The 270,327-nt window shown below is 44.3% G+C and overlaps 2 protein-coding genes and 1 long non-coding RNA gene across 3 annotated transcripts; 2 read left to right on the top strand and 1 right to left on the bottom strand.

Moving 5' to 3' along the window:
- The first annotated feature begins 26,933 nt into the window (after positions 1-26,933).
- LOC148542183 (gamma-aminobutyric acid receptor subunit rho-1-like) lies at positions 26,934-157,127 on the top strand. The gene is made up of 10 exons (XM_088470782.1): positions 26,934-27,093; positions 62,681-62,740; positions 119,077-119,183; positions 135,875-135,942; positions 137,042-137,265; positions 137,709-137,791; positions 141,018-141,158; positions 143,278-143,430; positions 147,249-147,445; positions 156,114-157,127. The coding sequence occupies exons 1-10, from the start codon at positions 26,972-26,974 to the stop codon at positions 156,393-156,395; spliced, it is 1,437 nt and encodes a 478-aa protein (XP_088326908.1). The 5' UTR covers positions 26,934-26,971; the 3' UTR covers positions 156,396-157,127.
- Positions 157,128-173,146: 16,019 nt separating this feature from the next.
- On the bottom strand, positions 173,147-202,607 carry PM20D2 (peptidase M20 domain containing 2). Its single transcript, XM_088472017.1, has 7 exons — positions 202,004-202,607; positions 192,423-192,571; positions 186,430-186,572; positions 185,464-185,618; positions 184,447-184,582; positions 178,891-178,998; positions 173,147-174,805 (listed from the first exon to the last, which is right to left on the bottom strand). Exons 1-7 carry the CDS (start codon positions 202,424-202,426, stop codon positions 174,603-174,605), a joined length of 1,317 nt encoding a protein of 438 aa, XP_088328143.1. The 5' UTR covers positions 202,427-202,607; the 3' UTR covers positions 173,147-174,602.
- A 153-nt stretch (positions 202,608-202,760) lies between these two features.
- LOC148542181 (uncharacterized) lies at positions 202,761-211,082 on the top strand. The gene is made up of 3 exons (XR_015878262.1): positions 202,761-202,868; positions 210,264-210,601; positions 211,016-211,082. It is a non-coding gene; the product is annotated as an uncharacterized LOC148542181 (long non-coding RNA).
- Positions 211,083-270,327: the final 59,245 nt, after the last annotated feature.

The following is a 270,327-nucleotide window of genomic DNA, read 5'->3' as shown; positions in this document are numbered from 1 at the left end:
CCAATTGAAATAAAGTCAATATTTGCAGCAATGAAGCTGCTCCAGTGATCTGTCCCAGCTTCCTTTCCTTTTCAGAAGGATAATACAACTGAGTTCTTTGTTGGTCTTTGGATATTTTTAGGGGTAACACATGCACAGTTTTCAAGATGTACGATGTTTCCTTGTGATATAACTGAAAAATACTCTTACACCAGAAATACACCCAAAAGGGCCAAACGGCCAATCAAATGCTAGTCACAATTTGATGGAGACCCAACGCGTTTTGTCCCCACATGGGACTTCATCAGGGGTACAACTTTAAAAAGAATGGGTGTATATAAGTGAAGGATACAGAACAGAATTAAAGCCAAACCACCATCTTAGATGTATTAGGCTTATATATTAACAATAGCCTAAAAAAGGCATTAATCATACATACCATCATGTGACTCAATCAACAGTCCTACCAGGAAAATAAGCACAGTGATCAAATGATCCTAAATCAGTTTGCGAAGGATGAGGTGGAATAGGCGCACTTAACACAGTAAGTGGATATTTACTTCCCGGTGAGATTTTCTTAAACACAAAATTTGCCTAGAGAAACACATAGTATAAACAGTGAGTATTACCCCTAACATCCAATTAATTTGGATGTTAGGGGTAACCAGTAAAGTAACCACTTTCTTTGACCAGTGACACTTTAGGCCTGCTATTTCTTAAAATATGAACCAAAGATTAACAACAGCTGATAATTTATCCAGCTGATTGAGATGATCAGTGTAAATCACACATACAAGCTCCAAAAGGGGAGGCGACAAAGATATATACAAAATGCTTGTCTTTCCATTCAATATGTTAACATAATGTAATAATTGTCCTGAGGGCATAATAGTCAACCCAGGTGACACTGGTGAAATCGGACTAATGTAAAGATTTTAGGACATACACTCCAGTGTAAAAATAAACAAATAGTGCAAAGATATTAGGACATAAACCCCAGTGTATAAATAAACAAGTAGATGGTTTCACAACACATCCACCTAACATAGATTTAACATAATTAGGTAGACACACAATATAAGTATATTAGTATCAATCCATAATTAGTATTAGACACTGGGAAATTATAATAGTGAATTCTGATATATAAAAATGTAAAACATTCTACATCTAACTGACCTTAATATAAGGGTTTGGTCAGCATATAAAGCAGCCCATAGTATAATAATTACATTAAATGTTTAAACCACACTATATAAACATGGACGTTCAGAGTAAAATTTAGCTGGGTCCTAAGTAGGGAGTCTCAAAGTGAAACATCATAACAATAGAGGTCCAACTTGCGTCTCACTCCTTTAAGGCACTGCTGATATGAATTTCAGTCTGCTGACTGATGAGCTTTTTAAACCCCTTTCTAGTAGGGGTGTGCACCGGCCACTTTTCGTGTTTTGTGTTTTGGTTTTGGATCTGGATCTTTCTTCGTGTTTTGGATCTGGATTGGTTTTGCCAAAACCACCCTTCCGTGTTTTGGGTTCTGGGTTTTGTGTTTTGGATCTGGATTTTTTCTTAAAAAATAAAAAAAACCGCTAAAATCACATAAAATGGGCCTTTTATTGTTCCTACGCTATTAATAACCCCAATAACATTAATTTCCACTCATTTCCACTCTATTCTGAACACCTCACACCTCACAATATTGTTTTTAGGCCAAAAGGTTGCACCGAGGTAGCTGGATGACTATGCTAAGCGACACAAGTGGGCGGCACAAACACGTGGCCCATCTAGGAGTGGCACTGCAGTGGCAGACAGGAAGCCAATCAGCGTTATGGTGCCCATTTGCATGTAGCACGAACCCGGGATATCCGTGCTACATGCATCTGTGTGATTGGCACAGAGCAATGACAGGTCCGTGAGACCCGTCTGTGCTGCTGTGGTAAAAAAAAAAAAAAAAAACCTGTGTAAAAAAAGAAAAACATGGCGTGCACCCCCCAAAAAAGAACAACCAGCCCCGGGCATTAGTAACCCAGTGCTGGGTGTGCTTAAATACAGGGGACAAACGACGTAGGGGTCCCCTGTACTTAAGCACAACCAGCACCGGGCTAGTCAGAACCAGCGCTGGTTGCCAAAATACGGGGGACAAATGACGTAGGGGTCCCCCGTATTCTGCGCAACCAGCTCTGGGCTCTGATCCGGTCCTGGTTCTGGAAATACAGGGGAAAATAATGAGTAGGGTTCCCCTGTATGTTCCAGAACCAGCACTGGACTTTTTCTAGCGGGGGGCTGATGCCACAGCCAGGGGAGCCCTTTCACTGGGCCCCCCAGCCGCAGCATCAGCCCTGACCGCTAGTCAGCCCAGGCCGGGGATCCCTGGAGAGCTGGGGACCCCCCCAATAAAGGGGTCACACTCTCCAGGGCACCCCAGGCCCAGGCTGATAGCCCGGGGCTATCCCCGCCACCCCTGGTGGCGGTGGGTGGCGGGTTGATTGTGTGGTGTGGTGTAAATAAAGAATATCAAACATTGTCTTTACAAGTAGAACTGCAAGTCCCAGCTAGCCTGCCCCGCATGCTGGTACTTGGAGAACCACAAGTACCAGCATGCAGGGCATTAAGGGCCCACTAGTACCTGTAGTTCACCTGTAAAAAAAATGTTTAAAAAAACACAGGACACACACACCGTGACAGTATAAGTTTATTAAACATACATACAGACACACACACACACATGTACACATACTCACCTATGTAACCTGTAGCATCGGTTCACTTGTCCGGTAAAGTATCCATAGGGGACCTGTGAAAAAAAACATACTCACCATCTCCTATGCGAGGCTCTGTCCTCTTCGTTCCAAAGTAGGCATCCCCGGACTTGGTAAAAAAAAAAAACGAAAACGCGATCCACGAACTTAGTACCGTTCTATAGAACAGTACTTCCCGAATGAGAGCTTAGCGGCGGGGTATCACCATGGAAACGCGTTCATTGGCTGAGAGAGGTCATCTCCCGTCTCTCAGCCAATGAACGGCTCCCTCCATTGTAGTCAATGGTGGGAGCCGCAGCGTAAACTTTAATAACCTTGCGCCTGCTCTCCAGGGATCCCCGGCCTGGGCTGACTAGCGGTCAGGGCTGATGCTGCGGCTGGGGGGCCCGGTGAAAGGGCTCCCCTGGCTGTGGCATCAGCCCCCCGCTAGAAAAAGTCCAGTGCTGGTTCTGGAACATACAGGGGAACCCTACTCATTTTTTTCCCCTGTATTTCCAGAACCAGGACCGGATCAGAGCCCAGAGCTGGTTGCGCAGAATACGGGGGACCCCTACGTCGTTTGTCCCCCGTATTTTGGCAACCAGCGCTGGTTCTGACTAGCCCGGTGCTGGATGTGCTTAAGTACAGGGGACCCCTACGTCGTTTGTCCCCTGTATTTAAGCACACCCAGCACTGGGTCACTAATGCCCGGGGCTGGTTGCTCTTTTTTTTGGGGGGGGGCACGCCATTTTTTTCTTTTTTTACACAGGTTTTTTTTTTTTTTTTTTTACCACAGCAGCACAGACGGGTCTCACGGACCCGTCAGTGCTCTGTGTCAATGACACAGATGCAAGTAGCACGGATCTCCTGGTCAATGCGTGCATCTGTGTCATTGAAATACACAGCAGCACAGACGGGTCTCACTGACCCATCTGTGCTCTGTGTCACTGTCAGTCACACAGATGCATGTAGCACGGATCTCACGAGTCCGTGCTACATGCAAATGAGCACCATAATGCTGATTGGCTGAGAGCCGTGACAGACGGCTCTGTCAGCCAATCAGCACTTTGCCCATTAAAGGCAAAGGCATTTTTTTTAAAATGGCCGCTCGAGGCAAAACCTCGAGATCCGACAGCAGATCTCGAGGTTTTGCCTCGGGAGAGGGATCCGGGGCAGACAGGGAGATCCGAGCTTGGGCTCGGATCGCCCCGGATCCCTGAAGTTCGGGTGGGTTCGGTTCTCAGGGAACCGAACCCGCTCATCCCAACTTTCTAGGAAGTGATGCCATGATTGCCCCCAGTGAGAAAAAAAAGGTCAAAAACAGTTTATTAAATTCACTGACAGAGATCAGTTTCACAGTAAACTCTAGAATCATACAGTCTAAATCCCCTATATAAACGGGCTATAATGTGCTTTGTGAAAAGGCCCTATAATCGGGATAATTGTTAGCTTACTCAATATGTTCCAGGGTATATGCACACCTGAAGATAGTAATATGTAATTCTCCACCTCCGTGCGCAATGTCAACACATGGAACGCAGACCGGAAGTTTGGCAATCGCAACAGGTGGTTATCTGTGTGTAAACACTCCACATGGGAAATTTATGCCCAGGTGGTCAGACCCCAAAGGTAAATTACCAACATGTAGAAAGCGGGTGAACTCTGCTGCTGCCTAGAACTCAGGATTATATTATATTCCGGGGGTGAAATCTACCCTGCGATATGCAAAGCAGAAGTGAATGGGAGCTTCTGTTGCCGGGCAACCAGGGCCTGCGTTCCACCCAGTGGAGCGCAGATCACAGGGGCCGGCAGGCAGCGCTCATCTGGAGCTAGATAACAAAGGGAATATGCCATTTTACAATTTGTAAATAATAAATAATAATAGAGCTAAAATAGCTCAAAATGTGATAGGATTGGGTGTAACAAGTGAGAACTTCTGCCTCCAGGCAACCGAGGTCCGCGCTCCACCTAGTGGAACGCAGATCACAGGAGCCGGCAACAGGCATTCATCTAGAACAAGATAAAAAATAAGAGGGATGTGAACCCATAGTGAAATTGAAAAATAATATATAATGATAGGGCTAAAATAGCTCTAAATATAATAACACTAAACTAAAAGTGAATCACACTTGGATAGCTAGCTATAGTATCCAAGTTTACACTCTAACTAATTAATTAATAAATATGAATCAAACTGAGATGTCATAAGTGAATAATCTAACTATATAGTGAATATTGTATTAGATATAGCCCAATCCAAAAAAAAAGATTGGAAAAGCTACTAATAAATAAAAAGCGTGCAATAAGCAAATGTGACTACCATAGATAATGCTAATGGGTTTTAATGGACTAAAGCGCAACATAATTGCCAGATAGACTACTCAGCTTCAGAGAGATAATTACTTGAGACTCCCTATCTAGAAAACCAGCTTTACAAATAGACATATTTCAAGAAATCTATAGATACTTATTCAAGAACATGAAACAACATGAGAAATCACACCTAATGATATAAAACAACAAAATACATTGGCACGGGAAACTTTAGAATATCGACAGTGGTAGCCTCAATCAATTGTTCAAAAAAGACACAATATCTATATTCTCATTAAGACCCTTGGGGAAAAGGGTATCCAGTGAGTAGATCCAAAAGGATTCTCTCCTGGATAATTCTAATTCCCTATTACTACCCATGGGGTCTAACTTAATGTGTTCTAAGGCTGTAAACGAGAAGTTCCTAGTATCTGACCCATGCATTTCCTGATAGTGTCTTGGCAAACTGTGGGTACGAACTTTATTTTTAATATTCCTAAGGTGTTCTTGGATACGGATTTTAAGACATCTTTTTGTTTTTCCTATGTATATTTTTCAGCAACCACACGTGATCTTATACACAACAAAATTTGTACCCCTGATGAAGTCCCATGTGGGGATGAAACGCATTGGGTATCCATCAAATTGTGACTAGCATTTGATTGGCTGTTTGGCCCTTTTGGGTGTATTTCTGGTGTAAGGGTATTTTTCAGTTATATCACAAGGAACCATTGTACATCTTGAAAAGGGTATTTTTCAGTTATATTTCAAGGAACCATCGTACATCTTAAAAACGGTGCATGTGTTACCCCTAAAAATATCCAAAGACCAACAAAGAACTCAGTTGTATTATCCTTCTGAAAAGGAAAGGAAGCTCATTATTCACGTTTTCATCTGGGACAGATCACTGGAGCAGCTTCATTGCTGCAAATATTTACTTTATTTCAATTGGAGTATCTTGTTTGTTAAGATTGTCTATATTACATTTGGTCTTATAATATATTTACATTTTATGTTTATTTGAGCGCCCTTTCTCTTCCTTTTTTGACCTCTGTTGAGATGTTAACAATATTATTCATATATGTATCTGCATTCTGATTTGGAGAAAACAATAATTTGTTCTGACAAAAGAATTAGATTTAATATTTGCCTTCATGACCGAATCTGACACCACCATGTCAGAGGTGACTGAGGATTACAGTGCAGGTAGGGGTGTGAGAGCCACATAACATACATAATTCATATCAGTACTATGCTATATCATTATCATGATTGAAACCCTTTCTCTGCTCCAAATTCTCCTTCTGCCATGCCCCCTTTTTTGTAAAAAAACGGGGATAAGTTTACTCCACAGAATAGGTGGCAAAAAAAATGCAGAATTGGGTTTTAGGGGTGCAGGCTTAAAACAAATAGCTTGCACCCCTGGGAATGTCCCCTAAAGTAATATGTGTCAAAAAAAAGTAAAAAAAAAAAATTGAGACACCCCAAAAAATGTACTTTCATTTTGGGGGTGGAAAAAAAAATGGGGGACAAACTTCTAAAGTAGCATAATTGATTCCAGAGGAGTTCCCAAGTATGCGACAAGTGTTCTTCATTGCGGTAGATAGCGGCAGATGAATTTTTGAATAATTTTTAAAAATCACTTTAGGGACTTTAAAATATGCTTGCACCCATTTTCATGTACCCCAAATTTGATGGGCAAAGTTATTTTTTCCAAAACAATATGTTAAGTGCTGTTCTTCACCACCATCTTCAAAGCCGCGTTTATGCACCTGCCGCGGCTATTTAAAAACCTGACTTCCCTTCAGCAGGTACAATCGGGGGTACCCATAGTGATCCCCCATGTCTGGACACCTTTAGGGGGGTGCAACGATGATTTCCTGAAAATTTACAGGACTTTTTGCCTGTTCCAGTTTCGCTGGATCACGTTTTCGCGTCCTTAGAAATTGAATACGGGGATAAACGGGGATAAGTTTTCTCCACAGAATAGGTGGCAAAAAAATATGCAGAATTGGGGTTTAGAGGTGAAGGCTTAAAAAAATAGCCTACACTCTGGGAATGTCCCCTAAAAGTAATGTGTGTCAAAAAAAGTAAAAAAAAAAAATCGGGATACCCAAAAAAATGTACTTTAATTTTGGGGGTGGAGAAAAAAAATTGGGGACAAATTTCTAAAGTAGCATAATTGATTCCAGAGGATTTCCCAAGTATGCGGCAGGTGTTTTCTTCGTTGCAGGTGGTAGCGGCAGGTGAATTTTTGAAGAATTTTTAAAAATCACTTAAGGGACTTTAAAATATGCTTGCACCCATTTTCATGTATCCCAAATTTGATGGGCAAAGTTATTTTAGTCAAAAAAATAAGTTAAGTGCTATTCTTCACCACCTTCTTCAAAGCAGCATTTATGCACCTGCCGCGGCTATTAAAAAAGCTGACTTCCCTTCAGCAGGTAAAATCGGGGGTACCCATAGTGATCCCCCATGTCTCGACATCTTTGGGGGGGGGGTGCAATGATAATTTCCCGAAAATTGACAGGACTTTGTCTGTTCCAGTTTCGCCGGGTCCCGTTTTCGCGTCCTTAGAAATTGAATACAGGGATAAGCAGGGACGCACGCGAGACTTTTTTGCCTGCAAAACAGGCGAAGGAGGCGAAAAGTCTAGCAGGCGAAAAGTCTGGACTTTTTGCCTCAAACTGAATACGTGCCATAGGGGCATATGTATCAAAGCTTGATGTGAGATAAAATTGTGAGATATATATCACCAAATAATATGCCCCTAAAAAACTCTCATCCAGGTGTTTCCTGTATTGAAAATACAACTCGATCAATTTATTAGTGTGAGAGTTTTACTGCTAAACTCTCACATTTTCTAAGCTCACCCTATTACATTTGGCCCTATAGCTGCATGTTCAGAGATCAGCTGCAACAGGGGGGACTGGTGATCAGTTTTCCCTGCACCATGCTCCGCTGCACTCTGCAAGAAGGAGGTGAGGGGGAGGGGCATCAATTGGCACTAGGGGAGAGGGGGGGTTGTGATAATTAAGGTTGGAGGATAATATTGCTGGGTATTGTTTTTTACACTGGGAGCTATTTTTAATGGGGGTGGTAAATAACATTTCAGTGGGGGTGTGATGCACCCCCCCCATGGTATATATTTCTTATTTAAAATATTTAAATATATTTTTAAAAATACTCTTAAATAATAATTAAAAAAAACTATTTCTGTGTGGTTAATAAGGTTAGGTCTCTCTTTTTATATAGAGAGATCAGTAAGTGACCCATATGCTCTGTAGCAGAGAGGGTTCAATTTATGTGATCACTAATACCCCTCTTACACCAACCTAACATTCCTTGGTTGATGCGCATCCCCAGTTCACACCCAGAACTTTGGTATAAAAGTGGTATAAGTGACACTTTTCTTTTTTTGTCATGTTAACAAAAGGGGTTTCCCTTTGCTTATAGACTTCCCATTACACTGTTGATATAGGCAAAGTGGGGAGGACAATTGAGGTGACTGAAGGAAGGCGCTAGCTACAGCACATGATGTAGGCCACATCCCCTGTGTAGATCATACTCCCACAGCCCCCAGATCATGCCCCCTACATCACTAGTCACACCCCCTGTGGCAGTGCACAATAGGCCCGATATATTTCAGCTCCAGGCCCATGTGGACCTTAATCTAATCTTAATTCTTTTTATTTCTTCTTCTGTCTTTCTTCAGCGAACTTCTGTTTCTCCTCCTCGTAATCCATCTGTCTCCTGCCGCTTGTCTCTCCCCCATCTCCAGAGCTGGCCCTAGGCATAGGCATTACAGGTATATGCCTAGGGCATTTGCAATGCCTTAATGGGCATCCCGCCGCTCGGCAGCAGGGCCCGCAGCCAGCATAACTAATAATGAGTCACAATGACTCATTATTACAGTACTCTCTCTGTGCTGCCTGCAACTGGCCGGGAGCCGTACCGAGGAATCAGGAGGGGGGGGGGCCTTCTTACCCTCACTGTACATGACAAGGCTGTCACTAGACTGTCTGAGTCCCCGTCCCCTCCTCTCCGTCTATTCTACTTGCACCCTCCTTTCCCTGCCTGAGACTCCGCCTCCTAATCCCGGTCTCCGCAACTTCCTTTCCAGTCTAGCCCACTGTGTGACAGCCTCTCCTCTCTTCTCATCATGTGCCATGGAGACCAGCCCCAGCAGGGACCACACATCCTCTTCCAGGACGGACAGGTAAGTGCAAGTATCATCTAGGGGGTGGTATCTCTATGCAATGGGGAGGGGTGTATTGTTTTTATTTCTGTGGGAGGGGGGTGGAGTGTGTTTTACTGTCTGTGGTTGTGTGGTGTATTAATGTAGTAGTATGTGTGAGTGTGGGGTAGGAGATGTATTAATTATATGTGTATGTGAGGGGTTTGTTAATATTATCTGTGCTATAAGTTATATGTGGGTCAGTGATGTTCTCTGTTATATGGCTTTCACTGTGGGTATCTGTGCATTATATGGCGCTCATTGCAACTTTCTGTGTTATATGGCTCTCACTACGGATCTCTGTGTATTATATGGCGCTTATTGCAACTCTCTGTGTTATATGGCACTCACTGCGGGTCTCTGTGTATTATGTGGTGCTTATTGCAACTCTCTGTTATATGGCTCTCACTGCGGATCTCTGTGTATTATATGGAGCTTATTGCAACTCTCTGTGTTATATGGCGCTCACTGCGGGTCTCTGTGTATTATGTGGTGCTTATTGCAACTCTCTGTTATATGGCTCTCACTGCAGATCTGTGTATTATATGGCGCTTATTGCAACTCTCTGTGTTATATGGCGCTCACTGCGGATCTCTGTGCATTATATGGCTTTCACTGCGGATCTCCGTGTATTATATGGCGCTTATTGCAACTCTCTGTTATATGGCTCTCATTGCGGATCTCTGTGTATTATGTGGTGCTTATTGCAACTCTGGGTTATATGGCGCTCACTGCAGGTCTCTGTGTATTATATGCCGCTCATTGCAACTCTGTGTTATATGGCTCTCACTGTGGTGCTCTCTGCATTATATGGCGCTCATTGCAACTCTCTGTGTTATATGGCGCTCATTGCGATGCTCTCTTTATTATATGCCGCTCACTGTGACACTCTCTGCATTATATGGCCCCTCTGCGTTGCACTCTGCATTATATGGCGCTACTGATACCCTATGTGCTGTGAGGCCGATGTAGACAACATGTCATCCGAACCGCCATATCGGACGACATAACGTCTATTCTGTGTAGCTGGCATAAGGGCCCCATTTATTAACAAAGCTAAACACCAGAAGCATTTTATTATTTAGAGTGGCAGTGACACAAACGAAAATGCCCTCCGGCGAGTTGCAGCAGTCCTCCTTGTCAGCCACGTCCTCTACTCAGCTGCTGGCAGCCAAATGCTGCCAGCCATGGGCTTCTGTGAAATGCACATGCGCGACGGTCCATCTGCGCATGTGCATGCCACTTAACCCAGAGGGAACCCGGTAGTGCCTGGAAGGCTTTGCTGAAGCCAGAAAGTCAGCGCTGGATCCCCGTTGCAGGCAATTGGGACCGCAACGCTCTCGCCATCTAAAGATGGAGAGAACGATGCTGTGACAAACAGCAGTAATCTTAGATTACCGCTGTTTCTTAAATAGCGCTGTTTATTAAATACAGAAAGAATTATGTCACATAACCCTTTTAACGAGCGCTAAAGAGATTATGCATCATTGATAATGGGGCCCTAAGTAAGTCAGCTGTGCTCTCAGCTGGTAGAGGGGCTCTGCTGGATTACTGAGAGGCGCTGACTGTGCTGGGAAAGGGGTGCATAGAGGCCATCCTGGCCAGGGTTGACTGTGCTGGATGACTGACGGGTGCTGTGCTGGGAAAGGGGTGCATAACTAATGAGCACAGGGGTGTGTATAGATCCCCTTCAATATTTGTACCTGGAAGTGACATGCAGTGAGGGCGGAAGTTCCATGCCCTTACAGTCCACAAAAAGAAGAAATTTGTCCACTTGCGGGCTCATTCCGCTCGCCACGCTTCTGGCACCGTTGCTCGCCACAGGTTTATATTCGCCCTTTATGCCCACGTGGATAGTAGGGAATGACTTTGGATAGTAATGGTGCATACACACGGTCAGGAGTGTAAGATGTGTCAGATGAACGATTGAAGCGATGATTTTTTATATGCCCATGTGCCTGAGTCGCACTGCGCATTCATCTTGATTCTGTTTGTACAGAATCGCAGTACAGATTTGGATGCATGGTATCAGAAATGTAAGGGGCGTTCCTGGGCGGTGAGTGGGAGGTAACGGGGGGTGGCTAAAAAAAACCACACAGAGATGATGTATGTTATGGGAGTAGTGTGGGCATGTCATGGGCGTGTCTAGAGATACTAAACTGCTCACATATACTCAGATAGAGAACCTGCACCTGCCATATATTGCAACCGATCGTGCATCTAATGATGCAACTAGTAGTACTGTAGTTCTGCATCTAGAGACACTGACATTGGGCATCTCAGCCTCTGTGCATTCACACGCACAGATATACACCAGGAAAGGACTCTATAGCAGCATTAGTTTAAAGACACATGTGCAACTGTGGCAAAACACTCAGAATCAGACCCTTTGGGCTCTATTTACTACAATCCGCATATTGAATGCGGATTGTAGTGTGATATTACCGAGTGAATTCGCATTGCGAATTCAGGCAATATCACAGAGATTTACTATAAATCCCTTGCAGGGACAGAGCTTGCGATAAAGCTCTGTCCCTGCGGATCCCATCCGCACTCTAGTCGCGGTATTTTCGGAAAAAATACCGCAACTAAGAGCCCGTGCATGCGCCGACCGACCACCGCTACTACCCCCACCGATGCTAAGCCCCGCCCCCGGTGCTAAGCCCCGCCCCCACGATCGCGGACCCCCGCGACCCCCCCTCCCCCCCGTGACCCCCCCCCTTCATTACACTTACCTGCATCCTCCTGGCCTCCGGTGATCTTCTCCGGGCTTCCCGATCAGGTGATCTCCCATACTTCACTGGGGCCCGATCACCTGATGACCGGGCCCCAGTGTACTATGGGAGACCAGCTGACCGGAGAGGAGCCATCACCGGAGGCCCGATCACCGGTCCCTGGATTCAGGTAAGTAAAAAAAAAAATCTTTAATTTTATTTTTCTTTTTTTTACAGCAATCAGCTTGCGGTCTGCTTAGACCACACAGCTGATTACTGGTACCGGCTCCCGCCTCTGCTCTCCCCGTTAGAGCAGAATGGGAGCCCGGTAACCGGGGAAGACCCTGGATAACGCCACCTCCAGGTGGCGTTATTATCACAGGGCTTCCCCCGGTATTTTTTTACAATTTATTTTTAGTAACTATGGTCGGATCACATTTCCCATTACAATTATGGGAAATGCGATCTGCTTTACTAAAAATAAGTGATACTGGGGGTTGGAGTAGAATTTTACTAATTCTACTCCAATTGCCCTGTAATAACTACAGGTGAAACTAAAATAATGTGAAAAGGGTGTGAAAACACCCTTTTTCACTTTATTTTAGTAAAAATAATGTTAATAAATAGAGCCCATAGTGAGGTAGACAGCGGATGAAGTTGTATAGACAATAGATACTGTATGTGTGGTACCTTATCAGCAGTGCCTCAGTCACACACATACATGCCCTCATTTGGTTGATGAAACTTTATCTTTCTTTTGTTTTTTATTTGAAAGCTTTTTTTAAATTAAAATACTTTATAATGTAAATAGGTAAACTTCTTTTCAGAGGTGCATTAAAGAATTAATTGTGTCTAATATGCTCATTTTATTGTTTCATGTGTAAGTGCAACTTCTCATCATTATTAAACCATATATTTATTATTCAATTTATATACTTTGACACGTGGTGTAGAATTTTAAACAAGCAAATTTTGGAGAGGAAATTGCGACTTTCTTTGTCATATATATTTATGTCTGTCACATTCACGATGACAAATATGACTGTTTGTCTGGATATCTATCTTTCTGTACCATGTTTTGCATAATGCTATAAAACAGGGAAGAATAATTTTAGGTAACAAAATTGCTAGTGTTGGTTATTACCAGAAGATGGCAGCAAAGATAAACATAACTTTATTAGAGTACACAAATTTTTGTTTGTCTTTACTAGATTTGTACGAGTTCGGATTCCTGGAATATGAACACACACACACACCCTAACTTAGTGGTTACGAGTCGAAACGATCACCAGCTCGGGTCTTCTCGCCAACTCTGGATCCTAAATTGAGGCAAAACGTCATCTTCCCGGTGCTGTATCTCGTGTGTTTTGGATAGTGTCATATTCCCGGCATCGGATCTTGTGTTTTTTGGATTGCATATAAGAGTCCCTCCCTTGTGATCAGGTGCCATTTCACTCAGGAGACCAGAGTGAGAGGGTGTGGACTGTAGCACTGTGAGCCACTTTCAGGTAGTTTCAGGGCATTGTGTGATTTAAAAAATTGCATAGGAGAACTGTGAGGCACTGTTTTGTGTATATCTTTAAGGATCCAATGTTACCACTCTGAAGTTTTCATCCAAATCCATGCAGTGGAATGCCCAGAACAGGCTCCCCGGGTCAAAGTTCTGCCCAGCATCCCCGGGTCATAGTTTGGCCCAGCGTAAACCAACAGGAGATCCGACCAGGACCTCAACCCCGTAGTATGTATTCTGGGATCCAATGTAACCACTCTGAAGTTTTCATCCAAATCCATCCAGTGGAAGGCTCAGAACAGGTTCCCCTGGTCAAAGTTCTGCCCAGCGTAGACCAACAGGAGGTCTGACCGGGCCTCAACCCTCCTAAAACCTGTCCAGGATCCAACTAGACTACTTTGAGTTGGTTTCATGCCAATCGGTGCAGGGGTGTCCAAATGCATAACTCAGGGGTGGCCAACCAGTCAGAGGCAAAGAGACAAAAATTGTGTGGTCAAGTTGAAGAGCCGATCGCATGCACGCAAAAATGGGGCATGGCCTATCTGTCACAAGCCCACGCCCCATTTTTGTGCACACGCCTTTGGTATGACACTCGCAGGAGCATGACCTTGTGTCACACCCCCGTTTTTAGTCATGCTGGTGGCGAGCCCAGCACATTGAAATTACACAATTTACATAAACTTCCCAATATAATGTTTTCACTGTTGAAGTGAAAGAAAAAGCCAGAGCAATATAGAAAACATTGAAATAGCCACATTCACATAAAATACACAGAAACAAGCCAGATCCACATAAAATACATTTAAAATACACATCCACATAAAATACATATTGAAATCTAAAACCACATAAAATACATTGAGAAAGCCAGTGCCCATTATGCTGGTCCCCCTGTAGTTGTGCCCCATATTCAGTGCCCCGCTGTAGTTGTGCCCATTAAGCAATGCCCCCAGTAGTAGCATTGCCTCCTATAGTTGTGCCCATTAAGCAATGCCCCCAGTGGTTGGGGCCCTTATGCAATGCCCCCTATAGCTGTGCCCATTAAGCAATGCCCCCAGTAGTTGTGGCCCTTATGCAATGCCCCCAGTAGTTGTGCTCCTTCTGCAATGCCCCCTATAGTTATGCCCATTAAGCAATGCCCCCAGTAGTTGTGTCCCTTATGCAATGCCCCCTGTAGTTGTGCCTATTATGCAATGCCCCCAGTATTTGTGCCCCTTAGGCAGTGCCTCTGTATTTGTGCCCATTTTGTAGTGCCTCCTATATTTGTGCCCGTTATGCAGTGCCTCCTGTATTTGTGCCCCTTATGCAGTGCCCCCTGTATTTGTGCCCCTTATGCAGTGCCCCTTGTATTTGTGCCACCTAAAGTAGTGCCCCTTAAGCAGTGTCCCCTGCATTTGTGCCCCTTAAGCAGTGCCCCCAGCCCAGTACTTAACTGACCATGCTGGCTCTGGTTCCCACTCTGGCTGCCGCTGTCTCGCATTGACTGGATCAAACTAGATCCAGCAGGCGCGCAGGGCAGGCTCCTCACAACACAGGTGACGTCATGACATCACCCACGTAATTCATCACTGGTAACGCTGGCCTCTGAAGTGGTCAGAGGTTTCTTCAGTCTCTGATCCCTTCAGAGACCAGTGATCCCAGTTCCATTGGGGGGAGCCGCATTTTACAAACAAAGGAGCCGCATGCAGCTTGAGAGCCGCGGGTCGGACATCCTTGGCGTAACTGTTCATATACAGACAAACAAACAATTAATTCTATATACGAGAAATATATATTTATTATAAGGGCACAGTCGTGCCCTTATATTAAGGCTGCATCTAAAAGAACGGATTTCTCCATAGAGAATTCTGAAGGGGGGGCAGGGTGTTCAAGGGGCTACACCTCAAAAGTTATAGGAGGTACGGATTTGAAATTTGGCATGGCCAGGTAGAACGGTCACTGGGTGCTGCATGCAAAATTTCAGGGCAAAAACATAAAAAATGAGGATTTGGGAGTAGTGTAAATGCTCCAACTGTCAGTTTTTCTGACATTGTCAAATAGGAACCCTTTTGTGCAGTAGTCTATGGGTTTTTTTGGGGAAGGCAAAACTCAGGGTAGGGGTGGAATTTAGACTTGGGGTTTGTTTTAGTAGGTAGCTATTGTGCCAGGGTACGTGCTTTTGGGGTTCAGGTAAATTAGAAAGTGACAGTTTTTAAACTATTACCTCAAGAATGCGCCATTATAAAGATAGGACTTTTCAACTTGTTGCGCAGCCGCAGTAGGAGCTTCCAGCAGGTGTAGTCATAGTGGCTTCACTTGGGTGCAGCAAGATGGCTGACGTTTACAGGCAGTAGCGTGCAAAGCTGCGGTGGGGACACGGATGCGGCGGTGGAGACCTCAGTGGCGGCGGCGGGACGCAGTTGTTGGCGGGGGACGTGGGTGCCGGCGGGGGCGCTGGTGTTGGCGGCGGAGGGTGCAGTGGCAGAGGGTCCGGCAGCGGCGGAGGGTCCAGCGGCGGTGAGGGCGTTGATGGTGCGCCTGGACTGGAGAGTATTAAGACCCCAACAGCCATTATGCTGAATACGGCAGCGGCGCCCATTTAAAAAATGGCACCTCAGCGATATTTTTGAAATTCAAAGATGGCCGCCGCTAGCCAATCATGGCTTGCAGCAGCCATCTTTGAATTTTAAAATGGGTGCCGCTGACTTTCTCGGCAGAATGGCTGGGGGACAAGATCTTCTCAGATCCAGGCCCGTCGCCGACACCCGAACAGGCACCGGTCCCGCAGCTGCTGCCGCCGCCGATGACGTTGCGAGCCATGATTGGCTCGCTGCGGCCATCTTTGATTTTCAAAGATGGCCGCCGCGAGCCAATCACGACTCATGACGTCATTGGAGGCAGCGGCACCTGCAGAGGACCATAGAAGCCCTAGGGAGGTGGTAGCCACCCCCCAGGTGAAGACGCCAGAAGCCCTGGCGGGTGGGCGCCTGTCAAGCAAAGACGCTGAAGCCCGCCGGGCGAAGACACCAGAAGTCCTAGTGGGCAGCAGCAGGGGCGTATCTTCCACTTGGCCAGAATGGCACTCGCCAGGGGCGCCGGCCGGTGGGCGGGCAGCGACTCTGCCTGGCAGTGCCACCCACGACCAGTTCTGTCTGTCAAATGTCTGTGCTGCTGCTGTTCTGTCAGAAGCATCAGTGCTAGACAACGAAGGAGGGGGGAGTGTTCGCTACTCGTACAGCCACCACGGTATCGGTTTATTTAACTGCCAGAAAGGGGGGCGCCAGTGCCCTACTTTGCCTGGGGCGCTCGGACCCCTGGATACATCTCTGGGCAGCAGCCATGCAAAAGAGCTGACAAAGGCTGCCGCCCACTAGGTGAAGAGGCCGAAGCCCTGCGGGTTGGCACCCGAGGCGAAAGCGCCGAAGCCCTGGCAGGATGGCGCCCACCGGGTGAAGACACCGTAAGTCCTAGTGGGCGGCGGCCATGCAAAAGAGCTGACACAGGCTGTCGCCCACTAGGTGAAGACATGGAAGCCCTGGCAGATTGGTGCCCGCCAGGTGAAGACATCTGTTCAACACACGGCCTGAAGGTGAGAGGGTGCGATGCAAGGTAAGGAACTGGAGTACACCTGCACGGCAGCAGGCACTGCACCGCACCCCTCTTACATAAGTGCAGACACATATTGTATGGTAAGGCATTTGTTAAGGTTAGTGCTCTCTAAAAACCCATAATGGTAAATCTTAAACTACCAGGGATATAGCTGATTAGGCCTAAGGACCTCATTCAGAGCCTCTCGCTAGGGCACGCTCGCTCGCAGGGAGCAATATACGCACATCTGCGCGTGCGCAAGTCATTCGTTCGATCTGATTATGATAGCTCGCAAGCCACTTTCAGGTCACTGCTTTGAGTGACAGATAGTTCCATTTGTGGGTGGTAACAGGGGAAGGTGCTTGTGAACGGGGGAGTGGTTGTACGAATGCAGGCGTGTCTGAACGGCGTTTAATGGGTGTGTATAATTAGCCAAGTAGCGTCATTGCACACGTGACTTGGTTGTTTTTTGAGCCTGAACTACTCGCAGTGCTTGGGGTAGGTTAGGTCAACCCCAAGTGCTGCGAGCAGCTCCGATGGCCCTCGATGTCCACGATTAATCAGACTCTTCCCGGAGTTGATGTGTGCTGCGAGTGACATGTGGGAGGTTTTATAGTCCAGCGTACGCTAACTGCCGTCGCTCACTAAGACATAGAGGGCGTCCTTACAGCGCAAAGAGCGATTGCTTGATTTCCATATCCGGCCCCTTTTTGAAAGTGAGCGATCGCATCTTGCGAGTGGCTCTGAATGAGGTCCTAAAATTCTAGTGATAGTCCCTCTGCAAGTTCAGTAATAGTCTGGCATAGCTGAAGGCCAAAAGGAGGCAGATGAAAATCAGTATTTTCCCCATTATTGTAAAATAATCAACCAGCATTAGTCCTAGCAATGGATCAATCGTTGCAACTGACTGATTTATGGAAAGACTATTTTACTTCTTCATTAAATGCTTTATGGAAATGCTAACTGCTTAATAGGGGATGTAGTTAAGATACCACTACCCGGCCAGAAGACCGGCGCTGGAATACCGACAGTAGTGGACATCCCAACGCCGGAATCCCGACACCTGAGATGGCGATCACAAGTACAGCGGGTCTTGTTAGGTCATAGCCGCAGGAGGGGGTGGAGCGTGTTAGGTTTAGGCATCATGGGGGGGTAAGGGTTAGGTACCCCTGGGGGTGGGATAGGGTTAGGCACCACTTGGGGGGAGTTAGGGTTAGGCACTAAGGGGGGTGGGTTAGGATTAGGCACTAAGAGGGGGAGGGTTAGGGTGGGGGGTTAGTGTTAGGATACAGAAAGGGAGGGTTAGGGTTTGGAGGAGAAGAGGGGACGGTTTACATACTTACCGGACCCTTGTCGGGATCCTCAGTATCGGATGCCGCTGTCGGTATATTGACAACTAGTATCCCGAGTGCTGGGATTTTTTACAGATTCCCTTAATAGTACAAGAGTGCATGCCCTAATTACATTGAAAAAGTTTTAGATAGATGTTCTTGACAATCAATCACAAATAATTGATATTTGTAAACAAAAGTTTTGTAAAAAGAAAAAAAGAAAAAATGCAACAGCTTTTTCAGTGCTTCATTTGCAAAAATGAGCCAGAAGTCATTAGGGCATCACTGCCGGACACAGAAAACACTGCTGGGATACACCCTTAAAGACAGCCCAAATAATAGAGAATTGTTGCCTTCCTCTAACACATGTACAGAAGTAGCCTTCAGCAGGACAGCCTCTTTTTTCTGGGATTGCCCCAACCCCGGGCCACATTGTCCCATGGTGGGGGGGAAGTTGGGGGGTGCACACACCCCAACTTGCAGAGATAGAATAAATGCTGTGAGCATATGCACGGCATCTATTCACAGTGCACGGGACAGAGATCTCAGAGATGCTGGGCATGCCCCTTAGTGATGTAAACGGGGGCATGCCATCAGTCCATGCCACATTTACTGGCAGGCTGCACCCCCTTTTTGAGATGCGCGCGGAAGTGCCGAGTGAGCAGGGACAAATGTTGGAAGGTATGTATGTATAAGTCATGTATTTACAATTGATGAGGTAAAGTATATATTTAAAAGGTTATCTATATAATAAAATGTCATTAATTTTCATTTTAATTCACGAGGTAAAAATTATATATATTTCATATATTTATCTTATGTATGAGGCAATTTATGTTTATAATTATATATTGCATGTATCTATATATGTTTATTTTATATGGTACTGCCTCCTGTGGTGGAGATATGCCCCAGTGTGTGCAATACACATGCATTATAGAAGAAGGGGCGGAGTGATACACCTGGGATTTGATCTTGTCAGGAAAAGAAGGGCTGTGTTCAAACAAGTTTATAAAAGCTGTCAGCAGCAGCTGACAGACTGCAGATCCCTTCCTCCAATGTACGCCCCCCTATGTCCTGAGCAGTGGCTGAACTGTGGAAGGGCTGCCAGGCACAGGGGGTGGAGCTGGAGTGGAGCAGCAGCAGTGGTCCCAGCGGTAGAGCAGCACAGGGGACCAGCGGGGCATGACCGGTAGTGATGGCCTCAGGAGCTGGGTCGGGGTGGTCTCTGGGAGAGGTCTCAGCAGTGATTTGGTGCTCTGAAGTGGAGGCAGAGCCAGCCGTGATTGAGAGACTGCGACTGGGGCAGTGAAGTGGTGGCAAAGCCAGCCTTGACAGGCAGCTGCCGGGCGGAGCATCAGTGGCGGTACCTAGCAGCAGAAGTGTAGCGTGATGTCATGGCACCTTAAGTAAGTACATGCTATGGCGACCCCCCTTGTCCCCCCCTCCCCCCCACGAGTCCCCCCCATGTCCGGCAAGTCTGGGCAAGCGTTGGACTTGGGCATGAAAGGTCTAGTAGGAGAAGTACAATGGTAAGGGACCAGGAAGAGGCATGGGCAGCAGCAAGTGGGAATGTGCTTACTGATTTGTCTCTTAGAGAGCATCTGAGATTTTGGGTTTTCATTTCCACTAATTTTTATAAAATATTTAACATAAAATGCTTTATTCAAGGAATACAGCATATTTAATTATTTTTTATTAATTAACTAGAATATGTACCACCATAATACAGCAGTTTTGGAATCAATAGGAAGCTTTTGAAATTGATAGCCAGTGACTCTTACCACCATTAGGGTTATTACTGGCATTAGAAGGATTCTAGGGCAACAAGGTTCAAATCAGAAAACTGCGCTTACCTGCAATTTTCAGAGTTATGCATATTGGTTCTTATCGGTATCCAACAGACTCTCCCCCCATTCCCTCGCATAGAAACACAAGCCCTTATACAGTGCCCCTAGTAGTGGTCCCCTCTATGCAGTGCCCCCAGTAGTGGTCCCCCCTATGTAGTGCCCCTAGTAGTGGTCCCTCTATGCAGTTCCCCTTATACAGTGCCCCCAGTAGTGGTCCCTCTATGCAATTCCCCTTATACAGTGCCCCCAGTAGTGCCCCTTATACAGTGCCCCAGTAGTAGTCCCCCCTATGCAGTGCCACTAGTAATGGTCCCCCTTTACAGTGACCCTTATACATTGCCCCCAGTAGTGCCCCCAGTTGTTTTCCCCCTATGCAGTGCCCCCATAAAACAGACAACCGGCAACCGGAGCATGAACTCCAGCGGCTCCGCCCATGCTACGCCCCTGCCTAGCAGCATGTAGGAATCAGGATAACTGCCAGAGATTTTATTCTAAACAGCAGCTGGCTGTATAAAGTTCAGACATCAGAGGCACATCAGCATGGAAAAGGTGGTTTGCTATATAAAATGGGTCAGCAGAGGCAGAGACTTACAAAATGTTTATAGCCAGACTACACTCCTTACACTCCTGGAACGTCTCTAGTTTCCTGGCAGGAGGGAAGACCCTACTTATATTGGTGCTATATTTTTATATTACCATGCAGTATAATCAGCAGGGCCGGATTAAGGGGAGGGGGCACAGGGGCGGTCATCCCTCGGCCCCCACACACAGAGGGGCCCCCACTAGCAGCTGTGCAGCCGGTGGCTTCACCCGCCGCTAGTGTCCCCGCCGCTAGTGTAGTGTAGACCGCGCAGTGAGCGCGGCCACACTACACAGTGACAAACACACAGCCGCCGGCGGCAGCTGTGTGTATGTTACAGCAGCTGATGAGAGTCACACAGACTCATTGGCTGCTGCTTCAACGGAGGGAGCCGGTTGGAGCTCACTCATGAGCTCAGTCTTCCGGCTCCCCCCGGGTGATGATGGGAGTGACGTCATGACGCTGACGTCTCTCCCATAGTGCAGGAGAAGAGCCGGAGCGGACAGTGGTGGTCGCATCAGGAGCGGGGATTCAGGTAAGCTGTGTTTTTTCTTTTTTTTGTGTGTGTGTAACGGGCACTGCATGGGGGGCCGCTTCAATGGGGTCACTGGTGGCAATGCATAGGACAACTACTGGGGGCACTGCATAGGGGTGGGCTACTACTGGGGGCAGTGTATAGGGGGGACTACTGGGGTCACTATATAAGGGGCACTGCATAGGGGGGGACCACTACTGGGTCTGGGGGCAGTATATAAAGTGCACTGTATAGGGGGACCACTACTGGGGCATTAAATAAGGGGAACTGCATAGAGGAGACCACTACTGGGTCTGGGGGCACTATATAAGGGGCACTACTGCGGGAACTGTACAGGGGGACCACTACTGGGGCATTATATAAGGGGCACTGCATAGGGGGGGCACTACTGGGTCTGGGGGCACTACTGGGGGCACTGCATATGGGGACCACTACATAAGGGGCACTACTACAGGAGGCACTGCGTAGGGGGTAACTACTACAGGGGACCCCACAAGTTTGTTGCCCAGGGGCCACCACAGACCTTAATCCGGCCCTGATAATCAGACATTGCATCCTTATAGGAGTAGTACAGAGGAGAGAGTTGGGGGAGTATCACTCTGCATCTCTTCACACCTGAAGGTTTTTTTTCCATCAATACAGCTGCAGGAGGCTATACAGAGACTAGAGACTATGGCCCTCATTCAGAGCCGGACGCTCTGAGCAGAGCGCTCGCTCTGAATGAGGGCCGTCCTCCATAATTATGGAGCGTCCTCCTGGACGCTCGTATAGCTGTGGGTCACCACCCACAGCCTATACGAGTGTGCAGGTTGATGGCCGTGATGGTCTTGACCATCGCCACTGCGAGCCGGAGCCTGCGGTTGAGTTTCTCAACCGCAAGGCCCGGAGTGATTTTGGCTCTATCAGAGCCAAAATCACTCCCACTGACATCACTAGTGATGTCAGTGGGCCGGCTTCTGATGGTAGGCTTTCCCTTGGGAACGCCCCCGTCTGGGAGGCACGCCCCCGGCACGCCCACCAAAGGGGGCGTGCTGTCAATCAACATCGACAGCACGCCCCCTTTGATCAGACACAACGAGCGAAGGAAAGTCCTTCGCTCGTCGCGTCTGGCGCATGCGCACGACGGAGCTCCCTCCGTCGTGCGCATGCTCAGTGCACACCATCGACCCACTTGCGAGCGGACAGCCGCTCGCGAGTGGGTCTGAATCAGGCCCTATATTACTAAATGGTATAAGTATTTGGATATAAAGATAGGAGGCAACTCAAACTTACACTTATTTGGGAGTCATATATATATATCTCTGATTACTGTGAGATGAGTTATATTCTATCTACCATGCACCAGAGCAAAACAAGGATTTAAATGTACTTCTATTAAATTTGCCATCTGATCTATAGAAAACGGTGAAAGTAGTAGAATTTAGAACTGGTATTATTTATTTAATTGGTTCCTCTGCAATGTAATATAGTTGGAAAAACAGAGGGCCTGATTCAGACCCGGTCGCTATAAGCGTACGCTCGCTCAATGCGTATGCAAATATTTGAAAGTGACGCGGTGGGGAGCGATCGCTCGCCAAGGCATAAGCACGCCCATCTTACCTGTACGAGCGTTCACTTTGTGTATGCAGACTCTCCTTAGTGAATGCAAAGACGCCCACTGCCCCACGTCATCTGGAAGTTTATGAAAACATTGGTACATCGACCACTATCGGATGTGAACGCAGTGCTTGTGGTAGCTTTTTTCTACGCAAGCATTGAGAGGAAAACAGAGGAAAAAAATGGCTGGTGACATGTACTATGACGCTGCCTGTTAATTATGCACGCCTCTAAAACGGCGATGAAACACTCAGGCACGCCTGCGTTCGCACCTCCACCCCCCCATTATTACTTGACTGCCCCTGTCACCACCCACAAACGGCCTCTCCTGTCACTCACTCTGCTGGGCTGGTTTTGCTGTGTGAGCGAGGGATCTGCGAACGCACTGTGTAGTTTGCGCACGCACATTAGCAACCATCGGCAATAGCAAGTGCAATGCGGATAGCGTCCGGGTCTGAATCAGGCCCAGAGTTTAGTTTATTAAATGACATTTACAGACTTTATATCTTCACTTCACAACAGACTGTTAGTAAGGGGTAAATTTACTAAGAATCGAGTTTGGGTGAGATTGCAATCTCATGAGAGTTTAGGCATGTTTTTCAACTCGCAAATTTACTAAAGACAAACTGGAGTGAGTTTGGAAGACAGTTCTCTCTTTTCACTCTTAAAACTCGTGTGAGATAGCAAACTCAAAAAAAACTCACCATCAGCCAAACTAGGAAGTACTTTTCATGAAAAAGATGCAACTCGGGAATTTACTAAGATTCGAGTTTACAATCTTGGGTGAGATAACTCACTGATTAATTGAAGTTTCAAATAGACCACCTTCTCAGCTGCGAGTTTGCCAGAAACATACACAAAATCAGTGTGATTTGTGTATGTTTCTGCCTGTATACCTAATGTAAAGGGTTTTTTAATAAAAAAAAAATTACATAGGGTCCCCCCCCAAAAGCCATAACCAGCCCCGAAATTGTCAGCCAGTTCTGGTTCCAAAAATTACGGAGAACAAAATGAGTAGGGTTACACCGTAATTTAGGAACCAGCACGAGGCTGCAGGGCCAGTCCTGGTTTTAAATATAGGAGGAAAAATTGCGTAGGGGTCCCCCTATATTTAAAACCAGTACCAGACCCAAACCGACCAGGGAGTAATGTCACAGCCCGGAGACCCTGTTACCGGGTCTACAGGGCCAAAGCATTCTCACCCCAAGCCAGTCAGGCCAAGCCGGGGATCTCAGGGGAGGTGGGGACCCCCACAAGAAGGGGTCCCCCCCTTTCCCAAAACCCCAGGCATGGTCTGAAGCCCGGGGCTCTTCCCTGCACCCCTGGGCTGTGGGTTCAGGGGTAATAAAGTGTAAAATCAAAGTAAACTATTGTATTTTACAATGGAACTACAGGTGCCAGCATGCCTGCCTTTTGGCACTTGTGGAACTACAAGAGCCAGCAGGCGGCCGGCACACGTACCTCCACTGTAAAATAAATAAAGTAATAACACACACACACCGTATACAGTAAAAGTTTGTTACGCACATACCTCACTCACACATACTTATCTGCTGCCAGATGTTCCCTTGTCCCCGTAGATCCCATTTGGAGTACCTAAAAAAAAGATCCTATACTCACCTCCATCCTTGCGCTGGTCTCCGTAGAATCCAGGGGGGTCTTTGCCTAAAAAACAAACAGAGTATGCGATTAATATACTTACGTTAGCAGTGCTTGTGTGTGACCACATACACCTCTAACCGGCTGCCGACTGTTCAGTGAGAACTGTCAGGAGACATCAGCCAATCAACAGACGCTCTACAGTTGGCGGCTGCTGATTGGCTGCTGGCTCCTGTCACACTGACCAGCCCATGTGGGAACTGTCAGGAGCCGGAGACAGTTTTTATATTACATTTTAATTTTTAACCCGTTTTTACAGGTACAGCACAAGCAGCCTTCACATATCTCACTGATACTGTATGTGCAGTTTGTTTGTTTGGGTGAGTTTGGAAGAGAGAAAACACTGCAATCTCGGGTGAGTAATCTCATCTAAACTCGCAACTAGGGGAAGAAATCTCGACCTTCGTTCGGGATGCCGGGCATCGGGATTTCGCCGTCTGGCTAAAGATAGGTGTCGGTATTTAGATGCCTGGCTTTAGTACAGAGTCTGGTATCCAGCGTCGGTATTCCGAAGTTCGGCATTCCCGACGCCAGTAAATAAACTGCATCCCTTCATTTCTACCCCACTTGCAGTGCAACAGGCTTTTATTTCTTTGCTCCCAACAATCAGCCCCATTGTGCTTATGAAATAGTCATAATATATTTTATAACAGCATGTACAGCTAAACGGGCCCATTTATCGTATATTTGTGGCTTAATCTATGAACAACACCCGTTTTCGGGACTTAACCGCAAATATTACATTTCCCCCAAATGTATCACAGAGGAACCGCAGCAGATATCTCCAATACCTGCTGCGATTGCTCCATTCCCACCGGCAGCCGCATCCTCCATAAATTTCTATGGGATATGCGATGCTGCCATATTTACCAAATTCCAGAGATTGGCCTCCACAGCTACCGCCATCTGATGGGGGCGGTAGCCCATTGCACCCTATGGGCTTCACATGGCGGATTCAGCCAGCAGAGGGTCCCCAGGAATAGTCACCGGAAATGGGCGCTGTGCATGTGCACTCAGCAAGACCGCGCATTCTCAGTATCCCCAGCAGCGCTTGGAGCACATCGCTTTTCAGAGCCCCTGTCCCTGCGGGTGCTCCATAATACATGCAGACTATGTAATCGCATTCTGTAATGCGATTATGGGTAAAAGTGTCCATGACATGACACTGTGGGGGCGATTCAAATGTTTTTTTGGGCGTGATAATTAATGAGCACCCAGTTTGATATTCAATTGTTCTGGGCGCTCATTAATTATCGCCCTCTTCGCTGCCTAAAAGATGAGGTTTAGCCGTCTAAAACGGCTAAACCTGTCTTAATTTCTGGTTAGTGCGTGCTATCTGCACTTAGCGCGCCCTAACCAGGGTGTTTCAGACACATTTCTGCTCGCACCTTCCTGAGTGCATGCAGAATTGCTGGCGCCGGCGGCTATCGCGCCCTGACAGAGCAACAATTGAATTGCTCTGTCGGGCGTCGTACAAAAAAAAGCTGCCGGCAGAACAATTGAATTCCCCCCTGTGACTAAACGATCCCTTAGGCTTCCATATCTGGAGAACTAAAAGGATTGGGATAGTCCAGTAACTTGTCACAGTTTGTGATAGAAAGACACCTTAGTAATCTGTTTTGGGCTATGTTTGATAACTTCACTGTGATGGAATATAGGATACTTTCACCTGTGCCAACCAAATTAGAGGTAAAATGTAAGTTTAACTCCTATCTTTTGTATGTCTATATGCAGTCCTTTCTATACCTGGCACCCAAAAATAACTACTTGTGCTACCAAATTCATACCCAATGACATTGGGCTTCGGATGTGGCATAGACAGACAACTGCCTATCCGCAGCGCAATGAAGAGGAGGAAGCTGCAGGAATGAAGCACTGCTCACTGTGTTTACACATCATTTATTTTTTCTGTCTCTACAGTATTTTAATCAAATGAGTGCCATTCATATACTGTATGGTAAACATAATGATACAAGTGGCTACAGGAAAATGTTATTATAACTGGCTGATTTCTGCAGATCATTACATGTCCGCTGCTCAATTGAAGCTTTGTCCAAATGCTCCACATCTTCCATTTTAACGATTTTCTACATTGCCCTAAGCAGGAAACATAAAAGCGTTTCAGAAAGAGACACGAATTCTCTACAGCTTGAAAATCCCAGCCATCTGACGTAGACAGATTTATAGGTTTAGTGGAAATTGCTTTCCCCCGCATCCAGATTAAATATTGAGTGGCGTTTCTCTTCTGTATGGGTAAACATCCTTCTAATAATGAGATGACCCACCAATGTCTTCAAGAAAAAAATACATTGAATGTTAGTGTTTCTTCTTTGGACTATTTTTGGTCTATAGACTACAAGGTATCATGCTTGCCACCAGCTTTTTTGGGATATGCACCCTCTTTGTTCTTTGGTCGTGGAGTGTGAGTGCTGAGATCAGAGTTCACTGGCAGATGAGAGGAATACCTGAGGTGTATAAGCAAGGCAGGTAAGTACCAATGCACTCTGTCCTCCTATGTCATTGGTAATTGCTACATTAGCCTATATGAACATATGTCTTATAGATAACTAGTATAAGCAAATGTTATCTAGCATATAAATATATATGTACACAAGCACAGAAATATTAAACATAACACAATGTGAGCACTCTACAGTTACTGAATAAACTGTTAGGAACATCATGTCTATTTACATTGGAGAGAGACCATGGTCTAGTATTAGCAGCACACGCTGTTATCTGCTTATTTATAATATATTGTATTATTTTTCATTACACTTATTAATGTTCTACTGATTTAGCCCAAGGATCAGTGCAAAAAATGTATAGGAGTTATATTGTTTGTGGACTATTGATAAATCATTTTTACAAAGTAAGATGTGAAATGTTTATTTTATGTTTGTTTAGCAGTAATGGGTTAAACTAAGCATCACTGAAATACTCTGCAAGCACAATCATAGAGCATAGAGCTTACCCACAATGCCTGCAGCTCCGACACAGATGGGAGGGATAACTGGACTATTTTATTTTAGCACTAATAACAGTTTACACATGACATTTCACGGCCAGACAAGATATTTCTAATGAACACACTCAAATGTCGCTCTATGCTATGTAACGGTTTAGTTTGCCTGGTTTTTTTTTTGCTTTCTTATTGAAAAGTTTTGCAATAAATTCAGGAAATACAATTTAACTTAGTTACTTAACCAGTGGACTGATACTAAAATAATTTTGTGATAGAAAACCGAAACATTGAATATAAATGCTATTTGGTAAAGACTAGCTCATTCCCGCTGGCGTAACTATAGAGGGTGCAAGGGGTGCATTTGCTATGGGGCCCGGCGGCTTAGAGGGTCCGCCGGCCCAGCAAGCAACCGCCTGCACTACCAAGTACAGCCAGCGCCGATGTCTTTTTTTTTTTCAAGAGCCGGTCGCGAGCAAATAGGAACTTGCTGACCAGAAGCCAATCAGCAGCGGCTGCTGATCCATGAGTTCCGATTGGCTCACGACCGGCACCTGATTAAAAATGACATCAGCTCTCTTAAGGTGCCCACACACATAGCGACATTTTAAACGATTTGGCCGATTTCAACGAATCGTGACGACGAATCGGGTAAAAATAGTACAAATCGTGAGTTTATACTCATGAGCACGATGCCGATGCGCATCCCCGCTCGTCGTACATCGCATCTTCTGATCTGCCGTGCTGTAGGGCAGATTAGCCAATCTGGGATACAATGCATTGGCTGCAAGATAGATCTTTAGTCAGATTGGACATTTTTAACTCCAAATCGTGATCACGACGGCAAGGGAGCTCCCGTGAAAGTTCATGAGGAAATTGGCCATAAAATCGTATCGTGAGGACATCGGTATGTGTGTGGGCACCTTTAGAAGCTGGGAGGAGGCGTGGCTATGATGACATCTTTGGACCACAGACACGCCTCCTCCCAGCTTCAGTGAGCAGAGATGGAGTGGCACACTGGGCTCAGGAGGAGGTAATTATTACGGGGCTGGAGGGGGGTATTACAGGGCTGGGGGGGGGGCATGGGGAAAATTTATTATGGGGCCCCCATACCTGGTTACCGCCTGCTTATTCCATAAACACGGCAAGCTTTCAAGATTCATGTAACCTTTTGACAACTATGGTAAACTTTACACATAAAAACAGCGTTATACGGCCACAATGTGGACTTTCAGACTGTCGACACGATGTTGACGTTGTCTGAATGTTGACAATGATAAAATGTCAACAACATCCTGAATGTCGACAAATAAGCTGTCAACAGCTGATGTACAGTAGGACAATTTTAGGGATAGGCTGCAATGAGGGTTGGGATTAGGTTTAGGATCAGCAATACTCACCACCACTATGAATATAAGCACATTTGGCATGCCACATATCTGGCATAATGTAACAATGTGTCTCATTTAGAACACATTGACATTTAGGTGGCGATAATATGTACCACGCTCAAAACGATAGGCATACAAGATCTATGGTTCTCATGTAACGATCTCCAGAAAATATGCCAATCCTATCTACACCTTGATAAAGTGATTATGGCCTAGATTTACTAAGCAAAAAATTTAAATCGCACTAATATTAAGGGAAAAACACACTGTTTTGCAAATAGTGACGCTTACATTTGAGATTAAATTTGCAAAGAAGCAGCTTTATGTTCCTTTTGTGTGTCGTCTCATACACAAAACCAGATTGTTAAAACAGCTTACTACCCTGATGTACTAGGGCCATGGTCAATTGGAAGGCTTGGCCAGCCTCTTTGTGCATACTGGGCCCCATGAAGATGACATGGGACCACAAAATGGAGTCACGATGGTATAGAGGGAATGGACACAATTTTGGGAACATGGCTACACCTCCTTCTCTGCACCATAGCCAAGAACCGTTTCACATGGTAACACAAAAGTACAATGCATGGCCTGATGTGCAGGTCAGGCTGTTCGGTAGAAACAGAGGAGACCCAAATTGTCTTGTCACTGCCAGTATACTGAAGTTATTTTTGTTGGGAATAGAGGGTCTGATTCAGAGCCGCTCGTAAGCGGCCGCTCGTTCGTTCCGAGCGATGTTTGCCCAACTGCGCATGCGTACGGATCGTAATACGCATGCGCGAACCAGTCAGTGCGGCCAAAAATCGTTTGTTCGCTAAATAGCGAATGCCTGCTATTTTGAGTGACAGGAGGAGGCGTATGTGGGTGGTAGCAGGGGAAGGTGCTTGAAAATGGGGAGTGGAGATCAGAACGCAGGCGTGCTTAAAGGTCAAAACGGGCATTTTATGGGTGTGCATAATTAATACAGCAGCGTCATTGACCACGTCACTGGGTTATTTTGTAGTCAGAACTGCTCGCATGATTGCGGTAGGAAAACCAACCACAAGAATAGCGAGCAGTTCATACGCTGGTCGATGTACTCGATTAATCTAATAAATAGCGGACATGACGTAGGATTCGAGCGGCCAGGGGGTGTAGTTTCCAAAAAAACGACCGCAAGTTTTGTTCGCTCGTTCAGACATAGAGGCGTGAACAGACCGCAAAGAGCGAACGGTTCATTTGAATAGCCACCCCTTTTTTCAGAACGAACAACCGCCCAGAGTCTCGTGTCCATTTAGTTTTCTACTTATTCATTTTTTGTAAATAAATATACTTACATATTTCTTGTCTGAAAACTTGATAGAAGTAGATAATTAAGGGCAAATTAATGAAACCAGCCTGAATATGTGAATGTAAACATGGGCAGAATCTTGAAAAACTATACCCTTTATTTCTTCTACCCATTTTTTTCTATATTTAATACTTACAAATAAAAAATATTAGTATTGATAAACTTCTCATACTAAACCTTATTTGACCTACCCCTAAAAATGTACACACATACAGTATATAATCCACTTGGATGACAAAGGATTTGTTTTTTGTTTACCTCTTGAAACTACAGTAAAACATTACAAAATGCAAAACCCCTATGTGGCTTATAATGATCATATAGAGACCAGTTCTTGGCAGTCTTTATAGTTGATAGTTGAATAATTGGAAGGAACCTGACACCGTGAGAATATGCATATGGTTGCCATCAATATTCTGTCATTTTTTGGAGGTGACCTGACCTGTGGAGACTTGAGTTTCCCTTGTTAAATGATGATCTACCATAACAAATAGAATTGTGATCTTTAGGTTATCATAGCAATTTGGTACCCAAATATCATTCTAGTCTGACAACATGGAAATATTGATATTCAAAAAGTTTACTTTCTATGGCTAGTCATTACCTTGACAGTTACTATTTCATTCATCTAATTGGAATCATATGTTGCACCAGGCAAGGAACAACTGATGGATGCAACTATGTTTGTAGATAGATCAATTATTATTGTGTTTGTATGCACTAGATTGACAAGGGGCCTCACAAATAGGATACCATTCTCAGTAATTAGTTTCTTTGCTATAGACCTTAACTCTGACCATCTCAGTTAAAAGCAACTCACGTCATCTCTTCTTTGAAGTAAAAGGTTATTTATTTAAACAAGAGTCTTCTTTGGGTGCCTGGATCCCTTTACCTATCCAGTGGGTACATGTATTATAACGGCACGCATCATGCCTCTATAACTCTTCCTGCTTTGCCTCTTTATCGAGGCAAAGCAAGAAGCAGTCTCCCCTCCGGCAATCCCTGCCAGAGCCCACAGCGCATCAGTCTAGTGATACGCCGTGTCTCACCTCCCGGCTGGCTCCACACGGCATGCACGAGACCTCAGAAGCACCGTGAGATCTCACATTCAGGTCAGAACCCGCCAACCACTGCAGCCAGGGACAGCTCTGTCCCTGCTGTGGTGTTAGGGTAAAAACAGCTGTCAAAATCATTAGCTACAGCTGTTGGAACGGTCAGTGCCACTGACCGTTCATACATTGCCTAGCATATCAGTGCGCTCTCTTGTAAATAGCAGCGCCAATAATGCCAGTGCATACAGTAGCCCTGAAATTTACCACCCAACTCCACATTAATACATGGGGGAGAAGCGGTATTATCACACATAATGTGCGCTGATACACCTAAAACCCCATATTGCCCCAGGAATCTTGATTTTGAAGGCCAACGGTGGGGCCCAGTTCAGTTGCACCCTGGGCAAATCAAGTTTTGATAATTTGCTAAAAAGCTGTAGATGCTCAGTGCAAGGAAATATTCCAAGCAACTGACAATTGAAACTGGAGCAGGGGCATATAGTAGCTCTAAAACTGTGTTTTTCTCTTTGTCAATTACCTCCTATAAGTTCAATGATCAGTAGTTAGCATTTCAGATTCTATAGTAATCTTCCACACTAATCACAGCAACTAGCACTGTCAACTATTATTGTAGAACTATTAAACAGAATAAAAATCCACAGCAATAGACAATTCAGTGGACAGTTCTGCACATCATTGAAGGCTCAATTACCAAAAAAGATCACTTTAGAAATTCATCTTTTCTTGAATAGATGACGTGCCAAAATGCTATGACAAATATCCAAACATTACTATTTTTTTAAACAATATTGAATAGTTTGGTTTAAAATCTCTTGTATTCAGGTCCATGCCACAATAGATACAATGTAAGGGGTGCAAATGCATTTATTTATTTATTTATTCTGTATGCTGAGAAAGTACTGGGGGCTTTTTCATGTGACACACAAATATTGGACAATTGAGTTGAGCTATGACATGCCACCTTCCAACTCTAAGGGGCCCATTTATTATTTAGTTTTTGACCCAATAATTATAATTTCTTATTGCCACTTCAAGTACTGCCGGAATGTATCATTAAACAAATGAATGGACAAGGGTTCCTGCCGTGTGTAAAAGTAAACTGATTGCATTAGTGATCACTTTACTTTCAGTTTGTGGGGGCCCCTGCGCAATGCACTAGTGGAATGTGCCTGGGAGGGATCCGATGAATCCAGGGCCGGTAAAAGGTTTCAGGGCGCCCTAGGTAAAGGTTCACAATGCCGCCCCTGTTTTTCCCCCAAACCCTCCGCCCAGCTCACAGACACATACACAGCACCCTAATAATATTCACATGACCCAAATTAAAGGGATGATTCCCCCTGCAGTCCCCCCAGTAGTAATGCCCTTATAGTGCTCCCAGTAGTAATGCTCCCTGCAATGCCCCCAGTAGTAAGGGCCCCTGTAGTGCCCCCAGTAGTAAGGGCCCCTGTAGTGCCCCCAGTTGTAATACCCTTATAGTGCACCATGTAGTAATGCTCCCTGCAGTGCACCAGTAGTAATGCTCCCTGCAGTGCCCCCAGTAGTAATGCTCCTTGCAGTGCCCCCAGTAGTAATGCCCTTGTAGCGTCCCCAGTAGTAATGCTCCTTGCAATGCCCCAGTAGTAATGCCCTTTGAAGTGCCCCCAGTAGTAAGGGCCCCTGTAGCGCCCCCAGTTGTAGTACCCCCATATGATGCCCTCAGTAGTAAGGCCCCTGTAGTGCCCCCAATAGTAAGCCCGCTGTAGTGCCACCATATGATGCCCCCAGTAGTGCCCACTAAAGTAAACCGCACGCGCACACGAAGAAAAAAAAAAACTTACCTTAAACCCAGCTCCAGTACCTGCTGCTGTCCCCGGTGCCCGCTCCTCGGAATTATGGGAGTGACGTCACTCCTATGGTGCACTGTGGGACCCGGAGCTCAGGAGCGAGCTTCGTCCTCCGGCCGGCACCGGGGGGGGGAGGTAGAGAGGAGCCGGGCGTCTGCTGGTAACACAACGGATGCCTGGCAAATGGAGGCGCTGGGGGTGCGCTCTTGCCATAGTGCCATGGACCCCCTTCACCCTCTGTAGTTAGGGTGGACTCAGAAGCACCCTCCAGTGGCCGGCGCCCCTAGGTAGCTGTCCTTGTAGTGCCCCCAGTAGTAATGCCCTAGTAGTGTCCCCAGCAGTAAAGCTCCCTACAGTGCCCCAGTAGTAATGCCCTTTGAAGTGCCAGCAGTGTAAAGGCCCCCGTAGTGCCCCCAATTGTAGTGCTCCCAATAGTGCCCCCATATGATGCCCCAGTAGCAGGGCCGGGGCTAGGCTTTGCTGCGCCGAGCGCCATCCTGTGTTGCCGCCCCTTCCCTCCTCCACTCCCTCCCACTGAAGCTACATAATCACTATAGCGCCGGGAGGGAGTGTGGGCGTTTCCAGCGCCCACCGGATAGAATGGTGCTCCGGGCGACGGCCCCGCCCTAGAGCCACTACTGCCCAGTAGTAAGGCCCCTGTAGTGCCCCCAATAGTAAGGCCCCTGTAGTGCCCCATATGATGCCCCCAGTAGTAAGCCCGCAGTAGTGCCCCCAAATGATGCCCCCAGTAGGGCCCCCTGTAGTAAGCTCCCCCCGAAGCACACACACACACACAAAAAAAAAACTTACCTTAATCCCCGCTCCAGTGCCTGCTGCCATCCCTTGCGCCCACTCCTCAGAACTATGGGAGTGACGTCATGATGTCATTCCCATAGTGCACTGCGGGAGGGGGGGGAGCGAGGAGCCGGGCGCCCGCTGATAACACAATCTCAGTGGGTGCCCGGCAAATGGAGGGTGCAGGGGGTGTGATCGCGCCATAGCAATCGCACCCCCTGCACCCTCCGTAGTTAGGGTGGACTCAGAAGCACCCTCCAGTGGCCGGCGCCCCTAGGTAGCTGCCCAAGCTTGCCTAGTGGAAGCACCGGCACTGCATGAATCCCTCTCCTGGTACTTTTTGCAGTATGTAGCCTATAGGCTACAATGGCTAATGCCATCTTCATATGTTTACCACAGTATCTAGATAGAAGATCGACAACGAATAGGTCAACAGTCAATAGGTTGACACCAGATGGTCGACCTGGAGAAAAGGTCAATAGGTACAAAAGATCAACATTGCAAAAGGTTGACAGGATTAAAAGGTTGACAGGTTCCAATGGTCGGCACACAAATGGTCGACACAAAATTTTACCTTTTTATGGTTTTTCAACATTTTTATGGTTTAGAGTGAGGGCTAGTGGGAGGGCATTTGGGGGAGGGTTAGGCTGCCATAGGGGATGGTTAGGGTTAGGCATTAGGGAGAGGGTTAGGGAGCGCTAGAGTCAGGCACTAGAGGGAGGGTTAGGGAGAGGATTAGGATTAAATAAAAAGTGTCGACCATTTTCACCTGTCGACCTTTTAACCCATTGCATGTCAATCATTTGGATTCGACCTATCGACTATCGACCTTTATATTGTTGATCTTTTATACCAAATTGTAAGACAGTAATGATAAACACTATGGACCTCATTCGGACCCGGACATTATGCTGCGCTCGCTCGGATTGAGCGATTTTTCACAATCTGCGCATGCATATGAGTTGCAATGCACGTGCGCGAACCAGTCATTGCGATGGGAAAGTGCTCGCCCGTAGCCTGCAGTCAGGCCGCTATTTTAAGTGACAGATTGTGCCGTTTGTGGGTGATAACAGGGGAAGGTGCTTGAAAACGGGGGTGTGGATGTGCGAACGCAGGCGTCTGACCATCAGAACGGTGTTTAATGGGTGTGCATAATTAGCAAATTAGCATCATTGCACACGTGACTTGGTTGTTTTTTAGCCTTAACTGCTTGCAGTGCTTGGGGTAGGTTAGGTCAACCCCAAGCGCTGCGAGCAGCTTCGATGGCCCTCGATGTTCACGATTAATCAGACACTTCCCGGAGATATGCGTGCTGCGAGTGACAGGTGGGAGGTTTTATAGTCCAGCGTACGCTAACTGACGTCGCTCACTAAGACATAGAGGGCGTCCTTACAGCGTAAAGAGCAAACGCTTGATTTGCATACCCGGCCCCTTTTTGCAAGCCAGCGATCGCATCTTGCGAGCAGCTCTGAATGAGGTCCTATATGCCACAGTGCTGCTGGACTTTGTAATGTATCAGACAGAGAAACATGACGAGCCCAAATGAAAATGTAGTGCGACACAGACACCTTTAAGATCACACTCACAATGCAACCTTGGTTGTAACAGTCTGCTCTTTTTGTCAGGATGGCAGACAAATTTCATAAACAAAATAATTTCCTCTTAAAGATTCGTAGCAATAAACTATCACAGGCTGACTGACTACCAGTTCAACCATCTGCTCAGGCATCAATCGCACTACTAAAATCCACCCCAGATCTATCCTAATAGGCTAGCATTAAACCCCTGTTTTACTTTCCCTGAACCTAACAGTTCCCTACTTCTCTATATAAGTTGATTAGTTCAGGTGCTCTGTTTCGCTTGTCTGATTGCAGCTCCACTCTGCAGCCTGCCAGCAGCAATGAGGGGCTGAATTCATCCAAAGACAATGTTAAGTCATTCACTCTCCCATAGTGGGATGTAGTCACGATGCCGGCGTACGGAATGCCAGACGTCGATATACAGACGCCGGAATGCCGAAGAGGGTGAAGTTGCCGACACTACTATCCCGAATAGGATGAAAATACAGACGTCGGCATCAGAGGCGGGCTGGGCCGGGGGGCAGGGTGCCATGTGTCCCTCGGGTCAAAGCGCCATATACTGTCCCGGGCCGCGGGCAGACTGTGTCTCTGTGACACAGCTGCACCGCGCGTGTAGTGCTGACTGGACAGAGGACCTGATTCTGAGCCGCTCGGAAGCGGCCGCTCGTTCGCTCTGAGTGATGTTCGCACAACTGCGCATGCGTATGGGTCGTAATGCGCATGCGTAAACCAGTCATTGTGGTCGGAAATCGTGCACTCGCAAAACAGCGAGGGGCTGCTAATGTGATTGACAGAATGTACCGTTTGTGGGTGGTAAGAGGGGAAGGTGCTTGAAAACGGGGGAGTGGAGATCCAAACGCAGGCGTGCCAAACGGTCAAAAGGGCGTTTAATGGGAGTGCATAATTAATAAAGGAGCGTCATTGACCACGTCACTTGGTTGTCTTTTTAGCCTGAACTGCTTGCAGTGATAGCGGGAAGTAAATCCTACCACAAGCACTGCGAGCAGTTCAGATGCCTTTCGATGTTCCCGATTAATCTAATAAATACCGGAGATGATGTGTGTTGCGAATGGCAAAGGGGCGTCTTTACAAAATAGCGAGCGCATTTTTCGTTCGCTCGCTCAGACATAGAGGCGTCAACAAACCGCAAAGAGCGAGCGCTCAATTTAAATAGCCGGCCCCTTTTTTGGAACGACCGTCTGCAAATAGCGTCCGGCTCTGAATCAGGCCCAGAGTTCGGTCAGCTCTACACAGTGACAAACACAAAGCCGCTGGCGCCGGCAGCTGTGTGTTTGTTTTAACTAGCAGCCAATGAGAGTATGTCAGCTTCCGGCTCCTGCAGTGGGTAATGGGAGAGACATCATGACATCTCTCCCATAAAGCAGAGCTGCCCGGGGGCACAGGCGGAGGAGCAGATGGCGGCGGCGGGAGCGGGGATTCAGGTAAATGTTTTTTTTTTTTAATTACGTGTGTATCTACTGGGGGGGCAACTACTAGGGGCACTGCATGGTGGGGGACTACTACTAGAGGCACTACAAGGGTGGGACTACTACTAGGGGCACTACAAGGGGGGACAACTACTAGGGGCACTGTATGGGGGATTACTACTAGGGGCACTACAAGGGGGGGGACTACTACTAGGGGTACTACAAGGAGGGGACTACTACTAGGGGCACTACAAGGGGGGGACTGCTACTAGGGGCACTGCAAGGGGGGGACCTCCACTGGGGGCACTACAAGGGTGGGACTACTACTGGGATGGATTATCAGTAAATCAGGGCCACTGTCTTGTACTTGACCCCCAGGCTAAAAGTTGCCAGCCAGCCCCTGGTCGGCATCCCGACCACTTCCATCCCATAGGTAAGTATGCGGCTTAGGCTTAGAGGGGATGGGGGGTTAGGCATCCCCGGGAAGAGATTAGGGTTATGCACCACCGAGGGGAGGTTAGGTTTACAGTGCAGGAAGGGGGGTTAGGGTTAGTTCTGACCGCTGGCATCCCGTCCGCCGGCAATCCATACCCATTCCCCCATAGTAGCTATAGGTATTACCAATGTAGCTTACATATGCAATACCTTTATTTTAAACTTTTAAATTTGCCCTCATTGTTATCCCTAGTCCTTGCTAGCAGTGCATATTTTGTTTTCATAGAATTATTACTTCCCCATTTTCTCAGGGCAGTAGCTAAATCATATCTGCCTACCCTCTTGGAATGGACTCCTGATTGGACAAGCAAAACTCACTAATTTCTGCGCCTCCCATTGAAAATTCTGGATTCCAGGCTGGACAACAGGAAGAATCTACGATACAACTGCTGCCAGCCATACAATAGTAAGCAGTCTGGGTATGACCTGAAAGCAAAGTAGACTGTCACTATAATCCACAAAGGGATTGTGCTTGAAAGCTGTAGTTCTCCAGATAATAGTTAAACCAGGGTATAATGTACTTGGCCAAGATGCATTTGGTGTTAAGTTTGTAATGCAGTTTGTGCTGGTGGTGGATAGTCCACACGTGGTCTTAGGACCTCATTCATAGACGCTCGCAAAATGCGAGCGCTCGCTCTGAATGAGGGCGGCCGCATCTTTATTCCGGCCCGGCCTCCTGGCCGCTTGCTAGGCTGTGGGTGACCACCCACAGCTTTAGCGAGTGGCCAGGTTGATGGTCTTGATGGTCAAGACCATCGCGACCATCGGGGCTTGCGACGAGACCCTTGTGGTAGGGTCTCGTCTGCCGCAAGCCCCAGTGAGCTTTCGCTCTATTAGAGCCGGAAGCTCACCACTGACATCACGAGTGATATCAGTGGGGCCGCCCCCAAATGGCAGGCGTTCCCCCGCCTACAAAACGGTGCGAGCTGTCGATCACTATCGACAGCCGCCCCTTTTGTAGTAAGCCCCGGAGCGAGAGAATTTCTCTCTCGCTCCGGGGCTTGTGCACGCGCAGGGCCTCTACATTGACCCGCTTGCGAGCGCATCGGCGCTTGCGAGCGGGTCTGAATGAGACCCTTAGATTTATTGGATCATGTAGAACAACAAGTGGCAAATGGCACAGAGATATCACAAATATAAAAGAAGTGTGCACTGTGCTTATGTCAGCGTTATAGTGGTGGCGCATATGGCCGCTGATGATGTCACTCTGCCTTTGTCTTTGTGTCGTGATCTCCGGGTGTCATTAAGCTAAGTAAGCTCTGGGTCTCATAACAGGTGCAACAGCAGTATGCATATATATAGGCAGTCTGGAGCTCATGGTGTTACAGGGCCTTGTAGTGTGCCGGGCATGGTATGACTAATACACCAGCGGATGGGTGACGCCCTGTACTAGAACGGTGGTAGTATAGTATACTAGCTGTCCAGCTATGTGTCTCTGGACTGCGAGAATCTCCTTGGTCTGTCCATCCTCATGGAATGGCAGGGAGTACAGACGCACTGAAATGCTGCGCATACACAGTAGCATATGCTAGAGGTCGGGCCTGTCTGACACAGCTCTGGCAGGTTCTAGTGAACGTGGGCTCAGTCCTACCTGCCAGATGCTGAAAGGAAACAGCGCAGGAGCACACTCCTTCCAACATATACTAGGAGCTATGCACCAATTAGCATTATAAAATTAGCATTTATAGTTAATTTAATATCTGCACTATTTATGAAACATAACTAGTAAAGCCTGTAAATGTCTTGAATAATATATAGTATATAAAACTGCAGATAACAGTGTTATATTATTTTTGGTTTATTTGTATTATGTACCATATAAGGAAACATTTTAACCACTTAAGGGCCTATTTATCATGAAATATTTATGGGATATTTGGGGGGGCAATCGCAAATATTTAGGATTCCCCAGATGTACTGTACTAGAAAGGGATTGCAGCAGATACCTTCAATATCAGCCGCGGTCCCTCCATTTTCATACGCAATGCAGCCCCCATAGGTTTGTGCCAGATTTACCATGTTTTGCCACGATAGGAACAGCAAACTCCAGATGGCGTTATCCTATAGCACTACAGACTACTGCTTTGTAATGTATACGTCGGCCACTGGTGATGCCTGCACAGAGGACCTCAACCAGGAAGAGCGTGATCGCTTCCAGCTCGTCGCCAGGACAGGCTCTTAGCTTTCAAACTGCTTCCATTACATGCAATAAACTCATTTTCTATTCGGCTTTGTCTTTACTGCTAAAACCTCTCTAGTACAGCAGAAATAATCAATAAATCACAATTTCTGCAGCACCCATGGTTGAAGCTAGAAACTAGTGTGGAACAGGAAATGGAATCGGTATGAAATACCGGCTGATGCATGGCCGGCAGTTCGATTCCCAGCAGCGTCAGTCCGACAGATGCAGAGATCCCGGCAGCGGCAGCCCGACAGCGCTGGAAATCCCGATCGTCCCTAGGTAAGTACAACCTAACCTAACCCTCCTTAGGGGTGCCTAACCCCAACCTCCCCCCTGTGCCTAACCCTAATCCCCCCTCTAAGTGCCTAACCCTAACGCCCCCTTCCCCGCTGCCTAAACCTCCTGGGGGAGTGCTTAACCATAACCTCCCCCCGGGGGTGCCTAACCCTAACCCCCCTTCCCCTAGCCTAACCCTCCTGGGGGGTGCCTAACCCTAAGTCCCCCTGGGTGCCCTAAAACTAACCCTCCCCCCCCCGTGGCTGTCCGCTCACGGCGCCCGGCATCCCTTCGATCGGGATGCAAGGTGCCGGTCTCCCAGCGTCGGAAAAATGACAGGCGTCTAGATTTAGACGTCTGTCATTTAACCCTCGCCGGGATAAAGCAATCGGGAAGCCAGCTGTCGGGCTTACGTCGGCCGGTTTCCCAATTGAATACCCCCTCACAAAAGCACAGAGGGCAAGTATGAACTAATTCTGATATACAAAGTGGGCTACCAGAAAAGTGTGCTGTGCTCCCATGTGCGTTGTGTGGGTGGATCAGGATGTGATTTGCTGGGGCCCAATTTTAGACTCAGGAATGCTGGCAGGTTTGTAGAAGTATAAGCAGAGGGATCAGAGAACTACGGCAGAAAATGTGCTCTGAAAAGAATGGCTGCTCTAAGGGTTTGCTCATAATATGTGCTCTGTATATTTTCATAGTCAAAATAGCATGTTGCATATGAACTCATTGCAGTGAAGTCATATGTACCCAGATTTACATGGCTGATCTCATAATCCTAAAGCCTGGTGTCTCTTTATATATATTCAAGTAAGAGCTATTCAGTACTGTTAAGCAGAATGCCAGAGGATCAGTGGACCTTGTTTATGAATTTCCGGGCCAGTCTAAAGCTGGGCATACACTTCCAGATAAAATGCCTGTCAGACCGACAGACATTTTATCTGGCAGTCTGCCAGCCGCAGATGTCCGCGGCATATACTGATCTCTCACAGTGTATTAGCCCCGACATCTGCGCTCTGCCCCTGGGGGAGGAGACATTTCCCTGTAACTTCCATGGGAAGGAACACAGGAAATGCCTGTCTGTCGGCCGCGGCTGGGCATACACTGCCCGATGCGGCCAACAATCCGCCATACCCAACCGAGCAATATTTAACCCTCGGACACCCGCACACGCTACAATTATCGGGCGATCCGCGGATCTCGTCCCGATAATTGTAGCGTGTATGGCCAGCATAACATTTCATACTGTATTTAACATGCAGGACTGCTAAAATAAACAAATATTACTACAATGCAGCAGTAACAAGGTCTTTTGAACCGGCTGCAGGTGGTGCAGTCCTTATAAGGTCTTACTTATTAAAGGCCCAGAGCCCTAAATCCTTATTAAGACAAATGCATTTACTATTTTTTTCTCTCAACAGTTTTTACTTTTTCTTTATTTTTTTCTTTTGTAGCAAAATTTATATTTTAATTTTATTAAATGTGGAATGTAAAGCCTAAGTTCAGCTTAAAGTTCCAGTGTTCATGTAAGAGTCAATAAGCTAGTGATAAGCATTTATACAAAGATACGAAATCCTGTTTTCAGAGGTGTTTTAATAGACAGAAATCTCAAATGTGTGCCCAGTGTATCTGTCACTATAAATGTGTGCCCAGTGTATCTGTCACTATAAATGTGTGCCCAGTGTATCTGTCCCTATAAATGTGTGCCCACTGTATCTGTTACTATAAATATGTGCCCAGTGTATCTGTTACTATAAATGTGTGCCCAGTGTATTTGTCCCTATAACTGTGTGCCCAGTGTATCTGTCCCTATAACTGTGTGCCCAGTGTATCTGTCCCTATAAATGTGTGCCCAGTGTATTTGTTCCTATAAATGTGTGCCCAGCATATCTGTCCCTATAAATATGTGCCCAGTGTATCTGTCACTATAAATGTGTGCCCAGTGTATCTGTCACTATAAATGTGTGCCCAGTGTATCTGTCCCTATAAATGTGTGCCCAGTGTATCTGTTACTATAAATATGTGCCCAGTGTATCTGTTACTATAAATGTGTGCCCAGTGTATTTGTCCCTATAAATGTGTGCCCAGTGTATCTGTCACTATAAAAGTGTGCCCAGTGTATCTGTCCCTATAAATGTGTGCCCAGTGTATCTGTCCCTATAAATGTGTGCCCAGTGTATCTGTTACTATAAATGTGTGCCCAGTGTATCTGTCACTATAAATGTGTGCCCAGTGTATCTGTCACTATAAATGTGTGCCCAGTATATCTGTCACTATAAATGTGTGCCCAGTGTATCTGTTACTATAAATGTGTGCCCAGTGTATTTGTCCCTATAAATGTGTGCCCAGTGTATCTGTCCCTATAAATGTGTGCCCAGTGTATCTGTCCCTATAAATGTGTGCCCAGTGTATCTGTCCCTATAAATGTGTGCCCAGTATATCTGTCCCTATAAATGTGTGCCCAGTGTATCTGTCCCTATAAATGTGTGCCCAGTGTATCTTTCCCTATAAATGTGTGCCCAGTGTATCTGTCCCTATAAATGTGTGCCCAGTGTATCTGTCCCTATAAATGTGTGCCCAGTGTATCTGTCCCTATAAATGTGTGCCCAGTATATCTGTTACTATAAATGTGTGCCCAGTGTATCTGTCCCTATAAATGTGTGCCCAGTGTATCTGTCCCTATAAATGTGTGCCCAGTATATCTGTTACTATAAATGTGTGCCCAGTGTATCTGTCCCTATAAATGTGTGCCCAGTATATCTGTCCCTATAAATGTGTGCCCAGTATATCTGTTACTATAAATGTGTGCCCAGTATATCTGTCCCTATAAATGTGTGCCCAGTGTATCTGTCCCTATAAATGTGTGCCCAGTATATCTGTCCCTATAAATGTGTGCCCAGTATATCTGTCCCTATAAATATGTGCCCAGTATATCTGTCCCTATAAATATGTGCCCAGTATATCTGTCACTATAAATATGTGCCCAGTGTATCTGTCCCTATAAATGTGTGCCCAGTGTATCTGTCACTATAAATATGTGCCCAGCATATCTGTCCCTATAAATGTGTGCCCAGTGTATTTGTCCCTATAAATGTGTGCCCAGTGTATCTGTCACTATAAATGTGTGCCCAGTGTATTTGTTCCTATAAATGTGTGCCCAGCATATCTGTCCCTATAAATGTGTGCCCAGTATATCTGTCACTATAAATATGTGCCCAGTGTATCTGTCACTATAAATATGTGCCCAGTGAATCTGTCCCTATAAATGTGTGCCCAGTGTATCTGTCACTATAAATGTGTGCCCAGTGTATTTGTTCCTATAAATGTGTGCCCAGCATATCTGTCCCTATAAATGTGTGCCCAGCATATCTGTCCCTATAAATGTGTGCCCAGCATATCTGTCACTATAAATATGTGCCCAGTGTATCTGTCCCTATAAATGTGTGCCCAGTGTATCTGTCACTATAAATATGTGCCCAGTGTATTTGTCCCTATAAATGTGTGCCCAGCATCTCTGTCCCTATAAATGTGTGCCCAGTGTATCTGTCACTATAAATATGTGCCCAGTGTATTTGTTCCTATAAATGTGTGCCCAGCATATCTGTCCCTATAAATGTGTGCCCAGTGTATCTGTCCCTATAAATGTGTGCCCAGCATATCTGTCCCTATAAATGTGTGCCCAGTATATCTGTCACTATAAATATGTGCCCAGTGTATCTGTCCCTATAAATGTGTGCCCAGTGTATCTGTCACTATAAATATGTGCCCAGTGTATTTGTCCCTATAAATGTGTGCCCAGCATATCTGTCCCTATAAATGTGTGCCCAGTGTATCTGTCACTATAAATATGTGCCCAGTGTATTTGTTCCTATAAATGTGTGCCCAGCATATCTGTCCCTATAAATGTGTGCCCAGTATATCTGTCACTATAAATATGTGCCCAGTGTATCTGTCCCTATAAATGTGTGCCCAGTGTATCTGTCACTATAAATATGTGCCCAGTGTATTTGTCCCTATAAATGTGTGCCCAGCATATCTGTCCCTATAAATGTGTGCCATGTGTATCTGTCACTATAAATATGTGCCCAGTGTATTTGTTCCTATAAATGTGTGCCCAGCATATCTGTCCCTATAAATGTGTGCCCAGTATATCTGTCACTATAAATATGTGCCCAGTGTATCTGTCACTATAAATGTGTGCCCAGTGTATCTGTCACTATAAATGTGTGCCCAGTGTATTTTTTCCTATAAATGTGTGCCCAGCGTATCTGTCCCTATAAATGTGTGCCCAGAGTATCTGTCACTATAAATATGTGCCCAGTGTATTTGTTCCTATAAATGTGTGCCCAGCATATCTGTCCCTATAAATGTGTGCCCAGTGTATCTGTCACTATAAATATGTGCCCAGTGTATTTGTTCCTATAAATGTGTGCCCAGCATATCTGTCCCTATAAATGTGTGCCCAGTATATCTGTCACTATAAATATGTGCCCAGTGTATTTGTTCCTATAAATGTGTGCCCAGCATATCTGTCCCTATAAATGTGTGCCCAGTGTATCTGTCACTATAAATATGTGCCCAGTGTATTTGTTCCTATAAATGTGTGCCCAGTATATCTGTCACTATAAATATGTGCCCAGTGTATTTGTCCCTATAAATGTGTGCCCAGTGTATCTGTCCCTATAAATGTGTGCCCAGTGTATCTGTCACTATAAATATGTGCCCAGTGTATTTGTCCCTATAAATGTGTGCCCAGCATATCTGTCCCTATAAATGTGTGCCCAGTGTATCTGTCACTATAAATATGTGCCCAGTGTATTTGTTCCTATAAATGTGTGCCCAGCATATCTGTCCCTATAAATGTGTGCCCAGTATATCTGTCACTATAAATATGTGCCCAGTGTATTTGTTCCTATAAATGTGTGCCCAGCATATCTGTCCCTATAAATGTGTGCCCAGTGTATCTGTCACTATAAATATGTGCCCAGTGTATTTGTTCCTATAAATGTGTGCCCAGCATATCTGTCCCTATAAATGTGTGCCCAGTATATCTGTCACTATAAATATGTGCCCAGTGTATTTGTTCCTATAAATGTGTGCCCAGCATATCTGTCCCTATAAATGTGTGCCCAGTGTATCTGTCACTATAAATATGTGCCCAGTGTATTTGTTCCTATAAATGTGTGCCCAGCATATCTGTCCCTATAAATGTGTGCCCAGTATATCTGTCACTATAAATATGTGCCCAGTGTATTTGTTCCTATAAATGTGTGCCCAGCATATCTGTCCCTATAAATGTGTGCCCAGTGTTTCTGTCCCTATAAATGTGTGCCCAGTGTATTTGTTCCTATAAATGTGTGCCCAGTGTATCTGTTCCTATAAATGTGTGCCCAGTGTATTTGTTCCTATAAATGTGTGCCCAGTGTATCTGTCCCTATAAATGTGTGCCCAGTGTATCTGTTCCTATAAATGTGTGCCCAGTGTATTTGTTCCTATAAATGTGTGCCCAGTGTATCTGTCCCTATAACTGTGTGCCCAGTGTATCTGTCCCTATAACTGTGTGCCCAGTGTATCTGTCCCTATAAATGTGTGCCCAGTGTATTTGTTCCTATAAATGTGTGCCCAGCATATCTGTCCCTATAAATGTGTGCCCAGTATATCTGTCACTATAAATATGTGCCCAGTGTATTTGTTCCTATAAATGTGTGCCCAGCATATCTGTCCCTATAAATGTGTGCCCAGTGTTTCTGTCCCTATAAATGTGTGCCCAGTGTATTTGTTCCTATAAATGTGTGCCCAGTGTATCTGTTCCTATAAATGTGTGCCCAGTGTATTTGTTCCTATAAATGTGTGCCCAGTGTATCTGTCCCTATAAATGTGTGCCCAGTGTATCTGTCACTATAAATATGTGCCCAGTGTATCTGTCCCTATAAATGTGTGCCCAGTATATCTGTCCCTATAAATGTGTGCCCAGTGTATCTGTCCCTATAAATGTGTGCCCAGTATATCTGTCACTATAAATGTGGGCCCAGTATATCTGTCCCTATAAATGTGTGCCCAGTATATCTGTTACTATAAATGTGTGCCCAGTGTATCTGTCACTATAAATGTGTGCCCAGTATATCTGTCCCTATAAATGTGTGCCCAGTGTATCTGTCCCTATAAATGTGTGCCCAGTGTATCTGTCCCTATAAATGTATAGCCAGTGTATGCAGGGGCATATCTATAATGGGTGCATGGTCCAGGGGTGCCCACACCTCACACCCTGCACCCATATAGTCTTATACTTACTTGTCCATGGTCTCCAGAGTGCTGGGCCAGCTCTACAGAGCAGCAAAAATCACTGGGAAAATGGCGTTGCCCATTTTCCCAGTGTCTAACACATGCACAGTAGTGCTGTCCTCAGAAAAACAGCGCAGACACCATTTTCCCAGAGACCCGTCATGCGCAGTAGATTCTGGCACTAAGTCAGAGTCTACTGCATGGTCTGCATCCTGGCACCACCAGAGAGGAAGGGGCCCGTATTGAGTCTGCACACAGGCCCCCTCCTCTCTTAAAAAGCCCCTGATAGGTGCACTCCCGCCCTGCTATGACATTGCTTCTAAATATAAACCATTTGCTCTTCTATTGATTGCAGACTTTAGATCTATACCCATAATAGTTCTCAGGATAGATATAAACCATATGTGGCATACTATATGTAATATTTTAGGTATAATGTAATTTAATTGTAGTAATGCTAATCAGTGCCATGACTAGTTGTCCTGGTGCCTGCTGCAGGCCACGCCCCTCGGTGTGATGTCACACTGAGGGCGTGGGGCCACAAACGCCGGGACTTACAGCAATGCCCAGAGCATCCTCAGGATGCTCCTGGGGGCTGTAATGGCAGCGGTGTGCGCGTCCTAAGGACGCTTCAGGTGGCACTGCTGCAGAGAATCTGGCTGCAGGGTGCCTTTCCAGTTGGAGGGGCTGTGGCTGTGGGTGAGCGGCGTTACCACCCACAGAACTCACCGCTCTGTGTGGTGGCACCGCTCGCACACCCCTAGTTACAGTCCTGATGCTAATTTAATTGTATTAATGAGGTTTCTTTTATAAATACCAACTATATACATTTGTTTATACAGTATATGTTGGATTTTGAAAAAATAGCACACCTAAGTGACAATTCTGTTTTTATCTCTACACCATATTGCATAGAAAATAAAAATTATGGAATTCACTTCTCACCTATTACATTTATATATTCATTGAGGTTTATAGTGATACAGACACCTTTTCCCACACCCTCCTTTGTAAAAGTCCTGAGAAAACACTTATTGGGTTGTTTGTTCGTGCATCATATTGCACTGAGGAGGGGGCCATTGTTCTGCCATGAAACACTAGGGGGTATATTTACTAAAGTGTAGGTTTTTAGAAGTGGAGATGTTGCCCATAGCAACCAATCAGATTCTACTTAACACTTATCTAGCACCTTATAGAAGATAATAGCTAGAATCTGATTGGTTACTATGGGCAACATCTACAATTCTATAATCCCACACTTTAGTATATATACCCCCTAGGTCTTTTGTATGATGTTTACCTAATTGTCTGGTTAAACTAATAAAAAGCCCAAGTGAGCTGCTTTTTGAAAAACGCAATTTGTTGGCATAAAGCCTTGTCCATTATTATATTGGACAACATTAAGGTGTGAAGAGATCTTGCCTATACACAAAGGAGATCCAGTGAGGTTCACAACTGTGCTACACCCTTCTAGGCTTGATAAATTGCACCCTGAGTGATTATACAATGTGCAAAGTAGCACATTTTGCACAAATGTGCAAAGTAGCACATTTAGCACTTTGTGTACATATTCTATGTGCAACACCCACCCAATGGGGTGTGTAGATACTTAGGGCCTGATTCAGAGCCGGACGCTCTGACCAGAGCACTTGCTCTGAATCAGGGCCCTCCTACCTAAAAATGGAGCGGCCTCCTGGCCGCTCGCATAGCTGTGGGTGACCGCCCACAGCTTATGCGAGTGGCCAAAAATATGGTCGCGATGGTCATGACCATCGCGACCATCAGGCTTGCGACGAGACCCTGCGGTAGGGTCTCGCTGCCGCAAGCCCAGGAGTGCTTTTGGCTCTATCAGAGCCAAAAGCACTCCCACTGACATCACTAATGATGTCAGTGGGGCCGGACCCAGACGGTAGGCGTTCCCATGGGAACGCCTCCATCTGGCAGCCACGCCTCCGGCATGCCCACCAAAGGGGGCGTGCTGTCAATCAACATCGACAGCACGCCCCCTTTGGTGCGAGACCTGGAGCGACGGCTTCCCCATCGCTCCCCGGGTCTCGCGCATGCGCACGACGGAGCTCCCTCTGAATCAGGCCCTTAGATTGATAGGATACCCACCATTTGAAAGATGCTGCTATCTCCTTGCACTTGTACTAGAGGCTTCTGCTGGAGAGCTTTATAAGCACTGTAATTGAACTGCATGAAATAAATACTGGCTCCTTATTGGATTAGTGCCGCAGTCAGCCTATTGTGATTGGCTGCCATTACAGCCATTGTGTTGGATACTACTTCTCTAGTGACTCTCCTATATCTCTGCAGAAGAGATACTCCATTAAGTAGTTTTGAAAAGCTGCAGTTTGCTTATCATTAATGTATGGGTTACAGGCTGGACCACTAGGCATTGTTTGCAGCTGGGGATTTTTTGAGTATCCCAGCAAGTTCAACATTGTGCAGAATTTTTATGTACTGTGAAAAACATATTTCTACCATGTATCCACAGTCCACAGTCACACCTAAATGCCATTGCAGTCATCAAGGTGGGCATCTCCTTTCATACTTCTAGTTAATTATTACATTTTAATGCACCTGATTCAGAGGTGAATACAGACACATGCGTATAATTTGTCAGTCAACCGTCTATGACGTTATGTAGATGCAGCTACAAAGCCCTTCCCTGGTGTACATCCATACACAAAAAATTTTAATTTGTTAAGACGAGTAAGACACCGGAACCACCTGTGTGCTCGGAAAAATCACAAATCCCCGAGGAGAGTCCAAGTGTGTCCGCTGTTGCCATGTGTAAGCCTGACCTTTCTAGTAATACTGTACTTGAAGAGGATCCTTCTTCCACCATTTGTGTGCCTTCTGACGTAGAAATCGAGGATGCTTCTGTGGAACTGTACGAGGAGGAGAGGAGGATATTTATGTAGTTGGCGATAATAACAAATAGGATGATGAGGATGTTGATGCTGATGAGGATGTTGATGCCGAGGATATTTGTGCAAAAACTGTAAATCAGGCAACAGTTGTTGCCCATGGTGGGAAAAATCCCAGTGTTGGCATGCCTGGGAAAACGACCAAAAAATCCAGAAAGGGACCAAGAAAACTACTACTAGTAGTAATTTAAAAATACAATTGACTATTAAACAGTCCTTTGATAAAGTATAACAGCTGTCACCCAGTTTCACAGCGGATCACTGACGCCATGATGGCTGTGCTAGTATTACATGGTGAAATAATAGAAAATGAGGATGATAGTGTAGAGGAAGTACAAAAGGAGAATGAGGGGGAAATTTGTGAGGATGTTGATGATGAGGATGTTGTTTGCGTAAATCAGCCACCAGTGGCAGCGGTATTTGCTCATGATAAAAAGAAAGCCAGAAAAGCCACGTCTTGGGTGTGGAATTATTTTAATCTAAATTCTGACAATAGTTGTGAAGGCATCTGTTCCATTTGTATAGCCAAAGTTAGCAGAGGAAGGGACGTTAACCATCCAGGCACCTCCTCCCTATTACGTCATTTGCAGCAAGTTCATGCAATTTGTTTAAGAAATTATGATAATTTGTAATTTAATAACAAGCAGTCCAGTATCAGCTACCTGCAGTTTGGACCAGCACAGGACCAGCACATGCAATCTCCACAACCAACACCCTCATTATCAACCTCCTCCTTAATAATTGAAGGTAGTCCTTCCAAAAAATGTTTTCTGGGGGCCCATACAAACCAAGGAGTTCAGCCAAGAAAGTGTCAGTCCTAGTCACTAAAGTGCTTGGTTTGTTAAACTGTACATGTCCTTTTTAATGTCCCACATAAGAGTGGGTGGGAGGGACAATTCCTTTTTGCACCTCTTTACTTTACATTTTGCACAATTTGGGGCATTGCTGACTGACATTATTATAGTTTAGTAAACTGCTATCCTGTCTGCCACTGCTGTGTGGCAATGTTTCATAGATGTCCAATATTTTTTTAAACTGCCGTGCGTTTGTGAAAAATATTGAAATCAATATTGTGAGCTGTGAGGTGGTTAATAATGCCTGGATATGCCTGAAAATGATTGTTATTAAGGTTAATAATACTGTAGGAACAAAAACAGGGCCAAATTAGGTGGTTTTAGCTGTTTATATAATTTTTTGGAAAAAATACAGATCCAAAACCAAGACCAAAACCTAAAAATAAAACACCTAGGAAAAATATCCAAAACCAGATCCAGATCCAAAACCAGTGGAGATCCAGATCCAAAACCAAAACACGGGGGTCGGCGCACATCTCTAAATTAAGCCTACTCAAATTGTTATTACACAAGCGGTTACTAACAGTAATAAGGAATCAGTAAGCTCCACTTGTGGTGAAGTAAGTAGGAAAGCTAATCCAGAGATCCAGGAAGTTTTTGAGTTCCAAAAATACCCAGTATTATAATAATTAACTACAGATATTACAAGATCCAAAACACACTGTGGATTGGGTCGGGGTGCAGTGGGCAGATACCTTCTCAGTTCTGGTTGCATTATCTGGTCCTCTCAGGTTCTCTCAGCTGCCTGCAGAATAGACAGGTCCCATGTTGTAGTTGCTTTGAGTCACTGATAGGCTGCGAGCACAATCCATGGTTACATCATCACTGAGTGGCATTCTCCCTGCCATCAGTGATAGAGTAACCACATCACAGAAGTCCAGTTCTTCTACTGCAATTGAGCCTAGGAGTGGACTGGACAATGCACCTGCTGACAAGAGAAGCCTCTTCTGATCATCGCTTTGTATCTAAGGTAAGTAAAAGGGGAAGAGGGAGATGGATGCAGGGGGAAATTATGGAGAAGGAAATGATGGAGTTGAGGATACTTTTGTACAATTCAATCCCACGATTGAAATTCTGTTCAATCCCAAATCCTGGGATCACAAAAATGGGGCGGGATTCAGTGTCGCATGCAGGGGGGTTTCTGAGTAACCAGAAACACTCCCTGATCAGGGCCAGTCTAAAGATTCTTTATCTAGAGTGCTTTATGAGCCAGCCAGGCGCAGAGAGCTGCTGCTGTCACTGCCGAGTGCAGTACTTCCAGGTGGCACTAGATTCTTGCATCTCCATTTGTGCTGTCCCATCTGCCAGAAATTGCCCTGCTGACAACGAACTGACAGTTGAGGGATGGCATAACAGCTTAGAGGCAGAGCTTGCAGCATGGAGGAGATTCCTGAGATTCCATATAAATTCTCAGGAGATTCAATAGCTGGAAAGAGCCTTGGATCATATATAGAACATGAGCAAGTTTTGCTTTTGTGTGCTATCTATAGGAAGGTTTTCTTCCATATATATCTATAGCTCTATCTACCCATGTCTATATCTATCTATCTATCTATCTATCTATCTATCTATCTATCTATCTATCTATCGGGGTGGTGGTTTCCATAATATATATGGAACCTCCCCCCTTACAAATACTGCATTTGCTCCTGTGATTGGCTTCCCCAGAAGCCTATCCAGTTAAAATGAAGAGTGACCCATGTATCAGGTGGCAGAATAAGCCCATCTGTTGACAAGCTTGTTGCCAAGTTTTCTCTTATTGCTTCCGATTCTTCCCAATCTAGGGTTTTGCTAGTCTTCCTGTTACCAAGAGGGTTCATTTGGGTCTTTGACAAGCCACTGAAGCCGAGTACATCGTACACTGTAGAAATAAAGCCTTTAGTAAAAGCAGGGCCGAAACTAGGATATCTGTTACCTGGTGCAAGGCAGCAACTTTGCGCCCCCTTCCTTCCCGTACCTGGATTTTGTCCTTGCTCCTCCATAAGGCACTGCACTAGTTAAACGTCCCTGGTATAGTGACTTACATTATTCCACACCATAATGCCCATTACACATTATGCCACACACTGTAATGCCTATTACCAAAGGGCCACTTACATATTTGCACGACACCATTTTATGCCCCACAGTAAGGCTTCTAATTACTTTAAAATTACCTGCTCATTGTCTGGGGTTTCATGCTCGTTGCCAGGTGGTTTCATGCTCGTTGCCAGGGGGTTACATGCTCGTTGCCAGGGGGTTACTTGCTCGTTGCCATGGGGTTACATGCTCGTTGCCAGGGGGTTACATGTTCGTTGCCAGGGGGTTTCATGCTCATTGCTATGGGGTTTATGCTCGTTGCCAGCGGGTTTCACGGGAGAAGAGGCAGCGTTCAGCATCTTCTCCCGGCACTTGCACTGGCCTAACAGACACTAGAGGTCCATGCGGACTGCTAGTCCGCATGGAATCTGCTGAAAATGGCCTTCTAAAAATGGCCACCACCAAGGAGGAGACAGACACTAGAGGTCCAGTAAGGACCTCTACCATCTGTCTCCTCATTGGCGGCGGCCACTTTTGGATGGCCGTTTTCTGAATCTGCAGCCCCCAAGCCACCGTGAGTCAGCCCTTTTTCACCCCCTGCATTCCGGCACCCGGTGCACGTGCACCTCTAGCCCCCCCCTAGATGCGGCCCTGGTAGAAGTTTGTCTAAGACAAAGTGGATAATGATCTGTGGTTTAAACAATCGTTAACAGAATAAAAAAAATGCCTGATTGAAGAAAATGCTAAAGCCAATTAGAAATGAAAACTTTAGATTACATGTTTTTAAAAGAGGGGAATAACTGATTGTGAATGATGTAATTAAGGTATTTAATCCCACTGACACAGAGAACACCATTAATTTGCATTCTGGGAGAAAACATTGGTTTTCAAATCGAGAACAGCACGGTTCAAGTATTGTTAGCTTTACTGCCTCACAGCACTGAGATCTTGGGTTTGATTACCATCAAGGCCCATATATGTGTGGCATTTGTATGTTCTCCCTAGGTTTGTGTGAGTTTTTTCCAAGTGCTCAGGTTATGTCCCACAAGCCAAAAATATACAGGGGGTCATTCAGACCCGGTCGTTAGCGCTGATGCGCTCGGACCGGGTCGATGGCCCCCCACAGAGCATGCGCACGACGGCGCCGGCGCTGTCGGTCGTTGCGTGAGACCCGCTACGACCGACAGCGCCGGTCGTAGCGGGTCTCGATCCAAAGGGGGCGAGCTGTCGATGTTGATTGACAGCTCACCCCGTTTGGAAGGCGGGCAGCCCAAACGGGGCCCATGGGAACGCCTACCGTTTGGGGGTGGCCCCACTGACATCACATCACCCCGGAGAGCCAGAAGCTCTCCGGGGCTTACGACAAGGGAGACCCTACCATAGGGTCTCGTCTTAAGCCCCGATGGTCGCGATGGTCTTGACCATCGCGACCATCACCTTAGGTGGTCATAAGGCTGTCGGTGTTAACCCACAGCCTTACCACCGCAAAGGAGGACATCTTGAAAATTCAAGACGTCCTCCCCTCATTCAGACCGAACGCACGCTCTGTGCGACCAGCTCTGAATGAGGTCCACAGTGCTGGCAGGTAAATTGGATTCAGACAAAAAAAAAATGAACCCAAGAATATATGATGCTGAGTGGTAAAAGTGGCAGTAGGTATGGGGAGCAGCAGAAGTCAGATTTACTACCTTATACAAATGTGAGAATCTGTAGGACTAATGCGGGGTTCATGCATCTGATAGCAGAAACCTGTGCCCCCCAGTGTTTTTACGCCAGCCACCAACACCCATCATTATTAGTATTGGCTCTTGCACCAACCACATGCTAGGTGCAAGAGATCTGTCAGAAATGGACTTCCCCCTGCATGGAGATTTAGCTACATGCCATTGACACTCCAATGACACCCCACAAGTTAGGGAAGATCCGTGCGATCGCATTGTTGCCACCCCGAGATGCCCACTTTCATGGAATGATAGACCAGGCCAAGTTACGTCTGACTCAGAATAGGACTGAGATATGAAAACGGGATACAGTCAATATACCGACGGAAGGCTTCCCGAAACAGGACTAACGACAGGCGTCTAAATCCAGATGCCTATCTTTAGCGCGACGATGGAATCCCGACAGGACAGCTTCTCGAACGAAGGTAAGCGGGGACACTTAGTTGTTAGTCGCAGGGGGAGAGGGTTAGGCACCCGGGGGGACTTGGGGTTAGGCATCACCCTGGGAGTATAAGGGTTAGGCACCCTTAAGGGAGGATTAGGGTTAGAAGGGTAGGGTTAGGGGGACTGACCTGCTCCGTTAGGATTATGCATGTTCGGGATTCCGGCGTCAGCATTTTACCCGGCGGTTTTCATAGAAATTTACACATGTTTGCATGGGTTGGGTATCTGTGTATGCGCTGTATGCAAAAACTCTCCTCCATGCACAAAGATCCATCCGACTCAGAATCAGTCTTGTGTGTGTATAAGTTTTATAAAGGGGCTGGGTACCAGCGGTCAGCAGCGGGATCCAGACAGTGAAAATGCCAGCGAATTTCAGTAAGTATTTTATGAGTAACCCTAACCCTTAGCCTAATCCCTCCCCCCCCCCCGCAACCTAACCCTAACTCTTGCCAAATGGTTGGTGAATTAGAGATTACGGGGTGAGAGGTTACTGCTTTCAGTCTGAAAGTGCATGGGATACATGGGAGGGGGAGGAAACTGAGGTCAGTTCCAAGTTGTCGGCCTCAGTCTAAAACCAAACTAGTGAAAACAGGATTATTCCATAAAATGCACTGAGATAGCATGTATTTATTTATTAAGCATTATTTATATAACGCAGACTTAGGGTGATCTGTATTTAGATGCATGGAACAGTTGTGCCTGATGGATGTGTCATGGGAGTGTTTGTGGGCGTGTAGACTAACTTCTGTTCTTGATTTAGGTGTTTGGACACAGATGGGATGACTGTTTCAGCCAGAACTTTTACACCCATCATGGGGCTGGTGCAAGTCCAGATACTAATGGTGATGGCTGAATCATGGACATTAGAAAACAGTGAGCAGTGCGAGCAGGATGCAACAACTAGGTGCATAGAAGGACAAATAGTTTAATTAGCATATCTTAGGGGCTGAAGCAGAGATGCAGAGCTGTAACTTGTGGTCTCGGCACAGGTCACACCCTATCCATGAGACATCATACAGAAGGGGCGGGACCACAAACATTGGGAATTACAGCACTACTGTAAGGGCAGAGGTGTGCATGCCTGAAGCATCCTAAGGACGCTCCCGGCAGCACTGCTGTAGAGATTTGGCTGCAGGGTGCCTGGAAAGGGGCTGTGGGTGAGCAGGGACTGTGGTTGAGAGGCGGTATCGCTCACAGAACTCTGCGCTCTTCGCACTGCTCGCACACCCCTAGTTACGGCCCTGCAGAGATGGTCGATCTTACAGGTGTGTTCAGGGCCGTTGAGATCAGTGATGGGCCTGGGTACGGGGGGTAAGTACAATCACCCCCTCCCCCTTCATACCACTTGCAGGTAGACAAAGGAGACTGCTGCTGATCAGCGGCTGCAGCCTCCCTGGACCCTCCACAGCTCAGCACACAACAGGGTCAGTCTCCTCTCTCTTCCTGCCCGATGTGCTACTGACTCGGGACCCCATTTGCCCCTCCAGCTGGCTCAGGCAAGTAGTACCCACTCCTCCCTCTCCTGTCGCACCCTTGGGCGTGTTATGGGAGGGCAAGTTTTGATGGTGCAACCATGACCAATCAACACCAATTAGTATTTCATTGTTTATGGACACTGACAGTGGACGTCTCAATCTTTGCTCATTCGTATGCATGGATGTACATCTTGGAAGGGCTTTGTAGTAGTATTTGCATAAAGTCTGATTGGGAAACTACTTAATATCACGGATTTATCCCAGAAAAGGATTAAGGCAGAATTAAAATACAAATTAAATAAATTCTCAGGTACTGTATGGAACTACAATTGGAATTACGATTTCTTTTTCTCTACAAGCAGTCTACATCCGGGTCTCCTCCTTTCTAGCTGGCGGCGCACAGAGTAGACTTTGGCTCTGTGCCAGAGTCTACTGTGCATGTGTAGGTCTCCGGGAAAATGGACACTGCAGTCATTTTCCCCGTGATTTTTCTACTGTGCATGTGCAAGTCACCAGGAAAATGTCCACATGCCATTTTTACTGTTATTTGTACAGCACTGCCCCTGCTGAAGCAGGGCTCTATTGAGGTAAATATTAAAGAACATGAGTGTATGGGGTGAGGTGTGAGCCCCATGAACCCACTAGGTGTCATGTACTGTAAACATTGTCATATCCAAGATGTCTGTGTCAACACTTTTCCCGAAGCGCCATACATTGAGCAGTACTCAAGTCATTTTAATGAACGAATCAAAAGCACATGTAAAGAATTAAAACTTTGATATATTTTGCATTTTATTGGTCTAAACAGGAATCCATCATTGGATTATATGTAAGTGAAATAGATGTAACTTACTATCCTCAAACATAACCCCTTCCATTAGGAACAATATGCTCTGCTCCTGGACTTCCCATTTATTTTATGATTGCAGCCACCTGTGTTGAACTACTTAATTGATGAGACGTGTGGTTCACCACAGGTGGCTGCAATCATGAATTGAGTAGGAAGTCGAGGGAGCAGAGCATATTGTACCTAATGGAATGGGTAATTTTGGAGGGTCTGTAACTGGTCTCCCATTCTAAAGCTGGCCACACACTAGACCAACTGTCATCCAACCAACCAACTAGTTGATTGGTTGGAATGAAAACCTGGTAAAGTATGGGAGTAAATGATCAGCAATTTGCTCCTAAATGCTGGAAAACAGATGAAAATGGTCGTTCAGACAAGTTTGTTAAATGTTTGATCTAAACAATTTGTTCAAACAAGTTTTTTTTTTCCATTTTTCAGTGTTTGGGAGCAAATTGCTGATTGTCATTTGCTTTCATACCTTACCAGATTTTCATTCCAACCAATCAATTAGTTGGCTGGTTGAATGTAAGTTGGACTAGTGTGTGGCCAGCTGGCCACACACTAGACCAACTTACATTCAACCAGCCAACTAATTGGTTGGAATGAAAACCTGGTAATGTATGGGAGCAAATGACAGTCGATCATATGGTTTTAAACACTGAAAAAAGGACAAAAAAATAGTTTAACCAATTTGTCTGAACAACCATTTTTGTCTATTTTCCAGTGTTTGTGAGCAAATGGACAACTTTCATTTGCTCCCATACATTACCAGGTTTTCATTCCAACCAGCCAGATTGGACAGATATCCGACAGAAAATTGTATAGTGGATGCCCAGCTTAAAGTAATTACGCAGTATAATAGTGTATCATAATTGGAAGAATATAAGAATTTGAAACAATATAACATGCCATTTTATTGCATTTACCCTATCCAACATACCTCATTTGAAGGAAAATGTATATAGTGGTAATGTGAATGTCTTGCCACATGCTTTTAGAAGAAATTTAGCTTTCACTCCTGCTGGCAGAGTGCAATCTGACAAGTCAAACAGAGCTTTACAATATAGGGAGTAGGGGACGGGAAGACTAGTCGCACAGGCAAAAAATTAATATATGAAAATATAAATAATGGTATGAGAATACCTACGTGTACATATATCTGTACATATTCAAATGTACCACTTCTCTCACTAAATTATACTACGAATAAAGCAGATTATATATAGGAGGGGTGGTGGTGCTCGCTAGAATCATATAACTATCAAAAAGAAAGAAACAGGGAAAGGAACTCTGTTATGCGAGCACTCTTATACTGTAACGTCAAAGACAGGACACAGATACTGTATGTGTCCTTAAAAAATAAAGAGCTAGGAATTTGGGAGATCTCCTTACCCACAGTCATTTTGAACAATTCCCCAGAAAGAAATCCAAAGCTGAAGGTACTTTTCCCTGTGGAGGTTGCAAAGCCTGTGCATATATGATAAAAACTACTCAGATTCAAGACAAATTTGGCAGGAATGTATATATACGAGATTACTTCAACTGCAATACCTCAGGGGTCATTTATTGCCTGCAATGTGAGTGCAATCAGAGATATGTGGGGATGACAACACGAGCACTGAAATCACGCATACTTGAACATGCAGGTAATATACGAAATGCCCGGACAGATGTGGACAGAATGAAGAAGATTACCTCGGTAGCCAAACACTTTTTGTATCAACACAATAGCGACCCCGGGAAACTTAAAGCTTTCTGTCTGGAGAGAGTGAAGATGGGTATAAGAGGAGGTGATGTCAACATGATTTTATTGAGAAAAGAAACTGAATGGATATTCAGATTAGGTACCCTCACACCTGGAGGTTTGAATGAGTATAATAGCTATGCCCCATTCTTATAATTTTGATAGTATTTGCAAGCCAACAGTGCAGGCTTTGCAAACACTCAGCTTTACCCACATACTTTCTGTGATCATTGCCTTATAGGTTCAACACCCCCCCTATTCTTTTCCCCTCTTTTCCTTCTTTTCCCCCTTATCCCCCCTTATATCTGCATGTCACTCACCACCTTTTCACTCATTAGTCAGAGACATGACAGATCAATATTTACACACTAGGGCATGATATCCACTGTGTACGTAGATAAGGAACACTTATTAAATAGGTATATCCTATCTTTTCTTTATCACAGTCACTTTAATATCTTCTTAGTAATCATGTTATCACTTTACTCACGTCATACCATCAATTATTTAATATCTGAATTTTCTCTAAAACTAACTTTATGTATAGCATATTTTTCCCTTTCTCGATTTTCACCCACTTCTCTTATTATCTTTATCATAGCACACTATTATCACATACATCGTATATGCATATTTGTTCTTTCACAAATATTTTATATTTATCTCTATTTTATTTTTGCCAGTCTCATATTTTTTCTTATCCTTATTTACAATTTATTCTATTTTAAAAATAACTTTCTCAAGACTTTATCATAATCCTGCATTATTATATGATTTATTATTCTCCAGGGTCTCTTTTTGTTATATTTTTCTTGAGAACACTGTAAATTACTTTATATATCCAATAGGTATAATCGGATAAAAAATCCCTTACGAATAAGAGCCTTGTTCTTTAATATTATTGCAGTAACTTTGTATCCATCTTTAACAAATAGTTTAAGTATTTGTGCCTCTTCTCATATTTTGAAAGCTCATATAGGTTAAAGTATTTGTGCCTCTTCTCATATTCTGAAAGCTTATACAGGACTTTCTCTGGTGCTACTTTTGAATCAATGTCTAATAACAAACAGCAGGCACTTATGAGGTTAATTTTGGAATATGTTCCAGTCCTTCTTGCTGGAATCAGTGCTTAATTACACTGATAGGCTGAGTGGCATGTCAATCCGGACCCTACTCTTAAACGATTGGTCAGTTCCCCTCCCTAGCACTATATGACACAGGAATTCTCTTCCTATGGATACCCTCGTGACCAAGCTACCGGCGAAACGCGCATTGGGAGAGACGGATGCTCATGGCTGCGCAGCACGCAGCATCCCCCTACAAGTTTGAACCCAAGTGGGATTATATCTTTGTATTTATCCAGTTATCCTATGACTCTTAGCTTGTACATCTAGCGCATCACAGCCTGTATTATTTTAGATATGTATTTCTACACTTAGTGACTGTTTGCATCTCTGTTCCCAGGGACACCAGCACGCTTCATATCATTTCTTTTCACGCTGCTCCTCTCACTTGTTCCCAATTTGCGTGGAGCGTGAGTAGGAGACAGCGGTGCATGGGCAGCATTATTATTATATAGAGTCAGTAGATTGCATGTGGTTATATTATATGCCTCGGAGATTACTGTGGTGCCGACAGCATTTATTATAATTTTTAAACTGTATTCAGTCCTATTATGGACATTATTTGAACTTGTACACACTTACTAATATTACCCCTTATATCAAAGGGGGTTGCGTCATATATGAGATGTAATATATGAGGTAGCCGTATCTATCGCTCTGGATACCCTTGTCATAGCTTCATTTACCAGGCATGTGATTTTGGAGAACTTTCTCCTGTTACTATAGGCGATTCACGGTGATATTAATACATTTATTTACTGCGTCTGATGTAATATATAAGAGTACAGACAATATACGTCTAACAGGATCTCTATATCCAATTATCTAATTAGAACTGTCTCATGTTATTATAAGTGATTCATAGGGATATTAATATATGTATTTTCTGTATTTGCCGTTGTATGCAAGGAGTATAAACTGCATATGTCTGATGGGATATCCTTATCCAATGTTACATGTTTAAATTTCATATGTCTATAATTCTCCTTTTGAGACCAACAGTGGTAATCAATTTAGTGTCATACATTTTGAATACCAGAATACAGCACCTGTGATTTCTAAGACCTAATTATCTCCATAACAAGTGCTCTCATTATTACTATCCAATTCGTCTGTGATATTCCAATATCTAGTAGGTTTGTGTATTAAGAATACAGCCAATACGGAAGATTCTTTCAGTAGTGAATGAATAATATGTTATCTACATGATAGGTGGTTATGATCACTATTATTATTCTATGTATCAACCAATGAATTAAAGTGACACCCTGTCCATACTGTCCGAATCTTCCGAAATTTCTATTAACTGCGGGCTATCTCATTAAAGTAATTCTCTCATTGTGTGTTCGATGCTTTATGTATGACACTCGACAGCAGAAATTAAATATGAGCAACGTCCCTGTTAGTCTGTTGTTTCCACAGGCAATTTGTTCTCCGGTAATCTCTCACTCCTCATAGATAGCTTATAGCATAGGTGAGGAGCAGTAGAATGAGGAGTGACAACCCTATGCCTGGACTTTTCTAAATACTTTCATACCCACTATCCATTATGAAGGATGTATTTATAGGTACTACTGCTACAAGATTATATGTTTATTCACAATTATCTAACTATACCACATACACTGTCTAATATTTCGCCAGTCTCAGGGTGTTATCTATTTTATTTGTACTTGTGTGTATTGTCTTATGTATATTGCATTGCGTTTTTATATATACTTATTTGGATATTCATTGGACATTTCATGTGTCAGTTCATGTTTTTTTAGACATTTGTAATAAAGGTTATTTTTTAAGGACACATATCTGTGTCCTGTCTTTGACGATACAGTATAAGAGTGCTCGCATAACAGAGTTCCTTTCCCTGTTTCTTTCTTTTTGAAAGTCAAACACAGCACCTGGGCTAATCAGCTTTACATAGGGAAGGAGGAAGCTGTCAGACGGAGGGAGAAAAATACATTGGTTTAAAAACAGTGAATTATAATCCAGCTGTGGTAAGAGCTTAGCAAGTGCAGAGATCAGCTGCAGCAGTCCTTCCTGGCACATGCTCCGCTGTGCACTGCATGTGGTGAGGAAGGGGGGGGAGGGAGTATATGCCCATAGGGGTTGGGGGATAATATAGAGAAATATGATGCTGGAGGGGGGTAAAATAATAATAAAAATCTATTTTAGTCACAGGGTAGGAGTAGGAGGGGGGTGCATAAAAAGGTGCTTTTTACAGGGGAGACGGTTGGTTTAGAAAACTGATTTTTTCTTTACTACTAAGAGGGTGTGATGGGTATTATTATTAGGGTATATCACCACTGTGGGGTCTATTGCCAATGGGGGGTGGGATGTTATTTTATAATGGGGCAGGTACCGTTTGTGGGCAGCAAGAGGAAGGTGGCAGCCCAAACGCAGGGGTGTAGCGACTGTTTTGGGGTGTGTCTACGACTGCAATCCTGTAGGTAGTGAAAATAGCGCCGGCGTCTCAGTTCCATTCTGCGCGACCATAGGGTTACTCAGAAGTCTGATAGTTTTTGGCCGATCTGCACTGGATGCTGCATCTGTGTATGCAGTGACTTGGATTTGCAGAGCCTCTGGTGTACTTTTCCATACAAATCCCGGTGGCTGCGACATTTGCATATTATCACACAGCCGCTGCATACAAATCCGCAGCTGCGATGGCATTAGTGTACAACTTTCAATCAGCCCACTGTGTGGTATTAGGGCAAAACCACTTTAAGAGAGGAGGAGTGCAGAGTCCACTGCGCATGAGCAGGTCTCCGGGACATCTCTACCTCTCATGCGCGAATCACCGGAAAATCGCCGTGGAGACCATTTTCCCGGTGATTTCTGCAGCTCAGCAGACCACCCTGGGCCGACGGAGAGGCAAGTATATTTGTGTACAGGGTGTGTGGTGTGTGGGCCCCCCTGGACCCATGGGCCTGTGGGCACCGCACACCTTGCACCCATTATAAATATGCCCCATGTATTAGGGCTGTTCCTATGACTATTATATATTAATGTCTAATATATTTAATTTTATACAAAAATTTTATCTGCTAAATTCACATAAACCCAGAGCAGACAAGACTGCATGAACACTTTAAAGGAGCTATAAATATTGTGCAGTCAGAGGTACTGGTATTAGAGGCTTTGCCTGGAGCTCTTCAAAGTAAAATGCTAACTTCTCCCAGGATTACACTATGAAAATGGATTTAAATGAATTTACAAAAAAAGTAAAAGTGTTCCCAGCATGACATATTTCCTGTATGTAGATTCATTATAAATGACTTAATACTTTCTTTTTTTTATTAGTTACAGTAAACCGCAGAGGCAAAGAAGGGAAGTACATGAAGAAACACACAAGCAAGGCAGGTATGCTAATTATTCCCATTCTAAACATATACATTTGTATGTTCAGTCAATTATGTAGAACAGTGAGAAACCAGATTACAGCATTTTATTGTATTCCTATCTTGGAGCACATAATGTACACACATAACCATAGTTTTATAATAAGTCTGATGAATAGCTTCCATAATACGTTATTACTGGTACTGTATATGGATGCACTGCAGTCAGATCACTTTAATCACCCTCATCAACCATCATTCATTTCACAGTTCTTCCATATTTTATGCTTTTATTTCTATATTTTGTCTTATCCATTATAATTCCTATTTCTCCACCAGACACTAACTCCTTTCCTAACTAAATTATCAGACACTAATTATGCATTGTTTCTCTATTACAAATAGTACCGTAACACTAGGCTAATCCCTTCTATCTCCTTGCTTACTTATACCCCTTTTACACCAGAGCAAAAACCTGGGTTTTTGCTGGGTGTACCCGGGTCGCAGCTCAGTGTAAAAGGGTCCCTGAAAAATAACCTGGGTCAAGTGACCCTGCAATCCAACCCAGGTAGCTACCAGGGTTGGACCCAGGATGGACCCGGGTAATGGTGCAGTGTAAACGGTGCAACCCAGGTTATCTGACCTGGATCATGCCTAAAATGAGCAGATTGGTGGTTGTGGAGCAATCACCTCCCACTTTTTATGACCTCACAGGTTTAGCAGGGCAGACCTGAGTTCAGTGTGAACAGGGCTGACCTGGGAGTAACCCAGATCAAAGGTGCAGTGTAAATGGGCCTGACCTGGGTCTGACCAGGGTTGGAACCATGTCCAAAAACCCAGGTCGGACCTGGGTTTTTGGTGGAAAAGAGGTAATACACACAAAGATTTTCTGTCCAACCATCCAACTAGTTGATTGGTTGGAATGAAAACCTGGTAAGGGATGAAAGCAAATGACAATCAGCAATTTGCTCCCAAACGGCAGAAAATGGACAAAAACTGTTATTTGAACAAATTGTTTCGATCAAACATTTAAAAAACTTGTCTGACAACCATTTTCATCTGTTTTCTGGCATTTAGGAGCAAATTGCTGATCATCAATTACTCCCATGCGTTACCAGATTTTCATTCCAACCAATCAACTAGTTGGAATGTTGGACAGAAAATCTTTACGTGTGTATGCAGCTTAAATGTGTGCTAGTTAAATTCTTAAAGTATCTATCAGCAACAGGGCTGGTATAAAAAGGCAATTTGGGGAATTATTCCCTCGCACGTATGGCACTCTAGCTGTAAATCAGGGAGTGTAGGAACCTGAGGCAAATGTTAACACCAGGATGGCAGTATAATATTTACAAAGCTAAATTGTAAATGTAATACAATAAATGGTTCTTGTGCCAAGTCTGAACAGGAATAGGACATGCACAGGGTGGACATTTTAGGACATTTATAAAAGTCAGGACAGTGCATTCAATTCCAGCTGCATTTGCACAGGTATTCTGCCCAATCATTTCTATAAGTATCCATTAGGTACTCCACATGGTCAATTTTTGTACAGACACTTTTTAGATGCAATGGGTTTTATAAAATAAATTAAATTATTATAGATGATGTGTCAAAAAGTAGCTGATTACAGTAAGTGTTATGATAATAAATATATATATATATATATATATATATATATATGTGTGTGTGTATATGTATATAGCTATAGCAATCCTTATGAAATGAATGGATGAATGGCAGAATAGGCTATCAGTGCAGGATAACTTATAGAAAGCAATGACAGCACCAATCCTGTAATGGACCAATGAGACAAAATACAATATATTTAAAATACTTAAAAGTCACAAAAATTAGTTCTAATATTTAAATCAATACAATAATCATAAATATCCTATATGACATACTCTGCAAGCAGGAAATAGCTTATCACAACTATACAAAAATGTTACAAGGGAAAACCAACAGCCGTCTCTACTTTTGCAACATTTATTGCTGTGGCTCAGCTCAGTAGTGCCTATCCAGCTTCTATTGGCTCACAATAGCATATATATGAAACATTGTATCTGATCAGGTAATTGAACAAAGTAGCCTTTCACAATGTGTTTTGGAGTATTAACCTCAGACTCCACAGTCTGTGTGGCTCAATATCAGAGACAGCTCATAGTATGAATCCACTTAGTTTCCACTTAGTTTTCTGCTGTCGTACTTGATGTTTTTTGTTAAATGAATCAATAATGGATACTAAAGTTCCACAGGGTTATCTTCCCAACATTCGTGTTTTTGTTACAATTTTCTTCTCCCAATGCCTTTGACAAAAGTTAACTCAATTGAAATATTGTGAGCGGCTCCTAAATTGATATGTATCATATTGAGTTCCACTGGTATTAGCCGCAAATAATAATTCACCAGTAACGATGAAGGGAAGGGGAGACCTGTTGTTGTAAGACCTCTGAAGATCAACGTGGCTGATCTTGCATTGAAATGAAAGCCGTAAGTAAGCTGTACAGGCTCACCTGGTCCATCAGGGCCAGGTCTTTCTATCAACTTCACAGCAAGTATCTATAGAACAGATTCTCCACTGGTAATCCAACAGCCTGCTCTCAAGCTGTGTGAACTGATGAAGGAGGGTTCCTGAATTGAACCTATATCACGGCCGCAGATAGAGCTCTGCAAGCATAGCGGGCTGTGGAAGAGCTTGAGAGCGGACTGACTGTCTGCACGTAGGGGCCCTCCCAAGCCGGAACATAGTGAGCGGATACTACTTGCGGCGCATTGGTGCACAGACCCCCGGTCCACAGCCACATTGCTGGACACTATGTTACTGCCCTGAGCTGCAGCAACACACGAGGTTGGACGTGTTGACAGCGGACCGGAGGGAAAGTCCACTGTGATTCAGAGCAGTGAAGTTGACGGTAAGACCTGGCCTGCATTTAACCCCTGACGGACCAGGTGAGCCTGTACAGCTTATTCACGGGTTTCATTTCAAAGCAAGATCAGCCACGCTGATTTTCAGAGGTCTTACAACAACAGGTCTCCCCTTCATCGTTACTGGTGTAGGAGAATTATTGTGGCTAATACCAGTGGAACTCAATACGATACATATCAATTTAGGAGCTGCTCACAATGGGGTAGATGTATTATAGCGACACTTAATGTGCCACTATAACGCTTCCCGCTTCGCTTCTTTACCTAGGCGAAGCAGGAAGCACTACCGATTAGATGTATAAAAATCTCATCGGCCGGAGAGGGAGAGCGTTAACTCCCCCCTCCGGCGCTACCCGCTAGAGACAGCAGCGCATCAGCCTAGTGCTGATGCGCTGTGTCTCTCTCCCAGCCGGCTCCACTGAGCATGCGCGGGATCTCGCAAGTATCGCGAGATCCCCGCGTGGAGCTGTCAGCCGCCGCAGCAGGGACAGCGCTGTCCCTGCTGTGGGGATAGGCTAATGTCAGGCTGTAGCTGTCAATAACGACAGCTACAGCCGGCCGAACGGTCATGCGTTATGACCGTTCGTACATGGCCCTGCCGTTGGCGCTGCTATCTTATAGATAGCAGCGCCGATAATGACAGGGGCGCACAGCGCCCCTGTCATTTACCGCCCAGACCCCCGGGGAGAAGTGGTACCAGTGCACATAACGTGCGCTGATACAGTTTCTGGGCTTCGTACATCTCCCCCAATATTTCAATTGACAACTTTTTTCAAAGGCATTCGGAGAAGAAAATTGTAACAAAAACACGAATGTTGGGAGGATAACCCTGTGGAACTTTAGTATCCATTATTGATTCATTTAACAAAAAACATCAAATTACGACAGCAGAAAACTAGGTGGATTAATACTATGAGCTGTCTCTGATATTGAGCCACACAGACTGTGGAGACTGAGGTTAATACTCCAAAACACATTGTGAAAGGCTACTTTGTTCAATTACCTGATCAGATACAATGTTTATGTATGTGCTATTGTGAGCCAATAGAAGCTGGATAGGCACTACTGAGCTGAGCCATAGCAATAAGGGTTGCAAAAGTAGGGATGGCTGTTGGTTTTCCCTTGTAGAAAATGTTATAGTTGTGATAAGCTGTTTCCTGCATGCAGAGCATATCATATACGGTATTTTATGATTATTGTATTGATTGAAATATTAGAACAAATTTTTGTGACTTAATAAATACAATATATTTCAATATTTGCTTGGTTCATTGGTCCATTACAGGATTGGCTCTTTCATTGCTTTCTATATAGACCCTCTGGTTTTGGGTGTTGGTGGACCCCTGAGAGAGCTGCCTGCCAATATCCAGCCTTCACTAGGAGAGCACCTTAAAATCTCTACATATTTATATTTTATATTTATGTTTTAAGTTCAGTTGCTGCTTGTCTGGAACCTGAAGTGTTGGATAATAAGAAATATGTGCATGAAATATGGAAAGACTAGCAATGAATCCTCTAGGCCTCTCTCTCACTAACTAGGGCCATATTCGTCATCGCTTAGTAGGTGAAAAATAACACTTTAACCTGCTTTTGTAAAAATTAAGGTTCAGGGCCATTCATCAAGCATGTAACGCAGGAGATATCACTGATATCTCCTGATTAGAATTCTTCCCCGATAATTTCTCCGTAGAAATTATGTAATTCATCAATTTCCGAAAAAGCATTTTTTTTTTAAAACTTGTGATACTGCACGCCATCCTGAAATGGCGTACAGCACCCTAATCCCATAACAAGTTGCCTTTTACACTGCTCTTTAGGAAATCCAAACCCGCCTGAACTTCAGGATCTGAGTATATCCAAGCCGCGGCTCGGGTTTCCCTGCCAAACCGATTCCTAATCGAGGCAAAACATCATCCTCCCGGTGACAGATTCTTGTGGGTTTTGGATTCTATATAAGGGACCCATGGCGGTGACTCTGCTCCATTTCTCTCTGTTCTCAGGCACGCTGCTGGTTCAAGTGGCTGTGCTGTGTCCATACAAGTGGCTATGCTGTCACTATGTCCATTTAAGTGGCTGTGCTGTGTCCATCCACAAGTGCTGTGCTGTGTCCATCTACAAGCTGTGTTCAGTCCCCAGTGTAATTCTGTCACACAGTGGTGCTGCACTGACTCCAGAGGCCATACCCCACCCACTGCATTCACATATTAGCACTACAGTGTATTGTCAGTTGTGAAAAAAGTTAACTGTTTTTTAAAAAGTAAAAAAAATTGAAAAACAAATAGTTTATTATTTTAAGTTTGTACAACCTGTGTGCGCTGTACTACACACAGTGTGAGCCGAACTGCGAGTAAGAATAAAAAATATATTGTTCTATTGTTTGTACTGTTTTGGTGCACTGTACCGCTGTACGTATATTATTCACGTACATATAAAAGCTCATTGAATTGCCGCAGTTTGAGTTGAGCTGTGAAGTGAAAAATTAATATATTATTCTATTGTTTGTATTGTTCTGGTGCACTGTACACCTGTGTGTTTATTATTCACATAAAAATAAATGCCCTTTGAAATGCCGCAGTTGGAGTTGAGCTGCGCAGTGAAAAATAAATATATTATTCTATTGTTTGTACTGTTCTGGCAAACTGTACCCCTTTGCATTTATTATTCACGTACATATAAAAGCACTTTGAATTGCCGCAGTTTGAGTTGAGCTGTGAAGTGAAATATAAATATATTGTGCTATTATTCTTCTGGCACACTGTACCCCTGTGCATTTATTATGCATGTACATATAAAAGCCATTGAAGTGGCCAAAATTAGTGACACCTTTACCATAACTCCATCTGGTAGGGTCACCATCCAAAGAATGGTGGAGGATTCTTTTCGAGACACCATACATATAGGCTTGTCACAGAGTCCCTCTGAGTACTGGAAGGATAAAAAGGCAATTTGGAGGCCCTTGTACAAACAGGCTTTGCATTTCTTAAACTGCCCACCCTCCAGTGTGTACTCAGAAAGAGTTTTCAGCACCGACGGGAACCTTATTAGTGATTGGCGTAGCAGGTTACTTCTTCAAAATGTAGAAAAGATGATGTTCATCAAAATGAACTGGAAATTCCAGGAGGAAGACCTTTACTGGCAATTACATCAAAGTACAGAGAGTTCTGTAATGGTGGATTCCAGCGGGTTTGAATTAATATTGTGTGAGGATGATGTACACACTGATACGGATGAGGCTGAAGATGACATCTTGCCACTGTAAAGCTGTTTGCTTAGCTGCCTTAAGCCATTTTGTGGGGGCCCAAACAAATCAAGCACTTCAGCCACAAAAGTGGCAGTTCCTGTCGCTGAAGTGCTTTGGTTGTCCTTTTTAATATCCAGCATAAGGGTGGGTGGGGTTGGGAGGGTCCAAGAAAAATTCCATCTTGCACCACTTTTCTTTTCTGGTGTATGGCAATGTTGTGCGGTGGTGCTATGTCGCTTAGTAACTAGCCAACTCGCTGCAGCCTTTGGTCTAAAGTGGATGAAAACAATATTGTGAGCTGTGAGGTGGTCAAAATTGACTGGAAATGAGTGGAAATGAATGTTATTGAGGTTAATAATACTCTAGGAACAAAAAAGGTCCACATTATGTATTTTAGCTTTTTTTGTACATTTTTGGAAAAAAATACAAAACCAAAACCAGTCACTGCGTTTTGGCAAAACCAAAACCAAAATCTGTCAACAAATTAGAACCAAAACAAAAACTAAAACCAAAACCAGCAAAAATGGTCCGGCGCACATCTCTATTTATATACAAGAAAACCTATGGTGAGTGATTTCTGCACTAATAATCAATAATAGTTTTCAACTCCATCTAATAGTATTAGTTTATATATGTATTTGTATTTCAGAAATGGGGATGCAGCCTTCTAACAACCAAAGTTTTGAATGTTACATACACCTTGAAAGAGATAAAGGGGTTGTTCTTTATAAGGAACAGAATAAATGTTATAATTTAATTAGAGTGCGCCTTGTAAAAAATAACCCCCTTTTCTCCTTCTTGGTGTATCTAACCCTGACCCGTTTACATGTCACTCACAGCAAGTATTTATTTGCAGTGTAAATGACAGGGAGCGTTTGGAAGTGGTAACGAGGAGTGTCCACTAAAAACGCAGGTGTGCTACAACAGTTTCGGGCACATTGTATCCTAAGCCTGTTATACCATATGTACGCAGTAAACATGGCTCCGGCATATCAGTTCCAGTGGCCATTTTGCATAACCCATAGAGTTATTCAGTACGGCTAACATTAAATTATCTGCCACCGATACTGCACCTTTGTAAGGAGATGCTTGGATTTGTAAACCGCAGGTAAAGTGTCTGAATACATATCCCGGCGGCTGTAATAATGTACATCTCTGACTCAGGCCCACAGTTACTTGGAGTTGAACAGTGTTTTTGAATGTGTGGGAGACTCCTGGATTATTGGTAGACTTCATACAAGAATAGATTAAGCTCCTGTAAGGCCTTCACCATCCTCATGAATATGCAGTGATTATGCTAGTCCTTGTTCTCCCCTTTTCCTCCTTTTACCTTGCCACCTTTAAGTAGAAATGCTTACTGTAACAACTGAATGCATGAATACAGATTTATCTTTAACTAAATGATAACCTTTTGATAGATTGAAACACTGCAGAAGCTTTTTTACCATGCAAAATAATTCATTATTCTTCAACCCCCCTGTAAACTGAACAACATTCAGTACAATATGAAGGAGAGGTTTTCTGTTTGCAGGCAAAGTCCCTGCTGCTGATGATATACTGTACCACTTAGTAAAATAAAGCATTGGCTAAGCAGTTTACTGTGCCGGAGGCATCACCTGACCTAGTTGCTTCCCTGACCATCTCCATTTATTCTTGGAAAGGAGCCAGTTGGCTTTTATTGGAGATATTTTTAAACTAATGTGTAGCTTAACAACCTGTCAAACATATAACTGCGTGCGGCTTTCTTTAGTTTTCATTTAGCAATTTCAATCTGAATTTATTTATTGCCATTTTTTTATGTGGCACTTAGCCCACTTTCTGCATATTGCCATATGCTTATTTTGTATTCTTTTCATTGATCTTCCTTTAAGTGTGTTTTTACATCAAATACTTATAACAGACTCTGGTAAAATCTACATCTCTTAACCCAAAATTAACCTCTTATAAAAAAAAACAAGACCAGGGGTGGCTCCCGAAGTGGGGCTGCAGCGCAGTCCAAAATTCAAATAGGGGAGCCACACCAACTGCCAGTGAGTCCTGGCCAGCGTTGTGTGGCAGCTGGTGTGGCTCCCCTATTTGAATTTTGGACTGTGCTGCAGCCCCACTTCTGGAGTCGACACTGGACAAAACCTATATTTGATATATTTTGCAGAGATACTTTTTCTTTGACAATTATCACAATGTAATCATTCTATACATTAGTTTTGCTTCATAGTACTCAGGACCTCATTCAGAGTCGGTCGAAGCGGCCGCACGGTCGTACGGGAAAAGGGGCCGGATATGGTAATGATTCCCTCTCAAGTTGCGTCCCTAAGTTCGGATCGGTAGCTGGCCGACCAAGGGGAGGAAGCGGCTGGAATTCCAAAAAATACGCCCCCTTCTCGTACACATTGCACGTCATCTCCGGGCATATAAGGATTATTCGAGACCATCGGGATCCATCGGAACTGGTCGTAGAGCTTAAGGTTGACCATACCCTCTCTTAAGCTCTACGATCATGTCAGTGTAAAAACCTCCCATGTCACATGTGCCATGACGCTACTTTGTTAATTATGCACTCCCATAAAATGCCGTTCGCATAATAAGGCACGCCTGCGTTCGGATCTCCACTCCCCCGTTTTCAAGCACCTTCCCCTGTTACCACCCACAAACACCTCAATCTGTCACTCAAACAACCGACCTGGCTGTGTTCAAGGAGAGAGAAATTTCTGATCGTAGCGGCTAGTTTGTGCATGCGCAGTATAGCGAACATCGGTGGCGTACGACCGTGCGGCAGCTTCGACCGACTCTGAATGAGGTCCTCAGATTGGAACATACCCACTATATGGTACAAACACTTATATTTCATAGCCCTGCCTTAAATAATTCCACATTGTGACGTGATATTCACAGGGGCACTGATGAAGGGGGGACGTGGGTACTAATTACCTGGGCCCGGGCCTATTGAAGGGGCTTGCAGGGGCCCAGGTCAGCTGCTGAGCAGTGCAGTGCATACTATTTTGCATTTTTTAGGGGACCCACTATTATTATAATTCCCTCTCGCAATGCATGATTTCCAACCTGTTAGTGACTACCAAGCAGGTGGTTCTTGGTGCCATCTAGACTGCAGGAGATGTTTGGCAGGACATTGCTGTAGTGAACTATGCTCTTATTTGCTCATTAGGTGGATCTGCCCCAAGATTGCCTCTTTATGGGACAACTTGTCTTCTCCTTTTTCTAGCATTATATTTAGGCCCATTACTAAGAACCCTCAGCCTTTTGTTTTGTGCCTGTCCATTGAAGGTATGCCAGGGCCATCAGACAAACTCTCCTCCCAGATCCTCAATGCAGCTAAGAGCCTGTTTTTAGTAATTGGAAAAAGTTGAAGCCCAATCTTTTCCTTTTCTGTACCTTGCCACTATGGAAAAAATATCAACATACCTGAAAAATGCCTCCCACAAATGTAGCCAGTTTACCATCCATGGTTCATTACACTACGCAACCACTATTGTACACTCTGACATACTCTGGTAGTTGTGTGGTTTATGTTCAATACTACCAAACCTTTTTCTCCTTGCTGTGTATATTCTTCCTTTTCCTTGTGTGGGGCAATGTTGGAATACTTTGGATTATCCTCATAGTCACTTCATTATAATACAGGATTAATTAGGACAGGTAGTTACTCATACTCCAGAGTCCAATCCTGTCCTCTGGTGTCGGGATTTGATGTATTGCTGCAGTTTTTGCTGGATTGGGCTTGATTCCAGTGTTGCTTAATAGATGACCAACATCACCCAAAGGTGACATTTGTCTGTACTGAGCTTGTGGTGAGGTGCATATTTATAATGGGTGCAGGGTGTGTGGTACACCGTACACCCTGCACCCATATTATACTTACCACTCCGGAATCCTGTCGCAAGCCACTGCACTGCTAATCCTGTGCAAGGCGAATGCCTGGCCAGTGTTCGTTGAGACTCCGCCTACCACCTGTCTGTCATTCTGGGGCTGATCCAGATTGGTTCCTGAGTCCATATCCTGCTGCTGTGAGCATTGCTCTGATGCCGGTGATAGCATTTTCACGTGTTTCCGGTTGTTGCCAGTCTCCTGTTTGTTCAGTCCAGTTCCAGATTCCAGTTTGCCGTATCTATTTTCTGCCGTTTGTTCCATCCAGGCAGCCCAGTCTGCATTACATCTGCTGTTTGCTGCTTGTGTCATCTAGACGGCATGATGTGCTTCTCTGCCCTTTGCCGCTAGTGTCATCCCAGCGGCACAGAGTGCACACACCACCGAGTACGTAACCCTGCGTACCAGCGCCAGTGTCAACCTGGCGACATTGGCTGCACCTCAGCATCCAAGGCGTGCAATCCAGTGTACCAACGCCAGTGTTGAATTGTAAATAAACCTTTAGTACATTCCTGCCTATAAACCTCTAAGATTCACCTGTCTAGAACCTCTAAGACAAAACCTGCCTATACCTTCTAAAACCACAAGATGTCGTTAATTAGCATTGTGTTTAATTATACCATTAATAAAACTCTAAGACAGTTGACTAGCGGTCCAAAGCGCTAAAGATTATTATTCAGGTAAAAGTACAGATGTTACCACACTATGATCTAACAATGAGCGCAAAATAAATTGTACAAATATTAGGTCATAAGGTACAGTCAGTACATATGCGTGCGCTCTGGGACCAGATACCGGCATCAAGATTGAGACCTCCACCGACAGCATAAACAAGAACACTGCAGACTGGCATCTTGTTTCAGAGCACTCACATATATACCCGTACTGGGATAAGCAATACAATAGAATACATTGGCAGGTTCTCATTGGTTCCTCTTCTTGCTTCTTCCGTTACGGTACAATTCATAGGTCAGTGCAAAGACTCAACCCAGCCTCCAACAACCTGATTGTGTCCACTTTCTCGCTGCATAATAAATCTAGTCTAAACTATGGCACACAACATTTCAAGAAGTTATTCTCTCTAACATTCATATTTCATAGCCGCATGTTCTGATCTTCTTACCGATGCCACCAGAACGCTGTGGGAGCAGAGTAGATCAGTACGGTCCCAAACACAGTCCAATTGTCATTTACTAAGCCATAGTTACAGAAAACATTCATTTCTTTATATGCTGTCATTGTGATTAAACCAAGTAATAATCATTCCTTTCGCGCTGCGGGACTATTGCTTTTAAATGTGTATGCGGGGAGAAATGACACTAAATTGTGTTGTGCGTTTGAGGGTCTGTGGGGCACTTAGCGAGCAGCACTAAGCTGGAAGGGCATCTATGTATGTGTGTGAGCATGCCAGTATGGGTTTAGGAAAGGTCACTAAAAAGCTGACTGTGTTCTGTTTAACATTGTGTGTATGAGTTGCAGGGAATTTTGCTACTTTTCAAATATAAGTCTGTGTGTGATATTATACACGTAAGTCCATGCATGATGGGCCACATGCACACACATACATATCATATCTATCTATACACACACACACACACACACGTATTTTTCTGATGTTTTTAAACTGCAATTGCAAAATGTGTTTATACAGTGAATTTAGTTCTCATACAGGGTGGAGGCTCCCACTCTTTATTCTGCTTGTTTTGGTTGTGGGGATGGACTCAATTGTGTAGCTCCATAGCTAGGCTACATTACAATTGCCACAGCTCATATATTCTTATGTAAAAATACTCATAGCACCACGGTATATTGTGTCGTGTTATGGTATAGGGATTTTCTCCAGGGTGGGCTTTGTATAGAATTCCAAATGCTAATACGTTCGTGTTTATGTTTTAAACACTGTCTGCATGCGTTTGAGGGAAGGCTGACTATATTTTTTTACAAAATAGTGCTGTGAGATTTTATCATGTTGGAAAGTCATTTTTATGTGTGCTGAAAACTGTCGGTATGTGATGGGGAAGATTATTAAAAAGCTGTTCATGTTACTTTTTAGCAACTTTGCGTTGTGAGTAGCAAAATTGCTACTTTTATCAATTTTGCACTGTGGATTGTGTACTATGTATTTTTGACAAAATGGCGCTTGTGTAAGCTTTCTTTTCTAAAATGGAGTCTTGCTGCCATTCACAAGATGGCGTTGTGCAGGTTTTCCAGATTGCAAACAGATTGTCTTACCCAATTATCTGGTTTCGACAGTCCACCCTTTGATAGCCAATCAAGCGCTATCACAACCTATTCTGAATCTGTTTAGCCATGCATGAGAATATACCGTTCAATGTTATTGTGGTATGACACAGTGTGGTCATTTGAACCATTTAGATAATGCGTCTCCGGGAGGGACATAAAACTGCCCTTATACGCACACCGCGGATCCTTAAGGGATCATGGGAAAGATGTGGGGATTCACCTATCCTATAAGGGGAGCCTTGAAAGGGGTTGGGACTGCATTACCTAAGATGACTTAAAACATCATAAATGTTATATCCATGCACAACCACTCAAACTCAGGCTACATTGTTATACACTACATCATAACTCAGGTTTGTAATACAGTTCTTCCTTAGTATTGTTCATATTTTCACAACAATTTACTGCACTAGAATTGGTCAGACACTCCCCTGATTTGGTATAACACTCCTCCTGACTCCACTCCATCAGCACGGCCATCAGCTCCCATTTCCTCAATCGGTCCTCCATCACAGACACTGAGTATCCCCAAACAGATCATCACGACAAAACTCTGGAAAGAAAAAGAACTAGGATGACCACAGCAGACCACTCCATTGCTGGAAGCACTGATCTACAGAATCCTTTAGCTCAGATATCTCACTGTCGCCTTTTTAATCCTTCCGACACAAGCTCGCAATCGACAGGTCCATGTTATCGGCCTTGTCTCCGCCTTGTATCTCAACCGGTTTGTTAACCTCCCTATAGTGAGTGGAATGGACCCACGTATCTTCCTCAGCCACCCTTTGAGGATATTGTAACGTCAGATACGGACCTTTCCACCGATCAGTCAAATAACCTTAGCTAAAAAAAATTTGGATCATAACAAATTCTCCAGATTTGACCTCATGACAGTTTGCATTAAATATGTTAGTTAATAACACTTTCAATTTCGGTTATTCTCATTCATCTTCATGAGACCCTGCACAGTAACCTCATTATCATATTTTCACATGAGGCTGCCTGTTTGAACAGTATCTCAAAGGGAGGCAAATAAAGGAAAAGACAGTCTGGGATAATCTCAGTGTTGTTACCCATCATCTTACACATGTTCTTGGAAACATCACCTGTAAAATAAGTCCCCCTATCATTTTTAATAATTCTAGGGATATAGTATCTGCATACAGGTTCCTGCAATTAAATCTTGTTATTAATAGCTACTGCTCTAAATAATGCCTGGGCCACTGGGTTGGATAATATTCCGAGTATTCGACCTCAGCCTGGCATGGCTGCCGTTTATCCTCAGCAACCTTGTGTCCTCTGAGTGGGAGATAAAGCACAACAGTTTAATATCATTTAAACATGACCTAAAATACAATAAATCATCCACATTTTACATTAGAACAGATCCATTGATAGATTGAAAAGATTATAAACAGTCATATAAGGCCTTGGAGAAGATACTGGGGTTACCTATGAACCCATGGGAAACTCGTGTTCCTGTGTGGTGTTCTTCATTTTGCAGTTCTTACTTACGTGTCCCACTTGGTGACAGTTAAAACATAATTTTGAACGGGGTGGATGAAAAGATTGTTGTGGGATTTGAGCAAGAGGGAAAGGTGGTGGGTATGGGTAAGGATAGGGAGGGTAAGGATATTGTGGGGGATATGAGTATGGGACCTGTGGTTGTGTATGATATGTGGGGTAAGGATGTGTTTGCTGTGGTGTGGGATTGGTGAGGACGTGTAATTGTTCAGGTGCAGGTGTGTCGGTTGGCTGTGATGTTATTGTCATTCCTTCCAGAGCTTGGATACTGACAGCCATTAGTTTTTCGCCCTGGGTCTCTCTCTTCTTTGTGATATTTTTATCATGTCCTATGGCAGACTATGAGGTTATCTATTGTGACTCCCCTCCAGCCAGGCTGTGAGGTCTGAACCCGAGTCTTTAAGTCTATCTCTGGGTGATAGCCTGCAGAGCCCGATCAGAATAATCTTCTGCAGTCTCACTCTTTCTCTGTTTAATGGTGAAAATTTTGTTCCAGTTAACTACTACTTGAAAATATATACCCAATTGAGTTATAATGTGGGAAATGTTACCTTGGTTTACTTGGTCTGTTAAGGGAACGTCACCATCCAATACACAATCCGTGATAAATTTTGTCACGTCGGTATTGCATGGTAGACAGGCCCTTAACACCACACGCCAATCTTTATTAGTGGGCTCATGTGAACTACCCAAATTTCTCCAAAAATCTTTGACATTTGGCTAGTTCCTTTTTGGGATCGGGGAAATCATTTATGATGGAATTTAGTTCTGCTCTTGTCCAAGGACAATGCATTACTACTTCCCTCGTGGGCACTACACTGTTCGCATCTGCATTTCCATTCGGAACAGTTATCATCCAAATGGGATGCAGACCGGTAGCACTGCTACCTTTGACCTGGTTACCTGGCTGGGGGTTTAATCTGCTGCTGCTACGTATGGTATTAACAACTTCCTCTACTGGTGCAGAGTGTGTTAACACTTCCCTTGCTGTTACCGATGGAGATGGCGGCACCACCCGTGATTGTGGTGATGCAGCATCTATCATTTGCACAGCATGGGAAATGGCAGACATTATAATAGGCTCATCATCCATATCAAACATTTTCTTTATAATTGCTTAAGAGAGGGTACAAGTTGCTTGTTACATTTTTATGTTTTTTTTTTTACATTGACTGCACCTACACCCCCATCCGCATAGGGCAGCGGTGGTGCGCGTGAACCATCTGCACTACCTTCTGCAACGCTACCTTGCAGTGCGGGCGCGCTATCAAGCGATGCGTCCGCGGCGCTATTTAGCGTCACCGGCGCATTGCCCGAGACTGTGCCCGCGATGCCTGTTTGCGTCGCGGGTACCTCCTTCAGCCACATTTCCCCCTCGTACTGCCACAGTTTTAAACATTCAAAATATTTAACCTTTTTCTCTCGGGAGCGCATCAAACTGATGTGATCCCGGACATTGTCTAACACATTTTTATCAAAACTACCAATTCTGGGAAAAGGTCTAACACTCTTCCTAGTCATATTAAACCATAAATCACAATACCTTATTGCATAAGTACCGTACTTAGTATGCATAATACGACAGGCCGATCCAATCGGAGCTTTCATTAGCAGCACATCATTGTCTAACATCTCTACTGTTTGCATGGCTCCCATTCTGAGACAAAAATCCTACGCTTTTCAATAAAGATTTAAACTGGTGAAAGACAATCTAGATACTCTCACTTACCTACGGAAGAAATTTCTAGATGCCCCCGCTCACCTATGGAAGAAATTCTAGATGCCCCCGCTCACCTACGGAAGAAATTCTAGATGCCCCCCGCTCACCTATTATCTCTCGGCTCACAATCACACCTAGTGCGGCTCAACTACAATGCTCAAATATTATTGAACACTGCAGTCACACTGAGAGCCGGTCCCTAACAAAAATAACAAACCATACACCTGCTCTGTGTACTGAATGGTAAGCTGCTTACCGAGCGGCTAGGCTAACCCTTGCACCTAGCCCTTAAGGATCATATGATAGTGAATATTTGTTGAACAAAGTTAAGGGTGTTACACACTTTCTCTGCGCAGAAAAATACACGTTACCCAGATATTGGTAATTGAACAAAGCCATTGAGGTTTATATTTTATTCTAACATGTGGCAGCAGAACCGGAAGTGCGTATACGCTATTGTGCGCCCAGCCGCATACACATTAATGCGACTACCACTCAACCGTATAATGACTTTTTAACTGCGTACGCAAAAATGCGTCTCAGCCGCATACTCAATACTGCTGCACCCCTCTAAACGTAAGGTTCTATCAACAGAGGAAAACAAACTTTTTCCTCTCTTGTCCCTGGATTCTAGTAAGCTTCCTTGATTCACACGGAGACGGATAGCGATCTTTCAGCACAAAGCAGTTGCAGGCAAACCCTGCATGTGGCCACTCCACCCTTTGCTGAAATATCGGTAGACGTATTTACCATGTGAGCAGGTAAGTGACTTCAATCGATGAGCCCCCATCTGTTGAATTGTAAATAAACCTTTAGTACATTCCTGCCTATAAACCTTTAAGATTCACCTGCCTAGAACCTCTAAGACAAAACCTGCCTATACCTTCTAAAACCACAAGATGTCGTTAATTAGCGTTGTGTTTAATTATACCGTTAATAAAACTCTAAGACAGTTGAATAGCGGTCCAACGCGCTAAAGATTATTATTCAGGTAAAAGTACAGATGTTACCACGCTATGATCTAACAGTGAGCGCAAAATAAATTGTACAAATATTAGGTCATAAGGTACAGTCAATACATACGCGTGCGCTCTGGGACCAGATACCGGCATCAAGATTGAGACCTCCGCCGACAGCATAAACAAGAACACTGCAGACTGGCATCTTGTTTCAGAGCACTCACATATATACCCGTACTGGGATAAGCAATACAATAGAATACGTTGGCAGGTTCTCATTGGTTCCTCTTCTTGCTTCTTCCGTTACGGTACAATTCATAGGTCAGTGCAAAGACTCAACCCAGCCTCCAACAACCTGATTGTGTCCACTTTCCCGCTGCATAATAAATCTAGTCTAAACTATGGCATACAACATTTCAAGAAGTTATTCTCTCTAACATTCATATTTCATAGCCGCATGTTCTGATCTTCTTACCGATGCCACCGGAACGCTGTGGCAACAGAGTAGATCAGTACGGTCCCAAACACAGTCCAATTGTCATTTACTAAGCCATAGTTACAGAAAACATTCATTTCTTTATATGCTGACATTGTGATTAAACCAAGTAATAATCATTCCTTTCGCGCTGCGGGACCATTGCTTTTAAATGTGTATGTGGGGAGAAATGACACTAAATTGTGTTGTGCGTTTGAGGGTCTGTGGGGCTCTTAGCGAGCAGCACTAAGCTGGAAGGGCATCTATGTATGTGTGTGAGCATGCCAGTATGGGTTTAGGAAAGGTCACTAAAAAGCTGACAGTGTTCTGTTTAACATTGTGTATATGAGTTGCAGAGAATTTTGCTTCTTTTCAAATATAAGTCTGTGTGTGATATTATACACGTAAGTCCATGCATGATGGGCCACATGCACACACATACATATCATATCTATCTATACACACACACACGTATTTTTCTGATGTTTTTAAACTGCAATTGCAAAATGTGTTTATACAGTGAATTTAGTTCTCATACAGGGTGGAGGCTCCCAGCAGTGCAGTCGGAGCCTCACTCTTTATTCTGCTTGTTTTGGTTGTGGGGATGGACTCAATTGTGTAGCTCCATAGCTAGGCTACATTACAATTGCCACAGCTCATATATTCTTATGTAAAAATGCTCATAGCACCACGGTATATTGTGTCGTGTTATGGTATATGGATTTTCTCCAGGATGGGCTTTGTATAGAATTCCAAATGCTAATACGTTAGTGTTTATGTTTTAAACACTGTCTGCATGCGTTTGAGGGAAGGCTGACTATTTTTTTTACAAAATAGTGCTGTGAGATTTTATCATGTTGGAAAGTCATTTTTATGTGTGCTGAAAACTGTCGGTATGTGATGGGGAAGATTATTAAAAAGCTGTTCGTGTTACTTTTTAGCAACTTTGCGTTGTGAGTAGCAAAATTGCTACTTTTATCAATTTTGCACTGTGGATTGTGTACTATGTATTTTTGACAAAATGCCCCCTTTGGCTTGCCCGTCGCTATCCGGGTCTCGCGCATGCGCACAACGGAGCCGACTCCGCCGTGCACATACGCACTGGGCCAACATCGACCAGCTTGCGAGCGCTCAGCACTCGCGAGCGGGTCTGAATCAGGCCCATTGTTCATAGTAAAGACATAGGTTTGCCATCACGAATGAAGATGTATAAATATAACTGTAATATACATATATAATGCACCCATACGTGAAGGAGTATAGCTGTTGTATCGTGGGGCAGCATTTTACAATTACATTCTAGTTTGAGTGTACATATTCAAATTTCTTATCAGCCTTAATACTCCATGGTGTGAGCCGGCCTAGAGTCTAGTACGTGGGGGATGTGACTATAACTTCAGTTCCATCATCCTATTTGCAGATAATGGACCGGATTTCGTTATCCAAATCTACAGCCATGGCCAAAAGTTTTGAGAATGACACAAGTATTGGTTTTCACAAAGTTTGCCGCTTCAGTGTTTTTAGACCTTTTTGTCAGATGTTACTATGGTATACTGAAGTAAAATTACAAGCATTTCAAGGCTTTTATTGACAATTACATTATATTTATGCAAAAAGTCAATAATTTGCAGTGTTGTCCCTTCTTTTTCAATACCTCTGCAATTCGCCCTGGCATGCTGTCAATCAACTTCTGGGCCACATACTGACTGATGGCCGCCCATTCTTGCCTAATCAATGCTTGGAGTTTGTCAGAATTTGTGGGTTTTTGTTTGTCCATGCGCCTCTTGAGGATTGACCACAAGTTCTCAATGGGATGAAGTCTGAGAAGTATCCTGGCTATGGACCCAAAATTTTGATATTTTGTTCCCTGAGCCACTTAGTTATCACTTTTGCCTTATGGCAAGGTGCTCCATGCTGGAAAAGTCAGTGTTCGTCACCAAACTATTCTTGGATGGTGCTGGGAGACTAGCTAGTTTTGCAGGATCCAGAGTGGCCACACCCTGCCTGGGACACTGCAGGATGTGAACTAAAAAGATGCAGGGGTGTGAGTTGGAAAGCCGCAGGGGTGTGAGTTGGAGAGACACAGGGATGGGAGCTGCAGAGGACTGAGCTGGGGAGATGCAGTGTTGAAAGCTGGAGATCTTGGGTGATATGAGACTAGCTAGTCTTGCAGTACCCAGAGTGGCTGCACCCTGCCTGGGACATGCCGGGATGTGAGCTGGAGAGACGCAGGGGACTGAGCTGGAGAGACGCAGGGGACTGAGCTGGAGAGACGCAGGGATGTGAGCTGGAGAGATGCAGGGATGTGAGCTGGAGAGACACAGGGATGTGAGCTGGAGAGACGCAGGGATGTGAGCTGGAGAGACGCAGGGATGTGAGCTGGAGAGACGCAGGGGACTGAACTGCAGAGACGCAGTGTTGAAAGCTGGAGAGATACTGGGTGCTACGAGACTAGCTAGTCTCGCAGCGCCCAGAGTTTCTGCACCCTGCCTGGGACATGCCGGGATGTGAAATAAAGTGATGCAGGGATGTGAGCCGGAGAGACGCAGGGGTGTGAGCCGGAGAGACGCAGGGGTGTGAGCCAGAGAGACGCAGGGGTGTGAGCTAAAAAAAAATGCAGGGGTTTATGCAGGAAAAACGTGGTGTTGAAAGCTGGAGAGATGCTGGGTGCTGTGAGACTAGCTAGTCTCGCAGCACCCAGAGTGACCGCACTCTGCCTGGGACATGCAGAGATGAAAAATAAAGAGATGCAGGGGTGTGAGCTGGAGAGATGCAGTGGTAAGAGTTGGAGAGATGCAGGAGTGTGAGCTGGAGAGACGCAGTCGTAAGGGTTGGAGAGATGCAGGGGACTGAGCTGGAAAGATGCAGGGGTCTAAGCTGGAGAGACGCAGTCGTGAAAGCTGGAGAGATGCTGGGTGCTATGAGACTAGCTAGTCTTGCAGCTCCCAGAGTGACCGCACCCTGCCTGGGATGCACCAGCCCTAGATTGTCTTGCAGCACCCACAGTGGCTGCAACCTGCTTGGGACATGCCAGCCCCAGCTAGTCTCGCAGCACCCAGAGTGGCAGAACATTGCCTGGGACGTGCCGGACCTAGCTAGTCTTGCACCACCCAGAGTGGTTGCACCCTGCCCGGGGCGCGTTGACCCTAGCTAGTCTCGCAGCACCCAGAGTGGCCGCATTCTGCCTGGTACTTTCCACCCCTAGCTAGTCTCGCAACACAGAGTTGCTGCACCCTGCCTGCGAGACCGAGGGGTGTGAGCTGGAGAGATGCAGGGGTGGGAGCTGGAGAGACAGGTGATTGATGGGTGAACATAATGACATAACAGCCACATACTTGGGCAACCTCTAGACTCACGAAAAGTCATCCTTTAGCACTCAAGAGAGGAAAAAACCCCTGTGGCGGAAACCTCTGGGGAACCATGGCTTCAGGATCGCCATTCTCTCTGGGCAACAAGAGGTATACTAATAGATAAAGGGAGAGGTTCAATACTTTTCAATACTTACCACAGATCATCAGCTGCTGTGTAGACTAAGAGGAAAGGGAGGAGAAGACATTATTAGTGTAACAACAAGCACAAATGACAAACTGTTAACCTTGGTGCGGTTGTGAAGAGGAAAATCTCTCTACGTAAATTCAGTAGGTTAATCCGACTTTAACTGTTGAAGACATTGAAAATGCCTAAAATATGAACAATTGCCCAAAGGGCCTATTTTATTCCCCCTAATGTGTGGATATTAGAAATAAGGTTTTTAATATTAACAAATGGGCACATTCTGAAAAGAAATTTCCCCAGTAAATAAGAGCTTTACAGTAAATGGCTAAATTTAGTTGTTAAATGCGATAAAATAGTAAATTGTACTGGTGCAATCAGGAACAGGTTTCTAAGGAAAAGGCTATTTCTCACTGAGGGCCCCATTTATCAATGAATGTCAACACTAGTGGGCATATTTTGTTCAGTATCGCAGTGATAGAAACGAATATGCCACTGGTATTTAGCATTACTTTCCTCGCCTGCGAGGTCCAGCGACGTCCCACTCCACGGCGGCATCCTCCACTCAGCTGCTGGCAGTCTGCGCATGCATCATCTAAAGATGTCAGGAGCGATGCAGTGATAAACAGCGGCAACCTTAGATTGTTAAATTGCGAGTGCTAAAAAGGTTATGTATCATTGATAAATGGAGCCCTTAATATTTGCATAGGCAAAGATACAATCACTTGTTATAGCTCTGTTTCACACATTTTAGTATATACTATTTTGTCCCATATCATTACTTGGCTATATTTTGTACATTTACAAAAAGGTCAGCCACTTCACTATCTCCAGATCAGTGACTTAGCCAGCGTTTGACATGAGGGGAAGTGAACAGAAAAAAAAAATAGGCTCCCTAGGTCCAGGTGCTTCCCATGTGATCCTTATAAGGCCCATCAGATGCTCCACATGCTCCCAATCTATATGTCCTGCTTTATACACCCTTATACTGTATGTCCAATATTGAGCCCCCCAATCTGTATATCCTGTATCGGACTTCCCTGTTTAATCTGTATTATGGTCTACATCCCCACACCAAAACATTGATGTCCTGTATTGTGCCCTTCCCCTGACCTCATCTGTATACTGTATGTCTTATGTCTTATAGTGGACATTCCCCCATTTTAATGTTTTTGTATTTCTCCCCACATCTATATGTCTATACTGTGCTGGCCCCCGACTGCATGTTTTGTACTGTCCAGTCTCCCAGTGTCTATGTTTTTGTACTGTGCTCTCATCACCTGTCAGATGATCTAAACAATCAGAATTCCTTGGTTAGACATACTGTTTGTGCAATTGTACTACTACATTTTGTTAGCTACTTTCAATTTGATCAATTTGCCCTTTATCCGTCGTTCAGACATATCCGCTGTAAACACCAGCAGATGCACCATAGATTCAATGGAATGGATGATATATCTATCAGTGTGTACCCAACTTTAGGACCATGTTAGTACCATACAATACTCACATTATGCAGGTTACAGTCATAATGATAGAGCCAACTATCCTTTTGTCAGGGCTCTGCCGGGGATCAGCGCAGCCTTACCTCCTCGCCGGCTTCCTTTGATCTCCCGGGCGGTCGGGCAGCTGGCGCGGCGGCTGAGAGGACGCTGAGCATTCTCCCCGTGCGTAGGGGACTGCGGGCGGTCCGGTGTCTGGACTCGGGGTTCCCGGCATGGGCACCGCCATGTCAGTCGGCCCATGTGACTGTACTTCTGGCCTGGGATAGGTGAGCGTCAGCTGATCGCTGTGCACCTATCAAAGGGTTCTGTAGGGTATATAGCCTGCTTCCACCTTTCTGCAAACTGCCTGAACAACGGTTGTCTCCTAGTCCCTAGTTCCGGTCCAGGTTCCTGGCGTTCTATTTCCTCTACAGTGTGTTCCATCTCTGCCTGTGTGCCAAGACGTTACTGTGATCCCTGTGCAACAGTGAGTTACCATCTGCCTGTGTGCTAAACGTGTCTCTAGTGAACTTCTTGCAACAGTGTATTACCATCTGCCTGTGTGCTAAACGTGTCGCTAGTGAACCTTGTGCAACAGTGAATTACCATCTGCCTGTGTGCTAAAACGTGTCTCTAGTGAACCTTGTGCAACAGTGAATTACCATCTGCCTGTGTGCTAAACGTGTCTCTAGTGAACTTCATGCAACAGTGTATTACCATCTGCTTGTGTGCTAAACAAGTCTCTAGTGAACCAGGTGCAACAGTTAATTACCAGCTGCCTGTGTGCTAACGAGCCTCTAGTGAACTTCATACAACAGTGAATTACCATATCTGCCTGTGTGTTAAACGTGTCACTAGTGAACTTTGTGCTACAGTATTGCCAGACTTCTTTACGTTGTTTGTGGATCACTCCACAGTGCCTTAAACCTTAGGCATCTCTTATTAGGGCCATGGTTATTTGTGTCTCCAATTCCCACTGAGCTCGGGTACCTGGTCAAAGGACCGCGACCTGCTCACAGGGTGCAGCTAAGCCCAAATCCTGATTGGAGGGGTCACTGGCGAACACCATCCTGTGGGTTAGACTCCACACCATTGCCCAGGTCTCGTCAACACTCGAGAGCTGTGGATGAGGAGAACATATATCCAGGCCCCTCGCCTTCGTTTCCTCCCGCAACCCGGACCCAGAGTTTCCACTCCCCCAGCGCCAAGCGTGACAGTTTGTTCAGGCCGCACAATGGAAGCCGCTGGGTCCCAAGGTACAGGGTCCCAAGGTACAGGGTCCCTTCAGGACCTGGCCTCTCGGATGGATAACCAGGAGGCAGCCCAACAGCAAGTGGCCCAGTACCTGCAGGAGCTCTCTAGACAGCTGGTCTCGATCCAAACTACATTGGCATCTATTCTCTCGGTTCCACCAGCTGCAGCCGCTGCACCCCCTCCACCTGTTTTGCCTCAAGGGGCTTCAGGATCTAAATCTCGTCTCCAGTTGGCAACCCCGGAAAGATTTGATGGTAATCCCAGGCGGTGCCGAGGGTTTATTAACCAATGCGAGATCCAATTTGAATGTCTCCCCCAGAATTTCCCCACCTCTCGAGCAAAGGTGGCATATGTTATTTCCCTGTTGACCGGGGCTGCTCTGGACTGGGTCTCTCCCCTGTGGGAACGAGCTGACCCCATTGTGTCAAATTATGAAGGATTTGTTTCAGCATTTAAAAGGATTTTTGACGAACCAGGCCGCTCCGCTTCAGCCTCATCCGATTTGCTTCGTGTGCGCCAGGGGACCCGATCTGTTGGTCAGTATGTAGTTCAGTTTCAAACCCTGGCATCTGAGCTAAAGTGGAACGAGGAAGCTCTCAATGCATCCTTCCTCCATGGACTATCAGAAAGGATGAAGGACGAGTTGGCCTCCAGAGATTTACTGGAGTCCTTTGCTGATGTCATCTACCTCTGCATCAAGATCGACCTTCGCCATCGGGAACGCTGGGCTAGTAGGGGCAGGGGGGAACGCTTTCAGGTCCGTACTCCTCCTGTGAACCAGTCTTCTCTCTCTCTCCTAGTAGTGAAGAAGAACCCATGCAGGTCAATAAGTCCAAGCTTACAGCTGTAGAACGCAACAGGCATTTCCAAAATAAATTATGTATTTATTGTGCTGCTCCCGACCACATTTTGAAGAATTGTCCTCTGCTTGCGGGAAATGCGAGACCCTGACTGAAGTAGGGAGCATTCAGTTAGGGGTTATGTCCAAGTCATCCCAAATAACAGACAGTCTTCTACCAGTGTCGCTTTCCCATGGGTCCAGGACAAAGAGGGTTAAAGCTCTAATTGATTCCGGAGCAGCAGGCAATTTCATTTCAGATACTCTCGTTCGGACTCTAGGTATTCCTGTCGTTCCATTACCCAATAAACTAGTACTCTCCGGCTTAGATGGTAAAACAGTGCTAGGAGAATCTCTTTCTTCTCTCTCCCATCCAGTATCCATCAAGATTGGATGTCTTCATCAGGAATGGCTGGAATTATTTGTGTTACCTAAATCTCCCTATGAGCTGGTGTTGGGGCTACCCTGGTTAAAAAAGCACAACCCTGTGTTCAATTGGAATAAGATGCAAATTTTGTCCTGGGGATCAAGTTGTTTACAGAAGTGTTTGACCAAGGTGGTTCCTTTGCGTAAGTTAACCACAGTTACCTGTCTATCCGAGATGTTCTCTCCACCCTCTATCTCTGTGGGTCCCTCTCAGTCCAATTTACCAGAACCCTACCAGGATTTCGCTGATGTATTCTGCAAACAAGCGGCAGATAAACTCCCTCCGCATCGACCATGGGATTGTGCTATTGACCTGCTTCCGGGGAAGACCCCTCCTCGTGGCCGTGTTTATCCATTATCTGTTCCTGAGACTACCGCTATGGCAGAATACATTAAGGACAACCTTGCTAAAGGATTTATCCGGCCGTCATCCTCTCCTGCTGGAGCAGGGTTCTTCTTCGTAGGAAAAAAGGACGGAGGGCTCCGCCCTTGTATAGATTATCGGGGCCTAAACCAAATTACGATAAAGAATTGGTATCCACTACCCTTGATTTCCGAACTTTTCGACAAGGAACGAGGACCTCAGTTTTTCACCAAACTAGACTTACGCGGGGCCTACAATTTAATTCGAATAAAGGCAGGTGATGAGTGGAAAACTGCTTTTAATACTAGGGATGGACACTTCGAGTACCTGGTAATGCCTTTTGGACTCTGTAACGCGCCAGCTGTATTTCAAGGCTACGTCAACGAGATTTTTCGGGACATTCTCTCTAAATTTGTGGTAGTTTATCTCGATGATATTTTAATTTTTTCTACAAACTTACAAGACCATCATCGGCATGTACTAGAAGTGTTGTCTCGTCTCCGAAATCATCGTCTCTTTGGAAAGTTGTCAAAATGCCTCTTTAATCAGACCTCGGTACCCTTCCTGGGGCATATAATCTCTGGAAAAATTCTTCAAATGGACCCTGATAAACTGAAAGCTATTGCCGATTGGCCTCAGCCTACTTCGTTGAAAGCTACTCAACGTTTCTTGGGTTTTACAAATTATTATAGGAGGTTCATTCCACATTTCTCCACATTGGTCTCTCCTATCACTTCTCTCACAAGGAAGGGAGCCAGCCCATCCTCTTGGCCTGATCCAGTAATACAAGCTTTTAAAAAATTAAAAATTGCATTTTCCACAGCCCCAATCCTCCGCCAGCCTCAGCTGGATCAACCATTTACGGTAGAAGTGGACGCATCCTCTGTTGGAATTGGGGCCGTATTGTCTCAGATCGCTGAAGATGGGAAGATCCACCCCTGCGGATTCTTCTCCCGGAACTATTAGCTATACGCTTGGCACTAGAGGAATGGCGTTATCTTCTGGAAGGAGCTAGATTTCCAGTTACGGTCATTACAGACCATAAGAACCTAACTTATCTACAAACTGCTCATAGATTGAATGCCAGGCAGGCCCGATGGTCTCTTTTTTTTTTCTTCCAGGTTCAATCTATGGCTTCAATTTCGCCCAGGCATTTTAAACAAAAAAGCGGATGCTCTCTCCCGTTCTTTTATGACTATGGTAGAGGAAGAGGACCATCCGCAGATACGTCCAATTCTTGATCCAATTGTTTTCGCTCCTACACAGATATCCTCTCCGCCTCCGGGAACATTTTTTGTTATTCCCAGTTTACGTAAAAAACTGTTGACATGGGCTCACGCTTCGTTATTTGCTGGTCATACAGGAATCACTAAAACTACACCAATTCCTACTAGACTCCGCACCATTGCCCAGGTCTCGTCAACACTCGAGAGCTGTGGATGAGGAGAACATATATCCAGGCCCCTCGCCTTCGTTTCCTCCCGCAACCCGGACCCAGAGTTTCCACTCCCCCAGCGCCAAGCGTGACACCTTTATATTAGAGATGAGACAAATGGGGGTCATGTGTCAATAGGAGGGGTAGGTGGGGACAGATATAATAAGGGATGGGGGCATGCTTACAGTGCATGTGGTGAGAAATAAAATCTACGTAATCATTACAATTGGGGCTTAGTTGATTAATATGCTCCTAAGCTTCTCTATGTACAGCCATTGTTATCACATGCTAAGCACATTTACCTCAAACTAATACAAATAAATGTATATGCCGCTGTCTGTATCTCACTCCATCATCCTGTCCCTCCTCACACCATTGTATTACTAATGATCCCTCTGCCAGCCCTCCTCACTCTGCACACTCCTCTGTTACTGTCTCATGTGGATAGTTCTCCTGTCTTTTACTCGTCCATGACCCAAGTCCTTCCAGCGCATTTGGTATGGGATCCCAGCTGCCGCATGACCGGCAGTTCGAATCCCGGCTGTGGCAGCCCGACAAAACAGCAGAGCCCGGCAGCGGATGCCCGACAGCGCTGGAAATCCCGATCGTCCCTAAAGTAAGTATAAACTAACCTACCCCCCTAACCCTAACCCTTCTTAGGGGTGCCTAACCCTAACCCCCCCTCCCCTGCCACATAAACCTAAGGGGTGGCCTAACCCTAAGTCCCCCCCGGGTGTGCCTAAACCTAACCCTCCCTCCCCCTAGCCTAACCCTCCTGGGGGGGGGGCCTGACCCTAATTCCCCCCCAGGTGCCCTAAACCTAACCCTCCCCCCCCGCGGCTGTCCGCTCGCGGCGCCCTGCTACCCTTCGATCGGGATGCCGGGCGCCTGTCTTCCGGCGTCGGGAAAATGACAGGCGTCTAGATTTTAGATGCCTGTCATTTAACCCAAGGCGGAATAGAGTATTCGGGCCGCCGGCTTCCTAAACGTATCCCCTTCCTGCCACTTTATGTGTGTTTATCCTCCATACTGCCCTCTTGATTTCTCTAATACTACATTATGAATTCTCATTCCTAAATGTGTTTATTCCTTAATGTACTTTTCCTAATTATGTGTCCTTGTACATATATTCCCTGTTCTGTCTTGTCTTGTCTTGTCTTTCACCCTAATATACTGCACTCTGCTTTCCTTCCCCACCTCCATCATACCCTGCTATGTAGGACTTACCTTTCTCCTTCCTGGCCAGTAACTGTAAACTGGAGGCAATTGTAGACAGGATGTTACAGGATGAACCACTGTGATGTCACAGGATAGATGTATGATGTCACAGCAACCATAGCAATGCTGCTGAGGTACAGCTATCATACATATACATCAATTATAACTGGATTTAAATGAACTTGCAATAAAAAAAGAGAATAATGTACAAAATGAACTATAAGGCAATGTTGTACAGAGTGCCCTATTATTGAAGGGAAAATCTAAGTGATAGTAAAATTTAGACTATATCTGCATGTGCAGAGATCAGCTGCAATTGGAGGAATGATGATCAGTTCCCCTGCACCACCCTCCGCTGCACTCTGCAAAAAGGAGGCGGAGAGGGGGTTTAACGGGGGCATCAATTGGCACTAGAGGAGAGGGGGGGGTCATGATAATTAAGGGTGGGGGTTAATATTGCTGGGGATTCTTTTTTACACTGGGGGGCTATTTTTGATGGGGGGGTGGGAAATGAAATTTCAGTGGTGGCCTATGGACACAGGGTTTGGGGGGGTGCATCACACCCCCTAGGCATATATTTTTTATATCAAATATTTCAATATATTTTTAAAAATACTCTTTAAACTTAATTAAATACTAATAAAAAAAACTATTTCTGTGCGGTTAATAAGGTTAAGTCTCTCTTTTTATATAGAGAGATGTCACATTCATGACATCAGTAAGTGACCCATATGCTCTTTAGTAGAGAGGTTTAAAATTTATGTGATCACTGAGACCCCTCTTACACCAACCTAAAAATCCCAGGTTCATGTGCATCAACCCAGGATTTCTGTCTGTGTATCCAGGGAATCAAACCTAGGCACCTTGCAGGGTTGGCCACGGGTCCTTCTTCTGGCACCCTGCAGTGTAAATGGCGCAATCCGGGTCACGATGAATATCCTGGGTCAGCGCCGCAGTGTGAAAGGGGTAAGTTCCGGGTCTGATCCGAATTGGAACCCTGTTCCAACCACCAGGTCAGATCCAGAACTTTGGTATAAAAGTGGTGTAAGTGACATGTTTCTTTTTTTGTCATGTTAGCAAAGGGGGTTTCCCTTTGTTTGTAGACTTCCCATTACACTGTTGATATAGGCAAATTGAGGAGGACAATTGAGGTGAGTGAAGGAAGGCGCTAGCCACAGCACATGATGCCCGGCACCAGGGCCGCCGTCAGGGGGGGACTGCCGGGACTGGAGTCCCGGGCCCGGCCCCTGGCTGAAGGAGGGGGGGCCCGCCGGCGCCTGGCCGCTTTCGGCACTGCACAGCTTGCAGCCCAAAGTGACCCCGCGATCAGAAGAAAAGGGGCTCAACCGCCGGCACCGGCCGCCACCCCGGTCCCCATATGGAAGAGGCAGCGGGTCCGCTCGGGCTGCTCTTCCACCAACCAACATCCGTCTGCCCTGGAATGTCAATAAAGTGTGCTGCTGCTGCATTGAAGTCGGCGCATGTGACGTCATTACGTCGCGCCGTGCCTCTGGAGGGAAAGCCTGAGGTAGGAGGAGCCGCGGAGAAGCTGGACCAGCGTCACTCTGCAGTGCTGGGGAAGAGGCAGAGAAGAAACCGAAAACTTCAAGGAATTAAGGTAAGTGACAAGAAAGGTGTGCACATCGGGCAGACACTGGATCTAAGGGGGGGGGGGGGAGTGGGGAAAAGAAATCTAGGCAGACACTGGATCTATTAAGGGGGGAGTGGGAAAAAATGCTGGGCAGACACTGGAACTAATAAGGGGGGGGGGGAGTGGGAAAAAAAAATTCTGGGCAGAGACTGGATCTAATAAGGGAAGGTGAAAGTGGGCAAAAAATGCTGGGCAGACACAGGATCTAATAAGGGGGGGGGGGAGTGGGAAAAAAAAATGCTGGGCTCAGACTGGATCTAATAACCTGGGGGGGGGGCCTGCCTATTTAGTCAGTCCCGGGCCCCACCAATTCTGATGGCAGCCCTGCCCGGCACACTCCTGTGCAGATCATACTCCCACAGCACTGGTCATGCCCACTACATCAATATGTACACCCCCTGTGGCAGTGCACAATAGGCCCATCGTAAATTTCAGCTCCAGGCCCATGTGGCCCTTAATCTGGCACTGGCACGAGATCATTCACAGACATATCAGGTGTACTCACCCACCAATGCACTTGAGATATTGTTCATTGATCGTATTAACAATATATCAATAAGTGTAGATTTGCAAACTAGCATCTTGCTAGACAGTGGTTTCTACAGTATATGCTGTTTGGTTATCAAATTAAAACAAATAAATGACTCCCACTTATCTTTTTATTTAAATTTTTTTTTTATAATTGTATTTAAAAATTGATTGGGTTTTCTTACCATTGTTTTCTGTAGACCTAGTCCTGAGATTTACTCCAGGATTTAATCCCAGTAATCCCAAAATACAAAGATTACAGAATGATTTGGGGATTGGCATGCCTAGACATTACATTGATCACCAGTGTCAGTTTTTATGTTCATGGCGCAGTCACTGTGCTTGAATTAATGAAGATCCCACCTTGTTCTGTGATGAGGTTAGAGTACATCATTCCTGTCGGGTCAACTCCTGGTTTAGTTTCTACAGGCTTTTTTTTCCAGCAAGTCACGTGGCAGTTTTGCCACTTGTCCAATTTAGTCCTGCAGCCAGGACGGACGCGGGTATTTAATTGCTCGTTGGAGGGCCCTGAGTCCACCGCCACCCCTACTTAGCTGTCAGCGGCAGCCTCTCTTCCCTACCCAGCACATCCTGCTACCGTATGTGCTGGGCTGCAGTGGGTCCAGGTAGGCTACAGCCCAGCAATGTAACAATGGTTCCACTTGTTACACGCATTGTATGATTGTTGAATGCTGGACATTTCTGCCATTTTGGTTGGTGATGCCCAATGCAGTTCAAACATTGCTTGAATAGAGGTGGTGTGTACTGCACATTGCATACTTCTGCCATCTCTTTTAACTCTCTAGTGCTTCTTTCTGGCTACTTATTGAGAATAGAGATGTTAATTGCATTCTGAGGGTTTACCCCTTTTCCTGTAAAAACTGTACACAGACTGTGTTGCTGCGTATACCGCGGTCAATTCTATCCCTGACCAGCTAGTTGGTTATGGCACCAAAGTCACTTTTTGTATTTGCTAAAACCTTTGAGCATGGAGACATAAAAGTATATGGTTTCTGATAATGTCAACAAGACTGAGCAATGCATAGGCTTATACCTTTTTGGATTTATACTTTTTCACTTCCTTTTGTACTTCATCCAGTTGACAATGGCGTTTTTGTCAAACATTAGACAAAAGATGTCTGGAAGACTCTGAGCTGGGGATATCCATGTACTAAAGGGAGATAAGGGGCCAAAACTAAAAAGGCAGAGAAAATCCCTGTACATATCGCTTCTCAGTATGTACTTCTCTTAGTAACACCTGGGGGTCTATTTACTAAGCAGTGTTAGGATAAGTCAAAAGTGATAAGGTACCAGCCAATCAGCTCCCAACTGCCATCTCAAGGCTGTGTTTGAAAAATGACAGTTGGGAGCTGATTGGCTGGCACCTTATCCCTTTTCACTCTTCACTTTTCACTTCTCCTAACACTGCTTAGTAAATAGACCCCCTGGTCACTTAGCGCTGCCATAGGCACCTATGGCAGCACTAAGTGTCCCAGGTTTTACTAAGAGCACATGTGAGGTCACTTACTGTCTGGCATCTTCTCCTGCATTGGTATTGCCACTTGTACTGTAGCGGCCGTTATCTGCTTCTCTTCAAGTGAAAAAATAGGAAACACTGTGTCACTTTGTCTGAATGTCAATAAAGCTTGTTAAATATAAAAAAAAACGAATTCTCTACTGCTGCGGCATGGACAGTGATAGGTGAGTCCACAGTGCAGAGTGCGCATGTGCGGCCATCGCCGAGGGGGTGACTTATCCTCCACCCTCATTGGCAGCGCAATCCTTCTTACAACTTGCGGTAGCCGCCTCCTGCTTCACGCTGTTAACAGGTGAAGCAGAAGCAGCATTAACCTCACGAAAAGTTGAGTCTTCGTACATGGCCCCATAATTACTCACTTCTGACACCATGCAAAGGTGTGTGGAAGAACACAGTATGCCAGTGGGTGGGGGTCTCATCATTTCCTGCAAGCACTGATGGACCACTCTTCTAAAACTCTGAGGGCCTGATTCAGAGCAGGACGCTATTTGCGCTCGCTCGTTCATTAAAAAGGGGTGGCTATTCAAATGAACTGTTGCACTTTGCGGTCTGTTCACGCCTCTATGTCTGAACGAGCGAACAAAACTTGCGGTCGTAATTTTGAAAAAGACGCCCCCCTGGCCGCTCGCACCATACATCATCTCCGCTATTTAATAGATTAATCGAGTACATCGAACAGCATATGAACTGCTCGCTATTGTGGTTGGTTTTTCCTACCACAATCTTGCGAGCAGTTCTGACTATAAATCAACCAAGTGACGTGGTTAATGAAGCTCCTGTATTAATTATGCACACCAATAAAATGCCCATTTTGACCTTTAAGCACGCCTGCGTTCTGATCTCCACTCCCCGTTTTCAAGCACCTTCCCCTGTTACCACCCACATACGCCTCCTCCTGTCGCTCAAAATAGCAGGCATTCGCTATTTAGCGAACAAACTATTTTCGGCCGCACTGACTGGTTCGCGCATGCGTATTAAAATCCGTACACATGCGCAGTTGTGCAAACATCGGTCGGAACGAACGAGCGGCCGCTTACGAACGGCTCTGAATCAGGCCCTGTGTCAGCACACTTTAAGAAGTATCATAATTGCTCTGAGAGATACATATATTTTTGGGGGGACATCACCCTTATTAAATATAAGTGGAGAAACAGGGATTTAGGTTTTAGGTTAGTGAAATCTGAAATGAAATGGATCCACCAAATAAAAATAAAATTAATTGAATTAAATGGTTTATTCTATAATGTACAGTGGCGTAACTAAGGCACTTAGTACCCTGGGCAAGATGAAAATTGATGCCTGCCCTCCCAACTGTGTGCAAGCACCTAAGGCGCGGGTGCCAAAAACTGGGCGTGTTCACATGGCAAAAGGGGCGTTTTAACTGGAAAATGAGAACATGTCAATGTGACACGCCACCATTTTTCGTCACACAGGAAACATTCATTTCCATTCCATAAGCACCTTAATGTCCCCAGTAGTAGTGCCCCTTATGTAATGCCCCTAGTAGTTATGTCCATTATGCAGTGCCCACTGTAGTAGTGCTCCTTATGCAATGTCCCCATTAGCAGTGTCCCTTATGCAGTGCCACCTGTAGTAGTGGCCCTTATGCATTCTTGCCTACCCTCCCGATTTGGTCGGAAGCCTCCTGAAAATCGGGTGCCGCTCCTGACCTCCTGGGAAGGCAGGCAATTCTCCCAGCTGCCGCCCACCCCTCCTATCCCCCCCGCAATAACCCCTGCAGCGGGGGGGCGGTGACATGATTCGTGTCATTTTGGCCCTGCCTCCTGCTTCACAATGCCTATTTTATCGGCATTGTGTAGCGGGGGTGGGGCCAAACTGCCATGATTGTGTGGCACCGCCCCCTCCACACCCACAAGTACTGTCACCCAACCGGCCACTCCCCCTTGTCCCGGCCATGCCCCCCCCCCATCCTGCCGATCTGGCTGCTCCCTCCCGGAAGGAGCAGCCAGAAAGTCGGCAGGTATGCCCTTATGTAGTGCCCCCCAGTAGTAGTGCTCTTCATGCAATGCCTCCAATAGTAGTGCCCCTTATGCAATGTGTGCAGTAGTAGTCCCCCTTATACAGTGCCCCAGTAGTGCTCCTTACACAGTGCCCCTTATATACAGTGCCCCAGTAGACAACACAAAATTATACTTACCCGAATCCCTGCGCTCCGCCGCCATCCACTCCTCTCGCCTCGTTCGGCACTATGGGAGAGATGCATTATGATGTCTCTCCCTTCACCCACTGCGGAAGCCAGAAGGTGGAGCTCACTCATGAGCTCCCGGCCGGTGCCAGCCCTGGGTGCAGCAGCCAATAAGAGTCTGTCTGACTCTTACTGGCTGCTAAGACAAACACACCACTGCCGGGTAGTACACTCACTGTCAGTAAATGTACTACCCGGCAGCGGTGTGTTTATTTTAGTGTATAGTGCCGCTGTCGGACCACCGGGTGCCACTGTTGCCACTAGGTCCGACAGACTTTCAGTAGTTTCTGTATCATTATACGGGGACACTGACATTCAGGCAATATAATAATAGAATCGAGTGCAGACAAATCAATGGAGTTTAGCAGCAGAAAACACATGCAGAATAACTGTACGAATAAAGGAAACTACACAACTTACTGTGTCTGTCTCATAGTGGGTTCCACCAGTGGCATAAATTCTTCCCAGATGCCCAGAGGCAAGTTATAATTTGGTGCCTCCCTGTCACAGTAACTGACACTATAATGTAGCAATTTGAATGCAGACAGGCTATAGATAGACGAAGGCAGCAGCTGATAGTCTGACACCTGTGTATTCTGTACTACATAATTTTGGGTGACCCCTGCAGCTGAAGTAAGTACATAGCATCCAGGAGCAATGTGGTTACAGTGGTAAAAAATTACCAGTTGCTTTAGTTGTCCATTGCAATTGATAGAATGGAATAGGTTTCTTCAAAAAACTATAGAAGATGGATGGGTTATTTGCACTTTCATAAACCTTATTTATCTTTGATTGCTAACTGATCTCACTACAATTGGTTGAATTTACTCTATCATGCAATGCTGGCACAGATAAATAATTGTGAAAAATTAGAAAAGGCCAGACACTTAACTAAGTTATTTTTTAGAAAAAGATTTTCATATTACAACAACTAAGAATATTATTAAAGTGTTTCTACAGTCTAACGTTAATATTGCCAAGGAGGCGGCTACCAGTACAACGGGTAACCAATGAGGGTCACATGTTAACATCAGAGATGGACACCTTTTTTTGCGGTGAACAAAAAGAATACTTTGGTCTGGAAAATGTGGTCACTTTTGTCATGGCTACAGCTCTGGCTACCAGGGACTTACCTCTCAGGTGCTTGTCGCACCTCCGGTGGGGATATTCTAGGCTACGCTGTCTGCCAGTCGCTGACTGTCACTCCAGCACTACTCACTGTTGGTACCTGCTCTATAATGTCGCAGGTTGCTCCAGTGTCTTCCCCTGCTCAGTTCCCGCCACCTTCGTCCTCTAGGTGCCGCCAACTTCTTTTGGCCCATGTGACTGCTGCATCACCAATAGAGAGAATGCCCAGGAACAGCTGATCCAGTTCTCCAATCAGCAACTGGCAGCCCCATAAAAGGTCTTCCTGGAGGGCAGGCTGGTTGCCAGTGCAACATCGTGCCTTGCCAGCGTTCAGTGGCTCAGCAGCATGCATTCCAGGTTTATTCCATCACTGTGTACCCGCTTACTAAATAGACTGGTCACAGTCCGGTCACCAGCATCACCAGTACTCAGTCCGGTCTCCAGCATCACCGGTCCCAGTCCAGTCACCAGCATCACTGGATCCAGTCCAGTCACCAGCATCACCGGATCCAGTCCAGTCACCAGTATCACTGAATCCAAGAGATTTCAGATCTCCCAACTCCAGGTACCACTTCCACACAAGAGAGAAGCTGTACCAAGATCTAACTATGCAGAATTTTCAACCTCCCCAGGTGGCTATACCCCCTGTGCTTCGCTGAGATCTACCAGTGACCTGAAGGCCCTCTGTCAGTACCCCTCTCTGACTCACCATTTCATGGTCCAGGAGTGGCTGCAGCCACGGCTGTGTCACATACATAAAGAGAAGCAGGGATTTGGCTTTTACCTGCATGGAGAGAAGAACAATATCATCTAGTACATTCAGAAAATGGGGCCTGGCTCCCTGGCTGAGATTGTGGTGCTTAATGCTGAAGACCGGGTGCTGGATGTCAACATATGTACATATTTAGGGAGCCATTGGGAATGATAGTATAGGTAGTGCATATCAGTGGTTCTCAAACTCAGGGCCTGATTCAGAGCCGCTCGCACGATGTGTTTGCAAATTGCGTAGGCAGTGCTATCGCACAGCAATGCAGTAGCACACCCATTATTTCATAGAGAGCGATCACATAGTGTATGCAGACACCCACCAGCCTGTTTAAAGACGCCCACTTGTGCACATCATGTCCAGGAAGTGTATGCAACCATCGGCACATCGGGTAACATCGGATGCTATCGCAGCGCTTGAGGTTGACCGTACCCTGCCGCAAGCACTGCAATCACTTCAGTGTAAAAACAAGCCAGGTGACGTGTACTATGATGCCGTCTTATAATTATGCACGCCTCTAAAATCCGTTGAGATGCTCAGGCACGTCTGCGTTTGCACCTCCACTCCCAAGTTTTTAATGACCAGCCCCTGTTACCACCTACAAACGGCTTCCCCTGTCACTCACTCTGCTGGGCTGTATATGTGCAGCGAGCAAATGCATTGTGAACTTTCACTAAGGTATGCACATACGCACTGCATATTAGAAAATATGCTAATTATGGTGTATATAGTCCTCATTGCTATTTATGTATTCTGGTGGAAGGTTAGAACAGATCTTATTATTTGTTTGTATTCGTTCGCGTATGAATCTCTAGTCTGTGTCTTTGGTTTTCCTGCTGTTTTACAGTAAAGAAGCATGCTCACTCACTGTATCCAAGTTATTAAGAAACCCTTATTGAAGTATAAGTCACAGATTTAACACGAATGTGACAGCTGCGAGGACTTGCACTGAGACGCCCACTGGAGCCATCACAGCTGTGTACACATATGCAGCATCGAATGAAGATCAGGCAAACATCGACTTCCTGAGTATGTCTATGATCACTCAGAATGGCCGCCCTAACTGAGACCCCGGAGCCATGTTCCCTGTGTACTGGATCACAGACGCAGGATGTGTCACACCTGTAAAATGGTTGAGACATTCCTGCGTGTTTAGCAACATTCCCCGCTACCACCCCCAAATGCTCCCTGCCATTCAATCACACTGCAAATAAAGACAGTCAGTGTACGACTACAGTAATGTACCTTAGTGCATGCGCAGTGCGACTCAGATGCCTGCACAATGGCAACTCCATTTCTCCATTTGTGAAAACATCGACATTGCATACAACTCTGAATAAGGCCCTTAGAGAGATAAATGGGGAAAGTCAGAAATCGGGGACAGAGATATGATAGCGAGAGAAGCAGACAGACGGAGGTAAATCTGACTGAAACCTATGGGGGCTGTGGCTGCTGTCAGAAAATGAGGGACATCGGCAGATTTTGGATATTTGTTGCTGTCCCTCCTTGTTACATTCTGGTGACACTTAATATGTGCAGGTATCCCCCCAAAATGGGTGTTTTTGGAGCATATGCCATAAATATTGAATGATAAATACGCCCCTATATCTTGCGTTTCTTCCTTTCTCTGATGGATGACTTCTGCTCCGACTCTTTGTAAAAAGAGACTCCCACTCTGACTTCCAATGTGGTTTTGACTCTTTGGCTTCATCCTCAGCTACTTCTCTAGTTCCTACTGGGATTCAATGCCCCTAGGCCCTAGCAGTATATACTTTGGTCACTGGTGAGTATGTGTTCATGTTAATGCTCACAGTAAAACACCCACAAATAATGTGACTTGAATGCTTATGTGCCTCTGTAATGGTCTTAACGAAACTGGATAAGAACCTTTATATACCACCGCCTATACCTTCTAAATATCCTTCCTATAAACCTCTAAGAATAACGCTAATTTGCGTACACAGTCTGACTGCAAATAAAGACAGGAGTGGAATCTGTGGTTCCAACGCACAAGTATTATTCAGGTAAAAGTACAGTCAGTTACACGCAATTGATACATACACAATTTAGGCGTAAAAGGAAATATTACAGACCCAAGTACAGTATACATACGCTGCGCCTCCGGACCCAGAGATAGACCTCAGACTAGAGACCCTCAGTTCATACAACCTTCAGCATGGACTAAAAAACCAGTATACGGGCACACATATTTATCCCCCTCAGACTAAAACAGGACAAAGGGGAAATTTCCTGCTGATGTCATTGGTTCCCAGAGGAGAAGCATATGTTACAGCACATTTAACAGGCTGTTTCAAATAGACTCCACCTGCCTCTAACAGCAGGGGAATCTTTCTAGTAACACCTTCTGTACATTCCAACAGCTAAACATTTTGTTGCTTGTAAGTTCTGCGATCCGTAACTTGAGTTTGCATGATGCGATCTCTCCACCGATAACACCGGGATGCTGTAAAAAATGTACGCATCAGAACAAGACCTAACACACCTTGCTTATCATGTATAATACCTTAGTTATCAAAAACCTTTATTTCTCAGCATTTAAACTAACTTAACCAATTTGGATCATACATTTTGATGCTTATGGAACCTTATGTGTGAATATGAAATGTGTGAGTATTCGGGGTTTGATATAAAGACATATTTAATGTGTGTATGAAGAGGAGTACATTTGTCTCTAACATTTTAGCATGCTGGGCGAGATAGTTCTACATGTCCTATCAGCAGGCCCTCCCACCTTTCCTGTGTCATTGCAGGAAGCTTGCTTATTTATTCTAGCCAGACCACCCGTAGTGAACAAACACTATGCAAGTGGCCAGGTGACAAGCCAGTTGTCACCTGGCCACTTGCTTAACACAATACTTTAAAGCCATTTCTGGAATATATGCTTTATAATACGTAAAGTAATGAAATAGGCTTTTAGTGAATCGCCATAACATATGATAATGGTCACAGATGCATTCGCATGATGCTAATGGTATTATCGCCACATGTACTAAAATGTGAGTTTATCTAAAATGGTGCTTAGGCGGCCATTTCGCAAAATGGCGTCTTGCGGCCAGTCGCAAGATGGTGTCGCTGCGATTCAATTTTAAACTGATCTTGTCTCAGCCAATAATCCAGCTTCGACAGTCTCCATCTGTTCACACTTATGCGATGATGTGTGTGGGGAATGTAATCTTGGGATATGCTTAGCGAATAGCTGCATAATTTGCAAATGAGTAAAAACAAACAAAAAACACATTGACTATATTGTTAGTCTTTTAAAACACTGTGGGCTAAATGAAATATATGTATTTATTTGTCTTACTACCATTCTCTCCTTCCTTCCATCTATATCCCCTCAGGCCACTCTCAGACTGCTGTTATTTAGAAATTTTAAAAAAAGCGTATAAACTCAAAGCAGATCAGCTTAACCCTTTAGATCTATTATCTCTTCACAGGAGGGTACTTACACACAACATAGATGAGCAAGAAATGGGCACAGGAGAGAGTCGTGCACAGACATGAGCCCGCAGGGTAATGCTAGTATGCCAGCTAGGCTTGCAGTGCTCATCTTTTATCACAGTTACATTGTTTCCTTTTACTCCACGTAATCTCTTCTCAGCGTTCCCCTACTAACCTAAATGAGGAGGGATAATCCTGCTATAATTTAATAGTTTGGGGACGTGGCCTAGTGGCAAGAAACTTGTGTGACATCATCAGAATGGAGTATGATATCATTGACATGTGGTTAAGTCCTTAAAGGTCCATAAATATGTCAAAAAGGGGATAAAGAGGTGGTAGATACAAGCGGGATGCCATCTGCTGGAACCCAGGCATCGGAATCCCAATCGCAAAGACAACACCGGCGACGAAATCCCGACATGACTCGGGATGCCGACATCGGGATCCTGGCAGTAAGAATACCAGGGAAAGATAAGTGTCAGCCGCTGAGGGGGGGCTTAGGTTTAGGCATCCCGGGGGGAGTTAGCGTTGGGCTGTGGGAGGGGGGAGGTTAGGGCTAGGCTCCAGGCAGGGGGGGGGGGGGTTAGGTTCAGGCACTTACCGGGAAGGTTAGTATAAGGGTGCAGGAAAGGAGGGTTAGGGGGTAGGATAGGGGAACATTACTTACCGTTCCCCTGTTGATATTTTAACCATTGAGATGCCGCTGTCAGTGTACTGACAGCTGGCATCCCATCCATCTGTATTTCATACCGGTTCCGGCAGATACAACTCTTTGAAGGTAAATCAATTAATTATCAGCTATACTGGCGATGTGGCATGGGAACGCTCATAACTGGGGCACTTAAAAACAGCAATATTGCTACTTTTACATGAAGCTAGATACACACCTGAACAATGTAACAAATGATGTGACAGTCACTCCAATTTCACTTACAACCTTACAAAACCTCAACTTATGATTATGCAATCTTCAGGGCGAATGCACAATATATCATGTTGGGGGGGTTGTATCCAATTAATCATTTCTCCTATACACTATGGCCCTGATTCAGACCCACTCGCAGCCGCTGGCCGCTCACTGGGTCTGTGGGTGGTTTTTTTGGTTTGGTCTCCAGGCTGCTCGCAAAGCTGTGGGTGACCCCCCACAGCTTGTGTGAGCGGGCTGGAGACCGCTGCAATTATCGCGACCATCGGGCTTGCGACGAGACCCTGGGGTAGGATCTAGCCTGCTGCAAGCCCGAGTGGACTTCCTGCTGTAATAGAGCAGGAAGTCCACTACTGACATCACTAGTGATGTCAGTAAGCCCTCCTACAAACGCCAGGTGTTCCTAAGGGAACGCCTGCGTTTGTCCGGCCACCACCCCTACCCGCCCACAAAATGGGGCGAGCTGTCAATCAACATCGACAGCCACCCAGTCTTGTTATGGGCTCCAGAGCAACTGAACTTCAGTCACTCTGCGGGGCTCGCGCATGCGCACGCCAGATACGGCGCATGCACAGGGCTAGAACATCGAGCCGCTTGCGAGCGTCTCTGAATCAGGCCCTATGTGTGGTTGTGCGTACACCCTATCTAATCTTTACCCACGTCGTTCATCGCATCGTCCCATCTGCTGGGACGATGCAATGAACGACATGGGTCTAGATTAGATTGGGTGTACACACTATACTATGGTTGTGCAGATTTGTCAAAACTACCAATATTGCACAATATATCATATAGTGTGTACCCACCTTTATACCCCACCTTTTTTACCTGTACAATAAAATGAGCAGTCTTCCTCTACCCCTATTATCAGTGATGTGCACAGTCACACATTATGGCCACTCATTACCGATAATTGAATTATCCTTCTTTGTTCAAACCCTGTGAGAGTGATCACATAAATCTATGTCTAGCTTATACATGCTGGTCAGAATTAAGATCAAACAATCTTTAGTCTTCAGTGCCCCTTTAATACCAAGGGAGTGGGACCCAGTTATTAAATATTTGCGGCTTATTCTGGGGGTAACTGCAAATATTTAGTATCACCCCATGTATGAATGAGGGACCGCAGCAGAAATCTCTGATACCTGCTGCAATTCCTCCATTCCCGCAGGCTGCCGCATCCTCCATAGATTTACCAACTTCTGGAATGCGATAGGAACCCTCTCCCAGCATTGGCGGCCGTGCATGTGCAGTCAGCGGGACTGCACATGTGCAGTAGCCCCAACAGCACTCCTGGCATATCGCAGGGATGGGCTCCTTTGAGAACTCCACTCCCTGCGGTTGTCCCATGATACATTCCGGCGGTATGATCGCATCTTGCAGTGAGATCATGGGCAGTAATACAATGCCCAGATCGCATTGCAAATGCGTTCATTTATAAATGGGACCCCAAATCTCACTCAGGGGCCTATTCATCATCGATAAATGGCCCGGTAACCACACAGAAATGCTAGTTTCCGCATATTTAAGTTACCGAGCCATTCATCATCAGGGGTCCAACAGGACCCCCTTGGTATTCAGCAAACTCCGAAAGCTGAAAGTTTTCAGAGTTTGCTGCCGAGAACAAGCGCCATCTTCAGACGGTGCTTGTTCTCGGATGCCTGCTCCTTCCTATGGGTTGGAGTTGCAGTGATGCGAAGAGGGATCCCTCTGCCGCCTAGTCACTACAACCCCGGTGGCTTTGCGCATGCATGACCTGAGGTCACACATGCGTAGCCGGGATGACTGGGAGTAGGTAAGTAATGCAGCTACAGGAGTAGCTGCAATACTAACCACGAGGACAACTATTTTTCAGAGCAGCTGTCCCCTCACCGGAGCAGTGATGAATTACTCTGGTCTCACGTTTCCCCCGCTGCGAGTTGGATACATAAGTATCGCAGTGAGTTCAATACTTCATTATCGGCCTTCGATAATGATTATGCCCCTCAGTGACGTCACCGATTGCTTCTTTTTTGTTGTTGTTTTTTTGTATCTGTAAATGTAGCATTTCAGTACATTGGAATATCACAATGCATGTGCACACATTCCTACTAACCTAGGCTTAGGGGTATATTAACTGAAGTGCAGGTTTTTAGAAGTGGAGATGTTGCCTATAGCAACCAATCAGATTCTAGCTATTGTCTTCTAGAACAGTGGTTCAAACTCTGTCCTCAGGAACCCACAAAGGGCCTGATTCAGAGCTGATCGCTCTAACCAGAGCGCTCGCTCTGAATCAGGGCCCTCCTCCATGAAAATGGAGCGGCCTCCTGGCCGCTCGTATAGCTGTGGGTGACCACCCACAGCATATGTGAGCAGCCAAAAAGATGGTCGCGATGGTCTTGACCATCACGACCATCGGACTTGCGATGGAGACCCTGCGGTAGGATCTCCCTGCCACAAGCCCTGGAGTGATTTTGGCTCTATCAGAGCCAAAATCACTCCCACTGACATCACTAGTGATGTCAGTGGGGCCGGCTTCAGACGGTAGGCGTTCCCATGGGAACGCCTCCATCTGGCAGGCACGCCCCCAGCACGCCCACCAAAGGGGGCATGCTGTCAATCAACATCGGCAGCACGCCCCCCTTGGTGCGAGACCCGGAGCAATTGAAAGCCTGTCGCTCCCCGGGTCTCGCGCATGTGCACGACGGAGCTCCCTCCGTCGTGCGTATGTGCAGTGGGGAACATCGACCCGCTTGCGAGCGTACTGCTGCTCGCGAGCGGGTCTGAATGACCCCCACAGTTCATGCTTTGCAGATCACCCAGCAGGTTGCACAGGTGTATTCATTACTCACTGACACATTTTAATGGAGCCACAGGTGGAGCTAGTGTGGTACCCCTAAAGTATTTTTATTGTCCAATTCATGTACATACAAAAGGTTTACCATAGAAGTTGCCAGTCATATAGAAAAATAAATAAGTATGTTGCTTTGTTTGTAAAATTCATGTATTTACACTGAAATTCTTAGCTGGAGATGCTGATTGAAATTATATGAACTTTATAAAAATTGCCAGTGACACTTGTCTGACCCCCTCATGGAGGGAAATATGGTACAGCCCGCCATGGCTGTATTGGAACACAACGGAGGCACGCACCAGGGACAGGTCATTATGACCACTTCAGAGGGGAAACCTACTCCTTACTGGTCTATGATAAGGGGCTCAATAGAGAGACAGGCGTGTGCGGTCGGCGGGAAGGAGCCCCGCACGCGACCGCCAGGTTATAAGAGGCACCCGAGGGGGCTGCTGGGAGTGCTGTGTGGGACTCTGTGGTAAGCGGACAGCGGAGAGTGTCCTGCGCTTACCGGAGCTGAACCGGGGAGAGCCTGGAGTGAGAGGATACCTGTGTGCCGGGAACACAGCCTGTCGCAGCTGCCATCGTTGTGTGCTGAGCCCTGGTATCGGAGCGGAGAGGAAGCCATCCGGAGCCTGACAGGAAACAGCATCATCACCGGGACCTCCCCTGATCCTGCCCCTTGGACTGTGAGTGGCAGCCGGACGGGAGTGACAGAGCAGAGAGCGCTGTCCTGGATGCTGGAAGACAGAAATTGCAGAGCAGGTCTGTCAGCTGCAAATTGCAGTATCTATACCACAAACACAATTACAAGACTTTACAGCCCCAGCACAGCCCTACAGTGTTAAAAACACTAATGCAGTCAGTATTTGGCCTGTTATTAGATAGGACTGCAAATATCTTCAGTGATTCCTGTTTAGTCCAGCTCCAGTAAGCATAAGTATAATAGACTGAGTAGTTGTTTAACACCTCTCTCAGCAAAGGAAAGAGCAGGTAGCAACACATTTCCCAAAGTGGCATAGAGCTAGGGGTGTGCACCGGCCACTTTTCGTGTTTTGGATCTGGATCTTTCTTCATGTTTTGGGTCTGGATTGGTTTTGCCAAAACCACCCTTCCGTGTTTTGTGTTCTGGGTTTTGTGTTTTGGATCTGTATTTTTTTTTTTAAAAAGAATATAAACAGCTAAAATCACAGAATGTGTTGGTTTTTCTGCTCCTATGCTATTAACCTCAATAACCTTAATTTCCACTCATTTCCAGTTTATTCTGAACACCTCACAATAGTGTTTTTAAGTCCAAAAGGCTATGCTAAGTGACACGAGTGGGCGGCACAAACACATGGCCCATCTAGGAGTGGCACTGCAGTGGCACACAGGATGGCAGTTTGAAAAACTAGGCCCCAAACAGTACATAATGCAAAGAAAAAAAAAAAAAAAAAAAGGAGGTGCAAGATGGAATTGTCCTTGGGCCCTCCCACCCACCCTTATGTTGTATAAACAGGACATGCACACTTTAACAAACCAATGTGGCTGAAATGATTGGTTCGTTTGGGCCCCCACAAAACAAGCTGGCAATTAATCTGTCCCTGCACAAACTGGCTCTACGGAGGCAAGATGTCCTCATCCTCCGATTCCTCAACCTCTTCAGTGTTGTGTACATCCTCATCCTCACAGAGTATTAATTCGTCCCCGCTGGAATCCACAACCACAGGTCCCTCTGTACGTTCTGGAGGCTGGTCTCCCTGGAAGAGTTGGTAATTCATTTTTATGAACATCATCTTCTCCACATTTTGTGGAAGCCTTTTGCTGACAAGGTTCCCGGCTGCACTAAACACTCTTTCGGAGTACACACTGGAGGGGGGGGCAACTCAGGTAAAATAGAGCCAGTTTGTACAGGGGCCTCCAAATTGCCTCTTTTTCCTGCCAGTACAGGTACGGACTGTCTGACATGCCTACTTGGATGCTGTCACTGATGTAATCCTCCACCATTCTGTCAATGGTGACAGTATCATATGCAGTGACAGTAGACATGTCAGAAATTGTTTGTTTGCCTTGAAAAAGCAGTTTAATGCGAAACGTGCGTCGGCGTTTCCACACATACCGCTGCCTCATGTATTTTGACATGTAAAATGTGAAGCTAACCATAACTTCACCTACGATTAGAATTGAGATATCCCTGAATGTTTCCTTAGTGATAAGAAGTGTGTACCTGATGTGATCAAGGGGTACTTCTGTCTGCTGATAATTTATGTATGCACGGACGCCACACGTGCAATAACAAACAACAATGTAATATCACCATACTATAACTGTGATTTATGAGACTGGGAATAAGACTATTCACACTCTGTGGAAATTATAAGGACGAAGGAATATATATACCTGGGATAGAGTGAAAGAATATATAATAAGAACACATATTCCATTATTCTCAGTATACAGGGTGATATTATTATATGATTTAATAAGTATCAGAGTGTAACATAAATGGAGAGAACCAGAACAACAAGTGGTTACTTTACTCTCTGACACACTGATATATTTTAAGAGAACCAGAAAAACTGATACTTATAGTTCATTTATTGTTTTGACAGCTTGTAACAAGATAAATTATTTCAGTATATACTGATAGATTGATAAATACCCGATTAGAAAGGTACTAGTGGCAAAGATTGTATAAACGGGATATTCCTGTATGTTTCTTTAGTTATGATAATTATGTATTGATATAAGCAAGCGGGGAGATCTGTTTGCTGATAATCTGTGTTTACACGGAGACCACAGGTATAACAACAAAAGGTAGTGTAATACCACCATATCATCACTACAGTTGATGATATAGGGAATAAGATTATATGTACTCTGTGGAATCTATAGAAATTGAGAAATGTATGCCTGTGACAGGGTGAATTGAACATCTCATTGTCCTCAATAAATGGGATAACATTACAAAATAAATAAAAAAATAATAACAGAGTATGATACATACGGAGAGAACCAGGATGATGAATGGTTAATATCACTCTCAGATATATTGGAATATTATATGAGAACCAGAAATACTGATACATATAATAATTATTATCTTTGCAACAGCTTGAAGCGACAGGAAAAGAGATATTAACACATACTGATATATCGATCTATATCTGATTAGGGAAACTTATCAGTGGTAATAAAGTATACACAAAATAGACAGCGGTATTTGGAAAACCTTTTATTTTCACATATTTTTGATATCATTCACTCCTTATTGTTTTTGTTTTTCTTTAAATATGATTTTATATTTCGCATAATGGTACCCCAGTATATATTTCAATAATTTAACAAATAAAGATTCAACATTTTAATACATACATCACATCTTATACTAAGTGGTACACTACAAGGTATTAGACTGCACCGATAAAAACTCTATCTTTTTTCTTTCTGTTTCTTTAGCATATGTAATATATAGAGTTAGCAGTTGCACCATCCAAGTGACGAAGTATTTAGATATAAGGAATAATTAAAATTGGAGCATTATACTTGAAAATCACTTGGAATATAAATATGAACATGAGAAGTAATAAGGACTATGGAATACATATATTATATATACATAATATATATATATATATATATATATATATATATATATATATATATATATATATATATATATATATATATACACACACATATACACACACACATTGTAGTGTACGTATTTCTCTTGTGCGGGATTTTACTTTCTCATGATTTATGTCAGAAATTGTTGCCAGGTCCTTCAGTCCGGACCAGATGTCCAAACTTGGTCCTGCCTGCCCTGCATCACCGCCAGTGGGTTGCTTAGGATACCTAAGTTTTTCCCTGGCAGCCCCAGTTGCGGGAGAAAATGAAGAAGGAGCTGTTGACGTGTCATGTTCCGCTTCAGCTGACAGTGTTTTCACCAGCAGGTCTTTGCACCTCTGCAGGCTTGTGTCTGCCGGAAAGAGACACCACATAGGCTTTAAACCTAGGATCGAGCACGGTGGCCAAAATGTAGTGGTCTGATTTCAACAGATTGACCACCCTGGAATCCTGGCAAAGCAAATGAAGGGCTTCATCCACAAGTCCCACATGCCGAGTGGAATCGCTCCGTCTTAGCTCCTCATTCACTTTCTCCAGCTGCTTCTGCAAAAGCCTGATGAGGGGAATGACTTGACTCAAGCTGGCAGTGTCTGAACTGACTTCACGTGTGGCAAGTTCGAAGGGCTGGAGAACCTTGCACAACACTGAAATCATTCTCCACTGCGCTTGAGTCAGGTGCATACCCCCTCCTTTGCCTATGTCATAGGTGGATGTATAGGCTTGAATGGCCTTTTGCTGCTCCTCCATCCTCTGAAGAATATAGAGGGTTGAGTTCCACCGCGTCACAACCTCTTGCTTCAGGTGATGGCGGGGCAGGTTCAAGAGTGTTTGCTGGCGCTCCAGTCTTCTGCACGCAGTTGCTGAATGGCGAAAGTGGGCAGAAATTTTTCGGGCCACCCAAAGCGTCTCCTGCACGCTCCTGTCGCTTTTCAGAAAATTCTGCACCACCAAGTTTATTGTGTGAGCAAAACATGGGACGTGCTGGAATTTACCCAGATGTAATGCCCGCACAATATTGGTGGCGTTGTCAGATATCACAAATCCCCAGGAGAGTCTAAGTGGGGTAAGCCACTGGGCGATGATTTCCCTCAGTTTCTCTAAGAGGTTGTCGGCAGTGTGCCTCTAACTGAAACCGGTGATACACAGCGTAGCCTGCCTTGGAACGAGCTGGCGTTTCTGAGATGCTGCTACTGGTGATGCTGCTGCTGTTGCTGCGTAAGGTGATACATCTACCCAGTGGGCTGTCACAGTCATATAGTCCTTAGTCTGCCCTGTTCCACTTGTCCACATGTCTGTGGTTAAGTGGACATTGGGTACAACCGCATTTTTCAGGACACTGAGGACACTTTTTCTGACGTTTCTGTACAGTCTCGGTATCACCTGCCTAGTGAAGTGGAATCTAGACAGGATTTGGAACCGGGGACACACTACCTCCATCAATTGTCTAAATCCCACTGCACTAATGGCGGATACCGGACGCACGTCTAACACCAACATAGCAGTCAAGGCCTCAGTTATACATTTTGCTTCAGGATGACTGCTGTCGTACTTCATCCTTCTCGCTAAGGACTGTTGGAGGGTCAATTGTTTAGTAAAAGTAGTGGTGTTCCTACTTCCTCTCTGGGATGATGAACGACTCCCAGCAGCAGCAACAGCGGCAGCAGGAGGCGTAGCAATGCAGGATCCTCTGGAGGAATCCCGGATAGGAGAGTCAGTCATGCCAGTGACATGGCCTGCAGGACTACTTCCAATCCTGACTAAGGAGGAAATTGATGAGGAGGGAGTTGACGGTGTGGTTTGCAGGTGCTTGGATACAACAGGACAACGGGATTTAGGTGTCCCTGGACTGCTTACGGTCTTAGCCAAAGTTTCTGAACTTGACAGTAACTTTTTATGAATGCGCTGCAGGTGCCGTATAAGGGAGGATGTTCCTAGGTGGTTAACGTCCCTACCCCTACTTATTTCACCTTTACATATGGTACATATGGCAAGACAGTTGTTGTCCGGATTTGGATAGAAATATTGCCAGACCAAAGAGGTGGAATGTTTGGTCTTCTGCCCAGGCATGACCGTGATGGGCTTTTCCATCCCATGGACAACAACTGTCTCCCCCGGAGCCTGATTTAAACAAACCACATCACCATCAGAATCCTACTCGCCAACTTCCTCCTCAGCGCCAGCTACACCAGTATCCTCATCCTGTTGTACTTCAACAGTGACATCTTCAATTTGCATATCAGCAAGTGGACTGTGGGTGCTCCTTTCAGCACTTGCAGGGGGCGTGCAAATGGTGGAAAGAGCCACCTTTTTCCGTCCAGTGCTGGGAAGGTCAGGCATCGCAACCGCCACCACACGGACTCTCCTTGGGGATTTGTGATATCTCCTTAGAACGCACAGTTCTTCGCTGTGCTTTTGCCAGCTTAACTCTTGATTTTTTTTTAGCAGGAGGAGGGCTTCCATAGTCATGTGAAGCTGAACCACTAATCATGAACATAGGGAAAGACCTTAGCCATTCCTTGCCACTCCGTGTCGTAAATGGCATATTAGCAAGTTTACATTTCTCTTCAGATGATTTAAAAATGTTTTTTTCAAGGTCATTTTCCTGAACTTTGTCATTTGGGATTGTATGTGCCCTCTACTATGACATTGAGCATCGGCCTTGGCAGACGACGTTGATGGCATGTTATAGTCTATGTCATGACTAGTGGCAGCAGCTTCAGCACTAGGAGGAAGTGGTTCTTGATCTTTCTCTATTTTATTTTTATCGGAGAAAGTTTGGTCCTCCATTTATGTTATATTGATATATACGTGCGGCTAAGGTGCACAAAAACACAGAAAATTATTTTTTTTCGAGACTAGTGCACTTTGTGGGTTACACCACACTTTAAGAAATGAGCCAGTCGGCCCTTTACTTATGGGACACAGGCGCACGCTTAGCGCTGCTCCTTTGTTAATGCACGTGCAGCCCCAGTGAACCCAACTCACAAACACAGAAAATATATATTTTTTCACCTGGGGGGGGGGGTTGATGGACAGAGCACCCCCTGGACAACACTACAGCACCCCTTTAGGACTGACACTGCACAGGACTTTGGAGTGGACACAGTCCCTATGGACAACTGACTGCACAACACAGTCCAGCCAGCCCCTATGGACTTTGAAGGAGTGGACACAGCCCCTATGGACAACAGCAGCACTACACTACACAGCCAGCCCTAACTCCCACCCTCCCTCTTCACTGTCCACAGCCGAGTGAGAAAATGGCGCCGACGCGGGTACCTTATATAGGATCCAAAACCCGCAAGATCCGGAAGGCGGGATGATGACGTTTTGCCTCGATTTCAGATCAGAGTCAGGCGGGAAAAGTCGAGCCTGACTCAGATTGGCCTCGGATCGGGGGGGGCTCGGGGGGTTCGGATTTCAGAAATCCGAACCCGCTCACCCCTACATAGAGCAAGACTGAAATAGTGAAATCTTTACAGCCATCTCAGTGACTATAAACTTTGATAAATTGCATTAAAGTCAGCTTAGCCATGTCAATCCAATTAACTCGTCTGGGATTAACCATTCATCTGCAAAGTTAGAGACAACCTAACAAACTTTTGCAGGAGCTGCACAGGCATCAGTTCAGCAACATTTATAGTTGAGATACTACTCAATACACAACAGGAGACAGGACACAGGAACTATAACGTGAAGGGAAGGAGATTCCCCATTGTTACATCGTTACTAAGTCTAAGCGTTAGAGTAATTAAAACTCTGGCACCGTTACTGTATTGCGCAAACTCCAACAACTACCTGCATGCAATAGTTTAAAATAATTAACTGTGCACAGTTAGGGTGAATGGACTCTCGAACTACTTGTGTAGCCATTGGGTTGCAGGGATTGATGTGTGATGAATATGAGTTAACCTTTTCCCCCCCCTTCACAGAAAATACGAAGGAGATCCAGTGTTCCAGATAAATAAATTACCCCGGGATCCTACGTGTACTTTTACTGACTGAATTTTCAATGTGATGTTTGTATAGTTGTATTGTACTGTTAATTAATTACCTACTGTTGTATAATGGTATTTGACTCCTTAGGGAGAATATACTGAAATAAATTTATCTCTGTCACTCGAATACAAGCCAGTATTTTGGTCTTCCTATATTTCGTTGAAGGTAAACTGGAACCCAGTGGCTTGCCGAATAGGGAAAAATTACTCTGCATCACAGTAAGCTGGGAGTGGACATTACACTAGTATCTCACTTGTGATTCTGTGAGGAGACATGGAAAACATGCACTGGTTGGGGTCCTGAGGACTGAGGGCCTGATTCAGAGCCGAACGCTCTGACCAGAGCGCTCACTCTGAATCAGTGCCCTCCTCCCTGAAAATGGAGCGGCCTCCTGGTCGCTTGCATAGCTGTGGGTGACCACCCACAGCATATGCGAGCGGCCAAAAAGATGGTCAAGATGGTCAAGACCATCGGGCTTGCGACGAGACCCTTGTGGTAGGGTCTCGTTGCTGCAAGCCCTGGAGTGATTTTGGCTCTATCAGAGCCAAAATCACTCCCACTGACATCACTAGTGATGTCAGTGGGGCCGGACTCAGACGGTAGGCATTCCCATCGGAACGCCTCCATCTGGCAACCACGCCCCCGGCACGCCCACTAAAGGGGGCGTGCTGTCAGTCACCATCAACAGCACGCCCCCTTTAGTGCGAGACCCATAACGACGGCTTGGCCGTCGTTATTCGGGTCTCGCGCATGCGCACGACGGAGCTCCCTCCGTCGTGCGCATGCGCATTGGGGGAACATTGATCTGCTTGCGAGCCGGGTCTGAATGACCCCCTGAGTTTGAAAAACTTAGGAGGTGCTAGATAAATGTTAAGTAGAATATGATTGGTTGCTACAGGCAACATCTCCATTTCTAAAAACCCACAATTTAGTAAATATACCCCTTAGTAACCATAAACATAGATGCCCAATGTTTCAACCATCTCTCCTTCCGTAAGTGAATATTCTGTCTCACAAGCACTAAAAATAATCTAGAGGTGTAAAGCCCAAAACCCAGACAACAGCTTCCTACGTGTGTTGTTGCTTCTCCTGAGAGATTAGTCTTTTTCCAAACTGCTTTCTAATTCTCAGGCTGCATACACACACACAACGATTTAGTAAATGAACGATTGTAGTAAACGATTTTCGTTAATTTTTTTCAAGGGAAAAATGAACGAAAATAGTTCAAAAAAATTGTTCATTACATTTAGTAAATGAACGATTTTAGTAAACTACAAACGATTTTTGCATATTCCCTTACTGAAAATCGTTGAGCTGGTCAGTCTGACTGAACTACAAACGTGAATGCGCATAAACGACAATCGCTCATCATTTTAACTCAAAGTACGATTTTTTCAACGATTAACAATATCGTTCACGATAATTGTTCAAAAAATTAATGTGTGTATGCACCTTTAGACTTCAAGCTATCAGTGTCACTAAAAAGGGCCTGCCAAGAGAAGCAAGATAGCCCTAACTGTAGGCTATAACACTCAAGCATGTTGTGTGCCTGCATGTTAAAGCTTCATGGAGCCTGATACCTACATGTAAGATTTGCCTACAGCATTGGTGTTACAGGGATCAGTATTTACATTGCCTTCTATGTGCAGGTAAGTAGAGTACACGTTTTTTAGGGCTTATTCACATAGGCACTAATCAAATGAACTATGGCCCTCATTCAGAGCCACTCGCTATTTGCGGTCGTTCGTTCTAAAACTAGGGGTGGCTATTCAAATGAACCGTTCGCTGTTTGCGGTCTGTTCACGCCTCTATGTCTGAACGAGCGAACAAAACTTGCGTTCGTTTTTTGGAAAAATATGCCCCCTGGCCGCTCGCATCCTACGTCATGTCCGCTATTTATTAGATTAATCGAGTACATCGACAAGGGTATGAACTGCTCGCTATTCTTGGGGTTGGTGTTTGCTACCACAATTTTGCGAGCAGTTCTGACTATAAAATAACCCAGTGACGTGGTCAATGACGCTGCTGTTTTAAATATGCACACCCATAAAACGCCCGTTTTGACCTTTAAGCACGCCTGCGTTCTGATTTCCACTCCCCATTTTCAAGCACCTTCCCCTGTTACCACCCACATACGCCTCTTTCTGTCACTCAAAATAGTAGGCATTCGCTATTTTGCGAGCACATGAATTTCGGCCGCACTGACTGGTTAGCGCATGCGTATAACGATCCGTACGCATGCGCAGTTGGGCTAACATCGCTCGGAACGAACGAGCGGCCGCTTACGAGCGGCTCTGAATCAGGCCCTATGTGATCAAGTAAAAAAGTAATAGGAAGTAGAAATTCCCACAGACAGAGAGATAAGGCTGGGTACACACGTAAAGATTTTCTGTCCAACCATCCAACTAGTTGATTGGTTGGAATGAAAATCTTGTAACATATGGGAGTAACTGATGATCAGCAATTTGCTCCTAAATGCCAGAAAACAGATGAAAATGGTCAGACAAGTTTGTTAAATGTTTGATCTAAACAATGTGTTCAAACAACAGTTTTTGTCCATTTTCTGGCGTTTGGGAGAAAATTTCTGATTGTCATTTGCTTTCATACCTTATCGGATTTTCATTCCAACCAATCAACTAGTTGGATGTTGGACAGAAAATCTTTACGTGTGTACCCAGCCTAAAAGAGACAGCGATGAAGATCTCCCCAGACAAAAATCCTTGAACTGTGATGTTAGCATACAGCAACTCTGTGTTAAGGGGGGTATCCACTTAGCGATTTAGCCAAGCGATTGCATGATAACAACATAGTTATCGTGCAATCGCTTGCAAATCGCGCATGCATCGTGAATGCATCAGGCATGTTTTGGTCGGAAGCGACCAACGATGCGCGTGCCCGCTGGTCGTTTCTGACATCCGACATCACCTGTACATGCTGGTCAACCTGACGATCTCGTCAGGTTCAGCATGTGCGGGGATGAGGGATGTGCCAGAACTGAACGAGTGAACGTTCAGTCTAGGCACATCACTAGATATACAAATGAGAGCACGACTGCAATGTCGTAATCGTGCTCTCGTTTGTATATCTACAAGTGGATACCCGCCATAAAAGGTTATTATTAGGGGTGAGCGGGTTCGGATTTCTGAAATCCGAACCCCCCCGAGCCCCCCCGATCCGAGGCCGATCCGAGTCAGGCTCGACTTTTTCCGCCTGACTCGGATCTGAAATTCGAGGCAAAACGTCATCATCCCGCCTTCCGGGTCTCACGGGTTTTGGATCCTATATAAGGTACCCGCGTCGGCGCCATTTTCTCACTCGGCTGTGGACAGTGAAGAGGGAGGGTGGGAGTTAGGGCTGGCTGGGCTGTGTAGTGTAGTGTAGTGTAGAGTAGTGTTGTGCTGTGCTGTGCTGTGCTGTGCTGCGCTGCTGTTGTCCACTACTTCAAAGTCCATAGGGGCTAGCTGTGTTGTGCTGTGCTGCTGTTGTTAATAGGGGCTGTGTCCACTACTTCAAAGTCCATAGGGGCTGGCTGGACTGTGTTGTGCAGTCAGTTCTCCATAGGGGCTGTGTCCACTCCAAAGTCCTGTGCAGTGTCCCAGTCCTAAAGGGGTGCTGTAATGTTGTCCAGGGGGTGCTCTGTCCATCAGGGGTGCTCCCCCCAAGTGCTAAAAAAATTATATTTTTTCTGTGTTTGTGAATTGTGTGCGCAGTAGCCGCACGTGCATCAACAAAGTAGTGCCAAGCGTGCGCCTGTGTCCTAAGTAAAGGGCCGGCTGGCTTGACCGTTAAAGGGTGCTGTAACCCCCAAAGTACACTCCAGTCCAAACCAAAAAAAAAAATATTTTCTATGTTTGTGAATTGTGTGCACTGTGGCTGCACGTGTATCAACAAAGGAGCAGCGCCAAGCGTGCGCCTGTGTCCCATAAGTAAAGAGCCGGCTGGCTCATTTCTTAAAGGGTGGTGTAACCCACAAAGTGCACTACTCTCCAGCAAAAATAAAAAAATATTTTCTGTGTTTGTGTGCGCTTTAGCCGCACGTATATATCAATATAACATAAATGGAGGACCAAACTTTCTCTGATAAAAAGAAAATATGGAAAGATCAAGAACCACTTCCTCCTAGTGCTGTTGCTGCTGCTGGGAGTTGTTCATCATCCCAGAGAGGAAGTAGGAACACCACCACTTTTACTAAACTATTGACCCTCCAACAGTCCCTAGCGATGAGGATGAAGTACGACAGCAGTCATCCTGAAGCAAAACGTATAACTGAGGCCTTGACTGCTATGTTGGTGTTAGACGTGGGTCCGGTATCTGCCATTAGTGCAGTGGGATTTAGACAATTGATGGAGGTAGTGTGTCCCCGGTTCCAAATCCCGTCTAGATTCCACCTGCATCCTCAAAGCAGCAGCGACAAGCGTGCGTCTGTCTGTTAAAGGGTGGTGTAACCCTCAAAGTGCGCTCCACAAACAATAAAAAAATTCTTCTTTTTTTTTCTGTCTTTGTGAAATGTGTGGGCTGTAGCCGCACCTGCATCCTTAAAGCAGCAGCGACAAGCGTGCGTCTGTTAAAGGATTACATCGGTGACAGCATCCAAGTAGGCATGTCAGACAGTCCGTACCTGTACTGGCAGGAAAAAGAAGCAATTTGGAGGTCCCTGTACAAACTGGCTCTATTTTACCTGAGTTGCCCCCCCTCCAGTGTGTACTCCGAAAGTGTTTAGTGCAGCCGGGAACCTTGTCAGCAAAAGGCGTAGGAGGTTGCTTCCACAAAATGTGGAGAAGATGATGTTCATAAAATGAATTATCAACTCTTCCAGGGAGACCAGCCTCCAGAACGTACAGAGGGACCTGTGGTTGTGGATTCCAGCAGGGACGAATTAATACTCTGTGAGGATGAGGATGTACACAACACTGAAGAGGTTGAGGAATCGGAGGATGAGGACATCTTGCCTCCGTAGAGCCAGTTTGTGCAGGGACAGATTAATTGCCAGCTTGTTTTTTGGGGGCCCAAACGAACCAATCATTTCAGCCACAGTCGTGTGGCAGACCCTGGCGCTGAAATGTTTGGTTTGTTAAAGTGTGCATGTCCTGTTTATACAACATAAGGGTGGGTGGGAGGACAATTCCATCTTGCACCTCTTTTTTTTCTTTGAATTATTTACTGTTTGGGGCCTAGTTTTTCAAACTGCCATCCTGTCTGCCACTGCAGTGTCACTCCTAGATGGACCACGTGTTTGTGCCGCCCACTCGTATCTCTTAGCATAGTCATCCAGCTACCTCGGTGCAACCTTTTGGACATAAAAACACTATTGTGAGGTGTTCAGAATAGACTGGAAATGAGTGGAAATTAAGGTTATTGAGGTTAATAATAGCATAGCAGCAGAAAAACACACAAATTCTGTGATTTTAGCTGTTTTTAAAAAAAAAAAAAAATACAGATCCAAAACACAAAACCCAGAACCCAAAACACGGAAGGGTGGTTTTGGCAAAACCAATCCAGATCCAAAACACGAAGAAAGATCCAGATCCAAAACACGAAAAGTGGCTGGTGCACACCCCTAGTTATAATGATAGTTACTGGGGCAGTTGCTGGGGTTTGAGAGTCACAGGGAACACACCTGTGCTCATTCCATCCCTGAAAAAGAATGTTGTTGAATAGACCTTTACGACTCCAACAGAGGCAGTCTGCTGGTCAGAGCATTATGTTTTTATCCCACATAGCCCCTGCTTGCCTACATCTAGCCACATACAATTACAGCTAAACAAATAGGCACATTATTTTCTCAAACCTAATTTGATTTAAAAACCAGGCAGGACTATATTATAAGTGCAAATGGTGCTCCAAATACTTTTCACTTATACTGTACATATTTTTTTTAATGACAACTGCTTTTATGTCTACAGATAGTTCATATAAATTGTATTTAATTGATATTTCTGGATTTATTTGAATTAATTTTTCAAAGAATAATTACACCTGTCACAAGGGCTGAGACAAAGCTTGTGAAAATATAGCGTATCTGTTCACTAGACATAAATGAGGCTCCGCACCGCCTTCTGCACGGTTCATAAGTTCACTAATTTATAGGCAGTAGTCTATGGATTATTAATAAATTCTGTAAAATGGATGTTTAAACTGTTAGGCAGAAGTTATACTTTAATTACTTGTAAATAAACATGATTTCTGGTACTTTCAGTAAGTGTTTCCCTATAACCTATTTTGTAATTTTGGAACAGCCCAGTTTTTAAAAGAAGTCCAGATATCACAAAATCACCGCTCACAAAATCTGAACAACTTCTCCGAATAGACGACCACGACTTCACTATGAGACCCGGCTTTGGAGGTATGTCAAGATTACTATCTTTTTACAGTGATATTGGGGAACAACTGAAATTAACTAATAGAAAATAAACATTCATGTGAAAATAAAGGTGAATGGATTGGTATAATGCCTGTATAATTGATGTATTAAGGGGGGGGATTTATCAAAGCTGGGAGAGAGATAAAATTGTGAGAGATAAAGTACTAACCAATCAGCTTCCAATTTACATTTTGCAGGCTGTGTTTAAAAAAATGATAGGAGCTGATTGGTTGGTAATTTGTTACAATTTTATCTCTCTCCCAGCTTTGATACATGCTTAGTCATTAGTCTTTTAAGAAAACATGCTAAATTGGGGTACAAAAATTTGTGATCAGAAATGAGTGAGAAATGGTTCAGTAAAAAGATGTTATATCTAGTTATTTTTACCTATTTTCAAACAAACATGAAAAACAAATTCCGTAATGTGGCCATACACTAAGCAACTGTCCGCCCCATCAGCCAATTATCGGGCAATAATTGCACAGTGTATAGCTAGGTACACACTATACCCAATCTGGCTGGATAGAATGAAAATCTGGAAATGTCAATCAACCATTTGTTCCCAAATACTTGAAAACAGTTAAAAATGGTCATTCAGACAAATTGCTTAAATCCATTTGTTTTAACCAATTTGTCAGGACGTCCATGTACGTTTTCCGGCATTTGGAAGCAAGAGCAGCAATTATCACTCAGTCGAGCATAGGGAATTTTTCAGCATGCCCAACAGATGCAATCATTTGTGTTGTGTCTGACAGTGGATATACTCACCATCAGACAGACCAGTTATCTGGCAGTATATTGCAATGTCAGACAATTGGTCTGTCTGTCTGATGGTGAAATTGATCTCACACTGTACGGCCAGCATTAATAAATGAATATCTATCATGAAGACTTTGTCAACTATCTTTAAATGATCCTTTGATAGTTTGAAATAATCCTGGTGACAGGGATGTAACTAGGTATTTGGAGGTACCATAGCGAAAGTTTGTAAGGGCCCCTATGTACCACCCAATGGTGAAAAATTTATATAACACATGTAACTTTGACAAGGAAGATGGGCCCCTCAGCTCTGGGCCCCATAGCAGCTGCACCCCTTGCACCTATGATAGTTAATCTGTGCTAGTGATCCTCCATCAGTGCATTACAATTTCAAGTTACGTCACTCCTTTAGCAAATCACCACTCAGTTGTGCTAGATATATGTCAGACAAATGATTATCACATAACCTTGGTAAAACTATTAATTCCCAGATCAAATGTTTGCTTTCAGAAATATTGGTGTACTTACCATATAGTATACTATATTAATGTGTAGTAATCAGTTTAAAATAAATTCACAATATGTTTCTGTGTATAGTAGTGATGAGACATTTTAACCATGCTAAACTTAAGAGCCTTCGCATTTTTTACAAAATCTAAAAAGCTTAGGGGCCTACATATTAACAAGCATTGTAGATAATGATTTCATATGGCCTATTATCCCGGCAACAAAAAACAGCATGACCAGATTTATACCCCTTTTACACCAGAGCTAAAACCTGGGTTTTTGCAGGGTTAACCCAGGTAGCTCCTTGGTGTATAAGGGGACAGGGTTGGATTCCTGGGTTGAGAGACCCGCCAACCCAGGTAACTTGCAGGGTTTAACACAGGAATGACCCGTGAAACCCTGCAGTGTAACTGGTGCGATCCAGGTCACGATGACCTGGAGTGTGCCGCATGCCGGTCAATTGGCCGACTTCAGTGGCGCTTGATCCACTTCCACGCTGGAAGAGCCGGGTCACTGCAGACCCGGCTCCGGTGTGAACGGCGCCGACTCGGGAATATCTTGGGTCGGCACTGCCTAAATTCCTGGTCTGATCCGGTTTGAAACCCAGTTGCAACCTCCAGGTCAGACCTGGAATTTAGGTATAAAAGCAGTATTAGAGACACTCAACTGCTTCAGTGATACTGATACTAACAAGGAATGGTGAGGGTCAGTCACTGATAATAAACCAAACCAAAATGATCCATAACACACCAATATGGAGCTATTATAGTACCATAGTATAGTAGCCCTGTAATGCAGCCCTACAGTATAATCCCTCAGTATGTGCTTGGAGTGGGGAATAGGATCCAGACTATGTAGCAGCAATTTATCTTCTACCTTAAACCTCCATATATTCCCTTGTTATGTAGAGGGACATCTGCTTCTATTATCCCCATTCTTCATTTTGCAGTGCACGTGCATGTAGGTAATAGCAGACGACCCTGGTAACTAGGGATGTGCAGGCTCGGATAGGTTCGAGTTTGCACGTTGAGTTCGGATTTTTCCCTCCAAAAAAACGGAACTCAGAACGAGGCAAAACGTCATCTTACATGGACGAACATCATCATTCCTGGACAAAAGTCCAGGAATGATGATGTTCGTCCATGTAAGATGACGTTTTGCCTCGTTCTGAGTTCCGTTTTTTTGGAGGGAAAAATCCGAACTCCACGTGCAAACTCGAACCTATCCGAGCCTGCACATCCCTACTGGTAACTATAGATAGTATTTTCCTTTTCCGAAAAAATGAATGCTGTCACAGGGAATGATAGAGAATATCCAGTTTGAATAGATAACAAGAATTAATGAACCGCATACAAGGCTAGTTTCACGACAATTGCATGATACAGCAACATTGTATCAGTAATTACTGTTACAATTGTAAACTCCATAAAAAAAATATATGATTTGTTTATAGGTAATTGTAATAATTCCAACATGTACAGGGCCAGCAATCATGGTAAGCCATTAGATGTGGCAGTAGGACCATCCTGCTTGAGCTGAAGGTTTTTATTTCAGATGTGGATCCATTCCAGAGCATTGGAGCAAGTCTGTGAGTCTCGGGTAAAGCCAGAAAACCTTGCACTGCCCTGGAACTTATATGTACACATTGGTCTCTTTATACATTGGATAGAGGCCATGATTCAGAGCCGGACGCTCTGACAGAGCGCTCGCTCTGAATCAGGGCCGGGCTTTTTTTTTTTTTTTTAAACCACCCACAGCTAAAGCGAGCGGCCAGGAAGATGGTCATGATGGTCAATACCATCGCGACCATCGGGCTTGCGATGAGACCCTTGTGGTAGGGTCTCGTTGCCGCAAGCCCCAGAGATTTCAGCTCTAACAGATGTCAGTGGGGCCGCCCCCAAATGGAGGCGTTCACATGGGAACGCCTCCGTTTGGACAGTCACTCTCCTGGCCTGCCCACCAAAGGGGGCGTGCTGTCACTCAACATCGACAGCACGCCCCCTTTGGTACAAGTCCCGGAGCGACGGATTGCCCGTCACTATCCGGGTCTCGCGCATGCGCACAACGGAGCCGGCTCTGTCGTGCGCATGCGCTCTGGGCCACCATCCACCTGGTTGCGAGCGCTCAGCGCTTGCGACCGGGTCTGAATCAGGCCCTGTGTTTGTTAAACAGTATGAACAATTAACCCTATAGATGGTGTATAGCAGTGCACCATTAACAATGCATGTTTTCCATATCTCCTAATTGGTGCACAGATGTATTTATTACTGGCTGACACATTTTAAAGGATTCACAATTGGAGCTAATTATTTCATTTGTGATATTGAGGAGAACTTTAAAACATGCAGCTCATTATATTATAAAACAGTAATTGTATTATATACTATTGCTCTTGTGGTCATGGTGTGAGCTGGGGATGGGAGTTTTCAGACAACCGGACCCCCTGCTTTTACCTATGAGTATGGCTTATTAGCAGCTATGTGTGCTTGTCTGGTTGAACTGTAATAATTATGAGAGGTGAAGAGTTTTTTTCTGCCAAAGAGAATTTTGTGAAGAGGCAATTATTCCACTGAGGGGACAATCATTTCCCTGTGTGTGTACACATAACTTGGGTAATTGTATTGCTACATATGTGTTAGACACGAGATGCTGGTGCTCGGGATGCCGGTGGTCATAATCCCAATGCCGAACGGCATCCAGACAGGGTTAGCATACTGAAACCTGTTGGTTGGTATCCTAATCCTCCCCCTCTCCCTACCCCTACCCTTAACCCTAACCTCCCCCTGTAGTGCCTAACTGCTAACCCTATCCCTGCTACTTACCTTCAGGATGCCGACAGCGGGATTCTGACAGGTGTCGGGATTCAGGTGCCAGAATCCCTGCGGTTGGCATTATGACCACATCACTTATATATAGCTCAGTGCCAGTATTAAGAAGCTGGGGAATATACCCCGCCATTAGAGTGTCTGTTTTTTAACTGATAACTAATTACACTCACATGTTACATAATACAACAATGATGGGTATTATAATTCACTTTTAATGTCCAGTAAAAGTTATATTTTATTAGTCACTGCGTTATTGGAATACTAATCTTATCTTTGCTTTATGTTAATATCCAGGGTGCACCCCTGCTGCACAATACTCTGCTAATAATTTTCACTTTTATATGGTGTAGCAGGGCCGGCTCCTGGGGTGTTCAACCAGTGTGGGTGCAGTCCTCCCAAATGCCCCGATTTCAGCGAGACAGTCCCATTTTTCGGGCACTGTTCCACTGTGGGAGGTTGGGGACACGCTCCACCACAGCTCTAATTTGCTAAGCAGAGAGCAGCAGTGCCGGTGAAGCTGAATGTATGAGGTGCGCATGCGTGCAGCATCCATTCAGCGCAGGGAGATGGCTGGGGCAGCCCAGCTGCTGACAGAGTGCTGGGTTTTCCCCCAGCATGACGTAAAACGTGAGGCGTGTCATACAAGCATGCCCCTAAATTATGTAATCTAGAGGGCATGGTCTATGGGAATTAGATAACACCCCCTTTTCAAATGCATGTGGGATAAGGATGCCAAACGATTCTGGCACAGGGCGCTGCTCCACCTCGAACTGGCCGGTGTAGCATGGAAAACATTACAGACCGATAGATATTTTATGTGAGGAAACGTTGTTTTTATAGTGTTGATCCCCACTGTGCATAAGCAACTGAATCAAAAAAGATGGAATAGAGTGTTCAGTATATTAAATTAAATTGCACATAAAGAAAAAATGTCATCACATGACAAGGGGGCATTTTATAACAAAGTGGTTATTACTTTTGGTGGTCTATGTACTAAGCTGTGGAGAGAGATAAAGTACCAACCAATCAGCTCCAAACTGTTACTTTACAGGCTGTGTTGAAAAATGACAGTTAGGAGCTGATTGATTAGTACTTTATCTCCATCCACTATCTCTGCAGGGCAAAGTACATAGACCCCTTGGTGAAGTCAATGGTGGGAACCGCAGAATAAACTTTTGTAACCCTGCAGCTCTTCCTTGACTTCAATGGAGGGAGCCGTTCATTGTCTGAGAGAGGCGGGGGCTGACCTCCCTCAGCCAATGAACACTCTACAAAGGCTGAAGCCGCGTCTGAGCTCTTCATTCGGGAGGTAACAACCATCGTGGTTGTTGCATGTTGCGTGGATCGAGTTACTTGTTTTTTTATTTAACCAAGACCATGGATGCCTACAGGGAGAAGGGGGCCAGTCCAGCCAGGGGCAAACGCAGGATTTTTGGGGGGGGTTTCCACATACACACATACTGTATATCAGCCCCAGCCACAAACAACCAGTCCCAGACAGCCCCTGCACCAGATAGTCACCCCAGACAGCCAGCCCCAGATAGCCAGCCCCTGCCCCACACTGCCAGCCTCTATCCAGACAGCCAGCCCCAACCAGATAGCCAGCATGCCAGCCCCAGACAGCCAACCCCACACTTACCTGATGCTTGTAGCTCCTCAGTCAAAAGCCGCGGGTGCGAGTCCTCTGCTCTGTGGCGCGGCGTGACATCATGTGCGCCTGCTGCTGGGTCTCTCTCCTTCAAAAAAAAATAGGGGGTAGCGGGGTCAGCAATGCCGGGTAAGCGGGGCCCCCTCTCTATCTGGCCCTCCAGTCTAGTCTCTGAGGACGGCCCTGGTGATTGCTGCACGCTGCCTGGCCACTGTCAATGCAGCTGTCAGCGCTTCCGCATCTGGTGGTATGAAAGCCACCTGACGCAGAAGCACTGACAGCTGAACAGGCAGCGGCTGGGCAGCTCCGAGTGTGGCCCGCTGATTGTGCAGAGACAGAGACAAGGTTGTCTCAGTCTCTGAAAAAAATAAAAATAAAATAGTTGGACGGGGGGGGGGGTTCTGGGTACCCAGAAACCCCCCTGCGTGCGCTAGTGCCAGCTAATGTAGGAGAGTATGTGTGAGTGTGTATGTATGTATTAAAACTTTACTATCACAGTGTGTGTATTGTATTTTATTAAACATTTCTTTACAGGTGAACTACAGGTACCAGCAGGCCCTTAATGCCCTGCATGTTGGTACTTGTGGTTCTCCAAGTACCAGCATGTGGGAGAGGCTTGCTGTGACCTGCAGTTCTACTGTAAAGACAATTTTTACACTTTTTTTTTACACTACACTTACACTATAAACCCGCCACCCACCGCCCAGGGGTGGCTGGTATAGCCCTGGGCTATCAGCCTAGGCCAGGGGTGCCCTAGAGAGGGGGACCTTTTTATTGGGGGGTCCCCAACTCCCCAGGGATCCCTGGCCTGGGCTGACTAGCTGTCAGGGCTGATGCTTCGGCTGGGGGGCCCTGTGAAAAGGCTCCCCTGACTGTGGCATTAGCCCCCTGCTAGAAAGGGTGTGGTGCTGGTTGTAGAAATTACAGGGGAACCCTACGCATTTTTTCCCTGTAATTCCAGAACCAGGACTCCAGTCCTGGCAGTCCCATTTTGATTCCACCTCCCTGGCCACAGGTGGAACCGCTGGATGGTACCCCCCCTTGGCTGGTGCCCAGGGCCGGCTCTAGGAATGTTTCACCTGAGCGGTCGCACAAGGGCACCACCTACAGTGGGCGCGCTGATTTTCTGCCGCAATTTTCCCTGCCCGGCCCTGTCACTGTCTGGCTGTGTGCTGTCATGCCGGGCTGCCCACCCACCTTGCTGCTGTTCTTTCGCATTGGGCACACCCATGGTGCCGCGACCGCCCTATAACACCACCAGCCGCTGCCAGTCCCTCCTCAAAGATTGAGCTGGGCTGGCCGGGTGTGACGTCACATGCCATCTCTGCCCGCGTAGTCTCTGATGGCAGCGGCCGTGGATGAAGTGGATACCTGGGCAGTTTGCACTGGCTGCTGCTACAGTGCTAGCGCAGGCAGATGGCCGGCCACCTGACCTGCAGTCATCGACCTACGAGGGTGGCTGTGCTTAGGAGACAGTCAGAGAGAATCACTCGGTAAGTGAATGTGCCGCTCATAATGGACTGGCTGCTGGCACTGGCAGGCAGGCTGCGTGTGTGTGCAGAAGTGCCACACCCAATCACATACAGCCTGCCTGTCAGTGCCAGCAGCCAGCCCATGAGTAAAAAAAATGGTGAAATGTGTGCCGGACCCGGAGTAGCTGAATGGATGCTGCGTACATGTGCGCGACATCCGTTCAGTCTCGGGAGAGGGCTTGGGGAAGTCCAGCAAGTGACGGAGTGCTGGGCTTACCCCCAGCCTGACGTTATTTGGAGGCGTGCCATTCGGGCATGCCTCAAAATAACGTCACTTAGGGGGCGTGGCCTATGGTAATTAGGCTACGCCTCCATTTTTGGTAACTAAGCAGGCACATGGTGCTTCGTCCCCTGGAGTCGGCCCTGCCGGCACCCCTGGCGAGTGCCATCCTGGCCAAGGAGTAGATACACTCCTCTCTTTGGGCTCAATTCAATTAAAATTGAATAGCGCAAGGAAGGAGCTCCCGGAGCTATTCAATTAAGCGTGTTATGTCTGAGAATGCCCGTTCTCGAGCCTTAAACATGGTTGTCGCAAGAACGGGCATTCTCCGACTTAAGTGCCTGCCGTGATTCTGTTTTCGGAGCGCTAAGAGCAGAAAACAGCATTGCGCCAGGAGTTTTTTTTTTTTTTTTTTTTTATTTCTGCTCACACCCCAGGAGGGGTGCAAGAAGAAATCCTTCAGTCAGGCTTAACAGCCTGCTGAATTGGAATATGGTAATGTGGGAGCGCTAATAGATATATGTAATGAAATAAACCCAATGGCGTAAAAAATGTAAATAGATAATGGGGTCACATTTAATGAAGCGATAACATTAAAAATGTATGAAATAAATAGAATCAATGGTATCTAGAAACCAACATATAAAAATTTGACATACATCAATACAGACAATGTATAAATAAAAACATGACATAAAAAAACAGCATAAATGAAATATATATGTTGACAACCGCTAGTGGATTGTAAACTGTAAAACAAACGTCCAAAAGGTTTTAAAAAAATTATGCACCTGTTAATATGAGTAATGTGTTTAATATCTCCAGTGAATTGGCTCTCAGATATTCTGAGATATTCAACAGATGATAGTCTTGTATGAATATATATATCTCTTGGTATTGAGACAGAGAAGTGGAACAACTTTGGAGATATAAATGTCAATAGTTCCAATATCGGATGTATGGATAAGTCTCAGTATTAAAACAGAGAGGTAAAACAACTGTGGAGATATAGATGTCAAATATTTCCAATAACGAGTGGAAAAAACGGATAATGGTGCCAGCCCAGTAATTGAATAATACAGAGTCTTACCCGCTATTAGACTGTGCAGTGCGGGTACTGTGCGGCGTGGGGGAATCGGCTGTCCGTGCAGTTGAAGATCCCAGCCGGGATTGAATGAGGTTTCCTTATGTGGTGTAGCTGGATGTCTGAACGGCGACTGGAGTAAATAAGAGCCGCTCTGATGAATGCAACGTCTCGCTGGTTAGCAGCTTTACACCACGGGGAGAGAACTTCTCAGTGATAATAACAGTGTATCTTGAAACAGCAATTCTGTTGCACTGTATAATCAAAGTGGGAACATCTAATGCGTTTCTCGGCTCTGTTTGACTGGCCGCTTCCTCAGAGGTTTAAAATTCCAATTCAAATGGGTCAGCCTTATATCCCCATGTAGTCATAATGATCTCTTGCAGGTGTGCATCTCAGATGTTCTAATTAGTAATGACCTCATGCTGGCAAACTTTTATACAATATCCAAATCCAACCCACTTATTGATGCAAATAAAATAGTATTATACAGACTGAAAGCCTTAAAAAAAAATAATATATATATATATATATATATAAATAACATATATGTATATATAGTATTATACAAAACAATACCTACAAAAAGGAAAAGGAAACACTAACAATGGGAAATAATAGATAATAGACTGAGAAAATAATAAAGATAAAACTAATAAAAAAAATTAATAAAAAATTATAAATAGAAAAATATATATAGATTAGCCTGCTGAATTGGGCGAAGCAGGGGCATGGTTGTCCACAGTTCCCGGAAATGGGGCTTGTCGCCCCCATTTTCCGGGAGGGACGAGGCCAGGGTCTGCATTGATGGACATGGATTTCCTAGCCCTGCAGCTGCCAGGACATGGGCAGGCAGCGGTAAGCTTTAGTTACCGCAGCCTGGCCACTAGAGCAATCACCGAGACCATCGGTCACAATGGTTGTGATGCTGATTCCAGCCTGCATCCAAAGATCGCACATGCAGCAAGGAGGTGTCTGTTTCCTACAGACACCTCCTGCCGCATCTGCATTTGAGATGGATGGAATTGCACAGCTGCTTTTGTGCAACTCTGCAATTCCATCCATCTCTGAATAGGGCCCTGAGTCAACAAACAGTTCAGTACTTAACCAGTGGGGTAGAGTGGCATAAGTTCATCCCAGACTCCCGGAGGCAAGTTATAATTTGGTGCACCCCGTCACAGCCCCTGACATTGTAATGCCGGACGTGACACACTGACATAATCTGAGGAGCAGAGACACCAATGAGTAGGGACAGGCTATAGATAGACCGAGGCGACAGCTGATGGTCTGACATGGAGTTCTCCACTAGTGTATGGTGGCTTCTCACGTGCCGGGAAGGGGTGCCATGAATTGGGCGGCCGTGAAGGTACACTCCGGGTTACAGCCCTAAGTGGGGTGAATATATTGTGGACAATGGAGGAGGTACACCCTTAAGTACTGGCGCCCGGCGGCAGGCACTTCCATTGTCTCCCATAGTTCTGCCCCTGGTGGGGTAGTAATGTGAAATGTACAGCTGTACTCATAGTTATGCATACACAGACTTATGGCATGAAGCAGAGCTTGAGCGGAGCATACAGGTCACCAGCCGGTGACCGTATTTGGGTAGCGGTGCTGGATGCAAGCAGTACCAGCGTCTCTAGGCATTGTGGATCAGCGGTAACACCAGGTGTCTCTAAGCTAAGTGGAAGACATCAGTCTTCCACTGTGGCACTCTAACACAGTAACAAGATGGCGCCACTTGTGTGCAGAGGTATGGTCAGTGGCCATCTTGGTTAGGGATTTGAAGCCTCCCTGTATGAACCAATACAGAGTATTGCACAGTAGCGCTCTATAGCCTCAACACTTAATAAACAATTGATGGGCAAACAATCAGAAGGATGTTTCACTGAGTGACCGATGCCAAGGAAACCTCTGGTATTTGCCTTTAGTGCTGTAAGTGTACTTTGTTACCCTAGTGCCAGTTGGGCATTTGGTGTATAATATTATTATATTATTATCATCATTTATTTATATGGCGCCACAAGTGTTCTTATGTTCTTACAAAGTACATAAACACATATGTGACCAGTGACTTACAGTACAATCAGAGCCGGATTTAGATCTCATGGGGCCCTAGGCAAGGTACCAGTTTTGGGGCCCCCCTCCCTCAAACATTCCATAGCACTATATTTTAATTTCTGATTCTCAGCACAGAACCCCCCTCCTCCTCTCACAGCACAGACCCACTCTTTCACTGACCCCTCTCCTGTCTCAGCATAGACCCCCCCTCATGCAATGCCCCTGTACTAGTGCCCCTTATACAATGCCCTCTGTAGCAGAGCCCTTTATGCAATGCCCCCTGTAGCACTGCCCATTATGCAATGCCCTCTGTAGCAGCGCCCCTTTTGCAATGCCCCCTGTAGCAGTGCCCATTAAGCAGGGCCCCTTATGCAATGCCCCCTGTAGCAGTGCCCATTATGTAATGCCCCCTGTAGCAGCACCCCTTATGCAGCGTCCCCTGTAGTTGTGCCCTTTAAAGTAGAGATCCTGTAGTAGTAGTAGTAGTAGTGCCCCTGTAGTTGTGCCCTTTAAAGTAGTGCCCCTGTAGTTGCGCCCTTTAAAGTAGAGCACCTTTAGTAGTAGTAGTGGCCCTGTAGTACTAGTAGTAGTGGCCCTGTAGTTGTGCCCTTTAAAGTTGTGCCCCTGTAGTAGTAGTAGTGGCCCTGTAGTAGTAGTAGTAGTGCCCCTTTAGTTGTGCCCTTTGCCCCTGTAGTAGTCCCCCACCCCCCGTCCCCTACTTACCTGACTCCACGTGGCCGTCGTCCGGGCTGACGCTCCCGCTGCCGTACTGACTGGATCTAACTTGATCCAGCAGTAGCGGCCGCACAGGCTCCTCACGTCGCAGGTGACGTCATGACGTCACCCGCGCAGTGCATCACTGGGAACGCTGGCTCTGAAGCGATCGGAGGCTTCCTTATCCTCCGATCACTTCAGAGGCCAGCGTTCGCTGGCCCTGTACTGAAACGCCACCTTCTCCTTCTCTGTCCTGGTAGGAGCAGGGCTCTGGACATGGTAGTGCTGCTCCTGCTGCTGGCACCGGCCGGTGAGAGGAGACGCAGCAGCACGACCAGAGCCCTGCTCCTACCAGGACAGGGAAAGAGGGGGTGGCGTTAAAATGCAAGCTCTCTCCAGGGCCGGATTCCGGGTGGGCCCGTAGCCGGGCCCCTAGGGATCAGCCGGGGCATAGGCATCCACCTAGGATGCCTAGCGTTAAATCCGGCCCTGAGTACAATACAATGCAGGACCAGGTTATGGATAATATATATTGCTACATTAGCGACCATAACACCCAAATAAGCAACAGAGCATAAGCAACCAAGTGTTAGGTGCCCCAGTGGTGAATAAGAAGTAGATGAAACTAAAGTAGGGACAAGCACAAGAGGGTAGAGGGCCCTGCTCGTAAGAGCTTACAGTCATTGAAAAGTAACCATGGAGATGGCTCATGTGAAAATAGAGTAAAAAGAAATACACAAACACTCCATTCAGTAGAAATGTACACATAATATAACTTTTGCTCACCACATGACAATTTACTGCATCTGCTAGATTAACAGACTATAAATTCTGTGAAATGCAAATGTACAAGCACACTTTAGAAGAATGCCACCTGTGGTGGGCACCACTAGTAAAACTGACAGATATCATTATAGCTGTGCCCTGTTACTTGCTCAGTAAACAGGGGATTTACTGAATCCCAGAGTGTATAACTGTTCAATAATCAGCACTTTACTAACCTGTTTAGGAAAAGTTAATAATTTATTTATTTTTTATTTTTTTTAACAAATGATCAAATGTATCTCTGCTAAGTGCAAAGCACTAGTTAGTGGTGACATACTTTTCTTGTGGCCTATGGGATTAGACATTGTTATTCATCTTCCTTTCTTGGCTGCCAGATGGTAATATAAATCCAGGATAGTTTTTTTTCTCTGCAAGCAGTATGCATAAAATTGCGTAATTCATACACATGGACGTATCAATATGCATTTAAAAAATATTTTTTTTATAAAATTGCACACCTACATGTATATGGTGATCTATATTACTCCCACTGTGAAATATCAGGATATAGGAAAACAAGGTCCCTGCACAATGCTGCAGGCTGTAAACATATACTGTATATATTGGGACTCATGTAGAATTGACTGTAAAGCTGGGCATCCACTATACAATTATCTGTCAGATATCTGTCCAATCTGGCTGACTGGAATGAAAACCTGGTAATGTATGGGAGCAAATTTTCTCCCATACATTACCAGGTTTTCATTCCAACCAGCCAGATTGGACAGATATCTGACAGATAATTGTATAGTGGATACCCATCTTAAGTCCAACAGGGAAGTACAAAACACACTTTATAGTACTGCAAATATGCAGTAAAATGAACTGCACTTAAAGTAGTGCAATGGGGAGGGAAGGGGCAGGCTGATTTAGTTCTTGTACAGTAAGGGTGTGTTTGCCTTATATTATGTGTAGGGTACAAGCAGTGGGTTGGGTGCAGGATATCGACGGTCAGAATACTGGCAGCGGCATCCCAACAGTCAGAATGCTGACAGATTTTGTAAGTATTATAACCCTACCCTAGTATTATTATCCTAACCCTCCCCTAATCCTCCCCTCCCGCAGCCTAACCCTAACTCTCCCATCCCAAACCCTAACCCTCCCATCCCGCAGCCTAACCCTCCCCTCCCGCTGCCTAACCCTAACTCTCCCACCCCAAAGCCTAACCCTCCCAACCCGCAGCCTAACCCTCCCATCCTGCTTCCTAACCCTAACTCTCCCATCCCAAAGCCTAACCCTCCCAACCCGCAGCCTAACCCTCCCCTCCCGCTGCCTAACCCTAACTCTCCCACCCCAAAGCCTAACCCTCCCAACCCGCAGCCTAACCCTCCCATCCTGCTTCCTATCCCTAACTCTCCCATCCCAAAGCCTAAACCTAACCCTCCCCTCCCGCTGCCTAACCCTAACTCTCCCATCCCAAAGCCTAACCCTCCCAACCCACAGCCTAACCCTCCCATCCCGTTTCCTAACCCTAACTCTCCCATCCTAAAGCCTAACCCTTTACCCTCCCCTCCCTCTGCCTAACCCTAACTCTCCCATCCCAAAGTCTAACCCTAACCCTCCCATCCCGCTGCCTAACCCTAACTCTCCCATCCCAAAGCCTAACCCTCCAAACCCGCAGCCTAACCCTCCCATCCCGCTTCCTAAACCTAACTCTCCTATCCCAAAGCCTAACCCTAACCCTCCCATCCCGCAGCCTAACCCTCCCATCCCACTGCCTAACCCTAACTCTCCCATCCCAAAACCTAACCCTAACCCTCCCATCCCGCAGCCTAACCCTCCCATCCCACTGCCTAACCCTAACTCTCCCATCCCAAAGCCTAACCCTAACCCTCCCATCCCGCAGCCTAACCCTCCCATCCCACTGCCTAACCCTAACTCTCCTATCCCAAAGCCTAACCCTAACTCTCCCCTTCCGATGCCCAACCCTAACTCTCCCATCCCACAGCCTAACCCTAACCCTCCCCCTAACCCTTCCATCCTGCAGCCTAACCCTAACCCTCCCCCTGATCCTAATAATTATCTCCCCAATCTGACTGAATTCTGACAGTCGGGATGCCGCTGTCGGTATTGTGACTGCTGGTATCCTGACTTTCGGGATGCCGACTACATCCCGAAGAGTACATATACTCTTCATAGGAGGCCTATCTGTTGTGGCTGCTTCTTCCCTGGTGCATTACATTATATGTAAAAAAATTGCCACAATGGGGCTCACTAGTGTTTGACACAATTTGCACCAAAACGTTAGCAGAAATTTCATCCATAAACTATATGGAATTTGAGCAATATGAATCTTAAGATGCCAGTGACAGCACATTTTACATAAAATACATATGTTTAAGTGATATGCATAGTTGCCGACTTTTGGACTGCCCCTTCCTGGAGGGGGCAGCTAGGTCGGTACTACAGGGGAGCCTATCCTGGCCAAGTTGGTGGTGTTGGTGGCGTGATTATGCAATTGTGTAATTGTGGTCACGCTCACTGCTATACAATGCAGCAATTACCAGTACTGTAATGTGGAGGGTGGATCCTCGGTAACACAATTCAGCGTGAATCACGTCATTGGCAAAACCGCCCACTTCACTCGGAAGTGGGTGGCTGTGACCGGGAGACTTGCCCACTCCTCTCAGCGGCTGGGAGTGCCACCTGAGATGTGGGAGCCTCCGGGGCAATACAGGAGAGAAGGGAAGTCTGGTGATATGTTGCTTTTTGGTCATTTGTGTTGCGGGTTCTAAAAGGAGCAACTTGTTTGTTAAGGTTTTTGGTATTTTTTCAAGCCCTGGATGCCTTTGTGACTGAAGAGCACACCCTGGACCCTAGGACTTAACTGAGCAATACATTTGATGAATACAGTTTGTGTGTTTTTTTTTTACTTTTATTTATGATAAACAATGTTAATGTAATTTAATACAAATTGAAGCATGCCCTGGATGTCAGGGCATGCTGGCACTTAGTTCATCCAGTAAAAGTATGCCATGGTAGCCACGGGTATGCCCAAGCTTGTATTACTAAAATCAACAGCATGCCCAGGAGGCCTGGCCATGTTAGAACCTGTAGTTCACCAGGGTAAAATTATAATTTATAATTTTTAAAATATTAATTTAATAACCCACACCAGCTGCCCAGGAGTGTGGGAACAGCCCTAGTGCGAACAGCACAGGGTTAGTTTGTCCTAGGCAGACCTAACTGTTTTTTGTAGGCCCAATCACCCTAGGAAATACATCCCTATGCTGACCAAACTAACCCCCTAACTTCAAGGCAACTCCACGCTCTTCATCACCTCAAATATTCCCAATATCCGTCGAGGCTATCAGCACTAGTTCTAATATCACTCAGTCGTTTTGTGCTTTTTTTTTCTTATTTTACAGAAATTTAAGGTCATCATCATCAGCACAGGTCTTGCACAGGCAGGAGTATATTATATGCGGCTGCTTCCCGCCAGGGTCGGACTGGCCCACAGGGGTACAGGGGAAACCCCCGTTGGGCCCCACTGCCTGAGGGCCCACCCCCTCCTCAAGGGATCAGGTTCCAGACTGTGCACTTGTATTATATTGCACAGGACTTTGGTGTATTTTCTACAATGTATTGCTGTTATTAGTCTGGTACATTATTATGCATTCACTAGCAATATTTACCATATCTATATATTTTAAGGGGCCCGGACCCGATTTGTAGGCCCGTCACACCCCTTAGTATGGGCCCCAATAACTGCATTCCCCTGGTGGGCCCTTCACACCCCAGTCCGACACTGCTTCCCCCTATGTAAGGTGCATTAAAACGTCCTTACTGTACACAGGCTGCATATGTCCAACATTTTGCTTCTCTAAGCGTAGAGAGGCACAACGGGAAGTTGCCTTTATTTGCCCAATTCTAAATAAGCCCCGTTGTGTTTTCCAGAAAATTACAAAAAATAGATTGCGATTTCAAATAATAATAAATCATCCAGATGAATAATGTAATATAACAATTTTACTGCTATGGGGGACCAGAATTTAGCACAAAGCCGGTATGGAGGATACATGTCAGGAACCTGTGATCTCAGGAGCAATGTGGCTGTTATTGCAAGAATTTACATTATGAAGAAGCTCTTGATAAAATGGTCTACATTCTAACCTTATCATTATCTCAGACGAGATAGAAAATATTGCTCATACATTCAAATTAAATCAGGTAAGAATCTTACCACAGAAGTTGTGGGCAGCACAGTGGCACAATGATTAGATTGCTGCCTCACAGCACTGAGGTCCTAGGTTTGATTGCCACCAAGACCCTATCAGAATGGAGTATGTATGTTCTTCCTGTGTTTGCATGGGTATCCTCCAGGTACTCTGGTTTCCTCCCACAAGCCACAAACATACTAGTAGGTTAAATATATAGATTGTAAGCTCCACTGGGGATGTAATATATATATATATATATAACTAAATATAACTATAACCAGAGTTTTCTGCCATAACATCAGTATTTTATTGGAATATTGAAACTTGTATCATTACAGGTCCTGCAATTCCTGTTGGGGTAGATGTGCAAGTTGAAAGTTTAGACAGTATTTCTGAGGTAGATATGGTAAGTAATACAAATAAAATCCTTGGATGGCATAACCTTTATGTGGCGATCCGTGCCCCTGCTCTGTAACAAATTTGGTCACCTTCACCCTGTAGTAACACTATATAGTTGGGATTCCATCTCCAACGTTCCACCGAGAAATGCTCTCACAAAAGTGATCACTTACTGCAAAGTCTAAGGATACTAATCTTCCTGGACCTCTCTGCTGCCTTCAAACTCATTAATCAACCATTTTTTCTGCATACCATTCATTACATTGGCCTTCATGACACACTATTGTCCTGATTCACTTTCTACCAATCACTCCTTCAGTGTCTCTACCTGTGGTACATTCTACTCTTCAGTCCCACAATCTCTTGTTGGCCCACAACCCTCTGTTTTCTCACTCTATACCTTTTCTCTTGGGGAACCAATTCATTCATTCATTCAGCCTGCAGTACCACCTCTATGTTGATGTCATCCAGGTCTACCTCCCATATCATCTCCCATTCTGTACTATCTTGTGTAGCCTACTGTCTCTCTAGTATCTGTACAAGGATGTTCCAATGATAACTAAAGCTCAACTTGTCCAAAACAGATTATCCTCTTCCCAGAGTCACTTCCTCTTTCATATATCATACTCTTCCAATATCACCACAATTCCTCAGCCCTCCAAGCCCACTAGATTGCTGTCACACCTAATTGTGCCCTCTATTTTATTCCTAACATATACGGTTTCTCTTCTTCCCCTGTCACGTCCACCTTCACAAGATTGTTACAATGCACCCTTGCTAGAACTAAGATTCTTATCCATTCTTCCAATGTCTCCTGCCTTACCTATTGCAATCTCTTTCTATCGGACATTCCCCTCACCCATCAATCCCAGCTTTGTTCCCCCCTAAATGCCATGTCCAGACTGATTTTCCTCTCCCGCTTCTCTGCTTCCACTGCTTTGATAAACTGTCAAGTCCCCTGTAACGAAAGTAAGACTGTATACAACTTGGCATACACATTTTCTGTAATATATTTTATTTTAGAATGTATCAGATACATGACAACATAGTGTAAAATGTCCATGGATGCCGTCATTTGGTGTTTATATTTTACTTTCATGTTACAGGACTTCACCATGACTCTATATCTTAGACACTACTGGAAAGATGAACGATTATCCTTTCCCAGCACCAACAATCAAAGCATGACCTTTGATGGGAGATTAGTGAAAAAGATCTGGGTACCGGACATGTTCTTTGTCCATTCTAAAAGATCTTTTATACATGACACCACAACGGATAATGTCATGCTGCGGGTACAGCCTGATGGGAAGGTGCTGTACAGTTTAAGGTAACAACACAGAATTTATATTGTGTTGCCTGTACCACTATTCCTCTTTCCTGTTGTATTTTCACTGCATTAACATTTATTGAAATAGTATTCAAGTGACATCTTGTGGCAACATGGGTACTACAGCTTTACTTCCTAATCATGAATTTCAGGTTTACATCAACTTCTGTCTGCTTAGTGCTAGTAGATTTTGTAATGGTTTTTAAGAGCTAAAAGAGTATAGCTCAAAATGAATTGCACCTGGCTTTATATAATTGCACACTGCCAATGGAAGCAGTTAGTAGCTCCATAATGAAAGCAGTTAGTAGCTCCATATGTTTAGTTTAGTTTGCTTATGCAGTATTCAGCATGCCAAACTTTCTGAGATAAAGTATGTTTGTAGTTTTGGTGATTTCTGAAGTGTGTAAAAGTACTTTTGTTTAAATTTTTCTCCTTTTTGGTAGAGTTACAGTGACAGCCATGTGTAATATGGACTTCAGTCGATTTCCCCTCGACACACAATCCTGTTCTTTGGAGATTGAAAGCTGTAAGCATTAATTTTTGTTTTTGTCTTCAATAAATGCTTCTTCTATAGCTAATTGTCAGCAGGCCTAGGCGGTTGCTTGAGTGTCAATGGTTAGAGGAACTAAAACACTGGATGAATGACCTAATGTTAATCATTCAGTGATTTTATTGCCCCTACATGAGCAGGATATATCAAGTATTGCATATACTTTGCGATACATCCCTCGGATCCCTCTCCAGGATCTTGTTGCAGAAAGAAGTCCATGGGCTTCGATGAGCAACGTCATCTATAGATGGCTTTGCCTATTGGGCAGAAGCTCTGGAAAGTTATGTTTTCAGGAGCTTGTTGCATACAAGCACATAGAATTCTATGGGATTTGCTGTGCAGGTGGTCTGCAGTGGATATCTCTGATATCTGATGTCGTCCATTTTAATACATATGGGAAATTATATGTAAGTAAACCTCCAAAAAAAGGCATTTTGTAGCTATACATCCGGGCCAGAGCATCATTGGCTGACACGAAGGAAAACCAAAATACATGTTGAGCTATTCTCTGCTGCTCCTCCATGTTAGTGTTACACTGGGTGCCTGGCACTTGGCTGTGCTGCTATCCCCACCAACTGCTTGCCGAGGTAGAAAGCAGCAAGATGGGGGCACCACTTCCAAGTTGGGAAGGGGGCAATTTAGAGTTTGGGTGCACTATTTCAGAGTCAGGAATGCACCACCTAGATACTGAAAAGCAGAAAGGAGAGTATCCCCTAGAGTTCCCCCAGGCAACCTACCTGGGAGTCACCCCTGGGAACTCCAACTAGCAGTGCAAGAGCCAGCATGCCCTCCAAATGCTGGTTCATTTATGCCTCTCAAAACTGCAAATCTAAAATGGAAGCTGCTCAAATCAATTTGGCTTCCATTTTATGTTTGCTGATTTGAGAGGCATGAATGAACCAGCATTTGGAGGGCATGCTGGCTCTTTTAGTGCTTGTTGGAGTTCCCAGGTGTGACTCCCAGGTAAGCTGGCTCTCAATTTGGATGTATTTCTGTATGTGCCTTTAACATGAGGCCTTATAACAGATAATTACATGGCAAAGAGTGGGCACTGTTATCATGCAGAGTAGGGACTGCCAGTTTCAGAGAAGCGGTGAAGTGGCCTGGCAGCTTACCATGTACTTATAAATGCATGCAAGGAATATCTCTGAATTTCTATTACCATATAGTTTTCATGTATTGTTGCAGGTACAATTTAGTGTGCAGGGGAACTCTAAAGGATACTCCCCTTTCTGTTTAGTATGACCCCTCCCTTTCATGCACCTGAAGAGTATTGCCAAATTGATTTGAGCAGCTTCTATTTTATGTTTACCACCTAGAGACTATAAAGTAGGCTATGACTGTGCACTGTCTTTTACTGTACTTCCTGCAATATTGCCTTATATGCATTATTTAAGTGAGCTATTAGTGACGTCCAATACTAAATTCATGTGAGTATAAACGAAGACTGTGTTGAAAGCTGGAATACATCCTGAAGTTAGGTGAGGACTCAGAGAACAGAGAAAATGCTCCTACGGGTGCAGTGAACTTTCATATTGGGGTACATTTATAAAAGCGCATTTGGTGAAAAAATATTCTGTTTCATGTTTTGTGTGTGCCAGCTCCTTATTTAAGACCGATTTTATATTATGTCTCATTTTGGGACAACAATTTATTATACTCCATGATTACATGTAAGAGCACAATTAAGTTCTCATACTCATGCAGACATGAGAACATGTGAGAGATCGCTTATTTTAGAGAAAATGGGCCAGAAATTACTACAAAAGCATGGATCCGCACATTTCTAGGGGTATAAGACGGGGAAAGGGGGGTGTTATTGGTTATCCGGAGTGTTTATGAATGGAGTAATCCTAGGCTTCCAATTTCAATGGAACAACTTTTGTTGTTTTGTATCCAGATAGGGGCAGAACTATGGGAGACAATGGAGGCGCCTGATGGGCTCCAGCACTGAAGGGGCACCTCCTCCATTGTCCACAACATATTCACCCCACTTAGAGCTGTAACTATGTACCCAGAGTGTACCGTCATGGCCGCCCAATACATGGCATCCCTTCACGGCACCTGAGAAGCCACCATACACTAGGGGAATGCTCCATGTCAGACCACCAGCTGCTTCCTTCTACTATCTATAGCCTGTCTGCACCCGAATTGCTACATTACAGTGTCAGCTGCTGTGACTGGGGGGGGCACCAAATTATAACTTGCCTCCGGGCATCTGGGATGAACTTAAGCCACTGTATCCAGACACATTGTATCTGCACATAAATACCACTGTAATAAGAACAGTCAAACGGAATCGGTATGGGATCCCGGCTGTGGGAATCCCAACACCGGCATCCCGACAGGGCTAGTTGTTGCTCAGTATGCTATCCCTCCCCCGCTCCCCACCCTAACCCTCCCTCTCTCCCTACCCTAAGCCTCCCTCTTTGGTGCCTAACCCTAAAAATAACTCTCCCCTATCTCTCTATCCTAACCCTATCCCCCACCCCGCTACTTCCCTTCGGTATCCCGCCGGTCAGGATGTCGGCGCCAGGATTGTGATAGGTGTCGTGATTCAGGCGACGGTAATATCAGTGCCAGTCAAACACATAAAATTAATAATAAACATAGTGTAGCTTAGACAATGGCATTCAAATGTCTATTTAGATGTTTGGTAAATACCACCATGCTCCTGTAAAATTATTTTTATTTTAGCAGATAGTGTTCATACATAATCTCTTCTCTTAAAGAGATATTAGTGATTCCTTAGAGAATTAGAAACATTTCTGATTATAAAGGTGTAGTACTCCTACTCCTAATCTACAAATGTAATATAATAGTCTTTCTAGATCTGAAACACAATAATGTAAAATAGAGATGAGCGGTTCGGATTCTGTGAAATCCGAACCGCTCCGAACATAGGGGATCCGAGTCCACCCGAACCCTGTTCGGGTGTTCCCCGCCTGACTCGGATCCCCGTTCACAGCGGCAGCTGTGTGTTTGTTACAGCAGCCAATGAGAGTCACACAGGCTCTCTGCTGCATTAAAAGTGACAGTACAGTTAGAAATCTGAAGAGGAGACTGTTGTAGCCCAGTCTGTGCACAGTAGCAACTGTTTGGTTCACAATTTGGCTGAATTCTGAAATCTTTGCTCGACATATCTAATTTACAAAATCTGAACTGCAAGAGATTTGATCATGTCTACATGTTGTTCTCTTAGATGCTTACACAGAAGATGACCTCATGCTCTACTGGAAGAATGGAAATGAGTCCTTAAAAACAGATGAAAGGATTTCACTATCACAGTTCCTTATCCAAGAGTTTCACACCACTACAAGACTGGCTTTCTATAGCAGCACAGGTAAGCATAATAAGTAATGTGTAAAGGTTTGGCAATATATATGATTATCATAACACCGAGGTGCATAATAAATAATGCATAGATAAGGCCTAGCTACTTACAGTATATTGTGCCAGCATATTCTGTTGCGTTATACAATTGGGAATACCATATGTTAGATAGTACAATGTGTTTGACCTGTTTGAATTATTATTCTAACTGCACCTCTACAAAACATACTTACTGCATGAATTGAAGCCAGTCAGCAACATATTTTTCTCTTTGTGTACACATTTAGGGCTCATTCGGATTAATTTTTTTGCAACAATAATATAGTAATCTCCTCGCACTACATTCCAGAGGAAACGCAATGTGAGCAAATCCCTCTGGAAAACGTGCAGGCGTTGTGATCAGTGCCGTTTTCTTCTGCTCTTTTAGACAAGCAGCACTATTGTTCATGTACTGTATGATTTCCTGGAATTGCGATTTCTACTGCTGCTTGTATGAACAGCAGAGAATTTCGAACTCCAGGATCAATGATCTCAATGCCTTCACAATTATCAGTGTGGTTTACTCCAGTCTCATTTAATCATGAAAATGTTGCAAACAGAATATAACAAAATACTCATCTGAGATAGTTATTACAGATCTCAAAATGCAGGCATGTGATCAGTGTTGGACTGAGACATGAAGGGCCCACCGGGGGAATGCAGTGGTAGGGGCCCATGCTTAAGGGGTGTGGTCATCCACAGAGGGGGTGTGGCCAGCCACCACAGAGGCTTGGCTAACCATTAGGCATATATTCGTGTAGTTTCTATAGAATGGAACCAAGCCCCCATGCTGATCAGTGGTCCTGCTCCACCAGGTAACTGATCATCTAATAGAGTAACAATCTATAATTTGAGGTCTGGAACCTGACATCTAGAGGTGGGGAGTGGGTGCACAGGCAGTGGGGCCCACTGGGGAATTCCCTTTAGCCCTGTGGGCCAGTCCAACCCTGCATGTGATCACAGTATAGTACTGTACATGGCACCTTCAAGCAATGTACATCTCCTCAGCTTTATCCATGATTCCTTAATGAATTTTACTCATTCTAATTTAGTGAAAAATTAATAGCCTATGATGACAACCAAATTACTATCTGTGTGAAGTTATATGTTCTTCATGTGCCCACATATGTTTGCTCCATATGGATAGGTTGGCATTGGACAAAATTTACTCTAGTGGTGTTTGTATGGTACACAATTAGACTATAAGATGCACTGAGGACAGAGAATGATGTGCATTATTAAAATTATCTGAAAGTGCTATATAAGTGGAGGCTGAATAATAATAATAATAATAATAATAATTTCATAAATAATACAGAAAATACCCACATCCTCCAAAATGGCCATTTCCACTCAGCATGAATTAAGTCATCTATTTTAATTGATAAAGAGGTTGTTGTTTTAAAATTTAATTAATTAACTATGGCGCATACAGAATTAATGAACTGGAGTTTTGGGGTAGAGCATTTTGTGTCAGTTTGGAAGACTCAGGTTGGAGGATCAAAATATTTAGGGACTCTGATGAATTTAAATACTTACATCACAACAGAAATATTGAAAATAGCAAAATGGTTTGACTGAAGTATTGAACATAGAGATGTGTCCTCATACACCTAGCGTCATTACACCATATGGCGTGAGACAGTCAGCGCAACTGAGCTGCTCTGAGAGCTGTAGCACACCAACTTTTTCTTTACATTTTGCATCTACAGATGTTGAGCTGCGACTTTAACCATACAGGAATTTAGTTTTAAACACATCGCAGATGAAGCACAGTGGAATATGGCGTGAGGAAAAGCCGCTGATGTATCGTAGCACTTTGTATACAGATTCAGACTCATCCGCACACAGATGTACAAATGTTGCACATGAAATTGATCAGTGTAATCCAGCAGAGTAGTTTTGTTGTTCTCAGTTGTTTTATTTATGCGAATAAAATGCACATTTTGAGCAAAAAAACGCTCAGTGTGGCCGAGTCGCTCGGGACCTTGCACAGCGAGTGAGGCTGTTTCACACCACTGATGTATGAGAACACATCTGTAGCAAAATGGTTTGACAAAAATTAATTATGTTTTATATTTATAACACAGGATGGTATAATCGCCTGTACATTAACTTCACATTGAGGCGTCACATCTTCTTCTTTCTCCTGCAAACATATTTCCCTGCGACTCTAATGGTCATGCTATCCTGGGTCTCTTTCTGGATAGACCGAAGAGCAGTCCCTGCCAGAGTTCCATTAGGTAAACAGAAATATTTGTATTTTTTTTAAGTGAACACTATATAAAGGATGATGGGTACCAGGAACAGTCCAGGAATTTTCTGGAAGCAGCCTTAATGGGGCGGATCTTTTGAGGGGGGTGGAGTCTTAGAGGGGAGTGGGATATTCCCTCATAGTAAACTAAATGTTGGGGCAGAGCGCAATGTGACCTTCTCTGACCAAACAATTGTATATTATTAAAATGTATTTACTAATTGGTTATACCATTTGTATCTTTAATATGGTTTCTTAGAATTGGTGTCTTAATGAAGATTATTGTCCCCAAGATTTTTCCTTCTTATCCGGCCTGTCGTGGATAATCTCAAGCCACTTTCCCCCAGTTCTCTTCAGCCTCAACACCCGTGTCATTCCAGCCTCATTCCCCCATGTCTCTACAGCCTCATTTCCTCTGGTCTCCCTCCAGCCTCACACTACCCGAGTCTCTCCAGCTCCCTAGTGTCTCTCCAGCCACCTTCTGTCTCTCTAACTCCAGCCTCCTTGTGTCTCTCCAGCCCCCCAGTGTCTTTCCAGCTTCACTCCCTTGTGTCTCTCCAACCCCCCAGTGTCTCTCAAGCTACATACTCCTTGCATGTCTCCAGCTCATACCTCCTTGTGTGTCTCCAGCTCACACCTCCTAGTGTCTCTTCAGCTCCAGCCTCCTTGTGTCTCTCCAGTTCCGGCCCTTCTTTTGTCTCTCCATTCTTTTTCTGCTCTCCAACTCCCCAATGTCTCTCCAGCCCCCAGTGTCTCTCCACCTCCTACCCCCTATATCCCTCCTGCTCCAACCCAGTCATTTACTTTATCCAGCTGTTCCCATTTGTCATAACATCATGCATGCTGTACCACAATAAACAAATACATTTGTTGCACTGACCGCCGGTCCCGGAAGAGGCAGACCAGAGACAGGGCTCCCTGGACTCCGTACATGCCACTGTTGCTAGACCTATGAGTCAGCCTACCGCTGGGACAGCCAGGGGCTGTTGCAAGCCACTGAGAAACTGTCCCGTGCTCCCAGTGGCCCAACCCGCCTCTGCTGGGTACACACCTCAGCGATGTGCCGACCCAACAATATGGCAATGCAATGATAAATTACTTCGCCATACACACTGCATGGTCCACCGTATGATGACACGATATATCATTACATGCTTAATGTAACAACACTGCTTTATCTATGACATCATCCCATCTGATGTGCAGCACATTAGTTGGGAAGATGCAACCACTCAATTCATCAAACGATGAATTGGGTGGACGGCCAATATATTGTATAGTGTGTACACAGCTTTACTTTATTTCTAGACTGAAGGATAGTCTAATGGATGGGTTGTTTATGATTATTTATTTTTGTCAACTGAAGGCTACCCATCACTTTTGTCTCCCAATCTTTTTGTCTATGTATTATTTCAATTATATTATTATATAGCACAAAATTAACTGCTTCATAATATTGTGGACATCCTGCATAAAGCCAGTGAGTTGCATAAATTATATAATATCTACTATATCTATATTTCTCATGTGAAATGTTCAAGCTTGTTCCTCATTTGTTCATCTGTTTCTTAAAAGGCAAATCACTATGTTGACATTTAAGTGGACATTTATAGAAATGGGAGCATACCCTAAACCAAATTATATAATTACTGATTGCATATAACTGTGTATGTATATGTATGTGTGTATATATAAAAATATATATATTATATATAATATATACACACACACCAATTCTTCAAGGTACCCTTGCACAAAGTTTTTGAAGGAACTCGGCCGGGGGGTTGTCCCGAACATCTTGGAGAACTAACCACAGATCTTCTGTAGATGTAGGCTTGCTCAAATCCTTCTGTCTCTTCATGTAATCCCAGACAGACTTGATGATGTTGAGATCAGGGCTCTGTGGGGGCCATATCATCACTTCCAGGACTCCTTGTTCTTCTTTTCACTGAAGATAGTTCTTCATGACATTGACTGCATGTTTGGAGTCGTTGTCCTGCTGTAGAATAAATTTGGAGCCAATCAGATGCCTCCCTGATGGTATTGCATGATGGATAAGTACTGCCTGTATTCCTCAGAATTGAGGACACCATTAATCCTGACCAAGGCCCTCATTCAGAGCCACTCGCTAGCGGCAGTACGCTCGTTCCGAGCGATGTTCGCACATCTGCGCATGCGTACGGTTTTTAGTACGCATGCGCGAACCAGTCAGTGCGGCCGAAAATCATTTGTATGCTATATAGCGAGTGCCTGCTATTTTGAGTGACAGAATGAGGCGTATGTGGGTGGTAACAGGGGAAGGTGCTTGAAAACGGGGAGTGGAGATCCAAACGCAGGCGTGCTTAAAGGTCAAAACGGGCGTTTTAAGGGAGTGCATAATTAATACAGCAGCGTCATTGACCACGTCACTTGGTTTTTTTTAACTCAGAACTGCTCGCAAAATAGCGGTTGAAAAAACCAACCACAAGAATAGCGAGCAGTTCCTACGCTGTACGATTTACTCGATTAATCTAATAAATAGCGGACATGACGTATGGTGCGAGCGGCCAGGGGGCGTTTTTATCAAATAAACGAGCATATGTTTTGCTCGCTCGTTCAGACTTAGAGGTGTGAACAGACTGCAATTTGCGAACGGATCATTTGAATAGCCACCCCTTGTTTTTGAACGAACGACCGCAAATAGCGAACGGCTCTGAATCAGGCCCCAAATCCCCAGCTCCATTTGCTGAAAAGCATCCCCAAACTTGCAAGGAACCTCCAACATGCTTCACTATTGCCTGCAGACACTCATTATTGTATCGCTCTCCAGCCCTTCAGCAAACAAACTTACAGCAAAATATAAAAAATTTTGACTCATCAGTCCAGAGCACATGCTGCCATTTTTCTGCACCCCAGTTCCTATGTTTTCGTGCATAGTTGAGTTGCTTGGCCTTGTTTCCACGTCGAAGGTATGGTTTTTTGGCTGCAATTCTTCCATGCAGACCACTTTTATGCTAGACTTCTCCGAACAGTAGATGGGTGTACCTGGGTCCCACTGGTTTGTCCCAGTTCTGAGCTGATGGCACTGCTGGACTTTTTCCGATGGGAAGTAAGCATGATGTGTCTTTCATCTGATGCACTAAGTTTCCTTGGCCGACCACTGTGTCTGCGGTCTCCAACATTGCACGTTTCTTTGTGTTTCTTCAAAAGGGCTCACTTCCTGAAACCCCAGTCTGCTTTGAAATCTTTCTCTGGGAGAGACCTTGCTGGTGCAGTCTTGTTGCTGTGCTCAGTCTTGCCATGGTGTATGATCTGTGACATGAAACTGTCTTCCACAACCTCAACTTTGTAGCCCAGTTTTAACTCTCCTACACAGCTGTTTCAGTTAATGACTGTGTTTCGACCAACATATGAAAATGATGATCATTATCACCTATTTGGTATGATTGGTTAATCATACACCTGACTATAATCCTACAAAATCCCTGACTTTGTGCAAGTGTACCTAGAAGAACTGATGCCGTTCTGAAGGCAAAGGGTGGTCACACCAAATATTGATTTGATTTAGATTTGGCTTCTGTTCATTCACTTTGCATTTTGTAAATTGATAAACATAAACTATTAACACTTCTATTTTTGAAAGCATTTTGCACAGTATTGTGTTATATATTATATTGAAGCCTGGTGAAAAAAAAATCTGATTGGATTTTCAATACTGAAAATCCATTTAACAATAAAATAGCAAATTAGAATTTCAAACAGCATGTGTGTAATGGACATAACAGAGAACACAACTTATTTCTCATATGTTATGTGTATATTGCCCAGGTATAACCACAGTGCTGACTATGTCAACCATTATTACTGGAGTAAACGCCTCCATGCCACGAGTGTCGTACATCAAAGCTGTGGACATTTACCTGTGGGTCAGTTTTGTGTTTGTCTTCCTATCGGTGCTGGAATACGCAGCTGTGAATTACCTGACCACAGTGCAAGAGAGGAAGGAAAGGAAGCTACGGGAAAAGGTAAGACACTTATGTGAGAAAAATAACATTACAAATATATTGACATTTTCTAATCCCCTCTAAGACCAGTACATTTGGTAGACAAAAGACATCACTGCCCCTGTTATGTTGAGAGATCTGGAACGAACAGTAGAATAAACTTGTTAGGAAATGCCATAGTTGTCCTTCACTGGGGTTGGGCATGTCATCCCGGCAGCAGAATCCTGACAGTGAAATGCTGGTGATTTATACTAACACTAACCACAATCCTAACCCACCCCTCCCTCAGCCTGACCATAACTGCAGATTTACTTACCCCCCCTCAGCAGCCTAATCCCCACCCTACCCTTGGGCACCCTCCCCTCCTGCAGCCTAACCATAACTGCAGTCTTACCCTATCCCCGCCCCCCCAGCAGTCTAATCCCAACCCTACCCTTGGGCACCCTAACCCTCCCCTCCTGCAGCCTAACCATAACTGCAGCCTTACCCTATCCCCGCCCCCCCAGCAGTCTAATCCTAACCCTACCCTTGGGCACCCTAACCCTCCCCTTCTGCAGCCTAACCCTAATACTTACTGTTTGAAGTTGTCAGCATTTTGATCCGTCTGCACCCCACAGCCGCCATAGTGTGCTTCAAGATTTTAACTGTCAGGATGCCGACTACTTCCTCTTCAGGGTGAAGTGCTCATTAGAATTAGCTTTTAACTCTCATTTATTCTCCTATCTCTAAGAGGGAACATATGAATGATGTCTGAATCATAGTTACCCACTTTCCCGGGATTTCCAGGAGACTCCCAAATATGATGGTGTACTCCCATCTCCTGGTATAGTGGGCAACTCGCCTTCATGTCACCCTATTCTCGCGTGAAACAAGGGGCAGAGTGACATCATTATCTATAAAACGCATCCTCGCTGTCCCACCTCTGAGCCGAAGTGCAACGAGTCAATGCAAAATGTCATGGTTGGTGGGGCTGCAATGTGGCAAATTGTAATGTCACACCCCCGCCCCTCCCACCCAGACCTCCCCTCAACATATCTCCCAAAGGCCTCGCAGCAAAGATTAGTGAGTATAGTGTGAATTTGTGCCTGCTATGCATCATCAAAACAATCATAGTTTTGCATACAACACATAAATGTATACATATCTGTATAAACAACTTTGAAACATACAATTATTTTGCTGCGTAGTCAGAGGTATACTGGGAATTTAAAGTAGCCCTGGAAAATATTCAGATAGTAGCCTCATATGGTGCTGCGGCCAAATTGTCCAGTAGGTAGGGTAAAATCACCAGGAACCGGGCCACAAGTTAGTGTGCTGCCATGCAGCTGGATGTGGGAATAACTGGCACACAGGGGCCATAGTTATTGCTGTAGGCAGTATGAGATCACCCTCCAGTCACTTTAAAAAAAACTAGTAACACTGCAGGCACCACTGTTATATGTACCTGACTCCCCTTCTAGCAGAGACATACCTCCTGACTTTTCCTATACTGGGGTCAAAGTCCTGAGAGCACAAGACAGTTTCGCTGCAGATAAGACCGTTATCAGACAGTCTCACTCCTCCCGGTTCTTGAAGTTCATTGCTCGGTCATTTCAGAATAACACCTTACAGTATGTCTATGACACATTTAAAGTGTGTGTGTATTTATATTTATCCACAGTGCAGTTATGCTTTGTAGGTAAATATGTCACACTTTGACTAATAAACAAATTGCTGTTATAGAAAAACAACTGCAATTGATACTGCAAATATGTAAAGTAGCTTAATGCATGTGCTGTGTAACTTACAAGACCCTTTCATTTCCTTTTCTACAGAATGCTAATAAACTCTTCATTTTCCAATGGAATTTAAATTGTCATATGACATCAAGAGTATGCACTATATATCAGGTCTTTTCAGGGTCCATGTTTCTAATCACTGCAACTAATTTAATATGACAGATGATAAATAACCAGCTACATATATATTTTGTGTCGAATCAGCCAATTATTTAATATTTTCTGTTGTATAAACTATTTATTGCAAAAACATGGCCCAGTTGGCACTTACAAGTACAATATTATCATAATAGCTCAAGTGTAATGATATTTCCCTGGTTAGAGTATGGGATTCCGGCGATCGGGATGAGTGCGGTTGGAAGACAGACAGCAGCATCTTGACAGTCAGAATCCCGACAGAATTAGGTAAGTATCTTAACTCCAATACTTATTATCAGGATGTCAGCGGTCGGGATTCTGGAGCTGGGATCCCGGCTGCCGGAATGCCAACTACACCCCATTTTACCCATGGGAGAATTGGAAAAATGTTAGTCTGGAAGTTTTACTTGCTTTGCAGTCACATTCATTTGTTCTTGATATCCATAAGAGGAATTATGAAAATACCTTCCAGCATTACATTTTAGTTCAGTTCAGGTTGCTGTTTTTTTTATTTTTAAATGCCCCAGTGGCCCAATAACCTCTTGGCCTACTGGGAAAACTTCTGATGAGGTCTATGGTCAATCTGTCCCTGCGCCAAATAATGTCAGAAGATAACAAAGATAAGGCTATCTTTTACTGTGGTATCAAATCATCAATTTCAGAGAATATAACAATATATCTTGTAGCATTGAAGACTATGGGGCTGCTGCAGAGCTGAATGCAAGTCAGTTATATGGACATATTATTTTTTCATACTGCCCATGTTATGGAGCCAAGTATATGCAAATATAGGTTAAGTTGAGTTATACACAACTCAGGGCTTGATTCAGCAAGGAACGCAGTTGCTAATATGCACGCAATCGGACGATTGTTGCGTTCTGTGCGTGCTTATGCACCGCAGTGCGCATGCGCGAACAGGTCACTTCGATCAGGACTGCGATCACAGTGACTATGCAGACCCATCGCAGATTGATTGACAGGAAATCAATCTGGCCATTTGTTGTTGGTGACTGTAGGCATGCCAGTGCGTTTCAACGCCATTGCAGGGGGATGCATAAATTATGACTGGTGCAAGTGAGTACTGGTCATGATGACGGCTATGAAACAAAGTATATAGATGGGGGTGGTCAGGCCGCATATACAGCTAAGGATAAGGGCAAACATACCTATTCAGTTCCGTGCCCCCATGGTGGGTGAAATTACAGCCAACTTCATTGACTATTGCTTCTCTTTTTACATCTTCGTTACTTAAGGCAGATATTATGCTGCCCATAAAGGCCATAATACACCCATTGGTTGTTTTAACAAGGTAAATCACTAACTCTACTATTGGCCCAGTACCTTTTTTCTATGTATTCACAACAGTCACAAATAAAAAATACCCAGCTGAGGGCCTGATTTAGAGGTGGATGCATTGAGAACATTGGGCACAAGTTTTAAATCTGCAAATGTATCTGAGTTGCATTGCGCTTGCGTCTCGATGGTTACCGTCAGGAGACTCAAATCGGAATTGCATGGAGATCAATGCAATTCCATATGGCATTCCTGGGCAGTGACTGAGGGATGGCTTTCATCGGCGGGCATGTCAGGGACTGCGTCGTAAGATGTGGTTCCACTAACACCTGCGCCCATGTACCAGCAGAGATTTTGGGCAACCATAAGGTTGCTCTTATGTCCGAAGTCAGCTCGATGGTGTGACTGGGCACACCGTAGCGGATTACAGTCACCGCTATAAGGATTGATTTATCAAGGAAAAAAATGACTCGTGCAGTATTATGAGGGATTAATTTACACTTTACTTTAAAACAGAAGGATATTAGAAGTCTCTATTTAGATTCTTATGTCTAGTAAAAGCATTCAGCCTGCACACACATTCATTTACATGGACACTTCTCCTGAGTGATAATAAGATCATTTGAGAAAATATATTTCTGCTCTAAACATAGGTTTCTAGAACTCTTCAAAGTATCATAAAAAAGATAGAACAATTGGAACTTATATAAAGAAAAAAGTAGGGGGAAAAATGCAGCGCTTTGGAGCATACGGAGGATATACAGAGAAAAAACTTCCCATAGTGTAGTAATATCTCTGCTGGTACATGGGCGCAGGTTTTAGTGGAACCACATCTTCCGACGCAGTCCCTGACATGCCCGCCGATGAAAGCCATCCCTCAGTCACGGCCCAGGAATGCCATATGGAATTGCATTGATCTCCATGCAATTCCGATTTGAGTAATAATTTTTTAAGTATACTACACTATGAATTTTTTTCCTGTTTTCTTTCTTTGTATGCTCCTCAACCTATGAGACACAAAGAGAAAATCTGAAGAATATACTTGGGAAACAGACAGAGGGCCTGATTCAGAGCCGCTCGTAAGCAGCCGCTCGTTCGTTCCGAGCGATGTTCGCACATCTGCGCATGCGTATGGGTTGTAATGCGCATGCGCAAACCAGTCAGTGCGGTCGGAAATCGTGTGCTCGCAAAATAGAGAATGCCTGCTAATTTCAGTGACAGGATGAGGCGTTTGTGGGTGGTAACAGGGGAAGGTGCTTGAAAACGGGGAGTGGAGATCCGAACGCAGGCGTGCCAAACGGTCAAAGCGGTCGTTTAATGGGTGTGCATAATTAACAAAGCAGCGTCATCGGCCACGTCACTTGGTTGTCTTTTAGTCTGAACTGCTCGCATGATTGCGGTAGGAAAATGCTACCACAAGAATAGCGAGCAGTTCATATGCCTTTCGATGTACTTGGTTAATCAAATAAATAGCGGAGATGACGTATGATGCGAACGGCCGAGGGGCGTCTTTACAAAATAGCGAGCGCATGTTTTGTACGCTCGCTCAGACATAGAGGCGTCAACAGACCGCAAAGAGCGAGCGCTTAATTTAAATATCCGGCCCCTTTTTCAGAACGACCGTCCGCAAATAGCGTCCGGCTCTGAATCAGGCCCAGAGAGCGCTGTATATCTCTATTTTTTTCTGAATATAACTTATCCTGAGCGACTTCATTACATTTCATGTACTGAAACAAAGCAATTATATTGAATCTATGGTGTATGTAGATTTATCAGCTAGGGCTCTATTTACTACAATCCGCATATTGAATGCAGATTGTAGGGTGATTTCACCAACTGAATTCGCAGTGCAAATTCAGCCAATATCACAGGGATTTACTAAAAATCCCTTGCAGGGACAGAGCTTGCGATAAAGCTCTGTCTCTGTGAATGCCCTCCGCACATTTATCACGGAATTTTCGCAAAAAATACCATGACAAGTGCCCGCGCATGCGCCGACTCTCCGCCGCTAAGCCCTGTCCCCCGCGACCCCCCTCACTTAATTGCTCTTACCTCCGGTGATTGGGGTCCTGGGATGTCCTCCACGGCTACAGTCAGCTGATCTCCCATCCTGCACTGGGGCCCAGTCACCTGATGACCGGGTCCCAGTGCAGGATGGGAGACTAGCTGACCGGAGGGAGGACATCACCGGAGCACCGATCTCCGGTCCCTGGACTCAGCTAAGTTATTTTTTTTTTGTAGCAGAAATCAGCATGTTGTCTGTTTAGACCACACAGCTGATCACTGGGGGCTCTGCCGGTTAGAGCGGAGCAGGAGTACTTTAACCGTGGGAGACCCTGGATAACGCCACAGGGCTTTCCCCGGTATGTTTTTCACAATTTATTTTTAGTAACTACCAGGCAGTTCGCATTTCCAATTACAATGATGGGAAATGTGATCTGATTACTAAAAATAAGTGATAATTAGGGGTTGGAGTAGAATTTTACGAATTCTACTCCAATTGCCCTTTAGTAACTGTAGGTGAAACTAAAATAATGTGAAAAGGGTGTGGAAACACCCTTTTTCACTTTATTTTAGTCAAAATAATGATAATAAATAGAGCCCCTAGTGAGAAATTATTGGGAAGATGTATCAAGCCTTGAAGAAAAATAAATTTGAGAGAGATAAAGTACCAACAAATCAATCAGCTTCTAACTGTAATTTTACAGACTATGGGGTATATTCATGTAGATGAATTGTTAATTTTCACTATATATCACATAAGTTCAATGCGATATATAGCTTTGCTAAGTATCATTTCATCTAGGCTTCCTTTTCGACTAAGCAATCCAAAAACGAGGACCCCAGCGGTCTATTCTTGTCCTGCAGTCCTCTGCAAAGCATGGAGTCGGAAAGCATGTTGAATACTTCCCTGCTTTCTGTCAGTCATTGACGTTTGCTCCGCCCCCTTTATTGATCAGCAGCCATTGAAGCACGTATGTAGTGAGCTGCTGGGCATTTTTCCCTCAGTTTCACCCAAAATAACAATTAAAGGCTAAAGATAATGTTAATCTATTAAATATATTTATATAAAAAAAAATTACATAATAAAAAAATTTAAATGTTAACCAATTTCTTTTATTATATATATATATATATATATATATATATATATATAATATTAAATTAACATTATCTTTAACCTTCAATTATTATTTTGGGTGAAACTGAGGATTTTTTTTATTAATCTGTGCCCAGCAGCTCTTTACACAGCTGCTGCAATGGCTGATGGTCTCTAAAGGGGGCGGAGCAAGGCCGCATGCCAGACAGAGAGCAGGGAAGTACCCAACTTCTCTGCCCGTTTCGTCACAGTGTTCAGAGTACACCATCCTGAGATGGCGAATCTGAACACAAAGCTAAGCTTTCCATCCTTTTAATGAGTCACACTCCCCACAATATAGAACGGTGATGTGATTCAGCCACGGAGCGGAGGTGCGGCTGGAGAAGTCAGAAACTTCTCCACAGTAACCTACTGTGAATAGCACCAAGCATAGAAAAGTCCCGTTTACAGCAAAACGGGGCTTTTCTCTGCTCTATGAATAGAACCATATTTTTGTAAATGACCGTTAGAAGCTGATTGGTTGGTTCTTTATCTTTCTCCAACGTTTGATACATCTCCACCTATGTTACTAAAACATGAAAAATTAGGTCTTTAGGGAGTGCACTTTTAACCTTCTGTTGTAAATGGTAACAATTAGTAAAACTCATCTTTTCTTATTGCAGTTATCAATAACACATATTTATGAGGGTAGATAAAATCAGTTAAATATTTAAAATAAGAAGGGAGAGTGAAAAAAGATTTCAATAAATTAGTGTTTAAAATGAGAGCTGTGCAATCTGTACTGTAAAGTATTGAATGTTATGCAGGAGATTTTGATCCACAGTAGATGGATACAATTGTAACATAGAACTAGATACAAGTGTAATTATCTGAGGATTAAAATGTTAAGTATACCTGTATTAAGCTGGGTACACACTATGGGATCCATCTTATGCTATATCATTCCAACGCAGATCGGAATGATATATTGTGAGGATCGCATAGTATGTATGCCCAATCGTTCGTGCCCGTGGGTCATTCATCACATCATCCCTTTTGCCATGCTGCACAGCAGATGTGATGATTGAACGAATGACGCCAAGCTGCTAAATGCAGCATGGAACAACACATCTCGCTGTCGTTCACCACATCATCCAGTGTGTATGGACGGCGGTGTCTCGTTGGTTGGGTACACAATCGCATAGTGTTTACCCAGCTTTAATAGTATGTTCTAATGCTGGGTACACACTGAGATGACGGATTGGTAAGCTATACACACTTACCTATCGGCAGTTCAATATGTCTGAGCTGGCATCACAACTGGGCGGGCATTTAAATTAAGTTTGCCCGCACTGTTGAGATGTCAGTGTTGGCGATCCCTGCAGCAAGTGTACAGATGGTCAGCAGGTCGCCCGTACAAACACGTAGATGCACCGAGCACCAATATATCTTTCAGATATATCAGCATCGGCTGTGTTGCAGGGCCAACCTGATATGTCTGTGCACGCACTTGCGATATATCGTTCGTCGATCAAACAAATAATATATTGACAAGTGTGTACCCAGCATAGACGCTGTGTACCTTAGATGTCTTGTATGTTATTGTATACCCTCCACATGTCTACCCGATACTACTAGACCCACACAGGTATTCAACAATTCATTGTAGTTTTATGTAGATCAGTAAATAAAGTATTTTTCTTTATATGTTTATTTGTATGTAGGTTCTAACTTCAAAAGATAATCATTTATGTTGTCAACTTCAATCCTTTTAATACTTATTCCCTTCAGTAGGGTATCTGGATGCTCATGTGTCTATTTGGATGTACAAGGTATAAGAGTATTAGTGGTAATTTGTGGTTAACTCATACGGATATTTATGTAAACATGTCGGTCTAGTATGCCAATTTCCCAATTCAGTCCCCTGATTGGGCCCATACATCTACAACCCAGATCAGCTGATCTGACCAGATTGGCGGTCATCGATGACCGGTGATCTGTTGGTAGATTGGGGAAATTGAACATGTTTAAAAACCTAGACTCACCGATTCTGACTATTTTTGGGTCGGGATTGGGGAATTGAGATTTTTCAACATGTTGAATATCCCCGATTCCCGTCCCCACCGTCCGCAGAATGGGGAATTGCGGCAATCATTCAAAGTTGTATGGACCCCAGTAGTCTCAATCACTAGGCATGTATTTGGTCTGATAGCGATTCTGTGTGGACCGTATTATGTCTATTAGTAGCAAAAAAATAAGAAAAGCAGTATAGAAATAAATAGACTGCAAAAAGATTTTTGTAAAAAAAAGTACTTGAACTAGATACCCCAAAAGATCTAATACACTAAAGTGGGGATCCATAAACACACTGTAAATTTATACTTATTATTTTCTCTTTAAGCTTCCTTGTACCTGTGGGGTGCCTCGGACAATGATGGACAGCAGCTTTAGCGATGGTGAGGTGAACAATCTGGGTGGTTTTGTGTCTGAGAACGGAGATAAAGAAGACCGGATCATGATGCAGCTGGCACTCAGCACAGAGAGAAACTCAAACAGAAGAAAGAGCCAGCGGGCTTATGTCAGCATGCGTATTGACACCCATGCTATCGACAAGTATTCAAGAATAATATTCCCCGCTGCATATATTCTCTTTAACCTCATCTACTGGTCCATTTTCTCCTAGAAAAAAGATGATTTACCAACAGACTCTGGTAGAAGACTTTGGCTGGACTGTACACAGCAAGTCACTAGGAGGATTACCAGTTTAATCAGGAAACAGGATCATTTTTATACATCGTCATTCATTAATATACCGTTTTATTTTTTCATTTGATTATGTACTTGTACTCTTATCTTGTGTCTACTTGACCAGAACTTTGAAATAATTTATCATATTGCACCTTTTTTTTTTTTTTTTATAAATAGTAGAATCAAATAACAAATGTTAGAAACTTAGTGGAAGACTATGTACTATACACTTTGTGTCTTATTTAGAGTTAGGAGTACATCCGAATAGATGGTACAATTTTGTATCTTGGTAAAACCATGTTGCACTACAATGAGGGCAAGTGTAATATGTATGCACAGATTTAGAGTTGGAAAGAGAGCACATCTTAGCTCAACTATAAACAGCAGAGTTAAAGCTGCACAGTGCATGAATGCTACGTGCCATCCAAAAATTCCCTGCATGCAAAAACATTGCATTTGTTGTACCCTCTTGCACTGCAACATGGTCTGTCCAAGTGCAAATATACCATATTTAGCTTAAACTGAATTTGTTCCTAACTCTATATGAGGTCCTTACTGGAGGACCATTTATTTCTGCAATGGATAACATACATGTCTCCATATATGGGTAAAAAGCATTCTTATTTAATCCCTCACTATGTCATGTATAAGAGCATCCTGCAGCTGAGCATTAAAACTATTCTGGTTTTGTAATGGAATAAACTTTGTTTTCCACTTCTGTGTTATGTGACATTGGAGAGACAGTGAAATGGTAATAGATATTTTACAGTAATCAATTTTACAAAGACTTTAACATAAAAATACAATTATTGTATAAGCAGTTGGATGGTTTCATTAAGCCCATCTAATTTTATAAAATTTCTTCCACAGTGAGATATGGAAATGCTTTTGTTATATCCTACAAGCTCAATGTGCCAGTGGTGTTTTTACAGAGTTAGGGCCAGATTTACTAAGGTGCATCTTTTGCAAGCGATAGATTCTTAATGATTTTGACCACAAATTTATAATGCCATGTTTTGCATTTAATATTATTACCATTTTAAATGTCATGGTCATAAGCTGCTGCTTAGAAAATCTACCCCTTAGTGCTTGTTAAGTCTAAAGGTACGTACACACCGGATAATTTTTTGAACGATTTGTCGTTAATGACAAATCATTAAAAAAATCGTTAAGTATTTGCCCCAAAACGATGAACGAAAACTACAAATGAGCGCTCCCGTTTGCTGTTTGTAGTTTTCGTTCATCGCCCGAACTGGACGTACAACGTGACGATTTTGGCAGGTTGTACATGTTTGGGGATGAGGAGGGGGCCCGGCGCTGAACAAAATCGATCTTGATTTCGTTCAGTGTTTGTGCTCAGAGTCGTTAACGACACTGAGCACAAACTGCCGGGGACACACGGGATGATGTTCGTTCAGGGCGCACATCGTTCCGTGTGTACGCAACATTACTCTATACAATGAAAAGTTTATGCTGTACTACTGCCCACCATGATGGCTATTTAACAACAAAAAAAAGTCATGTAACTTATAGGTCAATAAAACTTGGTGATTGCCCTTCTATGGAGTAGAAATGACCATGTGCCCCTATACACAACAGAGTATACCCTAAATATGTGTTCTCTACATCCATTTATCTCATTTCGATATTTCCACTTTGCAGAAGAAAATCTAAATGAATTTGTCCTGCCCTGAAACACAAGCTGCACCAGTTTACTGACTCTGCGATGTGCAAAAAACATCTTTACTCCATCCCGCTGCCTGTACAAACTCTTCACCTCCCATGTGCTATTGGCAGAAATCTAGGGGCACTGGAGCAAAGGCTGGCACGTGCAAGGGGACATTTTCTACTGTAAGTGACCACCTCTAAATCCAACCAAGCCCACAAAAATGTAAAAGTAACAGGACTTGTTTAATGAAAGGGCACTTGTAACATATTATGAAACGATATAAAAGCAGGTATATTATCAGGAACAAAAGGTAAAGAGGGAAATTCTAAATATAACTAATATGTAAAGGTGGCATAAAGAAAAGATACTTGTGGTTATATATTTCATACTTTCAAAGCTCTGCTTATACTGTACGTGACACAAACACATTAGCGGTGCTCAGTCTTTTATATACCTAAATGCATTCAATAACTGATGACATTTGGGTTTATAATATAGAGGCCCACACAAAGCCTATGGAGTCTCCTTGTATTGGACTGCACTTCTTTATAAACACCTCTGCTATTTTACCTTATCTGCTTGATTTTCCAGTAATGTCTATGCAGAAACATTATTAATACATCAAGTGATCCTTATGTATTTTTCATTTACAGCCAGGTACTTTAATATTAAGCTTGACATTTACAGTTAGGAAAAATATATGAATATATAATATATGCAACATAAAAACAAAACCATTCTCAGAAGCAATTCATGATTTTAGGCCATGTTCCTGTGGCATTTAGTTGCTTTGCCCTGAAAAGTGAATGAAGGTTGGGACCAGAGCCGTGACTAGACCTTTTGATGCCCTGTGCCAGAGAGAGCATTGGCACCCCCCCATTTTTTAAAGAGGGACATAAGATAGTGCACCTGAAGAAGGGTCATGGCCTCATGGGGAAGGGCCAGGGAAGAGATAGGGGAGGCCAGGAGATGCTGGGGATAAAAGCAGAGGAAGCTACAAGTGAGTATGATAATAAACAGGAAAATTTACAGGCCCAAACAGCACCCCCTGCCCAGCGGTGACCTGTGCCATGGCACTGGTCGCACCACCCTAGTTACGGCCCTGGTTGGGACCAATGATCTGTATTTTTATAGGTGCCGGCAAGGTATACAAAGGCAAAACAATGCCAAGCACACACTTGGTTAAACTCCAGCATGTACTGTACATATTATAGACCTCAAGTATGTAAAAATGAACAGTAGACTACATGCAGTAACATGTAATAGCTTTTTATACTCTGTGTGCAATATGAAAAATAAATGGTGGTCATTTTCTAGATTACATACAAAACACAATCAAGTACCAGATAACCTAGAACTTACAAAATATTAACAATGAACATTTCTGACAAAATAGTAAAACAAAAAAAAGCTAATAAGCTCTTTACATATAAAAAGTACTGCATTGACCAAATATTGCTTATGTTGTGATGTTTGTATTACTTTGCTCAGAGAAGTAAAACATAGATACAAAATTAGTCCCATTGAAATATAAAATGTCTTCCAGCTCTGAGCTGGTGCAAAACTGGAGTTCTTTTATGTGGTTGTAATGGCAATGTGCCCCTCCACATTGGCAGGAGTCCCACTATACATGCACCCTTCTCAACTGTAAATTATCAATATCTGATATGACTTTTATTGTCCCAAATGGAAATTTGGATCTGCTTCCAGTGAAGTATATACAGTAGTAGGTCATCTGCTATCCTGGAAGCGATAGATGCGGTTTTCCTTTGTGATCCAGCCATTTAGTTCAATGCCTGAACATCTGGATGGGTGCAGTTTGGCACTGAATACATATAGCCAGATTGCTTTGGGAAAAAATGGGCTTAAAGATTACAGAGCATAGTGTGTGGACAGCTTTATTCTGTAAAAATGACAATGTGCTGCAAAATCCAGAATCATATTTCCAAATACAGTAAATTAAAGTAATTTGATATAATTTTATTTCAGTTTGTTGAGTTTGCCATGGGCCAAATTTAAAAAGCAATAAACAAAACCAAGATCATTCACTAAGGGAAACCGAGCCACTCTCATTTACAGAGGTGCCAATATTTTGCCTCCCCCAGGGAAGTAATTATACAATTTGCATCATGGCCCTATTTTTAGCTTGAGAACACACACACAAAATATTTTTCTTGGGACTAAATTATGTAAATGAGATCTAAGAGGTGGAGAAAGCAGATTTAGGGGGTATTCCCAGCAAGGGGCATGAATTTGTATCCCTACAAAAGGACTAAAACAGGTTCTAAGTATGTGCCAGGATCAGAAATTATCATTTTGCTTCTATGTTCATATTGCCCAACTTCAAATTGCCCAACTTCTAGATTCACTTTAGATCTAAGCATATTTCAATAAATGTAAACATATATTCAAACTCACAAAAGTTATATATCACAAAGACATTCCAGATGCCTCCACTCTCTCATCATTAACTTAACTTATAAATTAAGCTAAACCAAGCAATAGAGGTGGCACTAATACAGGTGGTATTATTACTCTCCACCATGAACCCAGAATCCCACAAAACAGTTACAGGTAGATTTTCCAGGCACAATTCCCAAAATGTTTCGTAAAAGTGCTTAATTGTAGAATGTTATTTGTCTGCATCTCTGAAACAGATTGGAAGTCTTATATGGTTAAGTGGTGAATTTTAAATAATTATTCATACGATATTATTATTAGATTCCACATATTGCACAGCATGGCACACAGGGATAGAACATTGTAATAACAAAAAAAAGAGAGGAGAAGAGATTGTCATTTAGAGGTGCACAAGAGAAATTTTAAGTTAAAAGAATAAACATTTTAGAACAATATATTAAAAGTTATCAGACATTACTATGAAATATAATTAAAATATAGAAAGTACAACAAATAGTGTAAAGATAATGAAATAAAGAAAAAAATGTTATTTATAAAAAACGAATGTCTAGGTGTGTGTTTATTTATATGTATATTTATTCCTATATTGGATTCTACTATAAATATTATGCCTGAACAATAATTATTATAGTTTTAATGTGTGTTAATAATCGATTTTCAAGGCCACAATAATACATTTTAACATGTCCACTGATATATATAAACCATCTATTATACGACACACTATAAATTAAGATGATATTTGAATTGTCAAGTTCAGAATTCTTGATACTTTAACACAACCTGATGACCATATTTTACACCATCAATAAATGGTTGTTAATGAGAAAGGTGCCATATATATTTTGGGCTTTCAGTTATCCAAAATATCAGTTAGTACTTGAGACTTAATGATCTCTATTGAAATAAATCCTACATAGATGTATAGGCAAATAAAAAATAAAGCTTTTGGGTGAAATATAATAGGGTCAGAGTTTGAAAAATGTGCGACTGTACAGCTACAAAAGTGGGAGTTTTAACTTGTCGTATGTAATAGACTCCAAGAACATGCAAACTCACTTTAAACTCGCATTACCACTTCTCATATCGCCCCAAAACACTATCCAGATGTTTCCCAACTCGCAGGATGTAATAGGCTGCAAGTTATAAACTCACACAGAACTAGTAAAAATAAAATTGCAAAATAATAAACTCGTTTCAGGCTGGTGAGTTCAATGTTATGACAAGGAAAAATATATATGGAATAGTCCACAAGCGCTGTCCACCTAAATTCGATTGATTGGTATGATCCCAACACTTCTTTATATGGTCCCTTTCCCTTTCGATCAGCGTCTTTTTCTCCTGACTTTAATATGGATAGAACTCACCATCAAGAAGTATATAGCATTCCCTGAAACGTTTCTTTAACGCCTTCACTTATTATACACAGCCACTGGATTTTCTCTCTCCTTCTTCCCAACACCTCCCTATTAGTGGAAAGGTACTCACCAATAAACACCTTGATTCATTCGTAATGGGCAACCCTACATAAATAACTTGAAAAATAGGTAAAAAAGATACAGATCCACCACCATCAACACATTTCAGACACAATGCATTCCTCAGACATGCTGAGAAAGGACTTGTGTCTGAAACACGTTGATTTTTTTCACCTATTTTTCAAGTTATTCATGTAGGGTTGCCCATTTAGCCTTTTTTGTCGATTTCCATAGTGACAGGAGTGGTACTCTCACCTCCCGGGCATGCTCCTTGGCTGAATGTGGTGACTATATATAAATGTTTTTTTAATATATGTGGATTGTTTCCGTGGTATTTTTATTAAAATTGAATACCTATAAGAAGACTCTTGGTGCCTGTGTGAGGTTATGGGACAGAATATTCAAAGAAAGCTTTTGGGGAACTAATTTATTGGTGAGTATCTTTCCACTAATCGGGAGGTGTTAGGAAGGAGAGAAAATCCGGTGGATGTGTATAATAAGTGAAGGACTTAAGGAAACCTTTCAGGGAATGTTACATACTTCTTGATGGTGAGTTCTATCCATATTAGAGTCAGGAGAAACGGACGCTAATCGAAAGGGACCATATAAAGAAGTGTTGGGGATCATACCAATCAATTGAATTTAGGTGGACGGCGCTTGTGGACTATTCCATATATATTTTTTCTTGTCATAACAGTAAAGGTTTTGGTGTGCCTAGGAATAGACTGAGCAGCAGTTCAGAGCGCAAGTTACAGCTATCCAATTCCAATTGGCGAGTTCAATGTGCAACTTTACACGGCACTAATTAAACCCCTATATAAACCACACCTATATCCATTTCACCTGTGTGGGTGTAGCAATGGTGTTTGTGCTCAGTTCCTATGAGCTGTATTTGTGTAGGTTCATCACTATGGAGGAGTTGCACAGGAGCATGACCAGATCCAGGTCCCCATTAGGATAATTGCCAGAAAAACCTATAGAGGGAGGATGTACCGGGATTCCTTTTAAGATCATGAGGTGGTTCAGCTTACTAGGCTGAACCGTACAAACCTCATGAACTTATATGAGCAGATGAGAGATGATTTGGAACCTTTGCCTGGCAATAACTATGCAGGGCCTGAGCTGCATAAATTATTGTGTACCCTGCACTTTTTTGCAACAGGCTCCTTTCAGCCTGTGAGCTCTAGGGTGTTTTGCAGATTACGCAGGCCACTTTTTCAAGATATTTAACTCTAGTGTTATGTGCCTTTGAGAAAATATGGAGTACATATATGCAGAGGTGCTGAGAGGTGGGGGGGGCAGCAATCTGTGTGAGGGAGGGGAGTGATCACACTGATCGCGCCTTCCCCCTGCATCTGCCCCAGTTTGAGGGGCTCACATCACCCCCCTGTTCAGTGCACAGCACTGAAAAGAATATTTTTTTAACATAGGGATATGGCCATGCCCCTGAGAGTACTGGGGCCTGGGATGGCTCTCTATGGGCCTGCATATATCTCATTCCCCAGTTGTGAGTCAGAATCCCATTACCCAGTTGTGAGTCAGAATTACAGGAACTCAAGATAGCCTTTGATAGGTTCTCAGCATTCCCTAATATGCTGGGGGCCATAGATTGTACCCACATTGGGATTAGAGCACTGCGTTATGTGTATGTTAATAGGCATCACTATCACTCCCCTCAATGTGCATGTGGACTGTGATGGTCACCTCTGTATTCTCAGTGTGGTTACAATTTATCCAGGATCCTGCCTATGGGAGACGTTTGAAGGTGGACACATGCCGGAGGGTTGTCTACTAGGTATGTAGTACTTGCTGTACCAAACAACAATTACTTGTGATGTACCAGGTGTATGTAAGTTTGTGATTGCAGGGCCCCAAACAAGCATGTGATTAGACTCAACCACACAGTATGTTGCACAAATATTTGACAATATTTATTGCCTGTTTTTGGAACATGGTAACCCACTAAAAAACCCTTCCTGTACAGCACCCTTAAATTTCTTCCAAGTTTACCTGCTACTGTTCCTTCACGTTCAACCTTAAACATAACTGCTGTAATAGGTATTATAAGTAAACTGTTTTTTGTCCCTGAAAACCCCACAGGTGTTCAGGATATGGATGTCAAACCTGGCTCATGATACATCTGTCCTGACCACAAGGCATTCCACAGCATAGGTATAATAATACTCACATCACCACCCGCAGTGTGATAGATCGACATTCGGCTTATTGAAGAGAGGGTTCTGTTGTTTGGATTGATTGGGTGGGATCCTGCTTTATGATGTCAGGAAGTAGGTCACATTATGAATGCCTGCTGTATGCTTCACAACATAGCCCTGGGACAAGGCCACCCTGATCTTGGGGACATAGGGGCATACAGCGAATACTGTAGCCTGAGCCTGCACCATCTGAGGACATGGTCAACACAGAGGAGGGAATGAGGTTCGACAGAGGATTATATGGCAGTACTGCACATGTAAGTTTGCAGTCAGGTAAAATGGGGATATGTAACATTTATAGTTCAAATAATATATTCATCATGTCTTTACATTATAGAGGGAAATGATAACTACCCATGTGAGGTGTTGGTATATATATTTTGGACACTGCATATGGTAAGTGTATTTAAATAGTTCACTTACCAAACAAGCTATGTGCTGTGTATTTAGATTCATAAAAACACCCTGTATATTTGTTATATTCTCCCGTGACCATTTCTAACAATATAACAATGTGTACCTTTGCTTAACAAAAAGTTAGTGATTACTATATACACACACGACTAGTTTTGAAAAAATGACAGTCAAAACTCAGTATGCTATCCAAATTTAATCAACTCAGAAAAGTGATAAAAAACTGTTAACTTTAACATAGTAAAAAACACATTACTTATTTGGGTGTGTGCCATCTCTGCCCCTACCTAGGCCTTTAGCCAGACCACCACGTGTTCGCACACTGTCCCTGTCGGACTGTTTGGTGCTGAGGTTGGTGGGGTGGTTGTCTGACTGCTAGCAATCGATGCGCTAGGACCTGCCAATGTCTCTCTTTGGCCTACAAGCTCTCTTTGCAGGCTGATAAGTGCCTGTTTGCCCCCCAACAGACACATATCCACATTATGGGCCATTTCGGTTCTCGTTATTATTATTATTATCCTTTATTTATATGGCGCCACAAGTGTTCTGCAACACCTTACAGAGTACATAACTAACTAGTGAACAAGAAACGAGTAACTTACAGTACATTACAGTGCAGGACAAGGACATGGTTTATATACATTGCTGCAATAGTGATTACAACACTCACAATAAGCAGCAGGAAGTTAGCAGTCAAGTGTTAGGTGCCCTTGTGGGGAGTAAGTAGTAGAAGAAAATGTAAAGAGAAGCACATGACGGAAGAGGTCCCTGCTCGTGAGAGCTTACATTCTAAAGGGGAGGAACAGACAGACAAACGTGACACAGAAGGGGTAGATATTGAGGAAAGAGCATGAAGTGGGTTAGGATGAGAGCTGGAAGGCCTTGATGAAGTAGTGGGTCTTGAGAGCCTGTTTGAAGATTTGTAGAGAGGTGGAGAGTCTGATAGGGAGAGAGTTCCAAAGGTAGGGAGCATCACAGGCAAAATCATGGAGGCGGGAGTGGGAGGAAATAATCAGTTGCTGGAGCAGCAGAGTCAAGAGCAGAAGGGAGGCATTGTACAGGGAAGTGGCTTGTTCAGGTCAGGAAAGAGAAAGGATAGGTGTAAGAAGAGAGTCCAGCAGGGAGGAAAAGGCAACAGTGTCAATAGCCTCAATATTACACTTAGTAATGGTAGCCTTAGGAGGTAGAGGAGGGGAAGGAGAGAGGGACAAATTAAAAGAGAGAAGGTGATGGTCAGAGAGGGGGAATGGGAAATTGGAGTAATCAGAAATATCACAACGGTGAGTAAAGACCAGGTCAAGTGAATGCCCACTCACATGGGAGGGTGATGAGGTCCATTAGGCGAGACCAAATGAAGAGGTGAGGGTAAGGAGTTTAGCGGCAGAGGATTCTATGGGAATGTCAATAGAAATGTTAAAATCACCTAGGATAATGGAGGGAAGATTTGAGGAGAGAAAGTGAGGGAGCCAGGAAGCGAAGTTGTCAAGGTATTTGGAGGGAGGGCCAGTAAATGACAGCTACTCTGAGGTTTACTGTGTTGGAAGAGGCATATAGCATGAACCTCAAATGTGGGGAATGTAAGGGATGGTTCAGAGGGTATTAGCTGGTAGGAATAACTGGTGGATTGAAGGACCCCAACACCACTACCATGGCTACCCCTCGGGGTATGAGAGGTGAGGCCCCCAGAGGAGAGAGCAGCAGGAGAAGTGGTGTCAGAGGGTGAAATCCAGGTTTTAGTAATGGCTAGGAGCTGTAGGGAGTTGGAGATGAAAAGATCATGGGTGAGGGCCAGTTTATTACAGACTGACCTGAGGGCACAGGATAGCGTTTGTGGGGGAGATGTGAATAAGATTATCAGGGTTACTGTAGCGTGGAGGGGAGATTCATTTTGGGGACCTATATGAATAGAGTTTAGCAATGGTGCAGGCATCTGAGCTAGAAAGGGAACCTGTAGGTGGGCAGGGAGGGAGATGGTCCTTGTGCAACTCTCGTTGCGTTGGTTATTTTGCTTAACTGGCAATTCATTTGTGTGGGCATTCATTTGTGTGGTTTGCACATTCATAGGATTAACCTGGATGTTTCGGAAAGTATCCAATGATTGCGCCATTTCTTCCACAGTTAGGGTGGGTTGAGGTGCGAGTGTGGGCTGTAGCTGGGCCTGCTGCCATTCTTGTGTGTCCTCAATGTTGCCTGCTGCGGTGTCCTCTACAGGCTCAACTGACGGGAGGATGATGGTCTCCGGATCCGAGAATTGCTCAATGACAATTGGCGTTGGTGGGATCGCATGAGAAGGATAGTAATGTTAAGTAATTATGCTTGGTAGACACAAAATACATTGTCCCTAGTAATTTGGTCCTCCTAACAATGCATGTCTTGCGGATATCCATACTTGTGCACAGGTGGTTTCAGCAGTGACCCCATTAAGTTATTGAACTCAAGCAATGTTTTTGTTTTTTTTAGGAATCTCTGGATGGGAAGTTTGCATCAAGTTAGAAGTTTACATATCAGTGACTTGTAACCATTAGGTATATTTAGAAGGTTACAGTACTGATGTTTTTGACCTCTTTACATTGTTAAATGGATGTAGAGCTAAGTGTCCTGATAGTTATGGTGTAAATGTTACGTGACAATATAGATGTATTGCAGAGGCCTGCTGACACATGGGCTGATTGTATTTTTCAGGACTCACCACCATCATCATCCATTTCTGGATGTTGCCTTTTGGCAAGAGCCTCCTTCTTCTGTGGTACAGATGAAGAGAGAAATATAAAATATGTTTCAGTGGCCTTTCTGCAGTACATGCATCTGTACCAGAATACACATCTGTTTCTCTAATAAACAGTGTTCACTATTTGTTAATTGACTTTCATTTACAACTACAGTATACTGATTTGGGGTGAACATTGTACACATTTGCAAATGTGTGCAGTTCCTCTGCTAGAGTTCCTTACACTCATCAGAATATTGGGATTACATTGTGTGTAAAAATTTGTTTGCTACTCACCAGGTAGAGCTTGATGGTCTGTGTCCTCAACATGGTGCCTGGCAGGATGTCTACTGGTATAAGCTGGTTCAGTTCCTCCTCAAATGCAGTATAGTGTATGTGGACTGCTGGGCCACCCCCTAATCCGTGTCACTCAATGAGCTCCCTGTTGTGAGCCGCCGCGGCAGCTGCTCACTTCCACAGCGGGTCCCGGCTGTTACTAGGTGACTGGGATTCCTAATTATGACGGCCTCTGATTCTCCTGGTTGACCAGGGACTCTGGGCGGCCATGCAGTTTCATGGTCCCGGTGGTTACGATTCAACCAGGGACTCTGGGCTGCCACGCTGCTTCATGGTCCTGGACGCTGCCTTGCAGCCGGGACGCTTCTAGAAGTGCAGCAGTTCAGCTGCATGTAATATTCTATAATGGGGGCAGGTCTCCTTGGGCTCTTCCCATTGGCCCGCTCTCCTGTTAAAAGGCAGTCAGCCTTGTACTTAACTGCCGATGATAGTCTCACGCTGCAGTCTCTGCTCAGTTGTACTTCCTGGTTCCTCCTGGTACTGACGGAGTCCAGTGCCTCTCTATGCCTGCTTCCTTAGTTGCACTCCTGCGCTGCCCTTGGAACATCGGTCTGCTGCTAATCACCACCTGTGGATTTGTATTATCCCTGTGCTACCAGGAAATAGGTCATATTTCCATCAGTGACCTCTGGGTTCTACCTTAGTGACCACGTGGGTCCCAGCCAATGAGCGGCCACTACATGTAAATCAGCCACTGATTTGCTAGCGACCCGTGAGAAATAACAGATTATTTTGCTCATCTGCCATTTAGCGAGGTGTAAGTATATGTAACAGCATATACTTAGACATGTTCGGGTAAGTCGGTTTGTTTTTTTGCCAAGACTCTGGATGCTACGGAGAGCAGCACCAGGATATATATGAGTATAGAATCTTTTTGCAGGTCATTCCACACGGATTTCTACATTGGACAAGTGGACTGACCGGTTGGAACAGGCAAGTATGTGTGATTGAGGTACACTACCGTTCAAAAGTTTGGGGTCACCCAGACAATTTTGTGTTTTACATGAAAACTAACTTTTATTTGTCAAATGAGTTGCAAAAATGAATAGAACATATAGTCAAGACATTGGAAAGGTTAGAAATAATGATTTTTATTCTAAATTATAATTTTGTCCTTCAAACTTTGCTTTCGTCAAAGAATGCTCCTTTTGCAACAATTACAGCATTGCAGACCTTTGGCACTCTAGCTGTTAATTTGTTGTGGTAATCTGAAAAAATTTCACCCCACGCTTCCTGAAGCACCTGCCACAAGTTGGATTGGCTTGATGGGCACTTCTTGCGTACCATATGGCCAAGCTGCTCCCACAACATCTCAATGGGGTTGAGATCTGGTGACTGCACTGGCCACTCCATTACAGAAAGAACACCAGCTGTCTGCTTCTTCCCTAAATAGTTCTTGCATAATTTGGAGGTGTGCTTTGGGTCATTGTCCTGTTTGAGGAGGAAATTGGCTCCAATCAAGCGTTGTCCACAGGATATGGCATGGCGTTGCAAAATGGAGTGATAGCCTTCATTATTCAAAATCCCTTTTACCTTGTACAAATCTCCCACTTTATCAGCACCAAAGCAGCCCCAGACCATCACATTACCTCCACCATGCTTAACAGATGGCGTCAGGCACTCTTCCAGCATCTTTTCACTTGTTCTGCGTCTCACAAATGTTCTTCTGTGTGATCCAAACACCTCAAACTTCTATTCGTCTGTCCATAACACTTTTTTCCAATCTTCCTCTGTCCAATGTCTGTGATCTTTTGCCCATATTAATCTTTTCCTTTTATTGGCCAGTCTCGGGTATGGATTTTTCATTGCCACTCTCCCTAGAAGGCCAGCATCCCAGAGTCGCCTCTTCACTGTAGACGTTGACACTGGCGTTTTGCGGTTATTTAATTAAGCTGCCAGTTGAGGACTTGTGAGGAGTCTATTTCTCAAACTAGAGACTCTAATGTACTTGTCTTCTTGCACAGTTGTGTACCGGGGCCTCCCACTTCTCTTTCTACTCTGGTTAGAGACTGTTTGTGCTGTTCTCTGAAGGGAGTAGTACACACCGTTGTAGGAAATGTTCCGTTTCTTGGCAATTTCTCGCATGGAATAGCCTTCAGTTCGAAGACCAAGAATAGACAGTCGAGTTACACATGAAAGTTCTCTTTTTCTAGCCATTTGGAGAGTATAATTGAACCCACAAATGTGATGCTCCAGATACTCAACTAGCTCAAAGGAAGGCCAGTTTTACAGCTTCTCTAATGAGCAAACCCGTTTTCAGCTGTGCTAACATAATTGCACAAGGGTTTTCTAATCAGCCATTAGTCCAGAGGTTCCAAAAGTCCGCCATTACAGTCCACGTTTTAGGGATATCCATGCTCGAGCACAGGTGACTTAATTAGTACCTCAATCCATTTGATATAACCATCTGGACTCAAGCTTGGATATCCCTAAAACGTGGACTGTAATGGCGGACTTTGGCAACCTCTGCATTAGTCTTCTAAAGCGCTTAGCAAACACAATGTACCTTTACAATACTGGAGTGATGGTTGCCGGAAATGGGCCTCTATACACCTATGCAGATATTCCTTTAAAAACAAGACGTTTGCAGCTAGTATAGTCATTTACCACATTAACAATGTATAGAGTGTATTTCTGATTAATTTAATGTTATATTCATTGAAAAAAAACAGTGCTTTTCTTTTTCAAAAATAAGGAAATTTCTAAGTGACCCCAAACTTTTGAACGGTAGTGTATGTGTGTAAGACACTTGTACTATACACAGTGTGTGTTGTGTCTTCTTTAAACTATTTATTTTACAGTGGGGGTACGGGTGCTGGCCGCCTGCTGGTGCTTGTAGTTCCACAAGTGCCAAAGGCAGGTATGCTGGCACCTGTAGTTCCACTGTAAAATACAAGTTAATTTCTATTTTACACTTTATTACCCCCGTACCCACAGCCCAGGGGTGCAGGGAAAAGCCCTGGGCTTCAGACCAAGCCAAGGCCGGGGTTTCGGGAGAGGGGGACCCCTTTTTTCAGGGGTCCCCACCTCCCCTGAGTTCCCCGGCTGGGGTTGAGAATGCTTTGGCCCTGGAGACCCAGTAATAGGGTCTCCGGGCTGTGGCATTACACTTTGGGTCCGGTGCTGGTTTTCACTATTTTTTTCCCCCCTATATTTAAAACCAACACTGGCCCTGCAGCCTGGTGCTGGTTCATAAATTACGGTGGAACCCCACATGCTTTGTTCCCCATAATTTTAGGAGCCAGGAATGGCTGACCAGTCCGGGGCTGGTTAGCCATTTGGGGGGGACCCCACGTCAATTGTTTCCGAAAAATTAACACTAAAAACATACAAATCATTAGTAAACATACACAAATCACACTGATTTATGCATGTTTGATTGCAACTTGCAGATCAGGAGGTGGTGCATTTGAAACTTCTATTGACTCCCCGATTTGGCTGTAAACGAATAATGGTAAATTCCTGATTTAGGCAGAAATTTAAAGTACTTCCGATTTGAGCCGATGTTGAATTCATCTCTATTGATAAAACCTGCAAAATTTGCGGCATTAACTCACCCGATTTCAACCCCAAAAGATGAACAAAGCACCCAACATTAATGATCGTAAATGCCCGCTTTGCAAAAAAGTGATATTTTCACCCGAGATAGTAATCCCGGATCAACACGAATCTTAGTAAATTTACCCCTTACTGTTTGGAAATTGCTTCCTCAGATGAAAATGTACGCACTGCAATATGACTATTTGCACAACTCTTAATTGATTGTTCACGAATATAAGATTGGGTTATTTAAGAGAGATTATATGTGATTTTAAATCAGCAATTTATTGTATTTAGTTTAGGCATCAATGTTATAGTATAGTCTTAAAAAAAAAATTTACTAATTAAAAGTCTATTTTAATAAATGAAATGGTTTAAATTAATCACAGAGTTTAAAATCCATTTTTTTTTTGCCTCCACTAGTGCGGTTTGTTTCTTTGTGATTTTTTTTTGGTGTTGACAAATTAATAAAAAAAACCAAAAAAAAAAAAACAACTGTTTATGCATGTGTGTTTCTAAAATAGTACAGTACATTTTGCGTTAAAATTAGACAAATTGTTTTCATTTTTTACCTAAAAATACATTCATTTATATTTTGCCACTAGGTTAGTCAGAAAATATGTGTATGAGTCTGTGGCCGGAGGCCGACCACACTTGATTAAAATGGCTGCCATGGCACTGAAGAGATTAACCCTCATGCCGCGGCACCATTTTTAAAAGGACCTTTAGGCGCAGTGTACAACGTACTGCGAATGTATAGGTAATGTGTTTGAACATGTCATTCAATGTGCTTTGCGCAGTTGTGGAAATGTACTTTTTAAATGTTTAGACTTTGCACTTATAATGTATAAGTTGTTTTGTTTTAGAAGGCTGTAACATTTAAGTCAAATGGTTATGAGACACACTCACCTCCTAGTGATATGTTAATTATCCTGACGTGTTTTTCAGAAACAGTATATGATAACTCAGTTTGTGTTTAGGAAACCAAATGTTTTTGGGTGGTATCAAGGAAATTGATTTAATTTCTGTGAAATGTAAGACATAATTATTTATGTTTTGTGAGATAGCCTGATTCGCTAAGAGGAACCCAGGGCGGACTTACCTCCTGTGGTAATGTGTATTGGAGTAGCATAAAAGAAGGCTTCTTGCTTGGTAACAATTGTACATCTCTGAAAATCCTTTGTGGAGAAGAACTGCTGACTTGATAAGATTTCTTGTATGCATAATGTACCCATTCATTCGGAAGGTTGAGTCTTTTTTAAGACTTTGAGCAAATAAACACCTTTTGCCTTTAAATTTGACTACATCTGTACCTTGTGACCAACAGAATTGTGCCAAACACTATTCCGTTCTCCTACTGTTCTGGGTTGAACTGAGTGTCTCCGAAGCTCAAGACCCCTGCCAGCTACCCAGCACGAGCCTGGTCCATTGCAAGGGATCAGGCAGGAACAGCCGACACCAAACAGGAGGTGTGGCCGCAGCCAGTCGACGCATACGCAGCAGACCGGTTCCAGGCGCTGGCGGTAGGAGCCTAATTGTACAAGAAAAAGAACGGTTCTAAACGCCGATGGTAGAGTTTGGTGGTGGCAGCTTCAGTAAACACCCATGGTGCAGTGGGCGGAGTCAGTGACAGGCGGTCACTGATGGTGAGTGGGAGACCGAAAGCGCTAACCCGTGACCAGGGCCGGCCTAGACGTAAGGTGCCAGGTCACAGTGGCCAAAAATACTGCCAAACTTATTCAGTGTTAACACTGAAGCTCTACTTTTATACAGGTTTGTACGGCACGCTGTGACATTTATGGAATGGATCACAAGACTAAAAAAAAAAAAAAAAAAAGTAGGTGCAGAACCACTAATCATGTTACAAAATAAAAACACAAAACAAAAAAGTAAAAACATTTTTACTCCACAAGTCTAAAGACACTTATAAATGTACCTTAATAATTGGAAAAAAGGTGTGTAAGGATCATTTGTAAATGTTCAAGGGGAAAGAGTCACTCTTGCAAGGCACTGTAGCTCTCAGGACACCACAAACTATGTTTCTAAATTTGTACTGTCTACTTCTGGAGATATTAAGCACAAATGGTTCTCCAAAAGAGGGTAGATTTTCCCTTCAACGTGCTGCAATCTGTTTTCACAAAGGAAAGGTTTCTTTGTGCATTAGTTTACTCTCCAATAGCTTAACTTTTAACAAGAAACAATCGCCCACTCCACTGCTTGGACAACACGACATTCAGAAGAGGAAGTAAGTACATAACCTCATACAATCTGGAACATTTGCTGAATTGTATCTGGAAGGTGGTGAAAATATTTAATAGAGCTGCTTGATTGAGGCACAGTGCAATGGTGACATCCAGAAGCAATGACTCTAACACTTTAACAGAACAGGCAGAGAAAGCTCTGCACATAAAAGCGTGTAACTTACAAAGGTATATAAACAAATGATCAAAGTCCACATTTCACCTTCACTATTTTGTGAAGTGCGTTTTTAACCAAACTGGTTCCACACCACATCTTTCAATAAATGGAAAGGTGTATAGGTGTTAGCACCCAGTATAGTTTCTGAAGGCAGGGCCGAAACTAGGATATCTGTCACCCGATGCAAGGCAGCAATTTTGCGCCTCCTCCCTTCCTGTACCTGGATTTTGTCCTTGCTCCTCCATAAGGCAGTGCACTAGTCAAACGTCCCTGGTATAGTGACTACATTATTCCACACACACTAATGCCCATTACTCATTATGCCACACACTGTAATGCCTATTACCAAAGTGCCACTTACATATTTGCCCGACACCATTTTATGCCCCACAGTATGGCTTCTAATTACTTTAAAATTACCTGCTCATTGTCAGGGGTTTCATGCTCATTGCCAGGCAATTTCATGCTCGTTGCTATCGGTTTATGCTCATTGCCAGGGGGTTTCATGCTTGTTGCTATTGGGTTTATGCCCGTTACCAGTGGGTTTCATGCTCGTTGCCATGGGGTTTCACGGGAGAAGTTTCAGCTTTCAGCATCTTCTCCCGGCACTTGCGCTGACCTACAAACACTAGAGGTCCAACTAGGATTCCATGCGGATGGCTAGTCTGCATGGAATCTGCTGAAAATGGCCATCCAAAAATGGCCACTGCCAATGAGGAGACAGACACTAGAGGTCCAGTAAGGACCTCTAGCACCTTTCTCCTCCTTGGCGGCGGCCATTTTTGGATGGACGTTTTCTGAATCTGCAGCCCCCAAGCCACTGTGAGCAGCCCTTTTTCACCCTCTGCATTCCGGCACCCGGTGCACGTGCACCTCTAGCCCCCCCCCCCCCTAGTTGCGTCCCTGCCAAAGGGAAATCTGTTCAGCATGAGGCACAAGCTGCCCCACTGCTTGACTCCCGGCCTGTGTCAGAGGAACAGGAATTATTATCTTCTTCCATTTGTTTAATTGTGTTCCAGTCTTCACGAACACGTTCCAGTAAATCTGGTTTGAAAATAACATCTAGCGCAGTCATTGCCAATGATTTTGCAGTCCGAAGTGTGTAAAACTGAGCATCTTTTGAGCCTATACAAGAAAAAAAAAAAAAAAAGTAAAAAACAAAAAAGTTATAAAGAAAATAATCTGTATTTACATTTATATAATAAGCGAGAAAGCTTGTTTATCTGTCAGATTGTTTGTCCTTTATGCACGGCCAGAGTTTTGGACCTAGCTCCACCAAATTTGGCATGGTGGTGTAATTTGATCAGGGTTAGTTTTTTTCCTAGGTTTGAACTCTGTCAGGGCCACACTGTTACACAATCCCTAAAATGGGGACATTTAAACTACACAGGTTCTGGAGAAATTGGCAGTCTGCCAAAAACCTGAGAAAGCTACAAAAGTATCCTTTTAACCTCAGGCTGAGCAAGCTTGATGACTCATGCAAGTTCATAATAAATCCAGAGCCTCTGTGTTTGCATAACTTTAACTTTGTGGACCACATAGCAAGATCTCAAAAAGGGCCCTCCCCCAGAGGTAAAAAAACCAAACAAACATACATTTGCCCCCACACAGTGCCAATTGAGGTTATGCCACAATATAGTACCCTTTATACACATGATGCCATGCAGTAGTAGTGCCCCTTATACATAAGGCCACACAGTAATGCCCCTTAAACATTATATCACACAGTAATGCCCTTTTACAGATTATGCCACAATAGTAGTGCCTTTTACACATTATGCCCCCCCCTCCAGCAACTCACCTCCCCGTGTCCCTCAGCAGCCTTTCTCCTCCCCCTGTGTGCCATCAGTAGCCAGCAGGTGTGGATTTGAGGCTGGATCGCCAGCTTACAGCTGGCACAATTTGAATCTGGCGCTGAACCAATTTGAGCTCGCGGACCAGCAGCCAATCTGGAGCTGCCACTGCTGATTGGCTGCCGATCTGAGATCTGAGATTGACTTGCGAACGGCAGCACGTCTCTCCATGGCTGCCTGCCAGTGCGCCACCGATAATCAGCTGGCGGGCCGGCACCAAATCAACACCGCTGACACCAGGGCCCCCCTCAGTGGCCCTGACTGGACCGACACACCTTGGGTGCATGACTGGGTGGTGGGCCAAAGCGGCAGCTCGGGCACCATAGCAGCCACACTCCTTGTATCCACGGTAATTACGCCACTGTTTGCATGCATGTTATCAAACAAAAATGAGCAACAAAAATAAGAAAATATTAAGGCCACATTTTAAAGCAACGCAAAAAACGAATGACCATAGGCATGGCCTAGCTCTCCAGCCTAAATAATATATGGTTACTCCCACACATTAGAAAATATTAAAACATGAACCCAACACAAAATATAAAAGTAACAAAAAGTCAGGATGTACAGATATAGGCATATAAATTCAACAACTTTGATTATACATTAATAGAAAAATATTTCCTTTCCTCTCCCTCCAAGCAGAGAAAGACATATAAAGTTTCAATAGTGAAACCAAACAATAGATTTTAAAAGTATTAATCAGGCCAGGTCTCAACCTCTTGTGAATAAATATAGAATCGAAAAGTCTCTGATAACAAGTCCCCAATCTTCAACAAAGTAGATAGGAAAGGAGAACAGATTTTAGCAAGAATTGGTGTAGATTCAGAGAACCCAACTGAAGATTCCTCAAACTTGAATATATGCACAGGGAGTGAAGAAGATAAGTCCAAAACTCGGATTTGAACAGGTGTATTTAGATTTACAGAATTGGAAAATAAAGGAGACGAAACATCAGAGCAGCCATCAAGTGCAGCTGATATGCACTTATTCAATATGCCATTTTTTGAGACTTAAAGGAGATCGGCCGATCAGTAACATGTGTGTCACCTCCTTCCAAAATGAGAACATGAGTCTCCATTTCAGGACACCGAGCCACATCTTGGGACAAACCATAAAAAAGATAAAATCTTCTTCCAATCTCATCACTTGAGCTGCCAGCCTTGCTCCAGAATCAGTAATAGCTTTGAGGAGATGATCCAAAATATACAGACGGTAGTACAGGACTTCAGGAGATATGAACCAGGATATGCAGTGCAGTATATATAGATATACCACTGGGAGCTTTATATGTCCCACTACACAAAAATACCACACAGCCCAGCAGCTAAGATCAGCATGGCTGAGAAAGTCAAGAAATCACAGGAAATTTATATCAGCATTAATATCATAAAAGCATCCACCTCAGGAAAGCATACAGAGTGGGCATTAGGATCCTTGTACCAGAAATCCAAATGACAACCCCTGGGTGATTCTTCCAATTTTCTGTTGCAGTATGGCCAATTAGATATCTGTAATCACAGAGATTCTCAGGACAGGAACACTAGGTGCTTGCAGATACAAAGCACCAGACAGAACTAATCAATGCCAATTACATTGATTCTATATGATCCAGTGTCTAATAGCAATAGCAAGCCAGCAGAATTGCAGCAGTCCACATCAGTGACTCCCACCACCTCATATACACAGGATTGGAACTAGGAGACACTGTAGAGTCTGCGGTTTAGCCAGGATCGAAATCCAAGATGGCGGCCGTCACCGGAGTTGTGACAGAAGAGAACAAACAGCTCACAGTACTCAGCAGCAGTCAGCCTCAGGGACTCCAGAATAGCTTCAGGGCATGGAGGGGTAAGTAACCCAGCAGATACCACTCAACTCGCGAGTGGGAGTCTCAGGATGTTAGACTACGAATATAAGGGCCAGAGAGCTATGGAGTTAACCTCCTACACCATGCCCGTCCTGGCCACGCCCCCTTTCCCACTTAGATGTTAGTATGTATAATCTTGAGATTATCTTTGTCAAGAATAGAAAATACCCCCAAACATTTTGTTTTTAAGATGCTTCTTATTAAAATACCTCAATATATACTTTCCATATTAATTTGTTCAGTTTCACAAAGACATAGTTTTCACAAAGGTTATATTAATATTAATGATGTAATATTAAATAATCCTACTGCGTAGGGTCATATCTTGTTTTTGAATTGTCTTTGGAGTATCTGATGCTCCTAGTATTTCATAACAATTACTCGATATTCCTTAAGTCTGGTAGATCCTTCAGAACTGGGTCTAAAACCTGGTCATTTTAGTTAGAATTGTCCAAAATTTGAGCAATTTAAATACACTTGTAATATTGTGATGATTTGATATAAAAATATATAAATAAAAATTGTATATTGTTCATGAATCAGTTTAAATCATATGCTACTATAGTGATAGTATCTTTAAAAGCACTGGACTTTCTGATATTTACATTCATCCTTCTGAAGGAACCAAAAGTTTGAGTGGTTGAGTGGAGGAAAAAGTCAAAGATTTTTGTGTAGATTTACTAAAGCTTCTATTAAGTAAAAGTGAATGCGTTTCCAGAGCAACCAATCAGATTAAAGCAATTTTCTAGATTACACTAGGCGACTGGAAGCTAGAATCTGATTGGTTGATATTGGCAACAACTCCACTTTTCTTTTTTAGACCAGTCATCATAAACAGTTTGCAGTTATTATTTCGGATTGAGGCAATCTGTAAACCACAGAAACAGGAAACTAGCCTGCAATTATTTCTATGTAGTTTTGCCTCAATCTGACTGAAATGGGAGAGTCTGGTTTATATACGTCTTCCCGCTGAGAGTTATATACAATCGGAAACCTCTTAATCTATGAGCCGTTGGTAACACACGACTATCATAAACCACAAACAACAAAATAGCACATAATCGGCAGTGGGCATTGGAATTTATCCTGTCACATAATTTATTTGCACATCAGTGCTTCTTTGCGGAGGACTTAAATTTCACATAATTTGTATTAACAAGATTCAGTGATTTGGAATATTTTAGGCTACAACTTTGCTATTTTGAACCAACAGATCCATACTTTCATAATGCTATCAGGGACTGTTGCAATATGCTTTGATATAAAATATGTGAGCCAGGTAAACGGTTTTGAAATGTGTATTTCTTCATTGTAATATATATATATGGATAATTGTTCTATCTGAATGTATTTATCTATATTCATTAGAAGAAAACCTATATTACACAACATTTTAAAATATATTATAAATCAAATTTATTACCAAAGTTCAGGTTTTTGCATAAAACAGTTCTTCTCTACTACATGGATTTCTCCATTTCTGTGCTTACCTGCAGATTTAGTGTATTCTTCAGTGTGATTAAGAGCATCAGAACCAATATAAAAATAAGGATGGATTCCAGGAACCACAAAGGTAACATTTCCAAAATCTGTAGAGCCTAAAAACAAAAAGATGGTAAAACACGTTCAAAGGATGGAAAGAAGATTGCAAAATTAGTTAGTGCCGTGCACAATATACAAACATCATTGTACACCATATAGTAGCTGAAATGTAGTCGGCATCTTGGCGGACAGAATACCGGCGCCGGAATCCCAATAACAGTCAGAATCCCGGCTTTGAATCATGACCAATGACATCCCGATGGTAAGTATGAGGGTTAGGCACTAGGGGGAAGGGCTAGGGTTAGACTACGGGAAAGGTGGGTGAGGGTAAGGATACTTACCTAATCCTGTCGGTATTCTGACCGCCAGCATCCCGACTGCCGCGATCTTGTACCCATCCCTAGAAACCTCATAGTTGATATTTGTTACAGAGTGCCCCCAGAAGCTCCAACAGGCCAGAGCTGCATTCCTGTCTCATGCCCCCAATTGCCTGATTTATGGTCAAAAGAAACAAAAAAAATTTTTTTTTTTCTTTTTAGGGGAACTCTTGTAATTATAATAAAACTTAATTTTTTTGTTTATCGGATATTAAAAGTTAAGAATCATATAAAAGATTATATATAATATAGATATATATGTCGTAATATGTGAATAAGTCACACAGGGTAAGATTAGCCAGTATAGAGCAAAGAAAAAATATATTGGTGTTCCCAGCAATTGTATATTGGATACCATCCCCTTTGGTAACTTAGCATAGTTCAATAATCCTTTCAAAAGCAAATACGGATACTGCTGAAGCAACAGATTCTCACAAACCACCTAATATAATGAAAGGTTCATCAATTCTGTGAAATGTACACATCTCATCATATTCATTCTTATAAATCAATGAGCATATAACATTAAATAAACGTACAAAATAATACAGATGGTCAATAAAATTTGTGTATAGGAAAGCAATGTGCAGGTGGAAAAATGTACATAAAGTGTGTGCTAGGTTTCTACTATGCATTAACAGGGTGTCAACTGGTAGTGAGAGTGCTGTAATGCCCACACTACTATGTAAACATTTTGTCTCTGCCAAGATGGTAAATGAGAGTGCAGATTAAAAAACAGGTTTAGTAAATGAGCAGATTGGTAGCTGCTAATTGGCAATGCTAAATCCCTGCGTCCCCGAAGGGAAATAGGCAGTACAAGGACTGTTCTTACATCCACCTATAAATCCTTAAAGATATATACTTAGAGCCAAAATAGAGTCAACATATACCACAAATAAGAGAAAAAAAAATATTTAAAATCAGTATAGATTGGCACTGCATTCTGATAGTTTAGCTTTGAAAGGAAGCAGAGAAGTCACTGCTTGGCCTACCCACTCTACAGCTGCACATGACGAAGTGCAGAGTGAAGTGGCGTGCAGACTTAGCGGCAGCAGACCGGCTCCAGAGACAGGACTTGGACACAGACCAGGAGAGGCAAGTAACATGGGGCTGAGGGGGAGGGGGCGGGTAGCGGTATAAGAGGGGCTTTGGACTTGTATGAGGGCGGCCCTGACCTGGCCTATTGTTAAGATGCGGGTATTATCTTTTGTGGGTATAGTCCTGCAAAAGCCTTGAGGGCTGGAATACTTGGTTAGCTGCGGCCGTGGAGCAGTCTAGAGGGCTGGTAAGTCTTTGACTAGTCGGGGCCCGAGGGTAATGAGATAAGATGCGGCCTTTGGGCTGTGCAGTAGCCTTGAGGGCTGGTAAGCCTTGGCTTGTTGTGGCCTGTGGGCCGTAGAACAAGATGTGGCCTTTGGGCCATGTAGCAGCCTTTGCAGGATGTGGCCTACGGGCCGTGTAGCAGCCTTGGCAGGCTGTGGGCCGTAGAACAAGATGCTGCCTTCGGGCAGTGTAGCAGCCTTGCCAGGCTGTGGGCCGTAGAACAAGATGCGGCCTCTGGGCCGTGTAGTAGCCTTGGCTGCAGTGGTCTGAAGAAGGACCTGTGCCGCCAGGTTGACACAGACGGTGGTACGCAGGATTGCGTACTTTGGACGCTGGATTGCGGCCTGTGCTGCCAGGTTGACACAAGCAGTGGTACGCTGGGTTACGTACTTTGGACGCTGGATTGCGGCCTGTGCCACCGGGTTGACACAAATAACTGGACGCTGAAGTGCTGTCTGTGTCGTCTGGATGACACAAACGTCAGAGCGTGGATATGCGGACCAGCTGCCAAGATGACACAAACGGCTAGTAGCAGATATGCGGACCGTGCCGCCTAGATGACACAAGCGGCAGGCAACAATAGCAGACAGGAGAACTGGGTACTTGACTGGATAGCAGGAGACAACACCAAAACCGGAAACATGTGAAATGCTATCACTGGCATCGGAGCAGCGTTCACACCAGAAGGAGATAGCCGCAGGAACCAATCCAGAACAGAGCAGGGATTATGGACAGTTGAATGGAGGAGTTCAGTGAATGGTCCCCCGGCATTCGCATGAGCGGCTTGTGACACATATAAGGACATAAGGGGGGCTCAGAGGATAAGCAAGTCATATCAAATGGGTGGCATCACCAGTCAGTGGCATTACTGTGTGTCATATAAATTTGGGGCACAGATGAGTGGCATGAGTTTTAGCATCTTGTTCAGCAAGCCCCGATTTAGAAAAGGTTGAAAACGTCTGCTATATGAACATAGCTGTTGTTTATGCCGAATATATCACCATTTTAACAGCTGTAAATTGTGTTTCTACTTTTAATGCAGCCCAGAGGATTGACGCTTTGTCTACAAACACATTGGACTTAGAGTAGATAGCAGATACTGTATAGCACGTCATTTTGATTTTTATTCAATTGCATGTAAGAAGAGCACAGACAACAGCGATACAGCACAACTTCTTATTGTTTGACATGGAGAAGAGGATTTGTGTGTTTATAAAGAGCTCCTTGATCTTCAAAGCATTTGTGGGACAAAGTGGGGGTCGGAAATGTTTGAAGCGGTGTCTGTTCCTCTTCAGAAGTTAAATTTGCCCTGGGAAATGCTGTGCTGTGTAACAACAGATGGTGCCCCAGCGATGTTTGACGAGGAAAATTGGTTGGCAACTTCAATTTGCAAAAAATATGTACAGTGGATTATTTTGGTTGTGCAGTTATACTGCACTGTGCCATTCATCATGAAGTTCTGTGTGCAAAGGTGATTAATATGGGAGAGGTGAGGAGTACAGTAGTAATAACAATTCACTTGATAAGGTCCCACAGCAGTCTACCATAGATCATGTCAAAATTTTCTCTCTACGGTTAATGCTGAATATGGTGACATGCTATTCCATTTGGATATTTACTGACTTAGTAGAGTCTCTGTTTTGAAAAATTTCTTTGTAATGTTTGAGAAGCATGCCACGGAGAACGTTTTACACTTCCAATGCCTGAAAGAAGTCATCAATACTTTTCCGGTTGAAAACATCTCGAATAATGGAGAAATGGGTCAGTAATAATTGCTTTGATTGTGAAATTCAACAAAAGTGTAGGTCTTACCTTTAAGATAAATTTGAAAGAGCCAAGTTGTCAGTCAGTACTGTTTCCTACTTCATGAAAAGGTACTTTGAAACTGTTGAAAACTGACCGCAAGAGGTTTGACAGACCCAAAGCCACAACAGAATCAGAAGCCAAGTTTTTAAGAGTCAACATCTTGCTCAATGGGCATCTCAAAAGACAGCTTAAAGCACAGCTTAACACTGGTCGAAGTAAGTGATAGTTTCAACTGTGAAGAGAAGACTTCAAGTTGTAGGTTTGACAGGTCAAGTTGGAGTAAAGGAGCATACACACTGGACGATAATTGTGAACGATAACATTGAAATATATAGATATATCGTTCTGTGTGTATGCAGTAAACAATGGACGATGTGCGCTCCCGTGGGGTGTTAACGGTATCCCCAGTCGTCTGAATATGCAGCTCAATCTGGAGAGATCGTTAGCGATGCCATGCTTCCGAATGCAGTAAGGCCTCGCTCCCTCCCTGCCCTCATTGCCAGCATCGACAAGTGTGTATGCACTTATCGATGCCGGCACCTGGACCCAAGATGGCAAAATAACAAAGAGAGGCATCCCTGGCCCATGAAGCATTGCCATTGGACTATTGAAGACTGGAAGGACTTATGTACAGATGAATCAAAATGTGAAACCTTTAGTTCATCACGCAGGGTTTTTGTACACAGTTGACTAGGAAAAAGGTTGTTACACCGATTGTTAAACATGGAGTAAGAAGCTTGATGATCTGGGGCTCTTTTGCTGGATCCCGACTTGGCAATTTGCACAGAATGACTAGACCAACAAGAATACTGCAGCATTTTGCAGCATCATGCAATACCCTCTGGTCTACAAGTAGTTGATCAAGAGTTCTTCCAACAGCAGGATAATGACCCTAAGAATGCCAACAGGCTATGTCAGAACCACCATTGAGGAACACAACAAGATACTAAGCTTCAAATTATCATTACCATTAAGGTAGTTTGGAATTGAACTTAACAGAAGGTTGAAAGCAAAGCCAACTTAAGCAAAAAGTGCAACACATTTGTAGTAAATTCTTATGTTTGGCAGTTAGAACTGTGAAAGGTGGCTACTTTAAGGAGTCAAAAATGACATAAATAAGTAATCATGGATTTTTTGGGGGGTTTCTCAATTTTTTATTTATTTATTCTGTGCATTAATGTCAGAGTACATTGTTCAGTGTCTCAATGTAATTTTCAATAAAAACTGGAAAAATTAGGGTGTTCTAAAACCTCTGACCAAAAGTACATATTTTTTATTTTATTTTGATTTTATATTTGGGCTTTACACTTAACATGAGTGCCACTTTAAATTTTCATCCGAAACCCACAGGAAAGCGGCTGCCTCGTAAATCTAGCCCTTTGTGTTTCAATGTCAATGACCTGGCAAGCAGCAGCATTTATTTAATTTTTATACCTACAGTACATCAAAAGAGCTTCTGAGGTCTTTAGGTGGCTAATTCATTTGTTATCAGCTTGTTTATGCTCAATGCTGAAAGCTTAATTGCAGTTGGAGTTTTCAATATGCAGCATAACAAAAAAAAATGTAACCATTAAATTAAAGACTTTGGAATCTATATTATCGGGATAAAAAGAAGATCATTAACCGTGTTTGGGACTCCAGGCACATGGAAATTGAAAAACAAATGCAGGATTCATTCACAATATACCTCACAAGTTCAGGAGGGTGTACAATATCAAAGTATTCCAAAGGCTCCATAAGTTGAGCTTTTCCCATTCATCTCAATGAGATATTATATGTAATGCACATGCTGGAAAACAGCGACATTAATGGGCACATTGAAACTGACAGAAATCGCTAAAAGTCAGTGCTTTAACAAGTAGAAATGGTTGACAAATACATGCCCAAATTTGCAGCAATTTTAATTGATGTAAAATCAAAGAAGTCTAATTTGACAAGAATTCACTTAACTATTTTTAACAATATAGATTGAAAAATGCTACACACATACACAATTACCTGAAAGAGCATTTAAAACCAATTCATCAGTCGTAAACTGCATTCCCAGTTTTTTGCCATTCTCTGTATATGCTTTTGCAAGAGTACTGTTTGGAAGCACATTATAATAATCATTACTAGTATGGCACAACTCTACCTGAAAAGGAAACATTACCATATAAATCAAAGTAATCTAGAACTTGCAGAAATATAGTTGTAATACTATAATAAAATAACGTAGTCTTAAAGGCTTATTATAAATGTATGGTGGCCCCATGGAAAAGATGTTTTTCAGAGGCCAATGAATGCACCATAAGTTTAGAATTTCTCCGGTGCTGGGACAGTTGTCCCAGTAACTCTATAAAACTCACTTTCACCACGAATTAGTAATGGTGATAGGTTGCACTGATAGGTTGTGTAGGCGCACATACGTGAACTTAGGTCACGCTTGCACACAGGAAGGAGGCGGAGGGATCCAAATGGATTCCTCTTCACACTCTGGGCATCCTTCCAATAGAAACATGTGGGCTTGTGGGAGCTAAGGCCATCTTTTCAGAAGCTCAATGAGCAGAATCCATATCGGGACTGCAATGATGAATACACCCATTTGTCAAAGCATGCGGAAACTTAATGAATAGGCCCCTTAGTAGCTACAGGTTACTGTTGGTGAAAGATATGTACTGTAAAGTGGATAATTAAACAAAGGAGAGTGGGGACGGTAATGAATAATAATAATATTATTATTATTATTATTAAGTGTCTGTAATGAAGTGGGGAGGTTGTTCCTTACTATTTACCAGAGCTGCGGTGGAATGTCAGAAGAACACTGAACAATGTTTTATTGTTGTGGTTCATATCTAAAGATAATCATTTTAGGGTTTAGTGATCCAGTCATGTAGAGCAGATTTCTTTTGTGCCAATTCTCAGAAAAACTAGATCAACAGGCCTTTCCAGGTGTTGATACTTTAGTAAAAGTGACGGCATCTGAATAATAATAATAATAATAATTTCTAATAGATCACGGGATCTCAGACTTACTGTGCATCCTGTAGCCGCTGCAGCAGCATTAAAGCAGGCACTTGCCTTTTCCTGTAAATTGGCAAGTTCTTTGCATGATGGTGCTCGCAAATAAAATTCTAATTCAGAGTATGATGGAATGATGTTAGGTTTCACACCACCATTTTTTATAACTCCTAGAAGAGAGAAAGCACAGTTACATTTTTTCATCAGTCATAAATATTTAAATCATCTTATTGGATTAAGCACTTCCATGTGCGGGAAATAAAACCAATTATCAAATATGACAGAAACAGAATGGACACACAACGTACAACTTGTTACGGTTCAATAATGGAGTTCCTGGATACAAGAATAGCAAGGTGTGGATTGTAATCCATATCCATACTAATTAAAAGTGCAGCATTACCTCCGGTAATTATTAAGATCGTGCGATTCTTTTTAACCTCAACTGAAAATTTCTGTATGTGTACAGCAACAGCATATATGCAGACATAATATTTGTTATACAGATTCTGAGCCATCACTCTGTTCCAACCACTACCAAGAATAAAAGTTTTCTACCAAAAAGGCAGACTTCCTCCATCTGTAGGGCCATACGAAGACGGATGCCCAGTTCAATTGCCCATCCCTCTTTCATTATTTATACAAGAGTGGAGGGCGTAGAATGAGACCACAAACCTGCTGTTCTCAGTCCCCATCTACCCCCCTGGTCTATGGATGAGAAGATGATGCAGGCAGCCATGCTTGTATGCCAATGCAGCTGAAGATAGCGATCGTTTCTTAGCAGGGCTCCTTAAATGAAGGTTCTCACAGTAAGGTTTAGATATATTGTAATGCAGAAATTGCTTACAGCACAATAGTGATACATACAATAGTAACATAGTTCTAACAAAGTAAATTAAAGTTATATATGTTCAAACTACAAATAACCATTTTCTTCAGAATGACACAAAGAAAAACATAGTTATTAAGTACAGTTCTCACCATGAACTCTCCAGGAAGGTTTCATTTGCTGCCTTAAGACAGAAAGATTGTTGTATGCAAGAATAGCAGCATCTAATGCATTAACTCCTTCCCATGGGTATGCAGCGGCATGAGAAGCTTTTCCATAATATTTCACAGTAACACTAGGAAATAAAAGTCAGCAATTATCTTCGCTATTATTGCTCTTTGGTCTTTAATCTGACCAGTGCAGAAGGAAAATTAAAAATTGTTAACATAGTAAGTAAAACTAGAAAAAAAAAATAGAAGTATAAAATAAAGTTGCAGTAGTACTTTCTTTTTAAGTCTACAGATGTATTGTCAAGGCTCCCAAGTTTTCTAAAGTATGGTGCAGACATGTCCTCAAAGACTATTGCTGCAGCCACGCCGAACAGCCCTTCTCGACACGCAGAGTCCTGTGCCACTTGGTTTGAACAGTGAGTTTTTACACTGGAATGTGAGTCTTAGTCCCAGTGCAATGCAAGAAAGCTGCTTAACGAGACTGCACTGATTCATTTAATATGCGATACTTCCATTGTACTTCATCTGCATCTTTGTACAGATTTAAAACTAATTTCTGTGCAGTTAAAGTCGCAGGTTAGCATGACTGGTACAGATTGAGTGGTGTTTCACTGCATCTGTGTTGCGAAAAAGAGGCATGGCGTATTGAGGCTAGGTGTATGCGGACACATCTGTATGTGTTTGAGTATCTCTCCAAAATCAGCATATCTCCCATCCCTTCCAATGACGATGTCAGACATGTTCTATTCCAGTTTCAAAAGCACAAGCATTTATAGCAATCGAACAATCAAAGTGCTATATGCTGACATGCTGAAGTGACTGGGGAACGGTCTTCCCTTTACATGGGAGCGATTCAGCTCTGAACACAATGTTTTCAGAGCGTAATCGCTCCCATGTGGCAAGGGAAGAGCAATGCCTATTCAATTCAATGCAACAATAGGATTATCATTTTTCTGAGAAGTGGTTTATCCTTTATCGATTGGGACCTAGGGAATCCATGTTGTCATCACACACAAATATTCAAGGGCTCATAGGGGTCAATCCAATTATCCATGCTTACACGGGTGAGTTAGCGTGGCAACCTGAACTTGCTCAAAATTGCAAAAATGGGCGAAATCGGACTGAGGGCCTGATTCAGAGCCGGACGCTATTTGCGCTCGCTCGTTCAGAAAAAGGGGCCGGCTATTTAAATTGAGCGCTCGCTCTTTGCGGTCTGTTGACGCCTCTATGTCTGAGCACGCGAACGAAACATGCGCTCGCTATTTTGTAAAGACGCCCCCTGGCCGCTCGCATCATACGTCATCTCCACTATTTATTTGATTAATCGAGTACATCGAAAGGCATCTGAACTGCTCGCAGTGCTTGTGGTAGGATTTTCCTACCGCAATCATGCGAACAGTTCAGGCCAAGAAACAACCAAGTGACGTGGTCGATGACGCTGCTTTGTTAATTATGCACACCCTTAAAACGCCCGTTTTGACCGTTTGGCACGCCTGGGTTCGGATCACCACTCCCCGTTTTCAAGCACCTTCCCCTGTTACCACCCACAAACGCCTCATCCTGTCACTCAAATTAGCAGGCACTCGCTATTTAGCGAGCGCTCGATTTCCGACCGCAATGACTGGTTGGCGCATTTGCATTATGACCCATACGCATGCGCAGATGTGCGAACATCGCTCGGAGCGAACGAGCAGCCGCTTACGGGCGGCTCTGAATCAGGCCCTGAGAGCGGGCCACAAAGGATTCGAGATACGGTACCGTTGCCAGCATTTTAACGCTGTGGCACTCTCACCTTGCATCATTCACAGGGGTTTGAATTGACCTGTTTATGTGGGGAAAGAAATTAATACTGTGAAGCACCATTCAAGTTCAAAGTCCATTTCAATGTGGAGTACAAAACCATTGCAATGAATTGGGTATTTGGATAAAAGGGTAATAAATACAGCATAATAATGGGGTAACTCCTAAAGATAGAATTGCAATGAAATGGAGCAAGCTGGTTAAAAAAATACAGAGAAGCGCCATAACACAAATGACCTCAAAAGGGGAAAGGACACAGACTAGAAGGGGTTTTTAATTTCACATGTAACCCTATGGAACTGCAGCATGTAATTGCCCTTACAGTTGTATATGATTGGTGATTTTCTTGGAATTACCTACTACTAATCACATATATTGTGACAGCAGCTGCTTCTTATTTTTATAGCACCTACATATTAGCAGGGGTGTACAAGGTAAGAAGCTGCAGTGTTACTTATCAGTACCATAGAAGGAAAGAACATTTTACAAGATATTTCCTTGCAGATTATTCTTCCCAACCAAGTTTGTATTGTTTTGTCATTTATAATTAATGTATAAAAGCCAAGTAACTCACAATGGGGCTGATTCAGAGGTGGATGCAGAAACGGCTACAATGTCCTTCCCTGGTGTACATCCGTGTGTCCAAATGTGTGACACCCAATGTCAGCGTCCGTACACACTGCAATACTGATTGGTGCACCAGCCCTATGGCAAGTGAGGTTTCTCCATCCATGTATGGCATCCTAGGTGAGCAGTTGAACGTTTGTGTACGCAACCACTTTCATGGACATGCCTGTGACACTCCCATAACACACCCATACGACGGACCATCTCTGTGCATGAGCTAAGCCACCTCCCTGTTGCCACCGAGGAACGCTCACTACATATTGAACATCCTTCTCCATGTGTGCGTCTGAAATCAAAACTGGTCTGTACGGACACATGAGCAGCAGCAATAGAAAAACGAATTGCTCCACTGCATACACCATCAGCAGTGCGTCCACCTCTCAATCAGCCCCAATATGCACAGTTATGTTGTTTCAAAATGAATTACATTTGGAGGTGTAAATGATGTTCGACAGGTACGAGGATGTGTAAATAATGTGGATAGGTATGTGTGGGTGTAAATGACGTGGGACAGGTAGGTGGAGGTGTTGTATTGATGGGAGAGGAATTTTAGAACTTGCAGCTGCAAGGTAAAAATGTTTTTATCCGAATCTTTACAAACTTCTATGAAAACACTGAACAGCAGCTATACAGACATTTTGCTGTACCCCAAAATACTGGAGAGCCTTTCATTTGCTGGAAAACACAAGCTTGCTATCATTTTTCAACCATTAATAAAAGTGCAAAAATCAGTAATTTGACAACTTTTAAAAACCTCCAATACTTTCCTTATGGCCACTAACAGCCCTCTATATGGTCCTGCTATCTCAGTTGTTACTTTGTTGGTGTCCAGGATGGTTTTCTCACTTTTTCATGTACTTTTCTCAGGTCACATTTTGTAGAAAAGCTGCACACCCGCGCAACTAGTACCACAATTTGGCATTTCTAATTGGATCTTGCATATCTCATGTGTGCACATTCATGCAATATATGCGGTTCATGAAAGATTTGCACCTAATTGGATTGAGCCCATAGATGGGAGTTAAAATAAATAAATAAAAAAATTATAAAAATCTGGAGTGTAAAATGAAACCACTAAGGGGGGAATTCAAAACACCCGATAAGTTTTCATGGGTGAAAAAAGGAAGGTAGTCTCGGGCTTTATCGCTATTTAATTAGGTTCCCCCCAATACCTTTGTTAACGCCCGTTAAAATGATGTGTTAATGGGTGTTAACACACATGATCAGTGAAGAGTTCACGGATTTGTGCGTTAACAGGGTCGTGGCACCTGTTAAAAACCTAGTTATCGGGGATAGGTGCTGCACTTCAGGGCTAATTGACTAGACCCGGGGTATCACCTAGCCTGCTGTAAAATTACTACGGCTAATTGAATCCCCCTTTATTGAGTCTGCTCAAACATGATGACTGATTGGTGCATGCAGTGGCGTAACTTCATCCCAGGTGCCCGGAGGCAAGATAAATGTTGGTGCCCCCCCCAAATTAAAATGAACCACCACCCAGCACCTATGCCAGCCCCAGCTGCCGCAGCCCCCCTGTGCAGTTCCCCCAGTAGTGGTCCCCCTGTGCAGTGCCCTCTGTAGAGGTCCCCCTGTGCAGTGCCCCCCAGTAATGGTCCCCCTAAGCAGTACCTCCAGTAGTTGTCCCCCTATGCAGTGCCCCCGGTAGTAAGGGCCCCTGTAGTGCCCCCAGTTGTAATGCCCTTGTAGTGCCTCCAGTAGTAATGCCCCTTGAAGTGCCCCCAGTAGTAAGGGCCCCTGTAGTGCTCCCAGTTGTAGTGCTCCCAATAGTGCCCTCAGTAGTAAGGCACCTGCAGTGTCCCCAGTAGTAAGCCCCCTGTAGTGACCCCAGTAGTAAGCCCCCTGTAATGCCCTCAGTAGTAAGCCCCCTGTAATAAGACCCCAGTAATGCCCCCAGTAATGCCCCCTGTAGTGACCCCAGTAGTAAGCCCCCTGTAGTGACCCCAGTAGTAAGCCCCCTGTAGTGACAACCGTAATGCCCTCTGTAGGCCCCCAGTAGTGAGCACCCCGCGTTCGCACACACACAAAGAATAAAAACAAATTACTTACCTTATTCCCCGCTCCAGTGCTGCTGCCGTCCGCCCCGGCGCCCGCTCCTCGGAAGTATGAGTGACGTCAAATGGAGGGTGCAGGGGGTGCGGCTGCACCCCCTGCACCGCCCGTAGTTACGCCACTGGAGGTGGAGTGCCGATCAGCGGCGCTTCTTCTCCATGCAGTGTCCGGAACGGCCGGAGGACAATGGAGCCAGGTGCCCCCTTCAGGGCTGGCGCCTGGCGGCAAATGACTCCATTGTCTCTGGGAGTTCCGCCACTGGGTGTATGTCTTTTCCAGAGATAATTAAATTGTTAACTCTTATTACCGTATATACTCGAGTATAAGTCGACCCGAATATAAGCCGAGGTACCTAATTTTACCACAAAACACTGGGAAAACTTATTGACTCGAGTATAAGCCTAGGGTGGGAAATGCAGCAGCTACTGGTAGTAATCCCCCCTCTGGTACTGTCCCCAGTAGTAATCCCCCCCTGGTAGTGCCCCCAGTAGTAATACCCCCCCCTGGTAGTGCCCCCAGTAGCAATATCCCCCCCTGGTAGGGCCCTCAGTATTAATCCCCCCCCTGGTAGTGCCCCAGTAGCAACATCCCCCCTGGTAGTGCCCCCAATATTAATCCCCCCCCTGGTAGTGCCCCCAGTAGCAATATCCCCCCCTGGTAGTGCCCCCAGTATTAACCCCCCCTGGTAGTGCCCCCAGTAGCAACATCCCCCCCTGGTAGTGCCCCCAGTATTAATCCCCCCCCCCTGGTAGTGCCCCCAGTAGCAATATCCCCCCCTGGTAGTGCCCCCAGTATTAACCCCCTCCCTGGTAGTACCCCCAGTAGCAACATCCCCCCCTGGTAGTTCCTCCATTATTAATCCCCCCCTCTGGTAGTGCCCCCAGTAGCGATATCCCCCCCTGGTAGTACCCCCCGGTAGTAGCCCCCCCAGTAGAAAGAAATGTAAAAAAAAAAAAACACTTACCTGTAACCCCGCTCCTGGTCCAGACGCTGCTACAGGCTCCTCCGCCGCTTTGCATAATGGGAGAGACGTCGTCATGATGACGTCTCTCCCATTACCCACTGTGGGAGCCGGAAGATGGCTCCCGCAGTGGGAGCAGCAGTTTACACCAAACACATAGCTGCCGGCTCCGGCGGCTGTGTGTTTAGCAGTGTGTAGTACTGACCGAACTCCGTCCGGTCAGCGCTACACACGCGGTGCAGGCTGTGTCACAGTGACACAGTCTGCACCGCGGCCCGCATGGTACGCTACTCAGCAGCGTACCATGCGGGCATGACTCGAGTATAAGCCGAGGGGGTGCTTTTTCAGCACAAAAAATGTGCTGAAAAACTCGGCTTATACTCGAGTATATACGGTATCCCTATTTCTCTTACTCCCCTTTAGCTTATAGGTAAATCTCTAATACATTTTACTGTTTAGAAGAAAAAACCTTAAAGTATTTTGAAGTTACTTCATTTTTATTTATTGTGCTACTTACTCATGTACAGCAACATCTGGTAGATAGGCAGCATCAGACTGGGCAGGATGGGCCATAAACACAACATCCATATCTTCAAAAGCTCTGGCCCTTATAAGATCGACTTTACCGCCGCCATCTTCCTCGGCAGGCGTCCCTAAAACCGTGATCTAGGGAAAGAAATACAAAATACACACATTGTGCTTTCTACAAAGATAATAAAAACAAACATATACCGGAAATTAATAATCTGTGTGACTACATACACATTACCTTTACTGGAAGAAAATAATATTTAATGTGCTGATGAGAAAAGGAGAGAAGTCCTTTTGTGATGTTGTCCTGACAACTAGAGAAAGAAGCCCCCACTTCAGCAATTACCATACTAGGGGCCTCATTTAGAGTAAGTCAAATGGAAGGATAAAAAGTTATGGCCAAAATGGGAGTTGCACATAGCCTACTCAAAATACACTGTATATATGGGGATGTATGGAAAATACGCTGCGTGTACATAATGCTTTCCCACATTACAACAGTACCTTGGCAAACACCACCCAAGGGATGCCAGAATGTGTCCAAGTCCTATTTGGCAGCCTTTGCAGAGGGAAGAGGGTGGTTGTAGGACAGACCATTTTTAGCTGTGCATTACCGTAAGGAATTCCACTACCATGGAAATGGCCGGGAAACCCCACACTGTGGGTCTCCCTGTTACAGTGAGACTAGTACACATAGATGGAACACGCTTCTTTATTATAAACAGTATTTATTCCTTTTTTCCCAACTAATAATGTTATGCGCTGAGGATCATCATCATTATTATAAGCAGAATGTATCTTTAAGTCAAGATACAGAAGCCAAAAAAATGATAACCCTCCTAAGAGCACCTGCTGTAAATAATGTGTGTCTGCATACCCCATGATCTGCCTCTCCAGGTGCAATTAAAGGTTACATGGAGCTAAAGATTCGGCTTTGTTTTACTGGCTACACAATTCTATCTACAGACCTAGTATGGTAAGGTTCCCCAAATGGGTCACATCAGTTCACTTATATACAGACGTGGTGGGCACATTTGTTAGTACCCTTCTATGAAAAAAAGATCCCATATGTTTCTCTGAAATAATTTGAAACTGAAAAAATTTTTTAATCCATCATGGTTTATTCCAGATTTCACAGAAACTGGTCTATGCACTTGATTTTTGATTCAACAGAATACTATAAATAATAAAACAAATGAAAATGGCATGGACAAAAATGATGGGCCCATAACCTAATTTTTTGTTGCAACCCTTAGAGGTCAGGTGATTTCTGTAGCTCTCAATGACACTTCTTGCACCTGCCAACAGGTAGTGGGGCCACCGTCTTATGTAGTATGGAGAAGGTACACAACTAACCTGTTTCATTGAATATCTATGGAAAGAGCTATGATTTAAATGAGCTATGATTTAAATAGATTTGTGTTTGGCCATTGAGATGAAAGTGATACTAAGCACAAATGACCTATGTAATGCTTTTCTCCAACTCCTCTCCATTTCCTAGTATGTTCACTAGAAAGGTAGTATATTTATAGACATAAGAAACAATGTACCATTAAAATCAGATGATGAAAATATTATGTGCAGTTACAAGAGTGATGAACCGAGGAATAAAAATGGTTTTTAAAAATTGTGGTAGAATTTTACAGTTCTCCGTTTATTGTTGTTTTACATTTGACATTTCCAATTCAGAAGATCACTCTAAATGAGTATAAGTATCAATTCCAAAAATTAATCTAGAAGTGATAAAAAAGAGATTAAAATTTGACTGATACATGTATGCAAAAATTAAATTCACACAGACATCACTGTACATTTTAATACTTACGTTACTGTACTTATCACATTGTGGTACAGAAAGCATACCTAATATAGCTTGTAAGAGCATGTATAAAACAAGCGCCTGTACTTCTAGACCCTGCGGTGATTACATCTCTATATTACTATCCTACGTAGCAAGGGTGGAATGCAAACAGTGTGGCCTGGAACAATCATTTGCTGGGGACAGTTAGAGAGGTACTACATTCTGAGGCACAGTAATAGGTTAAATTGGGCAAAATCACCCAAGTAAATATACCTTGTTCACTGTATTAATACTGTCCATCTGTCGTCGCACATGGACCTGGTGACAGGCTACCAACCGAGTTGGACCACCAACAAGCATTTAGCCCTAATCTGTTACAATGACAGAGCAATCACCCCCCTCATTGGAGCATCAAGTTCCTTGAACAAACCCTCAGCAGCAGCACACCAGTCTGGGCCTTCCAGATGACCACTCCACTGGTCCAGCTGAGCAGTGTGTGAAAAGTCTAGTGGCCAGTTAAGGCGGAAGTGGTAAACCACAGCCTGCTAACTTGCTTGGTGTCACTGAAGTAACATCAACTCCTAAAAACAGCCTGAGCACCACCAAAGCTGCATATGCCCACCAACAAGAGAGCATATAGCTGAGAGCATTCATCCATCCCACACTGGTATGTAGTCTTAGGGCCTGCTCTTGTACACAGCCCTTCCAAAAAGAGACACTAATTCAGAGAATTAGAAAGTGGGCAACTAAATAGGTTTATTTATCCTGATTAATAGGGACTCATCCGATAACAAATATTGCCTATAGTTGCTTGCACCACTGACCAGAGACACTTCTAAAGCATAGACCTCTGCTATCAACATTTTACAAATGTTTTCAGCATAGTCTGTGGAGACATTTCTCCCTCCTTAAAAGTCACGCATTAGTAAGCAACCCAACAAGTGACCAAGCCCACTCTTGTACAGAACCACATCTTGTCAGAACATAATACAATTTAATTTCAGATTCCGCATGTAAAAATTTTCAGTGTATAGTTGGGAATGCAGGCTCACTGCAACTACACTAACCAGTAGTGGCTGTTCAGGGACAAAGGATGCAGGGAAAAAAAAAAAAATTACTTGGCACTCAGACCCCATTATAAATTGTTGACATATAATCAAAATTCCCATTAATGGTCATCTAACACCCTAACCACATATTTAGGCCAATTCCACACTTGCCGGTTTTGACCGGGCGGCAAAAAGCCGCCCGTTTTTTTTTGCTGGGTGTGAAAAATAGTGGTGGCTTGAAGCAGTTGCCTTCTTTCACACGGCACGGGCACAGCACGGTCGCTGTGTTACAGCCGGAAATATCCACCGTGCAGGACCGCTGCCGGGCCGTGTCCATCCCATCCCTGCACGCCAGTGGTGCAAAGGAAACAATGTTTCCTTTCACACATATGAGCTTGTGCCGGCCGGGCTTGTGCTGCAGCAGCTGCTGTGCATGCCCAATAAAAGAAATAAAAACACAAAGCAGAAGCTTGTGAAAGGAACTGAGTGCATAAAAAAACCCGGTCGGCTACCGCCAGGTTCTTGCACGGCCGGCCAAAACCGGGAGGTGTGGAACTGGCCTTACTGTACTGCGGCAGTGCCATCATAGTGAGCCGACAAAAAAATGGGACGGCAAAGAATGACACAAGAAAATTAAGAGACCCCTCATCCCAGTCAGCTAAGCTCCAGTTCAAGTCCAATATTGGCATATGGTAACTCAAACACAATGGAAACCATGATTATGGCTTGACATAAATCAATCATATATGGTGCTGAAGCAGGGCTGGACTTAACTTATTTAATAAAAGAATGCATTCCCATTTTGCGACCAAAAAGAATATCCTCATACCAAATAAAAATAAAGGCAATTTATGTAATTGCCATAGGGCTCACTTTAAACCCTCCTGCACATGATCTTCAAATATACCCATAAACAGGTTGGCCAAGCTCAAGGACAAACTATTGGCAGTACTTGAAGCAATAAAGTGTGACTGTAAATAAAATAATTGTGATGAAATAATAACATTCAAAATAAGGTCACACTGAATGTCTCTAAGTGATGCCCACATTTGTATTTTTCCACCGCTAGAAAACCTCCCTTATGGGAAATGTTGGTATGCGGTGTTCGTCTCCCGCCATGGGATACTATAGACTAAGCTACAGTAAATAGCTTTTGTAGAGTACATTGTTTTACTGGAACCTTAGAAAAGCAATGTGAGGTTGCAAAAAGAAATCCACCTAATAAGTGATATATTAGCATATGTTATGTTCACCACTACAAAATAGCTGCAAAGAGGGTGTGAGAGAGGGAGCCAATAAGAAGCTGCAATCTACATGATTTCCCTGCAGCTTAACAAAGACAACAGCATTTGGCTAGGGCTGGGAGCCAAATGAAGGAGAAATTGGAAGAGCAGCTGAATAGAGACCCCCCTGTCTCCTGATTATGGAGACTTTTTCAACCTACCTGGTAGTGAAACTTTAAACTGAATCAGTACATACATTAGAACATGACTTTAAAACGATTCATTATGCATAAAATCATGGCCAAAACATACAAACTGCCTAAAATGTAGTTATTTTCACATATATGCAATTTATATCCATCCAATAGGAGATGTATATTACCAATGTCCAAGCAATCAAGTCCTAAAGACGTCCAGATGAGACAGTATCAACAACAATGCACGGAGCAGCCATTGAAAATGTAATGAAACACAGATAGAAACATTATTAGGAAACTAAGCAAACAATTAAATTTATTAGGGAAAGTATCCAGAGAAACATGAAGGTAGTGCAAGAATGCACTTTACTGGACAACAAGTCTATAAATTACTGTCAAATCTGACATAGCTTTTCTGAAAAGCTATGCTTGGACTGATAGAGAGGCAGAAGGTCAGCATGCCAGCAGTCAAGATGAAACTGAAGGTTGTGCAGAGACATCACATTGTGGACATAAGCAAGAATGAAACTTATACCCCTTCACACTTGCTGCAATAACCCGGGTTACTGTGCAGTGTGAAAGGGCAAGGTTGAAATAAGTCGGGTTGAACGATTCAGCATTGTGCAGTGTGAACGGGTAACCTGGGTCGATGCAACTGCATAGGAAGAGCCAGCGCTTGGAGATGATCTCATCTCCAAGCGCCAGCTCGACACGTGATGGCGGTCGGGCCACCAGTCTAAAAGGGGTCTCAGCAGGGTTGCACCCGGGATGGATATGTGAACAAAATCCCGGGTGCAACCCGGCATTACGATGTGAAAGAGGTATTACGGTCAGATTTATCGGATCTGTCAGATGAACGATTTGAACGAATTTACCAAAGATTTGAACGATTTTTGACTGCATTAAAATGAATGGAATCGTCCAAGTCTGACTGCAAACACATCAGATGTCAGATATCGTTATCTGGCCATCGGAAACGCGCATCGTCCTTCAGATATGAACGATTTTTTAAATCGTTATCGTTCAGATCTGAAGATGACCGTGTGTATGCACCATTAGTCTGGCAATCTAAAGGAGTTGTAAGGAGACTATTTACTTGTAAATCTGTGTAAAACCATTAGGAAAATGACTATCATGCCAAGGGTAAATTGCAATAGCTAAACCATTGGCGGCTGCTACAGATGAATTTAGAGTTGACAGCAAAACCGGTCAAAGATCAGACAAAAGAATGTATATGCAACGCTACAAGACCACATGCATAACATGCACACATCGTGGCCAAATTCTTGAATGAAAATGAATAAATACTTCTGAAACTCATATCAATGCACAATATAAGCTTTTCTTTGGGGTTTGAGAGATTACCGATTGAATAATATATTATTTCCCATCTCATTGATTGTTTGCATGTATTCAATAAAGTTATCTTACTTGAATTATATATTTCCCTGATAAATGTATAGGGGGAAATGATCAATTGGTAGGTGTCAAAAGAGCTAGATCCATCTCAGGTTAACACTTGTATTGATCTTCAAGATGTATTACAGCAGTTTTTCTTTTTAATTTGCACATGCGCTACTTGTCTGCAAATGAAATCTTGCTATTTTTGAGAGATCTCATGCATGCAGATTGGGGCCGGCCTGGAGGCATGACGGCTGATGCGCTATGCCAAGACCAGAAGAGGAGGCAGTTTTTGCTCCCTGCTTCGCCTCGATAAGCAGCAAAGCAGGAGCAGGTTTAGCACCACGATATGTGCCTTAAAAATATATCTCCCCATTGTGTGGTTTTAAAACTACCACAAACCTCAAATTTTGTTACTATGGGGTCTTTGTTGTACAAAGTCTTGGGGCTCAATCCAATTAGCAGGGAAAGGTGTGAAAGCCTCAATCCAATTAGCTGCGAAGAGTGCGAGTTGCCGTTGCCACGGCGTTAAAGTGCCGGTAATGGCGCTGCATCTTGCAGCCCTCGCGGCCTGCTCCGAACCCAAATTTTCATGTTCGGGCTGTCGTAAAGTGCAGCTGTTGTCACAATGACTCGCACCCGTGTGATCATTGCGGTTAATTGGATTGACCCCTTGAAGAGAGATAAAGTAGAGAGATACAGTACCAACCAATCAGCTTCTGTTACTTTACAGACTGTGGCTGAAAAATAACAGTTGGGTGCTGAATGGTTGGTACTTAATCTCCCTCTTCAAGCTTTGATACATCTCCCCCTAATTATGTGAATCCAAATATACCGGGAGACTTCGGTGTAATAGAAACAGCAGACTAAAGCTGGCTATACACTAGACCAACTAGTTGGTTTGTTGGAATGAAAATCTGGTAATGTATGGGAGAAAATGACAAATGAGCCATTTGGCTCATTGTCATTTGCTCCCATTCATTACCAGATTTTCATTCCAACCAACCAACTAGTTGGATGAAAGTTGGTCTACTGTGTGGCCAGCTTAAGGGTCAGTGCCGCAATTATTAACAGTCCATCCTGCAACAGACTAATTTTTTACAAAAATGTCCCGGCTATGTACTAACTGCAACTTGCAGGGACAGTGCTATTCCTGAGAGTTACATCCCCCACATATTGGAGTAGCCCTTTTTCATATATATATATATTTTTTAAATACTCCTCATGGTAGTGTTCTCTCTGGGTCCGACACCGCACCTAGGGCCTGATTCAGAGCCGGACGCTCTGACCAGAGCGCTCGCTCTGAATCAGGGCCCTCCTACCTAAAAATGGAACGGCCTCTTGGACGCTCGCATAGCTGTGGGTTACCACCCACAGCTTATGTGAGCGTCCATGATGATGGTCGCGATGGTCAAGACCATCGGGCTTGCGACGAGACCCTGCAGTAGGGTCTCGCTGCCGCAAGCCCAGGAGTGCTTTTGGCTCTATCAGAGCCAAAAGCACTCCCACTGACATCACTAGTGCTGTCAGTGGGGCCGGACCCAGACGGAAGGCGTTCCCATGGGAACGCCTCCGTCTGGGCAGCAACGCCCCCGGCACGCCCACCAAAGGAGGCGGTGCTGTCAATCACCATCGACAGCACGCCCCCTTTGGTGCGAGACCCATAGCGACAGCTTGGCTGTCGCTATGTGGGTCTCGCGCATGCGCACGACGGAGCTCCCTCCGTAGTGCGCATGCGCATTAGGGCACCATCGACCCGCTTGCGAGCGTCCTACGCTCGCGAGCGGGTCTGAATTAGGCCCCTAGAGAATGGGCACATGCACCCAAAAAGGGGGCATGGCCACGATAAAAGGGGATGTATATTTAAGGTGCACCCCCTTTTTAAACACTCTTGAGGGCGTACCCGGCACTTACAGACATGCCAGGCTACCCCCAAGCTCTCCCTTCTCTGTGAATAGATGCACCCAGCATCTATGCACCGATGGTAATCGCTACACTGCAGTTTTCCCCACCACGGGACACTGCAGCCTGCGGGTGGGGACGGCACCCACAGGCTGTTTTAGCGGGTCGCCTTAAAAAGGAGCAGGGCGCATTCTGCCCTTTTAAAATCGAGCAGGGTGCAGTGCCCCGCTAAAACAGCCTAGCAGGAACGCCATCTCATGGGAATCAGACCATGCGTATGCAGAGCCGTAGAGAGGCTGTGGGAGAGGGATCACAAGATCCCTCTGTGTAAAGGTGGGTACATACTGTAGCGATTATCTGCAGATCGAGATATCTGAAGATGATGGTCGTTCATACACACTGAACGGCCATCATCTGCATGCTGCAGCAGGTCAGCCTGGCCTGGGTGCGGGTAGGGGGCGTGGCCTAATTGCGGAACTTGTGGCCACGCCCCATCCCTAAAAAAAAAGAAAAGAAAAAAAATTTGTGTTGCGGCGCTGCGTGCCCCTCAGCCCGGCGCACAACCAATGGGGGGCGTAATCTTCGTGATCGCTCCCCCCTTTGGCATAGGAGACTCTCCGGCTGCTGCTTTAGCAGCCTCGGACAGTCTCCCAGTGCAGCCCAGCACACAGCAGCGTGTGCTGGGCTGCTGTGACCTAAGAGGGATGGGGAGCAGTGCCGGACCTGGGTATTTAGTACCCGCTCACAGCTCCCCCCCTCTCAGCGCCCCTGTGTACAGGTGATCGCCTGTACACATTTGCCGATGGACAGATGTCTGCAGACATATCTGTTCATAAAGTACACGGGACCGCCAACTCCCGGCAGCTTATTGTGAGTGCTTTAATCACTATTTCAGCAATGTATATAAGTTGTGTCCTTGTCCTGCACTGTAATGTACTGTAAGTTACTTGTTTCTTGTTCACTTATTAGTTCTATGTACTATGTAAGGCGCTGCGGAACACTTGTGGCGCCATATAAATAAAGGATAATAATGATAATAAAGTAAAAATTTTATGGTATTATAATAAACCGAACAGTACAAGAGATGAAGAACTATAAAAGAAAATAAAAAGATAATAAATAAATGTATTGTTTCCCATATAACCAACTTAATGTCAAATAAAACATAATATTGCTATGATGCTGCAAATAGCAGATGTGACATAATAAAACATTACTTTTGTCCGGTATACTTTTTTGTTTTAAGCATAAGGAGACTGGAATTCCAAATTTGAAAAACATCCTAATGGCATCTCAACAGCTATGGCTAAATTATACAGTCCAGAGAGAAAGTTGTAGCAAAATCATTCAAAAGAAGGTTCAGTAGTATTTTCAATTTGTTAAACAATGTAACAGCTATAATTTTGCCCAAAAATGTTTTAGATGTTGAATCTATTCTTACTCAACACTTTTTCAATATACAATATAATATCTTATATAATAATGCCACTTTTGAACCCAAATTAACGTTATTTTAGGTCAAATGTACAGAAATTAATATCTAATTAACTCCTTACAAAAAGTATCTATTTGGCTTAACATTTTATAGTATAACCAGCCAGATGTGTGGTAGTGTGATGGCTAAATGATGCTATTGTATGGAGCAGTGACTAATATGTTAAAAGTTTGGTTGCCAGCTGTAAGTAAATTTACTGATAGTCAATACGAACGTGCCTCCTCTTTCTGCATGTCTGACAATACTATGCTCACACCTATATCTGACTTCCACATCTCATTTAGCGTTCGCCCACTAACTGATGTGAAAATAAGGCTATGCCAGTCAGATGGGATTGTAGTGAAATGCCGGTGATTTAACTACATCCCCAGTCGGATACCCATCAGAGATACTAGGTACATGACCTGGCAGGTGAGCGTGTTGGCCATTAGCACATGACTACAGACTGGGCAGGGAATTATACTGGGACAATGTGGCAGTCCTGACAGTATGCCCGCACCTTGACCTGCAGTGGCGGCGCTGCACTCTCCAGAGCATCCCTCAGCCCCAGCGCTGCGGCTGCCCCGACCTCAGCAATCAGGTTGTGGCCACAAGCGTGCCCCAGCCCGGGCAGCGCGTCGTACTCGCACAAGAAGCCCACATGTAGGAGCGGGGACCCGGGGTGGGCAGAGTGCCATTCCGCCCGGAAAGCGGTGTCCAGATGGTAGTGGGGCTGCACCACCCATGCCCTGCTGGAGAAGAAACTGGTGAGCAGATCGTGGGCCTTGTGCTCCTCATAAGCCAGCTCCGGCTGCCTCCATATGCCCTGGCTCAGCGTGTGTAGCCGCTCGGACTCGTGCTCGATAGTGTCGCAAGCCCGCTGCTTGCATTGCTCCAGCCGGTGCATGGTGTCCGTGCTGCACAGCTCTCTGTCAGGTCCCATGGCACAAAGGCTTTGTCCTCCTCTTCTCCAATCTTATAGCGGGTAATAATGTGACAATGAGACGCACACAGCCCACTGCTGGTACTTATTATACCCAACACCAAGCGGTCACCGTGACATCATTTTACCTGGAAACCGCTGGCAGACGCCAGACCGCAACATGTACAGTTACTTTAGGAACTCGCCGCAATGCCCTCCTGGGTAATGTAGTCTATAGTTTCGTTGTTCCCCATAATACAGTGACTTCAGTTACCGTCCCAGGGACTCCACTTCCCAGAGTCATCCGAGGCTTGTTTTCAGTGCTCTTTAGTGGGTACAGGCGAGGATAGAGTTCCTATCTGCTATTTTTACTTTATCCATCGTGCCCACTATTCTGATCTGGAACATGAGGAACTAAATCTGAGATATATAAAGACCGTCATTTATGGTTACGGTATTCCTGGTAAGCTAGCAAATTGGGCTATTATTTAAAGTTAGTAAACAGGGGTGTGGTATAGATTGCAGATATGCCACAATCGATTAAAAAAGGGAAAGATTTTTATACACAATCGATTGCAAAATTGCACGATTGCTGCAATCAATTGATGATGTATGGGAGCCTTAAGAGATAGACAGTAATTAGTTAGACAATGTCTAGATAGACACCAGGGGCCAAATGTAATAGGGTATCAGTTTTAGTAACAGTACAAACTCGCACTTTCTTGCACTTTTAAAAAGTGCAAGTTTGTACTGAAACTCGCAAATTCAATAGCCTGCAAACTTTTCAGCTCGAGGCTACTGCATTTGCGAGTTTAGGCGAGTTTAGGACTATGTAAACTGACACCTTTTAATGCGAGTAGCATTAAAAGGTGCGAGTTTTAGAGAAGCCATCACAGATCAGTGAGATCCGTGATGGCTTCTGTGTGTGTTTAAAAAAAAAAAAACGTGCACCCCCTCCCAAAAAGCATAACCAGCCCCGGGCTTTATAAAGCCTGTTCTGGTTCTAAAAATACAGGGGCCAAAATGCGTAGGGGGCCCCTGTATATTAAGAACCAGCACAGGGCTTTGTTGAGTTGGTCCTGGTTCTGGAAAATCAGGGGACAAAACGAATAGGGGTCCCCTAAAAATTCCAGAACCAGCACCGAACTCTGTCTAGCGGGGGGATAATGCCACAGCCAGGGAAAACCTTTCACCGGTTTCCCAGGCCAAAGCATCCCTGACCGCTAGTCAGTCCAGGCCGGGGATCCCTGGGGAGTTGGGTACCCCCCCAATAAAGGGGTCCCCCACTCCAGGGCACCCCAGGCCTAGACTGATAGCCCGGGGCTATCCCCGGCACCCTATGCCGTGGGTGCCGGGTTGATAGTGTTAGTGTAAAGTGTAAAAATAAAGTTTCCATATTGTCTTTAGTTGTAGAACCACAAGTACCAGCAAGCCTCCCCTGCATGCTGGTATTTGGAGAACCACAAATACCAGCATGCGGGGCATTACGGGACCCGCTGGCACTTGTAGTTCCACAACTAAAGAAATACGTAAATAATGAAACATACACCGTGAAAGTATAATTTTAATAAAACATACATGCACACTCACACTCACACATACTCACCTAGTATCCGAAGTAATCCATAGGGGTGTACCTGAAAAATAAATCCATACTCACCTCCTATGCGTCGATCACGTCCACTTCTCCAAGTAGGCAATCCAGGGGTTAAAATAAAAAAACGCAAAAAACACGATCCATGTCGGACTGAGCAAAGGTATGTGTGTGCACATACCTTTGCCCCGCGTAAATGACCGGGGCACACGTGTGCCCCGTCAGTGAAGGGGCTGCCAGCCAATCAGGGAGCATCTCCGTCGGAGCAGCTCCCTGATTAGCTGAATGCGGCCAGCCTGTGTCTCCCATAGACTTCTATGGTGAGAAATCCCCATTGAAGTCTATGGTGGGAACCGCTACATCGTAGCCGCAAGATTAATTGAGGTTAATCTTGTGGTTACATCAATGATACAATGTCGCGACCTGGACTGACTAGCGGTCAGGGATAATGCTTTGGCCGGGGAAACCGGTGAAAGGTTTTCCCTGGCTGTGGCACTATCCCCCCGCTAGACAGAGTTCGGTGCTGGTTCTGGAATTTTCAGGGACCCCCTACTCGTTTTGTCCCCTGATTTTCCAGAACCAGGACCAGCTCAACAAAGCCCTATGCTGGTTCTTAATATACAGGGGCCCCCTACGCATTTTGGCCCCTGTATTTTTAGAACCAGAACAGGCTTTATAAAGCCCGGGGCTGGTTATGCTTTTGGGGAGGGGGTGCACGTCATTTTTTTTTAATTTAAAAACATTTTACATAAGTACACACAGAAACATGTACATATCTCATGGATATGTGCATGTTTCTGTGTTAATCTGACCTGCTCAGGATGTACTTGCTAGCCTGAAGCAGGTCTATTATTTGGGGACTTTTGGTCATCTTTTTTTTGCGAGTCTGAAACAGACACCCTATTACATTGGCCGAGTTGATTGTTTTCAATGTGAAAACATCTGGATGCGAGTTTGAGAATGGAGAGTTTTAGTAACTCTGAAAAATGCGAGTTTTAGTGAACAGACACCCTATTACATTGGAGAGTTGTGAAAAATTGCGAGTTTAGCACCAAACTCGCAATTTACCAAAACAGACACCCTATTACATTTGGCCCCAGATGTTAGACAGTTAATAGTTAGACAAGTATAAAAGTTCGACACAGACAAAAGTCAGATACACTAAAGTTAGACATGTAAAAAGTTTGACAGGTACAAAAGGTAGACAGATACAAAAGGTCAACAGGGTCAAAAGTTCGACACAAAAATGGTAGACACATTTATTTATTTTTTTTAGCCCTAATCTTCACCCTAACCCTCCCCTTGGTGCCTAAACCTAACCCTCCCTCCTGGTGCCTAACCCTAACCGGAGCAGCTCCCTGATTAGCTGAATGCGGCCAGCCTGTGTCTCCCATAGACTTCTATGGTGAGAAATCCCCATTGAAGTCTATGGTGGGAACCGCTACATCGTAGCCGCAAGATTAATTGAGGTTAATCTTGTGGTTACATCAATGATACAATGTCGCGACCTGGACTGACTAGCGGTCAGGGATAATGCTTTGGCCGGGGAAACCGGTGAAAGGTTTTCCCTGGCTGTGGCACTATCCCCCCGCTAGACAGAGTTCGGTGCTGGTTCTGGAATTTTCAGGGACCCCCTACTCGTTTTGTCCCCTGATTTTCCAGAACCAGGACCAGCTCAACAAAGCCCTATGCTGGTTCTTAATATACAGGGGCCCCCTACGCATTTTGGCCCCTGTATTTTTAGAACCAGAACAGGCTTTATAAAGCCCGGGGCTGGTTATGCTTTTGGGGAGGGGGTGCACGTCATTTTTTTTAAATTTAAAAACATTTTACATAAGTACACACAGAAACATGTACATATCTCATGGATATGTGCATGTTTCTGTGTTAATCTGACCTGCTCAGGATGTACTTGCTAGCCTGAAGCAGGTCTATTATTTGGGGACTTTTGGTAATCTTTTTTTTGCGAGTCTGAAACAGACACCCTATTACATTGGCCGAGTTGATTGTTTTCAATGTGAAAACATCTGGATGCGAGTTTGAGAATGGAGAGTTTTAGTAACTCTGAAAAATGCGAGTTTTAGTGAACAGACACCCTATTACATTGGAGAGTTGTGAAAAATTGCGAGTTTAGCACCAAACTCGCAATTTACCAAAACAGACACCCTATTACATTTGGCCCCAGATGTTAGACAGTTAATAGTTAGACAAGTATAAAAGTTCGACACAGACAAAAGTCAGATACACTAAAGTTAGACATGTAAAAAGTTTGACAGGTACAAAAGGTAGACAGATACAAAAGGTCAACAGGGTCAAAAGTTCGACACAAAAATGGTAGACACATTTATTTATTTTTTTTAGCCCTAATCTTCACCCTAACCCTCCCCTTGGTGCCTAAACCTAACCCTCCCTCCTGGTGCCTAACCCTAACCGTGGCGTTAAGTGCCTAACCCTAATCTTAAAAAAAGAAGAAAAAAAAATGTGTCGGCAATTTTTGTTTTTTAGCCCTATTCTTCACCCTAACCCTAACCCTCCCCATTGTGTCGAACCCTCCCTCCTGGTGCCTAACCCTAACAGTGGGGGTAAGTGCCTAACCCTAACCGTGGGGGTAAGTGCCTAACCCTAACCGTGGGGGTAAGAGCCTAAACCTATCCCTCCCTCCTAGTGCCTAACCCTAACCCTCCCCTTGGTGCCTAAACCTAACCCTCCCTCCTGGTGCCTAACCGTGGGGGTAAGTGCCTAGCCCTAACCGTCCAGTAAGTGCCTAAAGAAAAAAAAATGTGTCCACAATTTTTGTTTTTTAGCCCTAATCTTCACCCTAACCCTCCCCATTGTGCCTAAACCTCCCTCCTGGTGCCTAACCCTAACCGTCCAGTAAGTGCCTAACACTAAACCTAACCCTAATCCTACCAAAACATTTTTTTAAAAAGGTGTCAACCATTTTTGTGTCGATCATTTTTATGTAGAACTTTGGACCCTGTCGACCTTTTGTACCTGTCGAACTTTTTACATGTCTAACTTTAGTTTGTCTGACTTTTGTCTGTGTTGAACTTTTATACTTGTCTATTAACTGTCTAACATCTGGTTTCTATCTAGACATTGTCTAACTAATTACTGTCTATCTATAGTCCGGAACCCAGTAGACAGTATGTATCTCCCAAATACTTATTTTTATAGATGCACACACACACACCACAGTTTGTTATACACAGCTATATGGGGTGTGGTATTTGAGTTCAACTGGCATGCTAACTGCAACACTTCTCCAGTTCTGCAAATACACAATTATGTAGTGCAAATTTTGACATTATAAATTACGCCCATTTGGCTGCAACTATGAATCAGTCTCATGGTTGTTTACTCTGATGACTATCTATAACAGTCTCCATGTAGCTTAATGTTGTGAAATTCTAGGCACCATCTGATACCAAGAATACCAATAATAGAGAGGGTTATTCTAGGTGAGTAAACAAGAAGGATGAACTCGCCAAGAACAAGTCTGACAGATTTCCAAATACAAGCACTGAAATTGAATCTAGTAAATAAGAGAAACAGCAAGCTGTTATCTAATTACAAAACAAAACATCTGAAGGATTACAATAGTTGTGTTTTTTTTTAAATAATTTACTATTTTTGAGGCAATCAGTATACAGTAATCAATCTCTGTTTCCCCAGGTAGTGTTGTCAACACAATCAAACCAAACCAAAAAGATAGTAGGCTTAATACACAAATACAGCCAGGTAACAATATTATCAATGATGAATGTTCACAAAACATGCAGATCAAGTATGGCAGATCACTAGGGGAGAAAATGAGGGGATCAGATAAAGAGGGAAGTCAGGTGGACCGACCGACCCTTGTGTAACGACAAATCACATAGAAAATGCTAGGCAGACATTAAAGTCTAATGTCCATGTTCCCGTACATTGTTAGAACATTTAGAAGGATTATGTTGGATACTCATCATAAATTCCTTTTGATAAATGTAAAGGAGGGCTTGCATGTACAGTGGGAAGTCTGCTGCTAGTTTGCTACAATTTGACTGGTAGGTGCACTAGAGTTGAGGGTCCCTTGTTCAACAGTTTATTTAAATCTGCCCGGGCTGATGCTAAATCCATCTGATTTTGCCTCAGATAGAGAGGCCTTGTGCACAAGTTCAAGAGATCTGATTTGCTGTAGCTACTGTAATTTTCATCCCTCCTACTGTTTTTTGTGTGCTTTCCAGATAGTAAGATTAGAGACCTCAGGGGAGTCATTGAATTTGAAGCAATCAGTTAAAGTTTGACCAAGCTGGGGTTTGCAACAGGCATCCGAGAGAAGGCTCTCATTAAGACGCCAAGTACAAGGCCTGGGGGGGGTATGGAAGGTGTAAAATGTGAGGGTAATTGAGGCATGATCAGACCAAGTCATTGGTTCAATGAAGGTATGACATAAAAGGTGTAGAAACCGGTGGGATAAAAATAAATAATCCAATCTAGAGTAGGATTTAGGGGGGGGATGAGAAAAATGGGTAATCTCTAGACGGTGGGTGTTGAAGGCGCCCAGCACCGACCAGCTCGTATTCATGTAGCAAACGTATAACATTCTGATTATACATAATTGAATGACAATAGGAGGAAGCAGAAGAGTCAACTGACGGTTGTGGTATATGGGTGCATAGAGTACAAAAGTGTATATCTGGCCGTGGAGAGTACCCTTACTTAAAAGAACCCTACCTTTTACTATGACTAAAGGCCTGATTCAGCAAGGATCGCAACTGCGATTACGTACGCAATCGGCCGATTGTTGCATTCTGCGCATGCATATGCATCGCAGTGTGCATGTGCGAACCATACACTGTGATCAGGACTGCGATTGCAGTGACTACACAGACCCATTGCAGAGTGATTGTCAGTTAGTGCCATTTGTAGGAGGTGACGGGGGGTGGTCGGAGAAACGCAAGCGTGTCTGTCACGACCGGGCACTAGGACTACCTCTGATTAGGTTAAGAACTGGGGGGTTTAGGATGATTGTATGGAAATGACGGGGGTGACAGACTAAGGGCCTGATTCAGACCTGGACGCAAGTGGCCGTACGCTCGTCCGCCGTACAAGCGGAAATATTTAAATTCAAGCGTTCGTCCGTATGTTCGCTCGTAGCTAATTTTCCGCCCTATAGTCTCCCAACCCATCCTCTAGCTTGCGACCGTTCAAAATAGCGACGGTTCGTCTTCTCTTTGATTGCTTCGGTCGCTCGCACAAGTCAATTCCGGAAGTGGGCCTGTCAGATTTCGATTACCTGCTCTTTCATTCTGCAAACATACTTTAATCGTTTCATGGCAATCAATATATTAATTACCTTAATTGCTATTCACATGTTTTCAATCCTTTTTTTTTTTTCATTGTCAATAAACTTTATTCTTGTCAGTGTGTGTCATTTGTACAGCAGAATACGTACGGTTTCACCAATGTTTTTTTTTTTTACAAATTACATGTTTTTAGGATTGATACTATTGTTTTCCTTTGTTTTTTATAGGCATATTTTAGTACTTTAATTTGTTTATTTAATTTAGCTTACGCATGTCACTGCATCAAGCCTATCATAATTCACATTATATTTGTGAGGGTGTAGGTCACATGACTCATACAATAACCAATACAATGCGTTCTGTCATTTTTATAAGTACATTAGCCAATCAAATTTTTTCAGAGTCCTTTATTAAAACTTTTTTGGGGAAAAAATCATTGCCATCATGAGAGCCGCAGCATTTACACGAAGCGAACTCCTGGTCCTCACAGATGTGATGGACCGGAGAATCACTAATCATCCGGCCCCCATCACAAACCTCCGCAAGCGGCTCGCCTATGCGGAGGTGCGGCGGCTGCGTAATATGGGCTTCCGCCGCAATATCGGGCAGCTTGAAAGGAGGTGGTCGGATCTCCACCACAGGTCCCCCCGCCTTTTGGCGAATTTACGTTAGCAAATAGCTGAAAGTAAGTGTATTTTTTTATCCAAAAAAATGCAAACATACCTGCGTGTGCATGTTTTCCATCTAGCCCTGTTTGTTTATTTTGGACATACCTGCGTGTGCATGTTTTCAATCTAGCCCTGTTTGTTTATTTTGGACATACCTGCGTGTGCATGTTTTCCATCTAGCCCTGTTTGTTTTTTTCGGACATACCTGCGTGTGTTTTTTTTTTTTTTTTTGGCAAATTTTTGGTGTTGTAAATTTTTATCTAAACCCCCCCAAAAAATAAACTTAAAATTTTTTATCCATCATTTAGGGGCTGAGCGCAGACTCCGACGTCTAATGCGAGCAAGACGTCGGCCTCGTCCCCTATCCCCCACTCCCACCCAAACCTCCTCTCCCCAACCTTCCCCAAATTCCCCCTCCAGCCCAGACCGGCCAGTCCCTGAGGTCCCTCCCTCTCCGAATATTCCTATCCCTCCAAATTCACCCTCCCCTCCACCCCCCCTCTCTTTTCATCACCCTCCCCTCCATCCACCCCTCGCTTTTCCTCCCCCTCCTCCCCTAGTGAAATCTCCCCTCCATTGGACCAGCACTGGCCCACCTCAGAGGAGGACGATGTCGGGGCTCCTGGACCAGGCATCAATCTGACCGGTATGTTTCCCTTTTAAACTATGCTTGTTTTTTTTTTTTTTTGGTTTTTGGGTGATGTTGTCCTTTTGCCTGTGCATTTCCAATTTGTAAAGTATTTCGAATGTTTGGGAGATAAATTTTTGAAAAACAATGTCTAGGATGCTTTCCCCTTACACATATCACACATGTCCAAACACTCATACTTGTGTCTTTCTAGTTTACGGTAACAACAAATGTAGTTTTTTTGCGTACTTCGCCCTTTTTTTGGTTGTCTTTTTATGTGTAATTTTTCTAGTTTGTATTTATACAATCTTTGTGTTTTCCCTGACTTTTTTTCTCTTCAAAACTTTTTTTTCTTTTTTTTAAGTATAGTCTGAATTTTAAGCAAGAAATTAAGGTGTCAGTTTAGTAATCCACACTTTTTTTAACCCACAGAGGACCAGAGGCGTTTGCAAGCAATGCAGGAAGGCTTGCACACATTGAGGGGCCATGTCGTCGGGATGCTTGTGGTACTGGATCACATGTTGGCGGTCCTGCGGCACTAATTTTTTTGTTTGTTCCCCCCTCAAAAAGTTGATTCAAATAAAATATATTTTGATTTATTAGAGTCTCATTCCTTGTCTGTAAATATTAGATTGTTTAACCTTACATAAGTAGACTATTGGAGCATGAGTTTTTAAGTAATGTAAATTAGATTGTAGAAAGCTCAAGTAAGTATGTAAGCTGGCACATTAAACACCTAACAATACCAATAGGTTTGTAGAATTACCAGGTTTTGTTGTTTTTTTTGGGGGTGGGTAATGTAAATATTAAAGCAAACCTGCTTAGGCCTAGATTATAAAACATACTGATTCACCATAATCCCTTTGGGGTTTGTTCTTAGCCACAAAGCATGGTAAAATACTTTACTATTTAACACATTACAGGATTAGCCATTAATCAAAATTTCCTTTTTTGGACCAGGTTACACTTGCTTGTAATTTACCAAGGAAAAGTCTTTTTAACCTAAAGTAAAAATTTAATACACACAAATAATAAACACAAAGTGAATTGTGACAAACAATTCACACAGTGAAAACACACTCCAAAAAACAAGCAACACCCATAAAAAAAAAAAACAACAATAATCAAGAACTGTTTGAAGAAGTAGCAGGCCAACATGAATCCACAAATGTGGCAAAAAAATAATTGGTCCAGAAGTTATATCCAATGTGGCCACATGAAGACAATTTTTGGGATCAGGTAGTAGGCATCGTTTTTCCGTGGAATTTAAGGCAATACAAGAAAAAACAATGAAAAAAAAATTACAATTGCACATTACAATCTTGCATGTCTACATTGTGTCAATTAACTAAATTTGCAACACTAATTACCTAAAATATCTGGCCACCACATCATCGTGTATGGCCCCCCCACATACTGACCTCCGACCAACCTTGGGGGGGGGGCATCCTCAGGCAAGGCATCCTCTGGCTGCATTGGGACACCACTCCTTATGGCGATGTTGTGAAATATCCCACACAGGACCACAATTTTCGAGACCATATCCGACAAATACATGAGCTCGCCACCAGAGCGGTGGAGGCATCTGAATCGGCCTTTTAAAAGGCCGATACAGCGCTCCACCACCTGCCTGGTGGCTGTAAGTGCGGAATTAAACTCACTTTGTGACCCTGGTGTGGGAGCCAAATAAGGAGTGAACAGCCAGGGCGTGCAAGGGTAACCACTGTCTCCTGTGAAAATACAAAAAGAAACATCAGGACCATTGTGTAACAAGCTTTGCATTGGTTGCCACAGAAGGTGTCAACTTACCCAGAAGCCATGCATCACCAGCTTGTAGGTTGTCTAATTTGTGCCAAATTCCTGATTGCCGGATGACGAAGGAATCATGTGCACTCCCGGGGAATTTGGCATTCAGGGACAGGATCTGGAGGGAGGCATCACATACCACCATTACATTCAGTGAATGAAAGTGTTTGCGGTTCCTAAAAATAGCCTCCAGCCTTGCTGGAGGCTGAAGTGGTATGTGAGTGCCATCCACAACCCCTATGATGTGTGGGAAGCCAGCTATTTGGTAAAAATTGGCCTTCGCCACACTAAGGGACCCCATATCCACTGGTATTTGAATAAAATGATGGAGGTGTTTAAAAAGGGCCTCCATCACTGCCCTCAGGATCCTTGAAAAGGAGGATTGGGAGATTCCGGCAACTATTCCCACCGTGGTTTGAAAGGATCCTGAGGCACAGAAATGTAACACCGACATTAATTGCGTAAGTGGTGGTATTGCTGTAGGACTGTTAATTTGCCGTTCAAGATCACTCTCTATTAATGAGAGAGTGTCTAGGATGATTTGTGGAGGAAGACAGTATCGTCTTAATACCTCATCATCTGGCATTCCAAAAAGGGGGACACGTGTTCTATATATCTGGGGCCTTGCACGCCTATGAGGCCTACGCCTGGGACGAAGTTGAGGTTGGTCGGGTTCTGGAAACATGGCCAAGATAATACGACCAACATCAACCTAATATGGTAAGCCAGGTAGTTATTGTTTGAGACAAATGTGAACCAAAAAAACTACTTATCTTTTCCAATAAATCCAAAGATGCTTACAGGCCGGGGTATTGTCATGAGTAGAAAAACCTACATTTAAAAATTTAAAACTAAATTTAGTTTAAAAAAAAAAAAAAGTATTATAAACACATTTTTTTTTGCCAAAAAATATAGAAGGGAACACACATTAGTTAGGAAGTGCACGCTACATTTAGTGGTAAAACAGGACTTTACATTTTTTACACCAAATAAACATTATTGCACTAAATAGTTAGCATTTTTTACTGGTTAATAAGGAAACATTATTGCGCTAAATAGTTCACATTTTTTACTGGTTAATAAGGAAACATTAGTGCGCTAAATAGTTCGCATTTTTTACTGGTTAATAAGGAAACATTAGTGCGCTAAATAGTTTGCATTTTTTACTGGTTAATAAGGAAACATTAGTGCGCTAAATAGTTTGCATTTTTTACTGGTTAATAAGGAAACATTAGTGCACTAAATAGTTCACATTTTTTACTGGTTAATAAGGAAACATTAGTGCGCTAAATAGTTCGCATTTAAAATTTAATACAACTCTAACTATATTTCGCTAAAGAGTACGTTATATTTCTTGTTAAGACATGATTGGTTAAAATCAAAATAAAAAATTACTATGTAAAACATATGCGAAGACCAACACATCGAAATTGTAACTTCATGAACCAAAAAAAACATACCAAAAACCGACAAATAAGTCACAGTCCAAAAACGTCAATGGGGCAATGCCTAAATAACAAAAAAAAAAAAAAAAATAAGTACGAACATTTGTTTATTAGATCCATTTTTTTTTAAGGAGGTTTTTAAAAAGACTTACTCAAAAAAGAACCAAAAAAGAAAATTACCAATTAAAAAAAAGCGAACGGAAATGAAAAGAGTCAGAAAACCAAAACCAATAACAAACTCCGAAAAAACGCCTCAAACCACAAACCACGCCAACAATCCACTCCTCCAAGCTAAACCTCCAACATTCATCACCCGCCACCTCGACTCGAGTCGCACCAAGCCATAAATAGTCTTTATTTTCCCGCTCAAATTAAGGACAGATAATAGGAGCACACAATCAATGATGCGGACGAATAATGCTGACGCATGTATAAATACGTCACTGAAATTCCCAAACGGTCTGCTGTAGTGAAACTTTACTCTCTAAAATGGCTACAGAGCAGCAAAACACTGTGCAAGAGGCGCCCGGTAAGTATTTGTCTCTTTTGTATTAAAGGATTATTTATACCAATGATTTTGGGAACATTTGACATAAAAATTTGAAAAATGTTTTTTACAAAAGGAGTGGAGGATGCCATGTCAGAGGCTGCTGGGCCTAGTCGGCCTAAGAAACACACGGAAAAAAAAAAAGGCAGCCACAATTCACAAGAAAGGAGAAGGAAGTTTTGGTCCAAATGTGCCATGACAACCTGCCACAGGCAGAAAGGAATATGGGTGCAAGCCAGAAGTGGAAAATGTGGGATGACATAGCCAGTGCTGTCAATAGGGTGGTGAGTTTGACCGTGCAACCCGGGATGTCAAACGCCGGTACGTAAAAACTAAATTTTAAAAAAAAGTGGTTACAGGACCAAATACTGCAGGAATAATGCCAACTTTTTCACCCACAGATGGAGCGATTTCAAATATCGGCTGAAGCAAAAACTGGCTGATAGGGCTAGGCATGCAAGGGGGTCAGGTGGGGGTCCCACCCCTGTGTCATTGGAGCTTAATGACTTGGAAGAGCTGGCACAGGGGTGTGTGCAGGATGAGGAGGTGTTTGGCGTGTCCAACATGGATACGGACATGCCAGACTTTGCGGCTTCTCATGTTGTCCCAGGTAAATGTTGTTATGTTACCGACTCTGAGATGAGTTTGTGACAATATGTAGATTCTAATGTTACTCTTTTCTCATTTTTCTCACAGAGACACAGGCGGATGAGTCTGCTCCAGAGGGGAGCCTTGGCTGCAGAATTTCTGCTGGCTCTGCAGGGGAGGAAGCAGTAGATCTGGCTGGGGACCCTGCAGAAGCTAGTCCAGGGCAATCCCCCTCGCAGGCAGTGGCCCTCCTCATGGATCTCAATTTTAAATCGGATCACCACACGGAGATTCTGCTGAGGATGGACGCCAGTCTGCTACGGGTGGCGGAGGCCATGGAGCAAAATGCTGCGGCCAACGTGACCATTGCTCAGGCCCTGGCCGCAAATACTGGGGCCAACATCAGGATTGCAAATGCCCTGGAGCAGCTCGTTCGCCAGCACATGGTGGAGCCGGCCTCCCTTCCTGCCGGAACATCAGGACCCTCCACCTCTGGCACAACAACAGCCATCCCTCCAAATGTGCCTAGCCCTATGCCTAGTCCAGAGGCCCCAACATCTGCCTCTGGACAGGCCAGCCGAAGGACCTCTCGGACCCGGTCAGGCTCCCACCCTACCCCGGCCAAACGGGCCAAAAGGCGATGACAGCACTGGCTAATTTTCCCACTTTCCTTCTGTGCTCGTCCCATATTCCTTAAGGGCCAAAACTTCCCTCTCCTTTCTTGTGAATTGTTTTTAAATTGTGTTATTTTGTGTTGGGCAACTGCCACTATTTGTGTTTGTGTGTTTTGTTATTATTTTTTTAATTTATTTACGTTATCCAGATGTGATTTATGACAATTACACATAAAAAAAAAATGTGCTTAAAAAATAAAACATCTGGAAAATCTGCTCAATTGTATTGTGAAATTTTTCAAAAACTGGTTCATAGGTAATCCCGCAAAAAAATAAACAAAAAAAATGAACGGAAATCTACACATTATTTTGGATTCCGAAACCAAAGGGTTAAAAACCATTTAGGAGTTTTAATGAACACTTTGCCAAAAAAAAAAAAGGACGAGTTTTTTCTGGGCCCCTTAAAAATGAAGAAAAAACACAAACATGATGACAATATTGTTGCAATAAATTAACTCCAAATACAAAATGCAAAAACAAAATTTTGGCATAAAATTGGTACGCTAATTGATTGTCTAATCCAGAAATTAGCAGCTGAGTAGTTCACCTGCGTACGGTTTTGTGCTACTAAAAAAATGCTATTGGATAAACACATTACAAGCTTGTTTTCAATTCTAAGTTGATTGTTTTTCTGGCCACAAATGATAAATTGGATAAACATTGAAGAGGCACAGAAAGGAGGAAGAGACCATCGTCATTGCGGTAGAGAATACCAGACCACAAGCTGAACGAGCAGTTTGAATGGAAAGTGGATCAGACAGTGATGTATCACTTGTTCCGTTCACATTGGCCGTTCGCATGAGATAATTTATGTACGCCCAAAAAACGCCTCGACATGCCTGCGTTTTCCCATCTCCACCCCCGTCAACGCCCCAAAACGGGCTGTTCTGTCAATCACATTTGACATGTCACTTCCTGTTCGCTATTCGACGAACGACGGAAAAAAAGATCGCAATCAGCCGTATGCACATGCGCATTGTTACACCGGCGCATGCGTGGTTGCACAACATCGGTTCACTACGAGCGTACGGCCGCTTATGAGCGGCTCTGAATCAGGGCCTAAGGCCCTGATTCAGAGCCGGACGCTCTGACAGAGCGCTCGCTCTGAATCAGGGCCATCCTTCCTGATTTTCGAGCGGCCTCCTGGCCGCTCGCATAGCTGTGAGTGACCACCCACAGCTATAGCGAGCAGCCAAAAAGATGGTCGCGATGGTCAAGACCATCGCGACCATCGGGCTTGCGATGAGACCCTTGTGGTAGGGTCTCGTCTGCCGCAAGCAATCCGGGTCTCGCGCATGCGCACGACGGAGCCGGGTCCGTCGTGTGCATGCGCACTGGCCTAACATCGACCCGCTTGCGAGCGCTCAGCGCTCGCGACCAGGTCTGAATCAGGCCCTAAATCTCCTAGTTGCAGCCAAACCCAGGTTTGGCTAGATCTGTCCAGAGGCACGGAATCTAAATCACTTGGTGGTGTTCTCCAGTGACCCCTCCAATTGGGATTTGGTTTTCGCCGCACCAAATGAGCAGGTCACGGCCCTCTAGACAGGTACCTGGGAATGGAAGAAGACTGAAATAATATATAGGAGACAGCTAACACCGAGAACACTAGAATTAGCACAGAGGAATGGTTTGTACTGAGAGACAGGGACAGAGGGCCTGATTCAGACCCGCTCGCGAGCGTTATGTGCATCGCAAGTGGGTCGATGGTGGCCCAGTGCGCATGCGCACGACGGAGCCGGCTCTGTCGTGCGCATGCGCGAGACCCGAATAGCGACGGGCAATCCGTCACTCCGGGTCTCGTACCAAAGGGGACGTGCTGTCGATGTTGAGTGACAGCACGCCCCCTTTGGTGGGCAGGCCGGGGGCGTGGCTGCACAGACGGAGGAGTTCCCATGGGAACGCCTACAGTCTGGGGCCGGCTCCACTGACATCACTTGTTCTGTTACAGCCGAAAGCACTCTGGGGCTTGCGGCAACGAGACCCTACCACAATGGTCTCGTCGCAAGCCCGATGGTCGCGATGGTCTTGACCATCGCGACTATCTTCCTGGCCGCTCGCTATAGCTGTGGGTGGTCACCCACAGCTATGCGAGCAGCCTCCTGGGCCTGATTCAGAGCGTCCGGCTCTGAATCAAGCCCAGAATACGCTAAGATGCTCCAGGAATATACTGGAGGTGCAGAAATGTAGTTATATTGAGACACAGGAACAAGTATACAAAAATGCCACTTTGGGCGCACTGGAGGTGTAGACCAAACTTCTACTGACACACAGGGATAAGGTACACAAGAACGCCGCTTGGGACGCACTGGAGGTGTGGAATGAACTTGTACAGAAGCTCAGAGACAAAGTACACCGCAGTGTATATTTTGTACACTATATGTAATTCCAGATGTCCCGGTAGTTGATAGGAAGTTGTACACAACGGTGCGTACTTTGTACATGATGGTATGTATTTGTACACAAAGGTGCATCTCTGGACGCACCAGCAGATGATCTTGGAATAATACCCGAAGATGTGTATTTTGTACATAAAGGTGCGACTCCGGACACTCCGGCAGAAGACTTGAAAGGATACACAGTGGGGTGAGTTTAGACACACAGGAAGCCAGGAACTTGTACTGAACACAGGGACCAAATACACAAGGGTGCGACTGGAGACACACAGGAAGCCAGGAACTTGTACTAAGCACGGGGACTGAGTACACCGAGTTGCGATTGGAGATGCACAGGAAGCCAGGAACACTGAGGGAAGCAATACGGCCTCTGGAACATAGGACGGTTGTCACCAGGAACGACTATGTGCAGTCATACAGAGATCTTGATCAGCAACTTCCTGTTGCAGGAGTCGGACCGAAATACCCCTAGGCAGCTGGTCATTGGATCATGAGATCAGCTGGGAGACTGCCGGCCTGCCATTGGAGGAGACTGACCAGGTGAGATGAACCAACATGGCTGCGCCCATGCCTGCTAACACAGGAGTCAGGACGCACGCATGGAAGTCCTAGCGGACCCCGAGGAGAATCCTCAGCCCTAACCTACCACTACAACTGGCGTCTGCACGCCTCGGAGCCTAGAGACACCAGTACAGTGGTGAGTAAAGGCCGATCCCAGGCCACATCCTGACGGTGACAGTGCATTTGAACGCCTTTGCATGGGCGTGCATAAATAATCCATTGCGATGCCATATGCAGCTTGAGTACTCACAGCGTGCGACGAGGTTAGCAATTTCTGAATAAGGTCAGAGCTTGTGCAAGTGTACGTGTGGCTGCGATGGTACTCGATGTTACCGATGGTCTCGCAGTCTTGCTACACATAACACATGTGTGTGAGGTAAGGTGGGCGTCCTTAAATAGTGCTGCGACAGCATAGCGATCGCAATGGATTAGCATATCTTTGCCGTGAGACTGCGTGCATAATCACTATTGCATTCGCAGTTGCTATCCTTGCTAAATCAGGCCCTAAGTCAGTAAAAGAGAGGTTGTGGGACAATAGTATCACCACTCCCAGAGTTTTACCCACACTGTTGTTTCTATAAAAGAAAATAGTGTCAGTATGTTAACCCTGTCGGGATCCCGGCATCGGATTCTGTCCACCAGGATCCCGATTGTCAGTATTTCATGTCGATTATGTTAAGACAAGGGACAGAATTGAAATGTATACTCGCGAAACCCTCGATAAGTCCAAACAGTCCATGAACTATTGGGGTATACTGAGCATCATTTAGCCAGTGAAAGGGTGATTACTATATCTAATCACTGTAGAGTCCCGGCTAGTGAAATAAAGAAAAAGGAGTGACAGCCATTCTAGTGCCTAGAAATGTAGGAAGAAACAGAGTATAAAGTTCAGGTAACTTGGCCGTCAGAAGGTCGCTGGCGACGTTTCAGGCTTTTTTCAGGAAAATACCTGCTACCGTTCCTCATCTAGCCTCATCACAGGTGTGGCAATGCTGGATACCTGAACTTGCCAATCAGGGAGCTATGGAGGGGGAAATCCCAGTGCGGAGCAAAGCGCAGGCAAATCCGATGATTCTTTTACAATCACTTGCTTGCCCTGGTGTGTCACTTGAAGGCTGAAAGGGAAGCCCCAACAATAGCGCGAGTTGAGACTTGGTAATTACGCTGTGAGGGGTCTAAGGGCCTTGCGATGTTGCAAAGAAGACCACAATAGGTCCTGGAAAATCTGAATCTTCTGCCCATCAATCTCCTGGACCTTGTGCAAGATTTCCTCCTTCTGTGTATAGTAATGAAGACAACATATAATGACAACGTATAACTTCTGCGCTGTGAGGCCTAAGTGCCTGATGGGGATCTATTGAAGAGGATGGAGGAGTCAGGTTCCTTCTCCAGAATGTCGTTGAAGATTCTGGTAAAATAATCCACCAAGCTGTTAGCGAAAATATCTTCTGATACACCCCAGATCCGAAGGTTATTACATCTGCGTTTATTAACCAGATTGTCCGGAAAGCATTGATGTCTGATGGATATCTACCTCCCAAAGGCCATTGGACCTGATTCAGACCCGCTCGCTAGATGCGGCCGCTCGCTCCCAGCAAATTTACATTTTGCAAAGTGACATGCCTCGCTAGGCAAGGCATAAGCACACCCACTATGTCTTTGCGAACGATCTGACCGCAGTGCTTGCGGTTGACTGTACCCTACCGCAAGCACTGCGAGCACTTCAGTGTATTATTCAACCAGGTGATGTGTACTATGACACTGCCTGTTAATTATGCATGCCCTAGAAACGGCGTGGAAACACTCTGGCAGGCCTGCGTCCACAACTCCACTCCCCCGTTACTACTGCCCTGCCCCTCTTACCAGCCACAAATGGCTTTTCCTGTCACTCATTCCACTGGGCTATCTTTGCAGGGCGAGCGAGCGAGCAAAATCCGATTGCTCGTACTGTTTGCGCACGCGCACTGTGAACTACACACATGCGCACATTAGTTAACATCGTCTGCAACGAGCGGCCGCTTGCTAGCGAGCGGGTCTGAATCAGGTCCTCAAAATGTGAAACTCTAGCCTAGATGTGAAATTGCAGATTTCATGTCCGCAAGTTCTGATCGTATGGTGTCATGAAGTCTGTGATTCAGAGAATGGTCCTGGTGAGTAGGCATAGATCGTAGGAGTTGAGAGCACTTGAGAGAGATCTCCTTCTTCAGAAGCCTGGTCTGACCAAGGAGAATTAGCAGGGAGGTTAAGGTCGGTAGAGGGAACAGGACCAGGCGAGGGTATAGAGCAAGAGTCCTTGTTGGGGGGTGAAAGACCATTGAACTGGCACATGTTGGACCTAGAAGGAGTTTGAGTGGAGGGGCAGGACTCCTTCTCAGCAGCGGATCTCCTATTATTCCTCATTATATATTATAGATCAGTGGTTGCCTACCTTAATGGGGTGTGAGCTACTCGAGACAAATTAAACCTCCTGAGGAGCTACAGGAGCTGTCATACACCTCCTACCTCATTTGCATAATAGCAAGGATTGCAATTGCAAAGCTGCTTGCACGCAGCATTGCAATTTCAATCCTTGCCGAATCAGGCCCAAAGTTCCTCACAGTGCTGCACCCCACAGCCCTTCACAGTCTGACACCTGCACAGCAGTGCTTGCACCCCACAGCCCTTCACTGGCACAGTCTTTCGTGCTGCACCCCACAGCCCTTCACAGTCTGACACAGCTACAGCAGTGCTGTGAGCTATGAGGGATAATTCCTCCATACCCTTTCGAGACATGCAATTTTAAATATTTCACAACTTAGGTCCCCTCACTGTCCAAAAACAGAGGAACATTCAACCTATTATCAAGAACTTTCATCGACACCAAATCAGATACTGTTGAGATATTCCCTTCCAGCTCCAAGTTTTCACTGCTAACTCAACTCACTTTATCAAGACCCTGAACCAAGGAAAGGAACTTATCTCCTTGTTGGAATTGCTTCATGATCATCCTACTTCCTGATCAGACAGTGGTTCATTTAGTCCTCAGCGCACTAAACACCTTTATCCTGAATGGTCAACAGTGGGCTGATGTCATGATCAAGACTATGCTCCACGCTTAAACCCTCTCTCCTTAGTTTTAGTACTAATGGTCCACCATGCTTATTTTTCTCCTTTCCTGTTCTTTCATGTGATCTGTTTCCGGACCATATGATTTTAACCTTTGTGAGTATGCCTCCCCTCAGGCCTGAATGTATCCTTTAATTGCATGTTCCCCTGTAGATTTACCACTTTGCTTATCCGTTAACTAGAGATGAGCGGTTTGATTTTTCCGAAGCCATCCAAATTAGGGGTTTCAAGTGAATCTGAGTCCCGGCTTGGGTCTTCCCGCTAAGCTTGAATCTCATATAACAGTCCCTCCCTTGTGATCAGGTGATATATTATACAGGAGAGTGTAAGGAAAGGGTGTGGGCTTGGTTTAAAAAATAATAATAATGTCATTAAGACATCATTAGGTTAGTAGTAGGTAAATGAGGAGTAGGTGGGAAGGGTAACTGGCTGCAGGCATAATTCTCACTGTGAGTGTGTATGTCTGTTTATCAGACACACTAGGTAGCAACAACTGTAATTCAGTGCACTGCAGTGTAAACAAGCTACAGTGTGTTTGTCAGACATAGTAGCACCTGCAATCTATGTGCTGCAAAGCAAACTGGCTCTTGTATGGGCATAGCCAGGGAATCTGTATGATTTACCGCCGGACGCAAGTCTGGCTGTTGGAATCCCGACAGCGGCTGCCTGACATGGGTAAAAATCCCGATCGACCCTAGGTAAGTATTTACTAACCTAACCCCCCCTAACCGTAACCCTCCTTAGGGGTGCCTAACCCTAACCTTCCCCCCAGTGCCTAACCCTAATCCCCCCTCTAAGTGCCTAAACCTAACCCCCATTGCCAGCCGCCTGACCCTAAGTCCCCCCGGGGGTGCCTAACCCTCCCTCCCCCTAGCCTAACCCTAACCTCCCGGGGGTGCCTAACCCTAAGTCCCACCCAGGAGCCCTATACCTAAACCCCCACGGTTGTCCGCACTCGGCGCCCGGCATCACTTCGATCAGGATGCTGGGTGCCGTTCTCCCGGCGTCGGTAAAACGACAGGCGTCTAGATTTAGATGCATGTCATTTAACCCTTGCCATGATAAAACAGTCGGGAAGCCGGCCGTTGGGATTACGACCGCCGGCTTCCCGACTGCATACCGTAGCCAGAACACCCTGGGACCCAAAGCAACATTTTGAAAATTGTATTTTTGAAGAGTGTTTGTTTCCTAAAGACAGCATATATTACTGTGCTTAGTGGGTGTGTGTAGACTAGTAAATGTGTCCCTGACAGCTACACCTCAAAAATAAATGCATTTATATGCATTTTTTAAAAAGAAAAAAAGTATTTCAAGTCTTTTATTATAATTTATTTATTGCATGTTTTCAACAGTGTGTGTTTCCTAAATGCTGTGCTTAGCTGGTGTGTGTACAGTAGACATGTCCCTGACAGCTACACTCCAAAAATAAATAAGTGGAAACAAAGCATTTTATTTTTAGGTGTCTACAAAAATCTCCAGCCTTTTAATAAAACTTCATGGTAAAGGTCCCTCATTTCCTTATCTCATTGAACGTTCACATGATGTGGTGGCAGTTAAGTTCAACTACAGTAGCGTTACTCCTGTCCTGGTGTAAAAAATAAACTCAATCATGGATCAGTAGATAGAAGAGCAGGAGTAACCCAGTACATGTGCTGACAGCGATAGTACTTATTTAACATCTGCTAAAGGAGGTCAAGGAGAAAGAAGGTTTAAGAATGTGCTGCTCAAATCTAAATAGTATTTCACAACGTTACCTCTAAGTATGCAGGGAAAAGTTACTTTATTAAAATGTAAAATTGCCAACATGCCATACACCAAACACAGTGGCAAGACTCAGACCATGCCTATTGCGGAAGCAAGGGCCAGACACATGAAGGCAACTTCTGGCACTCACCACCTTCTCGTCTAGATGTGTCACCTACCTCACAAACTTCACAGATCCCTGAGGAGATTTTAAAGGTGTCCACTGGTGATGTGTGTGAGTCTGACATTTCTGACACTGTAACTGTAGAGAAGCTAACCCACCATTTCTGAACCCTCTGCAAATGTGAGGATGAGTAGCAGTAAAATGATGATGACATAGAACTTGAGGATGCTACTGTGAAAGTGTGACAGGATGAGGGGATATTCGTGTACAGTATATATATTGTCGAAGCTGGATGGTTGGCTGAGACCTGAATTGTAAAATCAAAATCTACACGACGCCATTTTGCGAATGGCTACACAGCGCTATTATGCGCTCCCCACACAGTATCAGTAATATACGGCGCTACGTTATTTAGCGTCGTGCGTTCCCCACGTAATAGAACACTGTTATAAGTTCTGACAAAAACAATATACATTTATTACTACATATAAAATGAACAACCCCGCAAAGCACGTACCATGGTGTACTCCACAAACACGTAGACGCACAACGCGTTCTAGCACCTTTTGTTAATATCCCTACACCGACACACTGCATACTTACACTTAAAGGTTCCCTTGCATTAAGGTTAATATTAGAGGTTTTACTTATTATCAATTATGTTGTGAAATGCAAGTATTTGATATCTAGGGTTTAGTACCTGATAAGCAGACCATGTTTGGTGCTATTCTAAACCACTTTATTTGCAGATCTCCGGTTCCATCGGCAAGGAGATTGCAACATGCGTCTGCGAGTTATGGATCATAGAGAGATAGGCATTGAAATGTACTCTGTAATGTAATGTTTATTAGCCAGTTTAGACTTGTTCTTCGGTGGGAAAACACACAAGAGCCGTTGGAGGGCTGAACCATTACTGTACAAACTTACCTATGAACTGTATCGTAACAGAAGAACCAGGAGGAAGAACCAATGGGATTATGCCAACCTGTCCTATTGTATTGCCTATCTCTGTAAGGGTATATATGCAAGCACTCTAGATCTGGTAGTTAGTCATCATTTTCTTTCTGTTGGCGGAGGTTTCATAGTTGATGCTGGGAAATCTGGATCCAGAGCGCATGCGTATGTATCGACTGTACCTTGTATATGTATAACCTTTTGCGCTAAATTGTGTTTAGATCAAGGCGTGTAACTGAATGCTTTTTAAATAATATATTTTTTGTGCTTTGGAACCACAAACAAAGGCCCTCATTCAGACCCACTCGCAAGCGGGCGCACGTACGTTAGGCGTACGTACAAAAATATTTAAATTCAATGGCTCGCTCGTATTTTCGTTCGCATCTAAAATTCCACCCTAAACTCTGACGACCCCTCCTCTAACTAACGAGCGTACGAAATAGCGAGCGTACATCCCCGAAATGGCTTGAAAGGAACGCACGCACAAGTATAAACAGGAAGTGGCCTTGTCAGATGTCGATTACCTGCTCCTTTATTCTGCCTACCTCCCTCAATCGTATCATGCCAATCAATGTATCAATTAGCTTAATTGTTTGTTTTTTTTCAACACAATGCAAGAAACTTTACTCTTGTCCGTGTTTGTGTTTACCCGCAGAATACGTACGGATGAAACATTCGCTTTTATTGTTCAAAAAACATGTGAACCACAATTAAACAATTGTTCTATTGCTGTGGATCCCCGCATATTTCCCTGGGTTCATTTCTTTATTTAAATTTGCTTACGCATGTCACTGCATCAAGCCTATCATAACTCTCCAGAGATTTCTGGCCCTGTCGAACACATGACTCATACACTAACCAATAAAATTGCTCCTGTTAATTTCCAAAATACATTAGCCAATCAGAAAATTTTTACACACTTTATCAAAAATGATTTTTAAGAAAAACACCATTGCCATCATGAGAGCCTCCGCATTCACCAGGCGCGAGCTGCTGGTGCTTACGGAGGTCATGGATCGCCGGATCACCAGCCAACCTCAACCCATGACCAACCGGCAGAAGCGCTCCGCGTATGCGGAGGCACGGTCCCGCCTGTGGTCCTTCGGCTCCCGCCGCAACATCGGGCAGCTGGAGCGCAGGTGGTCCGACCTGCAACGGCGAATGCCCCGCTTGCTGGCATGCTTTCGCATGCAGATCCTGGAAAGTAAGTGTTATGTATTGTGGTTTTAATGTTTGTGTTTGTGGGGCAAACTGCGTGTGCATGTTTTCCTGTCTGTCCTATTTATTATTTGTACTCATATCTGTGTGTGCATGTTTTCCTGTCTGTCCTATTTATTATTTGTACTCATATCTGCGTGTGCATGTTTTCCTGTCTGTCCTATTTATTATTTGTACTCATATCTGCGTGTGCATGTTTTCCCTCTATTTCTGATTTATTCATTCTACTCCTATTTGGCTTATTTTTTGGGTTTTTGTTTTTTTTTAGTTTTGGTCCCCGGATTTGTCCATAAACTAACCGCAATTTCTTTGACATATTTTAGGGGGACAGCCAAGACTCCGCCGTCACCGTCCGTCCAGACGGCGTTCCCGGCCACTATCCCCAACCCCCAGCCAACACTCCACCCCAAATCTTTCCCCTATTCCCCACTCCTCCCCATCCTTCCCAGACCCTCTCCCGGAAATGTCGGGCCTCCTTCCCCTCCGTCCCACTTCCCCCTCTCCTCCACCCACCCCTCTTCCAATTACCCCCTCCCCGGAGTCCATCATAACTCCTCCCCATTCTTTGGGGAATGACGGATCCTCCGAGGAGGATCATGGAGGCATTTCCGGAGCTCCCGTTTTGGCTCCCGGTATGTTTTTATTTTGTTTTTTTTTAAAGCACAAACTGTTTGTATGTAATCATGTGTCGTGCCTTTCTTCGTGTTTTTGTGGCTTGACTTTTGGTGATTTTGCAGTTTGCCTTTACCTTTTCCTGGTGATTTCAACATACACATATCACACCTGTTGGAATTTGTACATAGGCCTTGTATTTTTGGCAGCACCCCCTTTTTTTTTTTTTTTTTAGGTTTAGGAGGGATTTGGTTGTGTTTTTGTTTTTTTAATGTGGATTCACTATTGTTGTATTAACCCACACACTTTTCTCACCCACAGAGGAACAGAGGCGTCGGCAAGAGGTGGCGGATTGTGTTGGCCAGATGCGGCAACATGTAATCGGCATTCTGGTGGCCCTCGACCGGCTGTCTGGCCTCCTTCGCCAGTAGTTTTTTTTTTTTTGTTAACGTTTCTAAATAAATTTATTCAGACAAATATACGTTCTGGCTCATTTTTTAAATCCAAAACCAAGATAGTTTAGCATGACATAAGTAGACTGTTCCTGCAAGGATTTCCCTTTTTTAAAAGTTAGATTGTGTTTTGTCTTTGTATGTCAAACAGACACAAGAAACACATAACAGTAACAATGTCATTTCCCTTTTTGGGTGTAGTGTCAATTACATATTTCTACATTTTACAGGTTCCTAGTTGGTGCGCAAGCTGCTTAGGCCAATCTTACAAATCCCAAGGTTGGGCCAGGCTTCCTTTTGGTGTGGGTTTGGAAGCTGAAAACATATTTCAGTTTAGCTCAACTGGCGTCAGTACTGGATTACCCCTTAGTCAAATGTCACTTGTGTTAACCTGGTTACACTTGCTGTTAACGTCCCAAAAAAGGAAGACCATTTCAATCTCCAAACATTTATTCACAACATAACAGAGAAAACAAAGTGGTCACTCCCAAAAAAAAAACACAGTGATAAATTCAAATACAACACATACCAAGAAATAATTAAATAAAAACAAAAAAACAAGAACTGGTTGACGAAGGACCATGCCAACATGATTCCACAAACATGGCGTTGCAATATGGGTTCCAGAATATATGCCCAAAAGGACCAGATCCAGGTTTGGTAAGGGTAGCAGGAAGTAGTGAGCGTTGGAGTGCCAAAGATTATGTGAACAAACAGAAGATGGTGAGAAAAAAAACACAAAATTAGATGTTCGCAAACAAACACAAACACATTAGGTATAAACACTGTAGTTTTGTTACAACTTACCTAAAAAATCTGGCCACCACATCATCGCGTATGGCCCCCCCACATACTGACCTCCGACCAACCTCGGGGGGGCCATCCTCAGGTAAGGCATCCTCTGGCTGCATTGGGACACCACTCCTTATGGCAATGTTGTGAAATATCCCACACAGGACCACAATTTTAGACACCATATCCGGCACATACATGAGCTCGCCACCAGAGCGGTGGAGGCATCTGAATCGGCCTTTTAAAAGGCCGATACAGCGCTCCACCACTTGCCTGGTGGCTGTAAGTGCGGAATTATATGCACTTTGTGGCCCTGGTGTGGGAGCCAAATAAGGAGTGAGCAGCCAGGACATGCAAGGGTATCCACTGTCTCCTGTGAAAAAAAATAGACAACATCAGGAACACTGTGTATCAAGCTTAACATTGTTATGTACTAAAGGTCTCCACTTACCCAGAAGCCACGCATCACCAGCTTGTAGGTTGGTTAATTTCTGCCATATCCCTGATTGCCGGATGACGAAGGAGTCATGAGCACTTCCTGGTAATTTAGCATTCAGGGACAGGATCTGGAGGGAGGCATCACATACCACCATTACATTCAGGGAGTGATAGTGTTTTCGGTTTCTAAATATTGCCTCCAGCCGTGCTGGAGGCTGAAGTGGTATGTGAGTACCATCCACAACCCCTATGATGTGTGGGAAGCCAGCTATTTGGTAAAAATTGGCCTCGGCCACACTAAGGGCACCCATATCCAAAGGCATTTTAATAAAATGATGGAGGTGCTTGAAAAGTGCCTCCATCACTGCCCTCAGGATCCGGGAAAAGGAGGATTGGGAGATGCCCGCCACTATTCCCACCGTTGTTTGAAACGATCCTGAGGCACAGAAATGTAACACCGCCATAAATTGCGTCAGTGGTGGTATTGCTGTTGGACTGTCAATTTGCCGCTCAAGATCACTTTCTATTAATGAGAGAGTGTCTATGATGATTTTGGGAGGTAGACGGTAGCGTCTTAAAACCTCATCATCGGGCATTCCAAAAAGGGTGACACGTGTTCGAAATATCTGGGGCCTTGCATGCCTACGATGCCTACGCCTGGGACGAGTTTGAGGTTGGTCGTCTTCCGGGAGCAGGGCCAGAACAATTCGCCCCAGATCTACCTGAAATTCAAAGTTTACAATGTAAGGCTTTTGAGCCACCCCAAAAGTAACATAAAACAACTTAGCTTTATGATACCATCCATAGCTGCTTACATGCCGGGGTATTGTCATGATACGTATAAACTGTAAAAAAGACAAAAATGAGACATCAAAAATTTAGAGGGTGATTTTTGGTTTGTCAAATTGGTGCAAGTCAACACATAAAATAGGCGAAACACACATTTGGCCATCGATGAAAACGACATTGCACACCGTACGTCAAATAGGGGTCAAATGGACCCCAAAAATGGAAAAGGGAAAAGCAAAACTGGTTTACATGATGAATAAGCCTCGAAAAATGCGTTAATTAGTTCGCAAATGCAAGTCACTACACCAACAGTCAAAAATGCGTTAATTAGTTCGCAAATGCAAGTCACTACACCAACAGTCAAAAATGCGTTAATTAGTTCGCAAATGCAAGTCACTACACCAACAGTCAAAAATGCGTTAATTAGTTCGCAAATGCAAGTCACTACACCAACAGTCAAAAATGCGTTAATTAGTTCGCAAATGCAAGTCACTACACCAACAGTCAAAAATGCGTTAATTAGTTCGCAAATGCAAGTCACTACACCAACAGTCAAAAATGCGTTAATTAGTTCGCAAATGCAAGTCACTACACCAACAGTCAAAAATGCGTTAATTAGTTCGCAAATGCAAGTCACTACACCAACAGTCAAAAATGCGTTAATTAGTTCGCAAATGCAAGTCACTACACCAACAGTCAAAAATGCGTTAATTAGTTCGCAAATGCAAGAAAAAAAATGGACTTACCCAACTCGAATATATAAGATTTCCAACAAAAAGGTCTTTGGGTCCGAAAGCCAAAACAAACTAAAATAGATGAAATTAGTGTTAAAAAAAATATATAAAACCAAAAACCAGAAGTAGACACCAATTGGCCACAAATTAGACTGCACAAAACTTACCAAATCAGGAAACGATGGAAAAAAATAAACCCAAAAAATGCGAACGGAAAACAAAAACAACTGTAGCAAAACCAAAAAAAAACAAACTCCGCCAAATCCTCCAACCGCAAACAACCAAATCCAACCAACTTAACCGCCAACAATCCAACAACGCAACCTCGACTCCACACACACCAAGCCATAAATAGTGTTTATTTTCCCGCACAAATTAAGGATGAATCATAGGGACGCACAATCAATGATGCGGCCGCAAACTAAGGACGCATGTATAAATACGTCACGAAATCACATTTAATTTCTGGTTGATTTCATTCTGGAAGCAGAGACATGGCTTCAGACCAGGGAAACAATGGCCAAAAATCCGGCGGTAAGGCCTTCATGCATTTTGTCTCAATGATTCTTTTAAAACATAATATTGTGCAAGTTGTGAAGTGGCTAAATCTGCATATTTACCCAAATAGGTGAGGAGGATGACATGGAAGAGACTGCTGGCCCCAGTCAACCCGCCAAAGCTGCCAAAAAAAAAAGGCAGCCACATTTCACAAGCAAGGAGATGGAGGTTTTGATCCAGAAGTGCGTTGACATCCTGCCCCAGGCAGCCAGGAATATGAGCCAAAGCCAGAAGTGGAGAATGTGGGAGGAGGTCGCCGTTGCTGTCAATAGGGTGGGTGATTATGTCCGTCTAGCCCGGGATGTCAAACGGCGGTAAGTAAACACTTTCCCATCCTATAAACAAACCCCATTGTAAAACAAAGGATAATGGTTCCAATTTCATTCCACAGATGGGCAGACTTCAAATATCGTCTCAAGCAAAAACTTGCCGACAGGGCTAGGCATGCAAGGGGGACAGGTGGGGGTCCCACCCCTGTGTCATTGGAGTTGACAGACTTAGAAGAGCTGGCACAGGGGTGTGTGCAGGCTGTGGAGGTGTTTGGCGTGTCCAACATGGATACGGACATGCCAGACTTTGCGGCTCCTCATGTTGGCCAAGGTAAGTCTTGTGATGTCACCAACTCTGAAATGCTATTGTGCCAATATGTAGATTCTAATGTGAGTCTTTTCGCAATTTTCCTAACAGAGACAGAGGCGGATGAGTCTGCTCCAGAGGGGAGCCTTGGCCGCAGAATTTCTGCTGGCTCTGCAGGGGAGGAACCAGTACATCCGGCTGAGGACCCTGCAGAAGCCAGTCCAGGGCGTGCCCCCTCGCAGGCAGTGGGCCTCCTCACAGAACTCAATTTTAAATCGGATTTCCATACGGAGATTCTGCAGAGGATGGACGCCAGTCTGATACGGGTGGCTGAGGCCCTGGAGCAAAATGCTGCGGCCAACGTGACCATTGCTCAGGCCCTGGCGGAAAATACCAGGGCCAACATCCGCATCGCCGATGCCCTGGAGCAGCTCGTTCGCCAGCACATGGTGGAGCCGACCTCCCTTCCTGCCGGAACATCCGGATCCTCCACCTCTGGCACAACATCAGCCAATCCTCCAAATGTGCCTAGCCCTGTGCCTAGTCCAGAGGCCACAACATCTGCCTCTGGACAGGCCAGCCCGATGGCATCCCGGACCCGGTCTGGCGCCCACCCTCACCCAGCCAAACGGGCGAGAAAACGGTGACAGCAATGGCGACTTTGCCCACACTCCTTCTGTGCTTGGCTCATATTCCTTTCTGGTCAAAACTTCCCTCTCCTTTCTTGTGAAATTTTTTTAAATTTGGTATTTACGTTTATGTTACCAGTTATGGCTTTTTATTTAATTTTAACAAATATCTTTGCCACAAAAAAAAGGCAACAAAATATTAGGCCAATTTGGTTGTGTTTAAACAATAAATTTAAAACAAAAAACTGACATTGTATTGTGACATTATTGTACAAATGGGTTACATTTAATCCTGGCCCTAAAGGCAAAAACTGACCCTCTTAAAAAAAAAAAAAGCCCTCTTTAAGGAACGTTTAAAAAATCACATAGCGGTGCAAATTCCACAGTAAACCCAAAAAAAGGGGAGCTAATTCAAACATGATGACATTATTGTTACAATAGGCCATAACCAACAAATTGTGGCCAAAATAAAACACCCAAAATGTACGCTAATTGATTGTGTAATCATGACATTAGCAGCTCTGATTTCCACCTGCGTACGCTTTTGTGCTATCCCAATAAACTGCTTTCCAAACACATACCAAGCCGGTTTTCAATCCAACACTAATTACTTTACTGACCAGCCGCGATTAATCGCAGCACCATCGTTGAGTCCCGGGACGGAGGAGAAGGCCATCGCCAATGTGGTCGAGTAATCCTGACCCTAAGCTGTGCAAGCATTTTGAAGGGAAAGCGGATGTTCCAGTGACGTATGAGACGGTCCGAACACATTTGACGTTCGCATCTGCTAATGTATGTACGCCCCTAAAACGCCTCGCCACGCCTGCGTTTTTTCATCTCCACCCCCGTCAACACCCAAAAACGCCCTGTTCTGTCAATCACATTTGACATGTCACTTCCTGTACGCTATTTTAGGAACGAGAGAAAAAAAGCTCGCAATCTGCCGTACGCACATGCGCAGTGTAACACCGACGCATGCGCGGTTAGTCAACATCGGAACGCAACGAGCGTACTGTTGTTAACGTGCGGCTCTGAATGAGGGCCAAAGTCTGGAAAGCAATTATTTCTTGTGCAACTTACAATGCTAAATAGCGATATTTGGGTACATAGATTAATAGGAATTCATAGTTGGGGGCTCATAGAGTGAGGTCGTCACGCTACCAACTCACACAGTAACACACGTTTATCGGTCCCTCACCAAAGGGTGGAGGCGCCATACACAGGAAAGAACGCTCTGCCTTTGAAAACCTGCTACCACTTGATGCTGAGAGACCGCTATCCGTTATTGTGTGATTTCAAGGAGCGCTGATTAGACTCCAGGGACAAGGGAGGAAAAGTTTGTTTTCTTTCATTGTTAAAGTTTTTTGTTAAGGGGTAAGTCGCACAATAGCATACGCATATTTCCTGTATTGCTGCAACATGTTCAAACGGTCATTGTATGCATAGCGTGACTGCTTGTTAAAACCTCTGAATTATCCTGCTATATATTTTACTCCTTGTTTATGCACACGGACCCTATCGCTTAGCGGGAAAGTGGTGCATAGCGGGAAGGAACGAGCGGCAGAAGCTTGGTTTAATAGCGCCGCAGGTAGAATATTTTACAATAGGTGGTTATTCTGCTCCTCATTGTGCAAGCCGATTGTAACGCCAGGCGTGCTGACTGTGCATAACGGGAGGGAGTGCGTGAACATAGCTCTCTGAAAATCATTCACCAATCAAAATTCTCTAGAAATTGCTAAGTGTTTTCTCAGATGGGTGCGAGGCAATCTCTAGTAATGGTCGATGATGTGCTGCTGATGGAAGGGCTGACTGGATCGGCCAGGCATGTCATGTTTAAAAAGTATGGCGCGTACGCTACTGCGTACTGCGACATATGGGTCAAGATGACCAAGAAATGTAGAACACCTTTTCCTAAGATTGGTAGCTTTGATTTGGAGGTTCTGAATAATGTTAGAGAGAGTATGGGCCAAATGTAATAGGGTGAGAGTTTAGAAAAGTGAGAGTTTCTGACACTTTTTAAACTTTGCCAATGTAATAGAGTCCAAAAACAAAGTAACAGAGCAAACTTGCATTTTTTTTAGACTTAAAAAACTCTCACGATTTAAAATCTCATTCAGATGTTTTCCCATTTTTAAGATAAAACTCAACCAATATGAGAGATTACTGCTAAACTCTCAAATTTTCTAAACTCTCACCCTATTACATGTGGCCCTTTATGTTTAGTGAAATCTCTAAAGAAAAGGATAAAGTTTAATGATTGTTTGAAGTTGTGGAAGCACGAGGGGAGCATGTGGCTTAGCGGTGTGCACGCGACGCAAACAAGCGTCGCGCGCACGATGCAAGGGCGCATGCACGCAAATAGCGTTGTGTGCGCACTGCAAAGTAACATTGCGGAAGGTAATGCTAGTAGCGCACGCACACCACCACCACCCTATGTGGATGGGGTGAAGGTACAGTCGATCTCAAAAATCATAAAAATTTAACAAGTAACTTGTACCCTCTCCTAAGTAACTATAAGGAACATGTGTATGATGCAAATTATGAACCTGTTGTAATGTCAGCTCTCTCCCATGTTGCCCAAATGTTAGATGTACCATCACAGCAAGCAAAGGTAGATGCCCCGCTAGTACTAGAAATGGAGGTAGCCCCACCAGTGCAGGAAGTATTAACACCCGCTTTAACAGTAGCAGAGGTTGCTAATACCATACGTAGCAGTAATAGGCTGAACCCTCAAACAGGTAGCAAGGCCAAAGGTAGCAGTGTGGCAGGCATCCATCCCGTCTGGACAATAACTGTTCCCAATGGGAATCCGGACATGCATGGTGTAGTGGTCACAAGGAATGTAGCGATACATTGTCCATGGACAAGAGCAGAGCTACATTCCATAATGACAGATTTCCCTGACCCTAGGAAAGAACTAGCAAAGTGCCAGAGATTTGTAAAGGATTTAGGTAATGCTCATGAGCCAACCAACAAAGATTGGCGAGTGGTATTACGGGCATGTCTTCCACACAATGCCGACGTGAAAAAGTTTATCACGGCCTGTGTATTGGATGGAGATGGTCCCACAACTGATGAAGGTAATTAGGACAACATAGCCCGCATTGTCACCCAGTTGACCATATATATTTCCGAGTAGTAATTAACTGGAGTAAGTTTTTTACGATTAAACAGAAAGAGAGTGAGTCTGCAGCAGATTATTCCACCAGAGCACTGCAGACTATTACACAATACATGTCACAATCATGGGATTTTGAGGCTGTGTTCCCGGACTGGGCCTTGGACCTGTATTACTTGGTGCAGACGTTCGCTGGAGGAGACTTGGCTTGATAAAGTTTCTCCGCATGAGAGGATGCAGAAAACTGATAAGGAGTTGAGTAATGCAGAAGTAGCGTGGTGCGGCTAAGGAGCCGTATAGAAGAGGTGATAGCTTGGAAGCTACTTGGAATGGCTGGATAGCCTTGGTGGACGTTGGTAGCTGGGAGGCTACGTGGAGTGGCTGGACAGCCGTGGGTAGACGTTGGTAGCTGGGTGGCTATATGGAGTGGCTGGATAGCCGTGGGTAGATGCTGGTAGCTGAGTGGCTACATGGAGTGGCTGGATAGCCATGGGTAGATGTTGGTAGCTGGGTGGCTACATGGAGTGGCTGGATAGCCGTGGGTAGATGCTGGTAGCTGGGTGGCTACGTGGAGTGGCTGGATAGCCGTGGGTAGACATTGGTAGCTGGGTGGCTACATGGAGCGGCTGGACAGCCGTGGGTAGACATTGGTAGGTGGGTGGCTACGTGGAGCGGCTGGATAGCCGTGGGTAGACGCTGGTAGCTGGGTGGCTACGTGGAGCGGCTGGATAGCCATGGGCAGACGTTGGTAGCTGGGTGGCTACGTGGAGCGGCTGGATAGCCGTGGGTAGACATTGGTAGCTGGGTGGCTACGTGGAGTGGCTGGATAGCCGTGGGTAGACGTTGGTAGCTGGGTGGCTACGTGGAGCGGCTGGATAGCCGTGGGTAGATGCTGATAGCTGGGTGGCTATGTGGAGCGGCTGGATAGCCGTGGGTAGACGTTGGTAGCTGGGTGGCTACATGGAGCAGCTGGATAGCCGTGGAGCACAGTGGGGAGGCACACTTAGTAGACCTAAGGGACTAGTTGCACTGGCAACTTGTGTCAGCATTGGGGATCCTTTTATAGTGGACACTGGGAGCTGATAGGCTGAGGGAGAAGGAGAAGACTCTTCATTGGTGGTAGTGGAGTCACATGGGCAATCCAAGATGGCCACGCCCATGGACCGGAGGACAGTGCTTCCAGGGAGTAATCAGCGGGGACCAGCGATCAGCAGGAGCCAGCGTGGAATCAGCACAGCAGCGGGACCTGCCGGAGGACAACAGCGGAGGCCGCCCTGAGAGAGGAGGAAGCAGCGCACAGCGGGGGAGCCGGAAGACAGCGCGGGTCAGCGCCTGCAAAGGTAAGTAACAGGGTCTGATTCTGGGGTCTCCAGAGGGGCGTGTGACAATACACAGGTATAGAGGATATAAAAGACAACACACACCACAGGGAAATGACAATCACAGTGCTTATGGATGGTCTTAAAGACACTCTAAAGGCCAGGGTTCAGACCTCACTTCCTGGTTGGAGAGGAGTTATGGTGGATACACTCAGGGAATCTGCAATTGAACATGATAAAAACATCCTTAGGAAGAGAGAAGTGCAAAGCGAGAAACTAATGGCTGTTAGTATTCAAGCTCTGGAAGAAATGCAAATAACACTGCAGCACTCTTATGACACACAGCCACAGTACTCATCCCATACAACCTCCAAACCCTTATCCCCATACACAACCACAATCTGTTCACACTCCCCAACCCACACAACAACAACCTTTCAATACACGTCATCCACGAAGGTGTTATAGATGTGACAAGCTAGACTGTGGGAAACCCCAAACCAGGGAACACAGAGATACCCACAGAAGGGACACCCACCACCGTCAGGACAATTCCAGCCATCACCTGCTCACATTGTAGCAGTGAATGGTTTGCTGGAAGAAGATAGTCAGCTCTAGGGGTCAGGTCACACCTGTAGTCTACAGCCAGTCAGGTTAACTCATTATACTAGGGAAGAACCTGTAATGATAGTTGATGTAGCTGGTACTAAACATTCTTTTCTTGTAGACATATGACTCTCCTCCCGAATGAAACACTCTCCATCCCGATACTTGTTAACGTGTTTCTCTGCCTCCTTGGATTGCTCGGCGGCTTCCTCAGAACAATGTGTCTGAGGAAGCCGCCGAGCAATACAAGGAGGCGGATAAATGCGTTAACAAGTATCGGGGTGAAGAGTGTTTAATTAAGAAGGAGAGACATGATATGATCTACTTGTCTACCACTGCATAATTTAATTTTCAACATCGCAGTCCAGGAGAAGGAACGCATAAGGAGGCTAATTTATAGCCAGCAAATGCCATCTCTGGAATGAGGTGTTTTTATCACCTACACCTGCATACACCGCAATCCATGTGGTCCCCAAGTAGCCAGATATGAGCAGCAGTTGAGCCGGGAGTTAGCATATAAGATACACGCTGACTCAGTTGACATTCTCTGGATCACGTAAGCCCTCAAAGTTAATAACTATAAAAATATGGGTTATATAACCTCTTTTTGCATGCATGCTTCTCCCCCAATTTTTTATTTACATCTCCTGCGGATAATCGAATACCCTCCACCAAACTGATATCCCCAGAATCTAAGGGTATAATCTTTCTGTGTGATTTGGAATTATAACTCTCACTAAGATAAATGCTTGCATTATCTTAGTGAGAGTTATAATTGCATTAGTATCTAACCATATATCTGTTTGTTCTGGACATTTCAATTATTCAAAGCAAATGCTAAAACTCCATACGAGGAGGAAATAAATATCATTTCTTTTATACAAATGATATATTATTTACGTGGTATACTTAAGTTGTAGCTGGATATTTTTATTTCGATTTTCTTTCATTTCATGTATTTTTTATATATTTTTTTCTGTTTGTCAATTCTCACACCACCTAGAACACTTGTGGTGGGAATCTCCTTGTTAAGATATTGGCCCTCATTCAGACCCACTCGCGAGCGGCTGTCCGCTCGCAAGTGGGTCGATGGTCCCCACTGCGCATGCGCACGACGGAGGGAGCTCCGTCGTGCGCATGCGCGAGACCTGACGAGCGAAGGACTTTCCTTCGCTCGGAGTGTCTCATCAAAGGGGGCGTGCTGTCGATGGTGACTGACAGCATGCCCCCTTTGGTGGGCGTGCCGGGGGCGTGCCTGTCAGACGGAGGCGTTCCCAAGGGAACGCCTACCGTCTGAAGCCGGCCCCACTGACATCACTAGTGATGTCAGTGGGAGTGATTTTGGCTCTTATAGAGCCAAAATCACTCCGGGCCTTACGGTTGAAAAACCCAACCGCAGGCTTTTGCTCGCAGTTTCGATGGTCGCGATGGTCAAGACCATCGCGACCATCATCCTGCACGCTCGTATATGCTGTGGGTGGTGACCTACAGCTATACGAGCGTCCAGGAGGACGCTCCATATTAATGGAGGTGGGCCCTGATTCAGAGCGAGCGCTCTTGTCAGAGTGTCCGGCTCTGAATCAGGGCCATTGTATCTAGATTCGTTACAATTTATACCATCAACCATTTTTGATACATTGAATTTAAATTGTTTTGTTTTATGTCCATCTGTGGTTTCAAGCAATTTTGCTACATTGAATTTAAATTGCTTTTTTACATGTCCATCTTTGATTTCAGCATGTTTCTGATACTACTATATATAATATGCTGCATCAAGTATCCAGTATTTAATTGTCATCCCATATATTTGCTCATTTTTATTGGTTTACTTGTTTTTTAATTTATTTATTTAAGATCAATATTAGTATATTTTCTCGTTTATTGTTTTTTTGTCTTAGATTCTATAATAAATTGCTATATCTTTTTTGACCAGCGCCTATTTTCTCTTTGTGTTTATATTATAGAATTGCGCATGAGGTGAGGGATGTATTGGACACTCCCCAAAGTTTAATGTTTCACTCTACTGTTTCAGATAAAAATCCATCTCAGGTAGAGCAGATTTTCTCTCAAATACCAGGTTCACTTTGGACCAAAGATGGACAGGATACTGGATTGATGGCAAATGTAGCTCCCGAAATGGTAAATCTAAAAAGTGGTAGGCAAGCTCCAAATATTCCTCAGTACCTGTTAAAACCAGAAGTAGAGATAGGGGTTTATCCCATAATTGAGCAGTTATTGCAACAGGGAATTTTAGTCCGTACAGCAAGTGTAGCCAATAGTCCCATTTTTCCAGTAAAGAAGGCTGGGGGGAGGGGCTATAGGTTAGTACAGGACCTTAGAGGGGTGTCAGGACTGTGACTATTTCAGTACATAAAGATAGACTACTTTTACAAGTTCCATTGTGGTCATTGGAGGAGCTATCCTGCTTGCTGGCATGCTTCTCATTCAGGGGATAGAGTGTTAAAGTGATCATCTGTTTCCCAGGTGTCATCAGGTTGTGGGATTCCTAGATTGCTCATTATTTCAAACCTGATTCCATTTGGGTCACATGTTCTGAAACTTTCTATGGATCACAGACCTCTAGTATAAAGCCTGTTACTAACTGTGTCTCAGTGTCTGTGCAACGTTGCTTTCAGGTCTTTTCTTGGACACCTGCCAGATCCCCGCTGTGCCTGTGGATTGCTGTGGACTTTGTTATATTTCAGTTGACCTTCTGATATCCATTACCCGCTGCACTACAGGGCCCAGCATTCCTATTGCCTAAGTATTGCTTATTGCTCCATCACTGCAGTTTCACCACCGTTGCCTGTTGTCTTTCCTTTCCTGTGGATATTGCACTCATCCTTGTCACAGTTGTCAACTGCATCATTACAGTGTCATCTCTGCATCACGAACCCTAGCCACACCACAGGGCCCAACCCTGCTACAAGCTTCTCCGCATCACAGGGCTCAACCCCGCTACAATCTTCTCTGCATCACGGGGCTCAACCCCTCTACAATTTTCTACGCACCACCGGGCTCAACCCCGCTACAATCTTCTGTGCATCACGGGGCTCAACCCCACTCCGAACTGTAACCACGCCGCAGGGCTCAACCCTGTCCTGGAATCTCATTGCCTTACAGGGCTTAACCCTGCTCCGACTTCACTACCCCGCAAGGCTCAAGTTTGCTTCATCTCTCACTGCACCACAGGGCTCGGCCCTGTCCCGGAACTATATTATTCTGCAGGGTCCGCTCCGCTCTGGATTTCCATTACTACAGGGTTCTACCCTGGCAAATGTCCTCAGTGTCATCCTGAGGTATTGGCCTCATTCTGGAGTCAGGGTTCTCTACCACATTAGTTCTTATATGTTAAAGACTGCATATATATATTTGGGGATTCTCTCCTATACTTATTATTGCATATGTGAACCTCTGTACTGTTTGAGACTTTATTTGAGACCTTGCTGATTATCATTCTTTTGTGAATAAATTCTATTTTACTTTTATCCTGTGCTATTGAGTTTTATGGAAAGGTCATTCCTAAGACCACCCCAGTTTACTGTGCCTAGTAGGCCTGCCTCCCTCCAGAAGTCTCAAGTGTCGGCAGCCGTGACAGTTTGCACAGACCTAAAAATGAATCCGGATCGGTAACAGGCTACTGGGGTACAGTTGCTTCAGGGTTTGACCGCCCGTTTGGAAGTACAGGAAAATACTCAAGTTCAAGTTTTACAGTGTCTACAGGATCTTTCCACATGTCTTGATAAACTTAAAATTCCTGTTACAAGTACATCTGGGGTTTCTGTTTCTCATTTACACCTACCAACTACCACCTCTTATGATGGTAATCCAAAAACATGTAGAGGATTTCTCAACCAATGTGAGATTCATTTTGAATTGTTACCTCAGGGTTTTACCACCCCTCGTGTCAGAGTGGCTTATATTATGTCATTATTGTCTGGTACTGCTCTTGAGTGGGCCTCTCCTTTATGGGAGAGAAATGATGCCTAAATGTCTAATTACCAAGCTTATGTTTATACTTTTAAAAGGATATTTGACGAACCTGGAAGATCAGTGGCTGCATCTGTGGACATTCTACGAGTAAAGCAGGGAGCAGCTCCAGTTGGTCAGTATGTGGTTCGTTTTCAAACTATAGCTGCAGAACTTAATTGGAACAATGAGGCATTAAGAGCAGCATATTGGAATGGTCTCTCTGAGAGACTTAAAGATCAGTTGGTGACTCGGGATCTTCCTGAGAGTTTGGATGAGTTAATTTCATTGACTATTAAAATTGATCTGCGTATGCGAGAACGAGGGGTTCAGAGGAATCGCACTGAGTGTTCTAAAAACTCTCTTCCCCAGTCTCGCTCTGTTCATGGTACATCTGATGAGCCTATGCAAATTAATAAAGCCAAATTGTCTGAATTGGAGAAGCAACATAGAAGACGTTCTAATCTGTGCTTGTATTGTGCATCCTCAGAACATTTTTTGGCTGAATGTCCAATAAGGCCGGGAAACGGTCATCCCTAGTTGATGGAGGGGAAGTGAAACTAGGGGTACTCTCTAAAGTTTCCCCAAAAAAATATTGTTTAATTTCTGTGAGCAGTCCTGACTTTGGTTCTTCATGTCAAGAGTTTTCTGCATTGCTAGATTCTGGAGCAGCTGGCAATTTTATTTCATTGTCTTTGGTTCAAAAGTTGAAAATTCCCGTTGTCAAATTAACCCGTTCTTTTTACCTTTCTGCAGTAAATGGGACTAGAATTTCTAATGGATATGTTACGCATCAAACAAAGTCTGTGAAGCTGAGGGTAGGAGCTTTGCATGAAGAAAGTTTAGAGTTTTTGGTATTACCTATTTCTATGTTTGATATAGTTCTTGGTTACCATGGTTAACTCTTCATAACCCTCATATTGATTGGACTTGTTCTCAAATTCTTTCTTGGAGTCCCAAATGCAAATTAAATAGTTTGATTCCTGTGGTACGATTGGCTGAAGTGAAAGTAGATGTCCCACCTTCTCTCCCACAGCCTTATCATGAATTTGCTATTTGCTGATGTCTTTTCTGAGCAGGCGGCAGACGAACACGCACCGCATCATCCCTGGGATTGTCCTATTGAACTTATCCCTGGTAAAATGCCACCTAAAGGTCGAGTATACCCTCTCTCTGTTCCTGAGACTCAAGCCATGTCGGAGTATGTGCAAGATAACCTACAAAAGGGGTTTATCAGGCCTTGTTCATCTCCTGCTGGAGCGGGCTTCTTTTTTGTAAAGAAAAAAGATGGTGGTCTTCGTCCATGTATCGACTTTAGAGGTCTAAATGAGATTATGGTAAACAATAAATATCCTTTACCTCTCATTACGGAATTGTTTGATAGAGTTAAAGGTTCTCGACTATTTACTAAACTTGATCTAAAAGGAGCTTATAACTTGATCAGAGTTAAAGAGGGTGATAGGGGAAAACCGCGTTTAATACGCGAGATGGCCATTATGAGAACCTCGTCATGCCTTTTGGTTTAAGTAATGCTCCTGCGGTGTTCCAGGAGTTTGTGAATTAAATTTTCCAAGATATACTTTACCACTTTGTTATTGTTTATCTTGATATTTTGATTTTTTCCAGGAATCTTTCTGATCATCGTACCCATGTTAAAGAGGTATTAAGTCATCTTCGAGCTACAGAAATAAGCTTTATGGTATGATCTCCAAGTGTGTTTTTGAAGTTCCAGTTATACCCTTGGGGTATATCATCTCCGGTTCTGAGCTTCAGATGGACTCTGAAAAGTTAAAGGCTATTCAAGATTGGGTTTTGCCCACTTCGTTAAAGTCTATTCAGAGATTTTTAGGCTTTGCCAATTATTACAGAAAGTTTATCAAAGCATTTTCAACAATTGTAGCCCCAATTACTGCTATGACAAAAAAAGGGGCTAATCCCAAAGTATGGTCCCCAGAGGCAGTGAATGCCTTTCAGACTCTTAAAGATGCATTTTCTGCGGCCCCCATTCTAGTTCAACCTGATGTTGAGAAGCCATTTATGCTAGAAGTGGATACTTCCACTTATGGAGTTGGGGCTATTTTGTCTCAAGTTGCTGCAGATGGGAGAACAGTGTCTTGTGAATTCTTTTCACTAAAGTTTTCTAGTGCTGAGAGTAATTACTCCATTGGGAACCAAGAACGGTTAGCTATTAAGTTAGCTTTGGAGGAGTGGAGATATTTATTAGAAGGTGCAAAACATACTGTCACTATTTTTACTGACCATAAAAATTTGTTGTATTTGAAGACTGCCCATTGTCTGAACCCATGACAAGCTCGTTGGGCACTCTTCTTTTCTCGTTTTGATTTTGTCTTCAGGTATCGTCCAGGTTCTTTGAATAAAAAGACAGATGCTCTCTCATGCTCAATGTTGGAAGAGAAAGAGCAAAATGAGGATCAAAGGTATCCTATAATAAACCCTTTGTCCTTTTCTTCAATTTCCTCCTCCTGGGAAGATATTTGTGGCACCTGAGTTATGTGGTACACTTCTTTCCTGGGCTCATAATTCTCATTTCTCTGGACATCCAGGGGTTCGTAAAATGTACTCTCTTTTGCAACATTCCTATTGGTGGTCTTCCATGAAAAAAGATGTCCAAGAGTTTATACATTCTTGTTCTAAGTGTGTACAACATAAGTCCTCCCGGCAGTCTCCAGTTGGTCCTATCCATCCACTACCCATTCCCACCCAACCATGGACCCATCTTTCCATGGATTGTATTACTGATCTTCCTGAGTCTAGGGGGTGTACAGTTATTTGGGTAGTGGTGGATCGTTTTACCAAGATGGCTAATTTTTGTTCTTTGGCTCGAATTCCATCAGCCCCTAAATTAGCACAAATATTTATCAAAGAGATATTTCGTCTTCATGGACTTCCTTCTGAGATAGTGTCTGATCGGGGTGTCCAGTTTGTTGCTCGGTTTTGGAGGGCTTTATGTTCATCATTGCAAATTAAATTACAGTTTTCTTCTGCATATCATCCTCAGTCAAATGGACAAACTGAAAGAGTGAACCAGGAGTTGGAGACCTTCTTAAGAATTTATATTTCTTCCTCCCAAGATGATTGGATGGATATTTTGCCTTGGGCTGAGTTTGCTCATAACTTTCATTATTCATCTGCTACAGGTGTAAGTCCTTTTTTTGCCAATACTGGTTGACATCCTCGAGTTCCTGAGCTTCAGTCAATTCCTACTGTGGACGTCCCAGCAGCTAAAGCTACCCTCCAACATTTTTCTGGAATTTGGACCCAGGTACATAAGTGTCTTAGGAAAGCCTCTCACAATTTTAAAACCTTTGCTGATAGAAATCGTTCGTCTGTTCCCAAGTATTCTGTTGGGGATCGTGTCTGGTTATCTACTAGAAATCTTTGACTTAAAGTACCTACCATGAAGTTTGCCCCCAGGTATATTGGTCCTTTTTGTATTATAAAAATTATCAACCCAGTGGCATGTAAGTTACAGTTACCTCCAACTATGCGTGTACCTAACTCCTTTCATGTCTCCTTGCTTAGACCATTGATTCTTAATCAATTTCATGACAGCTTGCCTAAAGTACCTCCCATAACAACTGCTCGAGGTGTGGAGTTTGAGATCGATAAGATTCTGGATTCACATAAGCATCAAAATCAATTGCAATATCTTGTAGACTGGAAGGGTTACGGCCCGGAGTAGAGGTCTTGGATTAAAGAATCTGATGTCCATGCTCCTAAGTTGATACGTAATTTTCATGCTAAATTCCCTTTAAAACCTGGTGGGTGTTTGGAGACCACCCAAAAAGGGGGGGGTACTGTCAGGACTGCGACTATTTCAGTACATAAAGATAGACTACTTTTGCCAAAGTTCCATTGTGGTCATTGGAGGAGCTATCCTGCTTGCTGGCATGCTTCTCATTCAGGGGATAGAGTGTTAAAGTGATCATCTGTTTCCCAGGTGTCGTCAGGTTGTGGGATTCCTAGATTGCTCATTATATCAAACCTGATTCCATTTGGGTCACATGTTCTGAAACTTCCTATGGATCATAGACCTCTAGAATAAAGCCTGTTACTAACTGTGTCTCAGTGTCTGTGCAACGTTGCTTTCAGGTCTTTTCTTGGACTCCTGCGAGATCCCCGCTGTGCCTGTGGATTGCTGTGGACTTTGTTATATTCCAGATGAGCTTCTGATATCAGTTACCCACTGCACTACAGGGCCCAGCATTCCTATTGCCTAAGTATTGCTTATTGCTCCATCACTGCAGTTTCACCATTTGCTGCACTATTTACCTTTGCCTGTTGTCTTTCCGTTCCTGTGGATATTGCACTCATCCTTGTCACAGTTGTCAACTGCACCATTACAGTGTCATCTCTGCATCACAGAGCTTAACCCCGCTCCGAACCCTAGCCACACCACAGGGCCCAACCCTACTATAAGCTTCTTCACATCACGGGGCTCAACCCCGCTACAATCTTCTCTGCATCACGGGGCTCAACCCCGCTACAATCTTCTCCGCTCATGGGGCTCAAGCATGCTACAATCTTCTCTGCACCATGGGGCTCAACCCTGCTACAATCTTCTCTGCATCACACGGCTCAACCCCGCTCCGAACTCTAGCCACTCCGCAGGGCTCAACCCTGTCCTGAATTACTTTTATCCTGTGCTATTGAGTTTTATGGAAAGATCATTCCTAAGACCACTCCAGTTTATTGTGCCTAGTAGGCCTGCCTCCCTCCTGGAGTCTCAAGTGTCGACAGCCGTGACAAGGGGTTAATAATGTAGTTGAAAGCCAATTTCCCATAGTGCCAAATCCAGCTGTCATTCTCATGCAGATCCCACCAACTGCAACCCATATTACTGTCATTGACCTCTGTTCTGCCTTCTTCTCTGTCCCTCTTCATCCTGACTGTCAGTATCTATTTGCATTTACATATAGGGGGGTACAATACACAATTGCCCCAGGGCTTCATAGACAGCCCCAGTATCTTCTCCCAGGCCTTACATGACTGTTTACAATCTTTTCAACCTGCCAATGGATCTGTTCTAATACAATATGTAGATGATTTATTGCTGTGTTCTGATTCGTTTATGTTATGTTTAAATGATACTAAACTACTGTTGCTTCATCTCTCACAGACAGGACACAAGCTTGCTAAGGACAAATTACAGCCATGCCAGCCCAGGGTTAAATACTTGGGATACTGTCTAACCCAGGGATTACGACATCTGACTACTGACCGAATCCAGGCCATACAGACCATGACATTGCCGCAGAACCAACAGCAAATCTGTACCTTCTTGGGAGTGTGTGAATACTGCAGAATGTGGATCCCAGGTTTTTCTATTTTGGCTTTACCATTACAGGACTTAGGCCCTGATTCAGAGCCGGACGCTCTGACCAGAGCGCTCGCTCTGAATCAGGGCCCACCTCCATAATTATGGAGCATCCTCCTGGACGCTCGTATAGCTGTGGGTCACCACCCACAGCCTATACGAGCGTGCAGGTTGATGGCCGCGATGGTCTTGACCATTGCAGCCATCGCCACTGCGAGCCGGAGCCTGCAGTTGAGTTTCTCAACCGCAAGGCCCGGAGTGATTTTGGCTCTATCAGAGCCAAAATCACTCCCACTGACATCACTAGTGATGTCAGTGGGCCGGCTTCTGACGGTAGGCGTTCCCTTGGGAACGCCCCCGTCTGGGAGGCACGCCCCCGGCATGCCCACCAAAGGGGGCGTGCTGTCAATCAACATTGACAGCACGCCCCCTTTGATCAGACACAACGAGCGAAGGAAAGTCCTTCGCTCGTCGCGTCTCGCGCATGTGCATGACGGAGCTCCCTCCGTCGTGCACATGCGCAGTGCACACCATCTACCCACTTGCGAGCGGACAGCCGCTTGCGAGTGGGTCTGAATGAGGCCCTTAGTCTCTTCCTCAAAGCCCGATTGTGTCATACACACAGAGGAAACAGAGCAGGCTTTCTTTAACCTTAAGGATAGTTTGAGAAGAGCACCTGCATTGGGAATACCTGATTATGAAAAACCTTTTGATGTATTGTACGGAAGCTAATGGTTGCGCAGCAGGTGTCCTCACACAAAAACATGGACATGGTGATGCCAGTAGGCCCGTAGCATACTACAGTGCACAATTGGACACTGTGGCAAGATCACTCCCAACGTGTTTAAGAAGTGTAGCAGCAACTGCTCTATTGGTCAGTAAAAGTGAGGATGTATTATTAGGCCATGATATGATTGTTTATACACCACATGCTGTATCTGCTTTAATGAATTCTGTCCAAACCAGACATGTTTCCACAGCTAGATTCATGAAATGGGAACTAGCCCTAATAGCACCTGCAAACATCACCATTAAATGGTGCAGTACGTTAAACCCAGCAACGTATTTACCATATATGCTTCAGGATGCACAAAGGGTCTAGAGAGGTGAGTCGCTGGTGGAAGGTGAGCTCTGCAGGTATATTGATGCACATGTTTGTATGGAATAATTGAATCTGACCTTTACTGAAAGACCTGACATACATGATACACCTTTAGAAAATGTAGATGTGACATTTTACACTGATGGGAGTTGTCATAGACAAACTGACACTGTAGAGTTATATACAGGTTATGCTGTGGTTAATGACGAAGACATCATAGAGGCCGAACCCCTTGGTCCACCTCACTCAGCCCAAGTGGTGGAGCTGGTGGCACTAAGAAGAGCATGTGAATTAGCAAAAGGCAAATCTGCAAATATCTACACTGACTCTAGGTACTCCTTCGGGGTAGTACATGATTTTGGTGCTCTATGGCGTCTAAGAAATTTTATGACAGCAGCAGGCACACCAGTTGCACATTCAAAACATATAAAAGGACTATTGACAGCGATCCAAATGCCTAAGGCAGTGGCCGTCATTAAGTGTAAAGCCCATACATGTGAGGACGATCCGGTGTCACTGGGCAATAACAGGGCATGCGAAGCTGCCAAATGGACAGCAGGTTTAAGATTTAATATACCAGTCGATAAAATGATGATGTTTCAAACGATTGATATGCAGAAATTAATTGTGATGCAAAATTTGTGTTCCATTCAGGAGAAGGCAGTCTGGAGATCCAAGGGATGTGAGCAAGAGTCCTCTGGACTGGAGAGATGGACAAGGTAAGCTGGTGGCACCCAAGGCATATTACTCAAGCTTGGCAGAGGCAGCACATGGTCTGACTCACCTGGGAAAGCAAGGTATGTGCAAGTTGGTCAGGGCATATTGGTGTGCGCCAGGTTTCTCTTCCCAAGCTGAAAAGAGGACAATGTCCTACTTGACATGCTTTAGGAAGAACATTGGAAAAACAATACCAACCAAGCTATCCCACATTCCTCCAACAGACGGAACTTTTCAGGTAATACAAATTTATTTCATCCAATTACCACCCTGCAGGAATCTCAAATCTGTATTAGTGTGTACAGATGTGTTTTCTAATTGGGTAGAGGCATATCCAGCTGCCACTAATACTGCTGCATTTACTGCTAAAAAGATTGTTCAGGAATTTGTATGCAGATACAGTATCCCTAGAATTATTGAAATTGATAGGGGCACTCATTTCACAGGTGATGTCTTCCAGAACATTGGTAAGTTGATTAATAGTAGACTTCACACCCCTTACCGACCGCAATCCAGCGCCAAGGTGGAGAGGATGAATGGTACTATTAAAAATAAATTGAGTAAGATCATTGCAGAAACTGGACTAGGATGGCCAGAAGCCCTACCGCTAGTCCTTCATAGCATCAGGACAACTCCCAGACCCCCTCTTAATCTGTCCCCCTTTGAAGTACTGTTTGGTAGATAACCTCATTTGATTATAAGTCCGCAGGAAGATTTGAAGAGTAACAACGAGGTAACTGTAAGGTATCTTATAACAATGAGTAAACAGTTGAAGCAGCAGCAGCAGCAGAAACTGAAATTGTTGTCACATGGTATGCCAGAAACAAACTGTCATGATGTTGAACCTGGAGAATTTGTTATGATCATAAATTTATTGCGTTCAGGTTGTCTGACAGATTGGTGGGAAGGTCCGTATCAAGTGTTGCTGACGAGTACAACTTCCTTCAAAGTGGCAGAGAGAGATACCTGGGTCCATTCCACTTACTGTAAGAAGGTCAACCAACCGGTGGAGATACAAGGCGGAGTCGAGGCAGATAACATAGACCTGTCAATTGCGAGCCTGTTCCGGGAGGGTTAAAAGTTGCAGTGAGACACCTGAGCTAAAGAAATTTGTAGATTACTGTTCCAGCAATGGAGTGGTGTGCTGGGGTTACGTTTGTGTCCTCTTCCAGAGTTTTCATCATCCTAGTTTGTTTCAGGATTTCTGGTTTCTGTGATGGAGGACAGATGACGGAGAGGGGAGCTGATGATGATGTCGATGGAGTGGAGTTGGGAGAAAGAGCGCTAAACCAATTGGGGGAGTATCTGACCAAACCCAGTACAGTAATTGTTAAGAAGTCTATTGGCCTGGAAACTCTGAGAAAGTGTGAAGGTCTATCATCTGAGGAATATTGTATTTGTGAGTTCTGTGGGTCCTTAGTTGATGAGAGATGCACCTAACGGTGCCAACCTAAGTATAACCAGTATTGGGGTGGGTATCCTTTAGAGGATTATCATACCATGGTAGGCAAAGTTTTAAATCAAACTGACTGTTGGGTGTGCTCTCACGTGCCTCAGGGACTATATAATATAGGGTTAGTGCCATTTCCATTAAATGTCTCTGAGGTCTTAGAATTACAACAAGGGAAGATACTGGATGGAAAATTTCTTATGTCTAAACCACCTCATTTTAAACTGCACCAGTACCAAGTAGATAAATCACTTTTAGGTTTGAACATCACCAATTTCAACAAACCAGGAAATTGGGAGGTGACTGGGAATAACCAAACAATGACCTTCTCACTAAGAGCTGATGATGAACCTATAAATTTTGAACTTTTACGCTCAATTAGGTTAGGTGGGAGACACGTTTGGTATTGATATACACTTAGTGACACCAACAAAATGGTTGGTAGGGTACCAGAAGGGTACTGTGCCAAGGTTATACAACCAGAAACATGTGTTAGCCAGATGAGATAACCTGAGATGGAATCATTTGCTAGGGAAATGTGTTTGATGATTATGATGCATTCTATTCCTTATGTTCTCCCCGATGATGTGTATTTTATATGTGGAAGGAAAGCATATAAGTGGCTCTCTCCAAGTTCAGAAGGTTTGTGTTATGTGGGAAGGGTACTCCCAGAGGTTATGACCCTTATACATGGTGAAATGCTTGATATTCATAAAAACACACCATCACCATATCTTCACACATAGTATGAAAACAGACAAAAGAAACATGATACCTGGTGATGTACATAAGGACACACAGTTGATTAGTGATACAACTGGCTTTCAAGTTTTAGTAGCATTGGATCCCACCAGGATCGCTCGGGGTACTTTCAATTTTAGGTCTATTCAAGACCTTGCTAAATGAATAGATAAAATGTATGTGTTTAGATCAAGGCGTGTAGCTGAATGCTTTTTATATAATAATATTTTTTTTGTGCTTTGGAACCACAAACAAAGTCTGGAAAGCAATTATTTCTTGTACGACTTACAACGCTAAATAGTGATATTTGGGTACATAGATTAATAGGAATTCATAATATGATCTAATGTTAATTAAAGAAGTTGATAAAGTTCAGGAGGATGATCTTGTTTGTGTCATAGTAAGTCAGTGTCACGCCTAAGGGTTGAGACTGGTTTGGGCGATGTTGTACTGACAATTTGGGGCTTTCAGGAAGTTGAACTTATAGGGCTGAGCATTCAGTGATTGGATGCTGCGGTCAGCTGGTCTGGGAGCAGCGCTCTGAGTGATGGACGTGAGTCCAACATGGCTGCGCCCATACCGAGGTTTTGGAGGGAACTTAGGCATGCAACCTGCGTACTAGCATGCTGTGTAAACAATGAGAGCAGAGTGATGTGGAGAGCCACTTGCATGTCCAGACTCAGAATACTAGGAGCACAGAGCATGAACAGTGCGGACAGGCCTCATAGCCAGCAGGAGCGATGTACAGCCCGGACGGACCTCTGCAACATCCAGGAGTGATGTGTGGTCACAGTGCGAGTGGACCTTAGTGCCAGCCGGGGGACATACTGCAGAGTTAAGAAAGTGGTTTTAAAACTCCGGAGTCAGCTACCAGTGATAAGAAGGACATTGTCATGTCTAGGCATAAGATAAAAAAAAGCCACCTCTTTTTTGTGGACATATTTTTATTTTTTACCCAAATCCTGACAACAGTTGTCAAAGCATCTGTAGCATTTGTGATACCAAAGTAACTAGAAGTAGGGATGTTAACCATCTAGGTACCTCCTAGCTGTTACGTCATTTGCAGCGAGTTCATGCAAATTATTCAGCAAAATCTGGAAATTCATGTAAAACAATAACAAGCAGTCCAACATTAACTAACAGCAGCATGAACAGATTCCAGCCAGGGTTGGAAAAAAAAACAGTTTTTTAAAAATAGAAAAAAATAGTTTCTTTGCATTAATGTTTTAATGAAAAAAATAATAATCTTGCTTATTATATTATTACTGTCAAACATTGCTATGTATTAGAATCCTTGATCAACCATGTTTTAATGCTTTCTAATATTAACAATTCAAAGTTATTAGGAATTTTTATCTCACCAAAAGAGAATAAACACAGGGCTCGCTCTGAATCAGGGCCCTCCTACCTAAACTTGGAGCGGCCTCTTGGACACTCGCATAGCTGTGGGTTACCACCCACAGCTTATGCGAGCGTCCATGATGATGGTCGCGATGGTCCAGACCATCGCGACCATCGGGCTTGCGACGAGACCCTGCGTTAGGGTCTCGGTGACCGCAAGCCCTGGAGTGATTTTGGCTCTATCAGAGCCAAAATCACTCCCACTGACATCACTAGTGATGTCAGTGGGGCCGGACCCAGACGGTAGGCGTTCCCATGGGAACGCCTCCGTCTGGCAGCCACGCCCCCGGCACGCCCACCAAAGGGGGCGTGCTGTCAATCAACATTGACAGCATGCCCCCTTTGATCAGACACAACGAGCGAAGGAAAGTCCTTCGCTCGTCGCGTCTCGCGCATGCGCATGACGGAGCTCCCTCCGTCGTGCACATGCGCAGTGCACACCATCGACCCACTTGCGAGCGGACAGCCGCTTGCGAGTGGGTCTGAATGAGGCCCTTAGTCTCTTCCTCAAAGCCTGATTGTGTCATACACACAGAGGAAACAGAGCAGGCTTTCTTTAACCTTAAGGATAGTTTGAGAAGAGCACCTGCATTGGGAATACCTGATTATGAAAAACCTTTTGATGTATTGTACGGAAGCTAATGGTTGCGCAGCAGGTGTCCTCACACAAAAACATGGACATGATGATGCCAGTAGGCCCGTAGCATACTACAGTGCACAATTGGACACTGTGGCAAGATCACTCCCAACGTGTTTAAGAAGTGTAGCAGCAACTGCTCTATTGGTCAGTAAAAGTGAGGATGTATTATTAGGCCATGATATGATTGTTTATACACCACATGCTGTATCTGCTTTAATGAATTCTGTCCAAACCAGACATGTTTCCACAGCTAGATTCATGAAATGGGAACTAGCCCTAATAGCACCTGCAAACATCACCATTAAATGGTGCAGTACGTTAAACCCAGCAACGTATTTACCATATATGCTTCAGGATGCACAAAGGGTCTAGAGAGGTGAGTCGCTGGTGGAAGGTGAGCTCTGCAGGTATATTGATGCACATGTTTGTATGGAATAATTGAATCTGACCTTTACTGCAAGACCTGACATACATGATACACCTTTAGAAAATGTAGATGTGACATTTTACACTGATGGGAGTTGTCATAGACAAACTGACACTGTAGAGTTATATACAGGTTATGCTGTGGTTAATGACGAAGACATCATAGAGGCCGAACCCCTTGGTCCACCTCACTCAGCCCAAGTGGTGGAGCTGGTGGCACTAAGAAGAGCATGTGAATTAGCAAAAGGCAAATCTGCAAATATCTACACTGACTCTAGGTACTCCTTCGGGGTAGTACATGATTTTGGTGCTCTATGGCGTCTAAGAAATTTTATGACAGCAGCAGGCACACCAGTTGCACATTCAAAACATATAAAAGGACTATTGACAGCGATCCAAATGCCTAAGGCAGTGGCCGTCATTAAGTGTAAAGCCCATACATGTGAGGACGATCCGGTGTCACTGGGCAATAACAGGGCATGCGAAGCTGCCAAATGGACAGCAGGTTTAAGATTTAATATACCAGTCGATAAAATGATGATGTTTCAAACGATTGATATGCAGAAATTAATTGTGATGCAAAATTTGTGTTCCATTCAGGAGAAGGCAGTCTGGAGATCCAAGGGATGTGAGCAAGAGTCCTCTGGACTGGAGAGATGGACAAGGTAAGCCGGTGGCACCCAAGGCATATTACTCAAGCTTGGCAGAGGCAGCACATGGTCTGACTCACCTGGGAAAGCAAGGTATGTGCAAGTTGGTCAGGGCATATTGGTGTGCGCCAGGTTTCTCTTCCCAAGCTGAAAAGAGGACAATGTCCTACTTGACATGCTTTAGGAAGAACATTGGAAAAACAATACCAACCAAGCTATCCCACATTCCTCCAACAGACGGAACTTTTCAGGTAATACAAATTTATTTCATCCAATTACCACCCTGCAGGAATCTCAAATCTGTATTAGTGTGTACAGATGTGTTTTCTAATTGGGTAGAGGCATATCCAGCTGCCACTAATACTGCTGCATTTACTGCTAAAAAGATTGTTCAGGAATTTGTATGCAGATACAGTATACCTAGAATTATTGAAATTGATAGGGGCACTCATTTCACAGGTGATGTCTTCCAGAACATTGGTAAGTTGATTAATAGTAGACTTCACACCCCTTACCGACCGCAATCCAGCGCTAAGGTGGAGAGGATGAATGGTACTATTAAAAATAAATTGAGTAAGATCATTGCAGAAACTGGACTAGGATGGCCAGAAGCCCTACCGCTAGTCCTTCATAGCATCAGGACAACTCCCAGACCCCCTCTTAATCTGTCCCCCTTTGAAGTACTGTTTGGTAGATAACCTCATTTGATTATAAGTCCGCAGGAAGATTTGAAGAGTAACAACGAGGTAACTGTAAGGTATCTTATAACAATGAGTAAACAGTTGAAGCAGCAGCAGCAGAAACTGAAATTGTTGTCACATGGTATGCCTGAAACAAACTGTCATGATGTTGAACCTGGAGAATTTGTTATGATCATAAATTTATTGCGTTCAGGTTGTCTGACAGATTGGTGGGAAGGTCCGTATCAAGTGTTGCTGACGAGTACAACTTCCTTCAAAGTGGCAGAGAGAGATACCTGGGTCCATTCCACTTACTGTAAGAAGGTCAACCAACCGGTGGAGATACAAGGCGGAGTCGAGGCAGATAACATAGACCTGTCAATTGCGAGCCTGTTCCGGGAGGGTTAAAAGTTGCAGTGAGACACCTGAGCTAAAGAAATTTGTAGATTACTGTTCCAGCAATGGAGTGGTGTGCTGGGGTTACGTTTGTGTCCTCTTCCAGAGTTTTCATCATCCTAGTTTGTTTCGGGATTTCTGGTTTCTGTGATGGAGGACAGATGACGGAGAGGGGAGCTGATGATGATGTCGATGGAGTGGAGTTGGGAGAAAGAGCGCTAAACCAATTGGGGGAGTATCTGACCAAACCCAGTACAGTAATTGTTAAGAAGTCTATTGGCCTGGAAACTCTGAGAAAGTGTGAAGGTCTATCATCTGAGGAATATTGTATTTGTGAGTTCTGTGGGTCCTTAGTTGATGAGAGATGCACCTAACGGTGCCAACCTAAGTATAACCAGTATTGGGGTGGGTATCCTTTAGAGGATTATCATACCATGGTAGGCAAAGTTTTAAATCAAACTGACTGTTGGGTGTGCTCTCACGTGCCTCAGGGACTATATAATATAGGGTTAGTGCCATTTCCATTAAATGTCTCTGAGGTCTTAGAATTACAACAAGGGAAGATACTGGATGGAAAATTTCTTATGTCTAAACCACCTCATTTTAAACTGCACCAGTACCAAGTAGATAAATCACTTTTAGGTTTGAACATCACCAATTTCAACAAACCAGGAAATTGGGAGGTGACTGGGAATAACCAAACAATGACCTTCTCACTAAGAGCTGATGATGAACCTATAAATTTTGAACTTTTACGCTCAATTAGGTTAGGTGGGAGACACGTTTGGTATTGATATACACTTAGTGACACCAACAAAATGGTTGGTAGGGTACCAGAAGGGTACTGTGCCAAGGTTATACAACCAGAAACATGTGTTAGCCAGATGAGATAACCTGAGATGGAATCATTTGCTAGGGAAATGTGTTTGATGATTATGATGCATTCTATTCCTTATGTTCTCCCCGATGATGTGTATTTTATATGTGGAAGGAAAGCATATAAGTGGCTCTCTCCAAGTTCAGAAGGTTTGTGTTATGTGGGAAGGGTACTCCCAGAGGTTATGACCCTTATACATGGTGAAATGCTTGATATTCATAAAAACACACCATCACCATATCTTCACACATAGTATGAAAACAGACAAAAGAAACATGATACCTGGTGATGTACATAAGGACACACAGTTGATTAGTGATACAACTGGCTTTCAAGTTTTAGTAGCATTGGATCCCACCAGGATCGCTCGGGGTACTTTCAATTTTAGGTCTATTCAAGACCTTGCTAAATGAATAGATAAAATGTATGTGTTTAGATCAAGGCGTGTAGCTGAATGCTTTTTATATAATAATATTTTTTTTGTGCTTTGGAACCACAAACAAAGTCTGGAAAGCAATTATTTCTTGTACGACTTACAACGCTAAATAGTGATATTTGGGTACATAGATTAATAGGAATTCATAATATGATCTAATGTTAATTAAAGAAGTTGATAAAGTTCAGGAGGATGATCTTGTTTGTGTCATAGTAAGTCAGTGTCACGCCTAAGGGTTGAGACTGGTTTGGGCGATGTTGTACTGACAATTTGGGGCTTTCAGGAAGTTGAACTTATAGGGCTGAGCATTCAGTGATTGGATGCTGCGGTCAGCTGGTCTGGGAGCAGCGCTCTGAGTGATGGACGTGAGTCCAACATGGCTGCGCCCATACCGAGGTTTTGGAGGGAACTTAGGCAAGCAACCTGCGTACTAGCATGCTGTGTAAACAATGAGAGCAGAGTGATGTGGAGAGCCACTTGCATGTCCAGACTCAGAATACTAGGAGCACAGAGCATGAACAGTGCGGACAGGCCTCATAGCCAGCAGGAGCGATGTACAGCCCGGACGGACCTCTGCAACATCCAGGAGTGATGTGTGGTCACAGTGCGAGTGGACCTTAGTGCCAGCCGGGGGACATACTGCAGAGTTAAGAAAGTGGTTTTAAAACTCCGGAGTCAGCTACCAGTGATAAGAAGGACATTGTCATGTCTAGGCATAAGATAAAAAAAAGCCACCTCTTTTTTGTGGACATATTTTTATTTTTTACCCAAATCCTGACAACAGTTGTCAAAGCATCTGTAGCATTTGTGATACCAAAGTAACTAGAAGTAGGGATGTTAACCATCTAGGTACCTCCTAGCTGTTACGTCATTTGCAGCGAGTTCATGCTAATTATTCAGCAAAATCTGGAAATTCATGTAAAACAATAACAAGCAGTCCAACATTAACTAACAGCAGCATGAACAGATTCCAGCCAGGGTTGGAAAAAAAAACAGTTTTTTAAAAATAGAAAAAAATAGTTTCTTTGCATTAATGTTTTAATGAAAAAAATAATAATCTTGCTTATTATATTATTACTGTCAAACATTGCTATGTATTAGAATCCTTGATCAACCATGTTTTAATGCTTTCTAATATTAACAATTCAAAGTTATTAGGAATTTTTATCTCACCAAAAGAGAATAAACACAGGGCTCGCTCTGAATCAGGGCCCTCCTACCTAAACTTGGAGCGGCCTCTTGGACACTCGCATAGCTGTGGGTTACCACCCACAGCTTATGCGAGCGTCCATGATGATGGTCGCGATGGTCCAGACCATCGCGACCATCGGGCTTGCGACGAGACCCTGCGTTAGGGTCTCGGTGACCGCAAGCCCTGGAGTGATTTTGGCTCTATCAGAGCCAAAATCACTCCCACTGACATCACTAGTGATGTCAGTGGGGCCGGACCCAGACGGTAGGCGTTCCCATGGGAACGCCTCCGTCTGGCAGCCACGCCCCCGGCACGCCCACCAAAGGGGGCGTGCTGTCAATCAACATTGACAGCATGCCCCCTTTGATCAGACACAACGAGCGAAGGAAAGTCCTTCGCTCGTCGCGTCTTGCGCATGCGCATGACGGAGCTCCCTCCGTCGTGCACATGCGCAGTGCACACCATCGACCCACTTGCGAGCGGACAGCCGCTTGCGAGTGGGTCTGAATGAGGCCCTTAGTCTCTTCCTCAAAGCCCGATTGTGTCATACACACAGAGGAAACAGAGCAGGCTTTCTTTAACCTTAAGGATAGTTTGAGAAGAGCACCTGCATTGGGAATACCTGATTATGAAAAACCTTTTGATGTATTGTACGGAAGCTAATGGTTGCGCAGCAGGTGTCCTCACACAAAAACATGGACATGATGATGCCAGTAGGCCCGTAGCATACTACAGTGCACAATTGGACACTGTGGCAAGATCACTCCCAACGTGTTTAAGAAGTGTAGCAGCAACTGCTCTATTGGTCAGTAAAAGTGAGGATGTATTATTAGGCCATGATATGATTGTTTATACACCACATGCTGTATCTGCTTTAATGAATTCTGTCCAAACCAGACATGTTTCCACAGCTAGATTCATGAAATGGGAACTAGCCCTAATAGCACCTGCAAACATCACCATTAAATGGTGCAGTACGTTAAACCCAGCAACGTATTTACCATATATGCTTCAGGATGCACAAAGGGTCTAGAGAGGTGAGTCGCTGGTGGAAGGTGAGCTCTGCAGGTATATTGATGCACATGTTTGTATGGAATAATTGAATCTGACCTTTACTGCAAGACCTGACATACATGATACACCTTTAGAAAATGTAGATGTGACATTTTACACTGATGGGAGTTGTCATAGACAAACTGACACTGTAGAGTTATATACAGGTTATGCTGTGGTTAATGACGAAGACATCATAGAGGCCGAACCCCTTGGTCCACCTCACTCAGCCCAAGTGGTGGAGCTGGTGGCACTAAGAAGAGCATGTGAATTAGCAAAAGGCAAATCTGCAAATATCTACACTGACTCTAGGTACTCCTTCGGGGTAGTACATGATTTTGGTGCTCTATGGCGTCTAAGAAATTTTATGACAGCAGCAGGCACACCAGTTGCACATTCAAAACATATAAAAGGACTATTGACAGCGATCCAAATGCCTAAGGCAGTGGCCGTCATTAAGTGTAAAGCCCATACATGTGAGGACGATCCGGTGTCACTGGGCAATAACAGGGCATGCGAAGCTGCCAAATGGACAGCAGGTTTAAGATTTAATATACCAGTCGATAAAATGATGATGTTTCAAACGATTGATATGCAGAAATTAATTGTGATGCAAAATTTGTGTTCCATTCAGGAGAAGGCAGTCTGGAGATCCAAGGGATGTGAGCAAGAGTCCTCTGGACTGGAGAGATGGACAAGGTAAGCCGGTGGCACCCAAGGCATATTACTCAAGCTTGGCAGAGGCAGCACATGGTCTGACTCACCTGGGAAAGCAAGGTATGTGCAAGTTGGTCAGGGCATATTGGTGTGCGCCAGGTTTCTCTTCCCAAGCTGAAAAGAGGACAATGTCCTACTTGACATGCTTTAGGAAGAACATTGGAAAAACAATACCAACCAAGCTATCCCACATTCCTCCAACAGACGGAACTTTTCAGGTAATACAAATTTATTTCATCCAATTACCACCCTGCAGGAATCTCAAATCTGTATTAGTGTGTACAGATGTGTTTTCTAATTGGGTAGAGGCATATCCAGCTGCCACTAATACTGCTGCATTTACTGCTAAAAAGATTGTTCAGGAATTTGTATGCAGATACAGTATACCTAGAATTATTGAAATTGATAGGGGCACTCATTTCACAGGTGATGTCTTCCAGAACATTGGTAAGTTGATTAATAGTAGACTTCACACCCCTTACCGACCGCAAGCCAGCGCCAAGGTGGAGAGGATGAATGGTACTATTAAAAATAAATTGAGTAAGATCATTGCAGAAACTGGACTAGGATGGCCAGAAGCCCTACCGCTAGTCCTTCATAGCATCAGGACAACTCCCAGACCCCCTCTTAATCTGTCCCCCTTTGAAGTACTGTTTGGTAGATAACCTCATTTGATTATAAGTCCGCAGGAAGATTTGAAGAGTAACAACGAGGTAACTGTAAGGTATCTTATAACAATGAGTAAACAGTTGAAGCAGCAGCAGCAGAAACTGAAATTGTTGTCACATGGTATGCCTGAAACAAACTGTCATGATGTTGAACCTGGAGAATTTGTTATGATCATAAATTTATTGCGTTCAGGTTGTCTGACAGATTGGTGGGAAGGTCCGTATCAAGTGTTGCTGACGAGTACAACTTCCTTCAAAGTGGCAGAGAGAGATACCTGGGTCCATTCCACTTACTGTAAGAAGGTCAACCAACCGGTGGAGATACAAGGCGGAGTCGAGGCAGATAACATAGACCTGTCAATTGCGAGCCTGTTCCGGGAGGGTTAAAAGTTGCAGTGAGACACCTGAGCTAAAGAAATTTGTAGATTACTGTTCCAGCAATGGAGTGGTGTGCTGGGGTTACGTTTGTGTCCTCTTCCAGAGTTTTCATCATCCTAGTTTGTTTCGGGATTTCTGGTTTCTGTGATGGAGGACAGATGACGGAGAGGGGAGCTGATGATGATGTCGATGGAGTGGAGTTGGGAGAAAGAGCGCTAAACCAATTGGGGGAGTATCTGACCAAACCCAGTACAGTAATTGTTAAGAAGTCTGTTGGCCTGGAAACTCTGAGAAAGTGTGAAGGTCTATCATCTGAGGAATATTGTATTTGTGAGTTCTGTGGGTCCTTAGTTGATGAGAGATGCACCTAACGGTGCCAACCTAAGTATAACCAGTATTGGGGTGGGTATCCTTTAGAGGATTATCATACCATGGTAGGCAAAGTTTTAAATCAAACTGACTGTTGGGTGTGCTCTCACGTGCCTCAGGGACTATATAATATAGGGTTAGTGCCATTTCCATTAAATGTCTCTGAGGTCTTAGAATTACAACAAGGGAAGATACTGGATGGAAAATTTCTTATGTCTAAACCACCTCATTTTAAACTGCACCAGTACCAAGTAGATAAATCACTTTTAGGTTTGAACATCACCAATTTCAACAAACCAGGAAATTGGGAGGTGACTGGGAATAACCAAACAATGACCTTCTCACTAAGAGCTGATGATGAACCTATAAATTTTGAACTTTTACGCTCAATTAGGTTAGGTGGGAGACACGTTTGGTATTGATATACACTTAGTGACACCAACAAAATGGTTGGTAGGGTACCAGAAGGGTACTGTGCCAAGGTTATACAACCAGAAACATGTGTTAGCCAGATGAGATAACCTGAGATGGAATCATTTGCTAGGGAAATGTGTTTGATGATTATGATGCATTCTATTCCTTATGTTCTCCCCGATGATGTGTATTTTATATGTGGAAGGAAAGCATATAAGTGGCTCTCTCCAAGTTCAGAAGGTTTGTGTTATGTGGGAAGGGTACTCCCAGAGGTTATGACCCTTATACATGGTGAAATGCTTGATATTCATAAAAACACACCATCACCATATCTTCACACATAGTATGAAAACAGACAAAAGAAACATGATACCTGGTGATGTACATAAGGACACACAGTTGATTAGTGATACAACTGGCTTTCAAGTTTTAGTAGCATTGGATCCCACCAGGATCGCTCGGGGTACTTTCAATTTTAGGTCTATTCAAGACCTTGCTAAATGAATAGATAAAATGTATGTGTTTAGATCAAGGCGTGTAGCTGAATGCTTTTTATATAATAATATTTTTTTTGTGCTTTGGAACCACAAACAAAGTCTGGAAAGCAATTATTTCTTGTACGACTTACAACGCTAAATAGTGATATTTGGGTACATAGATTAATAGGAATTCATAATATGATCTAATGTTAATTAAAGAAGTTGATAAAGTTCAGGAGGATGATCTTGTTTGTGTCATAGTAAGTCAGTGTCACGCCTAAGGGTTGAGACTGGTTTGTGCGATGTTGTACTGACAATTTGGGGCTTTCAGGAAGTTGAACTTATAGGGCTGAGCATTCAGTGATTGGATGCTGCGGTCAGCTGGTCTGGGAGCAGCGCTCTGAGTGATGGACGTGAGTCCAACATGGCTGCGCCCATACCGAGGTTTTGGAGGGAACTTAGGCAAGCAACCTGCGTACTAGCATGCTGTGTAAACAATGAGAGCAGAGTGATGTGGAGAGCCACTTGCATGTCCAGACTCAGAATACTAGGAGCACAGAGCATGAACAGTGCGGACAGGCCTCATAGCCAGCAGGAGCGATGTACAGCCCGGACGGACCTCTGCAACATCCAGGAGTGATGTGTGGTCACAGTGCGAGTGGACCTTAGTGCCAGCCGGGGGACATACTGCAGAGTTAAGAAAGTGGTTTTAAAACTCCGGAGTCAGCTACCAGTGATAAGAAGGACATTGTCATGTCTAGGCATAAGATAAAAAAAAGCCACCTCTTTTTTGTGGACATATTTTTATTTTTTACCCAAATCCTGACAACAGTTGTCAAAGCATCTGTAGCATTTGTGATACCAAAGTAACTAGAAGTAGGGATGTTAACCATCTAGGTACCTCCTAGCTGTTACGTCATTTGCAGCGAGTTCATGCTAATTATTCAGCAAAATCTGGAAATTCATGTAAAACAATAACAAGCAGTCCAACATTAACTAACAGCAGCATGAACAGATTCCAGCCAGGGTTGGAAAAAAAAACAGTTTTTTAAAAATAGAAAAAAATAGTTTCTTTGCATTAATGTTTTAATGAAAAAAATAATAATCTTGCTTATTATATTATTACTGTCAAACATTGCTATGTATTAGAATCCTTGATCAACCATGTTTTAATGCTTTCTAATATTAACAATTCAAAGTTATTAGGAATTTTTATCTCACCAAAAGAGAATAAACACAGGGCTCGCTCTGAATCAGGGCCCTCCTACCTAAACTTGGAGCGGCCTCTTGGACACTCGCATAGCTGTGGGTTACCACCCACAGCTTATGCGAGCGTCCATGATGATGGTCGCGATGGTCCAGACCATCGCGACCATCGGGCTTGCGACGAGACCCTGCGTTAGGGTCTCGGTGACCGCAAGCCCTGGAGTGATTTTGGCTCTATCAGAGCCAAAATCACTCCCACTGACATCACTAGTGATGTCAGTGGGGCCGGACCCAGACGGTAGGCGTTCCCATGGGAACGCCTCCGTCTGGCAGCCACGCCCCCGGCACGCCCACCAGGGGCATCAATCAGCATCGACAGCACGCCCCCTTCGGTGCGAGATCTGGAGCAATGGCTTCCCCGTCGCTCCCCGACTCTCGCACATGCGCACGGCGGAGCTCCCTCTGTCGTGCGCATGCGCACTAGGGCACCATCGACCCGCTTGCGAGCGCTCGTGAGCGGGTCTGAATCAGGCCCACAGTGTGAGACTTTCAGGGTGCTCTCCAGGGCCTTCCTGAAAATGAACTTCTGCTTGAATTGTATAAAACATAAGCTTTATTAATAATTTTATTTAAGATCACATGCAATACAATTAAAATATAGATATTAAGAATGTGTGCTTAAAGAAAATAATGTGTTTTGGTTACAAATGAAATAAATCGTTCCGCTGAATCACAGTTATATTTGCATTTATTGCTCTTATATATTCTGTGATGCTCTAGGTGTCTCTTTATTAGGACAGTCTGCAGAATCATTTAGTATTCTGTGTACTCATATAGTCACGTGGAATCTGTTAGTATATTGTGTATGGGTTCCCGACTATAGATAGACTAATTAGTTAGACATTGTCTAGATAGACACCAGATGTTAGACAGTCAATAGTTAGATAAGGATAAAGTTCGACATGGAAAAGAGTCAGACACACTAAAGTTAGACATGTAAAAAGTTTGACAGGTACAAAAGGTCGACAGGGTCAAAAGTTCGACATGAAAATGATCGACACAAAAATGGTCGACACATTTTTTATATTTTTTTTAGGTTTAGGGTTATGCACTTACTGGAGGGTTAGGGTTAGGCACTAACCCCCACGGTTAGGGTTAGGCACTTGCCCAGATGGTTTGGGTTAGGCACCAGGAGGGAGGGTTAGGGTTAGGCACTTACCCCCATGGTTAGGCTTAGGCACTTACCCAGACAGTTAGGGTTAGGCATCAGGAGGGAGGGTTAGGCACCAAGGGGAGGGTTAGGGGGAAGATTAGGACTAAAAAAAAAATTGTCGACCATTTTGTGTCAATCATTTTCATGTCAAACTTTTGACCCTGTCGACCTTTTGTACCTGTCAAATTTTTTACATGTGTAACTTTAGTGTGTCTGGCTTTTGTCTGTGTCTGACTTTTTTTTCCTGTCTAACTATTGACTGTCTAACATCTGGGGTCTAGTTAGACATTGTCTAATTACTGTCTATCTCTTATACCACACCTAGTATGGTTAGTCAGTATGATTATACAGTTTTTGTCTCCTCAGAACACAGAGTCATCTATTCTCATGTAGTAAAAGAGCATTTGTAACATTGTAAGCATATTTATTGCTTCAATGTTACTCTAGTCCACAATTAAAGTTATTGTTACTTTTTCCTTTCTGGCTGTTTTATTATGGGTAGAGATTTAAAAAGGGGGGAGGGTAAGGGAACAATGTGTTTATTTGGAATCTTAATAGTTCATTTTATTTTGTCAGTACATAAAAAAGGTATCACATCCTTTCTATCCCACTGGGTATTCCCTTTATTTACATGGTGTTATATAATAATTATTTCCCTTATTTGCAATTAATGCAATTGTTGTTGTTATGAGGGATCTCCGCTCCGTATATTATTATCCCCGTCCCAATCTCTGCTCCATAGCTGTTTCTCTTTCCTATCCTCAACAGGCGTCACAGTGTAAAGCTGGCCACACACTAAACCAACTTTCATCCAACCGTCCAATTAGTTGATTGTTTGGAATGAAAATCTGGTAACGGATGGGAGTAAATCACGATCAGCAATTTGCTCCTAAATGCCAGAAAACAGGTGAAAATGGTCGTCAGACGAGTTTGTTAAATGTTTGATTTCAATAATTTGTTCAAACAACAGTTTTTGTCCATTTTCCGGTGTTTGGGAGCAAATTGCTGATTGTCATTTGCTTTCATCCCTTACCAGATTTTCATTCCAGCTTAAGTGTGTAGCCTCGTGGATCTTAACTTGTCCACTACGGGTCTGACTGCCAGCTACTGCTTATCTGGAGTCCCATGTGATCAGGACTCACACGCTGCTATTGTGCTCTGGTGCATACAAATTCACTGTGCTTGTGGACCACCTATACTGTGATTCAGCGGTCTGAAACGACTAAATGCCGATACGTATTTCGCCGGACTGTGATTCCTGAGGAAGCCAGATATCCGGCGAAATATGTATCGGCATTTAGACATTTCAGACCGCTGAATCACAGTATAGGTGGTCCACAAGCACAGTGAATTTGTATTTAAATAATTTTGGGAGAAAGGGGATAATAATAAATCTTGAAGCTCAAGAGAATCTGTGCGGGATTTCTCAAAACCCTTACAATCTCATCAAAAGAGAGCCAGGCTAATTCTTTCTTCCTTCCACTCATCTCAGTAGGACTGAAGGTTTTGAACTAAAATAAACATGAAGGATATTAAACCATGAGGTGTTTCTATGTATATTGCCTCTTTAATGTGTTGGAGTTGTTTACCTTTTTATGTTAGCATTAGATCTGTGTCCAATATCTCTATCAATGCATTTGGTTTTAAATGATTAGTTGAGGTCATGTGTCCATGCTACAAAATTCCATCTCAATTTAATTTGACCAGAATAGCAATTGTTCACCTATACCGGGTCATTAGTTCACCATTGTACCGACTGTCCACTTAACTACAGATATGTGAACAAGCTGTGTAGGTCAAACTAAAGATTACATGACTGTGACAGCTCACTGGGTGAGTGTATTGCATTCAGCAGCAGCCGTGTCTAACACACAACGCCAGCTCATTCACAGACAGACTCTATGGGGTATATCTACTAAGGTGCAGGTTTTTAGAAATGGAGATGTTGCCCATAGCAACCAATCAGCTTCTACTTAACATTTAACTGGCACCTTCTAGAAGATAATAGCTAGAATCTGATTGGTTGCTATGGGCAACATCTCCACTTCTGAAAACCTTCACTTTAGTAAATATACGCCTATGTATCACTAGCTTCACTCAGAAGCATACCAGTATCAATCTGTTGGAAAACTCAGGAATGTGATAGCAAAATGCCTTACCCCGCTAATAATCTCCTCAGGATTTGTCATTTCTGGTAATGCAAGTAACATTGTACAAGCATTACAACTGCGTGTGTTTGTACACGTACTATGTTTTGTTCACATAATAAACTTCTTAAAAAATGACAGGTCCGTGCAGAAGATGCTGATTGTGGCCCATAAAATTTCTGGCCATTTTCGTCGTCTAGCAACCGCAAGTAGAATAGTTCAATTTGCTATGCCACCAACTGAAGCAAGAGGTAGTAACCAGGTGAAATTCCACCCCTTATAAGCTTCAGTGACTGGAGGAACAGCAACAAGTCATCCAAATGTACACAACAAGCCATGAGATACAGAGTGGGAGATAGCATGTTAGCTGAGTCCAGCACACTGGAGAATACTCTCTGGGCCTGATTCAGACCCGCTCGCGAGCGCTGAGCGCTCGCAAGCGGGTCGATGGTGCCCTAGTGCGCATGCGCACGACAGAGCCAAAATCACTCCGGGGCTTGCGGCAGCGAGACTCTACAGCAGGGTCTCATCGCAAGCCCAATGGTCGCGATGGTCTTGACCATCGCGACCATCTTTTTGGCCGCTTGCATATGCTGTGGGTGGTCACCCACTGCTATGCAAGCGGCAAGGAGGCCGCTCCAAGTTTAGGTAGGAGGGCCCTGATTCAGATGCAAGCGCTCTGGTCAGAGCGTCCGGCTCTGAATCAGGCCCTCTGTTTTATACAATGTACTGTAACCATTTGAAATTGTAACCTATGAAGTGAGTTCAGACACTGCCAGTCTGAGTCAGGTCATACCTGTCACGAACTTAGGACCTCATTCAGAGCCGCTTGCAAAATGCAAGCGCACGCTCTAAATGAGGGTGGTCGCATCTCTAAAAAGATCTGGCCTCCTGGCCGCTCGTTAAGCTGTGGGTGACCACCCACAGCTGTAGTGAGCGGCCAGGTTGATGGTCGCGATGGTCAAGACCATCGTGACCATCGGAGCTTGCGATGAGACCCTTGTGGTAGGGTCTCGTCTGCCGCAAGCCCCTGAGAGCTTTCCGGCTCTAATAGAGCCGGAAGATCTCCAAATGACATCACTGGTGATGTCAGTGGGGCCGCCCACAAACGGCAGGTGTTCGTTTGGGAACGCCTCCGTTTGTGAAGCCACCCCCTGCCATGCCTGCAAAACGGGGTGAGCTGTCGAACATCCTCTACAGCAGCCCTTTTTGTAGTGAGCCTCGGAGCGAGAGAATTTCTCTCTCGTTCCAGGGCTTGTGCATGCGCAGTGCGGCCGCTACGGATGTGCAGAGCCCAACATCGACCCGCTTGCGAGCAGGTCTGAATGAGACCCTTAGTATTCTGTAGATCCGGTTTGGGACCCTTGGACTGAATGGAAGTACAGATGAAATGAGGTGGCTTTATGTAACTCTTGCTCATGAGCAGGGCCGGTTCTAGATATTGTGGAGCTCAGGGTGAAAGTTCCCAGTTGCGCCCCCCCCAAATAAAGAAATAACTAAATAACTTTTTAAGATGGCGCGCGCTTCCGGAGAGGGGGCGTGTCCTTGCGGAACACTCCCAATTCATGACACTGTGGGGCATGCGCAGCACTTATGGAGGTGATGGGCTTCCCCCAAGCTCTCCCCTCATGGCGAATAATTGCCATGAGCAGTAAAGCGCCTTACACAGTATGTCTTACACAGTAATGCCCTTTTTAACACATTATGCCACACGCAGTAATGCCCTGTATAACACATTATGCCACACGCAGTAATGCCCTGTATAACACATTATGCTATATGCAGTAATAACCTGTATAACACATTATGACACATGCAGTAATGCCTTGTATAATACATTATGCCACATTTAGTAATGCCCTGTATAATACATTGTGCGACACACAGTAATTCCCTTTATAGTACATTATCCCTAATTCAAATTACACCACATAGTAGTCCCTTATTCATGTTATGACACACAGTGGTGTCCCTTTTACACAATGCCCAAATTAGTGCCCCTTATACCCAAGGCCCACAGTAGTAGTGCCTCTAATACAATGCCCACAGTAGTAATGCCCCTTATACAATGCCCACAGCAGTGGTGCCCTTTACACAATAGCCCTGGTAGTGGTGCCCCCATGCAGTACCCTCAATAGTAGTGCCCCATTGATAATGCCGCCATTGGTAATGCCCACAGTAGTAGTGCCCCCATTGGTAATGTCCCTTATAGTAGTGCCCCCAGTAGTAGTGCCCCCATTGGTAATGTCCCCTATAGTAGTGCCCCCAGTAGTAGTGCCCCCATTGGTAATGTCCCCTATAGTAGTGCCCCCAGTAGTAGTGCCCCCTGTAGTAGTGCCCCCAGTACTAATGCCCCTTATAGTAGTGCCCCCAGTAATAATGCCCCCTATAGTAATCCCCCCAGTAGTAATGCCCCCTATAGTCATGCCCCCAGTAGTAATGCCCCCTATAGTCATGCCTCCATTGCTAGTGCTTCTAAAAAAAATACAATTAAAATACAAACACAATACTTACCATAAGCCCCGCTCCTGTGTCTGCTGCCGTCCGGTCCGACCACTCCACGGATCTATGGGAAAGACGTCATGACATCATGATGTCCCTCCCATAGTGCTCTCTGCAGGAGCTGGAGCTCAGGCATGAGCTCCGACTCCTCGGATCTATGGGAGAGACGTCATGATGTCCCTCCCATAATGCTCTCTGCGGAAACTGGAGCTCAGGAGTGAGCTCCAGCTTTTGGCTGCCGCTGCAGGGAAGGAGCCGGGTGTCCGCTGGTAACACATGCCGTGGCTTATGGGTTGAGGAGGAGGGGGGGTGCGGGGAGGGACCGGCGCAGTATGTTTTTTTTTTCTCTGGGGACCTCTTTTTTTTGCCAGGGGACTCAATGGTGTCCTTTAGGGGCCGGCGCTCTGGGCGACGGCCCTGTTAGCCCACCCCTAGAACCGTCACTGCTCTTGGGTATGACCAAGAATACAGGTACACTAGTGCCAGTGCAAGAACCACAGTCTTGACATATGCAAGGATACTAGATTGGAACCTAGGTGAACAGCCCAGGCCTACTGGGCAACCCCTCGCTTAATGAACTGTGAATGCCAGCAAGACCAGGAATATACTCCGGTGACAAGGGTGAACTCGGAACTGCGGTGCTGACAGTTAACAGCAGCAGATGGAACTCAGGGCGTGATTCAGACTCGCAAGTGGGTCGATGTTGCCCAAGTGCGCATGCGCACGATGGAGGCGGCTCCGTCGTGTGCATGCACGAGACCCGAATAACGACGGCCAAGCCGTCCTTATGGGTCTCGCACCAAAGGGGGCGTGCTGTCGATGGTGATTGACAGCACGCCCCCTTTGGTGGGCGTGCCGGGGGCGTGGCTGCCCAGACAGAGGCATTCCCATGGAAACGCCTACCGTCTGGGGCCGGCCCCACTGACATCACTAGTGATGCCAGTGGCAGTGATTTTGGCTCTGATAGAGCCAAAAGCACTCCAGGGCTTGCGGCAGCCAGAAGGGTCTCGTCGCAAGCCCGATGGTCGCGATGGTCTTGACCATCGCAACCATCATTTTGGCCGCTCACTATAGCTGTGGGTGGTCACCCACAGCTATGCGAGCGGCCAGGAGGCCGCTCCAAAAAGAAAGAGGGACGGCCCTGATTCAGAGCGAGCGCTCTGTCAGAGCGTCTGGCTCTGAATCAGGGCCTCAGGGCCTGATTCAGAGCCGCTCGTAAGCGGGCGCTCGTTCGTTCCGAGCGATGTTCGCACATCTGCGCATGCGTTTGGGTCGTACAAATTAGCATGCCACACATCCATTTAAATACTAAAAAAGGAAAAAAGAAAATTTGGAGCCCCTTGAACAAACTTGCTTTTGTGTACTTAAGTTTCCCACCCTCCAGTGTGTATACGGACAAAGTGTTTAGCACATCCGGGAACAATGGGCATATGAGGCTACTTCAAAAAAATGTGGACAAACATGTTCATAAAAGCGAGCTACAAATTATACTAGCTGCAGATTACAACAAAGTATAGAAACTTCAGTAACAGTGGATCCAGTGGGGATGAGCTAACAACGTTTTTCCCTTCTGCTCCACAGGAGGTTTCTGTCCTCCCTGAGCTTGCCTTAGGTCACCTGCATTACGGTTTGACAGGTGTACCGCCCCAGTCAAAAACCCAACCTGCCACTGTCATCCAGTGTGATGATGATATTAACAACGGTGATGAGGGTGATGATGAGGATGATAACATTTTGAACTTTGAGGATGATTAACTCTATTAGCCTTAAGCCCATTGGTAGCTTGTTTTAACCAAACCACCACATTTTCTTTATTTTGTGGGATCCCAAACAGACCAAACTATTCAGCCACAAATTTTCAGTCCCTGTCGCTGAAGTGCTTGGTTTGTTAAACTGCATGTCCTTTTTAATATACAACACAAGCAGTGGCCGAATTAGTAAGTGATGGGCCCAGGTGCAAAAATATACTTTGGGCGCTCAATATTGCCAAAGGCCCACCCTCCACCCTCGCAAAACAAAGACTAAATACGAGTAGTACCTTATCCACAGGGGCTGGCTGGCAACTTTTAGCCTGGGGGGCAAATGCATGCAGGCGGCCCTGGCAGAGGAGTAGCATGTAGTCAGGGTGCCCGAAGAACGTGTGTGCTACGGCACCCCCCCTCAAGTGTTCCAGGGAGGAGGCAGGTCCATATGGGATTAATGTAAAGTAAAAATAAAGATTAGGGACAGCCCCGACATGGTGCCCATATGCAGTGCCCCCCTGTGACCCAGGAGAGGATCCCCTTATGCAGGCCTCCAGTAGTGCCCCCAGTACTGATCCCCCCTATGCAGTGCCTCTTATACAGTGCCCCCAGTAGTGGTACCCCCTGTGCAGTGCCCCTTGTGCCCCCAGTAGTAAGCCCCTTATATAGTGCCCCCAGTAGTGGTACCCCCTATGCAGCGCTCCTTATATAGTTCCCCCAGTAGCAGTCCACACCCCATGCAGTGCCCCCAATAGTGGTAACCCTTATGAAGTGCCCCTTAAATAGTGGCCCCAGTTGTAGTCTCCCCCTATGCAGTACCCCCAGTATTGCCCTTTTTATAAAGCCCCCAGCAGTGGTCCCTCGATGCAGTGCCCCCAGTGGTAGTCCCCTCCCCCTTATGTAGTGCCCTAGTAGTAGTCCCCTCCCCCTATGCAGTGCCCCTAGTAGTTGTCCCCTCTCCTTGTAGTGCCCATAGTAGTAGTAGTCCCCCCCTTGTAGTGCCTCAGTAGTAGTCCACCCTTGTAGTAGTAGTCCCCCCTTGTAGTGCCCCCAGTAGTAG

Source organism: Taudactylus pleione, unplaced genomic scaffold (genome assembly GCF_031769625.1).
Source record: "Taudactylus pleione unplaced genomic scaffold, aTauple2 ptg000015l, whole genome shotgun sequence".
In the NCBI taxonomy this organism is placed as follows: domain Eukaryota; kingdom Metazoa; phylum Chordata; class Amphibia; order Anura; family Myobatrachidae; genus Taudactylus; species Taudactylus pleione.
The sequence above is the reverse complement of the archived record's forward strand: the minus strand, read 5'-3'. Positions and strand labels throughout refer to the sequence as shown.

Coding starts and splice junctions, on each gene's coding strand:
- PM20D2 (XM_088472017.1), bottom strand. CDS start 202,426: ATGGGACCTGACAGAGAGCTGTGCAGCACGGACACCATGCACCGGCTG. Junction 192,572..202,003: donor CGCCGCCACTGCAGGTCAAG/GTGCGGGCATAC, acceptor TTCTTTCCCTAG/ATCACGGTTTTAGGGACGCC. Junction 184,583..185,463: donor CAGCGGCTACAGGATGCACA/GTAAGTCTGAGA, acceptor TTTCCTTTTCAG/GTAGAGTTGTGCCATACTAG.
- LOC148542183 (XM_088470782.1), top strand. CDS start 26,972: ATGCTTGCCACCAGCTTTTTTGGGATATGCACCCTCTTTGTTCTTTGG. Junction 135,943..137,041: donor GTATTTCTGAGGTAGATATG/GTAAGTAATACA, acceptor TTCATGTTACAG/GACTTCACCATGACTCTATA. Junction 147,446..156,113: donor AAAGGAAGCTACGGGAAAAG/GTAAGACACTTA, acceptor TTTCTCTTTAAG/CTTCCTTGTACCTGTGGGGT.